The following is a 226,872-nucleotide window of genomic DNA, read 5'->3' as shown; positions in this document are numbered from 1 at the left end:
CTTTATATCCTACAATCTTTCCTAGTCCTTACAAATGACAAGCATACCCATAACATGATGCAGTCAACACCATGCTTGAAAATATGAAGAGTGGTACTTAATGTGTTGGATTTGCCACAAACATAACGCGTTATACTCAGTACAAAAAGTTAATTTCTTTGCCACATTTTTGCAGTATTACTTTTGTGCCTTATTTCATTCATGTTAGTATTGTGGAGGAACTATAATGTTGTTGATCCATCCTCAGTTATCTTCTATCAAAGCAATGAAATGAACTGTTTTCAAATCACCATTGGCTTCATGGTGAAATCCCTGAGTGGCTTCCTTCCTCTCCGGCAAATGAGTTAGGAAGGGTGCCTGCATCTTTGTAGTGCCTGGGTGTAATAATACACCCTCCAAAGTGTAATTAATAACTCTACCATGCTAAAGGGTAAATGTTTTTTTTTTACCCATTTACCAATTGGTGTCCTTCTTTGCGAACCATTGGAAACCTCCCTGGTCTTTGTGGTTGAATCTGTGCTTGAAATTCACTCCTCGACTGAGGGACCTTACAGATAATTGTACAGCATGTGTGGGGTACAGATATGAGGTATGGGTTAGCACATTTTTACTCCTGAACTTATTTAGGCTTGCCATGTAGGCCGTCATTGTAAATAAGAATTTGTTCTTAAATGACTTGCCTAGTTAAATAAAAATAACAAAACAGTTGAATACTTATTGACTCAAAAAAATTCAGATTTCCATTGTTAATTAATTTGTAAACATTTCTAAAGACAAAATTCCACTTTGACATTATTGGGTATTGTGTGTAGCTGAGTGACACAAAATCGCAATTTAATCAATTTTCAATTCTGTCTGTAAACAACAAAATGTTTAAAAAGTCAAGGGGAGTGAATACTTTCTGAAAGCACTAATCAAAATACATGATCAACTAATAGAAACAAAGACATTATAAACTAATACTTGTGTTTTCTCAGACATACTTAAAAAAAAAAGGAAGGACTATTAGACAGAAAAATAAGGAAATTGATCTACAGTATAGGGGAAGTGAAAGAAAAAGGAGAAATGGTCTAATTATTTTGGACTTTTTTCAGTGTTTTTTATAGTCAGTGTGTATGTGACCGACCGCCTTAATTCGGTCTTATATAGCAACATTTGATTATTATTTTTTTTACATTGGATAAAAGCAGACACACAGAGCTACAAAATGGTTTATCATACACTGTGTTTGAGGAACAATGGGAAAGTAATTCTGCTTTGAAAGTTGATAAACGTGTAACCACACATGAAAATGGCACGTTAATGTTTTGGTTCACCTACTGGAGAAATCTTTTGTCTATACCCATTCATCATTGTTCACACCCTCTTAAACCAGCTCCACCCATCCCTTTAAGAATTCACATGTGAGGTAATGTGCTAAACAGTGAGTAGTGTAGTAAAGATTAAGACTAAAAGTGGTAAAGGTATTGGCCCACAATAAGGAAAAATTCCAGGGAAACAGAATGTGTCCAGAAAAAAATATTTTATAAATATTAGACGATGCTTACCAGACACACTTGTCTAAATGATTGGGTCATGTGAAAGAAATGGTATAACCCCAGCCACATCTTGTAAACGATATAGCGAAATGATTACTTGCATTGTAGCAATATCAAAAATAGGTAGTGTTAATGCCAGTAGAGAAAGAACAAAATAATATACAGTTTGTACTAGAACAATACGATATCAGTGATACTGTTGATAGATGAGGTAGTTATATGCATACAATCAGTGGTAGTGTCTGAGCAGCAGGATACAAATATGAATAGTAGCTGCAATGTATGGTGTGTGTGTTAAGAGAGAGTCATGTGAATACAGGGACTACAGATAGTGCTGATGATGTAATGGAATTTTTATGTTTGTGCTTTTCTTATAACTAATCTGGTGACATGTATTGAAACAAAAACAACAACAGGTGAGGCAAAACTTCAACTTCAATTCATTTGAATGAACTATCATCCATGACCAATATCTGTTTTTTCCTTTTACAGGCAGACATGTGAAGAAAATAAATGTGCATATTTACCAAAGAGCCCAGCGGACTGGTAATTCCCCCTTTGGACAGATGACTGACTCACATCATGATTCATGCGTCTGAAAATAACAATAACATTGCCTGTTAAATAAAAAATTTACAAATTAGAATAACAATAGTTCATACCTAAATTTCAAGTCTCCTATTATTCACATTTCAATCTTATTATCCAAATTCCAATCTTAATAGTAATAATTTCAACCATTTATTATCCAAATTTCAATCATAATCACAGTTATCATGTCAGTGGGGTAAGCTTTAAGTTTGTAAACCATTTATCTTTGCCACCAGAATTAACATCTGTCATGTGTAGCATGTCCGCTTCTTCATCATAATTTTGACCACTGCATGTATCCTGTTCTAGCAGATTGACAGGCTTAGCAGGATATGTGAAACAGTGCAAAGTACAATTGACTTAATATTGGTGTCTGATAAATCTAAAATATCGCAGAGTGGAGTAATAGTCTATGGAATCAGTGATAATTTTATTACATTTTGCACAAGGAGGATTTTTAAAGATATATTTAAGTGTCACAATACCGTTCGAATCAGAGGACTCAAAAAATACTGTGTAGAAAAGTTTAGGGAGGAAGTGGGTAAAATTGACTGGTCACCTGGTCACCTGTGCTAGATAGTGTAGGGGTGGACAGTGCCTGGGAAGACTTTAAATGTAGATTCCTTGTTGTGGTGAATGTGATGGCTCCCATTAGACGGGTCAGGGTAAAGCAGAGATCTAGCCCTCGATTTAATCATGAGATTCTAGAATCTATCCAAGCAAGGAATAAGGCCTTTAAAACTTGTTTGGGATAGGGGGCAGTATTTTGACGTCCGGATGAAAAGCGTGCCCAAAGTAAACTGCCTGTTACTCAGGCCCAGAAGCTAGGATATGCATATAATTGGTAGATTTGGATAGAAAACACTAAAGTTTCTAAAACTGTTAAAATAATGTCTGTGAGTATAACATAATTGATATGCCAGGTGAAACCCCGAGGACAAACCATCCCCCCCCCAAAAAAAAATTAGGCTTACCACTATTTTCAGTGGCTATCACTTTAATTATAAGGCGAAGTCCTCCCAGATTGCAGTTCTTAGGGCTTCCACTAGATGTCAACAGTCTTTAGAAAGAGTTTCAGGCAGTCTTTTGGAAAAGTGACCCAGAAATTGTAGAAATTGTTTTTCTAGGTGGCTCCCATTTTGGCTGTAGTGTTTTAAAGCGCGTGGAAGGGAGCACGTTCTTTGGTATTTTTCTCCGGTAAAGACAAAAACTATTCTCTGTCTTAAATTTTATTGTGTATTTCCGCGTATTAAGGTACCTAAGGTTTGATTATAAATGTTGTTTGACTTGTTTGGAAAAGTTTATTAGTAACGTTTGGGATTCAGTTTGTATGCATTTTGAAGGAGGGAAACTGGGTGTATTATTGACTGAAGTGCGCCAGATAAACTCAGTTTATATGGATATAAAGAAGGACATTATCGAAAAAAAGGACCATTTGTGATGTAACTGGGACCTTTTGGAGTGCCAACAGAAGAAGATCATCAAAGGTAAGGCTTTTATTATATTGCTATTTCTGAGTTTTGTGTCACACCTGCCTGGTTGAAATATGTTTTCAATGGTTTTGTATGCGGGCGCTGTCTTCAGATAATTGCATGGTTTGCTTTCGCTGTAAAGCCTTTTTGAAATCTGACACGGCGGCTGGATTAAAAAATGTAAGAACTCTCAAGAGCAGCATGATTTTGTCCTATATAAACATCACAGAAATGAAGCACAGAGGAGGATGGATGAAGCTAAGAGGGGTTACTTTGCTGAGAAAATCATGACCCTAAAAATCTTTGGAAATCATTTAAGGAACTAGGCTGTAGTAGTACTACCAAAAACAAACTAAACAGTATTGGACTGAACATCAAAAGGGAGATGGTATATGAAAAAGCAGAGGTTTCCAATGAATTAAATTCTTTTTTTTACTTCTGTTGCCAGCAAGCTGGTTAGCAAGCTGCCCACCAGTTCTGGTTTGTATGGAAGCAACCAAGTCAAGAAGTATTATGTAGAGTTAGAGGTTCAGGCAAAACTCTTTTTCTTTTGCAAAGGTAGCAACAGCCAAAATGGTCAGTATGCTGGCAGAGCTTAAATGCTCCAAAGCCACAGGCCTGGATAATATTCCTGCAAGGTTTGTAATAGATTCTGCTGAGCAAATTGGCCCTTGTATTACGCATATCGTTAATCTCTCTCTTGAACAAGGCACCTTTCCCAGGATTATGAAACAAGCTAAAGTTATACCTCTGTATAAGAAGGGGATAAAGTCTGACCCTGGGAATTATAGGCCTGTATCTATCCTCTGTGTAACATCAAAGATCCTGGAGAGAATTGTACATGAGAAAATGTATGAATATGTTAACAAACAGGGTCTAATGTATGATTTTCAGTCAGGTTTTAGAAAAACATACTCCACTGATTCATGTCTACTTTACTTGACTGACTTCATCAGGAATGGAGATTGATGAGGGAAATCTGTGTGGAATGGTACTGCTTGACCTACAGAAGGCCTTTAATACAGTTAACCACTGTCTCCTAATCTCCAAACTGGAGGCACTGGGGTTAAGCAGTATCCCTCTAGGCTGGGTAAAGTCCTATTTATCAGGAAGGGAGCAAGTAGTAGAGGTTAATGTTTCACTGTCTCAGGCAAAACCAATGAGTTGTGGCATTCTGCAGAGGAGCTTTCTTGGGCCTCTGCTGTTTTTATTGTATATTAACGATATGAAAGATGCTTTTTCTTGACGTCTTTTTCTTTATGTGGATGACTCACAAAAGTAAAACTATGTTAGAGAGCATACTTGGCACAGAGCTTACTAACATTAGCAAATGGCTTGGAGAAAATAAGCTATCACTGCACTTAGGGAAAACTGAAGCAATTATTTTTGGATCCAGACCTAAATTGTGTAGGTTGTCTGAAATCAGAGTGGAGTTAGGGGGTGAGGTGCTGACTACTAAAACCTCTGTTAGCTACTTAGGATGTATCCTTGATTGAAGCTTGGGAGGTGTGAGCATGGCCAATAAGGTGCTAGGGAAGGTTAATGCCAGGACTACGTTTTTGTCTAGAAAGTCCAAGCTGCTTGATAAGGACTCCATGAAAGTGCTAGCTACTGCCCTCATTCAATGCCATTTTGACTATGCTAGTACTTCCTGGTTTGGGGACTTATTTAAACTTATGAAGGGGAAGCTCCAGATATCCCAGAATAAGCTGATCAGGGTAGTATTGAAGGTGAGTCCACGTACTCACATAGGAAGGAGCTGCTTTCAGGAACTAAACTGGCTGCCTGTTGAGGCTAGGGTGTCCCAGGTTAGACTAGGTTTGGTTTACAGGAGTATTTATGGTATATCTAAGTCATTACTTTCTTCGTGTTAGGGATGCACACAATCACAGCACCAGATCAGGTTCAGGAGTAATGCTGGGAAAGGTACTTTCTTGTATACTAGAGCCTCAGAATGGAATGAGTTGCCTCTGCCTATAAAACAATGTCCTCTCTGGACAGCTTTAAAAAATAAAGTAAAAATATATTTGATGTCTTCTGTGCCCATATGAATAACCCCTATGATGTAACTGGGATGATGAGATAGATGTTCTTCTTCTATGTTTTTGTTTTATTATTTCACTGCTATACTGTGTTTGATCTTGTCTAGCCATCTTGTCTCAAGAGGACCACAATGGAAATAAGTCCCAGACTTTGTGTGTTATCCTCTAGGATTTTATTAATGTGCATGTATGGCTTTTAAGTTTTATGTGTGCTTGTTTAAAAAAAAATGGTCGAATTAATAAACTAAACTTACTTTGTCTTTGTCTGCACACTTCAGCAAAAAAATTTTTTTTTCTCCACAGAATTTGCATATAACCCCATATGCTGGGCATTTTGCTCTTGCATGTGTTGATCCACATGACATGCACCCTTCTTTATGTTTATGTTATGTTTCCATTTTCTATAGACATGGTCTGTGTATTTGTTCTGATTGGCATAATTGACACATTCTGCCTGTTCAGGGACAGTGTTCATCTTTTTTAATTGGATTTACGTCTGTTCGCTTGCTCTGCATATATCTATGGGTTTAGTCAGAGTAAGTTGTGGTTCGCACAGCACACTTGCTCTTACTCTTTACAGCCCATCACAAGTCTGTCTCTGATAATTTTGTCTTTCATTGACCCGAAATCACATGAATATGACAATTGACGCAACCGTACAACATATTGACCAGACGTCTCTGCTTGAGTTTGTTCAAGTGTTAAAAATGAATCTTTCATAAATCACATTACGGGTGGGTTCAAAATGTCTTTGTAAAACATCCCCCAAATAATCTACCCTCTTCCCCCAGATATAGGTGCCGCAGAAGCATATGGCAGGTCTCTCCAGAGATGTTCGATCGGGTCCGAGCTCTGGCTTGGCCACTCAAGGACATTCAGAGACTTCTCCCTAATCCACTCCTGCGTTGTCTTGGCTGTGTGCATAGGGTCATTGTTCTGTTGGAAGGTGAAACTTCATCCCAGTCTGAGGTCCTGAGCACTCTGGAGCAGGTTTTCATCAAGGATCTCGGTGTTCTTTGCTCTGTTCATCTTTCCCTCCATCCTGACTAGTCTCCACAGCCAGTCCCTGCTGCTGAGAAACATCCCTACAGCATGATGCTGCCACCACCATGCTTCACCGTAGGGATGGTGCCAGGTTTCCTCCAGACGTGACGTTTGGCATTCAGGCCAAAAAGTTAAATCTTGGTGTCATCAGACCAGAGAATCTTGTTTCTCACGGTCTGAGTCCTTTAGAAGAGTGTTGTGCCTCGACACAATCCTGTCTCGGAGCTCTATGGGCAATTTCTTCAACCTAATGGCTTGGTTTTTGCTCTGACATGCCCAGTCAACTGTGGGACCTTATATAGACAGCTGTATGCCTTTCCAAATCATGTCCAATCAATTGAATTTACCACAGGTGGACTCCAATCAAGTTGTAGAAACATCTCAAGGATGATCAATGGAAACAGGATGCACCTGACCTCAATTTCGAGTCTCATAGCAAAGGGCCTGAATAGTTATGTAAATAAGTTATTTCTGTTTTTGATTTTTAATAAATGTGCACAAAAAAACTAAAACCTGTTTTCACTTTGTCATTATGGGATATTATGTGTAGATTGATGAGATAATATTTTTATTTTTTTAAACACTTAGAATAAGGCTGTAATGTAACAAAAAAATAAAACATAACAGTGAAGTCTGAATATTTTCCAAATGCACTGTATACAATACATGACCAAAAGTATGTGGACAACTGCTCGAACATTTCATTCCAAAATCATGGGCATTAATATGGAGTTGGTCCCCCCTTTGCTGCTATGACAGCCTCCACTCTTCTGGGAAGGCTTTCCACTAGAACATTGCTACGGGAACTTGCGGTTGGGGTTGGGCACTGATGTTGGACGATTAGGCCTGGATCGCAGTCGGCGTTCTAATTCATCCCAAAGGTGTTCGATGGGGTTGAGGTCAAGGCTCTGTTCAATGCCAGTCAAGGTCTTCCACACGGATCTCGACAAACCAATTTGTCAAACCAAAGTCAGAAAAGCAATAAAATGAATCGCTTACCTTTGATAATCTTCGGATGTTTCCAATCACGAGCCTCCCAGTTACACAACAAATGTTATTTTTGTTCGATAAATATTACTTTTAGCACAAAAGACCGCCATTTGGGTTGCGCATTATGTTGAGAAAACAAAAGCCTTGTTCCGTTCGACAAATTCCAAAAAGTATCCGTAATGGTCGTAGAAACATGTCAAATGTTTTTTATAATCAATCCTCAGCTTGTTTTTAACAAACATAATCGATAATATTTCAACCGGACGATAACCTATTCTTAAAAAGAGAAAAGGAAAATGGGGAGCACCTCTCTCGCGCGCAGGAAACATTGAGGACACCTGACTACTTATGAAACATCGCGCTCATTTTTCAAAATAAAAGCCTGAAACTATGTCTAAAGCCTGGTCACAGCCTGAGGAAGCCATTGGAAAAGGAATCTGGTTGATACCCCTTTAAATGGAGGATAGACGGTCCAGGAAACACAGATAAAAAATATATATATCACTTCCGGGTTATATTTTCTCAGGTTTTCTTCTGCAGAATTAGTATGTTATACTAACAGACAATATTTTGACAGTTTTGGAAACTTTGGAGTGTTTTCTATCCTAATCTGTAAATTCTACGCATATTCTACGCATATTCTACGATATGGGCCAGAGAAAATGTCAGTTTACGTTGGGAACGTTATTTTAAAAAAAAGAGGTTTCTGAAGAGGTTAAACAAGTAGATTCAGGGATCAAAGGTAGCTGAAGCTGGGCCTGGCTTAAGCTGGATGCCACTATGGAGGTGAAAGGAACACCACACACTTTCCCTCTTTCTCACTTTTTCAATACAGTGGATAAAAAGGGGTATGCCAGGTGTACTCTCTGCCTGAAAGAGATCAATTATGCCAACAAAGGGTATCATGCTCTGCTGGCACATTGTGGAACAGATGTCCACAGGCAGAACGTGTACAATGTAATAATGTGCAGTGTAGGCCAAAGATATTGCTTTCGTTGTGTTGAACTTGACAGTAACACGTGTGTGTGTGTGTGTGTGTGTGTGTGTGTGTGTGTGTGTGTGTGTGTGTGTGTGTGTGTGTGTGTGTGTGTGTGTGTGTGTGTGTGTGTGTGTGTGTGTGTGTGTGAGGGGGGATTATTAAATGTTTTACTCAGTAGTAGCCTTGTGCACTTGATCAATGTCTAATATAGTGGCCACTATAATAGAGCAAAAATAGAATGCCTGTTTGTTTCATTCTATTTCTACTTTTAAGATGTTTTTCCCCAAGTGCAATATTTAGATGAGTGTGGTCACAAGCGTGCTATTATAAAGGCGGCCATGGCTAACTGCAATATTAGTGTATTGTTTTTTTTCTCAAGACTTGAGTGTCATTTGAAGTAAAGTGTAGGCAACAAATAACACTGGATTGCTTTCTTAATTTTTTTTAGCTGTGAGTTAGGTTCAAATGAACCACTTTATTTTACACACAGAGACTCATTGTGTAGATCATATTCTTTGTTGTTTAATTAATTAAAACCTGCATTTCCCCCTAGCAGGGATTTTTTTGCATGTTTCAGTGCAAAAAAAAAGTGTTACCTTTTTGGGCCCTGATCAGTTTGCATCCCTGTTTAAAGGAACATTCATCTATTTTCAGACATTCAAACAATTAATGTATATTATATTTGCATATTTATTTGATGAAAATGTATTTTAAAAAATCCCTGTGGGCCTAAGGCACTGCATCAACCGACCGTGACTGGGGGTCGCATAGGCGGCACACAATTGGACCAGCATCGTCCAGGTTAGGGGAGGGTTTGGCCGCTGGGGCTTTACTTGGCTCATCGTGCTCTAGCGACTCCTTGTGGCGGGCTGGTCTACTGCAGGCTGAATTCGGTCAACAGTTGAACAGGCGGCTGTTTGGCGGGTCATGTTTCGGAGGAAGCATGACTCGACATTGGCCTCTCCCGAACCCGTTGGGGAGTTACAGCGATGGGACACAAGATCGTAATTGAACTTGGGAGAAAAAAAGGGGGTGAAATACAACAATAACAAAAAAAACTCACTGGTGGAGGAGGAATAATGGTCTAGGGCTGTCTTTTATGGTTCGGGATAGTCCCCTTAGTTCCAGTGAAGGGAAATCTTAACACTACAGCATACAATGACATTCTAGATGATGACATTCTGTGGCTTCAAACTTTGTGGCAACAGATTGGGAGGGGCCCTTTCCTGTTTCAGCATGACAATGCCCCTGTGCACAAAGCGATGTCCATACAGAAATGGGTTGTCAAGATAAAAGTGGAAGTAGGCCTATTTCTCAATCTAGCTGTATTTTTGAAGGCACTTTACTACACTTGTGGAAATATTTCCCGGAAATATTTACCTTGTTTGGCACAGATTTGCTTTTTGAGATAAAATACTTCCAGCACTGTGTAAACACTGTAAGTGACTCTCCAAGAAGGAGAGTGCTGCATCAGATGACCTGGCCTCCACAATCACCCGACCTCAACCCAATTGAAATGGTTTGGGATGAGTATGACCGCAGAGTGAAGGAAAAGTGAAGGAAGGAAGGAAAAGCAGCCAACAAGTGCTCAGCAGATGGGAATTCCTTCAAGACTTGGAATAGCATTCCAGGTGAAGCTGGTTGAGAGAATGCCAAGCGTATGGAAAGCTGTCATCAAGGCAAAGAGTGGCTATTTGAAGAACCTTAATATAAAATATATTTTGATTTGTGTAACACTTTTTGGGTTACTACATGATTCCATATGTGTTATTTCATAGTGTTGATGTCTTCACTATTATTCTATGATGTAGGCAATAGTACAAATTAATAAAAACACTTGAATGAGTAGGCGTGTCCAAACTTTTGACTGGTACTGTCTCTTCTAGTAATTGTCGTGGGGTTTTATATGATGACTTTTAAAAACAATATCAAACCTATTTAGGAAAACCATTTATTTTGTATAGGTAACATTTTCAGAACATACACGTTTCTTATAATACTCATCTGGGCCAACTATAATTCATATATTTTGTCTAATATACAGTGGGGCATAAAAGTATTTAGTCAGCCACCAATTGTGCAAGTTCTCCCACTTAAAAATATGAGAGAGGCCTGGAATTTTCATCATAGGTACACTTCAAATATGACAGACAAATTGAGAAAAAAAATCCAGAAAATCACATTGTAGGATTTTTTATGAATTTATTTGCAAATTGTGGTGGAAAATAAGCATTTGGTCACCTACAAACAAGCAAGATTTCTGGCTCTCACAGACCTGTAACTTCTTCTTTAAGAGGCTCCTCTGTCCTCCACTCGTTACCTGTATTAATGGCACCTGTTTGAACTTGTTATCAGTATAAAAGACACCTGTCCACAACCTCAAACAGTCACACTCCAAACTCCACTATTGCCAAGACCAAAGAGCTGTCAAAGGACACCAGAAACAAAATTGTAGACCTGCACCAGGCTAGGAAGACTGAATCTGCAATAGGTAAGCAGCTTGGTTTGAAGAAATCAACTGTGGGAGCAATTATTAGGAAATGGAAGACATACAAGACCACTGATAATCTCCCTCGATCTGGGGCTCCACGCAAGATCTCACCCTGTGGGGTCAAAATATACTTAACTCAGAGATATTTACTAAACATAACATCGATAAAAATCGATGGTGTTGTTCAAGAACTTACTGATGCAATATTCTAAACAAATCCTTTCAGCAAAGGCCTTTGATTAGTTTTCTTTTTGTTGCCATCAACAGCTCTGTGTTGAAATTAAGTGCATCACCAACGTGGAACTGCTGGAGACATTCAGAGCATCTTTAGACCAGCACTCGCCTCAAACTGTACCGAGCAAGAAGGGGAGCTCTTGGACAGGAGATCCAAGACGTTGTATATTAACACCTGACTGTCCTTGCTTAGAACCTAGTCTAAGGTTGCCATTTTAAGACATAGGTTTATCATATCCTGGTGAAAGCCATACACAACTCTATTTATAGGACAGGAAAATCTTCCTGGCATGATTTTCAACCCCAAAAATGACTGATCCATTTCACTTCCCTCTCAGAATTGACACTAGCTGTGGTTTGTTCTGGACTCAGTCTGCCAATTTAAATGTGCGGGTGGTGTATGGTAGCTCAAGGGAGAACCTCAAAATGCTTAATGTAAAATATGTTTTGTTTTCTGAATTTTTATAATGAGTATTTCTGTATTTGAATTTGGCGCCCAGCAGTTTCACTGGCTGTTGAAGAGGTTGGATGCTAACGTCTCACGTACCCTAGAGGTAAATCCGCGCTGCCCTCAAACCAAGGCATGCAGCCTGTTTTTATTTATAGACTATTTTCTAGACTATTTTTTTTTTCTAAGAACAGTTTGAATTAAGGAGTGTTCCGCCTCATTCATTCACATAAGTAGTCATTTTTTAATTTTGCGGACCAATAAGTGCTAGAGGCGTCACTATAGACACCCAGGCTCAAATCTAGACTGCGTTTCTATCAAAGTAAGTGCCTTATTATGTTATTATAGTTTATGTATGTCATGTTATACCATTTCTACTGTAGCCCACTGTGTATAGAGCATAATATATTTGTGTATATTCCTTCTAACCGCGGACATGCGAGGTAACGTTACTCATTTCATAACCTTTATGGTGTTATAGTCAATCGTGCTTATGTAGCTAGTTACATTCTTCTATTAGCTCTGTAAAACAATGCTAATTGCGTCAGACGTATTGACTTGTTGTAATTTGAAGCTACCCTGAAAACATATCCTTGTACCACTTGGTCGTGAGTGCATTCCACAAAGCTGTTTATCATGTCCGCCTGGTTTGATTTTTCTCTCTCCCGTCAGGTGGCCCACTTTTCCTGTGGCCGTTATTGTTGCTGTATGGACAGTGGAGAGGACATGGATACCTCGTTTGTCATGCCACTTTACTAACAGCTGTTGACATTTCTTATTTTGTATAACATGTCATTTAGAATGGCAGTAGCGTTGTTGATGAAATGCAGTCATCGCAGCAGAACTAGGAAGCAGTCTTGGGAAAAGAGGGTGGCAAAGAAGGGAGTTGCAAACATAGGATCTGTGCTCCAGTATTCTCTTAGGGAGTTCTTCTTTACTATCCCCATGAGAAGGACTGTCACCAGGAAGGTATGCATTTCACTAATTGTGGTTGTCCCCCCTACTCCTGGCTCTCTCTTCTCCTGTAGCTCCAAGGCATAGCGATTGGTCTCTGTTATGTCCCCCACCAGCTCCTCTGTCAGAAAGAACTTGAAGCACTCTGCCTCAGATGGAAATGGCAAGGGGCAATGCACTCCAGACTAGGAGTCAAAGCAAACAGCAGGGCCAGGAGGGGTGAAATGGCTGGCAGCCTTCCAGCTACCACAGAACTCATGTACTTCATCCATTGTCTGTCTGCCTCCATCACCACCAGCATCTTCAAAGGGACCTGGGACTTCGTCAGTGGACAAGGGTCCTCAGATTCAGGTTTCTCAATGGCTACAAGGTTGGGGGGCAGCTCCTCACGGTCACTGTCAGAATCTGATTCCTGACTTTCATACTCAGACTCATTGTCAGAATTGAAAGAAATCGCCAGAATTTTCGCATTTGTGAGTTGTCTCCTTTTGAAAGACATTGCTAATGCTACAGCTTAGCTCACTAGCTACATACATAAACAACAACACTGAATGGCTCAGAGTGGGAGTGAGAGGTTACGTGATTGACAGCCGGCACGCGCCACTTGTATAAATAAATCACTATCAGAAAATGTTTGGTAATTATTTATATATTTACTGTTTGATTCACATGTTTTTAATTAATTATTAAAGGTTCACTCATTTTTTGAGAACTTCCGGAAATGAATGGTGGGATGTGAACGATGGTAGACGACACACCCCCTTCAACATGCATACTATAAACTGACCAAACTCATTTTGTCTTCTCTTGTTACCTTTGGTTTCTGTGAGAGAGAAAAAGAATGTCGGATTACTTTCGATTTCTAGAGTGTTTTACTCAATTATTTCGATCAATGGTGAGCTCACCCGTGATGTGATTAATTATAAATAGTCATTTCTATTAGCTAATTCATTTAGTAGTTTATAGTTTATGTCATTTAGTAGTTTACAAATATGACCGCTTGTGTTAAGTCAATCTTTCCTCGTTAGCGCTAGGACAAATGTAACCTACATTTTTCCGGTTTGGATGATTGTGTTATGCTGTAGATACTTCTGTGATTGTCTGAACACTGAATCCAAAAATAAACTGCTGACATTCTGGACATGACTTTGTAAGGACTGTGTGCAAATTGCCAGCTCAAATGCTGATTGTTGCATCATTCGAAACTGTCTGTTCTAAATACGCATTCTAGTCACACCGGTTTGATCATATGCTACAGGGACCACTGTAGAATGATCACACCCGTGTGATGCTACTTGTGAAAAGGTTAAAGCAAAGCAGTTACATATAGTCAACTGCACATGTGGTGCAGTTAGATAACAAAAATGTCTAAACTACAGTTGTTGCGTCAGAATACGAAAATAAAGACATAGGACAAAGTGATCTTTGGGAATGAAAAGCAAGGTCATGTGGACAAAATTTAGGAAAGAAAAGCAGCTCTGAATCAATCATGCTTTGTGGTTCAGAAAAATAGATGCATATTGTAAAGGTTAAATGTGAATTAAGGTTTATTTTAGTTCAATGATGATGTAATGATTAGAAAGGTGTAGGTTATTATTTGGGGAGAAAAATATGATGGTGTATCTAGTGATGACAACTACAGTGGCAAGAAAAAGTATGTGAACCCTTATCTGGATTTCTGTATAAATTGGTCATACAATTTGATCTGCTCTTCACAACAACAGACAAACACAGTCAAACACACAAATTATTGTATTTTTCTTGTCTATATTGAATACATCATTTAAACATTCACAGTGTAGGTTGGGGAAAGTATGTGAACTCCCTAGGCTAATGACTTCTCCAAAAACGAATTAGAGTCAGACGTCAACTAACCTGGAGTACAATCATTGAGATGAGATTGGAGATGTTGGTTAGAGCTGCCATGCCCAATAAAAAAACTCACAAAATGTGAGTTTGCTATTCACAAGAAGCATTGCCTGATGTGAACCATGCCTCGAACAAAACAGATCTCAGAAGACCCAAGATTGAGAATTGTTGACTTGCATGAAGCTGGAAAGGGTTACAAAAGTATATCTAAAAGCCTTGATGTTTGTTATGGGTATAAGATGGAACAGTGATGCCATCTGTTGGTAAATGTTAATTACTGTAACTCCAGTGTTTTTACCGGTGCTTGAGATACCCGGATGTATGGCAATGTACTGAACAAGACTGGTTACTCGCATCAATGCCTCCGTCTCGTCATTTAACATTCAAACAATGTTCATCAGTCCACGGTAAGACAAATTGTCTATAAATGGAGAAAGTTCAGCCCTGATGCTAAGAGGTGCCATCCTGCAAAGATGATTGCAAAAGGACAGCACAGAATTCTCAATGAGGTTAAGAAGAATCTTAGAGTGTCAGCTAAAGACTTAAAGAAATCACTGGAACATGCTAACATCTCTGTTGATGAGTCTACGATACGTAAAACACTAAACAAAAATGGTGTTCATGGGAGGATACCACGGAAGAAGCCACTGCTGTCCCCCCCAAAAATATTGTTGCACGTCTGAAGTTCGCAAAAGAGCATCTGGATGTTCCACAGCGCTACTGGCAAAATATTCTGTGGACAGATGAAACTACAGTTCAGTTGTTTGGAAGGAACACACAACATTATGTGTGGAGAAAAAAAGGCACAGCACAGCACATCAACATCAAAACCTAATCCCAACTGTAAAGTATGGAGAAGGAAGCATCATGGTTAAAATGAATTCCCAAGTTTATCAAGACATTTTGCAGGAGAATGTTTGGCTAACTGTCTGCCAATTGAAGCTCAACAGAAGTTGGGTGATGCAACAGGACAACGACCCAAAACACAGAAGAAAATCAACAATAGAATGGCTTAAAAATAAGAAAATACGCCTTGAGTCCTGACCTAACCCGATTGACATGCCGTGGCATGACCTCAAGAGAGCGGTTTACACCAGACATCCCAAGAATATTACTGAACTGAAACAGTTTTGTAAAGAGGAATGGTCCAGAATTCCTCCTGCCCGTTGTACAGATCTGATCCGCAACTACAGAAAACGTTTTGATTTGCACTTTTCGCACCAAAGTACGTTCATCTCTAGGAGACAGAATGCGGCTCCTTCCTGAGCGGTACGACGGCTGCGTGGTCCAATGGTGTTTATATTTGCGTACTGTTGTTTGTACAGATGAACATGGTACCTTCAGGCATTTGGAAATTGCTCCCAAGGATGAACCAGACTTGTGGAGGTCTACAATTTTTTTCTGAGGTCTTGGCTGATTTCTTTTGATTTCCCATGATGTCAAGCAAAGAGACACTGAGTTTGAATGTAGGCCTTGAAATACATCCACAGGTACACCTCCAATTTACGCAAATGATGTCAATTAGCCTATCAGAAGCTTCAAAAGCCATGACATAATTTTCTGTAATTTTCCAAGCTGTTTAAAGGCACCGTCAACTTAGTGTATGTAAACTTCTGGCCCACTGTAATTGTGATACGGTGATTATAAGTGAAATAATCTGTCAGTAAATAATTGTTGGAAAAATGACTTGTGTCATGCACAAAGTAGATGTCCTAACTGACTTGCCAAAACTATAGTTTGTTAACAAGAAATGTGTGGAGTGGTTGAAAAACAAGTTTTAATGACTCCAACATACTGTAGGTGTATGTGAATTCCGACTTCAAATGTATACAGAACCAGTCAAAAGGTTGGACGCACCTACTCATTTAAGGGTTTTTCTTAATTTTGACTATTTTCTACATTGTAGAATAATATTGAAGACATCATCACAATGAAATAACACATGGAATCATGTTGTAAACAAAAAAGTGTATTTTATATATTTTTAAACAGCCACCATTTGCCTTGATGACTGCTTTGCACACTCTTGGCATTCTCTCAACCAGCTTCACCTGGAATGCTTTTCCAACAGTCTTGAAGGAGTTCCCACATATGCTGAGCACATGTTGGACGCTTTTCCTTCACTCTGCAGTCCAACTCATCCAAAACCATCTCAATTAGGTTGAGCTCGTGTGATTGCGGGACAGCAGGTAGCCTAGTGGTTAGAAAGTTGGACTAGTAACCGAAAGGTTGTAAGATTGAATCTCTGAGCCGACAATGTAAAAATCTGCCGTTCTGCCCCTGAACAAGGCAGTTAACTCACTGACTTGCCTAGTTATGTAAAATAAATAAATCAAAATGTGGAGGCCAGGTCATCTGATACAGCACTCCGTCACTTTCCTTCTTTGTCAAATAGCCCTTATTGTGTGTTGGGTCATTGTCCTGTTGAAAAACAAATGATAGTCCCACTAACCTCAAAACAGATGGGATGGCGTATCGCTGCAGAATGCTGTGGTAGCCATGCTGGTTAAGTGTGCCTTGAATCAAATCAAATCAAATCAAATGTTATTTGTCACATACACATGGTTAGCAGATGTTAATGCGAGTGTAGCGAAATTCTTGTGCTTCTAGTTCCGACAATGCAGTAATAACCAACGAGTAATCTAACCTAACAATTCCACAACTACTACCTTATACAAGTGTAAAGGGATAAAGAATATGTACATAAAGATATATGAATGAGTGATGGTACAGAACGGCATAGGCAAGATGCAGTAGATGGTATAGAGTACAGTATATACATATACATATGAGATGAGTAATGTAGGGTATGTAAACATTATATTAAGTGGCATTGTTTAAAGTGGCTAGTGATACATTTTTACATACATTTCCATCAATTCCCATTATTAAAGTGGCTGGAGTTGAGTCATTATGTTGGCAGCAGCCACTAAATGTTAGTGGTGGCTGTTTAACAGTCTGATAGCCTTGAGATAGAAGCTGTTTTTCAGTCTCTCGGTCCCTGCTTTGATGCACCTGTACTGACCTCGCCTTCTGGATGATAGCGGGGTGAACAGGCAGTGGCTCGGGTGGTTGTTGTCCTTGATGATCTTTATGGCCTTCCTGTGACATCGGGTGGTGTAGGTGTCCTGGAGGGCAGGTAGTTTGCCCCCGGTGATGCGTTGTGCAGACCTCACTACCCTCTGGAGAGCCTTACGGTTGTGGGCGGAGCAGTTGCCGTACCAGGCGGTGATACAGCCTGACAGGATGCTCTCGATTGTGCATCTGTAGAAGTTTGTGAGTGCTTTTGGTGACAAGCCGAATTTCTTCAGCCTCCTGAGGTTGAAGAGGCGCTGCTGCGCCTTCTTCACAACGCTGTCTGTGTGGGTGGACCAATTCAGTTTGTCCGTGATGTGTACACCGAGGAACTTAAAACTTTCCACCTTCTCCACAACTGTCCCGTCGATGTGGATAGGGAGGTGCTCCCTCTGCTGTTTCCTGAAGTCCACAATCATCTCCTTTGTTTTGTTGACGTTGAGTGTGAGGTTATTTTCCTGACACCACACTCCGAGGGCCCTCACCTCCTCCCTGTAGGCCGTCTCGTCGTTGTTGGTAATCAAGCCTACCACTGTAGTGTCGTCCGCAAACTTGATGATTGAGTTGGAGGCGTGCATGGCCACGCAGTCGTGGGTGAACAGGGAGTACAGGAGAGGGCTTAGAACGCACCGTTGTGGGGCCCCAGTGTTGAGGATCAGCGGGGTGGAGATGTTGTTACCTACCCTCACCACCTGGGGGCGGCCCGTCAGGAAGTCCAGTACCCAGTTGCACAGGGGGGGTCGAGACCCAGGGTCTCGAGCTTGATGACGAGTTTGGAGGGTACTATGGTGTTAAATTCTAAATAAATCACAGACAGTGTCACCAGCAAAGCACCCCCACACCATCACACCTCCTCTTCCATGCTTCACGGTGTGAACCACACATGCAGAGATCATCCGTTCACCTACTCTGCGTCTCACAAAGACACGCTAGTTGGAACCAAAATCTCAAATTTGGACACATCAGACCAAAGGACAGATTTCCAAAGTCTAATGTCCATTGCTCGTGTTTCTTGTCCAATGCTCGTGTTTTCTTGTTTTGATGTGTTCACTATTATTCTACAGTAAAAATAAAGAAAAACCCTTGAATTAGTAGGTGTGACCAAACTTTTGACTGGTCCTGTGTATATATCTTCTCACCCATCGACACACAATACCCCATAATGACAAAGTGAAAACATGTTTTTAGACTTTAGCACATTTATTGAAAATGAAGTACAGAAATATCACATGTACGTACTGCAAGTATTAATACCCTGAGTTACAGCAATTACAGCTGTGAGTCTTTCTTGGTCAGTCTCTAAAAGCTTTCTAGACCTGGATTGTGCAATATTTGCCCATTATTCTTTTCAAAATTCTTCAAGCTCTTTGAAATTGGTTGTTGATCATTGCTACACAACCATTTTCAGGTCTTGACATAGATTTTCAGGTGGATTTAAGTCAAAACTGTAACTCCAGTGCAGATTTGGCCTTGTGTTTTATGTTGTTGTCCTGTGAAAGGTGAATTCATCTCCCAACGTCTGGTGGAAATCAGACTGAACCAGGTTTTCCTCTAGGATTTTGCTTGAAAATATGGAGAGTGGTACTCAGTAATGTATTGAATTGGATTTGCCCCAAACAGGATGTATTTTTGCAATATTTTCACTTTGTCAATTAGGTTAGTATTGTGGAGTAACTACAATATTGTTGATCCATCCTCAGTTCTCCCTTATCACAGCATTTAAACTCTGTAACTGTCTTAAAGTCACCATTGGTGAAATCCCTGAGCAGTTTCTTTCCTCTCCGGCAATCGAGTTAGGAAGGACGCCTGTATCTTTTTAGTGACTGGGTGTATTGAAACACCATCCCAAGTGTAATGAATAATTTCACCATGCTCCAAGGGATATTCAATGTCTATTTTTTTTACCAATCTACCAATAGGTGCCTTTTTTTGCGAGGCATTGGAAAACCTCCCTGGTCTTTCTGGTTGAATCTGTTTGAAATTCACTTCTCGGCTGACGGATCTTACAGATAATTGTATTTGTGGGGTAAAGAGATGAGGTATTAATTCAAAAATCACTATTGCGTGTGTGTGTGTGTGTGTGAGAGAGAGAGAGAGAGTATTTGCCTCTGTTTTAGTATGTGCACAATAAAATATAAATATGAAAGTTTACTGTACTGTTTCCAGTGTCAAATCATTTTTATGTGTCTGATTTTGACTACCTTTGACTATATTATGACATCTGTCTATATGGCATAGTAAATGCTGTATTGGTCCAGACTTGCACTAGCTAGCCTATGATCATGGATGTCCACTGTATCTCAGGATGGTCCGTGCTTATCCATACCTTTCTAGATACAGTCATCATTGCAGTCTTTTCCCTAACCATACAATCAATCAATCAATCAATCAATCAATCAATCTCTCTCTCTCTCTCTCTCTCTCTCTCTCTCTCTCTCTCTCTCTCTCTCTCTCTCTCTCTCTCTCTCTCTCTCTCTCTCTCTCTCTCTCTCTCTCTCGCGCTCTCGCTCTCGCTCAGCACGAGGCGGTGTGTCTAGTTTCACATAGCAATTGAAGATGACAGGGAGAGGGAAAAGGAGGAATGGAGGGCGAACGCATCAAAGTGTCGCCCGAGGATACGAGAGAGAGAGAAAATAGAGGGACAATTTTCAATTATTATAGTACAATAAAAACTTGGCCCAAAAAAATATTTTATTCACATTGACCCTGATGATGTGTCTGTCCTCTTGTGCCTGATTCCCCTCTCTTTCAGCTCTCTCAGTTATAATATATGCATGCATAACAGGATCCAGTCAGTAAGAGCCATTATAATGCACTTCCATTTGTTTTTGTTTTAAGGACTTGATGAATAATTGTTGTGGCACTGTTGCTATGGTGACCACTCTTCTTCCCTCCTCTCCGTGCCTATACCCCTCTTCCAGCACTAAAAAGAGAGTGATGGAGAGAGAGAAAGAGAGGGGTGACAGGAATGAACTAACAAGATCCCAAAAAATGGATGCCTTGGAGCTACATGTATCTTTGTAGGGAAAAACACAAACACATGCAGATATGCACGCACACACACACACACACACACACACACACACACACACACACACACACACACACACACATTTACTGCCCATAACACTCCCTTTCGCCAGGATAATTAACTGAGAGAAACCGGTCAATTATAATAAATTATGTATATGAACAGTATGGCGTAAAATGGATCTGTTAAATTATATGTGATCTCTAAATCTGTCTTCTCTATGGCCTCTGCATGATGAATCAACGAATCAACGATCGGTGTGGCAACAGACAGCCCATCTCAGTTTCTTGTGACAGGTAGGCCTACATTTACTGCAGCATTTCCTATGCTACAGTAATATAAAGACTGAATGTGTGTCTAATACCATCTGGCTTTCGGGTTCACCTTATTTTTAATTGTAAAGAGTATCATTTTTTAAATTGCAGCTGCTGTTTTAAAAAAGCCTATCAACTCCATTCAAATTGCATCCAAAATAGACAATCCTGTTCTAGATTGATATATAGCACTATATATAGATTTCTTACGCTACCTCTTTCAGGTAATGCATTAATGCAGTATTAGCCTTATATTTAGTTAATTAGTGATCGGTTATGCATAATAAGCTTCTAAATTATAGCCTCTATCTCTTGCACAATACGCAATCACCTGTGCTCCACTGGCCTTACCTTAAAAAACACACCTTAACTCTTGGAGTCCCATGCAGGAACAGCTAGAATAGAATACCAATAGACTATTCAAACAGTGACGGAAGCTCTATTTTGCTGAATGTTAAATACAGCAGTCAATAGAACTCACAGTTGGTTTGAAAGAAGAGCACACGCGCAATGGTGTTAGGCTATAGCAGTTATTTATTCAGACCCATAACCATTCAATCTTCGTGAAGAGAAGTGAAAGCCTTCTGCATCTAATTTTAGTGCTATATTATTCAAGGATGTCAAATCAAATCAGACTTTATTCGTCACATTCGCTGAATACAACAAGTGTAGACCTTACCGTGAAATGCTTACTTACAAGCCCTTAACAGTGCAGTTCAAGAAGAGTTAAGAAACATTTTACCAAATAAACTAAAGCAAAAATAATGAAGAGTAACAATAAAATAACAATAACGAGGCTATATACAGGGGGTACCGGTACCGAGTCAGTTTGCGGGGGTACAGGTTAGTTGAGGTAATATGTACATGTATGTAGGGGTGACTTGACAATCCATAGATAATAAACATAGAGTATCGGGGGAAGGGGCCTTTCCTCTGACACCGCCTATTATATAGGTCCTGGATGGCAGGAAGCTTGGCCCCAGTGATGTACTGGGCAGTACGCACTACCCTCTGTAGCGCCTTACGGTCAGATGCCGAGCAGTTGACATACCAGGCGGTGGTGCAACCGGTCAGGATGCTCTCGATGGTGCAGCTGTAGAACTTTTTGAGGATCTGGGAACCCATGCCAAATCTTTTCAGTCCTTATGAGGTGGAAAAGGTTTTGTCATGCCCTCTTCACGACTGTCTTGGTGTGTTTGGACCATGATAGTTCGTTGGTGATGTGGAAACAAAGGAACTTAAAACTCTCGACCCGCTCCACTACAGCCCCGTCGATGTTAATGGGAGCCTGTTCGGCCCGCCTTTTCCTGTAGTCCATGATCAGCTCCTTTGTCTTGCTCACATTGAGGGAGAGGTTGTTGTCCTGGCACCACACTGCCAGTTCTCTGACCTTCTCCCTATAGGCTGTCTCATCGTTGTCAGTGATCAGGCCTACCACTGTTGTGTTGTCAGCAAACTTAATGATGGTGTTGGAGTCGTGTTTGGCCATGCAGTCGTGGGTGAACAGGGAGTACAGGAGGGGACTAAGTACACAGGCCCCAGTGTTGAGGATCAGCGCGGCAGACGTGTTGTTGCCTACCCTTACCACCTGGGGGTGGCCGGTCAGGAAATCCAGGATCCAGTTGCAGAGGGAGGTGTTTAGTCCCAGGGTCCTTAGCTAGTGATTAGCTTCATGGGCACTGGGGCGGTATGTGAATTGGAGTGGGTCTAGGGTATCCGGGAGGATGTCATTAGAATGATGAAGATAAGGGCAATGAAACTTATTTCATATGGCTGTTGAAAGCAAGGAAGAAATTAATCAACAATAGAGAGAGAAAGAGGAGGTAGCCTCATAACATTAGCGGAAATTTTATGAAAGTTATATATGCGTCAGCCTACTAATTATACAAATAGGCACTATTATATTTCACACATTTTTATCAAATTCACTAGCCTATACTTTTAACTTTACAGACTGCATGCTGCACCAGAATCGCATGTTCTGGTTTGAACGATGTGTGTAATTCCAGTCCATTTAATACGGCATTATACCATACAGTACAGTAATACAACTTGAGCTAGTTTAATTTATTTACCAAAGAGAGCATATAGCTAGCTACATCTATGGGCTTTTATGCTTTTCTGTCATGCGTAATGTGCAGTAGCCTATATCATATATGTATTGGATAATGCCACAATCATTTGGGCTTGGGCTCATTAAATGTCTTTAATGTAGGGTTCATAAAATGTATTTAATATATGGCTCATCAGGCTTAGGTAGCATCAGGTTTGAATTTTCATGCTGATCAAATCTCTAATCAAATTCAGACATATGGTATTTATTTGCTTTATAATGTTTTTGAATGGCACCTCTGGTTTCGGCAGGAAATACCGGGTTACCCGGGACAAAAGTGATTTAATATCGGGATGGAACATTTGTAAAATACCTGGAAAATATTTAACCCTAACACATGTGCACACGCACTCACACACACACACACACACTACCACACACATTTTACGCATCACACAGGTTAAAACACAATGATATACATCAACGACAACATCAAATAAAAGATTAGATCAAGGCTGAGCTCAGCTAAAATTTTGAAACACTGCAATAAATGTAAGCTAATGGAATTTCAACTTCTAACATTTCAACAATGTTTTCTTCCTGGTTCTTCTTTCCTTCACTCTTTATTTGTACTTTTCCTCCCTTCACCATCTTCCTCATCACTCCTTTTCCCATTGGTCTCTGTCCTTTGTCACGTTTTCATTATCTTAGGCCAGTCTTGAAGGAAAGTAACAAAGATGGAGAGAGAGAGAACATGAGCAAGGAAGAGGGAGGTAGAGAAAAAATAGGCGAGTATGAGAGAGAGGGAGCACAAAGTCTTGTCAACTGGAAATAAAATAAGCTGGCACCCTCCCCATCCCCAAGCCCCCTCAACCCCTCCAAAGTCACACACTGCCTCATTCTCTCTCTCTCTCTCTCTCTCTCTCTCTCTCTCTCTCTCTCTCTCTCTCTCTCTCTTCCACAGTGACAAGATATTTATCTGCCGCTTCCTCTCTCCTCTCGTTCTATCGCTCACACGTCATACCAGCGTCATTACTTACACTTTGCATCAGATTTGGTATCCATTGAAGTGGTTTCTATATAATCATAATAATAATAAAGTGCTTTTCATTATACAGAATAATATCAAAGTGCATCTGACACAAATAACACAGGTGGATGCTACAACAGACAAAGACACCAATGAGCACAGCTATCAACAGACAGCCTTCGTAAAGAGAAATGTTTATAGGCCTGTTTTAAAGGAGCCCAGAGTCTGTAGTGCCTTCAGGTTGTCCGGGCTGGGGGCTGTCGAGCTGAAAGCCAGATCCCCCGAGGTACAGAGCTTGGTCCTAGGCTTGTAGAGGAGCATATGTATACTGTGTATCCATACATCTACAGTGCATTCAGAAAGTATTCAGACCCCTAGACTTTTTCCACATTTTGTTACATTACAGCCTTATTCTAAAATGTATTAAATATTTTTTCCCCTCATCAATCTACCCACAATACCCCATAAGGAATTAGCAAAAACTCATTTTCAGAAATCTCGTTTTCAGAAACCAAAATGGAAATAAGTAAGTCTTAGACCCTTTACTCAGTACTTTGTTAAAGAACCTTTGGCATCAATTACAGCCTTGAATCTTGGGTATGACGCTACAAGCTTGGCACACCTGTATTTGGGGAGTTTCTCCAATTTTCTTTGCAGATGATCTCAAACTCTGTCAGGTTAGAAGGTGCTGCACAGCTATGTTCATGTCTCTCCAGAGATGTTCGATCAGGTTCAAGTTCGGGCTCGGTTGGGCCACTCAAGGACATTCAGAGACTTGTCCCGAAGCCACTCCTGCGTTGTCTTGGCTGTGTACTTAGGGTCATTTGTCCTCGTGGAAGGTGAACCTTCACCCCAGTCTGAGGTCCTGAGAGCTCTGGAGCAGGTTTTCATCAAGGATCTTTCTGTACTTTGCTCCATTCATCTTTCCCTCGATCCTGACTTGTCTCCCAGTCCCTGCCGCTGGAAAACATCCCCAAAATGTTTCACCGTATGAATGGTGGCAGGTTTCCTCCAGATGTGACGCTTGGCATTCAAGCCAAAGAGTTCAATCTTGGTTTCATCAGACAAGAGATTCTTGTTTTTAATAGTCTGAGAGTCCGTTAGGTGCCTTTTGGCAAACTCCAAGCGGACTGTCATGTGTCTTTTACTGAGGAGTGGCTTCCGTCTGGCCACTCTACCATGAAGGCCTGATTGGTGGAGTGCTGCAGAGATGGATGTCCTTCTGGAAGGTTTTCCATCTCCACAGAGGAACTCTGGAACTCTGTCAGAGTGACCATCGGGTTCTTGGTCACCTCCCTGACCAAGGCCATTCTCTCCCAATTGCTCAGCTTGGCAGCCAGCTCTAGAAAGAGTCTTGGTGGTTCCAAATTTCTTTCATTTTAGAATGATGAAGGCCACCGTGTTCTTGGGGACCTTCAATGCTGCAGAAATGTTTTGGTACCCTTCCCCAGATCTGTGCCTCGACACAATCCTGTCTCAGAGCTCGACGAATAATTCCTTCGACCTCATTGCTTGGTTTTTGCTCTGACATACACTGTCAACTGTGGGACCATGTATAGACAGGTGTGTGTCTTTCCAAATCATATCCAATCAATTGAATTTACCACAGGTGAACTCCAATCAAGTTTTAGAAACATCTCAAGGATGAACAATGGAAACATGATGCACCTGAGCTCAATTTCGAGTCTCATCGCAAAGCGTCTGAATATTTACGTAAGTAAGAATGTTCTTTTTTTCTTTTTTATAAACGTGCAAAAATTCCAAGAAAACTGTTTTGCTTTGTCATTATGTGGTATTGTGTGTAGATTTATGAGGATTTAAAAAAATGATAATTAAGAATAAGGCTGTAACGTAACAAAACGTGGAAAAAGTCAGAGTTTGGATACTCTCCGAATGCACTGTACATCCATTTTTGATTTGATTTATTATGACCCCCATTAGCCGACTTCAATGGCGACAGCTAGTCTTACTGGAGTCCAACACATAAGAAAAATACATTATAGACAAAAGACTTTACAATTTACATACATTTATAAACATTAACATGTAGTGTGTGTGCATCTATCAGTTACACATACATGTTTTTACATACAACAAGTAGGTCACATGGGGGAGAGTTGTTGTGCCATGAGGTGTTGCTTTATTTGTTTTTTGAAACTAGTTTTGCTAGTCACTTACGCTATAGAAGATGGAAGGTAGTTCAATGGACTCATGGTCCTGTATATGTATTTTTTATTTGATTTATTTCACCTTTATTTAAACCAGGTAGGCTAGCTGAGAACAAGTTCTCATTTACAACTGCGACCTGGCCAAGAATAAAGCAAAGCAGTGCGACACAGACAACAACACAGTTACACATGGAATAAACAAACATACAGTCAATAACACAATAGAGAAAAAAGAAAAGAAAAAGTCTATGTACAGTGTGTGCAAATGACATAAGATAAGGGAGGTAAGGCAATAAATAGGCCATGGTGGCAAATAATTTAAATGTAGCAATTTAAACACTGGAGTGATAGATGTGCAGAAGATGAATGTGCAAGTAGAGATACTGGGGCGCAAAGGAGCAACAAAAAAATAACAGTATGGAGATGAGGTAGTTGGATGGGCTATTTACAGATAGGCTATGTTCAGGTGCAGTGATCTGTGTGCTGTTCTGACAGCTTGTGCTTAAAGTTAGTGAGGGAGATATGAGTCTCCAGCTCCAGAGATTTTTGCACTTCGTTCCAATCATTGGCATTAGAGAACTGTAAGGAAAGGCGACCAAAGGATGAATTGGCTTTGGGGGTGACCAGTGAAGTATACCTGCTGGAGCACGTGCTACGGGTGGGTGCTGTTATGGTGACCAGTGAGCTGAGATAAGGCGGGGCTTTACCTAGCAAAGACTTATAGATGACCTGGAGCCAGTGGGTTTGGCGACAAATATGAAGCGAGGGCCAGCCAACGAGAGCATACAGGTCACAGTGGTGGGTAGTATATGGGGCTTTGGCGACCAAAAAAAGAATACCATAAGCTTCCTGTGAAAAGACCCCTGGTATCAGACAGATCTAACGAAACATGATATGAAGAAAATGTTGTCTATTTCAGAAGAACAGAATCTGATCTGGCTATGGGCTACACTAGTTAATTTAGCAGACAAGGTTTGCTTAGAATTCCGTTGCATTATATATATTATTTTATAGTATGAAGAATACAATTGAATATAGCTGAATAAAATAAAAAGGATATTTTCTCAAAACGATTTGAGGGAGTGCGCACATGCGGCTGGCTGTTCTGTGTTGACCGGTTAACAAAGAAACAGGTACTTCTATATGCTAAATTTAGAGTTATTTATGTAACTTTAGTGGTGATACAAATTTTGGGCCATAAGTTTTTGATTTTTAATACATTGTTGCATTAAGTTGCATGAAAAGTTGCATTAAAGGCATGAGCCAGCCAGGTAGGCTATACTCTTGTTTTAAAGAGAAGAAATTGTGCTTAATATTAGGAAAGTTGAGAAATAAATATAGTAGGCCGAGCCTATAGAAAGCTGATGGGATCCTCCTCTTTTGCATAGCCTATATAAATATTACGCAACATGAGCTCATGGGCTCTCATGAAGTGTTTGGTTAGATTTTCGAATACATTTGCATTGATGTCAGAGTGATTAGAGGGACAATAGAGTGCTGATTACCAGGCAGTTAGCAAGTTTGATAGGCTACTAATGACCATCAGCAGCATCAGAGCTTAGAGAAGCCTAATTACCGTGATCTAAACGGTCACGCGGATTTTAACTGCTGTCATGACATGCAACTGCCGGTGTGGTGGTAATACAGTCACCATAACAGCGAGAGAGAGAATGCTAAAAAATAGAAACCAAAAAAATGTCAGTAAGTTGACTATGCAAACAATTTGGAATTTCCAACACATTCGTGTTTCTTCTGTGTGATGCTACTGGTTTTACGTGTGATGTTACTTTGACATGGTTTCGGGAAACAGACATTATACACAGTGCTCTATCACTGGTTAGAGTATACAATGTTGAATGACAGAATATTGATAGAACAATTTCACAATTGTCAGTGAACGTAATACTCCAACACAAATAATTGCATAGGCATTACGTTTATTTTAGATTTAAATGTTCACATGCCCTACTAAACTGGAAGAAAAATGACAATACAAAATCTGAATGTAGATATTATTATGCAGATTATCTGCCCCTCTGCGATTGGTTGCACTGATGCAAACAATATGAGTAATGGTGTTTTAAGTGTTAAACGTATTATATGACTTTTAGTTTCATACTACCCCAAATACCCTTAGAGAAAACAGTGAAACTCATCAAACAGAAAAAGAAAGATCAATTGACAGCATGCAGTGATGGTGGTTATGACAAAGTATACGGCTGTGTGAATGACTAGTTTCGTGATAAAGTGGAGTTGTCCATATGCACATTCATTTACATAAGGTCCATTAAACTAATACTCATATCTCTCTGACTATTTACATGTGTTCTATTCATAAAGCGGAATTCCTTCTATTTATCATCCACTATCTCCCCATTATCTCTGCTTTTTACCCTTCTCTCTCATTTCCCCTTCTTCTCTCCCTGGCATTAAGTTCAAACTTGACACTGACGTTGACTTGCTTTGTCACCTCTCTCTCTCTCTCTCTCTCTCTCTCTCTCTCTCTACCTCTCTCACGCTTTCTCTCTCTCTCTCTCTCTCTTTAACCCCCCTCTCTCTCTCCACCTTTTCAAAGACAAGAGTCCCTGCAGACACATCTCTCTTCAACACTCCCCCTCTCTCTCTCTCTCTCTCCCTCCCTCTCTATCTTAACCTGTCTAAACTCTCCATCTCCCTCTATGTCACTCTCTCCTTTGCACACGTCGTATTGTCAACAGAGCCAGAGAACAAGGGAGAGGGGTGAACGAGGGAATAAAATAGTGCAAAGAGGAGTAAATTAATGTTTTTTTCCGTCTCAGAAGTACACATCTTTCACCACATCCTTTGGTGAGTTTACATTTTTGAATCATTTTGTGCCATGAAAAACCAATCAAATCAAATGTCGGTAGGTTTCGTGGCTCTAGCAAAGATTTAAGGGAAGGGTTGAAGAGAGAAACAACTTAGTGACACATCAGATGAACAGACATTGAAAGTAAAAATACAGAATAATACAGCGACAGAGGGTAGAGTTAATGAGTTTTGGTTGAAGCACTTTCGGGAATCTTTCGGCAACCAAAGCAGTGCGTGACCTCTGACTTTGGCTTGGCGTGTCAGAGTTGGAGAAAACAGGCTCCTATTGTTCCCTGCATACTGTGCCTTTGCACCTGTCACATGAATTGATGCAGTGTTAGAATTTACAGAAGCGGTTTAGACATTAAAGGCTGTGTGTTGAGTTATTTTGAGGGGACAGCAAATTTACACTGTTATACAAGCTGTACACTCACTACTTTACATTGTAACAAAGTGTAATTTCTTCAGTGTTGTCACATGAAAAGATATAGTCAAATATTTACAAAAATGTGAGGGGTGTACTCACTTTTGTGATATACTGTATGCCAGTGTGTTTGCATCAATTATTTTCACCACTGATATGAGTGGGTTTAGAAGTGGGTTTAGTGGTGACTTAAGTGTGTGTGTGTGTGTGTACTTAGAAGTTATTAAGATGGAGCTAAAAGCAAGAAGCAGAATACATGTAATTCCTCTCAGAGTGGGTTCTAATGTACCGTGTGGTTGCCTGTCGTATACCAGCATATGAAGGTACAACACACGTGTTATGACAGTGTTCCTATAACTAACTCCATTTCTGTCTGTCATCATGAGGCTAATTCGCCACAATCCTGGCCATGTCTCTTAACTCGTGTGATATCAACCCCCCTTCTTTCTCTTCTCTTCCCACCCCAGATTTTCCAGTCTCTAAGGGAAGGAGAGAGAGGTGAGGGTCAAGGGTGAAGCGAGAAACGAGAGAGGGCTGGAAGAGGGAAGAGCTCGGGTTAAGATGTTTGGTGTTCCTATTTCTGGCAGAGAGGGAGAACATATCATGTATGAGAAGTTAACCATAATGAACCTGCAAAGTGGCTTGAACTGGACTGAGCCTAACAACTGGTACCATGACCTGACCACAGTACAAACACAACACAGCACAGGCGAGTTGAAATTCAACGCATTCATCTGAGGAATGATTCATAGGACAATGTACCAATTAACATATCAACCTATTGCACAACCCTATGAAATGCTGTCTCGTTTTCATGGTCGTTGCCTTAGAATTCTTAACCGACTCTCTCTCACAGTCTGAAAACCGTCTGTTTATTGTTTGTAAATATTAAATCAGTCAAAGTAGGAAGAAAACTGAATTACAAATTTCTTCATCTTAACCTGTCTAGGATCAGCGTGCCGCTAGCGGCACTCCCCCCCCCCCCCCACTGAAAAACCAGTGCCGCGAAATTCAAAAAAAATATTTTTTTAAAATATTTAACTTTCACACATTAAAGTCCAATACAGCTAATGAAAGACACAGATCTTATGAATCCAGTCAACATTTCCGATTTTTAAAATGTTTTACAGGGAAGACACAATATGTAAAGATGTACATCTATTACCTAAAAACACATTAGCATATTCCACCATCTTTTATTTGTCCACCAACACCAGTAGCCATCACCAATTCGGCTAAACTAAGATATTTATAGCCTCTAACCAACAAAAAAACTCATTAGATGACAGTCTGATAACATATTTATGGTATGGGATAGGTTTTGTTAGAAAAAAGTGCATATTTCAGGTAGATGGCATAGTTTACAATTGCACCCACCATCACAAATGGACTAGAATAATTACAATGAGCAACGTGTTTACCTAACTACTAATCATCAAACATTTCGTAAAAATACACAGCATACACGAATCGAAAGACACAGATCCTGTGAATACAGACAATATTTCAGATTTTCTAAGTGTCTTACAGCGAAAACACAATAAATCGTTATATTAGCTTAGCACATAGCAATTAGCAGCCCAGCATTGATTCTAGCCAAAGTGAGCGATAAAAGTCAACATCGCCAAAAGATATTAATTTTTTCACTAACCTTCTCAGAATTCTTCCGATGACACTCCTGTAACATCACATTACAACATGCATATACAGTTTGATCGAAAATGTTTATATTTAGCCACCAAAATCATGGTTAGACAATGTGAAATGTAGACAAGCTGGTAAAGAAAACGTCCTTGCGCCACTTAGACAGTGATCTACTCTTATACATAAATACTCATAAACGTGACTAAAAAATATAGGGTGGACAGGGATTGATAGACAATTTAATTCTTAATACAATTGCGTTATTACATTTTTTAATTTATCCTTACTTTTCAATACAGTTTGCGCCAAGCGAAGCTACGTCAAAAAACATGGCGTCCTAAGCCACTAAAATGTTTCGACAGAAACACGATTTATCATAATAAAAATGTCCTACCTTGAGCTGTTCTTCCATCAGTATCTTGGGCAAAGGATCCTTTCTTGGGAGAAATCGTCTTTTGGTGGAAAGCTGTCCTCTTGCCATGTGGAAATGTCAACTACGTTCGGGATGAACTGAAAAGCGTGACCAACTTTTCACATCGTTGCAAAAATAAATGTCCCAAAATCGCACTAAACGGATATAAATTGCTATAAAACGCTTTAAATTAACTACTTTGTGATGTTTGTAACTCCTATAACGAGTGAAAAGATGACCGGAGAAATATAACAGGCTAAACTAACGCTTGGAACAGGAGAGGGTCGGTGTCTTCCACGCGCGTTACGCAGCAAGAAAAGACTTGCTAGCTAAAGGTTTTTTTCATTTGTAGGGCCTGTGAACGAGCAATCGAGCCCGTTGGAATCGTCATCACGTAAAGGCATCCAGGGGAAGACGTAAGAAGTGTCCGTATAGTCATAGCAACGACAGTGCCCGTTTAAATGACTTCAGAAAAGTGGCCAACGTTTCTCAAATCTGACTCCATGTCAGGGAAATTGCTGTAGAATGGGCTCTGTTCCACTTAGAGACAAAATTTCAACTCCTATAGAAACTATAGACTGTTTTCTATCCAATAATAATAATAATATGCATATTGTACGATCAAGGATTTTGTGGGAAGCCGTTTAAAAAATTAGCCACATTAGCATAAATAGTCTAAACAGCGCCCCCATCCCCAACAGGTTAAAGTAATGAGAAAAAAATTGAATTTGAATTTCACTTCACTTCCTGTATTGACTGAAATTAATTTGAATTGACCCCGACCCAGAATAACAATGTGTCAATGTAATTCGTTTGACATTTTAATGTTTGTCCATCGCCTCTCTCCGTCAGTGCCCGAGGGCTCTCTATCGGACACAGAAGGAGGCCTGGGGGACGAAGGTGGTGGTGGAGGAGGAAGAGGAGGAGTAGGAGGAGGGCTGGTCGAGAGGGACGAGGGCGAGGAGTCACAGCTGAGGCTGCAGCTGAAGAGGAAGCTACAGAGAAACAGGATCAGCTTCACTCAAGAGCAGATTGAGGCGCTGGAGAAAGGTCAGACAGGTTTCAGCCAATCACAATTCACCATGCTTGAGCTTCAGCCAATCAGTTTTTTGATTGAGCTTCGGCCAATCACAGAGTGCCTTGCTGAAGACAGAGCGTCACAGAGTCAGTCACTATGGTGGTAGTGCTTTTGGTCAGAGGCCTTAGTTCATGGATTTGGTACTTGGATCTGTGCATAAATCAGAATATTCTGACATGCCTCGTTCCAGGGTCTGTAAAATGGGCTATACACTGGATCTGAAAAATTTCAGTCACTCTAGGACAGGGTTCCCTAACTGTGGCCCGCGGGCGAAGTTTTCTGAGCAACTATAGTGGCCATATTTTATGAGCAAGAGTCTTGGAAAATATTGTGTTTGAAGATATCCATCCATATACCAAGTTTGGTGATGACCGGTACAGCGGTTCTGTTGAAGAATATGTTTTAAAGCAATCAACCTCATAAAATATAGTCCAAAATATTTTAAATTGTATTGCATGATTTGTTTGATTTTGAGTTCTGATAATTGGAAATCGTGGTAAGTAGGACACCTACTCGTCGAACATCTCGTTCCAAAATCATGCGCATTAATAGGGAGTTGGTCCCACCTTTGATACTATAACAGCCTCCACTGTCTGGTAAGGCTTTCAACAAGATGCTGGGACATTGCTGCTGGGACTTGCTTCCATTCAGCCACAAGAGCATTAGTGAGGTCAGGCACTGATGTTGGACGATTAGGCCTAACTTGCAGTCAACAGTCCAATTCATCCCAAAGTTGTTCGATGGGTTTGAGGTCAGGGCTTTGTGCAGGCCAGTCAAGTTCTTCCACATCGATCTCGACAAACCATTTCTGTATGGACCTCGTTTTGTGCATGGGGCATTGGCATGCTGAAACAGGAAAGGGCCTTCCACAAACTGTTGCCACAAAGTTGGAAGCACAGAATCGTCTACAATGTCATCGTATGCTGTAGCGTTAAGATTTCCCTTCATTGGAACTAAGTGGCCTAGCCCAAGCCATGAAAAATAGACCTAGACCATTATTCCTCCGCTACCAAACTTCACAGATGGCACTAAGCTTTGGGGCACGTAGCGTTCTCCTGGCATCAGACCCAGATTCGTCCGTCAGTGACAGTGATTCATCACTCCAGAGAACAGGTTTCCAATGCTGTAGATTCCAATGGTGGTGAGCTTTACACCACTCCAGCCGACTCTTGGAATTGTGCATGGTGAGATTAGGCTTGTGTGCGTGCGGCTGCTCGGCCATGGAAATCCATGTCATGAAGTTCACCCGACGAACAGTTATTGTGCTGACGTTGCTTCCAGAGGCAGTTTGCAAGTCGGTAGTGAGTGTTGCAACCGAGGACAAATTATTTTTTACATGCTAAGCACTTCAGGACTCGGCGGTCCCATTCTTTGATCTTGTGTGGCCTACCATTTCGTGGCTGAGCCGTTGTTGCTCCGGGACATTTCCACTTCACAATAACAGCAATTACAGTTGACTGGGGCAGCTTGGCAGGGCAGAAATTAGACAAACTGACTTGGTGGAGAGGTGGCATCCTATGATGGTTCCACGTTGAAAGTTACTGAGTACTTCAGTAAACCCATTCTACTGCCAATGTTTGTCTATGGAGATTGCATGGCTGTGTGCATGATTTTATACACCTGTCAGCAACGGGTGTGACCGAAATAGCTGAATCCACTCATTTAAAAGGGTGTCGACATACTTTTGTATATACAGTACCAGTCAAAAGTTTGGACACACCTACTCATTCAAATGTTTTTCTTTATTTTGACTATTTTCTACATTATAGAATAATAGTGAAGACAAAAAAATATTAAATAACACATATTGAATCATGTAGTAACCAAAAAAGTGTTAAACATATCAAAATATATTTTCGAATCTTCAAAGTAGCCACCTTTTGCCTTGATGAAAGCTTTGCACATTCTTGGCATTCTCTCAACCAGCTTCATGATAATGCATTTCACCTGGAATACATTTCAATCAACAGGTGTGCCTTGTTAAAAGTTAATTTGTGGAATTTCTTTCCTTCTTAATGTATTTGAGCCAATATAATGTTGTTGTGACAAGGTAGGGTTGGTATACAGAAGAAAGCCCTATAATGGTAAAGAACAGCTCAAATAAGCAAAGAGAAACGACAGTCTATCATTACTTTAAGACAGATGTCAAGAACTTTTAAAGTTTCTTCAAGTGCAGTCGCAAAAACCATCAAGCGCTATGATGAAACTGGCTCACATGACGACCGCCACAGGAAAGGAAGTCCCAGAATTACCTCTGTTGCACAGGATAAGTTCATTAAAGTTACCAGCCTCAGACATTGCAGCCCAAATAAATGCTTCACAGAGTTAAACAGACATCTCAACATCAACTGTTCAGAGGAGACTGTGTGAATCAGGCCTTCATGGACAAATTACTGCAAAGAAACCACTAAAGGACAACAATAATAAGAAAATACTTGCTTGGGCCAAGAAACATAAGCAATGGACATTAGACCAGTGGAAATCTGTCCTTTGGTCTGATGAGTACAAATTTGACATTTTTTGGGGGGTGACACTGTCAGTGATTTACTTTGAATTCAAGGCACAGTTAACCAGCATGGCTACAACAGCATTCTGCAGCGATACGCCATCCCATCTGGTTTGCAATAAGTGGAACTATCATTTGTTTTTCAACAGGACAATGACCCAACACACCTTCAGGTTGTGTAAGGGCTATTTGACCATGAAGGAGACTGCTGGAGTGCTGCATCAGATGACCTAGCCTCCACAATCACCTGCCCTCAACCCAATTGAGATGGTTTGGGGTGAGTTGGACCGCAGAGTGAAGGAAAAGCAGCCAACAAGTGCTCAGCATATGTGGGAACTCCTTCAAGACTGTTGGAAAAGCATTCCAGGTGAAGTTGGTTGAGAGAATGCCAAGAGTATGCAAAGCTGTCAAGGCAAATGGTGGCTACTTTGAAGACTATAAAATATATTTTGATTTGTTTAACACTTTTTTGGTTACTACATGATTCCATATGTGTTATTTCATAGTTTTGATGTCTTCACTATTATTCTACCATGTAGAAAATAGTAAACTAAAGAAAAATCCTTGAATGAATAGGTGTGTCCAAACTTTTGACTGATACTGTATAGTGTAGCACATCCTAGGGAAATGTTTCCAATTGTCCTAATGGCAGCAAAGTGGGCCCACAGCTTGAACCCCGGCATTGTTTCTTGCAGCTTTAATTATTGTTATTGTTATTATATGCCCTGTTACCATGAACGAGTGCTGATGTTTCCATTGTTACAGTAAGTGGATCAGTGTTTTATGTGTTTGAGTGACAATTGTGGTTCATGCGCTCTTCAGAGTTCGAAAGAACACATTACCCAGACGTCTTCGCGCGAGAGAGATTAGCCAACAAGATTGACCTTCCAGAGGCACGGATACAGGTATTTTTGTCCCTCTTACAGTCTATCCCTCTTACTGTCTACATTGTATTAACCCTTTAAACTCGTGGGAATTGGCCTATATGGATAGGGCTAAATTGAAATGTTTCTTACAGAAGAAATATGGAAAGCATATTCATAATTAAGGTTCCAATTAAAAGGTAACAGTTAGGAAATTATGGGAAAATGATTAGACTAAAGGTGAGGACACAGCAGTTCACCTGACACACGACTGAATCCAAACTTTACATTTTATGAGCATTTTACATTTACTGGTCTTTTCACCACATTTGTTGATAACAACATCTTAAAATACTCTGGATACATTCAGAAACACGATAACAATATTCTTGGAAAATGTGGGTTAGGTGCAACATAAGAGAAAAATCTACAAGGGTGGTTTGTTTGAATGAGAGGTCTGACTGGTGTCTCCAAGTGGCCACACACCTCTCCATAGTGTGGACAGTTCCTAAGTCATTTCAATGCACTTTAATGACTCAAAGAAGAGTCTTCAACTACAAGGTGCTTTTTTGAGCTCTCCTAGCTGTGCTGTTGAGGAATTAGAGCAAGTACACTTGTACATCTTTTGTTTTGGAACACAGCCCTGCATTTTCCCCCACTCTGCTGACAATTTGTTTTCTCCACTCCTTTAATACAGGAGTAATAAAGGCCTGGTGCAATTTTTTAAAACATTTTTAATATTTATCTTTTAATTGTGATTCATCAGGGGGTGGTGCAACAGCCTCTGCACCCCTACTTCCCACGGCTATGCTACCTGGACCCAAAAAGTGTTTTACTATGGGGACAGCCAAAGAACCCTTTTGGAACCCAAAATGTAGAACGGAGTCACGAGTGCATTCATATGCCTGGTCCGCTGCAAATTTTCTTCACAAGACAACAGACATAGGCTCATTCTGTTCAGGACAACCCAGAGTATAACGCCATGTCACCTTGTAACTGTACATCAAACATAGTGATCATAAACGTTGACACTATTTTACTATATACTATATTTGACTATTTTACTTTACTAAGATATGGAAATGTGAAGTGCACATTTGGACTCACTAGTGTTTGGCTTGCTTGTATGACATCAAAGCCGTATTTACTATAATCCTCAACATCTCATCTTTCAAAATACATTGAGTCCTCTTAAGTTACAGAATTTCCCTCACTCAGACAACAAAACATTTGCAAAAGTTGCCAAATTAGCGGTAGGGATGGCGACAACTTCTTGTCCATCACGGTGCTCAAGTTCATAACGGCTGTCAGTCAAATCCCATACAGCGCTGTGAAGCGGAGACCCTGAGCTCTGACGTCATGTATAGCATGTTACTGTACAGCCACTGTGTTCCAATTTAGGCGCTTATCAGTGTCCAAATCTACCATTTTCAAACTGTATAAAGGGTACGAGCGTAATGGGCTACAACATTTTGCAACAGAAAACGAAAATGAGTCCAGATAGTCCTTTGCTGTTTTCGTTTGTTTGGTACCTAATGAACACAACCCTGCTTTCTCATGCCATGTGGAAATAACTCGGCATCATTGAGATCAGCAAAATGACAGCGTTCATTGACACCTCTCTGTGATTGACAGGTGTGGTTCTCCAACCGAAGAGCCAAGTGGAGGAGAGAGGAAAAGCTTCGCAACCAGAGGAGGTCAGGGGGTGGTACTTCCTGTTCTCACGCCCCCCTAAGCACTTCCTTCAACACCTCTGTCTATCACCATCAACATGGCAGCAGTTTAGGTTGGTGATGACTTCATGTGTGTGATATCGTTGACAGCGACTCTATGTTCATTTATCCAATTATACTTCAATTCAAAATCGGAAGACAAAGGGGACAGTGGTACTTACTAATTACATTCTTGTCTTCTACTTTGCAGCAATTGTCCAGGTGAATTCTTTCTAAACCAATATGTCAAGTAATTTTTATCACGCACTGTCAACAGACTTTTTTGTGCCGGTTTCCCTAACAGAGATTAAGTCCTGCAATCGCCAATGAAAGTGCTTTTTAGTCCAGTACTAGGCTGGGGCACCCCCTAGTGGGACTAAACTAGTGGACATGGGAGATTTTACTTTGTCTGGGAAACCAGCCCTTAGTGGATAAGTCCAGGACCAAAATATGCATCATGAATTATAATTAGTGGTAGTCAAAAATAACAAAATCCCACAGAACTCATCTTTTCAGTAGGATGTACTAGATTACTAACTAGGGGGCAGTAGATCTATATAGCTATGTCTATATCATTACCCCTATCACATTCACCTAATATAATTGTATGTGCTGATTAGCAGATACCAAAGCAAAGTGAGTTCAAACCAAAGTGAGTTCAAACATTTTTGTATGTGTATCGTGGTGCTGGAAATGAACCCACAACCGGGACGTCACTATGTTCTTACCAACTGTGACAATCAGGACTGTGTACTTAATGTGTTTGGGTATGTCTGTCTCATTAGGATCTATGCTGATTCAGAGCGTGTCTACCCTGCCCAGCTACAGCTCTCTGTCCGTCCTCTCCACTGGAGTCCAGGTTGGCCATTCATCATTCACATCATTAGAACCTATTGACTAACCTGGGAGGAGTTTGTTTCCTCAAAAGCTTAATTTGTAGCTAGTGTGGCATTGTATTTGTCTCAACATCCCAGCAGAGAGTCATCATTGAACATGCTTCTTAGTGAATAGCTAAGAATAGTGGCAGATCTTACTTCATATATTTTGTTTGTGTAATAACGCCCTAAATTCAGGACTAGGATTAACCTCTGTCTGGCCCATGAAGTTCTGGGTTTTTACAGAAAAAGGGATGTTAATCTGACAACCTGAGAATTGTATGGGTCTATGAGGAAGATGTCAAAGGAATTGGTGTTTTTGGATGATTTACATTCAAGGTATCAATGTTGGATGACTGGTTTCATAAAGGTGTTATAAATACCCCTTTCAAGTAAGGTGTTACTGATGAAACAATATAGGCCTACAGTGCCATCATTATTGGCCACCATCAATGAAGGGCCAGCATACAACTGCTCTACTGTCTTTAGTCCTTGGGCCAGCGGAACAATTTGTTCACTTTGAGGTGGCCAAGGTTTGATGGCATTAAATTGTTTTCCACAAACCCCTGATCAAATGTACACTACTTGACCAAAAGTACGTGGACACCTGCTCGTCGAACATCTAATTTCAAAATCATGGGCATTAATATGGAGTTGGTCCCCCCTTTGCTGCTATACCAGCCTCCAATCTTCTGCGAAGGCTTTCCACTAGATGTTTGAACGTTGTTGCGGGGACTTCCATTCAGCTACAAGAGCATTAGTGAGGGCAGGCACTGATGTTGGGCGATTAGGCCTTGCTAGTTCCAATTCATCCCAAAGGTGTTCGATGGGATTGAGGTCAGGGCTCTGTGCAGGCCAGTCAAGTTCTTCCACAACGATCTCGACAAACCATTTCTGTATGGACCTTGCTTTATGCACAGGGGCGTTGTTATGCTGAAACAGGAAAGGGCCTTCCTGTTGCCACAAAGTTGGAAGCACAGAATTGTCTAGAATGTCATTGTATGCTGGAACTAAGGGGCCTAGCCCGAACCATGAACAACAGCCCAAGACCATTATTCCTCCTCCACCAAACTTTATAGTTAGCACTATGCATTGGGGCAGGTTGCGTTCTCCTGGCATCCACCAAACCCAGATTTGTCCATCGGACTGCCAGATGGTGAAGCGTGATTCATCACTCCAGAGAGCACGTTTCCACTGCTCCAGAGTCCAATGCAGCGAGCTTTACACCACTCCAGCCGACTCTTGGCATTGCGCAAGGTGATCTTAGGCTTGTGTGCGGCTGCTTGTCCTGGTGATTGGGTCTTGCTCTCCACCAGGAACCTCCCTCTCTGCCCGACGTCGTGGGGGTCGGTTCCAGGAACTAGTGTACAGGGAGGGGTGCGGTCCTAAGGAACGCTGTTGGGTCCCGGTGGCCATAATCCTGGACCTCAACATCGTCCGGGATTTCCATCTCTGCCGCCCAGACCAGCCCACTCCTTACCCTTGGGGTGTCCCGATCACCAGGATGGAACATGGGAGCCTCACGTGGTAGCATTCCACACCTTCTCTGCGTGCCGGAACCAATCATCCACTACAGGGGCCTCAGTCTGACTCGGAGTCCATGGAGCCAGGGTCGGCTGCTATCCCAGAATGCACTGGAAGGGAGTCACCCCGGGCGAGGAATGACGAAGTGAGTTCTGGGCGTACTCCGCCCATCGATTGAATCGGGCCCACTCCCCCTGTCGGTCCTGACAGTGACTCCTAAGGAACCTCCCTAGCTCCTGGTTGATCCTCTCCACCTGCCTGTTGGACTGAGGCCTGTACTCGGATGTGAGACTGACCGTGGGCCCCAGCTTCTCCATAAAGGCTATCCATACCCGTGACGTGAATTGGAGACCATGGTCCATAGTTCACAGTGCTGGAAGACCTGCTGGAATAGTGCCTCAGTGACCTGGAGAGTGGTAGGTGGACCAGAGAGAGGGATAAAATGGCAGGATTTAAAGAATCTGTCTTTTACCATAATAGTGGTAAAACCATCAGAAAAGGGGAGATCAGTGACGAAGTCTATGGACAGATGGGGCCAAAGCCGCTGAGGCACAGGAAGGGGAAGGAGTTTCCCCGCTGGAGCGTGCCAGGGAGATTTGGTTTGGGCATATACGGAGCAGGAGTTGACATAGTGGGCCACCACTACCTAGCTGAGAGAGATTGAATGGTGATACCTGGGTGTCCAGCGGTAAAGGTTTTGTGTGCCCAGGTCAACAGCCGATCCCTTACCCCCGTAGGTACGTAGGTGCGCCCCCGAGGACAGGTAGCAGGCGGAGGTTCCCTCTCCAGAGCTTGGCAGATGTCCACGTATACATCCCAAAGCATGGGAGCAACGATTCAAGAGGGTGGAATAATGGGCGCACTTAGGATCTGAACCTCTCCCAAATCGTGGAGACAGGACAGGGCATCGGCTTTGAAGTTCTTAGAACCTGGGCGATGTGAAGTTGAATCCAGTGAAGAAAAGGGCACACCTTGCTTGGCGCGCACTCATCCGCCTCACTGTCCATATGTACTCGAGGTTCTGATGGTCGGTGAGGATGAGGAATGGCTCCTTGGCGCTCTGTAGCCAGTGTCTCCACTCCTCTAATGCCAACTTCACCGCCAGGAGCTGACGTCAGAGTTCCTCTCTGCAGGAGACAGTTTCTTTGAGATGTATGCACATGGATACAATTTCTATGGGTTACCTTGGCGTTGGGACAGGATGGCTCCCACGCCCACTTCTGAGACCTCTGTAATCGATGCAGGGACGCAGACCTCCATCCTTCTTGGTCACGAAGAAGAAGCCTGCCGATGCAGGAGAGGTGGATGAGTGTACAAAACCATGTTGGAGAGCCTCCTGGATGCACTCCTCCATGGCCTCAGTCTCAATCACCGACAGAGGGTACACGCGGAGGCATAGAGCCTTCTAGCAGGTCGATGGCACAGTCCCAGGGGTGATGAGGAGGGGGACAGGGGGCTTGGGTCTTAGAGAAAACCTCCCGGAGATCCTGGTAAACCTCCAGGAAAATGATGATGATGGAGTAGTCACGCCTTTCCCGGGAGACTGATGTTCACGGGGCCGCCCCTCTGCGCTCATGGATCCCAGGTTGGGATGCACCAGACATCGCTGAAACTGGTGCCCCTCCTGGCCACAATAGGCGCAGAGCCTATTGTGAGGTGTGTGGATCCTATCTCCATAGGTTCAGGCGCTGCCTCAGGATGGCCAAAGGAGGGAGGTGAGTGGCGAGGTGGGCACCGTTGCTCCCGAGGAAGGTTATCCATATGGATGGCCATCGCAATGAGTACACGAGCATTGGAGTGGGCTAGAGAGAGGAGAGGAGGAGCTGGGTTCCTACGAGAGGGCAGTTTTCGACCATCTTCGACCCCAAAAAGAATATATATATAGATACATTTTTAATTGTTTGTAAAATATGTATATAAAAAAAGTGCAAAATGTTGCTAATATAGTACTAAGATTATATATTTTCCAAAATTGGTTGTGTTATCTGCATTACTATAGACATGTTTTAATTATCATTAGGCATATTCCACCTATTATTGAAAGAGTTGTAGAAATGGCAGACCAATCCAATTATAACCAATGGAGCTGGGTGGCGGCCGTATTGGAAACTGTGTACCCTATGGTTAAATCAGCATTTTCTATGGTGCAGTCATTATGAAGGCATTTTGCGAAAATGGGTTACCTGTACCACTTTGCTGGATGTAATACATTCCTATGAGATTTTATACTGGGTGCAATGTACAGGGCAGGTTTCATGGCACATTTCTTGATGTAAACACACTTTGTAGAATCATATTGCATATAACATAATATATTTGAATTCGGACATATTTTGGAGGATATTTTTACCACTCTTCGGGTAATATTTTACTAAATACATATAACTGAGATACTTGGGCCATCATGTTGGGTTGTCCTCATTGTAACACACATTTTAAGCCATTATTGGTCTTATTACACCAGTCATTAAGTTATTTACTGTACATGCAAAATCAATGCAGTTCCTCCTCATTGAAATGCATGGTGGCTTGGTCTGGTTATAGAGTATGATGAATCTATACAGCTAAAAAAAACTTCCTCAAAGAGTCTCCTTGTTCTGTGTGTAATGTGTGTAGTTATCATCTCGGGTGCCATGTGATAATAGACCACATCCCAATAGTGTCCATTCTGGCTCTATGTACCCCAAAATGTACATTTTGCATACACAAATCTAAAATCTAATTTCTATTCACTTTTCTATTGTGCCTTATCCTTCCTTTGTTGCTCATGTTATTGTCTTTTCTTTCACTGTATCTGTGATTCACTGTATGTGTGTGTGTGTGATTTACTATGTCTTTGATTCACTGTGTCTGTGATTCCCTGTCTGCGAGTAGAAAGTGTCATCCCAGTCTGCCAACTCTTGCTCTTGCATGTTACCCCTGTCCCCTTCCACCCTGCAGAAATTTGACTCTTCAGAGTACCCATCCCATATGCCTCCACCGTCCTCTGCCTACTCAAACACTGGTGAGTTTTACACTGTGTGCGTGTTTGTGTGTGTGGGTCGGTTGGTATTCTGCCCTTGGAATTGCGTTCTCATGCGAAACTAGACAGATAGCTAACTAAGTCTTCAATAAAACTCCCAAAGGAGTGACTTTTCTTGAATAAATATATTGAAAACGTTTATGTTGTGAAACTGCAAAATACAGAAAAGAATATACTTTAGTATTCAATTCACATCGACATACTGTACATTATACATTTCAAGTTGAAGTTGCATAAATACAAAGCACGTGCCAAGGTACCATGTATCTGGCATGATGCCAAACCATATAGCTAATTGTTACTCATATGGTAATTGGCTAACTAATTGAATTACTATAATAATGTCAACCACCTCTGTACAATAACAAAGCATATTACACTAGAAACCGTAACAAAACTTCAGTATTGTATGTTTTACAAATCGTTTACATGACGCACGAGCAAAGTAATACAGCTGATGGCATACATGAAAGGCAAGGCAATTTGTGTGAGTAAATGAAACCAACTAACATTGATAAGTAAGCAATTCTATCAATAGCAAGATTATCATCACTAGCAATATGCTTGAATCGAACTTACAAACAAATATTTTCCGAGGCTGAAGCGTGACAAGAAATAACTGCACTGAAAGACCTGCACCGTAGCGTTGTTTTCAGCTGCTTCTATGTGTGCAGAACGAATTCTCTTCTTCCTGTTTCCATACAGTCTTTAAGTACTAGAAAGCTCCACTAGAGGGCGATAAACACCATGGAACACAATGAAAATCCATCTTAACCACAGTAATAAAATTTGTTACCCACAGTAATAAAATCTGTTACCTTCTAACAGGTTGGCATCACAGTCGGCAATAAAATTATATTCTCTTCGCTTTACTTTTATTGGTAAAACGCTCCAAATATTATTATTGTCTGCATCCAACATATTTTATGAAATTAAACTTTTATGAAAACACACTGTCTTTTGTACTCCACCTCATATATTTTTTCTTTCACTCTCTGCCCGTCTTTCTTTCCTTCATCCTCCTCCTCTCTTGCATTCTCTCTCTCCCTTCCTGTTTTCTCTTCTTCTTCCTCCTCTCTCTTTCCTTCTTCCTGTCCCCTTGCTTTCTCTCTCCTTGCCCCCCCATCTCTCAGGACTCGTTTCTCCCGGGGTTTCGGTACCGGTGCAGCTTCCTGGGAACGAGCAGCGCATGGGCCAGAACCTCGGTCAGTACTGGGTCAGACTACAGTGAGAGAGAGGGAACGAGAATCGACTGAGGGGACCATCAATAAAACAAAGGCATACTATGAAAAGGGAGGATAAAACAAGGACACTAGATAAGAGACATACAGCTCCTTTGACTTGGTTTGAGTTGGTTTGGCTTGAGGGAGATCCCAATATGCATTAAATGTTTACAAATGTGCTGCCAAAATACTTTATTTTTTTTACAACGGGAAGCATAAAAACTCATTGATATGGCATGGCTAGTTGTTCCGTAAGCATCAGTGGTGAGAGGCTGTATATACTGTGAAGATACATTTTTTGACTCGATTATCTTAAAACATTCACCTTTTACAAACATGTTTGAAGCCTATCAGCAATCAGCCAAACATAATATTTTGTGGTGAAACAAATGTTCCGAAACAATTCAATTCTAATGTAGGCACAAGTCAGGGTTGGAGTCAATTCTATTTCATTTCCACCCAATTCAGAAAGTAAACCAAATTCAAATTCCAAATGTTCCTAATTTCAAAAGCATTGAAGAGAATCAGAATTGGAATTACAGTGTACTTCCCGATTTGACTGGAATTGAAATGGAGTTGACCCTTGGAGACAGTATTGATGTATAACAATACAGTTATAGAGAATATCACATGTATGGAAGGAAGAATGCAGCCCATTTTAGAACAACAATCACCCTCAGATTTTGTAACAAAGACTTCAATGACAGAGCCATCAGTTTACATATTCATCAGCCAATGACAATCAAGTATCATCAGCCACCATGCAATAAGAGTTGAGGTTCAGGTTAGCAACCAATCAAAAGCAAAGACCTTAGCAAATGACAATCAAGAAGAGCCAATGATTAACCACTAAGGCCGGGATTTAATCCGAACTTGCTTTGACGACAATACACCCCATTTAAAGGTAATTTCTGATTGAGCAGACATATGCAGAGTGAAAGCGGTCTCCCTGAAAGCGGGAACGTTGCCTTTAAAAGGTGCATTGTCGACAAAACGTGATCGGATTGAATCCCGGACTAACTAAAACTACAAAAGCAACAATATTATCAAGAGCAATGGATCAATGACCAACTGAGCGTGACCAAATATTACATAGCACTCAATCAATCATTCATAAACATAAATCAAACATTGTAACATATTGTTGATTTTATGACTACACTGTATACTTATTTTTGTATAGACATCACCGTTGCTTCTCTCTTTAATGAACTGTAATTTATTTGTCTATTTTTCATTTCACATTTGTCACATGACCCCTGTGTGTTTTTTTTAATCGTTGAGGGACTTTGCTGTGTTAGCACTATGTATACGAAAAGTAATCCCTTTTGTGAAGGCATTTGAGCCGTTTAATGAATTAAAACTATGTGGAATGAGAAACTTAGTTAAACTTTTATTTTGGAGTTGATATCTACAGAAGGCCGGGGTTCAATCAAATCCGCCATAGCAAATTTTGCAATGTCTTAGATTTGAAACTTCACACCAGGCTACCTGCGAGAGGAAGCTACCTGATAATAGTTGTAGGTCTTTTAGAGTACCAAGACCAGTAACCAATACCTTTTTCTTAATGCTATTTTAAATGTGGAAATGATACTGCAGCATATTTTCCATAAGGGGACCAGAAAGTCAGTAGGGTATTGGATTTTTTTAACCATAGGTAAAAGAGCTACTGCATAAATACCACAATGTGTGTTTGATTGATTTGAGACTAGCCTACTTCTGTTTGTGTGCCTCATTTATCTTGTGCTGGACCAATTTGTCCTCCATCTCTACCTCGGGAAACCTTGTAATTCAAACCCCAGACTAATATAACTGGGTTGGAACCAAAGTGTTGGTCGGTGTTTCATGTGGGACCGTAATTCATGTTGGAAGGTATAAAACAAAGATGATCTATTATATTGATAACGTAGTCGAGTGACCGCTTTACCAATGGAAATACATGTCTTTAAAAATGGAAGGCAGGCAGGAGGCAGATCAGGTGGGACCAATCTTGCCAATGAGAAGGCAGCATGCATGTGAACAACAGGCAAAAATAATATTTTTCCAAAGATGCCGAAATGTCCACCTACACTTAATATACAAAATATTTAGAACAGCTGCTATTTCAAAGACATAAACTGACCAGGTGAATCCAGGTGACAGCTATGATCCCTTATTGATGTCACTTGTTAAATCCACTTCAATCAGTGTAGATGAAGGGGAGGAGATAGGTTAAAGAAGGATTTTTAAACCTTGAGACAATTGAAACATGGATTGTGTATGTGTGCCATTCAGAGGGTGAATGGGCAAGAAAGAAACTGTAAGTACCTTTGAACGGGGTATGGTAGTAGGTGTCTCCAATGTAGAAACTAGTACAAATAAAGAAAAACCCTTAAATGAGAAGGTGTGTCCAATTTTTTGACTGGTACTGTGTGTATAAATATATATATATATATAAATATTTACACACTTTTTTCACCTAAATATACACTACCGTTCAAAAGTTTGGGGTCACTCAGAAATGTCCTTGTTTTTCAAAGAAAAAACATTTTTTTGTCCATTAAAATAACATCAAATTGATCAGAAACACAGTGTATACATTGTTAATGTTGTAAATTACTAGTGTAGCTGTGTCACGATCGTCGTAACATGGAAGAGAAGAGGACCAAGGCACAGCGTGAAATGAATACATCTTCTTTATTATCAGACGAAGACGAAAACGAACACTATACAAACTAATCAAAACAATAAACCGACGAACGTGAAGCTATACAAACTAAGTGCTAACATTCAACATAGACATAGACAATCACCCACAAACTACCGAATGACTATGGTTGCCTAAATATGGCTCCCAATCAGAGACAACGATAGGAAGCTGTCTCTAATTGAGAACCAATCTAGGCAACCATAGACATACATACACCTAGACTAAACACTGCCCCATAAACATACAAACAAAACCTAGACAATATAAAACACATACTTCCCCCATGTCACACCCTGACCTAACTAAAATAATAAAGAAAACAAAGATAACTAAGGCCAGGGCGTGACAAGCTGGAAACGGCAGATTTTTTTTATGGAATATTTACAAAGGTGTACAGAGGCCCATTATCAGCAACCATCACTCCTGTGTTCCAATGGCACGTTGTGTTAGCTAAACGAAGTTTAGCATTTTTAAAGGCTAATTGATCATTAGAAAACCCTTTTGCAATTATGTTAGCACAGCTGAAAACTGTTGTTCTGATTAAAGAAGCAATATAACTGGCCTTCTTTAGACTAGTTGAGTATCTGGAGCATCAGCATTTGTGGGATCGATTACAGGCTCAAAATGGCCAGAAGCAAATAACTTTCTTCTGAAACCCATCAGTCTATTCTTGTTCTGAAAAATTAAGGCTATTCCATGCGAGAAATTGCCAAGAAACTGAAGATCTCCCCAGCCAAACTGGCTCTAACCAGAATAGAAAGAGGAGTGGGAGGCCCCGGTGCACAGTTGAGCAAGAGGACAAGTATATTAGTTTGTCCTCAACTGGCAGCTTCATTAAATAGTACCCGCAAAACACCAGTCTCAACGTCAACAGTGAAGAGGCGACTCCGGGATGCTGGAGAAATGACAGTCTATCATTACATTATGACACAAAGGTCAGTGAATCCGGATAATTTCAAGAACTTTGAAAGTTTCCTCAAGTGAAATCGCAAAAAACATTAAGCGCCATGATGAAACTGACTCTCATGGGGACCGCCACAAGAAAGGAAGACCCAGAGTTACCTCTGCTGCAGAGGATAAGTTCATAAGAGTTACCTGCCTCAGAAATTGCAGCCCAAATAAATCTTCACAACGTTCAAGTAACAGACACATCTCAACATCAACTGTTCAGAGGAGATTGCGTGAATCGGGCCTACATGGTCGAATTGCTGCAAAGAAACCACTGTTAAAGGACACCAATAAGAAGAAGAGACTTGTTTGGGCCAAGTAACACGAGCAATGGACATTAGACTGATGGAAATCTGTCCTTTGGTCTGATGAGTCAATTTTAGATTTTTGGTTCCAACTGCCGTTGAGTAGAGTAGGTGAACAGATGATTTCTACATGTGTGGTTCCCACCGTGAAGCATAGAGGAGGGGGTGTGATGGTGTGGGGGGTGCTTTGCTGGTGTCACTGTCAGTGATTTATTTAGAATTTAAGGCATACTTAATCAGCATGGCTACCACAGCATTCTGCAGCGATATGCCATCCCATCTAGTTTGCGCTTAGTGGGACTATCATTTGTTTTTCAACAGGATGATGAATCAACACTCCTCCAGGCTGTGTAAGGGCTATTTGACCAAGAAGTAGAGTGATGACGTGCTGCATCAGATGACCTGGCCTCCACAATCTCAAATATACATTTTATTTTGATTTGTTTAACACTTTTTAGGTTACTACATGATTCCATATGTGTTATTCCAATAGTTTTGATGTCTTCACTATTATTCTACAATGTAGAAAATAGTACAAATAAAGAAAAATCCTTGAATGAGTTCAAACTTTTGACTAGTACTGTATATATAGCTCTGGAAAAAATTAAGAGACCACTGCAAAATTATCAGTTTCTCTGGTTTTACCATTTATAGGTATGTGTTTGGGTAAAATGTTTTTTTTTTATTCTATAAACTACTGACAACATTTCTCCACAATTCCAAATAAAAACATTGTAATTTAGAGCATTTATTTGCAGAAAATGACAACTGGTCAAAATAACAAAAAATATATAGTGTTGTCAGACCTCGAATAATGCAAAGAAAATAAGTTCATATTCATTTTTAAACAACACAATACTAATGTTTTATCTTAGGAAGAGTTCAGAAATCAACATTTGGTGGAATAACCCTGATTTTCAATCACAGCTTACATGCGTCTTGGCATGCTCTCCACCAGTCTTTTACATTGATGTTGGGTGACTTTATGCCACTCCTGGCGCAAAAATTCAGGCATTTCGGCTTTGTTTGATGGCTTGTGACCATCCATCTTCCTCTTGATCACATTCCAGAGGTTTTCAATGATGTTCAGATCTGGAGATTGGGCTGGCCGTGACAGGGTCTTGATCGGATGGTCCTCCATCCACACCTTGATTGACCTGGCTGTGTGGCATGGAGCATTGTCCTCCTGGAAAAACCAATCTTCAGAGTTGGGGAACATTGTCAGAGCAGAAGGAAGCACGTTTTCTCCCTCGCACCCACCAAATTTCACAGTGGGTGCGAGACCTGGAGAGAACCAACAATTCAGTGTCTCGCACCCGCTGTGAAATTTGGTGGAGGATCAGTGATGATCTGGGGGTGCTTCAGCAAGGCGCATGAATCAAGCCACAAACAAGTTTGTCTGGGAAGAAAACTTACTTCTTTCTGCTCTGTTTTTTCCAGCAGGACAATGCTCCATGCCACACAGCCAGGTAAATCAAGGGGTGGATGGAGGACCACCAGATCAAGACCCTGTCATGGCCAGGTTTGGCCAGTTTTCTGCAAATAAATGCTCTAAATGACAAAATTTTGATATGGAATTTGGGAGAAATGTTGTCAGTAGTTTATAGAATGAAACAACATTTTTTATTTTACCCAAAGTACCTTACACCACTGGAAGATAGTATTATTAGCAAAAACCTTTATTGAACCCGCGATACATAACGTTTTAGTCGATTTTCTGGCATGCAATGCATGCTACATTTGGATCAGTTTAGGGTCCCACAGACCGATGAACTCGTAGCTTAAACATTTAATGAATTGTTACACCCACCCTTAAGAGCCAGGCTAGTGCAGGCTTGGTTTGGCTCAAATCAGTAGTGTGAAAAGGGTGTTCGATTCCAGTGGACCATGAGTAGGACCATGATCATAAATTACAACAAGGCTCATGTACCTGTTTACAATGTTTTGAATGGCATTTGATCTGAATGAGTTTCTATAGTAGTGACCATACATTTGCCAAAGGCTACTAAAACTACAGTAAATGTTCTATCCCTTACTTATGGGTTATTAGATGTATAACTTGTGGATTGCAATTGAGATGATTTAACATCACCTTTTACTTGTCTCTTCCTCAATGATTTAAACCCAATGGATGACTTAAATTCTCACGTGGAACAAGGATTAGCTCTGTTTCATATTTTTTAATATTACTCTACAGCTGCTTTATGATTTTTTATGTTTTTTACCCAGTTTGCTATCCCGGTCACTATCCTAATCTGGGTAAGTTGATTACTTTCTTCTGTGACCTACTGGTAATACACCCAGCAAATCAGAACTCAAGTTTACTCACGTAGGTTCTCTGATATGAGTGAGATATCTCACATGAGGGATTGACCTGAAACTCAGAAGCTCAAAGAACCAATCACACACATCTGTTGGAGACACTCAGGTTGAGTATGCAACCACAATCATATTGTCCGTTCTGATCAAGACATGACAATTCTGAAGGGAGGGTAGAACGTGTTTCAGTGAAAGAAACACAGTCAGGAATTCAAGGTAATTTATGTGAGCAATGTAGGGCTGTGGGGTCCAAACTCTGTTTATGGCATTCTCCTCGTGAACTGCGCCCCAGCTTGTCGTCATCACCTTCCTTGTTGACACTACCCCTAGGGGAGTGCCAGGAACGAAGATCAAGGGGCTCTTCCAGGGATGGCGAGCCAAGAGACATGTGGAGGTCACCTTTATCTGACGCATGTACACCAGTTTCCTGCTCTTGTGGTGAGTAGCCCACAGTTTGGTTTGCGCTCCCTCACCAGTGGTGCCGGAGCACCCTCTGGTGCCGTTAGAGCGAGGTGCCCTTTCATTATTTTTATTTGAAGGGACAGTGTTAAAACACTAGGATATGGGGACAGAGCTAGGTGGCGACTGACAGTTTGTTTTCCTGCCTTGGCTACTTTTTGGGGGGTTGCCTGGGGGCAATGTAGGATAAGAATGGTTCCCAGATTGTGTTTTGTATTTATTATGGATCCCAAGGCAGCAGCTACTCTTCCAGGGCTCTGGCAAAATTAAGGCAGTTATACAATTTTAAAAACATTACAATACATTCATTACAGAATTCACAACACACTAAGTGTGTGCCCTCAGGCCCATTCTCCAGTACCACATATCTACAACACAAAATCCATATGTACGTGTGTATGTATAGTGCGTATGTTATCATGTGTGTGTATGCATGTGTCTGTGCCTATGTCTGTGTTGCTTCACAGTCCCCGCTGTTCCATAAGGTGCATTTTTACCTGCTTTTTGAATCTGATTCTACTGCTTGCATCAGTTACTTGATGGGGAATAGAGTTCCATGTAGCCATGGCTCTATGTAGTACTTTGCGCCTCCCTTAGTCTGTTCTGGACTTGGTGACTGTGAAGAGACCGCTGGTGGCATGTCTTGTGGGGTATGCATGGGTGTGTGCTAGTAATTTAAAACAGACAGCTCGGTACCTTCAGCTTATCAACAACTCTTACAAAAACAAGTAATAAGGAAGTCAATCCCGCTTCCATTTTGAGCCATGAGAGATTGACATGCATGTCATTAATGTTAGCTCTCCGTGTACTTTTAAGGGCCAGCCGTGCTGCCCTGTTTTGAGCCAACAGCAGTTTTTCCCAAGTCCATCTTTGTGGCACCTGACCACACAACGGAACAGTAGTCCAGGTGCGACAAAACCAGGGCCTGTAGGACCTGCCTTGTTGATAGTGTTGTTAAGAAGGCAGAGCAGCACTTTATTATGGACAGACTTCTCCTGTTGAATCAATATGTTTTGACCATGACAGTTTACAATCCAGGGTTACTCCAAGCAGTTTAGGCACCTCAACTTGCTCCATTTCCACATTGTTCATTACGAGATGTAGTTGAGGTTTAGGGTTTATTGAATGATTTGTTCCAAATACAATGCTTTTAGTTTTGGAAATATTTAGGACTAACTTATTCCTTCCTACCCATTCTGAAACTAACTGCAGCTCTTTGTTAAGTGTTGCAGTCGCTGTAGTAGCTGACGTGTATAGTGTTGAGTCATCCGCATACATAGACACACTGGCTATACTCAAAGCCAGTGGCATGTCATTAGTAAAGATTTTAAAAAGCAAGGGGCCTATAAACATCTACCCTGGGGAATTCCTGCTTCTACTGTGTTCTGTTAGACAAATAACTATTTATCCACATTACAGCAGGGGGTGTAAAGCCATAACACATACGGTTTCCCAGCAGCAGACTATGACCAATAATGTCAAAAGCTGCACTGAAGTCTAACAAGACAGCCCCCACAATCATTTTTTCATCAATTTCTCTCAGCTAGTCATCAGTCATTTGTGTAAGTGTCATGCTTGTTGAGTATCCTTCCCTATATGTGTGCTGAAAGTCTGTTTTCAATTTGTTTATTGTGAAATAGCATGGTATCTGGTCAAACACAATTTTTTCCAGAAGTTTACTAAGGGTTGGTAACAGGCTGATTGGTCGGCTATTTAAGCCAGTAAAGGGGGCTTTACTATTCTTAGGTAGCTTTAGCTTCCCTCCAGGCCTGAGGGCACACATTTTATAGTAGGCTGAAATTGAAGATGTGGCAATATCGTACGCCATTATCCTCAGTAGTTTTCCATCCAGATTGTCAGACCCCGGGGGCTTGTTATTGTTGATAGACAACAGCCATTTTTACCTCTTCCACACTGACTTTACAGAATTCAAAAGTACAATTCTTGTCTTTCATAATTTGGTCAGATATACTTAAATGTGTAGTGTCAGTGTTTGTTGCTGGCATTTCATTCCTACGTTTGTTTATCTTGCCAAGGAAAAAGTAATTAAAGTAGTTGGCAATATCAGCCATCAGAAGCTAAACAGCTAATTAGCTACTAGCTATTTAGTCATTGTCAGCCACTGCTAGAAACCTTTACCTTCTGCACAGACACCAGACACATTTAGCCTGGATAATACTTGCCAGCCTGACAGTATCGGACTGTTTTCTCCACTACAACGCCAGATTCCTGCCGTAAGCCCTGGACCATTAGTCCTGATCATCACGGCTAGCTAGCTGCCACCGAGTGGCCCAGCCCCGAAGCTAGCTCTGAGCCAGGCCCACCTCCCGGCCCGCTCAGTGATCACTTGGCTACATAGCTGATGCCTCCCGGACTCTACCCCAACACGGCTAGAATCCACTACTCCACCGGATCCTTGCCGTAAGCTCTGGACCTTTGCATCGGATCAACGCTGCTAGCTAGCTGCTACCGAGTGGCTATAGTGGCTAATGCCCCTGTCCCGAAGCTAGCCCCAGTTAGCCGCGAGCCAGGCGCATCTCCCGGTTAGCAAACAAAATTACTACAACTACAATACCTCTTTCGCCAACTGGCCTGGACCCTTTGTCGACACGGCGCCCCGTCGTACCACCACGACTGGTCTGCCGACGTAACTCTATCCGCTGTGCCCTCAACCGGGATTTGCCGGACGTCGGAGCAGACGCTTCTACTAGCCGCGGCCTGCTAAGTTTAAACGCTGTGTCTCCCGCTTGCTAGCGTAGTAAAGACTACCCAGCGGCTTCACTGTTTCGTCTATTGCTGTTCAATGGACCCTATGATCACTTGGCTACATAGCTGATGCCTGCTGGACTGTTCATTAATCACGGTACTCCATTTTGTTTATCTGTCTGCCCCAGCCTTGAACTCAGGCCCTGTGCATTGTGTGTATTTAACCGAACCTCTCTGTCCATTCATCGCCATTTTACCGGTTGTTGTTGTCTTAGCTGATTAGCTGTTGTTGTCTTACCCATTGATGTCTTAGCTAGCTCTCCCAATCAACACCTGTGATTGCTTTATGTCTCGCTTTATGTCTCTCTCAAATGTCAATATGCCTTGTATACTGTTGTTCAGGATAGTTATCAGGAGGAGTTGCAATATACTGCAGAGATAGCCTGCAAAGTTCTGTCATTCTTTCCAGGTCTATGCCCAAACAGTTCGAGCTTCTAATTTAAAAAATGAATCTCTCCAGAAATAAGTCTCTCACTGTTGCCGCCTGTTATAGATCCCCCTCAGCTCCCAATTGTGCCCTGGACACCATATGTGAATTGATTGCCCCCCCCCCCCCCCCCATCTATCTTCAGAGTTCATTCTGTTAGGTGACCTAAACTGGGATATGCTTAACACTCCGGCAGTCCTACAAGCTAGATGCCCTCAATCTCATCCGGCCCTTCTTTGGATACTGTGTTCTTTGATATAGGGGGCAGCATTTTCACTTTTGGATGAATTGCGTGCCCATAGTGAACTACCTCCTACTCTGTCCAAGATGCTAATATATGCATATTATTATTACTATTGGATAGAAAACACTCTGAAGTTTCTAAAACTGTTTGAATGATGTATGTGAGTATAACAGAACTCATATGGCAGGCAAAAAAACAGAAAAAATCCAACCAGGAAGTGAAAATTCTGAGACTGGTCGATGTTAGTCATCACCTATTCAATTTCCTGTAATATATGGATCTGTTTGCACTTCCTACGTCTTCCACTAGATGTCAATAGTATGTAGAACGCTGAATGAATCCTCTAGTGTGATGTGGGGCCGGATGAGAGGTGTTTCAGTCATTGGTCTGGCAGATTGCCAGTTCTTGGTCACGCGCATTCCAAACGATATCGTCTTGTGTTCCATTACTTATAGAGACTGAAAAGAATTCTCCGGTTGGAACCTTATTGGATATAAATGATAACAACATCCCGAAGATTGATTCTCTACTAAGTTTGACCAGTTTATTCGACTTGTAATATAACTTATTTAAGTTTTCGTCCGACGTTTGCCTGCATCTGTGCGAGCGTTTGGACACGTGTACTACACATGCTAGCAAAAGTAGCTAATTGGACATAAGTAATGGATATTATCGAACAAAACAATTATTTATTTTGGAACTAGGATTCCTGGCAGTGCGTTCTGATGAACATAATCAAAGGTAAGGGAATATTTATGATGTCATTTCGTATTTCTGTTGACTCCATGGCGGAGAAAGGTTGTTAAATCTGAGCGCCGTCTCAGATTATTGCATGGTGTGCTTTTTACGTAAAGTAAAAAAAATCTGACACAGCGGTTGATTTAAGAACAAGTGTATCTTTAATTATGTGTAAAACATGTATCTTTCATCAACGTTTATGATGAGTACTTCTGTTATTTGACATGGCTCTCTGCAATTACTCCGGATATTTGAGGCATTTCTGAACATGGCGCCAATATAGACCGAGATTTGTGGATATAAATATGCACATTATCGAACAAAACATAAATGTATTGTGTAACACGATGTCCTATGAGTGTCATCTGATGAAGATCATCAAAGGTTAGTGATTCATTTTATCTCTATTTCTGCTTTTGTGACTACTATCTTTTGCTGTGAAAATGGCTGTGTTTTTCTGTGGCTATGTACTGAGCTAACATAATTGTTTGGTGTGCTTTCCCCGTAAATCTTTTTTGAAATCAGACATGTTGGCTGGATTCACAACATGTGTAGCTTTAATTTGGTGTCTTTCATGTGTGATTTCATGAAAGATTGATTTTTATAGTAATATATTTGAATTTGGTGCGCTACATTTTTTCTGGATTTTGGCCAAGTGGGACGCTACCGTCCCACCTATCCCAGAGAAGTTAACAAACCTCCAAACGAGTTTCAATGCCATATAACAGTCCAACTGCTCCAAGAGCCTCCAACTGCTCTTAAACGCTAGTAAAACTAAATGCATGCTTTTCAACCGTTCGCTGCCCGCACCCGCCCGCCTGACTAGCATCACTACTCTGGACGGTTCTGACTTGGAATATGTGGACAACTACAAATACCTAGGTGTCTGGCTAGACTGTAAACTCTCCTTCCAGACTCATATTAAACATCTCCAATCCAAAATTAAATCTAGAATCGGTTTCCTGTTTCGCAACAAAGCCTCCTTCACTCACGCCGCCAAACATACCCTCGTAAAACTGACTATCCTACCGATCCTCGACTTCGGCGATGTCATTTACAAAATAGCCTCCAACACTCTACTCAGCAAACTAGATGCAGACTATCACAGTGCCATCCGTTTTGTCACCAAAGCGCCATATACCACTGCGACCTACATGCTCTAGTCGGCTGCCCCTCGCTACATATTCGTCGCCGGACCCACTAGCTCCAGGTCATCTATAAGTCTATGCTAGGTAAAGCTCCGCCTTATATCAGCTGACTGGCCACGATAACAACACCCACTCGTAGCACGCGCTCCAGCAGGTATATCTCACTGGTCATCCCCAAAGCCAACACCTCCTTCGGATGCCTTTCCTTCCAGTTCTCTGCTGCCAATGACTGGAACGAATTACAAAAATCTCTGAAGCTGGAGACTTATATTTCCCTCACTAACTTTAAACATCAGCTATCTGAGCAGCTAACCGATCGCTGCAGCTGCACATAGTCCATCTGTAAATAGCCCATCCAATCTACCTACCTCATCCCCATATTGTTTTTATTTACTTTTCTGCTCTTTTGCACACCAGTATTTCTACTTGCACATCATCATCTGCACATCTATCACTCCAATGTTAATTTGCTAAACTGCAATTACTTCGCTACTATGGCCTATTTATTGCAAAGGGGGACCAACTCCATATTAATGCCCATGATTTTGGAATGAGATGTTTGACAAGCAGGTGCCCACATACTTTTGGTAATGTAGTGTAGTATGTGACATTTTGAAACTTGAGTATGGTGCTCTTACATGCCGTCCCTAGGAGGGGTGCGTCACTTGAGTGGGTTGAATCACAGATGGGATCTTCCTGTCCGGTTTTGCGCCACCTCGGGTTTGTGCGGTGGAGAAGATTTTCATGGGCTATACCCCTCTAGTGGTGTGGGGGCTGTGCTTTGACAAAGTGGGTGGTGTTATATCCTGCCTGCTTGGCCCTGTCCGGGGGTATCGTCGGAAGGGGCCACAGTGTCCCCCGACCCACCCCTGTCTCAGTTTCCAGTATCTATGCTGCAATAGTCTATGTGCCGGGGGACTAGGTTCAGTCTGTTATATCTAGTGTAATTCTCCTGTCTTATCTGGTGTCCTGTGTGAATTTAAGTATGCTCGCTCTAATTCTCTCTCTCCCTCCCCTCCCAGAGGACCTGAGCCCTAGGATCATGCCTCAGGACCTCATGGCCTGATGAATCCTGGCCGTCCCCAGTCCACCTGGTCACCCTGCTGCTACAATTTCAACGGTTCCGCCATGCGGCTAGGGAACCCTGATCTGTTAAATGGACGTGCTACCTTGTCCCAGACCTGCTGTTTTCAACTCTCCCTCTCTACCGCACCTGCTGTCTTGACCTCTGAATGCTCGGATATGAAGAGCCAACTGACCTGTTGCACCCTCTACAAGCACTGTGATTATTATTGACCCTGCTGGTCATCTATAAACGTTTGAACATCTTGAAGAACATTCTGGCCTTAAATGGCCATGTACTCTTATAATCTCCACCAGGCACAAACAGAAAAGGACTGGCCACCCATCAGAGCCTGGTTCCTCTCTAGGATTCTTACTTGTTTCCTGCCTTTCTAGGGTGCTTTCCTAGCCACCATGCTTCTACATCTGCATTGCTTGCTGTTTGGGGTTTTAGGCTGGGTTTCTGTAAAGCACTTTGTGACATCTGCTGATGTAAAAAGTGCTTTATAAATACATTTGATTGATTGAATGCATCTTCTTTCTGGAAAGAAGAAGACTTTAGTATTTTTTGACTGAAACAAAATATATATATTCTTAGCTACAGTATGCAAATATAAAAATGACTTGTTTATATACAGAGAAATGTGTTTGTGTCAACATGAGTATGATATGAATTGTTTGTCTTTTTTAAATCTGATTTACGTTATGACTTTATAAATAGAGGAGTGTTCATGAAGACCCATTTGACTGTGCCGGCAACTTGAAATTAAATTCCATTATGAAATGCACATAAAATGTATCAGCAAGCAAGTATTTGTCAGTACTAAGTTTTTTTATTTGAATAAAAGTGCAAGTTTTAGCTAGCATACAACTCAAAAAGTTAACAGAACAGTGTAATATGTATTTACATCTTGGCTATCAGCCTGTACCGAATGGTAGACCTAGTAGGGGGGTCGTCCCCTGTGGCATGCTGGTGTAAGAGGAAAGTGGCTCCATATTTCCAAAAAGAATACTGTATATTATCAAAAAACCTCTTTAAACATTTTTTTTTAAATGTGACAATATGAAAATGTGACTTTATGAAAATAAAACTACTTAAATCGTTTTCAAATCTAGAATTGTCCAGTGGCATTGGTTTTCCAGTAGACAGGTGTGCCTGGTCTCTAATTGGCTTTCTGTGGAGCCATTCGTTTCTGTCCTATTCTCTGGTTGGACAGAGGCAGGTGGAGGGGCAGGGAGCTGGTGAGGGTGGTGTTCTTTTCCTCCCTAGCCCCCCAGTGCAGCCACTCTTTGCCAAAGCATAGCACCTGACCTGGCCATGGGTCATAATGATGACCTCAAATGTCATCAGAGATCAAAGGGAAAGTCTTGCTCACCCCTAGGTGGTGGATTTCTTCTCCCATTCCTGTGTGTGCAGAGAGAACAGTGTTAATACCAACCATGATAGTTTCTGTATTTTACATTGTTTGAAGCTATTAAGTTGTTCTCGTGGCTCTTCATATAGCTCCAATTAATTAATTTGAGACATTACATTTCTTCAGCCTTATCCCTGAAAACAGGACCAAAACAAAAATAAATGTGCCTTTAAAGTGGTGGTCACCAACCTTTTCTGAGTCAAGATCACTTTCGGAGTCAAAATGCAAGCCGAGGTCTACCGCTCAGATATATTTTTTTAAAACATGACTTAAAAAATGTAAACCTATGCAGCATTAACCTAATAAAAAGAGTTCTGCAGGAATGAGGTTTGCGCAGTAGGCCTAATACATTATCACAGCATATTGGCTTTGCTTGCCCTGACAATATTGTTCTTCTCAGACTATATTATATTTCAAAACTTGAGCTACATGAGAACAAAATAGATCAGTTGTTTTATTACTTGCGAGGCACTGCTGAGCATACATTTAAATAATGTACTTTTTTATTTTACCAGACTAATGGTACCTGCATGCATCTGATGGTCAGTCTCAGCAGAGGGATGGAGAGAGCAGCAGAGGGCTCGCCTCTTAAAGTCCCTGCTCTCTCCCACCGGTGAGACTGACCAGAGAGAAGGGACAATGTCTTCCACCTGATGACGAAACTCGAGAAGAACCACATTATTTCTTTCTCATGCACAAATGAATGTTGTTGTTCCTTTGAAGTTAAATATTCCTCGATATTAAAATAGACACGACAAGCCGCTAATAATAAAAATGCAGGCCTATCAATATACTTGGCTACTCATTCATTGCAGCTGTAGTGCTGGTTATTGGGAGAAGCACATTAGGAAAGGTGTTGGAAAAAAACTGTGTTGACAGTGCTGAATAAAAACTTAAACACAAACTCACTCTTTGCTGTTTTCTTTGACTGTCTCTCTCTGGTCATGGTTTTAAAAGTTATGAAATCTCACATAGGTTAGTATCAACTTTGCTGTGGGTGGGGTTGTGGAAGCTGCAGGCACAGTGATTTGAGCAATCCGATTGGTCAGTAGTAGGTGCGTTGATTTATCTCCCCATGTCCAAATCAAATGGTTCAAAATGGGAACACTTTGCCTACCTGGCGTGTAGGGCAGTTGATTCAAGTACACCTACAGCCAACAGCCCAAGACGAAAATAAAAAATAAAAATAGAAGCTCAAGGCTTTAATTGTTGGATTTCTACAGAAATGTTTGTAGATTAAATCAGTGGTCACCAATCAGTCAAAGTACTGGTTCTCAAACCTCTCCTCAGGGACCTCCAGACGTTTCACACTTTTGTTGTAGCTCCGAACTAGCTCACCTGATTCACTCAACTAGTCAAGAGCTTGATCAGTTGAATCAGATGTGCTAGCTCAGGAATAAATCAAATACATGGAATGGCTGGAGGTCCCCGAGGAGAGGTTTGAGAACCACTGCTTTAAAGGATGTCAATCTCAGAGGCAGTATTGCAATCGTCTTGCATTTTGCCTCCTTTCCTCTGGCTAGTGTAAGAATAGTACTAAGTCAGAGTAAATGTACAGTGTCAAGAAAAAGTATGTGAACCCTTATGAAATACCTGGATTTATTTATTTTTTTTATGAAAAAATATGGAAAATTCAATTGGATCTGATCTTCATCTAGGTCACAACAATAGACAAACACAATCTTCTTAATTAAACTAATAACACAAACAATTAGACGTTTTCAAGTCTTTTATTGAACACACCGTGTAAACATTCACAGTGTAGGGTGGAAAAAGTGAACCCTTGGATTTAATAACTGGTTGACCCTCCTTTGGCAGCAGTAACCTCAACCAAACGTTTTCTGTAGTTGTGGATCAGACCTGCACAACGGTCAGGAGAGATTTTGGACCATTCCTCTTTACAAAACTGTTTCAGTTCAGCAATATTCTTGGGATGTCTGGTGTGAACTGCTCTCGAGGTCATGCCACAGCATCTCAATCGTGTTGAGGTCAGGACTCTGACTGGGCCACTCCAGAAGGTGTATTTTCTTCTGTTGATGCCATCCTGTTGTTGATTTACTTCTGTTTTTTGGGTCGTGGTTCTGTTGCATCACCCAATTTCTGTTGAGCTTCAATTGACGGACCGATAGCCAAACATTCTCCTGCAAAATTGCTTGATAAAATTGGCAATTCATTTTTCCGTCGATGATAGCAAGCTGTCTAGGCCCTGAGGCAGCAAAGCAGCACCAAACCATGATGCTCCCTCCACTATACTTCACAATTGAGATGAGGTTTTGATGTTGGTGTGCTGTGCCTTTTTTTCTCCACACAGTGTGTGTTCTTAGCAAACAACTCAACTGTAGTTTCATCTGTCCACAGAATATTTTGCCAGTAGCGCTGTGGAACATCCAGGTGCACTTTTGCAAACTGCAGCAGTGGTGTTTTTGGACAGCAGTAGCTTCTTCCGTGGTGTCCTCCCATGAACACCATTCTTGTTTAGTGTGTTACGTATCGTAGACTCGTCAACAGAGATGTTAGCATGTTCCAGATATTTCTGTAAGTCTTTAGCTGACACTCTAGGATTCTTCTTAACCTCCTTGAGCATTCTGCGCTGTGCTCTTGCAGTCATCTTCGCAGGACGGCCACTCCTAGGGAGAGTAACAACATTGCTGAACTTTCTCCATTTATAGACACTTTGTCTTACCTTGGACTGATGAACATCAAGGCTTTTAGAGATACTTTTGTAACCCTTTCTAGCTTTATGCAAGTCAACAATTCTTACTCTTAGGTCTTCTGAGATCTCTTTTTTTCGAGCCATGGTTGATACCAGGCAATGCTTCTTGTCAATAGCAAACTCTATTTTTTTTTGTATTTTTTTACAGGGCAAGGCAGCTCTAACCAACATCTCCAATCTCGTCTCATTGATTGGACTCCAGGTTAGCTGACTCCTTACTCAAATTAGCATTTGGAGAAGTCATTAACCTAGGTGTTCACAGGCTTTTTTCAACCTGCACTGAATGATTAAATGATGTATTCAATATGGAAAAATACAATAACTTCTGTGTTAATAGTTTAAAACCTCTTGGCACACCGATCCCTTTAGCGGGATCATTTTCGTCAACATCCGCTGAATTGCAGAGCGCCAAATTAAATTACTAAAAATATTTAATTTTCATGAAATCACAAGTGCAATATAGCAAAACACAGCTTAGCTTGTTGTTAATCCACCTGGCGTGTCAGATTTAGAAAAAAAAGCTGTACAGCAAAAGCAAACCAAGCGTTTGCGAGGACAGCTCTCAGTAGACATAACATTACAAACAGCTAGCAGCAAAGTAGCTTGGTCACGAAAGTCAGAAAAGCAATAAAATTAATCGCTTACCTTTGATGATCTTCGGATGTTTGCACTCACGAGACTCCCAGTTACACAATAAATGTTAGTTTTGTTCGATAAAGATTCTTTTTATATCCAAAAACCTCCATTTGGTTGACGCGTTTTGTTGAGTAATCAACAATTTATAATCAAGCCTCAGGTTGTTTTTAACATAAATAATCAATAATATTTCCACTGGACGGTAAACTTTTCAAAACAAGAGAGAAAGAAAATGTCTCGCTACCAGTTGTGCGCGCATGAACAAATCTAAGGACAACTGGCTGTCCACTGACACGATGTGATCATTCTCGCTCATTTTTCAGAATAAAAGCTTGAAACTATGTCTAAAGACAATACACACCCTGTGGAAGCCATATGAAAAGGAATCTGGTTGATATCCCTTTAAATGGAGGATAGGCTTGCAATGGAAAAGAGTAGTTTCAGAAAAACAGTACTTGTTTTTTTTCCCTGGTTGGATTATCCTGAGGTTTTCGCCTGCAATATCAGTTCTGTTTTACTCACAGACAATATTTTGACAGTTTTTGAGACTTTAGAGTGTTTTCCATCCTAATCTGCCAATTATATGCATATTCTAGCATCTGGGCCTGAGAAATAGGCATTTTACTTTGGGAATGTTATTTATCCAAACATCAAAATACTGCCCCCTAGCTTCAAGAGGTTTTAATTAAGAACACTATGTTTGTCTATTGTTGTGACTTAGATGAAGATCAGATAAAATTTGATGACCAATTTATGCCAACATCCAGTTAATTCCAAAGGGTTCACATATTTTTTCTTGCCACTGTATGTGTGTGAGTAAATTAGTAAAATGTGTGTTTGTGTGTGATCATATCAACAACATACACTGAGCATACAAAACATTAAGAACACCTGTTTTTTCCATGACTGATTGACCAGGTGATTCCAGGTCAAAGCCATGGTCCCTTATTGATGTCACTTGTTAACTCCACTTCAATCAGTGTAGATGAAGGGGAGAAGGACAGGTTAAATAAGCATTTTTAAGCCTTGAGAAAATTGAGATGGATTGTGTGTGTGCCATTCAGAGGGTGAATGGGCAAGACAAAATATTGAAGTGCCTATGGTAGTAAGTGTCAAGAACTGCAACGCTACTGGGTGTTTCAAGGTCAACAGTTTTCTGTGTGTATCAACAATGGTCCACCAACCAAAGGACATCCATCCAACTCAAAAAGTGCATACATCAATGACCTTTAAAAATATGGGTTCTCCTTCATTATAGATCCAAATAAAGTACTCAAATGCCTGTGTGTGTGGGGGGGGGCAATAACCTCTGACCTTAGCCTTCTGCAGGACGTTGCCTTTGCTGGATGCCATGATTGACAGGGGTCTATTCTTTAGCGCGGTGGCGGAGTTGACAGGAGAGGAGTCCCCATAGTTTGTGGGGGGAGAGGGAGTCTGTGGGGGGCCCATGGATGCTGCTTTCACCTGTAACAAGAAAGTCAAGAACTGAATGCTTATTCTGAATGTTTATCAAAGTTAGCTAGTTAACTTAGTGATGCTGAGGGGCATACTACGATGCAGGCTAGATCTACTCAGGGTTTTCTCAAGATTCTCAAGCTTCAGCTAGCTTCACATTCCAGCTCAGGATTCATCCGTATTACGACGTTGGATATTGCTCGTCTGCCAGCCGCTAACTCCAGTAGGCTTGTAACTGCACGTGCATGTCGCATGTGACTAGTCGAACGCCAAACTCTTCATTGAGACAATGCTGAAACATCAATACATGGGTGTTTCTTTGCCACATTTTCGTTTGTGCCGAAATTAAATTGAAAGAAGTGTTATCTTGCAAATTCAGCAGGCTGTGGCAAGAAATTGGCTTTCAGAAGTGCCATCATTATTTGACTACTTATTGTTAACCTCTCCTTTTTAAAATGTTCGCCTAAAATGATATACCGAAATCTAATTGCCTGTAGCTCAGGCCCTGAAGCAAGGATATTCATATTCTTGGTACCATTTGAAAGGAAACACTTTGAAGTTTGTGGAAATGTGAAAGGAATGTAGAATATAACACAATCGATTTGGTAAAAGATAATACAAAGCAAAAAAACAACCGTTCTTTTGTATTTTTTTTGGACCATCATCTTTGAAATGCAAGAGAAAGGCCATAATGTATTATTCCAGCCCAGGTGGAATATAGATTTTGGCCACTAGGTGGCAGCAGTGTATGTGCAAAGTTTCAGACTGATCCAATCCAATATATGCATTTCTGTTCAAAATTTTGTGACTAATTTGTTTATTAATAACTTTTCATGTTCAAAATTGTGCACTCTCCTCAAACAATAGCATGGTATTCATATGCAGGATCCAGGGTAAAGTTTGCTCTAGGTACAGTTCTAGGATCAGCATCCCCTCCTCCAATCCTAATCTTAAAGCCAGGCACCACAGGCAAAAATTGTGATTTTGCTTCCATCTGTCAATTTTCTAATTTTGGGATATTTTGCAACTGTAACTTGCAATAATGTAATTATATGCAAAATATGCATACATGTGAATAGTGTTTATTTTTATTTTTTATAGTTTCCTGAAATTACAACATTTTGATAAGCTGTTCTGTAAAAGTCTGACCATTGAATGTCTTATCACAATAAAACAAAAATATTCTGCCTTGAAGCAATGTGTTGAAAAACGGATTATTGTAATATGCAAATAAGGGCAAATTTAAGGTATTGGCTCATTTGCATATTTTAATATTAAATAAATAAAACATATAATACAAAAATATATTGTTTTTATGTACACTTTCAACTGGTAAAGTTTCAGTCTGATTAGAGTAAATCAAAAAAATTACTATTAACCTGTGGTGCCTGTCCTTAAGTGGGGGAAATGCGTAATTTACCAAAGATCAGCATCCAGGGGCAAATTTCTTATAGGCAGTGTTAACCTACACACCATGGGTGTGTCCAGGAGGCTGCTGTCCAATGTGGTGCCCAGAACGAAAGGCCCAGCCTCTGCTTTCCTCAGACTCTCCTTCACATCCATCAATCGTAGCTCCACCTCCACCCGGCAATGCTCCGCCTCCCGGCACGCCTCCTCCTTCTGCTTCAGACATGCATCCAGGGAGGCCTGCTGCGCCGGGTCTGAGTAACATAGACATGTGTCAATCAGAACGTCAAACCTGACATAATTCCAATCATAATGACATGTGGATGCCAATCATGATCTCAGTGATTGAGAATGTTTTTAAGTGACATGCTTGTTTACTTTACAGCTACATATGGCATATGCAGAGGGAAAGTCATGAAACAAGCATCATGTTAAACCACATTAACTGTTCGATCTTGGCTAGAATAATTAAGAATTTGCCAAATGTGCACCTTTTTTAGTAGGGGATAAAACACACAAAAACAAAGATTACACATGAAGTTGTCTTTTATACTTGAATGTCTTAAAAAACAGCATAGACGCTAAATAAAGGCTTGATTCAATCAGATCCTCTTTAGCCGACATTCTGCATAGCGGTTGTTTTGAGTGTCGGAGGTGGAATTGCATTAGAGCTGTCAAATCCACAAGCGGCTCCTGGTGTTATACCTATTACGGACATTGCCATTGGATGCAACAAATCCACACCGACTTTATCATCCGGCAAACCCCACGCAGCAGCGTTAGACGTTGCAGCCGTGTTACAAGTTCAAACACTCGAATGGGTGAAGTTTTATTGGGCGCTTTCGTGCGAATCCATTTTGTCAAGTCGGTAACCATAGTTGGTCACTGCCTTTCAAAGTGTGTTACATTTGGGCCTACATGTTGACTGCATTAACTTTACAATGTGATCAAAGGTCATGCAGTTTTTGGATGAAGTCGCCTTCAAGTCGCTGTACTTGCTTCTCACCAAATGCAACATGCAGCCATCGCCTGGCTAGTGAGGAAATACTATATGTCAACTAATCAATAGGGTGTTTTTGGTTGACCCATGCGAACATGACCAAAGACATTTTGCTACAATTCTAAAGCTACAGGGGATACAAATTAGAGATAATTGAGAACTCTTTCTAAGCAATTTATTGTACACACATTACATTTCAGTTTGTGAGAGTGTGATATATACCGAAAGGTTGCAAGATCGAATCCCCGAGCTGACAAGGTAAAAATCTGTCGTTCTGCCCCTGAACAAGGCAGTTAACTCACTGTTCCTAGGCCGTCATTGAAAATAAGAATTTGTTCTTAACTGACTTGCCTAGTTAAATAAAAGGTAAAAAAAATAAAAAAATATGGGGGTGTAGAAACATTTATTTAGACAATTAGAAAGAAAAACTTTTATAAACAATAGCTGCTATGTTGACACTGCCAAGTTGATCTGGGTCATTCTGTTGAAAAAACACTAAAGTGTCTGTCTTTCGGCTGTCACAGACCCACCGCCCCCAACTTCACTCGTCGACGTTCGTCTACAGTCGGCTTCGTTAGCATTACTACTCGAACACACCCATTGTCTACACCTCGATTAGACTGATAGAAAGTTTAGATTACTCACTAATAGCCTATGATTTATCAATTGATGGCATGCCCAATGCCATTCTTGTGATTGCACTTTGGCCATAATAATTTGAGGATAATATCCTAATTTATGATTTCTTAATTGATGTTCTAGAGAAAGTGATTAATAACCTATACCTATTTTAGCCTCCACACGTGAAATCAGTTGGCCATCTGCCGTGGTCAATGTATAAATAGTGGGCAGTCGCAAGTGTGTTTGTCAATGTCACCAACAATGGAAAACACTGGTATTAGTTAACATAAAGTGTAGCCTATTTCCTAGGAATGAATTGCATGCATAAAGTACAACATTATGCTAATTTCATATCCATTGCACATGTAGAAAAAGCGAACAGAAAACAGAAAAGAAAGGAAAAGGAATCGGGGTGGAAAAAGAGTCCACCGAGTCACCTCTAGAAATGAGTGTCTTATTATTTCTATTTCCATTTTTTATTTATTACATTTGAGTCATTCGATCATCGACACAGTCTACCGCCGTTTTTAACTTATAATGCAGTAGCAGCCGCTCACACATCACGCTCGTCAGATGTGGTAGGACTTAAGCTATTACGGACTACAAAGGGAAACCCATTGCTGCCCAAGCTGCCCATTGATGCAAGCCTACCAGACGAGCTAAATGCCTTTTATGCTCGCTTCGAGGCACGCAACAGTGAAGCATGCATGAGAGCACAAGCTGTTCCAGATGATTGTGTGATAATGCTCTCGGTAGCCGATGTGAGCAAGACCTTTAAAAATGTTAACATTCACAAAGCCGCGGGGCTAGACGGATTACCAGGTTGTGTACTCCAAGCATGCGTGGACCACCTGGCAAGTGTCTTCACTGACATTTTCAACCTCTCCCTGACCGAGTCTGTAATAGCTGTAATGTTTCAAGCAGACCACCATAGTCCATGTTCACAAGGATGCAAAGGTAACCTGCCTAAATGATTACCGCCCCGTCGCACTCACGTCGGTAGCCATGAAGTGCTTTGAAAGACTGGTCATGGCACACATCAACAGCATCATCCCGGATACCTTAGACCCACTCCAATTCACATACTGCAATCTCAATTGCACTCCACACTGCCCTTTCCCACCTGGACAAAAGGAACACATATGTGAGAATGCTGTTCATTGACTACAGCTCAGCGTTCCACACCATAGCTTAGTGATGAGCTTTGTGGGCACTAAGGACCCTGGGACTAAACACCTCCCTCTGCAACTGGATTCTGGACTTCCTGACGCGCCGCATCTATGTGGTAAGGGTAGGCAACAACACGTCAGCCCCGCTGATCCTCAACACCGGGGCCCCTCAGGGGTGTGTGCTTAGTCCCCTCCTGTACACCCACGACACCCACGACTGCGTGGCCAAACACGACTCCAACACCATCATTAAGTTTGCGACACAACAGTTATAGGCCTGATGCCCGACAATGATGAGACAGCCTGTCGGGAGGTGGTCAGAGACCTAGCAGTGTGGTGGCAGGACAAAAACCTCTCCCTCAATGTGATTAAAACAAAGGAGCAGATCGAGGACTGCAGGAAAAGGTGGGCCGAATAGGCCCACATTAACGTCAACGGGGCTGTAGTGGGTCGAGTGTTTCAAGTTCCAACGAGTGTTTCAACATCACCAACGAACTATCATGGTCCAAACACACCAAGACAGTCGTGAAGAGGGCACAACATCACCTTTTCCCACTCAGGAGAATGAAAAGATTTGGCATGAGTCCCCAGATCCTCAAAAAGTTCTACAGCTGCACCATCGAGAGCATCCTGACCGGTTGCATCACCGCCTGGTATGGCAACAACTCAGAATCTGACCGTAAGGCGCTACAGAGGGTAGTGCGAACGGTCCAGTACATCACTGGGGCTAAGCTTCCGGCCATCCATGACCTATATCCTAGGCGGGGTCTAAGGAAAGAACAAAGAATATTCAAAGACTCTAGTCACCCTAGTCATAGACTGTTCTCTCTGCTACCGCACGGCAAGCAGTACTGGAGCGCCAAGTCTAGGACCAAAAGGCTCCTTAACAGCTTCTCCCCCCAAGCCATAAAACTGCTGAACAATTAATCAAATAGCCACCCGTACTATTTACATTGACACCCCCTCCATTTGTTTTTTACACTGCTGCTACTTGCTGTTTATTATCAATGCATAGTCACTTCAACCTTACCTACATGTACAAATTACCTTGACTAACCTGTACCCCCGCACATTGACTCGGTACCATTATCCCCTGTATATAGCCTCGTTATTGTTATTTTATTGTGTTACTTTTATTTGGTAAATATTTTAACTTAACTTTTCTTGAACTGCACTGTTATGCTAATATTTACATACGGTAACACCCTGATATTTAGTCCTGCAGTTATGACTGTAATGTCAACAGACATCATAGTAAGTACTTTCCCCCCCACTTTAGTTGCAGAGACTCAGAGAGGGCTATAGTCAATGGAGAGTGCTGCAAAGCTAATTAGAAGAGCCTAATATGATGCTGTCAGATGGTGACAGTACTGCATACAAGGCAGTTGTCAAATTAGATCCCTTCCCAGGCATTGAGTTAGGGAAACTAGAATGCATCAATCATGCTCACAAGAGGATGAGAACAGTGCTTCGTAAACTTAAGGAGGAGGAATATGAGGGAGCGGCACCGATTCACTTTAGATGAGTGGTTTGTGACACTCGATAGCAGCCGCTCACACCGCAGTTACACCGCCGACACTGTCAAAACATCAGCGTTGCAGATGTCCAAGGTCCCCGCCCTCAGGCCTTCCTCTCCAATGCATTTTGAGGAGCCCACTGGGCACACACTGGTTAATTTAACGTTGTTTCAACATAATTTGTCAACGTATTTTGACATGGAATCAACATTCGATTTTTTATTAAGTCTTCCGCTGATACTGTTTTCATTTCATTTCAGCCAGCGTTGTAAACATTGAAATTAGGGTAAAACTTCAACTTAAATACATTGACTTAACTTGACTAACAGGTTGTTAAATCAATCTAATTTCAACATAATTATACGTTGAAATTGTATTGAAAATTCCACATAGAAACATAAAAAATATTTTTCATCCTATATTCAATAGAATATTCAGCTGAGTATAGAAAACATTAAGAACTTTTCATGACAGACAGACCAGGTGAATCCAGTTGACAACTATGATCCCTTATTGATATCAATTGTTAAATCCACTTCAATCAGTGTAGATGAAGGGGAGGAGACATGTTAAAGAAGGATTTTTAAACTTCGAGACAATTGAAAACATGGATTGTGTGTGTGCCATTCAGAGGGTAAATAGTCAAAGTCAAAAAAAATTGTGCCTTTGAACGGGTATGGTAGTAGGAGCCAGGCGGACGGGTTTGTGTCAAGACCTGCAATGCTGCTGGATTTTTAACGCTCAACAGTTTCCTGTGTGTATCAACAATGTCCACCACCCAAACCATAGGTGTTATAGCTTTACACCCCCTGCTATTTTGTGGATAAAGAGTTACCTGTCTAACAGAACAGGCTTTGAGATAAGCCAGGCCATAGTTTTGTCTCACCTGGACCACTGTTCAGTCATGTGGTCAGATGCCACAAAGAGGGACTTGGGAAAATTACACTTGGCTCAGAACAGGGTAGCACGGCTGGCCCTTGGATGTACACAGAGAGCTAACATTAATAATATGCATATCAATCTCTCCTCAAAGTGGAGGAAAGCTTGACTTCATCACTACTTGTATTTGTGAGAGGTATTGGCATGTTGAATGCACCAAGCTGTCTGTTTGAACTACTGGCACAGCTCGGACACCCATACATACACCACAAGACATGCCACCAGAGGTCTCTTCACAGTCCCCAAGTCCAGAACAGACTATGGGAGGTGCACAATACTACATAGAGCCATGACTACATAGAACTCTATTCCACATCAAGTAACTGATGCAAGCAGTAGAATCAGATTTTAAAAAACAGATAAAAATACACCTTATGGAACAGCGAGGACTATGAAGACACTTGCATACATACACACACACACACACACACGATAACATACGCACTATACACACACGGATTTTGTGTTGTAGATATGGAGTAGTAGCCCGAGGGCATACACTTAATGTGTTGTGAAATCTGTTGTGAATGTATTGTAATGTTTTAAATTTTTTTAATAAACTGCCTTAATTTTACAGGAACTTAGGAAGATTAGCTGCTCCCTTGGCAGCTAATGGGGATCCATAATAAATACAAATACAAAGGGCATCCAGCCAACTTGACACAACTGAGGGAAGCATTGGAGGCAACATGGGCCATCATCCCTGTGGAACGCTTGACTCCTTGTAGAGCCCATGCCCTGATGAACTGAGGCTGTTCTGAGGGCAAAAGAGGGGGATGCAACTCAATATTAGGATGGTGTTCCTAATGTTTGGTATACTCATGTTGAATTATGTATTTGATTAGCCATATGTTATTTGACCTTATTTCAATGCTGATAATAAAATGGTATCAAACATCGTTGTTTCAACGTCATGCCATCAACCTAAATATTTTTTTAAAAATTTATTTGACTAGGCAAGTTAGTTAAGAACAAATTCTTATTTACAATGACGGCCTACCCCACATGACGCTGGGCCAATTGTGTGCCCCCTTATTGGGACTCCCAATCACGGCTGGATATGATACAGCCTGGATTCGAACTATAGTGACGCTTCTTGTACTCGAGATGCAGTGCTTTAGACCGCTGCACCACTCGGGAGCCCCCCAAAATAAAGACATTTGATTAGCTTTCATACTCATTTGCATAGACTACCTAAATGACATTGAATAGTTAAAAGTAACTCCTCTAACTTTTCTGTATGTGAAAGTAAGTTCGGAGTGAGGATACCATAATTGTAGCTAGGTATACTATCATTCATCCATGGTTGATTGGATCTTTGGAAGTTTAGAAGTACGTTTAGAAGTACTAGCATTAGCCCTATTAAAAGGATGCCAAATGTATGATATTAATAATACACTTTTACCTTTCGATATTGTTTTGCATATGAAGGATGGCTGGTTGAATTCAAAAGTAATCGATAAATTGCTAATATGTTGGATTCACGTCTCCATCTCAACCAAAAATCAAAGTTGAAGAATATAACTCAATCAAATCAAACCTTATTTGAAGTGCATTTAAAGTTTGATTTGATTTAGTGGTATTCTTTAGCTTTGATTTTCGGTTAAGATGTAGACGTGAATCCAACATATCAATTATGAATTTGTAGACAAAATGGACATGGAATTGTGAACTCAACAAAATATCAACATTTGAAGGTGATGTATCTTCTGCTTGAATAGTATATATACACAGTCTAGTGATGCACTGATATGAATTCATGTATTTCATGTCATGGCGATTCATCGATACGTATGCTATGACGTTGGTAAAGTTGCCTAGCGCACCTACAGTGCTGGTCATAAAAGAAAGCTAGCTAGCTCATGGATGCAAACAATGTTCTTCCCCAAAAACATAGCAAAACAAAATAATCTGTTTCAGTAGCTATAGTTAGCTAGCTAACTATATAGCTAGGTGTCATCATCTAAAATAACCCTAATTTATAAAGACAGTTCTTATTTGATTAATGGTGGTCGGACCCATCTATGTAAAGCTAGCCACAATAAGGATTAGCCACAATAGTGGACTTTGCGATTAGCCTTCAAAATTAAAGTATGGCATAATTCTACTATTTGCATCACTTTCAATGACATACTTTTATTTTGAAGGCAAACAGCAAATTCCACTATTGTGCCTAATCCTTATTGTGGCTAGCTTCACAACACAACCCGGTCCGGTCGAGCCTCACTAGCCAGATGAAGCTAGCTGGCTGCTTATAAAGTTAGCTTTGGGCAACAGGGTTAAGTAGCTGGCTAGCTATTTATTTTCATGAACTTAAGTTCAATTTCAATAGGCGAACAACAAGTGGCAACCTAGCTAATACTTACTTACAAGGATTCCTAAATCATTGCTAAGAATAATGAAAATGACTGCAGTTTCTACTGGACATTTTTTTCAGGCTGGTTGTATTGCTGCTAGCTAGTTACCAAGCTAAAGCTAGCTACCCCAGAAGTTGTGGTCAAACAAATTATGCTTTATTACCAAAGCGGTATTGTAAACACATCGTTCGTGGCCTGTGTTTGCTTGTTTGCAGACGTTTTTGTAAATTTTTGACAGTGCTACTATATATTTTTTGACACGCAAAGACCCAAACGGCGTTCCATAGTATGTATGTCGTGAAGCTAACAGCAGTGACGCTATTACTGCGCAACTCCGGTAGGGCAACATTTGAAAAATAGCGCACTTGGGAGTGTGTACTGGTGCTTGACCAGTTGGCGAAAGCCAACATAACCGACGACAGAGAACGGTTGATTGTCAAGGGGAATGAAATCCATTATCTTGGCTTTAATGGATTTCGCCTTTGAGTTGTCTCACTGAAATTACTTACTCTTTCAAATGACTACTTGACTTGTTGACTGCTCGATCCACACAGCAGACATTGTGGGCTAGGTTAGGAATGCTGTGTTGCATGTGTAGTGCAAAATTGTACGTGGCATCATTATGTCATGTTATATAGGTATGCACGGTAGCTTTGATATCAGTTTTTAACATTGCCTTTAAACTAGACATCGGGCCGATACCGATGTTGGCATTTTTAGCTAATATCGTCCGATTCCGATATGTTCACCAATATATCGTGCATCCCTAATACAGTCCATTCGGAAAGTATTCAGATCCCTTGACTATTTCCACATTTTGTTACGCAACTGCCTTGTTCTAAAATGGATTAATTTGAATGTTTTCCTCATCAATCTACACACAATACCCCATAATGAAAAAGCAAAAACTGTAAAAAAATGTTTTGCAAATGTATTAAAAAATAAAAAACAGAAATACCTTATTTAGATAAGTATTCAGACCCTTTGATATGAGACTCGAAATTGAGCGCAGGTGCACCCTGTTTCCATTGATCATCCTTGAGATGTTTCTACACCTTGATTGGAGTCCACTTGTGGTCAATTAAAAAGATTGGATGTGATTTCGAAGGCACACGCCTGTCTATATAAGGTCCCACAGTTGACAGTGCATGTCAGAGCAAAAACCAAGCCATGACGTTGAATGAATTATCCGTAGAGCTCCTACACAGGATTGATCTGGGGAAGGGTACCAAAAATGTCTGCAACACTAAAGGTCCCCAAGAACACAGTGGCCTCCATTATTCTTCAATGGAAGAAGTTTGGAACCACCAAGACTCTTCCTAGAGCTGGCAGCCCAGCCGAACTGAGCAATCAATGGAGAAGGAAGGGCCTTGGTCAGGGAGTTAACCAAGAACACAATGGTTACTCTGACAGAGCTCCTATGTGGAGATGGGAGAACCTTCCAGAAGGACAACCATCTCTGCAGCACTCTACCAATCAGGCCTTTATGGTAGTGGCCAGACAGAAGCAACTCCTCAGTGGAAGCAACTCCTCAGTGAAAGGCACATAACAGCCCACTTGGAGTTGGCCAAAAAGGAACTTAAAGACTCTCAGACCATTAGAAACACGATTCTCTGGTCTGAAGAAACCAAGATTGTGCTCCTGTGCCAAGCTTGTAGCGTAGCCTAGTGGTTAGAGCGTTGGACTTGTTACCGAAAGGTTACCCGAGCCACTGCCTGTTCACCCCTCTAAAAATCTGTCGTTCTGCCCCTGAACAAGGCAGTTAACCCACTGTTCCTAGGCTGTTATTGAAAATAAGAATTTGTTCTTAACGGACTTGCCTAGTTAAATAAAAAAGGTAAATAAAAAAGACTTGTGGCTGTAATCACAGTCAAAGGTGCTTCAACTGAGTAAAGTCAATTCGTCAAATTTCAGCCCTGCTATAGCTGCCCCGGTCAACTGTAAGTGCTGTTATTGTGAAGTGGAAATGTCTAGGAGCAACATCTCAGCCACGAAATGGTAGGCCACACAAGCTCAGAGAACGGGACTGCTGAGTGCTGAAGCGGGTAGTGTGTAAAAATCATCTGTCCTCAGGTTCACCACTTCCAGTTCCAAACTGCCTCTGGAAGCAATGTCAGCACAAGAAATGTTCGTCGGGAGCATCATGAAATAGATTTCCATGGCAGAGCAGCCACACACAAGCCTAAGTAGCCTTGCGCAATGCTAAAATTCCTCTGTGTACACGTCACGGACAAACTGAAATGGTCCACCCACACAGACAGTGTGATGAAGGCGCAACACCGCCTCTTCACCCTCATGAGGCTGAAGAAATTTGGCTTGTCACCTAAAACCCTCAAACTTTTACAGATGCACAATCGAGAGTATCCTGTCAGGCAACTGCACTGCCCACAATCGCAAGGCTCTCCAGAGGGTGGTGCAGTCTGCACAACGCATCACCGGGGGCAAACTACCTGCCCTCCAAGACACCTACAGCACCCTATGACAAAGGAAGGCTAAAAAGATCAAAGGACAGCAACCACCCGAGCCACGGCCTGTTCACCCCTCTACCATCCAGGAGGTGAGGTCAGTACAGGTGCATCAAAGCTGGGACCGAGAGACTGAAAAACAGCTTCTATCTCAAGGCCATCAGACTGCTAAACAGCAATCACTAACTCAGAGAGGCTGCTGCCTATATAGAGATTCAAATCACTGGCCACTTTACTAAATGTATCACTAGCCACTTTAAACAATGCCACTTTAATAACGTTAACATATCTTACATTACTCATCTCATAAGTATGTACTGTACCTTATACCATCTTTTCCACCTTGCTTATGCCGCTCGGCCATCGATCATCCATATATTTATATGTATATATTCTTATTCCATCCCTTTAGACTTGTGTGTATTAAGTAGTTGTTGAGGAATAGTTAGATTACTTGTTAAATATTACTGCAATGTCGGAGCTAGAAGCACAAGCATTTTGGTGGAGGAGGAATAATGGTCTCGGGCTGTTTTTCAAGGTTCATGCTTGGCCCCTTAGTTCTAGTGAAGGGAAAAATTAACGCGACAGCATACAATGACATTCTAAACAATTCTGTGCTTCCAACTTTGTGGCAATAGTCTGGGGAAGGCCCTTTCCTGTTTCAGCATGACAAATCCCCCATGCACAAAGCGAGGTCCATGCCCATGATTTTGGAATGAGATGTTCGACGAACCGGTGTCCACATACTTTTGGGTGGGCCTGTGGATAGGCCCACCCAAAAGTGGGTGGGTTACAGTTCATTTACTGAGTTACAGTTCATGTAAGGAAATCAGTCAATTGAAATAAATTCAGCAGGCTCTAATCTATGGATTTCACATGACTGGGGAGTAGCGAAGCCATGTGTGGGCTTTGGAGGGCATAGGCCCACCCACTGGAGAGCCAGGCCCAGCCAATCAGAATGAGTTTTTCCCCACAAAAGTAATTTATTACAGACAGAAATACTCCTCAGTTTCATCAGCTGTCCAGGTGGCATGTCTCAGATGATCCCGCAGGTGAAGAAACCGGATGTGGATGTTCTGTGCTGGCGTAGTTATACGTGGTCTGCTGTTGTGAGGCCAGTTGGACATACTGCCACATTCTCAAAAATTATGTTGGAGGCAGCTTATGGTAGAGAAATTAACAGTAAATTCTCTGGCAACAGCTCTGGTGGACATTCCTGCAGTCAGCATGCCTATTGCACGTTCCCTCAAAAATGTAGACATCTGTGGGGCGTAAACAAATTTGTGCACATTTGAGAGAAATATGCTTTTTGTGTGTATGGAACATTTCTGGGATATTTCATTTCAGCTCATGAAACATGGTATCAACACTTTACATGTTGCATAAATATTTATGTTCTGTGTATTATGAATTTAGCTATTTATAGGGCTAGTGGTAACTACTTCTAAACTTCTAATGATCCAATCAACATGAACGATTGACAGTATGCCTAGCTTCAAGTTGAAATGGTGTCCTTTGGGGAAATCAGATGCCAATGTAGCCTACATAAACCCAACCTCACTCCACATTTTCTTTCACATACAGCTTGTGTAAGAAAAGTTAGTTACTTTCAACTATTCCATGTTATTGGGTAGTCTGCCCAAATGAGTATGGAAGCTGCTCAATGTCTAAATACGATGGCTCAGCTGAATCGAACTCAGATTGTTTCCAATGCTAAGCAGGATACATAGAAGTAGGCATCTGGATGGTAGACTTGTTCTCACGGAAGTGCATTACTCCTCATATCCCAGTGGGAGTCACTGTTGGACTGTGGCGTCACATTTTATTTCAATATACCCTTCTATATTTAAGTTGATGGCATGATGTTGATTCAAACATACCATTGAATTTAACGCAAATTCCACATATACATAGTTTTGATGATTATGTTGAAATTAGATTGATGTAACAAGCTGTTAATCAGGTTAAGTCAATGTATTTAAGTTGAAGTGTTACCCTAATTTCAATGTTTACAATGCTGGTTGATATTAGATGAAAACAGTACTAGTCGATGACTTTTTGCAAATCCAATGTATTTTCCACGTTGATTCCACGTCACAATATGTTAACAAATTAGCTTGAAACAACGTTGATTAAAACCAATCTGTGCACAGTGGGAGGTGAGGAGAAAGGATGCAAGCAATGGAGGAAAGGTGAATTGAGAAAGAGCCCTTGTGTAAAGGCTAACCATGTGTTGTGCTCCAACACAAGGGGTTGATGGTATACCTTGGCAGGTGCTGAGTTCCTCCTTGGTCTCCCTCCTCTCCTTCTTCAGGTTGACTAGGCTGCTCTTTATCTCTTCCTTCTCTCTCTCCAGCCGGTCACGCTCTTCCGTGTAGAGCAGCATGTCCGCCTCCGTTCTGTTCTTCCCCAGCTTCACCTCGATGGCCCCAGGGATGGCTAGGAACCAAGAGGAAGAAAAGGAAACATTTTACATGTACACTGCGTGCACAATTAATAGGCTAATTGTATTCCTCACGATTAATTTTATTGTTGAACAAACAATGCTCTCAGTCAATCCAAATGCTGTTGAACCTCAAACCTGAATGTTTAACAGGAAAGGAAATGTTTTGTCTTTCTCAGGGGAATATATAAGTGTGCACAATTACTAGGCAACTATTACTGTGCACAATTATTAGGCAACTAAATTACTAAAATAATTTCTCCCAACTCACTTGTTTATTCAGTGACCAATATAGCACCCTTCTTTTCAATAACTGCCATGAGCCTTCGGCCTATGGAGTCTGTCAGTTTCTTGATCTGTTCACAATCAACTTTCACTAAAGCAGCAACAACAGCCCCCCAAAAGCTATTCAAAGAGGTGTATTGTCTTCCGTCACTGTAAATCTCACGTTTTTATTTTATTTTTTATTTCACCTTTATTTAACCAGGTAGGCTAGTTGAGAACAAGTTCTCATTTACAACTGTGACCTGGCCAAGATAAAGGATAGCAGTGTGAACAGACAACACAGAGTTACACATGGAGTAAACAATAAACAAGTCAATAACACAGTAGGAAAAAAAATAAAAAAGAGTCTATATACATTGTGTGCAAAAGGCATGAGCAGGTAGGCAATAAATAGGCCATAGGAGCAAATAATTACAATTTGGCAGGTTAACACTGGAGTGATAAATCATCAGATGATCATGTGCAAGTAGAGATACTGGTGTGCAAAAGAGCAGAAAAGTAAATAAATAAAAACAGTAAGGGCATGAGGTAGGTAAATTGGGTGGGCTGTTTACAGATGGACTATGTACAGCTGCAGCGATCGGTTAGCTGCTTAGATAGCAGATGTTTAAAGTTGGTGAGGGAAATAAAAGTCTCCAACTTCAGCGATTTTTACAATTCGTTCCAGTCACAGGCAGCAGAGAACTGGAAGGAAAGGCGGCCAAATGAGGCGTTGGCTTTTGGGATGATCAGTGAGATATACCTGCTGGAGCGCGTGCTACGGGTGGGTGTTGTTATCGTGACCAGTGAACTGAGATAAGGCGGAGCTTTGCCTAGCATGGACTTATTGATGACCTGGAGCCAGTGGGTCTGGCGACGAATATGTAGCGAGGGCCAGCCGACTAGAGCATACAGGTCGCAGTGGTGGGTGGTATAAGGTGTTTTAGTAACAAAACGGATGGCACTATGATAAACTGCATCTAGTTTGCTGAGTAGATTATTGGAACAAATGAGAGCGCCTGGGGAATAGGTGTAGTACTGGGGGCTACAGGGCCTGGGTTAACCTCTACATCACCAGAGGAACAGAGGAGGAGTAGGATAAGGGTACGGCTAAAGGCTATAAGAATTGGTTGTCTAGTGTGTTGGGAACAGAGAATAAAAGGAGCAGATTTCTGGGCGAGGTAGAATAGATTCAGGGCATAATGTACATACAAGGGTATGGTAGGATGTGAGTATAGTGGAGGTAAACCTCGCCATTGAGTGATGAGAGAGTTTGTTATATCTGGAGGCACCAGTTATGCCAGGTGAGGTCTCCACATGTCTGGGGGGGTGGAACAAAAGAGCTATCTAAGGCATGTTGAGTGGGACTGGGGGCTCTACAGTGAAATAAAACAATAAGAACTAACCGAAACAGCAGTAGACAAGGCACATTAGAGAGAGGCATAAAGCAATCACAGGTGTTGATCGGGAGAGCTAAGACAACAACGGGTAAATGGCGATGAATGGGCAGAGAGGGTCAGTTAGGTATGCACAGGACCTGAGTTCGAGGTTGGGGCCGACAGATAAACAAAATGAGGTACCGTGTTAGTGAACAGTCCAGCAGGCATCAGCTGGATAGGCGGGGCTCCGTGTCGACAATAAAGGGTCCAGGCTAATTGGCAAAATAGGTATTGTAGCCCAAGAATTACCTGGTATACTTCGTCGGCTAGCCGTGAGATGGGCCTAGCTCGAGGCTAGCTCAAGGCTAACTGGTTCTTGCTTCGGGACAGAGGTGTTAGCCAACAATAGCCACTCGGTTGCAGCTAGCTAGCTGCGATGATACGGTGTAATGGTCCAGAGCTTGCGGCAGGAATCCAGTGATGTGGTAGAGAAGAGTAGTCCGATATGCTCTGGGTTGATATCGCTCTGTGCAGACTGGCAGGTATTGACCGAGCTAAAGCTGGCTGGTGTCTGAGCTAAAGGTGAAGACCGCTAGCAGTGGCTAACAATGACTAATAGCTAGTAGCTAGTTAGCTGGCTAGCCTCTGATGGAGGTTCCAGTTATAAAGTATAGCAGATCTGTACCAAATTGGGTGAAGCGGGTTGCAGGAAAGTATATTTAGTTCGTAGATGGAAAAGAATGAAGAAACAGACTATTTACAGACTATTTACACGGGACAAGACAAACACACATTCAACTGCTCCGCCATCCTGGAGAACAGGATAAACAAATAGATATATTTATAGTGTGCCGGTTTCCATTCACTCTGTGTAAAAAGTTTCTACTTGATTAGAGTGACTGTTCAATTAACACTGCTCTCCAATATCCTCTGTGTCTTTGGTTAATTTCTCACCTGTGGATAAGACTTTGGTCCTATGGTCTCCACTGCTGGCACTCCGGCCTCTGAGAAGTTCGGGACTGTGAGGGGGAAGGCTGAATGCAAGAATGGTAGCTGCAGGACTCTGAGGGATTTTGGGGGGCTGAGTGTTAAGGGTGGTTGTACTGGGGGCCTGGGGGTGCTGTATGCCTGGACTGGCCCTTTTCTGGATGTCTTGGCTGAGGAGAGAGGTCTTTTGAGCCTGGGTATAGGGCTGTAGAGGGCTGGGAGACAGGTGGCGCTCCTGCTCAGGTCTGTTGGTGTTAGCAGTGGGTTCCACTCCATTGTGGGATGGTGGAAGCTCTGATTCGGATAAGACGCTAGAATCAACCTAGGAACGTAGATATGCATTACATTTAATGAAGTATTTTATCTACACGTACAAACATTTCTCATTTTATTCTACCAACATCCATACCAATATTATTTATAACACAAGATACTAAACAATGGTATTGTTCAAACCTTTGTATTAAAATCAGGGTTACGCTTAATTCAATTCATATAATGAATTGATGCTCACGGAATTTACTTAAGATATCATTTAGACATTCTTACATGATTACAATGGATACAGTATTAGCCGTGGGCTTAGATGCTGAATGATTTGGTTCCATACCTGGCTAGGGAGGTCCTGCTGCTCCTCAGTGGGGGCGGGTGAAGAGCGGGGGGGTTCTTTGTTTGGGGACCCTATGCCACAGGACGTGTGCAGGAACGATCGTACAGGAATGAGGTCCAAGTAAACCCTGTCTGCTGCGTCCTGCCCTGCACTGTCCACATCGCCATCTTGACCACACGGTCCAGTGCTGTCTTGACGACATTGACCACTGCTCTCCTGATCATCCAGAAGACCACTCTCCTCTGCATCCTGTCATGGCAGAAACAGAGGTACACACCGCACTGAGATACTGAGATAATTAAGCACCATAGTTGCATTTTTTCCATTCTCGCGCCGAGTAGGTTCAACCAGTGACGTCAGCGATTGATTGATCCTAAAATGAATGGAGTCATGTTTTGTAGCAATTATTGTGGCCTTTGTGTTTCACCGATTGCACAATCATTTTGCAGCGAGTAGATATGGTTATCCTTGTTCAATAGAGACATTGGACGATGTTCCTGTCTGCCACAACATTGCAGCATATCTAGGTTGACACATTTTACATGGCTTTGTAAAGACTACAGCCTGACGGGAGCCCTTCTTCCTTCTAGAATTGTGTTCCTAATCTCAAAGGCGGGCTAAACCGAGGCGGTACTAGTTTCTACAGGTTCACAGGAGCAATGTTACTGTGCATTGTCTATCCAAGATGATTAAATAATTAAAATGGCTGATTGAGTGCTTGAGACGTTTTTGTTTTTTTTCTGTAAAAAGCTCTATTTTTACATGAAGCAGTGTTGTTCAGTACAGTATAAGTTTTTGATTCGGCCATAACAGGGCTTGCTAGGACCACTACAAGTCAAGCTAGGCAAGTTGAGCTAGCTAGTATGTATATAATGGAGTTTGATCAAATCTTTTATATATATTTTTTTTTTTACAAGTCTATGACAAGTGACCAAATGATTCAAGCTGCATCAGAAAACAATCATGAGGACTTCAAATACTGCATCAATTCATTGTGAAATTCATGAAATGTATTTGGAAGTAACTAGCTACAATATTACTGCTAAAACAAATGATGCAGGGAGTTGGTGCATTTCAACTTTCATTTGTTGGCATGTAACCATGTTTCAATAAAACTGTAAATTAGTCTGTCAATATAGAAAATAAGTAGACATGGCTTGTATCCAATAAAACGATTATTTGCTCTGGAGAATGAGGTGAGTTTTCATAGCAGTATGCAGGAAGTGTTTCACAATTCCTGACATTTAATCCTAATAAAAATTCCCTGTCTTAGGTCAGTTAGGATCACCACTTTATTTTAAGAATGTGAAATGTCAGAATAATAGTAGAGAGAATGATTTATTTCAGCTTTTATTTCTTTCATCACATTCCCAGTGGGTCAGAAGTTTACATGCACTCAGTTAGTATTTGGTAGCATTGCCTTTAAATTGTTTAACTTGGGTCAAACGTTTCTTCCACAAGCTTACCACAATAAGTTGGGTGAATTTTGGCCCATTCCTCCTGACAGAGCTGGTGTAACTGAGTCAGGTTTGTAGGCCTTCTTGCTCGCACACGCTTTTTCAGTTCTGCCCACAAATTTTCTATAGGATTGAGGTCAGGGCTTTGTGATGGCCACTCCAATACCTTGACTTTGTTGTTCTTAAGCCATTTTGCCACAACTTTGGAAGTATGCTTGGGGTCATTGGTCATTTGGAAGACCCATTTGCGACCAAGCTTTAACTTCCTGACTGATGTCTTGAGATGTTGCTTCAACATATCCACATTTTCTTTCCTCATGATGCCATCTATTTTGTGAAGTGCACCAGTTCATCCTGCAGCAAAGCACCCCCACAACATGATGCTGCCACCATGGTGCTCTTCAAGTCTCCCACTTTTTCCATTTCTCCCAAAAGTACGATCTTTGTCCCCATATGCTGTTGCAAACTGTAGTCTGGCTTTTTTATGGCGGTTTTGGAGCAGTGGCTTCTTCCTTGCCCAGCGGAATTTCAGGTTATGTCGATATAGGACTCGTTTTACTATGGATATAGATACTTAGTACCTGTTTCCTCCACTATCTTCACAAGGTCATTTCCCCTTTGCTGTTGTTCTGGGATTGATTTGCACTTTTCGGCACCAAAGTACATTGATCTCTAGGAGACAGAACGCGGCTCCTTCCTGAGCGGTATGACGGCTGCGTTGTTCCATGGTGTTTATACTTGCACACTATTGTTTGTACAGATGAATGTGTTACCTTCAGGCATTTGGAAATTGCTCCCAAGGATGAACCAGCCTTGTGGAGGTCTACAATTTATTTCTGATTTCTGATTTATTTTGAATTTCCCATGATGTCAAGTAAAGAGGCACTGAGTTTGAAGGTAGGCCTTGAAATACATCCACAGGTACACCTCCAATTGATTCAAATTATGTCAATTAGCCTATCAGAAGTTTCTAAAGCCATGACATAACTTTCTGGAATTTTCCAAGCTGTTTAAAGGCACAGTCAACCTAGTGTATGTAAACTTCTGACCCACTGGAATTGTAATACAGTGAATTATAAGTGAAATAATCTGTCTGTAAACAATTGTTGGGAAAATGACTTGTGTCATGCACAAAGTAGATGTCCTAACCGACTTGCCAAAACTATAGTTTGTTAACAAGAAATTTGTGAAGTGGTTGAAAAACGAGTTTTAATGACTCCAAGCTAAGTGTATGTAAACTTCTGACTTCCACTGTACGTACGTACGTACACACACCCCACCCCCACAAACAACCACAAGCTCAGATGTTCAACTGTTGTTCCATCCCTTGCCCAACTCAAGAAAGGACTTGATGTGCGAATGCATACAGTTGTAGCTGTTTGAGAAGGCATGCAACATTTAGCAAGAATGGGGAGATTTGATTAACCAATGTCAAGTCCTAGCTGATGGTGCTCAGATACACCCCCTTCCCCAGAAACACGCTGGTTGATAATGGAACACTAGTCAATTAATGTTTAGATATCTTGCATTACTCATCTCATATGCATATACTGTATTCTAAACTATTCTACGGTATCTTAGTCACTTAATGTTTACATATCTGGCATTACTCTTCTCATGTATTTACAGCCGGAGCCAAAAGTTTTGAGAATGACACAAATATAAATTTTCACAAAGTCTGCTACCTCAGTTTGTATGATGGCAATTTGCATATACTCCAGAATGTTATGAAGAGTGATCAGATGAATTGCAATTAATTGCAAAGTCCCTCTTTGCCATGCAAATGAACTGAATCCCCCAAAAACATTTCCACTGCATTTCAGCCCTGCCACAAAAGGACCAGCTGACATCATGTCAGTGATTCTCTCGTTAACCCAGGTGTGAGTGTTGACGAGGACAAGGCTGGAGATCACTCTGTCATGCCGATTGAGTTTGAATAACAGACTGGAAGCTTCAAAAGGAGGGTGGTGTTTGGAATCATTGTTCTTCCTCTGTCAACCATGGTTACCTGCAAGGAAACATGTGCCGTCATCATTGCATTGCACAAAAAGGGCTTCACAGGCAAGGATATTGGTGCCAGTAAGATTGCACCTGGTGGTTCAAAAAAATCAACCATTTATCAGATCAAGAACTTCAAGGAGAGCGGTTCAATTGTTGTGAAGAAGGCTTCAGGGCGCCCAAGAAATCCCAGGAAGCGCCAGGACCGTCTCCTAAAGTTGATTCAGCTGCAAGATCGGGGCACCACCAGTACAGAGCTTGCTCAGGAATGACAGCAGGCAGGTGTGAGTGCATCTGCACGCACAGTGAGGCAAAGACTTTTGGAGGATGGCCTGGTGTCAAGAAGGGCAGCAAAGAAGCCACTTCTCTCCAGGAAAACCATCAGGAACAGACTGATATTCTGCAAAAGGTACAGGGATTGGACTGCTGAGGACTGGGGTAAAGTCATTTTCTCTGATGAATCCCCTTTCCGATTGTTTGGGGCATCTGGAAAAAAGCTTATCCGGAGAAGACAAGGTGAGCGCTACCATCAGTCCTGTGTCATGCCAACAGTAAAGCATCCTGAGACCATTCATGTGTGGGGTTGCTTCTCAGCCAAGGGAGTGGGCTCTTTCACAATTTTGCCTAAGAACACAGCCATGAATAAAGAATGGTACCAACACATTCTCTGGGAGCAACTTCTCCCAACCATCCAGGAGGAGTTTGGTGACGAACAATGCCTTTTCCAGCATGATGGAGCACCTTGCCATAAGGCAAACGTGATAACTAAATGGCTCAGGGAACAAAACATAGATATGTTGGGTCCATGGCCAGAAAACTCCCCAGACCTTAACCCCATTGAGAACTTGTGGTCAATTCTCAAGAGGCAGGTGGACAAACAAAAACCCACAAATTCTGACAAACTCCAAGCATTGATTATGCAAGAATGGTCTGCCATCAGTCAGTGGTCCAGAAGTTAATTGACAGCATGCCAGGGTGGATTGCAGAGGTCTTGAAAAAGAAGGGTCAACACTGCAATATTGACTATTTGAATCAACTTCATGTAATTATCAATAAAAGCCTTTGACACCCATGAAATGCTTGTAATTATACTTCAGTATTCCATAGTAACATCTGACAAAAGTATCTAGACACTGAAGCAGCAAACTTTATGGAAATTCATTTTTGTGTCATTCTCAAAACTTTTGGCCACGACTGTACTGTTCTCTATACTATTCTACAGTATCTGATTCACTTAATAATGCTTACATATTTTGCTTTACTCATCTCATATGTATATACTGTTTTTCTATACTATTCTACTGTATCTTAGTGAGTTCAGCTCTGACATCATTTGTCCATATGTATATAGTCTTAATTCATTCCTACTTAGATTTGTGTGTATATGTTGTGTAATTTGTTAGATATTACTTGTTAGCTGTTACTGCACTGTTGGAGGTAAAAGCACAAACATTTCACTACACCTGCAATAACATCTGCTAATCACGTATATGTAACCAATCAAATTTGATGCCACACTCACCACATACACTGCTGCTATTGTCTATTATCTATTCTGTTGCCTAGTTACTTTACCCCTACCTATATGTACATAGCTACCTCAATTATCTCGTACACCTGCACATCGACTCGGTACTGGTACTCCCTGTATATAGCCATGTTACTTTTACTCGTTGTGCTATTCATTATTCACTGTGTATTTATTTTTCGTCTCACCATTTTTATTTGTTATTTTATATCATTATCTTAACTCTGCATTGTCTGAAAAAGGACTCGTAAGTAAGCATTTCACAATTAGTCTACACCTCATTTACAGGGGACAAATACAATTTAATTTGAGTTGTAAGCATACTACGCATTCTATATTATACTATATCAGCCTAATTGAATATGGATGTTCTGTTGGCTGAATGATACAGGCAGTGTCCTGAATGTTCTTCAGTTGGTGAACCTCATCTTGTGTTGGTCAATGGCAGCTAGTTTAGTAGGCATTGGCGCTGTGGCGATGTAGACAGGGATGTTGGGGAGCTGTGACATTGGCTGCTTGTAGACCACTGTCTTGTCCTTTCTTCGCTCCACAGCCAGGTGGACAAGTCTCTCCCTGAAGTTGTGGGTTCTGAGTTAGTACATTTTCTTCAGCACCCACTGCTTCGACCTCTTACAATAGATTAGTTTGTACTGCAAGTCTCCTGGAAAGACATGAAGACAGATCATGAGGATGTGTAACCATAAAATAAACAATGTTCATGTGTAAACAAAAATGGGTACATTAGACTGGTAGAGTGCCTTGCAAAATTATTAATGTTTTCCCTATTTTGTTGCATTACAACCTGTAATTTAAATTGATTGATTTCTGTTTGGATTTCATGTAACGGACATACACAAAATAGTCCAAATTGGTGAAGTGAAACTAAAAAAATGGTGTGTGCATATGTATTCACCCCCTTTGCTATGAAGCCCCTAAATAAGATCTGGTGCAACCAATTACCTTCAGAAGTCAAATAATTTTTTTATTTGCTAAAAATTGAGCTTTTTGGCTATCAAGAAAAACACTATGTTTGGCGCAAACACAACACCTCTCATCACCCCGAGAACATCATCCCCACAGTGAAGCATGGTGGTGGCAGCATCATGCTGTGGGGATGTTTTTCCATTGGCAGACACTGGGAAACTGGTCAGAATTGAAGGAACGATGGATGGCGCTAAATACAGGGAAATTATTGAGGGAAACCTGTTTCAGTCTTCCAGAGATTTGAGACTAAGACGGAGGTTCACCTTCCAGCAGGACAATGACCCTAATCATACTGCTAAAGCAACACTCAAGTGGTTTAAGGGGAAACATTCACAATGTTGGAATGGCTTAGTCAACGCCCAGACCTCAACCCAATTGAGAATCTGTGGTATGACTTAAAGATTGCTGTACACCAGCGGAAACCAATCAAACTTGAAGGAGCTGGAGCAGTTTTGCCTTGAAGAATGGGCAAAAATCCCAGTGGCTAGATGTGCCAAGATTCTAGAGACATAACCCAAGAGACTTGCAGCTGTAATTGCTGCAAAAGGTGGCTCTACAAAGTATTGACTTTGGGGTGGGCTTATTGTTTTTTTTGTGTCTTATTTCTTGTTTGCTTCACAATAAAAAATATTTTGCATCTTCAAAGTGGTAGGCATGTTGTGTAAATCAAATGACACAAACCTCCCAAAAATCTATTTAAATCCCAGATTGTAAGGCAACAAAATAGGAAAAATGCCAATGGGGTGAATACTTTTGCAAGCCACTGTATGTTTTGTTACACTCAGAGGCAATAATGGGGCATTGAGATGGGCTGTTAACGAATGTGTGAAAAGTTTGAGGGGGGCTTGACTTGTAGACAGTCTAGTCATGTATTGTTGTGTACGAGCACCTTCAGTTGTGCTATTTAGTAGACAAGCACTGCCAACAATAGAGTGAATAGGCTAGAAGAGTATACTAACATCCCCTCTCCCCTATGCCAAAGAACTGACTTCAAGTGTGTGAAAAGTTTGAGGAGGACCTGGCTTGTTTATTGGTGATTTTGTATTCTCAAGAGGGGGATTTCGCTTTCATAAATACCTTTGGCTTGTTTGCATCCCACATTCTCATTATGCTTTCCACTCTGTGTCCACTTTTTCATTTCACAGGAGCCCAAAATGCTCCCGCTTTGGGGAGTACTTTAGGAGAGCACTGTGGAATGCCTCCAGATGGCCTGTGTGTTTATAAAGACAAAACAGAGTAGACTAAGTATTGTTGGCTTTTCTGATTGAAAATATAAAAACGTTATGGTTATTGATGACCACTAAACTGTATGTTTGAATCTGGTCATTTGTTAGAGATCAGTTTTCAAATGTTTGTCCAACACAATCGCAGAGGTCATCAAACACAACTGAGGTCAGGGTGTTGACAGTGGACTTCTTCCCCCCGTGTCCAGCTGTGAACCTCACAGATGTCCTTGAGAACGGAGGCCCACATACGCTTCAGCTCCTTCAAAGACAGACGACATATATCTGCTTTTAGATATCATCAGTACAGGGCATGCACCAGTACAAGTTAGGTGTCTCCTGGACCAATGCATATCGATCAGATTTGGGGTGAGAATGACAGCACATTACAGTGAACAAACCTTCACGTCACCCCGCTCCTCCGCTCTCTCCACTGGCTTCCAGTTGAAGCTCGCATCCGCTACAAGACCATGGTGCTTGCCTACGGAGCTGTGAGGGGAACGGCACCTCAGTACCTTCAGGCTCTGATCAGGCCCTACACCCAAACAAGGGCACTGCGTTCATCCACCTCTGGCCTGCTCGCCTCCCTACCACTGAGGAAGTACAGTTCCCGCTCAGCCCAGTCAAAACTGTTCGCTGCTCTGGCACCCCAATGGTGGAACAAACTCCCTCACGACGCCAGGACAGCGGAGTCAATCACCACCTTCCGGAGACACCTGAAACCCCACCTCTTCAAGGAATACCTAGGATAAAGCAATCCTTCTGCCCCCCCCCCCCCCCCCTTAAAAGATCTAGATGCACTATTGTAAAGTGGCTGTTCCACTGGATGTCATAAGGTGAATGCACCAATTTGTAAGTCGCTCTGGATAAGAGCGTCTGCTAAATGACTTAAATGTAAATGTAAATGTAAACAAGAAACATAACTTACGGTGCGGTTCTCTCAATTTAATTTACCTCAGGGTCTCCAATACACCTTGCTGAACACCAAAACATGTGGTTTGTGAGGGAACGTAGAGGGACACAAGGTCTCATTTCCTCGCTTCTTGGCCTTCAGCAGATGTTTATTTTGGATACCTGTTTGAAAGAAATGTGACTAGCCATTCAAATGTTTTTATACAACAAACTAATTAGCCCTTTCTGATTTTCTCAATTTTTGCAAAAAAAAATAAAAAATACTGAACGTTATTAGATCTTCAACCAAAACCTAATATTAGATAAAAGGAACCTGAGTTTACAAATAACAAAAATGTATTATACTTATTTATTTAATTAACAAAGTTATGGAACACCCAATTCCCCTGTGTGAAAAAGTAAGTGCACACTTACACTCAATAACTGGTTGTGCCACCTTTAGCTGCAATGACTGCAACTAAATACTTCCTGTAGTTGTTGATCAGTCTCTCACATCGCTGAGGAGGAATTTTGGCCCACTCTTGCATGCAGAACTGCTTTAACTCAGCAACATTTATGGGTTTTCAAGCGTGAACTGCTCGTTTCAAGTCCTGCCACAACATCTCAATTGGGATTGGGTCTGGACTTCGACTAGGCGATTCCAAAACTCAAAATTTGTTGCTTGCTTTTTAACCATTTTCATGGAGACTTGATTGTGTTTTTGATCGTCGTCTTGCTGCATGACCCAGCTGCGATTCAGCTTCAGCTCAGACTGATGGCCTGACATTCTCTTGCAAAATTCTCTCATACAGAGCAGAATTCGTTGTTCCTTCTATTAAGGCAAGTCGTCCAGGTCCTGAGGCAGCAAAGCATCCCCAAACCACCACGCTTGACTGTTGGTATGAGGTTCTTACTGTGGAAAGCAGTGTTTGGTTTTCAGCAGACATAATGGGACCCATCTTGTTCAAGGTTGGGTTCTGCAGTGCTAATCTTTCACTGTATGCGACACATCAAGCTCTTGTTAGACGTCAGAGAAGAGATCCCTCATCTTGCGTATAGATTGTGACCACATCCACTGTGAGACCCATGTTGTCCACCAGCTTTGTCAGAGCTCGCTTGAATCCAATTACTACCTCCGTCGCAACAGAACTGGGTGCCTCCGTGACCTATAACGGGCAAAAGTAACACCGATTTACAGCCAGTCACTAGGTGTGATAACACAACATGCCATTGACCATCATACTGTAAACTGTATTCATTGTACTGTACCTGTATTAGTTCACTCTGCACAATCTCGCTGACGTCATCGGTAGTCAGGCAATAGGTGGTGTATTTGGCGCTATAGCAAGAGAGTAGAGAATAGTAATTTACTGATCCCAACTTGGGGAATTGTTGTATCACTTATCACCCTAAAAACGACAAAGACAAGACCCGTATCAAGGAAAACACGTGATAAAAAACACACACTAACACACATAAGGCAGTGCATGTTAAATAGCAATGCAAATATAGTGCTGTAGCCCAGACTGTCGTGGCGTGCATCACCAGACAGCTGTGCTCCAACACCATCCAGGAACAGTCTTGCCAAAATAGTGTTCCTTCCTTCCACATACTCTGCATTTATGACTGGAAACAGGTAGGTATTCTGAATCGGATAGAAGGTGGTGCTGCCAAACAGCTTCATGGTCTGAGCCCAGTCCTGCAGTTCGGTGTAAGTGCCTCCTGAAAACATCACAGATGCAGCTGTGAGAAGATGAACCTCTGCCATTTCCCCAATATCAGGACAGGAGGTCCATGTCCCTGTGTGTCTGCCATTACAGTCCCACTTCACCTTCATCATAGCCCCAACATAAGAAATGGCTGTAGAGATGATTGGCTATCCACATGTCTGGCAGAACTTCATGAGCTTCATGGCCTTGGACTCAAAGACTATACACTTTGGCTCTTGCCAGTCCCGTGCAGTCTTTTCTTCTTCTTCTGAGTCAGAGGATGTTCCCGACTGAAAGCTTTCATCCAATGGGTCTACAGGGTCTGTACTACTAAAGCTGGTGTCAAGGTCTTTATCAGCAGCAGCAAGATTAGTATGTAGGACACACACTAGTCAGTGATTAGCCAACATTTGACTACTTTGTACCCATCAATACACACTCAAACAATGTACTATATCCTCCCACCGCCCTCGTGTCAATAGATCATGCATACTAACCTTAATACACAATACCCACCCCCAAAAGACACCAGTCAGTCACCCCACACCATCTCCTCCTTACTAATACCTCTATTTTTCTTCAATTTAGACTTCAAGCTTTGCATAAACAATCAACTAAGCCGCCATAATACAGAGAAAACTATAGTAGAAGTTGTAGCCTACATATAAAACACACCAACTATGATAAGACAGACCATGTTAATGCCTAGCTCTAGTAATTTATTTGGTCATAATGGAAAGATTTAGCAAAGGTGACTTACACTACTAGTTCCTGGTGCTGATCTTGATGTTGATGTGCTGCAGATGTCAATGGTATTGGACTCTGTAAATAGAACACATAGGCCAGTCACATTAGCCCCTGCGGAAGTTAACTAGCTAACGGTTAGATACGGTCCGGTAGGCTGTAGTTAACGTATCCTAACATAGCTAACGTTAGATTGCAAAGTTACAAATCACATTGACAGATAGCAGCTGGCTAATTGCATTGATTTGCGTTGGAATGGCTAGCCAGCTTATTATAACATCTTGCTAGCTAGATTTTTTAGTAGTTTTTTTTAGATAAACAAATAACGTTATAGTTTCCTAGCTAGTTAGCTACATTACCTCTGGTCGACTTCTTTTCTGCGCTGATGTTGGGTGATCGGATGCCTTCCTCTTTGAAGTGAAGATAAAAACCGACGGAATTGCTTCTTCACTTTTCAACATTCGACGACCTGGCAACCCCATCAGTTGAAACTTCATGTCCATTTCGAAATCCTCTGGCTGAAAGTGCTGGCTACAAACACGGAGATTTGGATATTTCTCCACAGGAGTATTCACATCATAGGCAGGGTTCTTTATTGCTGCCAGCCACTGTCAGCCCCTAGGAATATCTCCTGTAAAGTCTAGTCATGTTGTGGTGCTCAGTACCGGAATGTGCAAACTACAAGCAAGCGCAGGCTGCTGGAGTCAAATTTTATCGGTTACCTGCTTATTGTCGACATACACAAAAAAAAAATGTTATTCGCGATCTGATGTTCTATGAACGAGTGGCTGGTACAGTGAGTAACGTTTGCTACCTGTTGACGCCCATTCTCAACTGGATCCACCTAGACAGAGGCGACACTATGTCCTGAAATTGCTATGACCTGGATATTGTGGTTCGCTTACAACCAGAAGAAAATATATATATATAAATGCAACATGTAAAGTGTTGGTCCCATGTTTCATGAGCTGAAATAAAAGATACCAGATATGTTCAATACGCACAAAAAGCTTAATTCTCTCAAATGTTGTGCACAAATTTGTTTACTTTCCTGTTAGTGAGCATTTTTTCCTTTGCCAAGATAATCCACCTGACAGGTGTGGCATATCAAGAAGTGGATCAAACAGCATGCTCATTACACAGGTGCACCTTGTGTTGTGGAAAATAAAAGGCCATTCTAAAATGTGCAGTTTTGAAACACAACACAATACCACAGCTGTCTCAAGTTGAGGGAGCATGCAATTGGCATGCTGACTGCAGGAATGTCCACCAGAGCTGTTGCCAGATAATTTTATGTTAATTTCTCTAGCATAAGCCGCCTCCAACGTCATTTTAGAGAATTTGGCAGTGAGTCCAACCAGCCTCACAAATGCAGACCACATGTAACCACGCCAGCCCAGGACCTCCACTTCCGGCTTCTTCACCTGCTGGATCGTCTGAGACCAGCCACCCGCACAGCTGATGAAACTGAGGAGTATTTCTGTCTATAATAAAGCCCTTTTGTGGGAAAAAACTCATTCTGATTGGCTGGGCCTGGCTCTCCAGTGTGTGGGCCTATGCCCTCCAAAGCCCACACATGGCTTCGCTACTCCCCAGTCATGTGAAATCCATAGATTAGAGCCTGCTGAATTTATTTCAATTGAATGATTTCCTTACATGAACTGTAACTCAGTAAAATCATTGAAATTGTTGCATGTTGCGTTTATATTTTTGTTCAGTATAGATGGCCTGTTTCTACTGGTGAGATGCAGAAATGCTTGTATTTGTAAATTTGCCATTTTTTTCGAGACATATGTTAAAAACATATTAATGAACACAGAGAAAGAGCAGAAGTGACATTTTCCTTTAAATTTAACACTGGCCCAGTGTCTATACTGCTCTACACTTTTCAGTGTGAAATTAAAACACTTAGTGTAAGCTTTATTTCCCAGAGTGCCTTGCCTTTCGAGTGAATTGTAGAGTTACCACCCATGACTTGCATTCAATCCTAAGTGAATATTTTATCATTCAAATTAAATTATTTAACACAATTCAACAAATATATAATAAGGCCTGATTTTGTGAAGAGGGCACGGCAAAGCCTAATCCCCCTCAAAAAGATTTGGCATGGGTCTTGAGATCCTCAAAAGATTCTACAGCTGCAACATCGAGAGAATCCTGACTAGTTGCATCACTGCCTGGTACGGCAATTGCTCGGCCTCTAACCGCAAGGCACTACAGAGGGTAGTGCGAACGGGGCTAAGCTGCCTGCCATCCAGGACCTCTACACCAGGCGGTGTCAGAGGAAGGCCCTAACAATTGTCAAAGACCCCAGCCACCCCAGTCATAGACTGTTCTCTCTACTACCGCATGGCAAGCGGTACCGGAGTGCCAAGTCTAGGACAAAAAGGCTTCTCAACTGTATTTAACCCAAGCCATAAGACTCCTGAACAGGTAATCAAATGGCTACCCGGATCATATATGCATCATATATTTATCATATATGCATAGTCACTTTAACTATACATTCATGTACATACTACCTCAATTGGGCCGACCAACCAGTGCTCCCGCAAATTGGCTAACCAGGCTATCTGCATTGTGTGCCGCCACCCGCCAACCTCTCTTTTACGCTACTCTCTGTTCATCATATATGCACAGTCACTTTAACCATATCTACATACTACCTCAATCAGCCTGACTAACTTGTGTCTGTATGTAGCCTCGCTACTGTATATAGCCTGTCTTTTTACTGTTGTTTTATTTCTTTACTTACCTATTGTTCACCTAATACCTTTTTCGCACAATTGGTAAGTTAGCATTTCACTGTTAGGTCTACACCTGTTGTATTCAGCGCACGTGACAAATAAACTTTGAATTGATTCTGAGGGCAAAGTTTTACCCTAATACAGTGGCCTGAAACTCATGGTTTTCAGGCCTGAAACTCACATATAATGACTTACAAAGTGATGTGTAATTCCTATTGGAATCCAACCAGAGTGGGGATATCCAACATTTTGAATTTAATTTCACCCGCAACTTGCATTCAGAATGACTTCCAGGTTGGGAAGACTAAGATATTAGTGATGTGCAGATTGTGAACAATTCGTTATGTTTGAACAACTCCTTTTACTGACTCGAGTCATGATACATATTTCTTAGTGACCCGTTCATTTTAATGGTTCGTTTGACCTGCTTGCCGCAATGAATTCTACAGCAGGATTAATACGCGCTACTCTAGGGACATGCTCCGCCACCGTCTATCATGTGCAGCACAAAGAAGAAAAATACCCGTTTAGAACTGATAAATGATCGTATGGTCCAAGAATGAAAGCAATCAATTTATTATTGAATGTTATCGATGGACACTGCTTTGTAGAACCAAAACATACTCAGTCTGTCTCTGCTCAACACTCAAACTTGAGAACGAATCGTTTGGGTGGCTGATGCAGTTCGCAAACAATAGCCTATTAATTCATCAATCATGCAGAAACATAAATATTGAAATAAACTATTCTAAAAATCAACCAGCAAAAGAGCATGCTGGGAAATATGATAATGATGGCCGTGGTTTTGGTATGGCAACTGCTCGGCCTCCGACCGCAAGACACTACAGAGGGTAGTGCGAACGGCCCAGTACATCACTGGGGCCAAGCTTCCTGCCATCCAGGACCTCTATACCAGGCGGTGTCAGAGGAAGACCCTAAAAATTGTCAAAGACTCCAGCCACCCTAGTCATAGACTGTTTTCTCTGCTACCGCACGGCAAGCGGTACCGGAGCGCCAAGTCTAGGTCCAAGAGGCTTCTAAACAGCTTCTACCCCCAAGCCATACACACCCCATACACACTCAGGTATACACACCCCATACACACTCAGGTTATACACACCCCATACACACTCAGGTTATACACACCCCATACACACTCAGGTATACACACCCCATACACACTCAGGTTATACACACCCCATACACACTCAGGTTATACACACCCCATACACACTCAGGTTATACACACCCCATACACACTCAGGTTATACACACCCCATACACACTCAGGTTATACACACCCCATACACACTCAGGTTATACACACCCCATACACACTCAGGTTATACACACCCCATACACACTCAGGTTATACACACCCCATAAACACTCAGGTTATACACACCCCATACACACTCAGGTTATACACACCCCATACACACTCATGTTATACACACCCCATACACACTCAGGTTATGCACACCCCATACACACTCAGGTTATACACACCCCATACACACTCAGGTTATACACACCCCATACACACTCATGTTATACACACCCCATACACACTCATGTTATACACACCCCATACACACTCAGTTTATACACACCCCATACACACTCAGTTATACACACCCCATACACACTCAGTTATACACACCCCATACACACTCAGGTATACACACTCCATACACACTCAGGTATACACACCCCATACACACTCAGGTATACACACCCCATACACACTCAGGTTATACACACCCCATACACACTCAGGTTATACACACCCCATACACACTCAGGTTATACACACCCCATACACACTCAGGTTATACAACTGATGCACAACACATTGGACACAGATATTTCTGTCATACAACGGTGAGTTTGTCTGCACACAAATGTTTACGCAACCATTGTGCTGTGTGTCAACGAACGCTGTGTGACCTTTTCTGTGCAGACATTGTGCTGTTGTGTCAAATGGGTAAATGGGAACACCGCCATCAGTGGTGTACGTGGCTGAATTAATACTCTTGAATTTGTTGTTGTATTGATGCGGTGAGCTCACCTCTAGTTCCCCCTCTATAGAAGCCACATCGTCATAAATGTCATCTGAACCGTGGGGGGCCGAGGACAGGCTGTCTTTGTAGGTGCTAGGCTCTGAGTACCTCCCCTGCATCAGACTGAAGAATACACACACATATTACTGTATAAGCTCTCTCTCACACACAGTCCTGTACAGCTAACCACAGACACACACACACACACACACACACACACACACACACACACACACACACACACACACACACACACACACACACACACACACACACACACACACACAAACACTGTGATGAATTAACTAACTACAAGGAGGTCTTGGCTGCATTGACTATGCTGGAGATCCTCTCAGAGTTGACATAGTCATAGGTGAGTTCTTCAGGGTCTGTCTTAGTCCCAGTCTGAGATAGCAGAAGACCCAGCCAGTGACCCATATCAGCTGACGACTTGGCCTGGGAGTAGAAAGCCGGCATAGAGGAGAGAACAAGGGAAGAGGGGAGGAGAGATGGGAGCGGTAAGGACAGAAGAGGAGAGGGAGAGGACGGGAAAGAGGAGAGGAGCGGAGAGCATTTTGAAAACACAGCCTTGATAACATAAAAATCAAGTTGCCTATTATGTAGATGAACCAACAGGTGGCAGTCATGTCAAGGCTTTAGTCTGAAGATCACCCTAAAAAAAATAGATATTTTCACAGGAAATTAGTTGATTATCAATTTTCTGTAGCACATTTTTTCATTTTAGTTTTTAAAGTCCATTAAATAAAACTAAAAAAAGGAATTTCATTGACCATAACAGCACAATTTTTTTATTTAACCTTTATTTAACTAGGCAAGTCAGTTAAGTACAAATTCTTATTTACAATGACGGGCCTACCCCGGCCAAACCTTAACCCGGACAACGCTGGGCCAATTGTGCACCGCCCTATGGGACTCCCAATCACGGCCGGTTGTGATACAGCCTGGAATCAAACCAGGGTCTGTAGTGACGCCTCTAGCACTGAGATGCAGTGCCTTAGACCGCCGCGCCACTTGGGAGCCCCAAAGCAGGGTGGCGCTGAAGCTTAAATAAAAAAAGAGGAGTTCCTCTTGCTCACAAATCCCAGTACACACAGTTTTGTTTTGCTATCCTTGTGGGGACCAAATAATTGATTCCCATCCAAAATTTTATTTTTCTTAACCCCTAACCCTAACCTAACCTTAACTGTAACCCCTTACCCTAAAACTATACCTAAACCTAACCTCCAAGCCTAAAATACTATCCTTGTGAGGAATTCTGGTACCCAAAAGGATAGTTAAACACACACACACACACACACACACACACACACACACACACACACACACACACACACACACACACACACACACACACACACACACACACACACACACACACACACACACACACACACACACACACACACACACACACACACGTCATGTTCTTCTATCCTTGTGGGGACCTAGAATGTATTTCCATTCAAAATCCTATTTTCCCTAACCCCTATCCCTTAACCTAACCCTTAAGCTTAAAATAGCCAGTGTCCTCATGGGGACACGGGTGATGTCCCCACGAGGGAGAATTTTCCTTGTTTTACTATCCTTGTGGCGATTTTGGGGGATTTTAAGTCCCAACAAGGATAGAAGAACCAACCCACACACACCTCCCCTTTACTCCTCTGGGCCAGAATTTGTAGTGTGTGTCAGACAGTACAATTGAAGTGTTTAGTGTTCTTGGGAGGAGCACTGTACCATCAGCACAGTCTCAGTGTTAGGAATGCTAGTATGTGTTTTTTGCACTAGGCGCCGTGTGTCTGGCGGGTGGGGTTGGTGTGTGCGTGGCGTGCGTGCGTTTCCAGAATGGGGACTGTTCTCAGTAAGTATTTTGGAGAGGGACAGGGGCCAGGTTCTCATATGAGGTCAGCTCCTGCACTAGGGACTTAGTAAAGGGATTTTACAAGAGCTTTCTTGATTACTGATTTCCGTAGAATTAATGCTTATATGGAATGGTACAACATGCAATAATCCAGTGTCAAGGCTAAAGATGTGTGTTTGTGTTGTAATTTGCTATTTAACATGCAATGACGTATGCGAGTTAGTATGTGTTTTTGATTATGCGTTTTCATTGATACGGGCCTTTTTTATGGGGATAACTGATACAACAATTTCCCAAGATCGGATCAATAAAGTACTAGTCTCTACTTTCTTTCTATAGCGCCTACCTTCCCCCATGCCTGCCTGCCTACCTCCCCCTCCTACCTCTAGTGTGGCTAGCTGTGCCCCATCCATCTGGATCCGGAAGGAGTAGAGGTGCTCAGGGCTGGGGTCTGGCAAGACCATGCATCCCTCCAGAGGCACAGGCTGCTGGGACACTTTAGTCTTGCCCTTGTCCTGGTAGAACCACAGCTGCCCATTTTTTATCAGACACCAGTGGCTCCTCCAATGACTGTTTACCAGCACGTTGAGGTAACCTGAGATAGAGACCATATTGTTACATGTTTACTTTGTCAATGTAAGTTTAACTTGTTGCCATATCAATTAAGTCTACTGAATTGAAATAAATAGAATTATTGTGTGGTGAGAGACATATAGAGAGGGGGAGATTGTGAGAAAGAAAGGGTGAAAGAATTTGTTATCCCTGTAATTACTGTACAGTCATGGCCAAAAGTTTTGAAAATGACACAAATATTAATTTTCACAAAGTCTGCTGCCTCAGTTTGTATTATGGCAATTTGCATATACTCCAGAATGTTATGAAGAGTGATCAGATGAATTGCAATTAATTGCAAAGTCCCTCTTTGCCATGCAAATTCACTGAATCCCCCAAAAACATTTCCACTGCATTTCAACCCTGCCACAAAAGGACCAGCTGACATCATGTCAGTGATTCTCTCATTAACACAGGTGTGAGTGTTGACGAGGACAAGGCTGGAGATCACTATGTCATGTCGATTGAGTTCGAATAACAGACTGGAAGCTTCAAAAGGAGGGTGGTGTTTGGAACCATTGTTCTTCCTCTGTCAACCATGGTTACCTGCAAGGAAACATGTGCCGTCATCATTGCTTTGCACAAAAAGGGCTTCACAGGCAAGGATATTGCTGCCAGTAAGATTGCACCTGGTTGTGCAAAAAAATCTACCATTTATCGTATCATCAAGAACTTCAAGGAGAGCGGTTCAAATGTTGTGAAGAAGGCTTCAGGGCGCCCAGGAAAGTCCAGCAAGCGCCAGGACCGTCTCCTAAAGTTGATTCAGCTGCGGGATCGGGGCACCATGTCACGATCGTTATAATGAGTGGACCAAGGTGCAGCGTGGTATGGTTCCATTCTCTTTATTAGGTAGTGAAACTCAAAGAAAACAATAAAACGCAAAACTAAACGTGAAGCTCATGTAGGGCTCGCAGGCAACTATACATAGACACAATCCCACAAAGCACAAAGGGGAAATGGCTGCCTAAATATGATCCCCAATCAGAGACAACGATAAACAGCTGCCTCTGATTGGGAACCATCTAAGGCCAACATAGAAATATCATCACCTAGATGACCCACCCTAGTCACACCCCGACCTAACCAACATAGAGAATAAAAAGCTCTCTATGGTCAGGGCGTGACACACCACCAGTACAGAGCTTGCTCAGGAATGGCAGCAGGCAGGTGTGAGTGCATCTGCACGCACAGTGAGGCGGAGACTTTTGGAGGATAGCCTGGTGTCAAGAAGGGCAGCAAAGAAGCCACTTCTCTCCAGGAAAAACATCAGGGACAGACTGATATTCTGCAAAAGGTACAGGGATTGGATTGCTGAGGACTGGGGTAAAGTCATTTTCTCTGATGAATCCCCTTTCCGATTGTTTGGGGCATCCTGGAAAAAAGCTTGTCCGGAGAAGGTGAGCGCTACCATCAGTCCTGTGTCATGCTAACAGTAAAGCATCCTGAGACCATTCATGTGTGGGGTTGCTTCTCAGCCAAGGAAGTGGGCTCACTCACAATTTTCCCTAAGAACACAGCCATGAATAAAGAATGGTACCAACACATCCTCCGAGAGCAACATCTCTCAACCATCCAGGAACATCGATATTTTGGGTCCATGGCCAGGAAACTCCCCAGACCTTAATCCCATTGAGAACTTGTGGTCAATCCTCAAGAGGCGGGTGGACAAACAAAAACCCACAAATTCTGACAAACTCCCAAGCATTGATTATGCAAGAATGGGCTGCCATCAGTCAGGATGTGGCCCAGAAGTTAATTGACAGCATGCCAGGGTGGATTGCAGAGGTCTTGAAAAAGAAGGGTCAACACTGCAAATATTGACTCTTTGCATCAACTTCATGTAATTGTCAATAAAAGCCTTTGACACATATGAAATGCTTGTAATTATACTTCAGTATTCCATAGTAACATCTGACAAAAATATCTAAAGACACTGAAGCAGCAAACTTTGTGGAAATTCATATTTGTGTCATTCTCAAAACTTTTGGCCACGACTGTACAACTAATTGTGATCATTCATTGTATATTATACTTTCCTTTCCGTTATAATACATTTAATAAGTTCTTAAGGGCCTATTGCAACCAGCATTGGTCACCATATCACCGCAGGATGATCTCTCATTAAACCATCAATACGCGCTAAGATCACAAAGCAAAGCTGATCTCAATTGCAACCACTATTGGCCAATGTATTACCACTCTGTAAAGCTGATGTGTGTTAACTTTAAGTCCTGGTTGCTGGCAACATTTTTCAATATGGGCCTCCCGGGTGGCGCAGTTAGCACTGCGATGCAGTGCCCTAGACCACTGCGAGTGGTCTAGGGCACCAGAGTCTCTGGGTTCGCGCCCAGGCTCTGTCGCAGCCGGCCGCGACCGGGAGGTCCGTGGGGCGACGCACAATTGGCATAGCGTCGTCCGGGGTAGGGAGGGTTTGGCCGGTAGGGATATCCTTGTCTCATCACGCTCCAGCGACTCCTGTGGCGGGCCGGGCGCAGTGCGCGCCAACCAAGGGGGCCAGGTACACGGTGTTTCCTTCGACACATTGGTGCGGCTGGCTTCCGGGTTGGAGGCGCGCTGTGTTAAGAAGCAGTACGGCTGGTTGGGTTGTGCTTCGGAGGACGCATGGCTTTCGACCTTCGTCTCTCCCGAGCCCGTACGGGAGTTGTAGCGATGAGACAAGGTAGTAATTACTAGCGATTGGATACCACGAAAATTGGGGAGAAAATGGGATAAAAAAATAAATAAAAAAAATAAAATAAAAAAAACATTTTTCAATATATTTTCAAGCTCTGGTGGATATTATCATTGGTAAAAATAAAACCTACTCTTCGAAACGATTAAGAGTGAGTTATCTACAGTTGAAGTCGGAAGTTTACATACACTTAGGTTGGAGTCATTAAAACTCGTTTTTCAACCACTCCACAAATTTCTTGTTAACAAACTATAGTTTTGGCAATTCATTTAGGACATCTACTTTGTGCATGACACAAGTCATTTTTCCAACAATTGTTTACAGACAGATTATTTCACTTATAATTCACTGTATCACAATTCCAGTGGGTCAGACATTTACATACAGTAAGTTGACTTTGTCTTTAAACAGCTTGGAAAATTCCAGAAAATGATGTCATTGCTTTAGAAGCTTCTGATAGGCTAATTGACATAATTTGAGTCAACCGAAGGTGTACCTGTGGATGTATTTCAAGGCCTACCTTCAAACTCAGTGCCTCTTTGCTTGACATCATGGCAAAACCAAAATAAATCAGCCCAGACCTCAGAAAAATAATTGTAGACCTCCACAAGTCTGATTCCTCCCAGGCAGTATGGATGTTGTTTCATGTCCGTATGCTACTCTTGTTTCTTGTATTGTTCCATGTTTAGTTTATTATTAAACTCACCACCTGGACTTGCGTCCCAACTCCCAGCGTCTAGTTTACAACCACGGCAAATCTACAATGGCAATTTACCTTGCACATTTTTATGAATGGAAAACACATATTGGTGTACTTCATTTTTCATTTCCAATTCATGTAATACATTAATAACAACTTGTCTTAATACAGTATGGTACTTTCTTATCAAGGGTTGAAAAATAAATATCTCTGAACTGTCCACATCTAAAATTTGTAACCATAAACAGCCAATCATGATTCAGTTAATATCTCTGTTTTCATTAAATCATAGTCTGATAAAAGTATTTCAAATTACACAAATTATATTATAAATTGAAATTCAAGATTAAATGTTTGTATGAAAATACAATAAGTATTTATTATGAATTTCCAGCCTTGCGATTTTCAATGTTACCGATAGGTCAATACTTTTTGTGGGGCAGGAGTAGAGAACCTAGACACAGCTGTCTGGTATCAGACTCGCTTGACACGGTAACAACATGAGATCAACTGATCTGCTGGTTTAGTCTGGGTTTTCAGTCAAACAATGTTGTTTTAACATGCAGGTGCACATAATCTCCTGTTAGTAGTGTTTTAAGAAATCCAGCGCTTATACACAGTTGCGCGTTAAGTTCTGCCTCTTCGTTGCAAACGGGCCTCCGTTTGCTTTGACAATGTAAGATTTAGAGGAGGCTGGCGGGTAGAGGTATAGGAGGATGGGGTCATCGTAATCACTGGAATATAATAGATGGAACTGAATCAAACACATAAAATACATGTTTTCTATGTGGTTTCCATGTGTTTGATACTGTTCCATTACTTTCATTGCAGCCATTACATTGAGCCCATCCTCCGATATCTTCAGCCACCTCTGGAAAAATGTAATTTCATGCCAATAAAGTTCAACAAATTGAAAGGAAATAAGAAGGGGAAAGGAAAGTGAAAGCCAGATAGAGAAGGCAGAGACAAAGAGCAGGTGAATAAGGAGACAAGAAAAAGAAAGTGAAAAGAGATAGGTCTGGATTCAAACAAAGCGCAACGTGCCGATATCGCACTGCATTGTGGTTTGTTTGAATCCTTTCCAGTGACTTTGACTGTACTGCATGTTAACAGGGTAATGGCTGATTTGCCTAGCTCTAGGAGCCATCTCCACTCACCTGAGGTGTCGACACATTTCTCCGGACTGTCTAAGGAAGAGGTCTTCTTCTTGCCAATGTTCATTAAGTTACTGAACTTCAGGCCTGCACTGTATTTCTTCTTCACTGTAAAGGATGAAGGCAGAAAAAGGTTCTAAACCAAGAGACCCAACAAGCGATTACTTCTGTAAACAATCAAGAACAAGGTTAAGCAGAGCATTACATTATGTGGTTGGATTGATGTCAATGGGAGTGACGCAAGTTCATCCACAAGACTGCTATATTCTCTCAAATCACTTACTAAGAAGTTGACTGATATCAATAACAACCAATTAGAAATTGACCTTTCTAAAATTCCTGAACTTTAAACCCCTAGTAGTGACAGTTACTGTGTTGTCCTCAGTCTAATCATGGAAACATAACGTAAAACTTAAATTAATAGCCCAGGCATTTATTTGCTTAAATCACTGAACACAACAGGCGCTGAGAGACAGGCTTCTATTTGAGCCAGGCGTCTTATTTCATTCGCATAGGTAATTGTTTCATTCCAACGTTCACTTCCAGAATGTTAATACATTTCTTAATTTCCAGCCCCAACGTGTTATTATTGCCTCTATTAAAACAATTTAAAAAATACTTTTCCTTGACAGAATAATTATTCTCCTCTAAGACAGTGCATTTTTGGCATTTTCATACTTTGGCCACTAGAGGGCGATCAGACAATTTCTGACGGTTCTGTACTCCCGAAGTTGTTGACTGTTTTTGTGCTTGCTAATTAGCTAGCATTTATCAGCTAGCAGTTTCGTATTGGTGATAAAAATGGATGATTGCCATAATTTGTTTGAATTACTGAATTATTGAATGTAGCAAATCAAACATTAAACCTCATTTAAAAAAGATGGTAATTCATGGTAACCTCATAGGCAAATAACTTAGACCCTAAGATTATTTGAAACAGGTGGTTATTTGCTGAAATGTGTGTGGTTGACCGGCTATTAAAAGTGACAGCCGGCTATTTGAGACTGTGTTTAATTGAAGTTTTCCAGTAACTCAAAAGTAAAACTTATGATAACACCTTGAGTGAAACATAACTGAAGAGTTACTCTTACAAAAAATGTCACCTACCGTTCAGAGTGTACTAGACAAAATATGCATGCTACACTGTAAATTGTGTTAAGATCTTTACAAGAGTATATTTATATATTCATAATCGTCAATCTCCCAAAATCGATTGGCTCAAGAAAGCACTTAGCTACTTTAATCAGGTTTACATCGAACCTTTTTATGCGATGTAAAGTACATGTCGGATAAACATTTTTGCAACAGGCCTGATGGAAACAGCAAATTTGGCAGTAAACTTTCCGAATGTCGACAAAACAAAATACGCTAGACAAGGTGGGCTCTTTTTGTGTATGGACAATTAATTATGCGAGAAATAACCAATAACCATCATGCAAATATTGATATAATAACCATCATATCAAAGTAAACTTGGAGTCACACCATGATATGTTGTGTGGTCTTTTCACTGCGACTCGGGAAAGCATGCAGTTTACTAGGTTAAATGAATTATGATGAACTTCACAGGGTGGTGAAAGTGCAGGGTGATAAATATTGAGGGTCTTATTCTGGTGACATGATGATCGATGCTTGGCTACCGTTTGATAAATAAAAATCTGTCTCTTTCATTCATAATAATCTCATCATGTATTAGGCTATACCTGCACTGTATCTGCGAGCTGATGTCTAGAGCACGGTTTCCCAAACTCTATCCTGGGGCACCCCCCGGGTGCATATTTAGATTTTTGCCCTAGCATTACACAGCTGATTCAAATATCCAACTCATCATCAAGCTTTCATTATTTGAATCAGCTGTGTAGTGCTAGGGCAAAAAACTAAATGTGGGGAAATTTGTTTTTATGTGGATTGTAGAATATTCACATTACAATCTCTGACCAATTGGATGGAAACCTAGCTACTTTACTTTACAATTGCCACTTAGTAATGTTATCCTTACTGTCTTCAATTTAAGAGTAAGGGTACATTAAAGAAAAGTATGTGTTGTTTGGATGGTCCAACTGCTGGGTTGGAGGCATTGGGTCAATTAGTTGGGTTATTATCTTTAAAAGAGCAAGGTTGGGTTGTTGAGGCTGGGTTACTGATACTGAGTTCTTGAGATATGACCCAGCAGCTCAGTTCAGAAGACTGGAGGCCTGGCTTAGTAGGGGCGTGGCTTTCAGATAGTTGTTTTTGGCCACCGATGATTATAAATGTCATTCTGGTTCATCTGTTCTGTTGTATTGTTATCACATGTTAAGGTTGAACACTGATACTTTTGTAGCTTTAATGGGTTCTTCAAGAGCCTATGCATAGCCCAATGTTGGGATAGTTACCACTTTGTTACAATAATGTAAATTTCAATGTTATTAATTTAAAAAAAAAGAAATATTCTATGAAAATGTATATTTGCATTGCACGAACTTAACATGATGAACAAGAATGACATGTATTGTCACGGGTGGCCAAAAATAACTATATGAAACAATTCCCCTAATAGGCCACACCTCCTAAAAATAACCTATGGATTGCATTAAAAAAGACCCAGCTGCTGGGTCAACCCAGCAGGAAAGTGAATAAAAACCCAACTATGGTTAAATTAACCCATGTTTGAGTAATCCCCATAAAACCTAACATGATTATAAGAGAACTCCTCCAGTTAGGATCACTCTGGGGGGAAGCGTTCCCTAGGTACAGATCTAGGATGGATCAGCTTCTTCTCCCCCAATCCTAACATCAAGCCTCTAGTGGCAACTTCCCCATAATTGGTGAGGATCAGAGCTGAGACGTTACTCACCATCTTTAGTTTCAAGGGTCTCAGCGTGGCTGTCTGTGCTGCTGCCACTTTCAGAAGTAACTGAGTACCTCTCACTGAGCTCCCCCTGCGTATAGAGACCACCACACACACACACATTTACTATACACACACACACAACTTAATCACACACACACTTACAGTACACACACAGACTCTACTCAAACATAAACAATTGGGGCCTCCCGGGTGGCGCAGTGGTCTAGAGCACTGCATCGCAGTGCTAACTGCGCCACCAGAGTCTCTGGGTTCGCCCCCAGGCTCTGTCGCAGCCGGCCGCGACCGGGAGGTCCGTGGGGCGACGCACAATTGGGCTAGCGTCGTCCGGGTAAGGGAGGGTTTGGCCGGTAGGGATTTCCTTGTCTCATCGCGCTCCAGCGACTCCTGTGGCGGGCTGCGCGCAGTGCGTGCTAGCCAAGGGGGCCAGGTACACGGTGTTTCCTCCGACACATTGGTGCGGCTGGCTTCCGGGTTGGAGGCGCGCTGTGTTAAAGAAGCAGTGCGGCTTGGTTGGGTTGTGCTTCGGAGGACGCATGACTTTCGACCTTCGTCTCTCCCGAGCCCGTACGGGAGTTGTAGCGATGAGACAAGATAGTAATTACTAGCGATTGGATACCACGAAAATTGGGGGGAAAAGGGGATAAAAAAATAAAAAATAATAATAATAATTTTAAAAAAAAACATAAACAATTGTACACAACTCTTGTGAAGCATGATTGACATCCATTCCTGCCGGACCCCCAAGGTGTGGGCATTTTTGTTCGAGCCCAGCACTAACGTCATCTGATTCAATCAGGCCCTTTCTACAAGCGCCCAGCAACAAGGGAACAGAAAGCATGTCCCATGTTCCCTATTGAAAAAGCATTATGAAATAGTTACTTGTACTTACACTAGTCAGATAAAACCTTGTTTGACAGCAGCTTTGGAACTTTAACATATAACCAAGTTATAACCAATCTAATCTCGGAAACCCAGAACTAAAATTTTGAGTAATTGAATCAGTTGCTTGATTAAGTTCTGGGGGCAGACGTGTTAGAAAATATATTAGAACATGGAGCGGAAGCAGGGTGGTAGCCCCCTCTATTTCGATTTTGTTTTCCACTGGCCTACACACAATACCCCATAACGTGAAAGTGGAATTGTTTTCACCAATTTTTTATTTTTACAAATTAATTAAAACATGAAAAGCTGAAATGTCTCGAGTCAATAAGTATTCAACCCCTTGTCATAGCAAGACTAAATACATTCAGTAGTAAAAATGTGCTTAATAATTCACGTAATACGTTGCATTTACTCACTCTTTGTGCAATAATGACTACCTCATCTCTGTACTCCACACATACAATTATCTTGTAAGTTCCCTCAGTCAAGCAGTTAATTTCAAACACAGAATCAACCACAAAGACTATGGATATTTTTCAAAGAAGGGCACCTATTGGTAGATGGGTAAAAACCACAAACCCCCAAGGATCCTAATTTCAACACTGAACAAAAATATAAATGCAACATGTAAAGTGTTGGTCCCATGTTTCAAGAGCTGAAATAAAAGATCCCAGACATTTTCAATATGCACAAAAAGCTTACTTCTCTCAAATTTTGTTTAGAGCAGCAAATTTTGAGCAGCAAATTTTGTCATACCCGTGGTATACGGTCTGATATACCATGGCTGTCAGCCAATCAGCATTCAGGGCTTGAACCACCCAGTTTATAATATCTCTTTGCGCATGGTGAAGTTATTAATTACACTTTGGATGGTGTATCAATACACCCAGTCACTACAAAGATACAGGCATCCTTCCTAATTCAGTTGCCGGAGAGGAAGGAAACCTCTCAGGGATTTCACATGAGGCGAATGGTGACTTTTAACCCATTTTTAATTCAGGCTGTAACAACAAAATGTGGAATACGTCAAGGGGTATAAACACTTTCTGAAGGAACTGTATGTCCCTTCCTTTATTAAATGTTAAAGATGCGAACACCAAATGATCGGTGACGAAAAATCTGCGCATTGTATCAAAGTTCCTTGTTATTCATCGCATCCCACAGTCTGTTGACATACGCTACGACACCAGTTATGTTATGTGTGTCTGTCCATGAGAGACTATAACCAATCTCACCCAATAGCCATAACTACCAGTAAATAAATTAATTGTGTTCTATTGATGGTGTTCTACCTTAGTGCAGATGAGTCGTGAGGAGTCGGACACAAAGTGCTGCATCTCAGAGCCCTCTGCTGGTTTAGGGCTGATTTCCTGGATCACCTGATGGGGGTGACAAGGAAACAAGACCAATAGGTAGGTGCCCCCTTCCCTTTTTAAGCATCTGGAAAAGCTATATATCAATCCAATCCATTATCATCATTGACATTATTGTAACTATCAGTGTTGGGGATTTATTCTATTTTAATTCAGGAAATCAACAGATATTCTACTTTTCCTCGTTGAAAAGCAAATTGTGAAAATGTAAATGGGAAATTCTGTTTACTACCTGGATTGACTGAATTAAAATGGAATTGATTCCAACACTGCGGTGACAACAATGCAGTCTGACTCCAACGCAGTCTGACTCCAACCCCCACCATTAGTCTCTCCATCTCCAGTCCCTATACCTTGAGCCACTGCTCTGTCTGCTCCTTGCTCTGCAGGCCCAGAACGATGGCCTCTCCTCCCATGGGGATGATCTTCAGCTTGTGCTCCTTCCTCTTGGGCTGCTTCTCCTTGTAGACCACGCTGCAGCCCAGCAGGCTCACGTCCAGCAGCGGCATCTGCTCCTTGGAGCTCTTGTAGCACTATTGGAACACCAAGAGGGTACAGTGGTTGGTGATGGAAATATGGCTTAGTTGTTTAAAAATGGGTTAAATTGTCTCTCAACACATTCCAGGGAGGTGCATATTTTTGTCCTAGCCCAGCACTAACATAGAGTGCCTTTAGAAAGTATTCACACCCTTTGACTTTTTCCACATTTCTTTGTGTTACAGCCTGACTTTAAAATGGATTCATTTGATATGTTTTGTCACTGGCCTACACACAATACCCCATAATGTTAAACTGAGGATGGATCAACATTGTAGTTACTCCACAATACTAACTTAATTGACAGAGTGAAAAGAACGAAGCCTGTACAGAATACAAATATTCCAAAACATGCATCCTGTTTGCAACAAGGCATTAAAGTAATACCGCAAACAATCTGGCAAAGCAATACATGTTTCGTGCTGAATACAAAGCGTTACATTTGTGGCAAATCCAATACAACACATTACTGAGTACCACTCTCCATATTTTCAATCATAGTGGTGACTGCATCATGTTATGGGTATGCTTGCAATCATTAAGGACTGGGTAGTTTTTCAGGATACAAAAGAAACTGAAGCACGGGCAAAACCCTACAGGAAAACCAGGTTCAGTCTGCTTTCCACCAGACACTGGGATACTCATTTACCTAAAACAACAAGGCCAAATCTACACTGGAGTTGCTTACCATGAACGAGAGTGGCTGACCAAGAACGAGAGTGGCTGAGTTATAGTTTTGACTTAAATCTACTTGAAAATCTATGGCAAGATCTGAAATGGTTGACTAACAATGATCAACAACCAATTTGACAGAGCTTGAAGAATTTTGAAAATAATAATGGGCTAATGTTGCACAACCCAGGTGTGGAAAGCTCTTAGAGACGTACCCAGAAAAACTCACAGCTGTAATTGCTGTAACATAACACAAGGTGGAATAAGTCAAGTGGTATGAATACTTTCTGAAGGCACTATACATGATTCAAATGCTTGCTATTAGTTGATAAGTAGAATCAGGTGTGTTAGTGTGGGGCTATAACACAAAATGTGCTCACTCAGGGTGTCCCCCTGGAATGGACTGAGAAACATTGGGTTGGAGCCTGGATAGTGCATTAAGGTTGTGGGTTTGATTGTGCCATGCCTACTCCTGCTCACCGCTCCAGCACTCGACGTGGCCGGTTTACTAACCACCGGTTCTGGTAACCATCATTACGCACACCTGCTCCCCATCGTTACCCACACCTGGACCTCATCATCACCTTGATTACTCTCCCTTTATTTAGCCCTCAGTAGCCTCAGTCTTCAGGCAGTATTGGTTTTGGTGACGTTTAGTCCATCTCCTGTTCTGCTTATCTGCCGTATTCTTATCATTAAACTCACCTTCTACACCTGCTTCCTGACTCCCAGCATATTTGTTACAGAATACTGCCTCTCCATATGGAAGAAGCAGAAGAGAAAGACCGTCGGCGAACAGGGCCACCTACTCTGCCAACACCACAATCAGCTGGCACAACTGGGTGCGGCTATGGATGAGGTCCTCCGGGTCCTCCACCGGCTCGACACCACCCGAGAGGATTCACCTCCAACTAGTGGAGGGCCTCCTACCACGAGTCATCCCAGCGAGCCAGCCCCCCAGCCTACCCAGCACTCCGCCCAGGTCAATGATGTCCCTCCCGGACAAATATGACAGGACTCCATCCAAATGCCGTGGCTTCCTACTCCAGTGGTCCCTCTATTTCTTCCATCAGATGGGAGCCCCCACCACTGAGAGGTCCAAGGTTGCCACAGTCATTTCCCTGCTGACCGGGCGGGTGATGGAGTGGCTTTCGGCCATCTGGGAGAGGAAGAGCTGGGTTCCTACGAGAGGTTCATGGCTCTATTCAGGGCGGTCTTCGACCATCCACCGGAGGGCAGAGGGGGAGGTGAGTGACTACACCCTCACCTGCCGGACCGTAGCAGCCTCTAGCGGATGGAATGCGCCGGCACTCCGCACCCTATTCTGAAGAGGAGTGCGTGAGTAGGTCCAGACAGAGTTGGCGTGCCTGGACAACCTTCTTCGGGAGCGCCAGCGCCCCCTCCTCCTGAACCCATGTAGATAGGGGCCACACACCTCCCAGCAGCAGAGCAGCGTAACCTGAAACAGCTGGGGCTCTGATCCTATTGCGACCAGGAGGGGCACAAGCTTCAGCGGCGTCCCAACTCGAGGTCCACAGGGGCAGAGCAGAGGCCCCGTGATCATATGTCTCCTGGAGTAGGTGTGAGTATTCCATCATCATTGCTGTCCCTGGTTTCCATTTCACTGGCTGGCTGTCCCTCGTGTTGTCTCTACAGCCCTAGTGGACTCTGGTGCCGCAGGGAATTTCATTGACCAGACCCTTGCCTCCTCTCTGAACATTACCTTGTACCCACTCTGCTCTCCTCTTCAGGTCCAAGCCCTGGATAATCGACCAGTGGGATCTGGTACACTCACACATATCACAGCGCCACCTACCAACACCCATGCACCAAGAAAAGCCTTCCTTCCTCATCATCACCCCACCCGTACACAGTCATGACGTTGGAGCCTCCCGTGGCACCAACGTCATGACCCCACCATCTCCTGGTAGAGGATGAAAATCACTGCCTGGGAACCCGGAAGACCTGCTTTTCCATACACTGTAGTTCCACTTCGATTGAAAGTCCTGTGGTTGCCCTTCAGCCCGACATCCTAGAGGTTTACCAGGATCTCTGAGAGGTTTTCTCCAAGACCCACGCATCCGTCTCCCTCATCATCGCCCCTGGGACTGTGCCAATGACCTGCTTGCAGGCTCTGCGCCTCCGCACAGCCGCATCTACCCTCTGTCAGTGGCTGAAACCGATGCCATGGAGTACATCCAAGAGGCTCTCCAACAGGGTTTCATCCGCCCATCCACATCCCTTGCGTTGGCAGGCTTCTTCTTCGTGACCAAAAAGGATGGAGGTCTACGTCCGTGCATTGTTTACAGAGGCCTCAATTCCATCACTACCAAGTACCGCTACCTTCTCCCGTTGGTGCCGGCCACTATTGAACAGCTTTGCGGCGCCCTTTTTTTTCTTTTTCAAAACTGGACCTGTGGAGTGCCTACAAATTGATCCGGGATGAATGGAAAACGGCCTTCAGCACGATGTCTGGGCACTACGAGTACTAGGTGATACCTTACGGATTAGCCAATGCTCCGTCTGTGTTTCAGTCTTTCGTAAAAACAAGGTGTTCCGGGACATGCTCGTGCGCCAGGTGGTATGTGGTATGCCTGTATGTGAAAGCGGAAAAGTGCCAGTTCCATCAGGTCGCTGTCTCCTTGGGATACCGGATCAGGCCACAGGGAGTGATGATGGATGGTTGAGCCAGTCCCAACCACCGTAAAGGGGCAACAACGGTTTTTGGGGTTTGCCAACTTCTACCACCGCTTCATTAAGAACTTCAGCTCCACTACCTCTCCACAAGGGTGATCCCCGTAAGTTGGTGTAGAGACCTGCAGCCGATGAGGCCTTCCGCCTACTGAAGGGGCATTTCACCTCCGCCCCGTTGCTGAAACACCCAGATCCTATGCTGCCCTTAGTGGTGGAGGTGGACACCTCAGAAGTAGGTGTGGGGGTGGTCGTGTCCCAGCGCCAAGGTAACCCACAGAAATTGTATCCATGTGCATACTACGCAAAGAAACTGTCTCCTGCAGAGAGGAACTATGACGTCACTTACGGGAGCTCCTGGTGGTGAAGTTGGCATTAGAGGAGTGAAGACACTGGCTGGAGGGTGCCAAGGACACATTTCTCATCCTCACCAACCACTGGAACTTGGAGTACATACGAACCTGAATCCATTTTGCTCCTCCCGCCCAAAAGGCAGAAACTCAAACAGGATGTATGTAGAAATTTGGCTTGTTACCTAAAACCCTTACAAACCTTTACAGATGCACAATTGAGAGAATCCTGTCGGGCTGTATCACAGCCTGCTACGGCAACTGCACCGTCCACAACCGCAGGGCTCTCCAGAGGGTGGTGCGGTCTGCACAACGCATCACCGGGGACAAACTACCAGTCTTCCAGGACACCTACAGCACCCGTTGTCACAGGAAAGCCAAAAAGATCTTCAAGGACAACAACCACCTGAGCCACTGCCTGTTCATCCCGCTACCATCCAAAAGGCGAGGTCAGCACAGGTGCATCAAAGCTGGGACCGAGAGACTGAAAAATAGCTTCTCAAGGCCATCAGACTGTTAAACAGCCGTCACTAACACAGAGAGGCTGCTGCCTACATACAGACTTGAAATCATTAGCCACTTTAATAAATAGATCACTAGTCACTTTAATAATGACACTTTAATAATGTTTACATATCTTGCATTACTCATCCCATATGTATATACTGTATTTTATACAATCTATTGCATCTTGCCTATGCCACTCGGTCATCGCTCATCCCTATATTTATGTGTATATATATTCTTATTCCATCCCTTTACTTAGATTTCTGTGTATTATGTAGTTGTTGTGGAATTGTTAGATTACTTGTTATATATTACTGCACTCTCGGAACTAGAAACACAAGCATTTCGCTACACTCGCAATAACATTTGTTAACCATGTGTATGTGACCAATATAATTTGATTTGAATTGACAGTGAGGCAGCTTAACCAGCACCAAGCAAGGTGGGCCCTTTTCTTCACTAGATTCAACTTCACCGTCTCATATCGCCCAGCTTCAAAGAACATTAAAGCTGATGCCCTGTCCCATCTCCATGATTTGGGAGAGGTTCCTGTCCTGAGTGCAACCATCATTCCGCCCTTCCGAATCGTTGCTCCTGTGATTTGGGAGGTAGACGTGGACATCCGCCAGGCTCTGGAGTGGGAACCCGCGCCTACTACCTGCCCTCCGGAGCGCACTTATGTCCCCACGGGGGTAAGCGATCGGCTGTTGACCTGAGCGCACACATCCTTCACCGCTGGACACCTAGGTACCATCCGCACCATTCAATCCATCTCTGCAAAATACTGGTGGCCCACCTTGGTGCAAGACATTGCCTAATATGTCAACTCCTTGGATACTCCTGTATCCAAACCAAATCTCCCGGCACGCTCCGGCAGGGAAATGTCTTCCCCTTCCCGTGCCTCAGCGGCCTTGGTCCCATCTGTCCATAGATTTCGCTACTGATCTCCCCCGACTGATGGTTTTACCATTATTATGGTTGTTGTGGATCTCTAAACCCTGCTGTTTTATCCCTCTCTCTTGTCTCCCTACCGCCCTCCAGGTTGCTGAGGCACTGTTCCAGCAGGTCTTCCGACACAATGGTCTTCCAGAGGTCATCATCTCCGACCGTGGCCCCCCAATTCACGTCACGGGTATGGAGAGCCTTCATGGAGAAGCTGGGGGCCACGACCAGCCTCACATCTGTGTACCAGCCTCAGTCCAACGGGCAGTTGGATAGGATCAAGCAGGAACTGGGGAGGTTCCTTAGGAGTCACTGCCAGGACCGGCAGGGGGAGTGGGCCTGGTTCCTTCCCTGGGCGGAGTACTCCTAAAACTCACTTTGTCACTCCTCCATCATGTTGACTCCCTTCCAGTGTGACCTGGGATATCAGCCGGCCCTGGGCCCGTGGACCCCGAGCCAGGCAGAAGCCCCTTCTGGTGTGTTGTCCGCTGCCAGAAGGAGCAGGCGGACAGCCATCATAGTGAGGCTCCCGTGTTCCATCCTGGAGATCACATCTAGCTGAGCCCCCGGTTTGTGGGGCACTTCAAGGTCCTCCGGAGGGTCAACGAGGTAGAATATCGATTGCAACACCCCATTAACTACCGGATCTCACCCTCTTTTCATGTTTCCCTTCTCAGCCGGTGGTTCCTGGTCCCCTGGCTGGTGCCCCCCCAACACCCCTCCGCCTCCCCTGGACATCAATGGGACCCCCGACTATGCCGTCCGGTCTAGAGGTCGACCGATTAATCGGGGCCGATTTCAAGTTTTCATAACAATCGGATATCGGTATTTTTTGGCACCGATTTGCAGATTTTTTTTTTTTTTATGTAATTTTTTTACACCTTTATTTAATCTTTATTTAACTAGGCAAGTCAGTTAAGAACACATTCTTATTTTCAATGACGGCCTAGGAACGAGGCAGAACGACAGATTTTTAGCCTTGTCAGCTCGGGGGATCCAATCTTGCAACCTTACAGTTAACTAGTCCAATGCGCTAACACTGATTACATTGCACTCCACGAGGAGCCTGCCTGTGCCGCGAATGCAGTAAGCTAAGGTAAATTGCTAGCTAGCATTAAACTTATCTTATAAAAACAATCAATCAATGACTGTCATTGCTCCAATATGTACTTAACCATAAACATCAATGCCTTTCTTAAAATCAATACACAAGTATATATTTTTAAACCTGCATATTTAGCTAAAAGAAATCCAGGTTAGCAGGCAATATTAACCAGGTGAAATTGTGTCATTTCTCTTGCGTTCATTGCACGCAGTCAGGGTATATGCAACAGTTTGGGCCGCCTGGCTCTTTGTGAACTAATTTGCCAGAATTTTACGTAATTATGACAACATTGAAGGTTGTGCAATGTAACAGGAATATTTAGACTCTTGGATGCCATCCGTTAGATAAAATACGGAACGGAATAAACGTTTTGTTTTCGAGGTGATAGTTTCCGGATTAGTCAAAGGTATATGGTTTAGAGAGAAATAGTCAACGCGTTATAATTCCTGTAATAACTTGTGGCTGAATTTGAAAGGGGTTCCTTTGTTATTTTACCGTTCATGTCTTCCATTGAGAATGTCTTGATCTACTTCAAATAAGGTCTGTGTTTCGTGCAGGCTAAAACCGCCTCGACGTTTTTATACCCGTGTAAATCTCAATAGGATAAGGTAACGTTTGTCAACATATTTTTATAAATCCACTCTACAAAAAATGATCTTTGCTTATATTTAGCCAATATTGATCAGAGTTACCTTGTCCTATGGATATCTACACAGTTATAAAATTGGCAAGGTGGTGTAAGCCTACACGAAACAGACCTTATTTTAAGTGAATCTAAAAATATCCTATGGAATAAATGAAGGAACCGCTTTTCAGATTTTGCTAGAAGATGTCATGGGAATTATGACTCGCACTTTGGTCCCGTGTGGCTCAGTTGGTAGAGCATGGCGCTTGCAACGCCAGGGTTGTGGGTTCAATTCCCACGGGGGGACCAGGGGTCAATTCCCACGGGGGGACCAGGATGAATATGTATGAACTTTCCAATTTGTAATTCGCTCTGGATAAGAGCGTCTGCTAAATGACTTAAATGTAAATGTCAATTCTTACCATGCCCATTATTAAAATAGGATTTCCTGCATATAGAAATGACAGTTTTTGTTTTCAACATTCATCACAGGTAACTTAAACTCAATTTTTATTCAAACAGTTGAGAGTATTTGTCTCCTAAGCAGACTCTTCAGTATCATTGTCACTTCAGAGCTGTGTGTATGTGTGTGTATTTATGTATTATATTAAGTTAAAATAAAAGTGTTCATTGTTCATTCAGTATTGTTGCAGTTGTCATTATTACAAAAATGTGTGTGTGTGTGTATGATATATATAAAACTTTTTTTATTTTTATAAATCGGCCGATTAATCGGTATCGGCTTTAGGTGTCCTCCAATAATCGGTATTGGTATCGGCGTTGAAAAATCATAAATTGGTCGACCTCTAGTCCGGTCCCTCCTGGACTCGCGATGTCGTGGGGGTTGGCTCCAGTACCTGGTGGACTGGGAGGGGTACAGCCCTGAGCAGGGCTGTTGGGTCCCGGCGGCCAACATCCTGGACCCCAAAACCATATTCTTACCTGCCAAATGGTCCACATAATATACTGGGTATACGTACAATTGAATTGTCAATTGTTAGAATTTAGTCACTTAGGAAAAAAACGGACTAAATGACCATATTAACATTTACATTTGAGTAATTTAGCAGATGCTCTTATCCAACACCTATACTTTCAAGGAAGCTAGGCCAATTTGGACAACAGCCCATGCCTATGGTCCATTAGGATACCGAATTGTCATTATCGTTAATGATCCTCATGATCCTTAACGACAGATAAATGGATGTTAAATAACCAGTATGTTCTGTCATTTCCTACACAGGGAATCACATTTTCTCAGAAATGAAGTTTCTGAACCCTGCACCTAAAATGACACTACATAAACAAATAGCTACCTCATGTCACTGTAGATAGTCTGTCAGGCACCATATTCTTACTAAAGAGAGGAGAGCACTTTCCATTTCAAAATTGGTTGAGTATTTGTGTATATGTAAAAGTGGAGCTATTTTCACTATAGCGCCTACAAGTAGTATGTGAACGTAGTCCCCCACACACGATAAGGCACCTCACTTGACAAGAGCGTAATGTGGGTGGTTTATGAGCATGGCTGTGTAGTTAGTGGCTATAGCTCCATTTCACCCTCGTTCTCTCCTCTCACCGTATTTCCGTGTGTGTGTGTGTGGGGGGGGGGGGGGGGGTAGGGACAATCTAAACCGTCTAAGTCCTACAACTCACCAGGAAGCGATGTTCTCGAATGACACACAGCTGCTTGGCCCACTGGCCCAGCCACTTCTTCCTCCAGAGGAAGGCGCAGATGCGCACGTCCTTCATCAGCTCGATGGACGCCTCGGTGGACGGCCACTGGTGCTGCGCCGACAATGACGACTTCCCCTTGGTCACTTCCTCCTCATCGTAGGACTCATAGGAGCTGCTCACTGCCTCGCCGTCATCTGGGAGACACAGGGAAGGGGGTCAGAGGTGAGGTTAGGACAAGGAGGAAGTGGAAGACGATGAGGATGAATTAATGACATTCCAATTGGAAATGCGTGTGTGATGACTTTTCGTTGTCCTGTTAAGTAGGCAATTAGTTTGCACACGGAGGTGAGGACTGCACACTCATCATAGAAAGGTATGAAAACATGCACAGTTGACCCCTCGCCCCCCAAGCATGCACACACACACTCGCACACTGATAGGAGATAGGCAGGTACCCCATGTGATCACAGCATAGACCACATTGTCTGAGCTCTTTACTTGTGTCGATGCTCCCGAGAGGAGACCAAAACAACCCAAATCTACAGGGAGAGGGCTAAAGGAGAGAACGAGGAGGGGAGAAGAGGACAAGAGTGAGGAAAATAAGACAGGGTTGCACTATCCCAATGCTATACAGTATAAAGGAAACTTTGAAAAGACAAGAGCAACTCATATATAAGTACTTATATATATATATAGATATATATAAGTAAATGTATTTCTTTTCTTGTATTATATATTTTATAGACCTGAAAAGCTTGGTTGCATACACTATCAGAATTAATAGGCTAGCAAACAGAAGCTAAGCTCGGTGAGACTTTTTTTTTCATGGCCACATTAATACGTATACTCAATAAATAACCTTTTAACCTACCTCTATGAAAAGATAAGTGCGAATAACCGCTCACAAACCAGCATGTTTAGTGTCGAACAGTGTTTCACGAAGCGTAGCATTTACCAGTCGTATAAACTGTCATGTTGGAAACATGGCTTGCTAATTCTGACGTGTGGGTGTATATGGAACTACCAGTGCATTTCCTGCGACGTGAGATGTGGCTACTGTTAAAGTAGTGTCGTTTAAAGTTGTGGTCAAACCAAACACACAGCCTTCTAAAGAACAAAGGAGACTTGACCTGAATGACAGGGTTCACTTTCAAAGCTGGGTTACACTTTTGTAACTTTTTAAAATGTAACCTTCATTTAACCAGTGCATCTCGTAGAGATAAATAATCTGTTAGTCAAGAGAGACTAAAAAGTAATCTCCACAATATAGTTACGGTAACACTGTAAAAAAAAAAAAAACATTCAAAGCATAAAGTAATCTTCCGCTGACTGCCGGTGTGGGTGCAGGCTTAATAATCCCTTTGGGGGAAACGGGAAAAAAATATACAATACAAAAACAAAATAAAAAAATCAGTCACAGTCCAAATCACATCCCTACACAGGTGCAAGGGCCTATGAGGATGGAACACTCGTCGACAGGATTCCTTGTAATGCCTCTGCTGTAAAATAAAAAATTCAGCCCCACTCACAAAATGCCTATTTTCTCTGATTTCCTCTTTGTTTGCTTTGTGCAGTTTAGAACCAATACAATAAACGATACAAAGTCCACCTTTTTAACATGCAACATGTCAGGATCCTGTTGGTGAGTAAGATTTACTGGTTTCTCTAATCCAACTACCGTGCTTTCTTCAGTGTTACACCCTTCTTTAACTCTTCTCAACGCCTCTGGATAGGAGACACGCTGGACAGCCCTTACTCTTGCCACCTCTGTCTCCTTCTCCCTAACAGTGGTCTTAATGAATTTGGGCACATGCTCGCCACCACAATTGCAGCATTTCACCTCAACTGACATACAATACTTCTCCCATCTCCATTTATTTGATTTATTTCACCTTTATTTAACCAGGTAGGCCAGTTGAGAACAAGTTCTCATTTACAACTGCGACCTGGCCAAGATGAAGCAAAGCAGTGGGACAAAAACAACAACACAGAGTTACACATAAACAAACGTACAGTCAATAACACATTAGAAAATAATCTATTTACAGTGTGTGCAAATGTCGAAGAGCAGGGAGGTAAGGCAATAAATAGGCCATAGAGGCAAAAATAATTACAATTTAGCATTAACACTGGAGTGATAGATGTGCAGAGGATGATGTGCAAGTAGAGATACTGGGGTGCAAAAGAGCAAGAAGATAAATAGCAATATGGGGATGAGGTAGTTTGGTGTGCTATTTACAGATTGGCTGTGTACAGGTACAGTGATCGGTAAGCTGCTCTGACAGCTGATGCTTAAAGTTAGAGAGGGAGATATAAATCTCCAACTTCAGTGATTTTTGCAATTCGTTCCAGTCATTGGCAGCAGAGAACTGGAAGGAAAGGCAAAGACTTACAGATGACCTGGAGCCAGTGGGTCTGGCGACGAATATGTAGCGAGGGCCAGCCAACGACAGCATACAGGTCGCAGTGGTGGGTAGTATATGGGGATTTGGTGACAAAACGGATGGCACGGTGATAGACTACATCCAGTTTGCTGAGTAGAGTGATGGAGGCTATTTTGTAAATGACATTGCCGAAGTCAAGGATCGGTAGGATAGTCAGTTTTACAAGGATATGTTTGGCAGCATGAGTGAAGGAGGCTTTGTTGCGAAATAGGAAGCTGATTCTAGATTTAATTTTGGATTGGAGATGCTTATTGTGAGTCTGGAAGGAGAGGTTGCAGTCTAACCACACACCTAGGTATTTGTAGGTGTCCACATATTCTAAGTCAGAACTGTCCAGAGTACATACACTTGACACATGTCCACATAGTTTACATTACAGGGTATCTCACATAACCCAAATATACATGCGAAGGAAGAGACTCTTCTTCAAAGAACAAAAGAATGGATGGTGTGGGCTTCCCTTCTCCATCAACCATACAGGTCTGTCGGCGTGCACTAACCACTTCATCTACTTCTTCAGTTATATCCTTTGCACTCACTTCTGGCACCACTCCAGAGATAACCCCCTTGCTACGCAGATCCACAAACGACACATTCCAAAGCAAAGCGAGACAAAAAAACTAAATTATTAGTTATCCTCACTGATACAACCTTATCAAACGCATCTCTGATGTTCACTGAGACGTCACAATTATCTCCCATATAACGCCATCAATTCAAAACTTCAAAGAGTCAGAGTCAAAGAGAGTCAAAGAGTCAGAGCAAGGCTTTACTAGATTCCACAATCACTTTACTTCTCTTATTTCCCTTCTTGTTCACCACCGTAATCCATCCCTTCTCATCTCCACTGGCCGTGCCATCAGTTTCAAACAAAACATCCAGCCACGCCAGCTCCTCTAATCTACTCAAACCATCTAAACTGGAACAACTATTTCAGTAACCGGTGCAACTAACAGATTAGATTAGTTTTTAAAAAGTGTGTTATTTATCTTGGTGTAGCATAATCAATCAATGCACATGCAAAAACACAGATATTGCAGCAAACCATTTTTTGAAATCTAACTGCAATAGAGCATGTTGGGAAATATGGCAAAGATGGGCGTGGTTTTGCAGATCAGCAAAATTCAGATTACTTTTGAGTCAACCTCACTTGGGATGTGAACTGACAACCTTTCGGTTGCCAGCAACCTGTATTTGCTGCTACAACACTGGATCTGTGGGTATGATAAAGATTATAAAACAATTCAAACCAATAGACATTCTGTCATTTGTGTGTATGGGGAAACGCTTTTGGGTGCCACGTAGAACCCTTTGATTTGTCCCTGTAGGGGAACCCTTTTGAGTTCCATTTAGAACCCTCTTATGAAGAACCCCCTGGTTCCAAATAGAACCAGTGACAGGTTCTACAGTTATACTTCTAGGATACTTCAGATGTGCTTACTGAGATGCAGCAAAAACACAGTATTTTTACATTCGAATTATTGTTGTTTCCCTTACTTTTACTGCAATTTGAAATGTAGGTGTGGGCAATGGGGTGGCGGGTTCTCATTAGCATATTTTGGAGCACGGTCAAAAATATGTTGTATTTGTACCAAACGTTAGTAGAAGTGTTGTACCAGTTTAAGTGGCTTTATCGTTATGTTTATGCAGGTTGAGCAGCTCAGTTGTCCACACCCAGTTCTACAGTCTTTGCAAGAGCTTGTGACAATCAAGAGCTGTTACTGTGCATTTTCCATTAACTTAATAGCAGTTGGTGATCGGGAAGTTCATGTTAAATTTTCAATAACTTAGTCAGCTTGCTGCAAGTAGTTATTCTAAAATACACACTACACTTACTGTGGCTGATCTCTGTCACGCTCACTGACCTGGTGGTGTGACAGGAAGGTCAGTTTGCTGCCAAGTAAGAGGTTGAGGCCTGGGGCCTCATTGACAACCGTTATAAAATATAAAAATATTGAGATTTATATTGAGATTTCAAAAATTTGCCAACACCATGTATTCGCATGTTTCCTATTAGAAATCAGACCTGTCGTACAACTGCCCGCGCGAACAAGCATTATAACTCACCCTGAAAAATGCCCATCATTCACCCTTATTTGTTGTATATTTTGGAAGTACTGGAATTAGGCCAAGACAGTATCTAAAGAAAATAGCAATGCCTGGCGCACTTGAACAAATGTCTTTGGAGATGTTGGCAGAATGCTTTCTTTTTTTGCTATATCTGTTTCTGAAAGACATTTGCAAATTGTTGTGGACCTGGAAACAGATTGTTTGATTGCAAAAATATTTAGCATTCACTTTTTCCTGAACCTAAATATTCTGCACCACCTACAAATTCTGAAACATTGCCTACTCTGGAAAACATTTAAACTATAGTAGGCCTACAAAACAGTGGTAGCCTACACACTTCAATGCAAAAGATCAACAGTCTGTTCACCTGTTAAATTTTACTGTAATGTTATAAACCTCACTCCCTGTCGAAAGAATGAAATTGCTTGAAATGATCACAGCCTATCTAGCCTAAAAGGCCCAATTAAATGAGAGATGTGCATGTTAATTTGGTGTATGGCTACTTCAGGAATATGAACTCATCATGGCCAGAAAAGGTGAGCAATTTATTCTGCAATGGTTATGATATTCAGAGCCTTCAGAAAGTATTCACACCCCTTAACTTTTTTCACATTTTGTTGTGTTACAGCCTGAATTTAAAATGGATTAAATATGTATTTATTTTTCCCATCTACACATAATACCCCATAATGACAAAGTGAATCAGATTTTTTTTTTTTTTTGCAAATGTATGGAAAATGAAAAACACTGCTCAAAAAAATTAAGGGAACACTTAAACAACACAATGTAACTCCAAGTCAATCACACTTCTGTGAAATCAAACTGTCCACTTAGGAAGCAACACTGATTGACAATAAATGTCACATGCTGTTGTGCAAATGGAATAGACAAAAGGTGGAAATTATAGGCAATTAGCAAGACACCCCCAATAAAGGAGTGGTTCTGCAGGTGGTGACCACAGACCACTTCTCAATTCCTATGCTTCCTGGCGGATGTTTTGGTCACTTTTGAATTCTGGCGGTGCTTTCACTCTAGTGGTAGCATGAGACGGAGTCTACAACCCACACAAGTGGCTCAGGTAGTGCAGCTCATCCAGGATGGCACATCAATGCGAGCTGTGGCAAGAAGGTTTGCTGTGTCTGTCAGCGTAGTGTCCAGAGCATGGAGGCGCTACCAGGAGACAGGCCAGTACATCAGGAGACGTGGAGGAGGCCGTAGGAGGGCAACAACCCAGCAGCAGGACCGCTACCTCCTCCTTTGTGCAAGGAGGAGCACTGCCAGAGCCCTGCAAAATGACCTCGGGCAGGCCACAAATGTGCTTACAGCCCAACACCGTGTAGGATTTTTGGCATTTGCCAGAGAACACCAAGATTGGCAAATTCGCCACTGGCGCCCTGTCCTCTTCACAGATGAAAGGAGGTTCACACTGAGCACATGTGACAGATGTGACAGACGTGACAGAGTCTGGAGACGCCGTGGAGAACGTTCTGCTGCCTGCAACATCCTCCAGCATGACCGGTTTGGCGGTGGGTCAGTCATGGTGTGGGGTGGCATTTCTTTGTGGGGCCGCACAGCCCTCTATGTGCTCGCCAGAGGTAACCTGACTGCCATTAGGTACCGAGATGAGATCCTCAGACCCCTTGTGAGACCATATGCTGACACATGCACTCTACTGGTGTAGTGTCGCTCATCTGGTATGCTTGTGTCGCTGTGCAGCTCACAGCTGGTTTTCCCTTTGTAATTCGTGAAAGTTTGCAAAGCCTGACACATTCCTCTAGCGTCAGAGCCGGCGCAGTAGGATTTGATCTTAGTCCTGTATTAACGCTTTGCCTGTTTGATGGCTCGTCGGAGGTCGTAGCGGGATTTCTCATAAGGGTCCAGATTAGTGTTCCACTCCTTGAATAGCGGCAGATCTAGCCTTTAGCTCAGTGCGGATGTTGCCTGTAATCCATGGGTTCTGGTTGGGGTATGTGTAACAGTATAGCTTCCGTCCCTCTCCTCGCCCCTACCTGGGCTCGAACCAGGGACCCTCTGCACACATCAACAACAGCCACCTTCGAAGCATCGTTACCCATCGTTCCACAAAAGCCACGGCCCTTGCAGAGCAAGGGGAACAACTACTTCAAGGTCTCAGAGCGAGTGAGTTCACCGATTGAAACGCTATTATCGCGCACCCCGCTAACCATTTCACATCGGTTACATTCACCTTCCTTTTGACCTCCTCCTTTTCCGCAGCAACCAGTGATCTGGATCAACAGCATCAATGTAAAGTATAGCTTCCGTACCTCTCCTTGCCTCGATCCAGGGACCCTCTGCACACATCGACAACAGTCACCCTCGAATCATTGTTACCCATCGCTCCACAAAAGCTGTGGTCCTTGCAGAGCAAGGGGAACAACTACTTCAAAGTCTCAGAGCGAGTGACATCACCGATTGAAACGCTATTAGCGCGCACCCCGCTAACTAGCTAGCCATTTCACATCGGTTACATATGTACGTACAGTATGTACCGGTCACTGTGGGGACGACGATGTCAATGCACTTACTAATGAAGCCGTGACTTATGTGGTAAACTCCTCAATGTTATCGGATGAATCCCGGGAATATATTCCAATCTGTGCTAGCGAAACAGTCTAGACAACTTCCATATTGAGCACGTCACTGGAACTTCCTGTTTGAGTTTTTGCTTGTAAGCAGGAAGATAGAGTTATGGTCTGATTTGCCAAAGGGAGGGTGAGGGAAGGCCCTGTGTGTGGAGTAAAGGTGATCTAGAGTTGTGTCGCCTCTAGTTTGGTAAAAACAAATTTCAGTTTCCCAGTAAAATCAGGGACAGGGCAGGAACTCACAGTTCATGGCTGAATCATAGGGCTGGGCCTCCTCGTAATATCCCTCCTGAAGCTCCAAGCAGGCCGGGGCCGAGGGCTTGGGGAAGGGCTCTCTCCCATCAAAAACCTGCGAGAGAAGGAAAGGAGGAGGCAGAGAGACAGAAGGATAGGAGGAGAGAGAGAGAGAGAGAGAGGTTTCTTCTATTGTCTCTTGTACTTGATCTCAGGGTTTCCCAAACTCGGTCCTTGGGTGCGCGTTTTGTTTTTTTGCGCCAGCACTAGACGGCAGATTCAAATCATCAAAGATTGATGATGAGTTGGTTATTTGAGTCAGCTGTGTGTGTGTGTGTGTGTGTGGGGGGGGGGGGGGGGGGGGGGGGGGTCGGAAACCCTGTTCTTCCGGAAACCCTGCTCTATCTTACACAATTGAATTACACACACACACACACACACACACACACACACACACACACACACACACACACACACACACACACACACACACACACACACACACACACACACACACACACACACACACACACCTCCATGAAACATCTTTCAAATCTGGGGGTTCCCCTGATTGGTGATTGGTCAAAGCACCTGTCTCTCGACTGGGCTCTCCTTTCTGAGTAAAAGGGGGGAATTCCAATCCTCCTCTGACCTTAGACTCTGCCTGGACTAGGATGGGAATTCCACATGTGTTTGCCTTGGGGTGGTAACACAGCACACCGCACAGGCTGGGCTACCTAGCTTGCCCAAATCACTCAAGCATTTCACCTCTCCCCCCTCGGGTCCAGTCATCTACAATTCACACTGTTACAACATCCCCTCAGGCCAGCGGTCTGCTGAGTTTCTCCACAACGTCTACTGCTTGAAGCATTTACTGCCTGGCCAGACTTCTCACTACACGAGGACGGATATAAATTAAGAGTTAAGCACTTTTACTACTTCTCAAGAAGACATTCCCATCTTCCGTCAAAACCACATTGTTTGAAAGGTCCTAAACAGTCATTCTGATTCCCATTTAAAATAGCCTTTTGAGTCACTATGAAATGCCCCAAATTTGAGAAACATGTATTTCTCTCTCACGGCTAACGACGAGGAAGATTGAAAAGACAGGTTGAGTGGGTATATTCATGCGCTCTCCTTAACTGACAGCTCTTTGAAACGCCTATTTCTGGAAACGTGAATGTAGTGAGCAGTGTTGCAGTCAAATAATCTCAAACTAATATGGTGATACACAAAGCAACTCAAACATTGAAATTGCATAAATGATGTCATTTATTTTATAGATATTCCATTTGGCATGTCAATTGTGATGTGATTCGCAGCAGCACTGACAGATGTCTTGACAGGACAGTTTTTAACGACCCTTCCCGCCCCTTTCGTTCTATGCTGGCTGAAGACCAAGATAGCCAGTAACTAGCTAACACCAGACACAGATGAAAGAGGAAACATATAAGTGTCTTTGCCATAGATGAATAGTGTAAACTTTGAATTATATTTGCTGAGAGCCTACAGTCAAATGTTGACACCAGTAGAGTAGCTTTCTAGCTATATAAACCACGCCCCTCTGCAAACACACTTTCTGCAATGTTGGTTAGAAGGCAGGACTAATTTAAATTAGGTAAGGGAATATCATGTTACCATTGGTGTACTAAAATGTGTGTTAGGGTGTCCCATTAATAATCCCATTAATAATCCTGCCTCCTGAATCCAAGTGTTTGACATGTGGGAGAGGACCAGTAAACTTTATGATCCAACTTTATGAATGTGAAAACAGTGATTTTTCATACATTGGTCATCATACTTTGATCTGATTTAGAGCTGACCCCATTTAGTCAACTGGTCGAATGTTACTCGATAGGCTGTTGGACGACCGAGATTTCTTTAGTCGAGAAAAAAAAGATATATATATATATATATATATACACAGTATATATCATGGTGTACAAAATACCTGTCTGAGTGGACTGATTCATTGTGGAGGCCTCGGGGATGGCATAGTCCATCAGTTTAACACATGTGCTTCTGAAATTGTATATGGTTATATTACATAAGAACAATGGTGCAACACTAATAAAAAATAATATTATTTTATAACAAATGCGCTTTCTCTCTCATTGGAAAGCTAGCAGTCGCTGTTCACAGTTCTGAAACACATCAGTGCGCTGTTGAATTGGCGCCTTTTCCTAGACCATGTTTATATGTGCATAATAGCAAAGATCAAATCAAATCAAATTTATTCATATAGCCCTTCGTACATCAGCTAATATCTCAAAGTGCTGTACAGAAACCCAGCCTGAAACCCCAAACAGCAAGCAATGCAGGTGTAGAAGCACGGTGGCTAGGAAAAACTCCCTAGAAAGGCCAAAACCTAGGAAGAAACCTAGAGAGGAACCAGGCTATGAAGGGTGGCCAGTCCTCTTCTGGCTGTGCCGGGTGGAGATTATATAACAGAACATGGCCAAGATGTTCAAATGTTCATAAATGACCAGCATGGTCAAAGAATAATAATCACAGTAGTTATCGAGGGTGTAGCAAGTCAGCACCTCAGGAGTAAATGTCAGTTGGCTTTTCATAGCTGATCATTAAGAGTATCTCTACCGCTCCTGCGGTAACCAAGTTAACCAGCATATTGGTGTTGAGAACAATGCCGCGGAGGCAGCAGCAAAATGAGGAGAGGAGAAAACAGCCGTTGCCTCATTGTCTAAGAGGAGAGAGGAAACCGGAACTTAAGTAGGTCTATAATCAACAGCCTAACTCTTAAATGTGCCTGGCTTAATAAACCATCAATATATCTACAGAAATAGGATAGATCCTGCTTCTGTTGCCTGTTTGAGTGTATGTTTAATAGCCTACTGATTCTGTGAGCACCAAGCCTCACGTAAACAATTGAAAAAATGTTGCTGTTTTTAATCTTTGCTTTGCTGTAATAAAGCCTTTACACTTGTTTTTGTTAGAACAGCCTCCCTGGTATTATTTATAATTTATGTAGTGTTTACACTGTTCCAAATTGTCTGAAAAATGATATTTGTAATAATAACAACGTTCTTTTTTTCTTGATGTCCTACTTATTGTTATTATTACTATTATTATTATTATAATAAGTAATGTTCTTATCATTAGTACATTTACATTTACATTTAAGTCATTTAGCAGACGCTCTTATCCAGAACGACTTACAAATTGGTGCATTCACCTTATGATATCTAGTGGAACAACCACTTTACAATAGTGCATCTAACTCTTTTAAGGGGGGGGGGGGGGGGTTAGAAGGATTACTTTATCCTATCCTAGGTATTCCTTAAAGAGGTGGGGTTTCAGGTGTCTCCGGTAGTAGGCTTAGTATAGCAGCCTTCTATAACCACCATCGAGCTGTAGGCCTAGAAGCACATCCTGTTTAGTCTTAATACCGTAATTTACTCAGGCCTGTAATTCAATACTTCTATAGGCTACTGTATCAATCAATCATTCATTTGTTCATGTCATCACACAGCATACGAGTAATTCGTCATTTGAAATTAAATGAAGCATTTTAGTTTTAAAATAAAATAAAGCGAGCCTTGAATAATTAGCTTAAACGGAAAAAAAAATGAATGTGACTGGTTTTAGTTTTTGCTGTAATAAAGGCTTGACAAAAAAAAGTTACAACAGACTCTCTGGTATGCTTATACTTATTTAGTGTTGTTTACATTGTTCCAAACGGTCAGAAACATTATATTGCAATCTATACAGCACCTGTTTGGCACACATAATTTGCACGCAGCCCTTGCTCCTTACCTTTGTTTAGTCACATTTATTCCACACATCTGTCTTTCCTTTTACCTCCTGAGCAACCTATAAATATTCCTGTTTTTAGTTTATTTGTCACGTCCTCTACATCCATTTTGCTGTCACATGCGTTACGGTGTTCAGAGTTTGTGATAACCAATTTATTAATGTGATGGCAATATGCTATAGGCACGACCTGCCCGCTCATTATGCAGGATTAAATGGACACTTTTTACATCATGCAGGTTTCTCTGATCAAATAGTCTAACCTAAATGGCGCACAATCAAATAAAAAAATGAGCTGTCATGTTAACAAACAATATAACCTAAAAACAGGACGAGTGGCGCAGTGGGCAAGGGCTCTGCATCTCAGTGTAAGAGGCGTTACTACAGTCCCTAGTTCAAATCCAGGCTGTATCACATCCAGCCTTGATTGGGAGTCCCATAGGGAGGCGCACAATTGGCCCAGCGTCATCCGGGTTTGGCCGGGGTAGGCCATCATTGTAAATAAGAACTTAACTGACCTGCCCACTTAAATCGTTTTTTTATTTTTTTTATTGACAACTGTTGTCCAGGAATTTCACCCCATTGTCATGATTAGTGGTTTCAAGTTTGTATCTTAAGTTTTTTTGAAAAGCTGATCATAGCGAAAAAGAAAATACTTCTGCGTTTCCCGCTGTGTAAACACATTGCAAATACGCCCGCGATAACTCCTGCTGATAACCAATGCTGGCATTGTTGGTTAAGGGGGTCATAAGTAAGTTGTATTCGGCGCATGTGACAAATAAAATAGGATTTGATAAAGTCGGGTAGCTGATATTCAGAGCTTAAATAGCCAAATCGATTTAGACACAGGAATCAGGACTAATAAAGGCAATGCAATGGCCTGATTTACAAACAGTAGGCTTACCGCATAGATGGACATTCATAAAATGATATTTCAGGCAACACTGTAGTCTACACCTCAGTAACAACGGACCGACACCAACGCCTTTGGATGTCTTTTCTTGGTGCCGTTCCGGACTTGATTTCCACATCCACAGACATTGGTTTTTGGTCCGATCCGGACCAAATCTGAACCAATCATAGACTTCTGTGTTTGGTTCAGATTTGGAGGGGTTCAGATCGGCTTGGATTTCAACGTCCACGGACATACATTTTTGGTCCGGTCCGGATTAAATCTGAACCAATCATAGACATTTGTTTGGTCTGGAACAGCCTTGATTTGGTCCAAACATAGACATCTATAAATGACTCATTTTCAACTTTCATACAGAACCAAAAATAAGCCTGATTTCAACATCTGGTTATAGGTCAGGCCCTATTGTGCCCTAGCTGGACAGGATTAGTTTTACTCGAGGAGATATGGTAATGTGATTATGTGCCAGTTGGACCAGTAACCGAAAGGTTGCTAGATCGAATCCCCGAGCTGACAAGGTAAAATATGCCGTTCTGCCCCTGAACAAGGCACTTAACGCACTGTTCGTAGGCGATCATTGCAAATAAGAATTTGTTCTTAACTGACTTGCCTAGTTAAATAAATGTTAAATAAAAATAAATAAATGTGCATGAGCACAAAACACCACGTCTGTAAATTTACATCTCTATGTTTTGAGAGAAATGTCTGAGTATGACAGCTGTTGCTCGCGGTTTGTGCAACAAAACAATAACTGATTCGATAAATTGAACGTTCATGCGCATAAGCTACAGTTGAAGTCGGAAGTTTACATACACTTAGGTTGGAGTCAGTAAAACTCGTTATTCAACCACTCCACACATTTCTTGTTAACAAACTATAGTTTTGGCAAGTCGTTTAGGACATCTACTTTGTGCATGACACAAATCATTTTTCCAATAATTGTTTACAGGCAGATTAATTCACTGTATCATAATTCCAGTGGGTCAGAAGTTTACATACACTAAGTTGACTTTGCCTTTAAACAGCTTGGAAAATTCATGGCTTTAGAAGCTTCTGATAGGCTAATTGACATCATTTGAGTCAATTGGAGGTGTACCTGTGGATGTATTTCAAGACCTACCTTTAAACTCAGTGCTTTTTTGCTTGACATCATGGGAAAATTAAAAGAAATCAGCCAAGAACTCTGAAAAAAAATTGTAGACCTCCACAAGTCTGGTTCATCTGGTTCAATTTCCAAATGAATGAAGGTACCACGTTCATCTGTACAAACAATAGTACGCAAGTATAAACACCATGGGACCGCGCAGCCGTCATACTGCTCAGGAAGGAGCCGCGTTCTGTCTCCTAGAGATTAATGTACTTTGGTGTGAAAAGTGCAAATCAATCCCAGAACAACAGCAAAGGACCTTGTGAAGATGCTGGAGAAAACAGGTACAAAAATATCTATATCTACAGTAAAAAGAGTTCTATACAAAGATAACCATAAGCAGCATACCACCCTGTATACCACTGCTGGCTTGCTTCTGAAGCTAAGCAGGGTTGGTCCTGGTCAGTCCCTGGATGGGAGACCAGATGCTGCTGGAAGTGGTGTTGGAGGGCCAGTAAGAGGCACTCTTTCCTCTGGTTTAAAAAAATATCCCAATGCCCCAGGGCAGTGATTGGGGACACTGCCCTGTGTAGGGTGCAGTCTTTCGGATGGGACGTTAAATGGGTGTCCTGACTCTCTGAGGTCATTAAAGATCCCATGGCACTTATTGTAAGAGTAGGGGTGTTAACCCAGGTGTCCTGGCTAAATTCCCAATCTGGCCCTCACACCATCGTGGTCACCTAATAATCCCCAGTTTGTAATTGGCTCATTCATCCCCCTCCTCTCCCCTGTAACTATTCCTGAGGTCGTAGCTGTACATGAGAACGTGTTCTCAGTCAACATACCTGGTAAAATAATGGATAAATAAAATGTAAAATGTTTAAATGAAACCTGAAATGCTGCTCAGCAAGGAAGAAGCCACTGCTCCAAAACCGGCATAAAAAAAGCCAGACTACGGTTTGCAACTGCACATGGGGACAAAGATTGTACTTTTTGGAGAAATGTTATCGGGTCTGATGAAACAAAAATAGAAATGTTGGCCATAATGACCATCGTTATGTTTGGAGGAAAAAGGGGGAGGCTTGCAAGCCCAAAGAACACCATCCCAACCATGAAGCACGGGGGTGGCAGCATGATGTTGTGGGGGTACTTTGCTGCAGGAGGGACCGGTGCACTTCACAAAATAGATAGCTTCATGAGGGAAGAAAATTATGTGGATATATTGAAGCAACATCTCAAGACATCAGTCAGGAAGTTAAAGCTTGGTCGCAAATGGGTCTTCCAAAGGAAAATGGGTCTTCCAAAGGAATGGGCCAAAATTGTGAAGAGCACAGGGCGCCATTGGCGAATTTGCCAATCTTGGTGTTCTCTGGCAAATGCCAAACGTCCTGCACGGTGTTGGGCTGTAAGCTCAACCCCCACCTGTGGACGTCGGGCCCTCATACCACCCTCACGGAGTCTGTTTTTGACCGTTTGAGCAGACACATGCACATTTGTGGCCTGCTGGAGGTCATTTTGCAGGGCTCTGGCAGTGCTCCTCCTTGCACAATGGCGGAGGTAGCGGTCCTGCTGCTGGGTTGTTGCCCTCCTACGGCCTCCTCCACGTCTCCTGATGTACTGGCCTGTCTCCTGGTAGCGCCTCCATGCTCTGGACACTACGCTGACAGACACAGCAAACCTTCTTGCCACAGCTCGCATTGATGTGCCATCCTGGATGAGCTGCACTACCTGAGCTACTTGTGTGGGTTGTAGACTCCGTGTCATGCTACCACTAGAGTGAAAGCACCGCCAGCATTCAAAAGTGACCAAAACATCAGCCAGGAAGCATAGGAACTGAGAAGTGGTCTGTGGTTACCACCTGCAGAACCACTCCTTTATTGGGGGTGTCTTGCTAATTGCCTATAATTTCCACCTTTTGTCTATTCCATTTGCACAACAGCATGTGACATTATTGTCAATCAGTGTTGCTTCCTAAGGTGACAGTTTGATTTCACAGAAGTGTGATTGACTTGGAGTTACATTGTGTTGTTTAAGTGTTCCCTTTATTTTTTGGAGCAGTGTATATTAGTGTAGACATCAAAACTATGACATACACATATGGAATCATGTAGTAACTAAAAAAGTGCTAAACAAATCAAAATATATTTTATATTTGAGATTCTTCAATGTAGCTACCCTTTGCCTTGATGACAGCTTTGCACACTCTTGGCATTCTCTCAACCAGCTTCATGGGGAATACTTTTCCAAAGGTCTTGAAAGAGTTTCCATATATGCTGAGCAGATGTTGGCTGCTTTTCCCTTCACTCTGCGGTCCAAGTCATCCCAAACCATCTCAACTGGGTTGAGGTTGGGTGATTGTGGAGGCCAGGTCATCTGATGCAGTACTCCATCACTCACCTTCTTGGTCAAATAGTCCTTACACAGGCTGGAGGTGTGTTTTGCATTATTGACCTTTTGAAAAATGAATGATAGTCCCACTAAGAGCCAAACCAGGTGGGATGACGTATCACTGCAGAATGCTGAGGTAGCCATGCTGGTTAAGTGTGCCTTGAATTCTAAATACATCACTGACAGTATCACCAGCAAAGCACCCCTACACCAGCACACCTCCTCCTCCATGCTTCACGGTGGGAACCACACATGCAGAGATCTACTCTGCGTCTCACAAAGACAGGGCGGTTGGAACCAAAAATCTCTAAATTGGACACACCAGACAAAATTACAGATTTCCATTTGTCTAAAGTCTATTGCTTGTGTTTCTTGGCCCAAGCAAGTATCTTCTTATTATTGGTGTCTTTTAGTAGTGGTTTCTTTGCAGCAATTCAACCATAAAGGCTTGATTCATGCAGTGAATTGAGATGTCTGTTACTTGAACTCTGAAGCATTTCTTTGGGCTGCAATCTGAGGTGCAGTAAATTTATGAACGTATCTTCTGCAGCAGAGATAACTCTGGGTCTTCCTTTCCTGTGGCGGTCCTCATGAGAGCCAGTTTCATCATCCATCATATGCTTGATGGTTTTTGCAAGTGCACTTGAAGAAACGTTCAAAGTTCATGAAATTTTCCGGATTGACTGACCTTCATTTCTTAAAGTAATGGACTGTCATTCCTCTTTGCTTATTTGAGCTGATCTTGCCATAATATGGACTTTTTTATGCACTTTTTTACCAAATAGTCGAAAAGAGAGCACACAGAAAGAAGGCTGTTGTATAAAATACCTGTCTCCGGATTCCATCTTGAAACAAAGGCAAACATGGCATCCGTGACACAGAGGGAGAATGTCCATCCCTGCATACGGGTAAGATAATCTAGCTAGCTACATTTTCAGATATCTAATTTTGTCAGAAAGTTGTTTTCATTTCAAGTTAAATTGTAATGTTAGCTGGCTGGCTCGCTAGCTAGGTAACATTACTTGTATGATCTGTGTAGTAATATGATTCCTGTCTTAGAGCCATTTGCATTGCTAGTTATAGCCTAATGTTAGCTAGCTAACATTGAACCTGGTTGGTTAGCTATCTGTAGATTCATGCAGGGTTGTAATGTTATGAGTTGGGATTATGGTTTACTATTTAGCTCGCTACATGTCTAAACAAAAGACTCCACTATGCAAGTAACCTTTTCAATAGAATGTTCATGATGTCACTGTGACAACTGACGATAGACGTAGCTGGTAAATTCGCTCTGGCTATCTACCCCGATTTCAGCGCACTCGTCTGAGTGTGCCAGAGCGCAGAATAACTGACAAATTTACGGACGCTCAACACCCGTTGAATATGGCCGGTGTCAGTAAACGTTGGCAAAAAAGCATCATTAAATTGTTCCCAGCAGCACAGTTGCAGTCACCAACGCTCTGGATAACATAACAGCCTAACCAACTCTGCTAGGACTTCACCCTCCTAAGTCCAAACAGTCTCACTTCCCACGGCGACCAGAATCCCCCCTCCCACCCTACCCCACACACATAGGATGCGTCCCAAATAGCAAACTATTCCCTGTATAGTACACTCACTACTTTTACAAGAACCCTATAGGCCCTGGTCAAAAGTAGTGAGCTGCATAGGGAATAGGTTGCCATTTGGGATGCACAATACACACACACAATAACCCCTGCCTCATCACCACGGAAACGGCAGGCCAGGGTAGCGGTTCAGGAGTCAGGGAAAAAAATAACAGTCGCGGGGGAAAGAATAGGGGGGAGTGTTTTGAGAAAGAGTGGGAAAAAACCCAAATGAACACCCAGAACATGGAAAGTCCCTCGTTCCTATGCCAAGAATTCAGCACAGCGAAAACACTCACTCGGGGCTGGGAAAGAGGGAGAAGATAGTGATAAAAAATCAGCAGGGCTGCTGTGTTGTTAAACCTGGGTCCAGGGCTCTGATAATGTCCCTGTCTATCTCCCTGCTCTTTCCTTCACTTAGATTTCCTGTATGGTTTTATATGACACAACTATGGACACTTTGGTCCCAACTTTTATACTTGTTAGTATAGGGAACCAAATTGAATTGCTCAATCATTTTCCAACACGATGAAAATGAATTAGAGTTGTGAGCATAATAAAAGTCATTATAATAGATTTTTGTATTCTATTTGTTTTTGTCATAATTTAAAGTGAAAGCAGTTTTTACTGGTGGTGGTAGCCTAGAATTACTGTATATTAGCAGTAGTAGTAAAACTGTATTTTCTGTTTGTACCTCCATTATTCATAATGTAAATCGGGTCGTTCTTGAATTGTGGCGGCATTTGCGTCCCTTGCCTTTGCAACCATGCAAAACGCTTTAAAAATACAAATAGTCACACACCATACAGTTTTTTGTTTATATTGAACTGTTTATCAATGATAAAACATAATGCAAATCCTTTATACTGCAAAACTTTGTTTATGCATTATTAAAAGTATTTAAGGAAAGCAAATTGGCTTGTCCCAGTAGTGATGTTTAGAGTTGTAGTGACATGTTTTGGAGATTTAGAGATACAGTGCGTTCGGAAAGTATTCAGACCCCTTGACTTTTTCCACATATTGTTATGTTACAGCCTTATTCTAAAATGGATTACATAAAACAATTTACAATAACCCATAATGAAAAAGCGAAAACAGAAATACCTTATTACAAGTATTCACTCTTTGCTATGAGACCCAAAATTGAGCTCAGGTGCATCCTGTTTCCATTGATCACATTTGAGATGCTTCTACAACTTGATTGGAGTCCACCTGTGGTAAATTCAATTGATTGGACATGATTTGGAAAGGCACAAACCTGTCTTTTGGTAGGTTCTCCCATCTCCACAGAGGAACTCTGGCGCTCTGTCAGAGTTACCATCGGGTTCTTGGTCACCTCCCTGACCAAGGCCCTTCTCCCCCAATTGCTCAGTTTGGCCAGGCGGCCAGCTCTAGGAAGAGTCTTGGTGGTTCCAAACTCTTTCCATTTAAGAATGTACTGTGTTCTTGGGGACCTTCAATGATACGGACATTTTTTTGATTCCTTTGCCCAGATCTGCTCCTAGACACAATCCTGTCTCGGCGCTCTATGGACAATTCCTTCGACCTCACAACTTAGTTGTTGCTCTGACATGCACTGTCAACTGTGGGACCTTTATATAGGACAACCATCTCTGCAGCACTCCACCAATCTGGCCATTATGGTAGAGTGGCCAGACGGAAGCCACTCCTCAATAAAAGGCACATGACAGCACCGCTTGGAGTTATCCAAAGGGCACCTAAAGGACTCTCAGACCATGAGAAACAAGATTGTCTGGTCTGATGAAACCAAGATTGAACTCTTTGGCCTGAATGCCAAGCATCCCGTCTGGAGAAAACCTGGCACAATCCCTACGGTGAAGCATGGTGGTGGCAGCAGCATGCTGTGGGGATGTTTTTCAGAGGCAGAGACTGGGAGACTAGTCAGGATCGAGGGAAAGATAAACGGACAGAGAACGGACAAGTACAGAGAGATCCTTGATGAATACTTGATCCAGAGCGCTCAGGACCTCAGCCTGGGGCAAAAGTTCACTTTACAACAGGACAATGGCCCTAAGCACACAGCCAAGACAACGCAGGAGTGGATTTGGGAAAAGTCTCTGAATGTCCTTGAGTGGCCCAGCCAGAGCCCGGACTTGAACCCGATTGAACATCTCTGGAGAGACCTGAAATGGCTGCGCAGCAACACTCCCCATCCAACCTAACAGAGCTTGCGAGTATCTGCAGAGAAGAATGGGAGAAACTCCAAAATGCAGAATACAGATGTGCCAGAGCATGTAGCGTCATTACCAGAAAAGACTCAAGGCTGTAATTAATCACTGCCAAATGTCCTTCAACAAAGTACTGAGTAAAGGGTCTGAATACTTATGTGAATATGATATTAGTTTATTTTTTATTTGTCAACATTTCTAAAAACCTGTTTTTACTTTGTCATTAAGGGATATTGCATGCAGATTGATGAGGGGGGAAAACAATTTAATCAATTTTAGAATAAGGCTGTAATAACTTAATAAAATGTAATAAAATGAATACTTTCCAAATGCACTGTATCTATTATTTTGAATGCTAGAAAGTAAACAAAATTATGTAATATATTGTATAGATCAATAAAAACAAAGGCGACTAATAAAATGCATATTGTTATCACTAGTATAATGCATGTCCCTTAGTTTTAGGTCATTGGTGTTACCGCCTCGAAAGTCACTAAATTCAAAGATGTACAAGGACCTTGAGCATTCCCTTCAGAGTCAAACATATCTACATTTAAAAAAGTTATTAGCTAATCCCCCCCCCGTTTTAATATGTTAAACATTTGAGGATTCCATTGATCATTTTGTGTCTAAATCCAAAGTGTCACTTGGTGTTACTCGATTTAAATGAAGGGAAATAGCATTGCGAGCTAAATAATAAATCATATCACTTAAGTAAATTATTTTCAAAGGGTTAATTGCTTTAGATTTGGGCATCTGTGGCCTCCATTCAAGAAAATCCTCAATAACCCCAATTGTCACATTGGTGTTACCATCATTCAGTGTTTTTTCCGTAAGTACATGGAGTAGCCAAACAAATAGAAAAAGTAGCCAGCCCCAGGTTGTTCATGGCGGATATGGTCAAAGAATATTTTGGGCCAGAACGAGCTCTATTTTAGTATCCTCTGGTATGGTCTAATGCCTGGATTCCATCCGAAATGCACAGCTAAATTATTAATGCCTGGATCCCTTTTATACTTGCTTAGTCAGTGTGGGGAACCAAATTGAATTGCTCAATCATTTTCAAACATTGTTAGCATAATAACAGTCATTATAATATAATCCCAAAAAATGTATTTGTTATTGTCATCATAATTTAAAGTGAAAGAGGTTTGTACTGGTGGTGGAAGTACACAGCAAAATGATTAAAGCCAAGATTCCATCTGAAATACAAATCAAATCAAATTGTATTTGTCAAATTCGCCAAAAAACAACAGGCAACAACAACCTTAAATGCTTACTTACAAGCCCTTAACCAACAATGTGGTTTTAAGAAAAATACCTATAAAAAAGTAAGAAGCAAAAGTAACAAATAATTAAAGAGAAGCAGAAAAATAACAATAGCGAGGCTATATACAGGGGGTACGGTACAGAGTCAATGTGTGGGGGCACCGGTTAGTCGAGGTAATTTAGGTAATATGTACATGTAGGTAGAGTTATTAATGTGACTATGCATAGATAATAACAGAGAGTAGCAGCAGTGTAAAATAGGGGGGGGGGGGGGGGGGGGGGGGGTGTAGCCATTTGATTCGATGTAAAGGAGTTTTATGGCTTGGGGGTAGAAGCTGTTTAGAAGCCTCTTGGACCTAGACTTGGTGCTCCGGTACCACTTGCCGTGCGGTAGCAGAGAGAACAGTCTATGACTACATAAGTGTTAAGTAAAAAATAGATAAGTAACAAATAATTAAAGAGCAGCAGTAAAATAACAATATCGAGGCAATACACAGGGGGTACCGGTACAGAGTCAATGTGCGAGGGGACCGGTTAGTCAAGATATTTGAGGTAATATGTACATGTAGGTAGAGTTAAAGTGACTATGCGTAGATAATAAACAGAGAGTAGCAGCAGTGTAAAAGAGGGAGGGAGGCAATGCAAATAGTCTGAGTAGCCATTTGATTAGCTGTTCAGGAGTCTTATGGCTTGGGGGTAGAAGCTGTTAAAAAGCCTTTTGGACCTAGACTTGGTGCTCCGGTACCACTTGCCGTGCGGTAGCAGAGAGAACAGTCTATGACTAGGGTGACTGGAGTCTTTGACAATTTTTAGGGCCTTCCTCTGACACCGCCTGGTATAGAGGTCCTGGATGGCAGAAAGCGTGACCCCGGTGATGTACTGGGCCGTACGCACTACCCTCTGTAGTGCCTTGTGGTCGGAGGCCGAGCAGTTGCCATACCAGGCAGTGATGCAACCCGTCAGGATGCTCTCGATGGTGCAGCTGTATAACTTTTTTGAAGATCTGAGGACCCATGCAAAATCTTTTCAGTCTTCCGAGGGGGAATAGGTTTTGTCGTACCCTCTTCACAACTGTCTTGATGTGCATGGACCATGTTAGTTTGTTGGTGATGTGGACATCAATGAACTTGAAGCTCTCAACCTGCTCCACTTCAACCCTGTTGATGAGAACAGGGGTGTGCTCGGTCCTCCTTTTCCTGTAGTCCACAATCATCTTCTTTATCTTGATCATGTTGAGGGAGAGGTTGTTGTCCTTGCACCACACGGTCAGGTCTCTGACCTCTTTCCTATAGGCTGTCTCGTCGTTGTCGGTTATCAGGCCTACCACTGTTGTGTCATCGGCAAACTTAATGACGGTGTTGTAGTCGTGCCTGGCCGTGCAGTCATGAGTGAACAGGTAGTACAGAGCACGCACCCCTGAGGGGCCCCGTGTTGAGGATCAGCGTGGCGGATGTGTTGTTACCTACCCTTATCACCTGGGTGCGGCCCGTCAGGAAGTCCAGCATCCAGTTGCAGAGGAAGGTGTTTAGTCCCAGGGGTCCTTAGCTTAGTGATGAGCTTTGAAGACACTATTGTGTTGAAGGCTGAGCTGTAGTCTATGAATAGCATTCTGACATAGGTGTTCCTTTTGTCCAGGTGTGAAAGAGCAGTGTGGAGTGCAATAGAGATTGCATCATCTGTGGATCTGTTGGGGCGGTATGCAAATTGGAGTGGGTCTAGAGTTTCTAGGATAATGGTGTTGAAGTGAGCCATGGCCAGTTTTTCAAAGCACTTCATGGCTACAGACGTTATTGAATACTTTAACTTTACCTCCCAGATTGGTAAAATTAGTTTGGTATTGAGAAGAAAAACATGACGTTACAATTAGAATGACCTAAAATGTATGAATTCAGTGTGATGTTAGTTGTTTTGGATATCGTCTAGGCCTATATGATCAGGACTATTTTCCATGTAAGATAACCTTTTTTAACATTAAACCGGTCTTCTCTTGGAGGGACAAAATGGCGCCGTAGAGTGAGCACCGTGTTTCAGTGCGCTCCTGTGGCATTTGTTATTTTATCTCTTTATATTCATTTCTGACCTTGAAAAAGTAGTACAATTTGTGACATAAGTTACTCTACAGGTTTTGATTATTATTATTACGTTTCCGTCAACATGCCTGGCAGAACTACTAAGAACTTGACCAAAACCACCACCCCTGTACAGTCGTGGCCAAAAGTTATGAGAATGACACAAATATACATTTTCACAAAGTCTGCTGCCTCAGTTTGAATGACGGCAATTTGCATATACTTCAGAATATTATGAAGAGTGATCAGATGAATTACAATTAATTGTAAAGTTCCTCTTTGCCAAACAAATTAACTAAATCCCCAAAAAACATTTACACTGCATTTCAGCCCTGCCACAAAAGGACCAGCTGACATCATGTCAGTGATTCTCTCATTAACACAGGTGTGAGTGTTGACGAGGACAAGGCTGGAGATCACTCTGTCATGCTGATTGAGTTCGAATACCAGACCGGAAGCTTCAAAAGGAGGGTGGTGCTTGGAATAATTGTTCTTCCTCTGTCTACCATGGTTACCTGCAAGGAAACACGTGCCGTCACCATTGCTTTGCACAAAAAGGGCTTCACAGGCAAGGATATTGCTGCCAGTATGATTGCACCTAAATCAACCATTTATCGGATCATCAAGAACTTCAAGGAGAGCGGTTCAATTGTTGGGAAGAAGGCTTCAGGGCGACCAAGAAAGTCCAGCAAGCGCCAGGACCATCTCCTAAAGTTTATTCAGTTGCGGGATCGGGGCACCACCAGTAGAGAGCTTGCTCAGAAATGGCAGCAGGCAGGTGTGAGTGCATCTGCACACTTTTGCAGAATAGCCTGCTGTCAAGAAAGGCAGCAAAGAAGCCACTTTTCTCCAGGAAAAACATCAGGGACAGACTGATATTCTGCAAAAGGTACAGGGATTGGACTGCTGAGGACTGGGGTAAAGTCATTTTCTCTGATGAATCCCCTTTCCGATTGTTTGGGGCATCTGGAAAAAAGCTTGTCCGGAGAAGACAAGGTGAGCGCTACCATCAGTCCTGTGTCATGCCAACAGTAAAGCATTCTTAGACAATTCATGTGTGGGGTTGCTTCTCAGCCAAGGGAGTGGGCTAACTCACAATTTGCCTAAGAACACAGCCATGAATAAAGAACACATCCTCCGAGAGCAACTTCTCCCAACCATCCAGGAACAGTTTGTTGATGAACAATGCCTTTTCCAGCATGATGGAGCACCTTTCCATAAGGCAAAAGTGATAACTAAGTGGCTCGGGGAACAAAACATCAATATTTTGGGTCCATGGCCAGGAAACTCCAGACGTCAATCCTCAAGAGGCGGGTGGACAAACAAACAAAAAAAGAATTCTGACAAACTCCAAGCATTGATTATGCAAGAATGCACTACCATTCTTCTGGATGTGGCCCAGAAGTTAATTGACAGCACGCCAAGGTGGATTGCAGAGGTCTTGAAAAAGAAGGGTCAACACTGCAAATATTGAATCTTTGCATCAAATTCATGTAATTGTCAATAAAAGCCTTTGACACTTATGAAATGCTTGTAATTATACTTCAGTATTCCATAGTAACATCTGACAAAAAATATCTAAAGACACTGAAGCAGCAAACTTTGTGGAAATTAATATTTGTGTCATTCTCAAACCGGGGTTAACAGAATTATGAATCCAGGCACAATGGCTCAAGTGATCCAAAAGATGACTGACAACATTATTAAGGTGATTGATGTCAAAGATAGCAACTGTCTTGGAAGCAATAGTAGGCCATTCAGCCGAACTACAGGTTGTCAAGTATGTTGATAAGGCGGAAGGAAGAATTTTTCCTATAGAAACCTTGGCTACATCAATGGACACTAAAATAAAGGCACCTGAGGAAAAAAGTACTCTTAAAAACATCTAAATTGATATTGGATAAGGAGCATCTTAAAATGCAACAAGGGGTGTTTAGACAAGTTATTTTTTCATAATTTACAGAAGTAGAGGTGTGGAAATTCTTGTGAAAAATAACCTACCTTTTGACACAGAGCCTAAGCCCTGTTTAAACGGGGGGGGGGGGGGGGGTGTTCTAAGCTATATGGAATTGTTTTAAGAAAGTCATAACCAAGGATCATTTAGCTATTTGATTTTGAATTTTAGGAGCAGTTAAAAGTTTGGACACACCTACTCATTCGAGGGTTTTTCTTTATTGTTATTAATTTCTGTTATTATTTTCTACATTGTAGAATAACAGTGAAGAAATCAAAACTATGAAATGACACATATAATCATTTAGTAACCAAAAAAATGTTAAACAAATCAAAATATATATTTTAAATTTGAGATTCAAATAGGCACCCTTTGCCTTGATGACAGCCTTGCACAATCTTGGCATTCTCTCAACCAGCCTCATGAGGTAGTCACCTGGAATGTATTTCAATTAACAGGTGTGCCTTGTTAAAAGTTAATTTGTGGAATTTCGTTTGGTTGGTTCTTGGTTGGTTCTTGGTTAGTTCTTGGTTAGTTAGGTTGGTTTTGTGCAAGCTACCTGTGCTGTGAAAAATGTCTGTCCTTTTTGTATTTGGTGGTGAGCTAACATAAATATACGTGGTGTTTTCACTGTAAAACATTTTAAAAATGGGACATGTTGGCTGGATTCACAAGATGTGTATCTTTCATTTGCTGAATTGGACTTGTTAATGTGTGAAAGTTAAATATTTCTAAAAAATATATTTTGAATTTCACGCCCTGCACTTGGCCTGGCTGTTGTCATAAGTGTACCGACGTCGGGCATGCAGCCCAAAGAAGCTAAAGACTATTGGAAAAACATTCCAGGTGAAGCTGGTTGAGAGAATGTCATGAGTGTGCAAAGCTGTCATCAAGGAAAGGGTGGCTACTTTGAAGAATCTCAAATATATTTAGATTTGTTTAACACTTTTTTGGAAGCTGTTTTTCAGTCTCTCGGTTCCAGCTTTGATGCACCTGACTGACCTCGCCTTTCGGATGACAGCGGGGTGAACAGGCAGTGGCTAGGGTGGTTGTTGTCCTTGATCTTTTTGGCCTTCTTGTGACATCGGGTGCTGTAGGTGTCCTGTAGGTCAGGTAGTTTGCCCCCGGTGATGCTTCGGGCAGACTGCACCACCCTCTGGAGAGCCCTGCGGTTGCAGGCGGTGCAGTTACCGTACCAGGCGGTGATACAGCCCAACAGGATGATCTCAATTGTGCATCTGTAAAAGTGCGTGAGGGTTTTAGGTGCCAAGCCAAATTTCTTCAGCCTCCTAAGTTTGAAGAAGCACTGTTGCACCTTCTTCACCACACTTTCTGTGTGGGTAGACCATTTCAGATCGTCAGTGATGTGTACGCCGAGGAACTTGAAGCTTTCCACCTGCTCCACTGCGGTCCCGTCGATGTGGATAGGGGTGTGCTTTCTTTGCTGTTTCCGGAAGTACACGATTAGCTCCTTTGTTTTGTCAAGGTAAACCCTAGGTAAAACTGGCCAATTTGCAGTGTACCATACACTGCTGGTTCACGCAGCCCTGTATGGTACGCTGCTGGTTTACGCATTCTCTCTTCTGAATAAAATCACAACATTTGAAAGACAGTTAATAGCTTTGTCATGATTTCTATGTCAGTACTGTATATGTTAAATGGAATTAAGGGAAAACCAGATACATGCACAAATATTCCCACACACCTATCTTTTTAGACTTATCAGATTCCACAAACTCCTCATGTTAAAGTTTAAACACTGAGGTAAACACAAATTCTCAGACACTCTTTAAAATAAATTGAAATAATTACAATAAAAAAGCTTATTTTCTCTTTTTTATTTCACCTTTATTTAACCAGGTAGGCCAGTTGAGAACAAGTTCTCATTTACAACTGCGACCTGGCCAAGATAAAGCAAAGCAGTGCAACACAAACAACACAAATATACAGTCTATAATAAAATTGAAAAAGTCTATATACAGTGTGTGCAAATGAGGTAGGATAAGGGAGGTAAGGCAATAAATAGGCCATAGTGGCAAAATAATTACAATATAGCAATTAAACAATTAAACACTCTTATTCAGAAGGGTTCCAAAGAATCTTCAAATAACCCTTTCTTCCAAAAAGGTTTCTTCAGATGAAAACGGTTCTTGGTAGAACCCTATCCCTCTGCAAATAATCATTTCTAAGAGTGTACACTAGAGGTCGACCGATTAATTTTCATAACAATCGGAAATCGGTATTTTTGGGCGCCGATTTGCCGATTCTTTATTTTTTTTAACACCTTTATTTAATCATTATTTAACTAGGCAAGTCAGTTAATAGCATATTCTTATTTTCAATGACGGCCTAGGAACGTTCTGCCTCGTTCAGGGACAGAACGACAGGTTTTTAACCTTGTCAGCTCGGGGGATCCAATCTTGCAACCTTACAGTTAACTAGTCCAATGCTCTAACACCTGATTACATTGCACTCCACGAGGAGACTGCCTGTTAGCCAATGCAGTAAGCTAAGGTAAGTTGCTAGCTAGCATTAAACGAATCTTATAAAAAAACAACCAATCAATGACTGTCATTGCTCCAATGTGTACTTAACCATAAACATCAATGCCTTTCATAAAATCAATACACAAGTATATATTTTTAAACCTGCATATTTAGCTAAAAGAAATCCAGGTTAGCAGGCAATATTAACCAGGTGAAATTGTGTCATTTCTCTTGCGTTCATTGCACGCAGAGTCAAGGTATATGCAACAGTTTGGGCAGCCTGGCTCTTTGCGAACTAATTTGCCAGAATTTTACGTAATTATGACAACATTGAAGGTTGTGCAATGTAACAGGAATATTTAGACTCATGGATGCCACCCATTAGATAAAATACGGAACGGAATAAACGTTTTGTTTTCAAGGTGATAGTTTCCGGATTAGTCAAAGGTATATGGTTTAGAGAGAAATAGTCAACACGTTATAATTCCTGTAATAACTTGTGGCTGAATTTGAAAGGGGTTCCTTTGTTATTTTACCGTTCATGTCTTCCATTGAGAATGTCTTGATCTACTTCAAATAAGGTCTGTGTTTCATGCAGGCTTAAACCGCCTCGACGTTTTGATACCCGTGTAAATCTCACTAGGATAAGGTAACGTTTGTCAACATATTTTCATAAATCCACTCTACAAAAAAATGTATCTTCGCTTATATTTAGCCAATATTGATCAGAGTTACCTTGTCCTATGGATATCTACACAGTTATAAAATTGGCACGGTGATGTAAGCCTACACGAAACACAGACCTTATTTTAAGTGAATCTAAAAATATCCTATGGAATAAATGAAGGAACCGCTTTCAGATTTTGCTAGAAGGTGTCATGGGAATTATGACTCGCACTTTGGTTGTCAATTCTTACCATGCCCATTATTAAAAACAGGATTTCCTGCATATAGAAATTAAAGTTTTTGATTTCAACATTCATCACAGGTAACTTAAACTCGATTTTTATTCAAACAGTTGAGAGTATTTGTCTCCTAAGCAGACTCTTCAGTTGTAACGGCTGGTGCTCTCCTCATCCTCAGATGAGGTGAGGAGAGAAGGATCTTCAGACCAAAACGCAGCTTCAGGGAAATAAGCCATCTTTATTATAAATACGACGATGGCACGAAACAACACAAAACACTTTCCAAACTACAAAACAAGAAAACGACGTTGACGAAACCTGAACTTAAACTTACATAACTAAACATAAACTTACGTACAGGAAACAGACGACATCGAAACGAAACGAAACAAACAAACGCTACAGTCCCATGTGGTACGAACATACATACAGACACAGGAGACAATCACCCACAACGAACACTGTGACAACGCCTACCTAAATATGACTCTTAATTAGAGGAACGCCAAACACCTGCCTCTAATTAAGAGCCATACCAGGTAACCCAAAACCAACACAGAAACAGAAAACATAGAATGCCCACCCAACCTCACGTCCTGACCAACTAACACACAAAACAACTAACATAAATAGGTCAGGAACGTGACATCAGTATCATTGTCACTTCAGAGCTGCGTGTGTGTGTATTTATGTATTATATTAAGTTAAAATAAAAGTGTTCATTGTTCATTCAGTATTGTTGCAATTGTCCTTATTACAAAAAATTGTGTGTGTGTGTATGATATATATATATATATATTTAAAAATATATATATTTTTAAATAAATCGGCCGATTAATCGGTATCGGCCTTTTTTGTCCTCCAATAATCGGTATCGGCATTGAAACATCCTAAATCGGTCGACCTCTAGTGTACACACCCACGAGACAGCCAGTATCACATTTTTACTAACAGTTCAGCAGCAGCCCAACTGTTTTATGTCCCCCATCATCAAAAATAACTAGCTAGCCAGCCAGCCAGCAAGCCAGCAAATTGCAAAAAGAAGGTAAGTTGACAGCGAAGGCAGGGAATTTCACGACAGTTGGGAGATCGAGTACTTGTTTGTGGACCATCGTTTGCCAAAAGACTGTGGCCGTAATGAAAGAATTTAACATAAGGTGCAATTATGGGACAAAACACTGACTTGAATAGACATCAGAGGCTACAGAAAGTGGCAGAGTTAAATAAGGGCCTTGTACAACAGCAGACTATGTTTTTAAAGCCAAAATCACAGAGTGATGCAGCTGTAAAGGCCAGATTCTACCTAGAATGAAATAGCTAAATCAGGCCGACCATACACCAAAGGTGATTTTATGACGCAGTGCATGGTTAAAGTTAGCAAAGTAGTGTGCCCAGAAAAAACGCAAGCATCTGCAAATGTCAGCCTTAGGAGAAATACAGTGGCAGATTGCGTGGATGAGCTAGCCACCGATCTACAAGAGCAGCTCGCTGAAAAAGCTAAATACTTTGTAGCTTACTCACTTGCTGTTGACGAGAGCATGGTTGCTACAGACACTGCTCAGAATGTCAATTCTCATGCCTGGGAGGGATTCGTTAGTGAAGAGCTCTTGGGTGTTAAATCAATGCATGGCACGACCATAGGAAATAATTTTTCAATAAGTTGAGAAATGTGTAAATGACCAAGTTACAATGGGATAAACTTACGGGACTGACAACAGATGTGGAACCTTATATGTGCGGTGGGAGGAGCGGATTGATTGGGAGGATGCAAGAGAAGATGCAGGAGGAGAATTGCCCCGACGAGCTGACAACATATTACTGTGTTATACATCAGGAGGCACTTTGTGGTGAAGTACTAAGGACGGAACTGTAAAAAAAACAGTAAACTTCATCAGGGCTGAGGGCTTGAACCACCATCAGTTTCAGTCATTTCTTGACGAGGTTCATTCAGAACATCAAGATGTACCCTACCACACAGAGGTCCATTGGCCAAGTTGGGGCAAAGTGCTGAAGAGATTTTTTTTGTGAGGAAATCTGTTGTTTCATGGAGAACAAGGGGAAAAACATCACTGAGCTCCTATCTAGCCCCCAAAACAGCTCTCAAATCACAGCAACAGCAGATGTTGCTAATAAGAAAACAGTGCTGGGTGTGTCTCTCGCTGTGTGTGTGTGTGTGTGTGTATGTGTGTGTACGTGTAGAGTTCAAAGACTCGGAAGGAACGCTATAATTCCATCCTCCTGTCTGTCTGTGACCCTTCCAATCTCACACAGCGCTAATTCAGTAGACCCCTAGCGTCCCCAGTCAACATTAAACACATCACTCCTCTCAAGTCTCACACTCATTTCCACACAAATTTTCCAATTTTGGATAAAATACCTGTTTCTGTGGGTGATTACAACACATATTAAAGCCTTGATTAATAAAGGTTCCTCAAGGCCTGCGATTTATAGTTACGGGAAAAATCATGGCTGTGCTACTACAACCAAATGAAGGTGAGAAAACCAGGCTAGAAATGGATGAGGCCAAAGATGCTTAACAGTTATGCTAGCAAGTGAGTTATGTTAGTATTTGATGTTAATCAAAGTCCTACAGAAGGTAAAACACATGGTGTGGATATTATTACTTTTAAAAGTTGTATTATATTCGATGTAAAAAAAAGAAATACTATAACTGAAATGTACCATCAAAAGATAGCGGCGCAAAAACGGAGCCTTGCGGCACACCCCATTAAAGTCTGTATGGTTCAATATGCAAAGAACGATTTCTCATACAGCATGGATGTTAGGTGTAATTTAGAAATATGTAGTAAGATAAATTAACATCACTCACTGTTCTAGGTGGTGGCAAGTCTGGAAGACTCTTCTGTGGGGCAGGGACATGTTTTCCTGCTCTCCCATTGGCCAGGGCATCTGGTGTGTTGCCTGGTCATTTTGACAGAAAAGAAGGACATTAGATGAAAAGCAACAATGGCCATCAAAAGGAAGATAATCATTTCACAAATGCAAAGAATAATAGTGCCTAAGACAATCACAATATTAATATAAAGGGTAAAAACAACACGTATCAGCCTTTTGTAAGGCCTTAATCTTTTTCACTAGGTCTTAAAGGACTACTTTATACATGGGATTGTCTTCCCCTTAGTAACAATTTATATTGAACTATATAACCTTCCTTCTTAAACACCAATGTGTAGCATACACCTGGGTGATGCATGTCGGTTACATTAGCCTTCTAGCCAAAATAACAATGTTAACATTTTGCCTAATAGTTATTTGCCTATTTCTCTGTTCATTATGACAGTGGGTCCTTGTCTTTAAGCTACTGTATGCACATGCCATAACAGCAGTCTTCCCCTCTCGGCAGACATTCCACCTCTCAGCATGTAGACATCTGGGTTGCCATAGGAACCCAAGCAGAGTGCTTTATACTAGACAACTCTAGTCGTAAATTCACAGGAGCCACTGAAAGTTACAGAAATTACATTCAAACAACTCTGCCGAGCTCACAAATTCAATACATCTGGCGGTTATCACTAAATCGCCACGATGTTGACATAAACGCATTCAAACCGACATATTGAGTTTCAAAACAGTTGGTTGAAAGAAAGGCTTTCTGTCTAGCCATGTGGGTACGAGATGAGATGTAAGTTAGACAAGACACCCAACATGACAGGTATTCCCTTTTGTGTCCTTAAAAAAAAGGACCTCAATGTGTCTATACATATGCAGTCTTTAGTCTATGTTATAATAAACACCCTTCCCAACCCCTCCATTCAAATAAAGAAAATGGTCTAGAATGCATGACAAGGGGACTGCATCTTTTTGATCTGAGAACACCCTTGTACTTGGGATGGCTGTAAAAGAAAGCCTGTGGCTTTACTGGCCTTCAGTGGGGTAGATGTGTGTTAAGTCTAGTGTTCGGTCTGCTCATTATTTATCACAGTCCAAACAAAATGGCTGGCCTCAGGTGGTGGGTTTGAGAAAGGGGACAGAGAGAGAACTACTAAGAAATGCACAGGAAACGAGTGTGTGTGTGTGTGTGTGTGGGGGGGGGGGGGGGGGGGGGGGGGTGGAAAGGGTGTTTCACACTCCTAGAAATAATTCTGGGTTTTCACAGCGAAACTTGGTTTATTGATTGACATGAAGCAATTTTATTCTATGTGACTCTTATTTGTGAGGGACTGTGACTTGAGTTAAAGCCAGACCTGGGTTCAAATACATAGGTAAAATACAAAAAGTGCAAAATTCAAGCTAAATTAAGTGCACCTCAAATATTGGATTATGAAAGTATGTAAAGCCTCAATAATACTAATTTACAATGTATGAACCAAACAAGTACAGAGTGCTACACCATCAAGCAGGTTCCACCTTGTAGGAAACGACCTTTGAACTCTCACCTCTGTCAGCTTTGTCCTGACCCTGCCCAGTCACAATGACTTTGTTCATGTAGATGTACTCCTCATCACCACCACCACCACCACCACCACCTGAAACATAGCAGTTGAGAGAAAACAGTAACATCAATCAACATGAGAAATATACTTCATTATGAATGCTGCTGATACAACCTACTTCAGAATTAAGTTTTGAATGAACAGAAGAATCATGATATGATACTGTACATTGTGGCAGCCCAGGGAAGTCAGAGGTGAAACTCTAAATAAAATAAGATTCACAACAAAGTTTTAATCAATTAATGAGATTAATAAATTACTATTGAGATTAATACACTGATAGTCTATCAACATTTCTACTATATAACAACATTCCAAAATTCACCCTGAACAAAGACACATTCTAGTGAGATCAAAAGCTATGGATAAACCGAGATAAAAAAAAGGTTATTATTCCCATGGTGCATTTATCAGACATGAGTCAGAACGTTCTCCTCTTTTTGAAGGTTGTAAAGATCATAGGTCTGACTTACACTTTCAGATCCTACTATATCTGTTTGGATCAAGGGTTACACATCATGTAAAGACTACACTATGGCCCTGTACACACTCAAGTTGTACAATTGAAGTACGACAGATTTGGCAAAAATGGTGTGATTACAACGGATAGTTTTTCTGCACAAACAAATAAGTACAAAAGTGTTGTGGAGGCACAGTACAACAGTTGTGGAAGTATTTCTGTATCAGAGAAATATTATCAATATTATCACAAATAGGGCTGTTGCGGTGACTGTATTACCACCACACCGGCGGTCACGAGTCATGAAGGCAGTCAAATTCAACATGACCGTTTAGTACAACGGTAATTAGACTTAGCTGAGCTTTGATGCTGCTGCTGGTCATTAGTAGCCTACCAAACTTGCTAACGTCTTGACATCAATGCAAATGTATTCAAAAATCGAATCAAACACCATACGAGAGCCCAATGAGCTCATGATGCGCAACATTTCTATAGGCTATGCAATTGTGGGAGAAAACAGAGTGATGGCCTCTATTAAAAAGAGGAGGATCCAATCAGCTTTCTATTGGCTAGGCCTACTATATTTATTTCTCAACTTTCCTAATATTAAGCACATTGCTTATATTTACAACAGGAGAACAGCCTACATGGCTGGCATGAAAATAAACTCTGGGGAAAAGCGTTCTCCATTCGCTATTTAAATGCATAGATGACATGTATTTTTTCCCGCTGCCCCTGTTTCAATACAGGTGCATGATAATGGTCAATTCTAAATCAAAACAAATTTCACACATATGTTATTTAGTAAATGGAAAGACAAGATTAAATCAATAATAGTCTGATGGGTGAGAGTATTATCGTATCACTTGTGAATGACATAGTAACACTTGTGAATGATGCCCAGCATAAGAAACAATGCCTTTTAGTTGGAATCATAGTCACACACCTCATGTAGCCTAGCCCATAGGCCTATATGTTTTAATAAGGTTTGTATCACAACTAAAGTGGCCAAATAACTTCTTAAAATTAAGCACATTCATCTACTTTACAAGGGATGTAGAGCCTAACTGCAGCGCGTGAGTTTCTAGTTTGGGGAAGATCACTATAAAATGCACCTTTATGAGGCCTCCCGGGTGGCGCAGTGGTCTAGTGCACTGTTGCAGTGCTAACTGCGCCACCAGAGTCTCTGGGTTCGCCCCCAGGCTCTGTCGCAACCGGCCGCGACTGGGAGGTCCGTGGGGCGACGCACAATTGGGCTAGCGTCGTCCGGGTTAGGGAGGGTTTGGCCGGTAGGGATTTCCTTGTCTCATCGCGCTCCAGCGACTCCTGTGGCGGGCTGGGCGCAGTGCGCGCTAACCAAGGGGGCCAGGTGCACGGTGTTTCCTCCGACACATTGGTGCGGCTGGCTTCCGGGTTGGAGGCGCGCTGTGTTAAAGAAGCAGTGCGGCTTGGTTGGGTTGTGCTTTGGAGGACGCATGACTTTCGACCTTCGTCTCTCCCGAGCCCGTACGGGAGTTGTAGCGATGAGACAAGATAGTAATTACTAGCGATTGGATACCACGAAAATTGGGGAGAAAAGGGGTTTAAAAAAAATATAAAAAATAAATTGCACCTTTATAACAAAAGCATAACATGCATAATTGCATTTGCGATCACTGTTGATAATAGTGTTTTCCTCTAATGGAATATTTGTGCTTATAGCCTACTACCATTTGTGCATTGCACCGCTTATAATGTGAAGAAATAGCCTAATAGTTTATCAACATTTTAAGCTAAACTTTCTGATCTGTTTTTTTGATGCCAGTGGTTGTATTCATTTGGGATCTATCGCATCCCACAACTGTCCCAGACTATGTTTGGAATATTTATTTCTCCCACAGAATAGAATAGGTCGACTTTTGTACTATGGGGGATAGTAGATTAACATAGGCTAGTGCTTTTGCTGTTCGTTAGGCCTAAACATCTTGTTTGCTGACAAAAAATAAATGTGGACAGTTCTTCCAATATCTTCAATATGCATCTTGGAATTGAATAAGGACACGCGCAGTTGCGTCGCCGATGTGTCCGTCTTAACTTGTAGCCTGTGAGAGACGCTTCGGATGGTGCAGAACACTCAGGGAGAAGGGCACAACACGCCTGGATTTTTTTGGGGTGTATTACAGCCACAAAGGGGATGCCGCCATGAAATTCGAGGCATTATCAAATGCTTGTCAAATTGTGAATGAGAGACTTTTGGAGTGTGTAAAACATGCGGGGAAAAAACTAAGCAGAGCTCATGCCTTTCAAGCAACTTTTTTCAAATCATCATTAGTCTCATCACGCAGCCTTAAAATGTATTAATTAGCCCAATGTTTGTAGAACAACTAAAGTTACATTAATAACTCTAAATTAAGCAGATAAGAGAACCTATTTCTTTGTTAACCACTCAACACAGAATAGCCGCATCTGCGCACTCCCTCAAATCGTTTGGAGAAAATATTTATATTATTTGTTCAATTGTATTCTTCATACTATAAAATAATATAAAATAATGCCATGGAATTATAAGCAAATCTTGTCAGCTAAATGAACTAGTGTAGCCCACAGCTAGTGTAGCCCACAGCCATTTGACATTGCCACATCAGGACAACTCTGTCACGTCCTGACCATAGTTCTTATGTGTTTTGCTTGTTTAGTGTTGGTCAGGACGTGAGCTGGGTGGGAATTCTATGTTGTGTGTCTAGTTTGTCTGTTTCTGTGTCCAGCCTAATATGGTTCTCAATCAGAGACAGCTGTCAATCATTGTCCCTGATTGAGAATCATATATAGGTGGCTTGTTTTGTGTTGGGGATTGTGGGTGGTTGTTTCCTGTCTCTGTGTTTGTGGTCTGCACCAGATAGGTCTGTATCGGTTTGCCACTTTTGTTATTTTGTATTTGTTTAGTGTTCACAGTAGTTTTGTTAATTAAACATGTTGAGCACTGGCTACGCTGCGTGTTGGTCCGATCCCTGTTTCACCCCTTCTTCTAGTGAAGAGAGGGAAGGCCGCCGTTACAAACTCAAGAGAATACTATTATTTTCTTCTGAAATAGACTACATTTTCTTAAAATCATGCTTCTTTAGACCCGTCTAAAATAAATAATGTATTTATTGTGAAGGTGTAGGCGATATTACATAGTCTACAAGCTATTTTAAAAAATCGAATAAATCGCCTGGAGATGCTAAATGTTTTTATGTTAATTAACATTCAAATTACCGTGAGACCAACAGTTATTTGCTTGACAATCACAAGCTGACAACATTTTGTGACCGCCACAGCCCTGATCACAATAAATGTGTCAAATGCATTGTACATCAGTTGTCAAATGCATTATACATCAGTTGTCAAATGATTTGTACAACACAAGTGTCTGCGGGGGCTCTGAGGAGAAAGAGTCACATACAAAGTATACGATAAGAGTTTTTTGAGACGGGGATAGTCAGTTTTGGCTACTGCAGTGTACACTCTGAGAAGAAAAGGAGCCTCGAAGAACCTTTTGGGATTCAAAATGGTGATGTCAATGTGGGTGAACCTTTTCGAATCAAAAAGGTTCCTCGAGGAACACATTTGTAAAGGTTCAAACAGGAACTTATTTTGTGAGGGGAGAGGTTCAAATTTGAACCTTAATTGTAATATATTATTACTGTCATTGACATGATTATTATTGATATTATTATAGTAAAAGCATTACATTAGTATTTTAATATAATAACTATCAATAATATTTTGTAACAAAATGGTGACTATTGTAATGGAATACTACTTTGCTCTTTAAAAATTCACATTATGTCAGCCTTTAACCTTAAAGTAGTATGTAGCTTGGTCTTGGTGGGATAGCTCTCTTCTATCCATTGCTTCCGTCTTTGATTGGTCGGCTTTGTGGAGGAGAGGAGCGTGGTTGGCAAAGCATTTGTTTATAGTAGTGAGTAGTGAATAAAGGTTTTTCTGTTGAATTTCTAGGGAAGTCAGTAGGCAGATAAATAGAGGTAGAAATAGGTCAATCATAGATATATCAATGATTGTAACCTTTAATGACTATACAACTGAACACATAAACAGGAATGACAATTACTCTCACGGATGGCATAAAATAACTTCTTGAAAGCCATGCCCCCAATTAGCCACGCCTTCAGTCTTCTGATATATACATTATATACACTTTACTATAAATACACTTAACTGTTAATAATAAGCCAGGAAATTACATTTAGAAATTCAATTTAGTTACAGTTGGACAAGCTACATCAGTTCTTGACTCTATTGCTGAGTCTGACAGGCAAATCCAACGGCGAAATGAATCCAAAATGCTCTGCACGCGCCAGCAAAAAGGTTCCTCCAGGAACCCTTTGCTACATTGAACCATTAAAGGATACTTCCAAATGTGCAAATATAAAGTCATTGACTAGCAATGGTTCCTTGAGAAAGTCCAGGGTTCCTTGAGGATCTCCAGGGATCCTCGAGTCAACCTTAATTCTAAGAGTGTAGCCTGTTTTGTGAATGTTCTAGAAAATCAAATCGTACTTGTTACATGCGCCGAATACAACAGGTGTAGACCTTACAGTGAAATGCTTACTTACAAGTCCTTAACCAACAATGCAGTTAAGAAACATAAGTGTTAAGTAAAAACTAGATAAGTAACAAATAATTTAAGAGCAGCAGTAAAATAACAATAGCAAGGCTATATACAAGGGGTACCGGTACAGAGTCAATGTGCGAGGGTACCGGTTAGTCGAGGTAAATGAGGTAATATGTACATGTAGGTAGAGTTAAAGTAAACAGAGAGTAGCAGCAGCGTAAAAGAGGGAGGCAATGCAAATAGTCTGAGTAGCCATTTGATTAGCTGTTCAGGAGTCTTCTGGCTTGGGGGTAGAAGCTGTTAAGAAGCCTTTTGGACCTAGGCTTGGTGCCACTTGCCGTGCGGTAGCAAAGAGAACAGTCTATGACTAGGGTGGCTGGAGTCTTTGACCATTTTTAGGAACTTCCTCTGACACCGCCTGGTATAGAGGTCCTGGATGGCAGGAAGATTGGCTCCAGTAATGTACTGGGCCGTACGCGCTACCCTCTGTAGTGCCTTGCGGTCAGAGGCCGAGCAGTTGCCACATCAGGCATTGATGGAACACGTCAGGATGCTCTCGATGGTGCAGCTGTATAATTATTATTATTTTTTTTTCTGAGGACCCATGCCTAATTGTTTTAGTCTCCTGAGGGGGAATAGGCTTTGTCGTGCCCTCTTCACAACTGTCTTGGTGTGTTTGGACAATGTCAGTTTGTTGGTGATGTGGACACCAAGGAACTTGAAGCTCTCAACCTGCTCCACTGCAGCCCCATCGATGAGAATGGGGGCGTGCTCGGTTCTCCTGTAGTCTACAATCATCTCCTTTGTCTTGATCAAGTTGAGGGAGAGGTTGTTGTCCTGGCACCTCACGGCCAGGTCTCTGACCTCCTCCCTATAGGCTGTCTCATCGTTGTCGGTGATCAGGCTGTTGTGTCATCGGCAAACTTAATGATGGTGTTGGAGTCTTGCCTGGTCATGCAGTCCTTAGTGACCAGGAAATAGAGGCGGGTACTGAGCCCGCACCCCTGAGGGGCCCCCCGTGTTGAGGATCAGCGTGGCGGATGTGTTGTTACCTACCCTTACCACCTGGGGCAGCCCATCAGTTAGTCTAGGATTCACTTGCAGAGGGAGATGTTTTGTCCCAGGGTCCTTAGCTTATTGATAAGCTTTGATGGCACTATAGTGTCGAACGCTGAGCTGTAGTTAATGAATAGCATTATCACATATGTGTTCCTTTTGTCCAGTTGGAAAGGGCAGTGTGGAATGCAATAGAGATTGAATCTGTTGGGGCGGTATGCAAAATGAATTGAGGCTAGGGTTTCTGGTATAAGGTGTTTGATGTGAGCCATGACCAGCATGTCAAAGCACTTCATGGCTACAGACGTAAGTGCTATGGGTCGGTAGTCATTTAAGCAGGTTACCTTCGTGTTCTTGGGCACAGGGACTATGGTGGTCTGCTTGAAACATGTTTGTATTACAGACTCAGTCAGGGACAGTTTGAAAATGTCAGTGAAGACACTTGCCAGTTGTTCAGCGCATGCTCAGTGTACACATCCTGGTAATCCCTCTGGCCATGCGGCCTTGTGAATGTTGACCTGTTTAAAGGTCTTACTCACATAAGCTATGGCGAGTTGGTGATCACACAGTTGTGCAGAACAGCTGATGCTCTCATGCATGTTTCAGTATCACTTGCCTCGAAGCAAGCACAGAAGTAATTTAGCTCGTCTGGTAGGCTCATGTCACTGGGCAGCTTGCGGCTGTGCTTCCCTTTGTAGTCTGTAATAGTTTCCAAGCCCTGCCATATCCAATGAGCATCAGAGCCGGTGTAGTACGATTCAATCTTAGTCCTGTGTTGACTCTGCCTGTTTGATGGTTTGTCAGAGGGCATAGCGGGATTTCTTATACGCTTCCGGGTTAGAGTCCTGCTCCTTGAAATCGACAGCTCTACCCTTCAGCTCAGTGCGGAAATTGCATGTAATCCATGGCTTCTGGTTGGGGTGTGGACGTACAGTCACTGTGGGGACGACGCCATCGATGCACTTATTGATGAAGTCAGTGACTGATGCGGTGTACTCCTCAATGCTATCGGAAGAAACCCGGAACATATTCCAGTCTGTGCTAGCAAAACAGTCCTGTAGCTTAGCATTTGCTTCATCTGAACACTTTTTTATTGACCGAGTCACTGGTGCTCCCTGCTTTAGTTTTTGCTTGTAAGCAAGAATCAGGATAGAATTATGGTCAGATTTGCCAAACGGAGCCGAGGGAGAGCTTTGTACTCGTCTATGTGTGTGGAGTAAAAGTGGACTAGAGTTTTTTTTTCTCTGGTTGCACATTTAACATGCTGGTAGAAATGAGGAAAAACGTATTTAAGGTTCCTTGCATTAAAGTCCTCGGCCACTAGGAGCGCCGCCTCTGGATGGCCGTATACAGCTCATTGAGGGCGGTCCTAGTGCCAGCATCGGTTTGTGGTGGTAAATAGACAGCTACGAAGAATATAGATAAACTCTCTTGGTAAATAGTGTGGTCTACAGCTTATTATGAGATACTCTACCACAGGTGAGAGAAAAAACTTGAGACTTCTTTAGATTTCGTGCACAAGGTGTTGTTTCCAAATATACACAGACCACCACCCCTTGTCTTCCCGGAAGCAGCTGTATGTTATTCAGGTCGTCGTTCAGCCACGACTCTGTGAAACACAAGATATTACAGTTTTTAATGTCCCGTTGGTAGGATATACGCGCTCGTAGTTCATCCATTTCATTATCCAATGATTGTAAGTTGGCTAATAGGACCGATGGTAAAGGCAGGTAACCCCTCGCCGTCGGTTCCTTACAAGGCACCCAGACCTACGTCCCGATATCTCCATCTCTTTCTCCAGCGAATGACGGGGATGAGGGCCTTGTCGGGCGTCTGAAGTAAATCTTTCACGTTCGACTTGTGAAAGAAAAAATCTTCCAGTACGGTGTCGCTGCCCTGATACCTGGAAGCTCTTTTCGGTCATAAGAGACAGGTGCAGAAACATTTAGAAAAAATAAATAACACAAAAAAAACACACAATATCACAATTGGTTAGGGGACCGTAAACGGCAGCGCCATTATTATTAACTATTAGAACTGTTATGCTTGATGATTTTGACATCAGGATATTGGTTATTAATTAAAATATTTCATATGTAATTCGTACTCAACCCGGTTAGTGAGTTGGGAAACAATTCTCATTTGCAATGATGATCTGGCCAAAATAACAAAAAACACATAAAAGAAAATACAAATGCACAAGTTTGGGTCATTATCCAGAGGAAATCATATAAAAGGGGGATAATGAGTTAGCCATTAATAATTATAGTTCTATGGCTAACAAGTTCAAAAACCACTTTGTTTATTTTCCCAGAATGATCCCATTCTCAAATATATATTTGACAATGATCTGACTGAGGCTGTACCAAGAGAGAGAATCACAGAGAAAAACCTAGGACTATGATTTTGGCGTAACCCCAGTAATACTTTAGTGACGGTCATTCCTTTTATATAAATATCAGGAGAGAAATATAACAGCAGCAGAATTAAACTATGTTTTCCCGGTACAGTGAAAACAGATTTGGAAGATGGAAATGAATGCTATTTATAAGCAGCTACTCAAAGGAAGTGAAAGTCCCAGGAGGATAAATGCAGCCTTGGAAAAATGATAGTTTGGAGCCAGGGGAGGAAGTAAGGAGAAGCCCAAGACCAGAACATGGAAACACACCACTGTGAGAGAGATACAAACTACTGAGGAGAAAAAAACTATGGGTTACAGTATGAAACCCCGGTTCTCTGAAAGACATGAGGGAAACATCTCACTATGGGACACGACCCTTTGTGTCCCATTTACTGAAACTTTATTCAAATCATGCCTAACAGACGCTTTGTGGGTGTGTGGTCCCGCGTGTATATATAGCACCCACAATGCCGTTGTTTCCTCATTTAACAAACTACCTCTTATACGAGTCGTGCAAGAAAGGCAATCTGGTAAAATGTCTCCCTAATCTCCTTCACAGAACCTGGAATACATACCATAACTCATAGTTCTCTAACAGTTGACTCGATTTGACATCTCACTATGGGACACTTGCAAAACACCCCGATTGCCATTAGCCCTTTTCCTGAGAAACCTGTGTTGGTGTACTTGCTAGTGAACCTGATCCATCCTACTCAGCTGACTGTGTGCACCAGGGATGGCGCAGTGACGCCCAGACAATAGAACCTCACAAAGGTGTGAGGGAAAGCCCAACTAGCCTTCACACACATTTCTGAGACTGAGATATCAGTGGCTCGACTAGGCTATTATGAGTCATGGAAAAGACAAGGAATGAACGCGGCATTAGGACGTATCATAACCTTGGAGTAGTCGGGGGCAAACTGAGTGCATGAAGGTTGAACCGAGAGCACATGAAGGTCGCTAACACGCTTGGCATTGGCCAAGGCAAGCAACTGTCCATCTTATAAGATTTAGGATTCCCTAAATATAACAACAAACGAAAGGGGTGAGCCCCGATCGTCGTCTCACCTAATCCTACATGGCAGGCTGAGATTGCTGCCAAGTAGACCTTAACAGTGGCAGGGCTATCAGGATGAGGGCTAGATCGTTTGCTTTCACTGTCCAGAGTGGGGGGAATCAGGCCCAAGGGAGGGAAGGCGTAGAGAAGATCGTCTGACCTCTAGTGAGTTAGTGTGAGGGATGTTGTGATCTCTCATTGCAAGGAACAGACAATCCTTGTGGTCTACTGTCCTTCAGACGCTTGTTGAGGTGCCGTAAATCCTAAGGCTATGCTCAAACCCTACATCCCGTCCCAAGAACTCCGTTGCGCCACATCAGGTCTCTTGGCCCTCCCACCCTTACGATGGCCCACCCACCCCTACCCCCGCTCAGCTCAGTCAAAGCTCCTCTCTGTCCTGGCACCCCAATGGTGTAACAAGCTTCCCCCTAAAGTCAGGACAGCGGAGTCCCTGCCCATCTTCCCAAAATATCTGAAACCTACCTCTTTGAAGATCTTAAATAGCTCTCACGGCGCTTGTCTTTTCCAATTAGCACTGACGTTTGCTGAAAAATACTTTGTTGAGGTAAAAAAAAAAAAATGTACTTGATACGATTGTGAGGACCAAGAAATAGCCGCAGAAGAATCCCTGGTGAGGTTCTTCACTTGGGACCACACGTGTGGATCCCTTGGCCGACAGAGACTGTATCTTGTCTCTGAGGGCTCAGGATGCTTCCACCTGTGCAGTGGACTGCACTATTCCCATGTAGTCTGTACCCCTGGCCTACGGTGTGTAGGAACTAGGGGGAGACTGTACACGTGTGTCACTGGTCCATATGAGGAGCAAGAGAACTCACCTGTTCCCTGGGAGGACTGCGCATGTGGGCAACCTGTCCCGTGGAAAATACAAATAACTTTTCAGACCTTCTGGTTGGACAAGGTAGCCCTCAAGAGGTTGCTTATTTTGAATGGAAACATTCTGAACTATCAACCTCGGCCTGGAGGTGATGGGAACTCTTTAATAGAGAGCTGAACTGGGGGACAGTGGTGTTGACCCGCCCCACAGGGACTTATGGGTCTTGAGATGGGGGGCTATGGAGTGACCTGACACAGGACTCCCGAGGAGACTCTGGTTGCCAAGGTCAGAGGGGCTCAGCCGGCTCCCCGAGCCTTGGGTCAAGGTGTTCAACCAGGGAAGGCTCCACGACAGGAGAGTTGAACCATCTCAATGACTCCATGCCATAAATATCCAAGTGGGGGTAGGCAGTCACCGGAGAAGGTGACTTATGTGGCTCCACCCTGGAAGACACACAGTCTGGGAAGGCTGGTATACATTGGGAATTACCCTGAGGGGTGATTCCAACCATCCTAGTCTTCTTTGTAGGTGGGGGGAGGCGTAGGATACCCGACCTCGAGTTTGGTGGCAGTGCATCGGAGTGCCTCGAAGAAGGGGAGATCGGTCATTGGCATCAAAACGGAGATGTACCATGGATAAATTGTGACTGACTGATCTACAAACAATATTGAGTAGCTATTTAGGATGTAATGTGATTTGTAGGTCTCGACTCGCCTTTAAAGTTGGCTGCAATGTCGAACATGCCAATTGGATCCTGCCCTACTTCCTCGGGTTGGCTGGGCAGCACAAGCTGACCGGAGCAACTCTTCCTCAGGGATGTAATCCACCTCCTGGTCAGAGTGGGGCGTTGCCTGATGCAGCAAGAGACATTACGCCATCCTCACTTCTGGATTTGTCTGAAAGGTTCGTCCCTTGGGAAGATGAACCACCTAATTTTGCCATGAGCTCAAGTAGAGGGGCAGATGGAAAGCTTGGACAGCTTCTCCCTCCTCTGGAACTTTGTTGTAAACAAAATCTAACTCGAGCAAGAACGAGGCCTGGGCAATACTTTCCATGTACCTTAATCTACATTTGATGACACCGGTTCCCATCTTAGAGCAATGCGCACAGCTAGCAGAGTCAACGAGAGCCACCAAATTGTGGTCTACGCCAAGGCAAGTAGCACAGATCTATGGGAGTCAGACTGTGACATGTAGTTCCTGCAATTGCCGGCCTGCTAGGCTTGCGCTGCTTTCTCTCCATCTTGGTTGGTACACTCGAGGACATCGTTTCAACCGAATGGACGAAAACAGATGGAAATACCAGGGAGGAGGCTAGCTAGCTACACACACGCTGCTATTTGACAGGGAAGATGGACGAGACACGGGAGTAATCCTAGACTATCGGGGTAACAATCGCTGGAAGACACGTAAGCAGAAACTGAAAGCTTTATTTCCCAGAGGAGTGGTCTAAATACTTTCAGGGTAGTGAAAGTAGAGCTAACAGGGATGCTAGCTAATTAGCTGGCTGAGTGACGATAGATAGCTAGCTAAGCGCGTGTTAATACCAAGTGCTGACTCAGTGTGTAAACCAAGTCACTTAACATAAAAAACACACAGCTTGTTTATCTTTTACAGTGGAATGTAAAGGACTGTGCTTAACAGCTGGGGTAACACACTTGAAGAAACAGTACCGCTCAAGTATAGCTTGCTAAAAACTGCTGTTAGCCAACTAGATAGCTCAGATACTCGGCAGTTCAGCTAGCTAACGCCAAATTGGCTCATTCATCCCCCTCCTCTCCCCTGTAACTATTCCCCAGGTCGTTGCTGCAAATGAGAACGTGTTCTCAGTCAACTTACCTGGTAAAATAACGGTTAAATAAATAAAATAAAAAAATAAAAAAACGGTGAGGACTGATAGAGACCATGAGTAGAAGTAGCGTGTATTAATACCAAGTGCTGACTCGGTGTGTAAACCAAGCAACTCGAGGTAAACAGCTTAGCTAGGTGTATCTTTTAAAGCGAAATGTAAAGAATTGTGCTTCATGTTGGTGTAACACAGTTGAAGAAACAGCATAGCTCGAGTTTAGCCAAGCAAACCGAGTGGGGTTTAGCCCAGAGGTTGCTAGCCAGAACCGCATGCGGCGCTGTTAAGCAACGGGCTAGTTGAAACACTCAGTTCAGCTAGCTAACTACGGTGGGGACCGACAGACAGCTAGGGACCATGAGTAGAAGTAGTGAAAACTAGTGGAAACCTGCTATTAGTGGGATGCTAAAATAGGGCTCGGCGATATTTCCAAAATATAATATCACGGTATACATTTTTTTTGACAATATGATGGTATTTGACAGTATTTCATGTTTTTGAATAATACACGTAAAAAAATTGCTTCATGAGTAGTGCGTGACCCCTAACACATACAGTCTAAGTGATTTCAATGGGTCTTCTCCATTCTGATTGTTTTATACTAATTTCGACACTACCATGCAGGGCTGAACGATATGGGCAAACAATCTAGACCTTATACATATTTATTTTTTGTTTATTATTTTACCCCTTTTTCTCACCAATTTTGTGGTATCCAATTGGTAGTTACAGTCTTACAGTTACAGACCGTGTCAGTGAGCAATAGGACAAGGACATCCCGGCCAGCCAAACCCTTCCCTAACCCGGACGGGGCTTGGCCAATTGTGCGCCACCCCATGGGTCTCCCAGTCACGGCCGGCTGCGACAGAGCCTGGACTCAAACCATGATCTCTAGTGGCACAGCTAGCACTGCGATGCAGTGCCTTAGACCACTGTGCCACTCGGAAGAACCCTAGGCCTTATTTTTAACCAAATGTTGCAATTGCACTTGCAATTTAGAGCAAAACAATTGGGTGAACTGTTGGAATCCTGGAAATAGAATAATTAATCTAATTCTATAGTTAGAAAACATTTGTGGGCACTTTGAATACAGTGTTGTTTAACATGACAACAAATTAAAATGCCAGAGAGGAGATCTTGTGACAGGGTAGGAACCAAAGTGTTGAAAAGTGTTTCCTAGGGGACAGTATAATCTTCAATTGAATGTTCTCTTAGCTAATTCATGTAGCTAACATATTCATGCTTCGCATATTCCTCTTTGATTTAAAAGATTCTGTTGCACAAACATGCTGATTTAGGTCTACACCAATACTGGTATTATCAGGCTGTATAGCTAATTATGTTTGCGCTGACTCAGTACATTTATTATCTAGCTAGCTAGCCAGCCAGCTAACTAGCGATTAGCATTAGAGGCTCCACTTGCTAAGAATAGACATACTAGCTGTTTGCAGATGTAAGAAACACAAACGAATAGTGTAATTATAGAACCCTACTGGATTTATATTAAGAAGCCATGTGAAAACAGCATCATTGTTATCAACATTGTTGCATGTGCTGCATTGACCATGATAAATCCCGAAAATGTAGCGTCTGTATCGCTACATTTTGTAGCGTCCGAACGTTTTGACCTGCAAACTGGAAAGGGGAGACTCTCACAATGGTGTTTTCTGTTTTGCTTTACAATCCCCACAAGTATCAAGAGACTTGTTTGAAGTCGGTACTGTCAATGTGGCAACTTCTGTTTGATAGCTTCCGAACCGTTTGGGCTAAAAACTAATAGGAACTTCTGTGGAAAGGGGATATTATCACGAACACGATGGTGTTCTATGCTCTATGACCCTCCACAAGTGTCACGGGACTCGTATGAAGTTAACCGTTACCGGATAATTAAAAAAATATGTAAGTATGAAGGTAGTTTTGTGCCTACCCCAAAAAAGGGGTTACGGTAAATGTGCCAAAGAAATATATATACAGTACCAGTCAAAAGTTGACACATCTACTCATTCCAGACTTGTTCTTTATTTTTACTATTTTCTACATTGTAGTATAATAGTGAAGACATAAAAACTATGAAATAACACATATGGAATCATGTAGTAACCAAAAAAAGTGTTAAACAAATCAAAATATGTTTTATATTTGAGATTCTTCAAAGTAGCCACCCTTTGCTATGATGACAGCTTTGCACACTCTTGGCATTCTCTCAACCAGCTTCATGAGGTAGTCACCTGGAATGCATTTCAATTAACAGATGTGTCTTGTTAAGTACATTTTTGTAATGTCTTTCCTACTTAATGCGTTTGAGCCAATCATTTGTGTTGTGAAAAGGTAGGGGTGGTATATAGAAGATAGCTCTATTTGGAAAAATAACATTTCAAGAACTTTGAAAGTTTCTTCAAGTGCAAATCACAAAACCCATCAAGCACTATGATGAAGCTGGCTCTCATGAGGACCGCCACAGGAAAGGAAGACCCAAAGTTTCCTCTGGTAACTCTAATGAACTTATCTTCTGCAGCAGACTCAGAAATTGCAGCCCAAATAATTGTTTCAGAGTTCAAGTAACAGACATTTCAACATCAATTGAATCAGGCCTTCATGGTCGAATTGCTGCAAAGAAAACACTACTAAAGGACACCAATAAGAAGAAGAGACTAACTTGAGCCAAGAAACATGAGCAATGGAGCGAATCCGGTGGAAATCTGTCCTTGGGTTTGATGAGTCCAAATTTTAGATATTTGGATCTAACCGTTGTGTCTGTGAGACGCAGAGTAGGTAAACAGATGATCTCCTCATGTGTGGTTCCCACCGTGAAGCATGGCGGAGGAGTTGTGATGGTGGGGTGCTATGCTGGTGACACTGTCAGTGATTTATTTAGAATTCAAGGCACACTTAACCAGCATGGCTACCACAACATTCTACAGCGATACGCCATCCCATCTGGTTTGCGCTTTTTGGGACTCACTTGTTTTTCAACAGAACAATGTCCAAAACACAGCTTCAGGCTCTGTAAGGGCTATTTGACCAAGGAGAGTGATGGATTGCTGCATCAGACTTTTGACTGGTACTGTATTTCAGAGTTTTTTTTTTTTTTATCGCCTAGATTTAGGACAGAAACTTCAAAACCTTGTTTTTTATTATTTATCTTTTGACTGTACTTTTTGTCATTCATTAATGTTTATTTCAATGCCTTTCTATGAGCTTTAGTAGTACCAAAGACTAAAATCGATATTTTATCAAATAGTTTTATTTTGATGCCTAAATGGGTCCTAAAATTGAAATAGCTAAATTATCTGTAGTATGACCATCTTAAAACAATTCCATATGTCAGCTTAGCACCCCCCCCCCCCCCTCCCCTTATTTTAAGGCAAAGTAAAAACCGAAACTAGTCTGTGCATCAATACCGGTATATCGTAAAATGTGGTATACCGCCCGGCCCTATACTAAAGCAGTGGAGCTAGAGAGCTAATAGCACTAACTGCGTGCAGACTAATCTATGGGAATTGTAGTTAGCTGATGACAAAGAGCGCTGCTAACAAGCTAACTGAGTTAACTTCACTCAGTAAAGTCAAGCAAAAGTTAGCAGAATTCCTGTAAATAGGAAAGAAGCCAATCAACATGTGCGGGGCTCACACCCATAAAACTCTGATTAGCCTGTTAGGCGTGATTGAATAAGGTTTCAGAGAATAGGACACGAGGGAGTGTGTCCCATAGTGAAATGTTGAACCGAGTCGACTGAAAGAGAACCACACTTAACTTAAAGCTACAGTCTTTATTTGGGAAGATGTTTTATAGTCATTTCAATTCTTGATAATTACCCATTGATTCTTGAGCGGTTGCTTTCTGGACTCAGATTAAAGGGATACTTCGGGATTTTGGCAATGAGGACCTTTATCTACTTCCCCAGAGTCAGATGAACACGTGGATACAATATGTATGTCTCTGTGTCCAGTATGAAGGAAGTTCGAGGTAGTTTTATGCTAGCATGCTAGCAGATACCCATAGACTTCCAGTCACTGCGCTAACGCTAGTTAGCATTGACTAGTGAAACTACCTCTAACTTCCTTCTTTGTAATAGTACTTCTCGTCACTTTGTAGCAGAGGTGATTTGGAATCACGCTCTCGTGAAGGGTGGTCCCCAAATGTCATCCATGGACGTAGATGATGTCCTCTTGTTCTAATGGTTAAGACTTTGGATTGGCAAGCGGGAGACTAGTTTCGCCCCCATCCGTAACTAAAGTTTTATCTTTCGGGAACATAGGGATACAAAGAACAATTCTTCCGGTGTGCTGGTTTATGTGTCACTGAGTATTTAGACCAGTGGTTCCCAAACATTTGAATAGTCCCGTACCCCTTCAAACATTCAAACTCCAGCCACGTAACCACACTAGCACCAGGGTCAGCGCACTCTAAAATGTTGTTATTTGCCATCAATGTAAGCATGCCACACACACACTATACGATACATTTATTTAACATAAGAGTGAGTGTGAGTTGTCACAACCCGGCACGTGGGAAGTGACAAAGAGCTCTTATAGGACCAGGGCACAAATAATAATATAATAATTATCACTACTCTTGCTCTTTATTTAACCATCTTACATATAAAACCTTATTTGCTCATCGGAAATTGTGAATAACTCACCACAGGTTAATGAGAAGGGTATGATTGAAAGGATGCTCATAACTCTGCAATGTTGCGTTGTATTGGAGAGAGTAGCAGTCTTAAAATAATTTTCCACACACAGTCGATGCCTGTACATAGTTTATGCTAGTGAGGGCCGGGAATCCACTCTCACATAGGTACATGGTTTCAAAGGGCATCAGTGTCTTAACAGAGTGATTTGCCAAGTCAGGATACCCTGAGCGCAGCCCAATCCAGAAATGTGGCAGTGGCTTCTGATTAAATTCCATTTTCACAGAACCACTTACTGCAATTTCAATGAGGCTCTCTTGTTCAGATATAGGTAAGTGGACTGGAGGCAGGGCATGAATGGGATAACGAATCCAGTTGTTTGTGTCATCCGTTTCAGGAAAGTACGTGGGTAATTGCACACCTAATTCACTCAGGTGCTTCTCTATATCACATTTGACATTGTCTGTAAGCTTGAGTTAATTTGCACACAAAAAATCAAACAATGATGGAAAGACCTGTGTGTTGTTCTTGTTAATGCAGACAGAGAAGAGCTCCAACTTGTTAATCATATCATAGCCTCAATTTTGTCCCGCACATTGAATATAGTTTTGAAGAGTCCCTGTAATCCTAGATTCAGATCATTAAAGCGAGAAAAAACATCACCCAGATAGGCCAGTCATGTGAGAAACTCGGCATCATGCAAGCGGTCAGAAAAGTGAAAATTACGGTCAGAAAAGAAAACTTTAAGCTCGTCACTAAATTTTTAAAAAGTGGCAATACTTTGCCCCTTGATAACCAGCGCACTTCTGTATGTTGTAAATGCGTTACATGGTCGCTGCCCATATCATTGCATAGTGCAGAAAAAACAAGAGTTCACGAGCCTTGCTTTAACAAAGTTAGCCATGTTCACTGTAATGTCCAAAACGTCTTTCAAGCTGTCAGGCATTACCTTGGCAGCAAGAGCCTCTCGGTGGATGCTACAGTGTGCACAAGTGGTGTCGGGGGCAACGGCTTGCATGCACGTTACCACTCCACTATGTCTCCCTGTCATGGCTTTTGTGTCATAAGTACAGATACCAAAACATCTTGACTACCAAAGTCCATTTGATGTCACAAAGCTATCAAGGACTTTAAAAATATCCTCTCCTGTTGTCCTGGTTTCCAGTGGTGTACAGAAGAGGATGTCTTGCTTAATTGACACCCCATAAACGTAACAGGCATACAGTGCCTTGCAAAAGTATTCATCCCCCTTGGCGTTTTTCCTATTTTGTTGCATTACAACATGCCATTTAAATATATTTTTATTTGGAATTCATGTAATCGACATACAAATATTGCAAATTGGTGAAGTGAAATGCACAAAAAAAAAGCTTGTTTCAAAAAATTCTAAAAGATTTAAAACGGAAAAGTATCTATTCACCCCAGTTGCTATATAGCCCCTAAATAAGATCTGGTGCAACCAATTACCTTCAGAAGTCACATAATTAGTTAAATAAAGTCGGTTCCTCTCCTTGTTCGGGCGGCGTTCGGCATCGACGTAAACGGTTTTCTAGCCATCGCCGATCCACCTTTCATTTTCCATTTGTTTTGTATTGTTTTCCCGCACAACTGGTTTACATTCCCTCATTACTTGACGTGCATATAACCCTCTGTTCCCCGCATGTCTGTGTGTGGAATTGTTTGTTGTAAAGCGTTTGTGCACTTCAGACTGGTTTGCCACGGGTTATTTCAACCCATAATTTGATGTTCTGGGTGCAGTTGGGTTTGCTCATTAAACTGCTCTGGGTTGTTACCCAGTTCTGCTCTCCTGCACCTGACTTCCCTGCAGCCAGTTACGCACCTCTTACAAATCTAAGTGTCACATGATCTCCGATCTCAAGTTTACATACACCTTAGCCCAGGGGTGTCAAACTCATTCCACGGAGGGCCTAGTGTCTGCAGGTTTTTGTTTTTTCCTTTCAATAAAGCCCTAGACAACCAGGTGTGGGGAGTTCCTAACTAATTAGTGATGTTAATTCATCAATCAAGTACAAGGGAGGAGCGAAAACCCGCAGACACTCGGCCCCCCGTGGAATGAGTTTGACACCTGTGCCTTAGCCAAATACATTTAAACTCAGTTTCACAATTCCTGACATTTAATCCTAGTAAAAATGCCCTGTCTTAGGTTAGTTAGGATCACTACTTTATTTTAGGAATGTGAAATGTCAGAATAATAGTAGAGAATGATTTTTGTCAGCTTTTATTTCTTTCATCACATTCCCAGTGTGTCAGAAGTTTACATACACTAAATTAGTATTTGGTAGCATTGCCTTTAAATTGTTTAACTTGGGTCAAACGTTTCGGGTAGCATTCCACAAGCTTCCCACAATAAGTTGGGTGAATTTTGGCCCATTCCTCCTAACAGAGCTGGTGTAATTGACTCAGGTTTGTAGGCCTCCTTGCTCACACACCCTTTTTCAGTTCTGCGCACAAATTTTCTATAGGATTGAGGTCAGGGCTTTGTGATGGCCACTCCAAGACCTTGATTTTGTTGTCCTTAAGCAATTTTGCCACAACTTTGGAAGTATGCTTGGGGTCATAGTCCATTTGGAAGACCCATTTGCGACCAAGCTTTAACTTCCTGACTGATGTCTTGACATGTTGCTTCAATAGAACCACATAATTTTCCTCCTCATGATGCCATCTATTTTGGGAAGTGCACCAGTCCCCCATGCAACAAAGCACCCCCACAACATGATGCTGCCATCCCCGTGCTTCACAGTCGGGATGGTGTTCTTCGGCTTGCATGCCTCCCCATTTTCCCTCCAACCATGACAATGGTCATTATGGCCAAACAGTTCTATTTTTGTTTCATCAGACCAGAGGACTTCTCAAAAAAGTACGATCTTTAACCCATGTGCAGTTGCAAACCGTAGTCTGGCTTTCTTATGGCAGTTTTAGAGCAGTGGCTTCTTCCTCGCTGAGCGACCATTCAAGTTATGTCGACATAGGACTCGTTTTACTGTAGATATAGATACTTTTATACCTGTTTCCTCCAGCATCTTCACAAGGTCCTTTGCTGTTGTTCTGGGATTGACTTGCACTTTCCACACCAAAGTACATTAATCTCTAGTAGACATAACGCGGCTCCTTCCTGAGTGGTATGACGGCTGCGTGGTCCCATGGTGTTTATACTTGCATACTATTGTGTGTACAGATGAACGTGGTACCTTCAGGCGTTTGGAAATTGCTCCCAAGGATGAACCAGACTTGTGGAGGTCTACCATTTCTTTTCTGAGGTCTAGGCTGATTTATTTTGATTTTCCCATGATGTCAAGCAAAGAGGCACTGAGTTGGTAGGCCTTGAAGGCCTTGAAATGCATCCACGGGTACACCTCCAATTGACTCAAATTATGTCAATTGGCCTATCAGAAGCTTCTAAAGCCATGACAATTTTATAGAATTTTCCAAGCTGTTTAAAGGGACAGTCAACTTAGTGTATGTAATCTTCTGACCCACTGGAATTGTGATACAGTGAATTATAAGTGAAATAATCTGTCCGTAAACAATTGTTGGGAAAATGACTTGCGTCGTGCACAAAGTAGATGTCCTAACCGACGTGCCAAAACTATAGTTTGTTAACAATAAATTTGTGGAGTGGTTGAAAAATGAGTTTTAATTACTCCTACCTAAGTGTATGTACACTTCCAACTTCAACTGTATATACCTGTTCTGAAAGGCCTCAGAGTCTGCAACACCACTAAGCAAGAATGGGCACCACCAAGCAAGCGGCACCATGAAGACCAAGGGGCTCTCCAAACAGGTCAAGGACAAAGTTGTGGAGAAGTACAGATCAGGTTTGGGTTATAAAAAAATATCAGAAACTTTGAACATCCCACAGAGCACCATTAAATCCATTATTAAAACATGTAAAGAATATGGCACCACAACAAACCTGACCAGATAGGGCTGCCCACCAAAACTCATGGACCAGGCAAGGAGGGCATTAATCAGAGAGGCAACAAAGAGACCAAAGATAACCCTAAAGGCGCTGCAAAGCTCCACCGCGGAGATTGGAGTTTCTGTCCATGGAACCACCTTAAGCCGTACACTCCACAGAGCTGGGCTTTACGGAAGAGTGGCCAGAAAAAAAGCCATTGCTTAAAGAAAAAAATAAGTGTTGGTGTTCGCCTAAAGGCATGTGGGAGACTCCACTAACATATGGAAGAAGGTACTCTTGAGGAAAACCTGTTTCAGTCTTCCAGAGATTTGAGACTGGGACAGAGGTTCACCTTACAGCAGGACAATGACCCTAAGCATACTGCTAAAGCAACACTCGAGTGGTTTACACTCGAGTGGTTTAAGGGGAAACATTTAAATGTCTTGGAATGGCCTAGTCAAAGCCCAGACCTCAATCCAGTTCAGAATCTGTGGTATGACTTAAAGATTGCTGTACACTAGCAGAACCCATCCAACTTGAAGGAGTTGAAGCAGTTATGCCTTGAGGAAAGGGCAAAAATCCCAGTGACTAGATGTGCCAAGCTTATAGAGACATACCCCAAGAGACATGCAGCTGTAATTGCTGCAAAAGGTGGGTCTACAAAGTATTGACTTTGGGGGGGGGGTGAATAGTTATGCACGCTCAAGTTCCGTTTTTTTGTCTTATTTCTTGTTTGTTTCACAATAAAAAATATTTTGCATCTTCAAAGTGATAGGCATGTTGTTTAAATCAAATGATACAACCCCCCCCCAAAATCTATTTTAATTCTAGGTTGTAAGGCAACAAAATAGGAAAAATGCCAAGGGGGGTGAAGACTTTCGCAAGCCACTGTACACCATGAACTGTGCCAGGCCCGACACGTCTGTTGACCCATCCAGCTGTAATGCAAAGAATTCACTGGCTTGTATACGAAGCAGTAATTGTTTAAAAACATCTCCTGCCATGTCATTGATGCATTGTGAAACAGTGTTGTTTGATGAAGTCATTGTCTATATAGTTTTTTTGGCCTTTCCCACAGCATTGCTCCAGCCATATCCGCGGCAGCGGGAAGAATTAAGTCCTCCACAATAGTATGGGGCTTAATCAAATCAAAACAAAATAATTTCTAAAGCCCTTCTTACATCAGCTGATATCTCAAAGTGCTGTACAGCAACCCAGCCTAAAACCCCAAACAGCAAGCAATGCAGGTGTAGAAGCACGGTGGCTAGACAAAAATTCCCTAAAAAGGCCAGAACCTAGGAAGAAACCTAGAGAGGAACCAGGATATGAGGGGCGGCCAGTCCTCTTCTGGCTGTGCCGGGTGGAGATTATAACAGAACATGACCAAGATGTTCAAATGTTCATAGATGACCAGCAGAGTTAAATAATAATAATCAAAGTTGTTGTAGAGGGTGCAAAAGGGCAGCACTTCAGGAGTAAATGTCAGTTGGCTTTTCATAGCCAATCATTCAGAGTATCTCTACCACTCCTGCTATCTCTAGAGAGTTGAAAACAGCAGGTCTGGGACAGGTAGCACGTCCGGTGAACAGGTCAGGGTTCCATAGCCGCAGGCAGAACAGTTGAAACTGGAGCAGCAGCACGGCTTAACTGTCCTAGCCACTCAGTAGCTCACTATATAAGACACTCCTAGCCCCTTCTTATTAATCTGTTGCTTTTATACATGTCTTACTACTCGAAAGTCATCTTAATTCTCGCTCAAAAACACCTGTGGCTTATTTTTCAAATTGGCATGTTTTGTTTCTCAATGTCTGCACAAGAGTGAAGGTTTCATCAAGTTGTGAGATAGTACTTTTGCACATATAACACACTGTGGCTGAGGAAAGGCACTACTCCCAATATAAGTGAACCCCAAATCAATGTAGTTTGCATCATATTTGCACCTCTTCTATGGTCCATCATCCCTGACGGTTGTCCGGTGCTTTCCCGGGTAAGGGAGCAGTAGCTCTTCGGCTGTATCAGATTCACAACTGTCAGTGTCCATGCTAGCTGGGCTAACAACAAATGTAGAATTACTGATGCTAGCATTGGATGTGCTCATGGAAGCAGAACAACTTGTGTCGTCGACAGGTGCAGGTGTAGTACTGCTGGTAGTAGCAGTACCACCAGTAGAGCTGGTATGTGTCTCTATGGACGCGGGCCTTACTAAATGGACAGTTGTTTTTATACAAATATATTTTTATTTGGATCACATTTTTATTTGGCGTACCCCCGACGGCACCTGGTTTGGGAATGCCTGATTTAGACAAATCAGGATTTCACAGGGGTGAACATCTTTCGAATTTTGGAAGGGGAGGGGTTAATTTGGCCGATAGACTACCGAGAGGATTTCAGGGGAGGCGGCTGTGGTCTTCGCAACTTGCACTAGGCCAAAAATCTCAACAATCCCCCAGAACCAAATCCAGTAAATCACGTGACAATCTGGTTCTGGGTTTCGAGATTAGCAGGAGACCCACTACCAAACATTACCCCATTGGCCCCATGTGGGTATTCAGTGGGCATGGGCTAGCCTACACCAGCCCAACACAGGTGAGCCTACACCAGCCCAACACAGGCTAGCCCACACCAAGCCCACATCAGCCCAACATGGGCCAGCCTTCACCAGCCTAACACAGGCTCGCCAACACCAAGCCCACACCAACCCAACACGGGCTAGCCATTCACAAATTGTGGGCAAGCTAGTTAAAGTGCCTCCTAAAGACACGATTGACATCTGGAAAAGGTAAAAAATATATTTTTTAAATGTATGATTGTGATTTTTCTTGCTCTTACTTCATAATATTGCCTAATATTCATAATCTTCTAACTCATGATATATGGCTGGCTGGCTAGTGGCTTGTGTGAATATTTTAGTATATGGTGGTTAGCTAGAGTCTAGAGTACAGTGTTCAGTGCTTAATTTGTAAATCGGGAGGTGCCGAAACATTAAAGTGGGCGCGAGAAGGGAGTGACCTGGGGAGCTTTGAGGTAATAAAGCATTGCATGCATGTTATTGCATTTGAATAATGGCATAGAGCAGTAGAGTAGAAGAGCTTACAGAAGTTGCATACATTGGGAAATCTTTCAGTAGCCTAGGGTCCGGGAAATATGTGTCTTTTTTTTGTCTACATCATTTTACCTTCACTTTTTTTTATACCGCACAAATGATAAAAAATACAGAGCTACTTTAACACTGACAAACTGAGAATCTGAGATCCATAAAAAAGACCTCATCTTGAATCCATCAATAGCCTAGGCCTAGGTGTGCGGAGACATATTGTACAATATAAGGAGGACATTAAAGTCCTAAAAAAGCTTTCCAGTTTCACTGACACACCCAATGCGGCTCCGGCAGAAAAAAATAGGAGTATGATCTGTCTGCTGCAGACTACCAAAGAATAGTTTGAGCTTCCAGCAGGCCTATTTTTTGAAGGACTTATACAGGATACTAACCTCAAAATCAAAACCTTCATTCCAATTCAGATGGTCAGATGAAGCAGATGCTAAACTACAGGACTGTTTTGCTATCACAGACTGGAACAAGTTCCGGGATTCTTCCGATGGCATTGAGGAGTACACCACATCAGTCACTGGCTTAATCAATAAGTGCATCGAGGACGTCGTCCCCACAGTGACTGTACGTACACACCCCAAACAGAAGCCATGGATTACAGGCAACATTCGCACTGAGCAAAAGGGTAGAGCTGCCGCTTTAAAGGTGCGGGACTCTAACCCGGAAGCTTATAAGAAATCCTGCTATGCCCTGAGACGAACCATCAAACAGGCAAAGCGTCAATACAGGGCTAAGATTGAATCATACTACACCGGCTCTGACGCTCGTCTTATGTGGCAGGGCTTGCAAACTATTACAAACTACAAAGGGAAGCACAGCCGCGAGCTGCCCAGTGACACGATCATACCAGACGAGCTAAATCACTTCTATGCTCGCTTCGAGGCAAGCAACACTGAGGCATGCATGAGACCATCAGCTGTTCCGGACGACTGTGTGATTACGCTCTACATTGCCGACGTGAGTAAGACATTTAAACAGGTCAACATTCACAAGTCTGAGGGCCAGACGAATTACCAGGACGTGTGCTCCGGGCATGTGCTAACCAACTGGAAGATGACATTTTCTACATGTCCCTGATTGAGTCTGTAATACCAACATGTTTCAAGCAGACCACCATAGTCCCTGTGCCCAAGAACATGAAGGCAACCTGCTTAAATGACTACAGACCCGTAGCACTCATGGCAGTATCCATGAAGTGCCTTGAAAGGCTGGTAATGGCTCACATCAACATCATTATCCAAGAAACCCTAGACCCACTCCAATTTGCATACCGCCCAAACAGATCCACAAATGATGCAATCTCGATTGCACTCCACACTTCCCTTTCCCACCTGGAAAAAAGGAACACCTATGTGAGAATGCTATTCATTGACTACAGCTCAGCCTTCAACACCGTAGTACCCTCAAAGATCATCACTAAGCTAAGGATCCTGGGACTAAACACCTCCCTCTGCAACTGGATCTTGGACTTTGTTGGGCTGCCCCAAGTGGTGAGGGTAGGTAGCAACACATCTGCCACGCTGATCCTCAATACTGGAGCCCCTCAGGGGTGCGTGCTCAGTCCCCTCCTGTACTCCCGGTACACCCACGACTGCATGGCCAGGCACGACTCCAACACCATCATTAAGTTTCCAGACGACACAAGTGCCAGATCACCGATAACGACGAGACAGCCTATAGGGAGGAGGTCAGAGACCTGGCCCGGGTGGTGCCAGAATAACAACCTCTCCCTCAACGTAACCAAGACTAACGAGATGATTGTGGACTACAGGAAAAGGAGGACCGAGCATGCCCCCATTCTCATCAACGGGGCTGTAGTGGAGCAGGTTGAGAGCTTCAAGTTCCTTGGTGTCCACATCACCAAAAAAATAGAATGCTCCAAACACACCAAGACAGTCGTGAAGAGGGCACGACAAAGCCTATTCCCCCGCAGCTGTAACATCAAGAGCAATTGTGAAGTGAGAGGTGTGAAAAGACTTTAGCCTAACAATGGCAAGAGAGTTTCACAGCCCCTCCCAATCCAAATGCAGAGGCTTTTGAAGCCCCCTCCATCTGTGCAGAGAAGATATCCTCCTCAGAATCCCCAAAATACAACAGCCATAGGACAACTTTGTTTGGACGTCGTAAAGGACCATTGGCCGACACTGAAAAGATATAGCTAAGATATAAAAGACGGACAAAAACTTGCTATCTACATTAGTTAGCTAGCTGGGATTTTCTACAAGGAATCTGCCTCCTGAAAAAAGCTCCTCTCAAGTGGGTGTGACACCTACTCCCGTTGCCTGCTGCACGGATTCCACCTGTCATTCTGTTCACCGACTGCCCTGGCCTGTCTCCCCCTGTCTGGTCTAGGTACCCCCGCCACACTCCCCTTTCTGTACCGAGCTTTCGGTCGCCTCCAGCACACATGCACTGTTGAGGCGAGTGACTCTGAACTTACAATGGCTAGCCCCAAGTTGTTATATGGCTTGTTTACACAACCATGGGACAGTCTATGTTTGTTCATACACTCAAGACTCTGACTGTCTATTGGTTACACAGACTCTTGGCCTCCCATCCTACTCTAACCACCTCTCGCCAAGTTTGTATTCATGTTACCTGATGAAATTGCTGTGCAATATGATCTTGTTGCCATCTAATGCACATGCACATTTTATAAATCAACACTGCAGAGCTCTCGCTGTCCTCTGCCATGCCCTAATTTGTATTACTGCTGATTATATCTGGAAATGTACATGAACACCCTGGCCCATCTACTGTTGCTAGTCCCAATTCTGATTTATGCTCTGATATCTACTTCACTGATTTCTGCTCTTGTAAAAGCCTGGATTTCTTAACGTTAACACTAGAAGCTTATTACCTAAAATGCATCAATTGAAAGTGTGGGTTCACAGCTCCAATCCAGATGTGTTGGTCATTACTGAGACGTGGTTAAGAAAGAATGATTTGAACACTGATGTTAACCTTTCTGGTTATAACCTTTTTTGGCAAGACAGATCTTCCAAAGTAGGTGAAGTTGCAATCTTTACAAAGGAACACCTTCAGTGCTTGGTTGTCTCCACCAAGTCTGTCCCCAAACAATTTGAATTGCTGGTTTTACACATTCAACTTTCAAATAACTCTTTGTTGACTGTTGCTGAGTGTTATCAGCCACCCTAAATGTCCTAGCTCTCCTGCTCCCTTACACTAAGTCTGAATTTGTCCTGCTAGGTGACCTAAACTGGGACATGCTTAAACCACCTGGCCTATTCCTAAAGCAATGGGACTCCCTAAATCTTTCTCAGATTATTACCAATCTCACAAGGTATGACTCCAAACACCCAGAAAAGGCTACTCTCCTTGATGTTATCCTTACAAATAATCCTGATAGGTATCAGTCTGGTGTTTTCTGTAATGACCTAAGTGATCACTGTTTTACAACCTATGTTCATAAAGGCTGCTCAATGAAACAATCTGTCCTGACTTGTCCTAGACGTTTTCTAAAAAACTTTAATGAGCAAGCCTTCCTTTATGATCTGGCCTCTGTAAATTGGTTTAGAATCAGATTAATCCCCTCTGTCGAAGATGCTTGGACCTTCTTTTTTGATATTTTCAGTGGTATCGTTAACAAATACATGCCCATAAAGAATTGAGAATTAAAAACAGGTTTAGTCCCTGGTTCAACCGTGATCTGGCAGAGTTACAACCCCTCAAGAATTCCATTTGGCAAATCACTCGACACACGAATACTCAGGCTGATTGGCGCTCATTCAGGCAAATTAAAAATAAGTGCACTCTGGAAGGCCAAAGTTGGTTACTTTAAGGAGCAGTACTCTCCTTATGGGTCTAACCCCAAGAAGTTCTGGAAAACAGTTAATGAACTGGAGAATAAACCCTCCTCACAACTGCTCATGTCCCTTAACGTTGATGATGTGGTTGTTACTGACAAGGAGCACTTGGCTGATCTCTTTAATCACAAGTCAGGATTCCTATTTGACTCTGTCATGCCTCCTTGCCCGTCCAACATTTGCTCATCTCCCACCCCTTCTAATGGGACTATCCCCGATGCTCCTCCTTTTCCCGCTACAAAGTTTCTCCCTGCAGACGGTCACTGAGTCCGAGGTGCTAAAGGAGCTCCTTAAACTTGACCCCAAACAAAGCATCTGGTTCAGATGGTTTAGACCCTTTCTTCTTTAAGGTTGCTGCCCCCATCATCGCCAAGCCTATCTCTGACCTTTTAAAGCAGTCTCTCCTCTCTGGGGAGGTTCCCATTACTTGGAAGGCAGCCACGGTGCATCCTTTACCTAAAGGATCTGATCCTACTGATCCTACTGATCCTGCTGATCCTACTGTTATAGGCCAATTTCTATTTTGCCCTGTTTATCAAAAGTGTTGGAAAAACTTGTCAACTGACTGACTTTCTTGATGTCTATAGTATTCTCTCTGGTATGCAATCTGGTTTCCGCATAGGTTATAGATGTGTCACTGCAACTTTAAATGTCCTAAATGATGTCATTCTAAGCAATGTTGTGCTGCTATTTTTATTGACTTGGCCAAAGCTTTTGATAGGGTAGACCATTTCATTCTTGTGGGCCGGCTGAGTATTAGTGTCTCTGAAGGGTCTTCGGACTGATTTGCTTACTACCTCTCTCAAAGAGTGCAGTGTATAAAGTCAGAACATCTGCTGTCTCAGCCACTGCCTGTCACCAAGGGAGTACCCTAAGGCTCGATCCTAGGCCCCACGCTCTTCTCAATTTTCATCAACAACATAGCTCAAGCAGTAGGAAGCTCCCTCATCCATTGCATACTCCATGCACGTTGTGCATTCAGATCCACAGAACCAGATGCTCAGCTTGTGAACAGGCAAGGCAGGCAACTGCTTGTGGCACCAGGCCGTTAGAGGGCTCCTTGAGGGCTGACACTTTACTCCACAGCAATGTCTCAAAATGTGGCAACCGCAGTGACTGCAACCACCTCCCCATTAAACAGCCAATGGACGATTTGCAATGACATCTCAGTAGGAAACCTTCCTAAAGGGGCCCCATGAAGAGAGGGGAAACTAAAAACATTGTCAGTTTTGGACAGTGTTAGAAATATACATTGTCACGCCACGTGACAATGGCGTGCGGTGGTGTGACAGAGAGAAGCACATTTGAAGAGGCGAGGGTAAGAAGACCGTAAACAAACAAAGTACAGTCATCGAGCATTGCTTTCCCACTGTTGGCTACTCGAGTGGAAACACTTCTAACGTGTCATTTACGTCGCCATCACCCGGCCGTATCCCTTGCAGGTGGAGCTGGAGCAAGGAGAGTCCATTCGTTAGCGAAAACACAACAATCTCTCGCTGTTGCCTTCTAACAACAATTTGAGACAAATTCAGAAATTCATAAAGAAATAACGAAAGGAGTGGGAGTATTCATAGCCAAAGATTTGCAGCCCTATCCTATTCGGTGGTTACTGACTCGGGATTTCGTCACCTGATTTATTTATTTTTTATCGTGTTACAATGTCCCCTCCCGCACACATTTCAGCAGCAATGTAATTCCCAAACTCTATGAAACATCACGGAGAGAAATTGAAAACGAATTGACAGACACCCTATCTAACTCTCTCCACTGATAGTTGGACCTCCAGAGCAACTCAAAGCTACCTTACTGTGACGGTTAACTATGTACTGGATTGGGAGATGAAGAGCTACGTGTTGCAAACTCGTTCCCTGTATGAGAGTCATACAAGCACACACTCAGCCCTAGAATGAATGAATGATGTGACTGAGTGGAAGCTAGAGAGACCAAATATCACAATCTTAGCCACTACAGATTACGCACAAAACATTGTGAATGCCATCCATGAAGCTGATGGGTTTGGGCCCCACATTGGATGTTTTGCACACATCCTGAACCTAGCAGCCAAGAGGGCAGTCTCTCTCAAGGCAGTGTCCCGCCTCCTGGGGAAGGTCAGAAAAACTGGTGACTTTTTCCCACAAAGCAGAACAGCTCACCAAGATTTGACAGTCAAGCAAGAGATGCTAGATATACCAAAGCACAAATGAATCCATGATGTCACAACCCGTTGGAATACCATACATGACATGCTGGAACGTCATGTGGATCAGCAACCGGCCATCTACTCTGCAGTATTGGACAAGGCTGTGAAGAATTCGGTTAAAGACATAGCCATGCTGACTGGCAGTGAACTGAAGCTGGCAGAAGAACTCATTCAGCTACCGAACCCCCTGAAAATAATGACAACTCTCATGAGCAGTGAAATAAGTCCCACCTCATCAATGATGCTCCCTCTAAAGACAATGATTCTCAAATCCATGGCACCAGGTCCTGAGGACAGTGCAACCATCATGGAGGCCAAGGCAGCCATCATTCAGGACTTGGAGAGAAGATACACAGACAGGGATCTTCTAGACGACCGTCACAGAGCTACAGCCCTTGATCCAAGGTTTAAATCCCTGCCAGCCTGCTGCGACAGTCTACAAGGATCTCAACAAAGAAATTGTGGAGCATGAACATCAGGAATTACCTATTTTTTTAAAATTATTTTTCATGATATTGTTTTTATCATGTGCTTTAAAATGTGATGAAAACATGATGTGCCTCAGTGTCCCGGGAACCTCTGTTGCAAGTGAGAGTTTTCTCCACTGCGGGGGACAATGTCAGTGCAAGCCGTTCTCGTCTTGCTTCAGCGAATGTTGACATGTTTCTCTTTTTAAAGAAGAACCTCAACATAAAGGAATAGATATCTCATATAGGGTACCAACTTGATGTTGCAATTCAAGTTATTTTTTACATTTAATATTGCCTATACAAGTGTGTACCACGTTTATTTAAACTAGAGAAGGCAAAGCACCTACAGGTTGTCAAAGCTAAGAAGCACTTTTAATTTGAAAGTTTTTTTCCCCTTGATTTCATACACTTTTCTGAATGGAACGTTTTATTTGTCTATAGGCAAAACAAAGCGTTCATTGTTTAAAGGGAGATGTGTTTTTAGTTTTTTCTTAAATATAAAGATACCGAAACCGTACCGTTACCGTGACACACAAACTGCGATACATACCGAACCATGGACCCACTGTACCGTTGCATCCCTAGTTGCTACCATGCTGTGTTTTCATGTGTTGCTGCCATGCTGTTGTCTTAGTTCTTTATTTATGTAGTGTTATGGTGTCTCTCTTGTCGTGATGTGTGTTTTGTCCTATATATTTTTTATATTATAATTTTTTTATCCCAGCCCCCGTCCCCACAGGAGGCCTTTTGCCTTCTGGTAGGCCGTCATTGTAAATAAGAATTTGGTCTTAACTGACTTGCCTAGTTAAATAAAGGTAAAAAATATATATAATTTAGCCACAGAGGATCAATAGCTTCTTTTAAAACATTGCCTAGCTGTGGATTGTGTGTAGCCCAATAACAAAGGATAGCCTACAGTGGGGAATGCACTGTTAATCTGTCAGTGAACAGCATGCAGACAAAACAATATTTCTAATACAATCGCGTGCAAATGGCTCCTGCTGAAAAAAGAAGACCGTAATCTGTGTGCTATCGACATCCAATAGGCCAATTGCAAAGTAGGCTAAAACAATAGAGATAGGCTTTTGGCACTACTTTGTAAAACAATGTTTGCTCACAATTTATTTATTTTACCTTTATTTAACTAGGCAAGTCACTTAAGAACAAATTCTTAATTTCAATGACGGCCTAGGAACAGTGGGTTAACTGTCTTGTTCAGGGGCAGAACGACAGATTTTTTACCTTGTCAGCTCGGGGTTCGCTCTTGCAACCTTTCAGTTACTAGTCCAACGCTGTAACCACTAGGCTACCTTCCGCCCCTGCCACCACTACTCATGGTGTAGAATTATTCAAAATTCTTTCTGAACTGACAGCAGTAAATCTATAACTTTGGCAAATGTATTTAAACTCACCAGGCTTTCCGCAGCTTTGATTCTATAAGGAAATAATTGAAATGATGCTGCAAACCAGACCGAATATTGATGATGTAAATCAAGTGTTATGCTCCTGTGGCAGTAGGCTACTGTTGATATTTAAACTGGGTAGCTCGCTACACACATGACCAGTGACCACATCTCAGGACATGCATGTTCGGAAACCCGGCCCACACAATCTCTGTACAGGGGCGGACTGGGAAAAAGGCAACCCGGGCGCATGTGAACTCTGCACAGGGCTAACCAATGGACAGGGTAACGGGTGGCGAACTTGACGACATCACAACATCTTGGGGGCAGTGGGTTTAGAACAATGACAAAAACAGTACACGACAACAAATATTATACCACCATCCAAAAGGGCACTTGGTGAGTGGGAGGGCAAAGGGGCATGTGCTCGGCACAGGTATAACCCTATCTGTGCACGTGCCTGGTGGGCAATACATACATACAATACATAAATTATTTAACCTTTAATTAACTAGGCAAGTCAGTTAAGAACAAATTCTTATTTAAAATGACAGCCTAACCCAGCCAAACCCTAACCCAGACGACGCTGGGCCTATTGTGCGATGCCCTATGGGACTCCCAATCACAGCTGGTTGTGATACAGCCTGGAATCGACCCAGGGTTTGTAGAGACGCCTCTAGCACTGAGATGCAGTGCCTTAGATCGCTGCGCCACTCAGGAGCCCGATATGGTCAGTACCATGAGCTTATGTTGGGGCCCAATAAGGGCAGTTGATCTAAAGAGTATAATTATTTTAGGAAAAGTTATGGCTTTTCTTGGGGCCACCTACCTTGGGGCCAATGTGGAGCCGATGAGCAAGGCGCATCGGCCCAATGTGGGATACCTACATGGGGACAATATATTTGCCCGCTTTGGGCCTACCTCACGCCAATGTGCGCATGTTTGCTGGGCCATGTCAGATGTCCACTGGTTACACATACCGTTGGAGCATCTGTAGGACTGCAGCAGGTCAGACAGCAGGCCTTTCTGCACAGTGGCATTCCCACTCAGGTTTTCCCGATCCAGGATCAGGAGGAAGCGTTGCAGCTCCTCCAGGAGTTGATCCAGCACTAGAATAGGACACACAGAGAAAAAACATTGTCAGTTTTGGACAGTGTTAGAAACTTAACTTATCTGTGAGTAAAGCCTAAAGAAGAAAAGGTGGGTGCTGCTACACATTGGCAGTGGGTAAGATGAGTTCCCCTCCCCATACAATGTAAAGTGCTCTGACCAATTGTTACTATTACTGTCTTATTTCAAGTTGTGGTTCATTACTTTCTGCTTCATGCGAACATAAGCAAGCATTTAAAGTTAAACAGTTTCTCACACACAAAATGCATATCAGACAATTAAACATTTTCGATTTACTTGCATGTGACAGAAAGCGAAATTGTAGAAGGTCCCATCAGATAACATGACACACATTAGCTCTTTGCTAACCTCACAAGGTGGCAGTGATTACATCCTGGCACAACTTCTGCAGCCAATTAAAATCGTGGATTTAGTTGGACGTGTTCCAACACTTGTTCATGGAAGCGCCTTTAACATACCAACAGCACGTTCTGATCATCAGCAAAGCACCCCCAAAACATGATGCCTCCACCCCGTGCTTCACGGTTGGGATGGTCTTCTTCGGCTTGCAAGCCTCCCCCCTTTTTCCTCCAAACGTGACAATGATCATTATGGCCAAACAATTATATTTTTGTATTATCAGACCAGAGGAAATTTCTCCAAAAAGTACAATCTTCGTCCCCATGTGCAGTTGCAAACCGTAGTCTGGCTTCTTTATGGTGTTTTTGTAACAGTGGCTTCTCCCTTGCTGAGCGGCCTTTCAGGTTATGTCGATATAGGACTCGTTTTACTGTGGATAGAGATACTTTTGTACCTGTTTCCTCCAGCATCTTCACAAGGTCCTTTGCTGTTGTTCTGGGATTGATTTACACTTTTCGCACCAAAGTACATTCATCTCTAGGAGACAGAACATACCGCTCCTTCCTGAGCGGTATGACGGCTGCGTGGTCCCATGGTGTTTGTACTTGCGTACTATTGTTTGTACAAGTGAACGTGGTAACTTCAGGCGTTTGGAAATTGCTCCCAAGGATGAACCAGACTTGTGGAGGTCTAAAATTTATTTTCTGAGGTCTTGGCTGATTTCTTTTGATTTCCCCCTGATGTCAAGCAAAGAGGCACTGAGTTTGAAGGCAGGCCTTGATATACATCCACAGGTACACCTCCAATGGACTCAAATTATGTCAATTAGCCAATCAGAAGCTTCTAAAGCCATGACATCATTTTCTGGAACTTTCCAAGCTGTTTAAAGGCACAGTCAATTTAGTGTATGTAAACTTCTGACCCACTGAAATTGTGAAATAATCTGTCTGTAAACAATTGTTGGAAAAATGAGTTGTGTCATGCACAATGTAGATGTCCTAACCAACTTGCCAAAACTATAGTTTGTTAACAAGAAATTTGTGGAGTGGTTGAAAAACGAGTTTTAATGACTCCAACTTAAGTGTATGTAAACTTCCGACTTCAACTGCAGACACACTGGCTTTACTCAAAGCTAGTGGCATGTCGTTAGTAAAGCTTGAAAGAAGGGGCCTAAACAGCTGCCCTGGGGAATTCCTTATTATACCTGGATTATGTTGAAGAGGCTTCCATTAAAGAACACCCTCTGTGTTCTGTTAGACAGGTAACTCTTTATCCAAAGTATAGCAGGGGGGTGTAAAGCCATAACACATACAGTGGGGCAAAAAAGTATTTAGTCAGCCACCAATTGTGCAAGTTCTCCCACTTAAAAAGATGAGAGAGGCCTGTAATTTTCATCATAGGTACACTTCAACTATGACAGACAAAATGAGAAAAAAATCCAGAAAATCACATTGTAGGATTTTTAATGAATTTATTTGCAAATTATGGTGGAAAATAAGTATTTGGTCAATAACAAAGGTTTCTCAATACTTTGTTATATACCCTTTGTTGGCAATGACAGAGGTCAAACGACAGCAATGACAGAAGTCTTCACAAGGTTTTCACACACTGTTGCTGGTATTTTGGCCCATTCCTCCATGCAGATCTCCTCTAGAGCAGTGATGTTTTGGGGCTGTTGCTGGGCAACACAGACTTTCAACTCCCTCCAAAGATTTTCTATGGGGTTGAGATCTGAAGACTGGCTAGGCCACTCCAGGACCTTAAAATGCTTCTTACGAAGCCACTCCTTCGTTGCCCGGGTGGTGTGTTTGGGATCATTGTCATGCTGAAAGACCCAACCACGTTTCATCTTCAATGCCCTTGCTGATGGAAGGAGGTTTTCACTCAATCTCACAATACATGGCCCCATTCATTCTTTCCTTTACACGGATCAGTCGTCCTGGTCCCTTTGCAGAAAAACAGCCCCAAAGCATGATGTTTCCACCCCCATGCTTCACAATAGGTATGGTGTTCTTTGGATGCAACTCAGCATTCTTTGTCCTCCAAACACGACGATTTGAGTTTTTACCAAAAAGTTATATTTTGGTTTCATCTGACCATATGACATTCTCCCAATCTTCTTCTGGATCATCCAAATGCTCTCTTGCAAACTTCAGACGGGCCTGGACATGTACTGGCTTAAGCAGAGGGACACGTCTGGCACTGCAGGATTTGAGTCCCTGGCGGCGTAGTGTGTTACTGATGGTAGGCTTTGTTACTTTGGTCCCAGCTCTCTGCAGGTCATTCACTAGGTCCCCCCGTGTGGTTCTGGGATTTTTGCTCACCGTTCTTGTGATCATTTTGACCCCACGGGGTGAGATCTTGCGTGGAGCCCCAGATCGAGGGAGATTATCAGTGGTCTTGTATGTCTTCCATTTCCTAATAATTGCTCCCACAGTTGATTTCTTCAAACCAAGCTGCTTACCTATTGCAGATTCAGTCTTCCCAGCCTGGTGCAGGTCTACAATTTTGTTTCTGGTGTCCTTTGACAGCTCTTTGGTCTTGGCCATAGTGGAGTTTGGAGTGTGACTGTTTGAGGTTGTGGACAGGTGTCTTTTATACTGATAACAAGTTCAAACAGGTGCCATTAATACAGGTAACGAGTGGAGGACAGAGGAGCCTCTTAAAGAAGAAGTTACAGGTCTGTGAGAGACAGAAATCTTGCTTGTTTGTAGGTGACCAAATACTTATTTTCCACCATAATTTGCAAATAAATTCATTAAAAATCCTACAATGTGATTTTCTGGAATTTTTTTTCTCATTTTGTCTGTCATAGTTGAAGTGTACCTATGATGAAAATTACAGGCCTCTCTCATCTTTTTAAGTGGGAGAACTTGCACAATTGGTGGCTGACTAAATACTTTTTTGCCCCAATGTATGTTTTTCCAGCAGCCGACTGATCAATAATGTCAAAAGCATCACTGCAGTCTACCAAAACAACCCCCACAAACTTTTTATCATCAATTTCTCTCAGCCAATCATCAGTCATTTATGTAAGTGCATGCTCTTTGAATGTCCTTCCATATCAGTGAAAGTTGGCGCAGACCGTCACCGCAGTGAGGCGGGTCTGGCTCTCGACCCAGAACTTGCCCCTCCGCCTGCCCTGTCGGAAGCTGGGTCCGCGGTTTGTGGGGCCATTTAAAGTCCTGAGGAGAGTGAACGAGGTATGTTATAGGTTACAGCTTCCCCCCGATTACCGCATTAACCCGTTCCATGTGTCTCTCCTCAGGCCGGTGGTGGCTGGCCCGCTCCAGGAAGCTGAGGTGCGGTAGGTTCCTCCGCCCCCTCTGGACATCGAGGGGGCCCCGGCGTACTCCGTTCGATCCATACTGCATTCGAGACGTCAGGCCTTCAGTACCTCGTGGACTGGGAGGGGTACAGTCCGGAGGAGAGATGCTGGGTTCCGGTGGAGGACGTGTTAGATCCTTCCCTGCTGCGAGAGTTCCACCGTCTCCATCCGGATCGCCCTGCGCCTCGTTCGCCGGGTCGTCCCCGAGGCCAGCTGGAGCCGCGTGTCGGGGGGGGGTGTACTGTCACGACTTCTGCCGAAGTCGATGCCTCTCCTTGTTCGGGCGGTGCTCGGCGGTCGACGTCGCCAGTCTTCTAGCCATCGCCGATCCATTTTTCATTTTCCATTTGTCTTGTCTTGTTTTCCCACACACCTGGTTCTCATTTCCCTCATTACGTGTTGTGTATTTAACCCTCTGTTTCCCTCATGTCTTTGTGTGGTATTGTTTATTCTGTTTCATGTATTGCGCACGTTAGTTTGTTGCGTTAGTCTGGGTTATGTTAACCCGTATTGTTATTTCGTGTTCACTTTACCATGTGTTTTTGGTTCGCCAAAATAAAAGGCTCCGTTGGCTACACCATATCTGCTCTCCTGCACCTGACTCCTTTACAACCAGTTACGCATACCTGACATTGTCACGCGGAACTAGGTTGGCGAAAGAACCAGACGCAGAGAGAGAGAGAGCCGCTTTGGAAAAAAATATTCCTTATATTTTTTCTTAATTCAAAACTGAATAAGCCCGAACATCAAGGGCGCAGAGAGAACACTTGCAAAAACCCAAACATACACACACGTAACAAAAAACAATCCCGCACAAAACAAGGGCGGGTCAAACTCCTAATTATAGGGATACTCATTACGAAACAAAAAACAGGTGCAACTAATAAGACAAAACAAACAGACAAACGAAAAAGGGATCGGTGGCGGCTAGTAGGACGGTGACGACGACCGCCGAGCACCGCCCGAACAGGCAGGGGAGTCAACTTCGGCGGAAGTCATGACAGTACCCCCCTCCTGACGCGCGGCTCCCGCAGCGCGCCGCCACCGGCCTCGGGGACGACCCGGAGGGCGAGGTGCCGGGCGATCCGGGTGGAGGCGGTGGAAGTCTCTCAGTAAAGTAGGATCTAAAATGTCCCCCACCGGAACCCAGCATCTCTCCTCCGGACCGTACCCCTCCCAGTCCACGAGGTACTGTAGGCCCCTCACCCGGCGTCTCGAGTCCAGAATGGCACGTACTGTGTACGCCGGGGACCCCTCGATCTCCAGAGGGGGTGGAGGGACCTCAGGCACCTCACCTTCTTGCAGGGGACCAGCCACCACCGGCCTGAGGAGAGACACATGAAACGAGGGGTTAATACGGTAATACCTAGGGAGTTGTAACCTATAACACACCTCGTTTATTCTCCTCAGGACTTTAAACGGCCCCACACACTGCGGCCCCAGCTTCCGACAGGGCAGGCGGAGAGGCAGGTTTCGGGTCGAGAGCCAGACCCTGTCCCCCGGTGTGAACACGGGGGCCTCACTGCGGTACTGGTCAGCGCTCCTCTTCTGCCGTTGTCCTGCTAACTTTAGCGATTCCTGGACGGCTTTCCAGGTGTCCTTGGAGCGCTGTACCCATTCCTCTACCGCAGGAGCCTCGGTCTGACTCTGGTGCCATGGGGCCAGGACCGGCTGGTAACCTAACACACACTCAAACGGGGACATGTTCGTTGAGGAGTGGCGGAGGGAGTTCTGAGCGAGCTCAGCCCAAGGAACATACCTCGCCCACTCACCAGGCCGGTCCCGGCAATATGACCGCAGAAACCTGCCCACATCCTGGTTTACGCGCTCCACCTGCCCATTACTCTCGGGGTGAAAACCCGAGGTCAAGCTGACCGAGACCCCCAGTCTTTCCATAAACGCCCTCCAGACTCTGGACGTGAATTGGGGGCCCCGATCAGAAACGATATCCTCAGGCACCCCATAGTGCCGGAAGACATGGGTAAACAAGGCCTCCGCAGTCTGCAGGGCCGTAGGGAGACCGGGCAACGGGATGAGACGGCAGGACTTAGAAAACCGATCCACAACGACCAAAATCGTAGTACTTCCCTGGGACGGGGGAAGATCGGTAAGAAAGTCCACCGATAAGTGTGTCCACGGCCGTTGTGGAACGGGGAGGGGCTGTAACTTCCCTCTAGGCAAGTGCCGAGGAGCCTTGCTCTGAGCACACACCGAGCAGGAGGAGACATAAAATCTCACGTCCTTAGCCAACGTGGGCCACCAGTATCTCCCTCTAAGACTCCGCACTGTCCTCTCGATGCCAGGATGACCCGAGGAGGGGAGAGTATGAGCCCAACGGATTAGTTTATCCCGGACCCCTCCCGGCACGTACTGAACCCCTGCTGGACAGTTAGGAGGGGTCTGCTCTAACCGTGAGGCTCTCTCTATCTCCGCATCCACCTCCCATACCACCGGTGCCACGAGACATGAAGGTGGAATGATGGGAGTTGGCTCAACGGACCGCTCCTCGGTATCATAGAGACGGGACAGCGCATCGGCCTTGGTGTTTTGGGAGCCTGGTCGGTACGAGATGGTGAACTGAAACCGGGTGAAAAACATGGCCCATCTAGCCTGACGCGGATTTAGTCTCCTCGCTTCCCGTATGTACTCGAGATTACGATGGTCAGTCCAGATGAGAAAAGGGTGTTTCGCCCCCTCAAGCCAATGTCTCCACACCTTCAAAGCCTTGACTACAGCTAACAACTCCCGGTCCCCCACATCATAGTTTCGCTCCGCCGGACCGAGCTTCCTCGAAAAGAAGGCACAAGGGCGGAGCTTGGGTGGTTCGCCCGAGCGCTGGGACAGCACGGCCCCGACCCCCGCCTCGGACGCGTCCACCTCCACTATGAACGCTAAAGAGGGGTCCGGATGCGCCAACACGGGCGCATTGGTAAACAGCTCCTTCAGACAACTGAAAGCTCTGTCCGCCTCTGCTGACCAACGCAAGCGCACCGGTCCTCCCTTCAGCAGTGAGGTAATGGGAGCAGCCACCTGACCAAAACCCCGGATAAACCTCCGGTAGTAATTGGCAAACCCTAAAAACCGCTGCACCTCTTTCACCGTGGTCGGAGTCGGCCAATTACGCACGGCTGTAACGCGGTTCTCCTCCATCACCACCCCGTAGGTGGAAATACGATAACCCAGGAAGGAAACGGCCTGTTTGAAGAACTCACATTTCTCCGCCTTGCAATACAGGTCATGCTCCAACAGTCGCCCAAGTACCTTACGCACCAGAGACACATGCGCCGCGCGGGTGGCAGAGTAGATCAAGATGTCATCAATGTACACTACCACTCCCTGCCCGAGCAGGTCTCGGAGAATCTCATCTACGAAGGATTGAAAGACAGCTGGAGCATTTTTTAACCCATATGGCATGACGCGGTACTCATAATGGCCAGATGTAGTACTAAATGCAGTTTTCCACTCATCTCCTCCCCGGATGCGCACCAGATTATACGCACTCCTCAGGTCCAATTTTGTGAAGAAGCGTGCCCCGTGAAATGATTCCACCGCCGTAGCGATGAGAGGTAGGGGGTAACTAAACCCCACTGTGATGGAATTTAGACCTCGATAATCAATGCACGGGCGTAAACCGCCATCCTTCTTTTTCACAAAAAAGAAGCTCGAGGAGACAGGTGATGCAGAGGGCCGAATGTATCCCTGTCCCAGTGATTCAGTAACATATGTCTCCATAGCCGCTGTCTCCTCCTGAGACAAAGGATACACGTGACTCCTAGGAAGTGCAGCGTTCTCCAGGAGGTTTATCGCGCAGTCCCCTCGTCGATGGGGTGGTAATTGGGTCGCCTTCCTTTTACTGAAGGCGATAGCCAAATCGGCATATTCAGAGGGAATGCGCACGGTGGAAACCTGGTCTGGACTCTCCACCGTAGTCGCACCAACGGCAACTCCTAGACACCTGCCTGAACACTCCTCTGACCACCCCTTCAGAGCCCCCTGTTGCCAGGAAATCACCGGGTTGTGCTGAGCTAGCCAGGGAATTCCCAACACCACTGGAAACGCAGGTGAGTCGATAAGGAACAGACTAATCTGCTCCTTATGACTACCCTGCGTTACCATGTCCAGTGGTACCGTGGCCTCCCTGACCATTCCTGACCCTAATGGTCGGCTATCTAAGGAGTGCACGGGGAAAGGTAACTCTAACGACACAAGGGGAATCCCTAGCCTTAATGCGAGCCCCCGATCAATGAAATTCCCAGCTGCGCCTGAATCGACTAGCGCCTTATGCTGTAGAGAGGGAGAAAACCCGGGGAAATAGGTTAACACAAACATATGACTAACAGGAAGCTCTGGGTAAGTCTGGTGCTGACTCACCTGGGGTGATCGAGTAGTGTTCCGCCTGCCCTCCCGACTCCCAGAAGAGTTCCTCCAGCACCGGTCGGCCGTGTGCCCTCGCCGACCACAACTGGTACAGGAGGACACTCCTCCTCCGGTCCCCCTTGACGCTGCCCCCCCTAACTCCATAGGGATAGGAGTAGGAGGGCTGGGAGGTGGAAACGACAGGACCTGTTCCGAACGTCCGCGGGCAGCCAGCAGGTTGTCGAGACGGATGGCCATGTCAATAAGTTCGTCCAGCGTGAGTGTGGTGTCCCGACACGCTAGCTCCCTGCGGACGTCCTCCCTAAGGCTACATCGGAAATGGTCTATTAAGGCCCTGTCGTTCCACCCTGCTCCTGCAGCCAAGGTCCTGAACTCCAGGGCAAAGTCCTGTACGCTCCTCGTCTCCTGACGCAGGTGGAACAGCCGTTCACCCGCCGCACGACCCTCTGGTGGGTGGTCAAACACAGCTCGGAATCGGCGGGTGAACTCAGGGTAATGATCCCTCGCCGAGTCTGGGCCATTCCACACTGCGTTGGCCCATTCAAGAGCTCGTCCAGTCAAACAGGAGACGAGGGCGCACACGCTCTCCTCTCCGGAGGGAGTAGGACGAACGGTCGCCAGGTAAAGCTCCAGCTGAAGAAGAAACCCCTGACACCCGGCCGCCGTTCCATCATACTCCCGTGGGAGCGCCAGCCGAAGAGCCCCGGAGCCGGATGCTGAAACAGGAACAGGAGGTGTTGGAGGAGGGGGTGCTGGAGATGAGGTGGGAAGGCCACTCCTCTCCCATCGATCCATCCTCTCCATCATTTGGTCCATAGCCGACCCAATACGGTGGAGAACACTGGTGTGATGGAGGACCCTTTCCTCCATCGATGGGAGAGGAGACGCGGCTGCTCCTGCTGGTTCCATTTTGTGTTGGTGCGGGATTCTGTCACGCGGAACTAGGTTGGCGAAAGAACCAGACGCAGAGAGAGAGAGAGCCGCTTTGGAAAAAAATATTCCTTATATTTTTTCTTAATTCAAAACTGAATAAGCCCGAACATCAAGGGCGCAGAGAGAACACTTGCAAAAACCCAAACATACACACACGTAACAAAAAACAATCCCGCACAAAACAAGGGCGGGTCAAACTCCTAATTATAGGGATACTCATTACGAAACAAAAAACAGGTGCAACTAATAAGACAAAACAAACAGACAAACGAAAAAGGGATCGGTGGCGGCTAGTAGGACGGTGACGACGACCGCCGAGCACCGCCCGAACAGGCAGGGGAGTGAACTTCGGCGGAAGTCATGACAGACATTGCCAATCTTATTTCACATACCTTTTGCATCATCCCTCTCAACCATACACATTTTCAATTCCTCATCAATCCAAGGGGATTTAACCGTTTATACAGTAATTTTCCTTTATCTGTACATGCTTATTAATAACTGGAATAAGTACTTTCATGAATGTGTCAAGTGCAGCATCTGGTTGCTCCGCATTACACACCACAGACCAGCAAATATTCTTTACATCATCAACATAAGAATCACTACAGAACTTCTTGTATGACCTCTTATACACTATATTACACCCAGCCTTGGGAACATTGGTTTTCCTAGATATGGCTACTATATTGTGATCACTACATCTGATGGATTTGGATATTTTTTAAAGCAATTTTCTGCAGCATTAGTAAAGCTGTGATGAAAACATGTTGATTTCATTCCTGTGCTGTTTGTAACTACACTGGTAGGATGACTGATAACCTGAACCAGATTGCAGGCACTTGTTACAATAAACAATACAAAACAAACCGTGAAGCTTAGGGCTATGTGCCACAAACAAAGTCAACTTCCCACCAGGACAGGTGGGAAAAAGGGCTACCTGCAATTATGTTAGCACAGCTGAAAACTGTTGTCCTGATTAAAGAAGCCATAACACTGGCCTTCTTTAGACTAGTTGAGTATCTGGAGCATCAGCATTTGTGGGTTTGATTACAGACTCAAAATGACCAGAAACAAACATCTTTCTTCTGAAACTCGTCAGTCTATTCTTGTTCTGAGAAATGAAGGCTATTCCATGCGAGAAATTGCCAGGGACTTTAATGCAGAAAAACTTAAATCAGTTTTACCTCATTACTACCAGCATTTCTACCAGCATGTGCAACCAGAGAAAAAAAACTCTAGACCACCTTTACTCCACACACAGAGACGCGTACAAAGCTCTCCCTCGCCTTCCATTTGGAAATTCTGACCATAATTAAGTCCTCCTGATTCCTGTTTACAAAAAAAAACTAAAGCACGAAGTACCAGTGTCTCGCTAAATACGGAAGTGGTCAGATGATGCAGATGCTACGCTACAGAACTGTTTTGCTAGCACAGACTCAAATATGTTCCGGGATTCATCCAATGGTATTGAGGAGTATACCACCTCAGTCACCGGCTTCTCCAATAAGAGCATCGACGACGTCGTCCCCACAGTGAACGTACGTACGTACGTACATATCCCAACCAGAGGCCATGGATTACAGGCAACATCCGCACCGAGCTAAAGGCTAGAACTGCTGCTTTTTAAGGAGCGGGACACTAACCCGGACTCTTATAAGAAATCCCGCCTTGCCCTCAGACGAACCATCAAACAGGCAAAGCGTCAATACAAGACTAAGACTGAATCCTACTACACCGGCTCTGATGGTCGTTGGATGTGGCATGGCTTGCAAACTATTATGGACTAAAAAGGGAAACCCAGCCGCGAGATGCCCAGTGACGCAAGTCTACCAGATGAGCTAAATGCATTTTATGCTCGCTTCGAGGCAAGCAACACTGAAGCATGCATGAGAGCACCAACTGTTCCGGACGACTGACCACGCTCTGTGGTAGCCAATGTGAGCAAGACATTTAAACAAGTCAAAATTCACAAGACCGCGGGGCCAGAATGATTACCAGGACGTGTACTCAGAGCATGTGCGGACCAACTGGCAAGTGTCTTCACTGACATTTTCAACCTCTCCCTGACCCAGTCTGTAATATCTACATGTTTCAAGCAGACCACCATAGTGCCTGTGCCCAAGAAAGCAAAGGTAACGTGCCTAAATGACTACCGCCCCATAGCACTCACGTCGATTGTCATGAAGTGCTTTGAAAGGCTGGTCATGGCTCACATCAACACCATTATCCCAGAAACCCCAGACCCACTCCAATTTGCATTCTGCCCAAACAGATCCACAGATGATGCAATCTCTATTGCTCTCCACACTTCCTTTTCCCACCTGGACAAAAGGAACACCTATGTGAGAATGCTATTGATAGTCAATCAAGGTCAGCATTCAACAACATAATGCTCACAAAGCTCATCACTAAGCTAAGGACCCTGGGACTAAACACCTCCCCCTGCAACTGGATCCTGGACTTCCTGACGGGCCGCACCCAAGTGGTAAGGGTAGGCAACAACATATCTGCCACACTGATCCTCAACACGGGGACCTCTCAGGGGTGTGTGCTTAGTCCCCTCCTGTACTCCCTGTTCACCCACGACTGCATGGCCAGGCACGTCACCATTATTAAGTTTCCTGACAACACAACATTGGTAGGCCTGATCACCAACAACGATGAGACAGGAGGTCAGAGAAATGAGTGTGGTGCCAGGACAACAACCTCTCCCGCAACGTGAGCAAGACAAAGGAGATCATCGTGGACTACAGGAAAAGGAAAAGGCCCCCATTCACATCGACGGGGCTGTACTGGAGCGGGTTGAGAGTTTCAAGTTTCTTGGTGTCCATATCACCAACAAACTATCCTGGTCTAAACACACCAAGAAAGTTGTAGTAGTGCAGACAGCCCAGTACATCACGGGGGTAGTGCAGATAGCCCAGTACATCACGGGGGCAACGCTTCCTGTCATCCAGGCCCCAAAAAATTGTTAAAGACTCCAGTCACCCAAGTCATAGACTGTTCTCTCTGATACCACACGGCAAGTGGTACCGGATCGCCAAGTCTAGTTACAAAAGGCTCCTTAACAGCCTCTACCCCCAAGCCATAAAACTGCTGAACAATTAATCAAATGGCCACCCAGAGAATCTGCATTGACAACCACCCCCCTTTGTTTTTACACTGCTTCTACTCGCTGTTTATTATCATTGCACAGTCACTTTATCCCTACCTACATGTACAAATTACCTCGACTAACCTGTACCTCCGCACATTGTCTCGGTAACATTACCCCCTGTGGGCTCACGAGTGGCCCAGTGGTCCAAGGTACTGCGTCTCAGTGAAAGAGGCATCACTATAGTCCCTGGTTCGAATCCAGGCTGTATCACATCTGGCTGTGATTGGGAGTCCCATAGGGCGGTGTACAATCGTCCCAGCGTCGTCCAGGTTTGGCCAGGGTAGGCCGTCATTGTAAATAAGAATTTGTTCTTAACTGACTTGCCTAGTTAAATAAAGGTTAACTAAAAAATATATATATGTATTTACAGCCTCATTATTGTTATTTTATTGTCATTTTTAAAATTTTCATTTATTTAGCAATGAAGTTTTAAGAAGAAACTTCTTAAAACGTCATTGCTGGTTAAGGGCTTATAAGTAAGCATTTCACGGTAAGGTCTACTACACCTGTTGTATTCAGCGCATGTGACAAATAAAATTTGAATATAGACCGCAACACTGCCCTTATTAGCATTTCTGCCATTTCTGTAGACGTTATAACCATGTATTGCTACTACTGTATCATCAAATGTATTTTCAAAGTGATTTTTGAGGTATTAATGTCATCTGTTACTAGGAAGTTGACTTCACAAACCTTGTTTCTTAGGCTACATATGTTAATGTGACACATTTTTTGGCACTTTTCTGGGATGCGTGGTTGTTTTTATTGCTTTACTGTTAAGCTTATCAGAAGTAGACGTGTTCATGTTATTTATATTTGAGCTGCAGGGTGAGCTGCACACAAGGGACTTCCTGTCACGCCCTGACCTTAGAGAGCCTTTATATTTCTCTATTTGGTTAGGTCGGGGTGTGATTAGGGTGGGAATTCTATTTTTTCTATTACTTTGTTGGCCGGGTATGGTTCCCAATCCGAGGCAGCGTTATCATTGTCTCTGATTGGGGATCATACTTAGGCAGCCTTTTTCCACCTTTAGTTTGTGGGATCCTGTTTGTGTGTAGTTGCTTACTGCACTGCATGTAGCTTCACGTTCGGTTGTAGTTTACTGTTTTTTCGTGTTCATCAAAATAAATGATGGACGCTTACCACGCTGCACCTTGGTCTGATTCTTCCATCAACGAGCGTGACACTACCTACTAGGGCACACCGCCTTAGTGCTAACAGTATAACTCTGGTTCACAGAGTTATACTGTAGGATCAACAGAGGCATTCAGGGCAATTAGTGGACATACATTAAGTTACTTACTTACTTTGTGTCTGCCAATGCCCCTAGGATAATGTACATTCACAACTCAGCGACACAATGGTAGGGATTAACTGAGCTGTTGATAAGTCATTGTCTAAACGCAGGAGCCACGATGATTTGTATGGACTCCGTCATTTCTGTTTCCAGAAGGTATCGAAATTATCTATAAAAGTGATTCCAACAGAGGTACAGTAATATTTTAGCCAGGTGTGTAATGCCTGTTACCTACTGAATCTTTCACATCCGCAGCCCAACGATGGTTCCGGACATTAAATAATTGGCCACTTTTTGGAATCTTTCAGTGCTAAATCTATTTTCAGAAGTTCCCAGCTAGCCCTCCTGATGTCGTTTGACCCCGCATGGACTACGACAGCTTCAGCTCCCGGTATCTGTCGTGGAACGGTCGGAAGCAGAATTGTAATGTCCTTTACTCGTGCTCTAGGATAGCACAGGGTTTTTTCCCCGGGAACCAAGATGTTTTATACAATAGAAATGCCGATAACGACAGCTGGTGCAATGGCTAAGGAGGTCCAGCCGTTCTTTTGCCTCGAGTGGTTTCGCAAACCCCTCGAGGACTGAAGGACGGTGGGGCCTGATGGACCCGAGCCAGCTGTAGTATCCATCGTGGATGATGAATGAGCTGGAGTCTCAGGCAGCCTCACGGTCTGATGAGGGTGGGAGCTCTAAGGATCTGAACACGATGTAAAAGCCACCGGAGAGGGAGACAGAACAGAGGACGAAGGCCCAGGTACCTCCGAATCCGATCTCTAATCGGAATCTCCCAGGGAAGACGGTTCCGGAACCTCTGGATCCAGGGAGGCAAAGCTGTATCTGGTCGCCAAGGAGGGGAAGACTCCAATAACGAATAGAGGACGAGCGCTATCCCGCCGGTCTGTTTGAAGGCTACTTCAAATATATAGCAGAGCATGTGCTTGTTATGAGTAACTGAGAAATAAATATAATTATGTATAACTGATTTCACTCAAAGCATCAACAAATTTTTCAGGAGCTGCCCAAGAGGTGATATTCTGACCAAACTCTGTATGCCATGGGCTCTCCAACCTTGTTCTTGCAGCCACCCAGTGCTTCATTTGGGAAACAAAGTGAAATCTGTTCGGGAACATCGATAGTAACTTGTTTTCGCAACGAAACATTTCACAAAACTGTTGCCAGCCCATCTACGTGCTCAAGAATGGAATAAAGGAGAGAAGGGAGGAGATGGAAACGCATGGTGATGAGATACACTACATGACCAATGGTATGTGGACACCTGCTCGTTGAACATCTCATTCCAAAATCATGGGCCCTAATATGGAGTTGGTCCCCCCTTTTGCTGCTATAACAGCCTCCACTCTTCTGGGAAGGCTTTCCAATAGATGTTGAAACATTGCTGCGGGGACTTGCATCCATTCAGCCATGACAGCATTAGTAAAGTCGGGCACTGATGTAGGGCGATCAGAACTGGCTCGAAGTCAGCGTTCCAATTCATCCCAAAGGTGTTCGATGGGGTTGAGGTCAGGGCTTTGTGCAGGCCAGTCAAGTTCTTCCACTCCGATCTCGACAAACCATTTCTGTATGGATCTCACTTTGTGCACAGGGGGCATTGTCATTCTGAAACAGGAAAGGGACTTCCCAAAACTGTTGCCACAAAGTTGGAAGCACAGAATCGTCTAGAAAGTCATTGTATGCTGTAGTGTTAAGATTTCCTTTTCGGGAACTAAGGGGCCTAGCCTGAACCATGAAAAACAGCCCCAGACCATTATTCCTCCTACATTACATTTTACAGTTGGCACTATGCATTCGGGCAGGTTCTCCCGGCATCCGCCAAACCCAGATTCGTCCGTAAGAATGCCAGATGGTGAAGCGTGATTCATCACTCCAGAGTACGCATTTCCACTGTTCCAGAGTCCAATGGCGGCGAGCTTTACACCACTTCAGCCGACGTTGGCATTGCGCATGGTGATCTTAGGCTTGTGTACGGCTGCTCGGCCATGGAAACCGAATTCATGAAGCTTCCGACTAACAATTCTTGTGCTGCCATGGCTTCCAGAGACAGTTTGGAACTTGGTAGTGAGTGTTGCAACCGAGGACAGACGATTTTTACACACTACATGCTTCATCACTCGGCGGTCCCGTTCTGTGAGCTTCTGTGGCCTGAGTCCATTAGGGACAATAGAGCCCTGAGTCCGAGGCCATTAGGACCTGATGGTAGTTAGCAAGTTGGTTACTACCACAGCTTGTCCAGAGTGCATAACAGGAGATTACCGTGACTCAACAGAATTTTACTGCGGTCATGACTCATGACTGCAGTTGTGGCGGTAATACAGTCACAACAACAGCCCTAGAAGGACTCTCCCCGAGGAAGTTGCTGTCACCATTTCAACGTCATTTCCTGTCCTGGAGAGGAAATGCACGTTTAAGTTCCACCTCTGAAGAATGACGAAGGCTACTTATACACATTCATGAATTGGGTGTGGGAATTTCCACGCGGAGTTGATAAATATCAACAAATATGGCACTGTCAGCTGTCAGCATAGCTAGCTAGCATGCTAAACGTATCTAGCTAGCTAGCTACAGTATCTTGCTAACCTTATCTGTTGTTGCTGGGTTTTTTTTTTACTATACCGTATTCAAAAGATTAGCCAGCTGGCTCTATGGCTGCTTCTGGAGCTAGATTTGTCATAAGCATTGATTTAGGGAAAACTTCACCATAGATGGAAACCAATGGCCTGGCTTTGACTTTGTCATCTATTGTTATCTTCAAAGTTTTGTCATCTTCCATAAATTGTGTCCGCAAATATGCCATAGAAATAGTTAGAAAGAATAAGATTAAGCTCCGGTAATATGGATAGCTATTGAATGATAGCTAATATCCATTTTGTTTTTGTAATGGACACGGTGCAACCTTTGGTAGGTAGGCTGCTGGCAGGCTTCAGCTGCCGTACAAGTCAGCCCGTGCTGATGGTTCTCACAGGGGAAGTGAAATGATAGGCTACAATGACTTTTCTCATGATAATACATGCTGCAAATGACAAGTTCCTGAATAAAAACTTTTTGACACTTTTGGTTTCTAGCTAACCTTACACCAATCAAAGCAGTGAAGCGAAACTTTAGTGGTCAAAACCATTCATCTTGGGGCGACGGAGGGAGCGGGTTTGCAAAATGCTATCATACCACGCAATTAAAATGTTCAGATATTTTTTTTTTATACAGACTAGCTAAAAAATAAGTGAAAATGTACAAAATATCCAATGGATTACGAAAAATGTCTGGCACATAGTATTTTAATTTGCTCCATGGCTCAAGCGGCCAAGTGGACACAAGGCTGTTTGGCTCATCACAGTCACAAAGAGGAATAACTTTGCAGCTGTTTCTGATTAATAAACAATGCCATGCTGGTGGGTGGTAACTTTCAAATAAAACCCTGCCCTGAAACAAAATGTAGGGTGAAAATAATTTGTACATCATATCATAGGGAACGACACCGCATTCACACAGATTTGCACAATGGGCAGTTCGAATTTGTCACTACAAATCATACTTTGACTAAAACGACAAATTTATGTAAATTGTTGTGCAACATCATGGGTAAGCTCAGACCATCGGCTAGAAAAATATAATTTCTACTGATGTGGGCGTTTAACACATCTCCCACTATCATACAAATATTTTTACACAGCTGAAGAAAGCACACACATTTTCTTCAGGAAATGTACCTTTTCCTAGTTTAGTCATATTTATCTTACCTTAGAAGTGTTTACTTTGCAGGTTGACTTTCATCTCGAGTTGCAATGTCCCATAAATTGAATGCCTAAATCAACTTCAAGTATCTACAAAACAAGTTTTCCAGCTACATAATCCAAAAGGAAGACTACAGCTAATATTTATTCCAAAAATTGCTGTTCGCGATTCACAAATTATTATTTTGATTCACGTGATTCGATTCACCGCAATTGAACTGAATCCCAACTACTACAATGGAAAAGTGAATCGTTCATTTTGTCAAAAATAATTGTTTAAAAGAATAGATTCATGTGAATAAAACAATTATTTAAAAAAGAGGGGGGTAGAAATGTGAAGCGGGTCATCCATTAAACAGTAAATCAACTTTGTTAAGCCTAAATTAGTAACATACAGGGTTCTAGAACATAAAAATCAACTAGTCACATCAAATTTGAACTGTGCTATGCATACGTGAGACACAAATATCATGGTGCAATTCCATTTTGTTGTTTTAGATCTTCCGGAAGTGGGCTCTCTGGTACTTTGAAGATATGACCCATTTTATAAATTGACTTTATAGGCTATTATCCAATCAAAGCCCTCCTTTAGGATTGCGCATTCAGCAAATCACCAGCAGAGGGAGTCCCCTTTGAATCCATTTTCCCATTCACTGTGTTGGTGGTGCTCATAAAAATGAATTATAACTTCAAAAATAGCAGAGGCCCAATTTGATGTACTTGTAGAGTTTACTGTTTAAAACAATATGTCTAAAAGTTAACAAAATCAAAGAGGTTACTTTTGAGATATTAACATAATAAATCAGGTGTATTCTCCTTTCTAAACACTATTCATATTTTAGAGCACTGGCTTTGTAGCATCTACAGAATCTTCGTTGTAGTTATCAATAATTATTTTGGATGCATATTTCAAAAGATATGCCAAACATCCTTCCCTCAAAGTACCATTTTATGGATTTCATTTCAGGAAGATCCAAAACATCATAAATATATTTGGGGCACCCTGTCATGGAACTGCCCAAATGTTAAAAAGGAAGTGGACAGCAGAGCCCCAGAACGTAGAGCCATTGCATCTCAATGACCGATTCACAGTTCTATGCCACTGATGTAGTTCTTCCAACAAACGGATCTACACAGTGGTGAAAAATATGTCACCCCCATACTGTTGATTCAATTAAGCTGACTGTACCCGATGGCACCTCTTTCAAGCATCCTGCTATGCCTCTATCTCTCCCTCGCTCCCTTCTTCCCGGCCTTATCTTACAAAAACAAAACTCCTCATGGCATAGGGCCTTAAGGCAGCCTCTGACCACAATCATGAGTGTGAAGGGACACGATGACATGAGTAATGTATCCGTCTTTCATGCAAGTCAAATAGATACGGTTATGTATGTGTAGTTTGTCTGTTTGTGAGTTGAAGTAGGATACAGTCTCACAGCTTATACTACAGCATGCATGCAGGCACACATATGCAAATGTGAGTCAGCAAAAATGACAAACACACAAAACATTTGTAGGTCTACACATCTGACCTACCTACATGAAAAAATACTACAGTTTACTATAGAATACTACAGTACTTGCTACAGAACTCTGTTGTAAACTGTAGTATACTGTAGACAACTATACTACATACTGCAGTATTATCCGGAAAATAAACACTGTACAAAACACTACTGTGATGTCCGCAATAACACAAAAGTGTTTTAAAAATAGTAATACTACTACATGACTTAATTTGCATACACTCTGCCCATTCCCCTACCCCACTGGTTCTCAATCCTGGTCATAGGAACCCAAAGGGCTGCACATTTTTGTTTTTGCTCTAGCACTACACACCTGATTCAAATCATCAAAGCCTCATGATGAGTTGATCATTTGAATCAGCTGTGTAGTGCTAGAGCAAGAATAAAAATGTGCACCCCTTTGGGTCCCCAGGACCAACATTGAGAACCACTGTCCTACCCCATATCCCCATTTTTGCTACCCATAATTGAGAAACCTGCATGCCAAGTATAGACCATATATTATTTCCCCTACAGGTTATAGAAACGAGCTGAAGCTCTGAACTATCCACTCAGAACCTACCTACCTACCTACCTACCTACCTACCTACCTACCTACAGTTTATGGAAAACGTGCTCTTTTTGTCCAGTAGGCTTCCACAAGGAGAAAGCCCCCACTTCTATGTCAAAGATAATCAAACAAAAACACTAACTATAACAATAAATATAACAATAAATACTACTATACTATGTTTTTTTTTAACCATAGTAAACTGTAAATACTACAGTATACTACAGTCATATCTGCAAAAACACTACAGTGAATATTACAGTAAAGTGAGCAAAATGTTACAGTGAATACTATAGTATTTTTACCATTGTCTTTTTTTTTTTACATGGTATGACCATTATCTTGCTGTATATGCTGTGCAATGTGTAACTGTGGTTTAGACCTCTCTAAACCACAGTTACACACTGCACAGCATACACAGCAAGAAAAATAATAGTTTTACAAGCTTATGAAGCATGGTGAGATGGAGAAACCAGGGGCATCAGTTGGATATTGCAGAGTATGGCCTAGTTCAAAACCAAAAATGTAATAGTAGGGTATTCCAATCCCGATTATAATGCAACGTTTGTTTAGCATTTAGGACCATGTGGAGCATCGCTTGGAGAGAAGCTGCCAGCCTGCGCATCTTTCTCTCAGAGAGAACAGACAGTGCGCTGATTGCTTTGAATTTGATGCAGGCATTTGAACTCAGCCTTTTAAGCCTTGCAACCAGCTGTTTTATGCACCGGTTACTTTGACATTGTAGTCGGCATAGGCGGCGCGTACAATATGCTAGGGAAAAATAAGCTTCTCCTAAAGTAAATTGAATTAAATTTGCTATATAATTACTTGTGCCTAGATATAAATAAATAAGCACACAATTTGGGCAATGCGCGCTGCAAATAGCCTACCAAATAGCTGATTGATGAGTTCCCACGGTCAGTGAAAAGCAGTTAAATAGGCCTACGCCTATCTCAATATGTCAAAAATAGAATCGTGGGAAAAACATAGTTTAGAAGAGAAGACAAAGAAAATACTCTGATCTGTCTCTAGTAATCAAAAATCTTATTGGCACCAGCGGAGAGCATCAGCCTTATCCCCAGTGAGTGCAAGCATAATCTTTATTAGAGGTCGACTGATTAATCGGAATGGCCGATTAATTAAGACCGATTTCAAGTTTTCATAACAATCTGTATTTTTGGACACCGATTATGGCCGATTACATTGCACTCCACGAGGAGACTGCGTGGCAGGCTGACTACCTGTGCAGCAAGGAGCCAAGGTAAATTGCTAGCTAGTATTAAACTCATTATATAAAAAATAATCTATCTTAACATAATCACCAGTTAACTACACATGGTTGATGATATTACTAGTTTATCTAGCTTGTCATGCGTTGCATATAATCGATGCGGTGCCTGTTAATTTATCATGGAATCACAGCCTACTTTGCCAAACGGGTGATGATTCAACAAGCACATTCGCGAAAAAAGCACGGTCATTGCACCAATGTGTACCTAACCGTAAACATCAATGCCTTTCTTAAAATCAATACACAAGTATATATTTTTAAATCTGCATATTTAGTTAATATTGCCTGCTAACATGAATTTCTTTTAACTAGGTAAATTGTGTCATATTGCGATCTGTGCAAGCAGAATCAGGGTATATGCAGCAGTTTGGGCCGCCTGGCTCATTGCGAACTGTGTGAAGACCATTTCTTCCTAACAAAGACCGTAATTAAGTTGCCAGAATTGTACATAATTATGACATAACATTGAAGGTTGTGCAATGTAACACCAATATTTAGACTTAGGGATGCCACCCGTTACGATAAAAAAACGGAACGGTTCCGTATTTCATTGAAAGAATAAACATTTTGTTTCCAGATATGACCATATTACTGGCCTAAGACTCGTATTTCTGTGTGTTATTATTTTATAATTAAGTCTATGATTTGATATTTCATAGAGCAGTCTGACTGAGCGGTGGTAGGCAGCAGCAGGCTCATAAGCATTCATTCAAACAGAACTTTCCTGCATTTGCCAGCAGCTCTTCGCTGTCCTTCAAGCATTGCGCTGTTTATGACTTCAAGCCTATCAACTCCTGAGATTAGGTTGGCAATACTATAGTGCCTATAAGAACATCCAATAGTGAAAGGCATATGAAATACAAATGGTATAGAGTGAAATAGTTCTATAATTCCTATAATAACTACAACCTAAAACTTCTTACCTGGGAATATTGAAGACACATGTCAAAAGGAACCACCAGCTTTCATATGTTCTCATGTTCTGAGCAGGGAACCTAAACGTTAGCTTTTTTACATGGCAAATATTGCACTTTTACTTTCTTCTCCAACACTTTGTTTTTGCATTATTTAAACCCAATTGTTTTTTGACTAAATTGATCTTATTGATGGATTATATTAAGTTCAAATAAAAGCGTTCATTCAGTATTGTTGTAATTGTCATTATTACAAATATATATATAAAAATAGGCCAATTAATCAGTATCGGCTTTTTGGTCCTCCAATAATCGGTATCGGTATCTGCGGTGAAAAATCATAATCGGTCGACCTCTAGTCTTTATCATTGGATCAGTACCACTGAAAAGTTTTTTTGGAACAATAATTTCTTCCAGGCTAGATGGATGTTACAGTTGAAGTCGGGAAGTTTACATACACTTAGGTTGGAGTCATTAAAACTCGTTTTTCAACCACTCTACAAATTTCTTCTACTGTTTTCTATCTTCTACTGACATCTACTGTGTGCATGACACAAATAATTTTTTCAACAATTGTTTATCGTCAGATTATTTCAATTATAATTCACTGTATCACAATTCCAGTGGGTCAGAAGATTACATACACTAAATTGACTGTGCCTTTTAACAGCTTGGAAAATTCCAGAAAATAATGTCATGGCTTTAGAAGCTTCTGATAGGCTAATTTACATAATTTGAGTCAATTGGAGGTGTACATGTGGATGTACTTCAAGGCATACCTTCAAACTCAGTGCCTCTTTGCTTGACATCATGGGGAAATCAAAAGAAATCAGCCAAGACCTCCACAAGTCTGGCTCTAGCATCCTTGGGAGAAACTTCCAACCGCCTAAAGGTACCACGTTCATCTGTTCAAACTGTTCAAATAGTACGCAAGTACAAACACCATGGGACCACGCAGCCTTCATACCGCTCAGGAAGGAGACGCGTTCTGTCTCCTAGAGATGAACATACTTTGGTGCAAAAAGTGCAAATCAATCCCAGAACAACAGCAAATAACCTTTGAAGATGCTGGAGGAAACAGGTACAAAAGTATCTATATCCACAGTAAAACGAGTCCTATATCGACATGACCTGAAATGCTGCTCAGCAAGGTAGAAGCCACTGCTTCAAAACCACCATAAAAAAGCCAGACTACGATTTGCAACTGCACATGGGGACAAATATCGTACTTTTTGGAGAAATGTAATCTGCTCTGATGAAATAAAAATAGAACTGTTGGCCATAATGACCATCATTATGGTTGGAGAAAAACAGGGGATGCTTGCAAGCTGAAGAACACCATCCCAACCGTGAAGTACGGGGGTGGCAGCATCATGTTGTGGGGGTGCTTTGCTGCAGGAGGGACTGGTGCACTTCACAAAATAGATGGCATCATGAGGTAGGAAAAATATGTGGATATATTGAAGCAACATCTCAAGACATCAGTCAGGAAGTTAAAGCTTGGTCGCAAATGGGTCTGCCAAATGGACAATGACCCCAAGCATACTTCCAAAGTTGTGGCAAAATGGCTTAAGGACAACAAAGTCAAGGTCTTGGAGTGGCCATCACAAAGCCCTTACCTCAATCCCATAGAACATTTGTGGGCAAAACTGAAAAAGCGTGTAAGAGCAAGGAGGCCTACAAACCTGACTCAGTTACACCAGCTCTGTCAGGAAGAATGGGCCAAAATTGACCCAACTTATTGCGGGAAGCTTGTGGAAGGCTACCCGAAACGTTTGCCCCAAGTTAAACAATTTAAAGGCAATGCTACCAAATACTAATTGAGTGTATGTAAACTTCTGACCCACTGGGAATGTGATGAAAGAAATAAAAGCTTAAATAAATCATTCTCTCTACTATTATTCTGACATTTCACATTCCTACAATAAAGTGGTGATCCTAACTGACATAAGATAGGGAATTTTTCCTAGGATTAAATGTCAGGAATTGTGAAAAACTGAGTTCAAATGTATTTGGCTAAGGTGTATGTAAACTTCCGACTTCAGCTGTATATTGTACAATTTGTGTCCCCTTTTCGTAGTCCTAGATTAGAAGGTTGCATTCAAGACAAGGTCAATTTTCCTGATCTATTCATCAGTGTCTGCAGAGTAGGCTACTAATTTGTATTGATGGGAAACCAAGGCTTTCTGAAGGCATTGCTCTGAGATTAATTATCTGTTCACAATGCACATCAATGACTGCTGTCCAGCAATGAATAGCAACATGTGGTTATTATATAGACAAGTTTTTTTCTCTACTGTTTCTATCAAGACTCCGTGGCGCAGTGGTAAGTTGTCAGCTTTAGTAGCCTTTAATCAGTTGGAATACCAGGTTTGCATCTTACATCATGCTTCACTTTTTTGCCTATGAATTAGAAACTGAAAAATTAGACGCTCCTACTAAATCTATGACATTAGTTAGGATACTTAAGACAGAAGCTTATACTATACTTAATAAAACAAATTATTTGAACAACATTGCAGAAAGTGTGGTTTTACATAAAACCATTTCTAAATATTATGCCTTAAACGGGATTCATGACCTCTGCCTGCAAAGCCTCATATCAGATGAAAGTCTGTACAAAATCCTAACTGTATTTGTAAGTAAGGTGTCCAGTAGAGGTCGGTGTTGTAAAGTAGTAATTTAAGAAGGCACCGGTACCACGGCGAAATATCAATTTTCGCAACACACATACTTTGAAAAAGACACATTTTTCCTGTGCAAAAAAAGGAGAAGAAATGTCTCTCATTAGGCCTACTCTATATCACTATACACTTAGGCATGCATAGTTCAGAACTGTCTGTTTTGCAAACAGTGATTGAGTTGTATTTTTTGCCTAAAATATGACTATGCAATCTACTCATCACATTAAGAATAGCAGCCTATTCTACTGTACATTAGTCTGCAAATGCGATGATAGATCCTTTATTCATAAAGGTATTATTTTATAGGGAAAAAATTGCTTCCCCAAACCTGAAACTCATGCGCCGCCTATGAATGTCGTCATTTGAAGTTGGCCTTTTTGTGACTTAACAGTGTATATTATGCATCTACCGTACAGTGCCTTTGGAAGGTATTCAGACCGCTTGACTTTTTCCACATTTTGTTAATAAGTTACAACCTTTTTCTGAAATTGATTAAAACATTTTTTCCCCTCATCAATCTAAACACGATAGCCAATCATAGCAAAGCAAAAACAGGTTTGTGGACATGTTTGCTAATTTATTAAAAATAAAAAACTGAAACATCACATTTATATAAGTACCATTTACACAGTACTTTGTTGAAGCACCTTTGGGAGCAATTACAGCCTTGAATCTTCTTGGGTATGATGCTACAAGATTGACATTCCTGTATTTGGGGAGTTTGTCCCATTCTTCTCTGCAGATCCTCTCAAGCTTTGTCAGGTTGGATGGGGAGCGTTGCTGCACAGCTATTTTCTCTCCAGAGATGTTCGATCGGGTTCAAGTCCGGACTCTGGCTGGACCACTCAAGGACATTCAGAGACTTGTCCCGAAGCCACTCCTGCATTGTCTTGGCTGTGTGCTTAGGGTCATTGTCCTGTTGGAAGGGGAACCTTCGCCCCAGTCTGAGGTCCTGAGCGCTCCGGAGCAGGTTTTCATCAAGGATCTCTCTGTACTTTGCTCCGTTCATCTTTACCTCAATCCTGACTAGTCCCCCAGCCCCTGCCGCTGAAAAACCTCCCCACAGCATGATGCTGCCACCAGCATGCTTCACCGTAGGGATTGTGCCAGGTTTCCACCAGACATGACGCTTGGCATTCAGGACAAAGAGTTCAATCTTGATTTCATCAGACCAGAGAATATTGTTTCTCATGGTCTGAGAGTCTTTAGATGTCTTTTGGCAAACTCCAAATGCGCTGTCATGTGCCTTTTACTGAGGAGTAGCTTCTGGCTGGCCACTCTACCATAAAGCCCCTGATTGGTGGAGTGCTGCATCTCCAAAGAGGAACTCCTTGACCAAGGCCCTTCTCGCCCGATTGCTCAGTTTGGCCGTTTGACTCTAGGAAGGGTCTTGGTGGTTTCAAACTTCTTCCATTTAAGAATTATGGAGGCCACTGTGTTCTTGGGGACCTTCAATGCTGGAGAAATTTGCTGGAGAAATGCTGGAGATGTGTGCCACGACACAATCCTGAATATTTATGTAAATAAGGTATTTGTTTTTTTATTTTTAATACATTTGCTAAAATGTCTAAAACCTGTTGTTGCTTTGTCATTATGGGCTATTGTGTGTAGATTTCTTAGGATTTTTTTTATTTAATCAATTTTAGAATAAGGCTGTAACGTAAACAAAATGTGAAAGAAGTCAATGGGTCTGAATACTTTCACTTTGCACTGTATGCATCATTCCACAAGTAAATTAGTACATTTATAATGAGGTTGAGTAGTGGTTGATATTGTATATGCCATTCCACAGACCTTAAAACCTAATTCTGCGGTGATAATTAATGGCTGAGGTCATTTTTGTTTGTCTTTGCTGTTCTCCAAATAGCATTTTAGTTTTTCAATTGTGTAGAAATGCAGTAAATGAGTTTCAACTTTCAAAAAACACCCCCACTGCACCCCAATTTGCCATACCCTAAGTTTAGCTGAACTGACACCACTGGGAGAAACCATAGTGAAAGGAAAAAATAAAAGCTAACAATTGGCTCAGCGTCGTCCGGTTTGGCCGGGGTAGGCCGGGGAAGCCCGTCATTGTAAATAAGAATTTGTTCTTAACTGACTGGCCTAGTTAAATAAAGGTTTCATTTTGAATATTTTTTTTTTATTAAAAAAGAATGCAGGTGTGGATTCTTCCTATCAGTAAAAGGGGAGATTCTTCATGAAACTATAACAAAGTCCATGATTTTATGTATTTTTTCACACAATTTAATCCAAAGAGGGGTCTTTTGGAGGAAGGATTGTTGACATTTAGTTGACATTTGTATCTTAAAGCATAATTGAGAAATAATTAATTGAAGTTGGAATATTTCTGTCATTTTGTCCTCCATAATGATTCTTCTGTACGTGCTACAAAGCAAAAGTTGGTGTCATATGAAGCTTTACCACCTGTTATGCAATGAGTACTATTTTGATTTCAATAACACTTTTCTGAAATAAATGTATAAATAATGAAAAATATAAACCTGAATATAGAAAATATAAACATTTAGATTTGGTAGATTTTCCAAATATTGTTGAAAATAATCTGCTCTACAGACATATCAAAGTTTCAGAGTGGGATCTCCGTTACTTTTAGAGTTATGATCCAATTTGTAAGCATTACCAACAGAGTGAATGTTAAAATGAATTACAAATGGTCGACCTCTGCTTGTGATTTGCAGGATGTGCAATGATACAAGTAAAAGGAGGGCTGTGATTGGTTAGATTGCCTACAATGCCGATTTTGTCTGTAGGGGAGAGAGGGGTATGTTGAGCCATTTTTCACATTCAGCATCAGTACGTCGTGGAACATATAGTATTCTTTCTAGGTTTGGGCGGTATCCAGATTTTCATATTGTCATACCGTCCTTCCCTCATCCTGGGATTTACGGTATTACCGGCATAGCACACAAAGGGGTGCTAAAATGCACCAGAATGCTAACAAAATTAGCACGAAATAATAGCGAAATCACATAGACCGTGTCAGCTAAATGCTAACGAACGAAAACAAAAATAAACGAATTGCAAAGACAGGCAAACCCAGCTCCTTAAGTTATACAAGCATAGCTAGTAGCTACTGAATGTCATGTTCAGTGAGTGTGGATATTTACAAGCCAAAGTGAATGAGAGAAACTGTGCAAATGATCAAAAGTTTTGATGCATGCTTTTCTGAAGGAAGAGCAGCATGTGTACACGGAGCAGCGGGGAGAAGAACGGATGAGGAAATAAACACCAGTAGGAAGCACAGGGAAAAAACGGCAACTGTACAGATAACTCATCCAGAGCTCTTTGACTTCTGACAAAAAGACATTATAAGATATCTGACGGCAAACATTTGCTTGTGAATTACATACAACTTCATCGCCTCATGTGCTGCACAACAGATAGATATAGAACATTTACAATCAAAGACACTTGTATGGGGCTCAACTGTTCTGGTGAACTACGGTAAGCTTCATAATGTACAATAATGTGACAGTTGAAATGAAGAACGCAATCTGCTTTATCTCCTAACGTATTGTGCAAGTTGACTGCAGGTATTCACTTAAAAAGTAGCTACAAATTTAAAGGACACCTGTTCAACCCCTACTGTACACTTTTCTCACTTTCCAATATTTCATAGCTTGAATATTGAATATGGCTATTTTCAGGATGAATCAAACAACTGTATGTTTTATGTTGTGCGTGAAGGCTCTCCAAACTATTTTGAAAAAGTTTTACTCATAAATACTTTCCTAACCCTAAAGAATATACACGATTATAGTATTTTTTTTAATATCTATTGGTGTTGAAAAGGAGAAACATTTACAGTGTCAAAATTGACTACAAAGTGTAAATAGGATCATTTTGGTCATAAAGTCTGTCTTGTCCAAAAAGGAGATTTGCGAGATGATAAGAAAAAATGGAATGTCACTGAATGAAAGGTCCCTTAACAGTTTCTCCCTTGGGGGTGGGGTCATAGAGTGACCCTGCTGGAGTCATGTCCAACCTGGTCATCAGGAGAGGTCAGCCAATAAAGTGAACATATATAGACTCCCACATCACTGTAGTCGGCTGCTATAGACCGCCCTCGGCTTCGGGAGACGCACCAAACTCTCCTTCTGATGTCCTGCACAAGTTAAATGACTCTGAATTCGTTATTTTAGGAGGTTTCAACTGGGACATGCTTACATCTGTATCGGACTCTTTAAAAAAAAAAATGTGTGACTCTCTGAATCTCACTCCATTAATTAATGCGCCGACAAAACCGAATCCCAGAGCACCTAACAAATCAACTCTATTGGACATTATTCTAATGAATACCCATCACAAATACACATCTACTGGGATATTCTGTAATGATGTCAGTGATCACTGTGCAATTGCTTGTCTTAGAAATACAAAAATGACCAAAACCCCATTATATTTTTTAAATAGATTTTTAGACAGTTTGATGAGCAGGCATTCTTACATGATCTGTACCATAATATTGACAGAGTACGTCTGATTCCCGATGTTGACACTGCCTGGGACTATTTTTATATGAAATTTGTGTCCATTTGTGATAAGCATGCCCCTGTGAATAAATGTAGAATCGGTGGAAGGGACAATCCCTGGTTTTCAGATAACTTGGCAGAACGAATTAGAAAGAGAAATATATCTTGTGCTCAAGCTAGACATACAAATGCTCCTGTTGACTGGGCCTCCGTCAGAGCGCTAAGAAACAAATGCACAGGTTTGATCAGGAAGTCCAAATCACATTACTATTTAAATGCAGTCACAGAGAACCTAAACAACCCTACCAAGTTCTGGAAGCTAATCAAATCAGTATCAGGTTCTAATGTATTCTCTGGCCTTCCTGACCATTTAATGATGGATTCTAATGAAGTGAAAGATAAAGCCGATATTGTAGGGGTTTTTAATAAGCACTTCATATCTGCTGGGTCAGTTTTTAATAATGGTGGGGCCCATGCCTCTAATGTAAGCTCTGTTACTGTCAACTATGATATAGGCCCTCATGTGAACCATTTTAACTTTGAGCCTGTTTCTTAAACTGAGGTCTATAAAGCACTAAAGGCAATAGACACTAAAAAGTCTGCAGGTCCAGACAACCTGAACCCCCTACCTCTTAAAGATAGCAGCTGGTATTATTACTGAACCTGTGGCTCACGTTTTCAACTTGAGTCTCTTGACCAATTCCATACCCAGCATTTGGAAATCCCACTGCTAAAGGGAGGAGATCCCTCAGATGCTAATAACCTATCGCCAAACTCCCTATCCTGGCCAAAGTCTATTAATCCCTAGTGAAGTCAAAACGTATTCATTGAAAAGAACATACTGAGTGGGGTTCAGTCTGGCTTTAGATCGGTGAACAGCACCACAACTGCAGCTATGGCATTGAAAAATGACATCATTAATGCACTTGATAAAAAGCAACATTGTGCTGAACTGTTTGTGGATTTATCAAAGGCCTTTGATTCAGTTGACCATGGATTGTTGCTAGCTAGAGTCAGAAACATTGGTCTCAGTGAAGTGGCAGTAAATTGGTTTAGGAATTATCTTTCTGACAAAACACAATGTGTATATACTGACAATCGCAAGTCTAGCTTTCTTGAGATTAATATAGGTGTGGCCCAGGGTTCCATTTTAGCTCCAGTGTTGTTCTAAATTTTTATTAATGATTTGGGAAATGGGATGCAACCAGAAAATGTACATCTATATGCAGATGATACAGTCATATATTCATGTGCTCCTTCTCTGGTTCAGGCTGTTGAAGAGCTCCAGACTGCTTTTCAGTCACTGCAAGCCTCCCTTTATGGTCTCAAACTGGTCTTGAATGTACAAAATACAAAATTCATAACCTTTACCACAGCTAGAACTCTGCCAGAGAAGGTTAGCATTGTCACATCTGGTGGCTTATCCATTGAAAAAGTGTAATTCTACAAATACCTAGGTATTTGGTTGGATGACAAGTTGTCCTTTAAAGTTCATGTGGATACTCGTGTGACAAAGCTTAAATTGAAATTGGGTTTTTATTTTCATAATAAACCTTGCTTCCCGCTTATAGTTAGAAAGAAGCTTGTGCAGGCCACTTTTCTCTCTGTAATTGATTATGGTGACGTGTTGTATACGCATGCAGCCTCCTCTGTCTTACAGAGACTGGACTTTGTTTATCATGCATCCTTGCGCTTTATTACAAGTGCCAAGTCACTCACACACCATTGCACCTTGTACCAAATGGTAGGTTGGAACTCACTTTATATGCACAGAAAGATACATTTGTATGTGTTCATCTACAAAGCCCTTTTGGGTAAACTCCCTCTTTACCTTTGTAGTCTGGTCTCCTTCACAACCAGCAGTTGCCATACCCAGTCTGCTAGGTGATTGCTACTTAAAGTCCCAAGGACATTCACAGGATTAGGCAAGACTGCCTTCTCTTCTCGTGCACCAGAGGCATGGAATAGTCTACCATCCATGCTTCATCTAGATATGTTAATGCCACTGAATAATTTAAAATATTGATGGGAGACTCTGTTACGGAGGAGTGTAAATTATATTTTTAGGCTGGATCATGTTGTTTTGTATTGTTGTATGTTTTAATTATGTAATGTATTGATTGTTGCTGCTGCCTTGGTCAGGTTTCCCTTGAAAAATAGACTCTGGGTCTCAATGGGCATTTCCTTGTTAAATAAAGGTAAACAAATGAAAGAAACAAACAAAAGAAAGAAAGAAAGAAAATTGACTACTCCAAAATGGAGATTGCCTCAATGGCGCCAAAACTTCAAACCAACTATAACAATTCATATACAAATATTTAAACCATTTAATGAGACAACTAAAAGATGTGCAACATGAAGATATTTTCCTATTTATATTGTGTAATTTATTGACTGTCCCTAACTAACCCCAGAGATTGGATAGCCTATGTCAAACCAACGTTTCCACCAGTCGCACACTAGCCTAGGCGACACAAGACCTGGTTAGACTGTTTGAAGTTATTGAGAAGGGCGAGCGACTGCAACTGTGTACTGTTTTGGCAGAGTGAATGTACAAATGCTTGCTACATGCGAACACACACACACACACACACACACACACACACACACACACACACACACACACACACACAAGGAATCACCCAAAAGCATGTTTCAATGTGTGAAACACACAGGGCAACACAGCACACACACAACCCCCAAAGAAACTCAACGCCCCACCGCTGCTGAGCAGGAAGAGAGCCTTCTTTTCATCATTTTTATAGTCCTGTTCGGCTTCCTGAATTACCCACGCACCACTCTCCCAGTTAGAAAATACAACTCCTGACACACTTCCAATGTAGCAGGAGCCAGTTCCAATGGCCTGCATCTTATAGCCAGCCTCCTCTACATCCCAACACCAGGCAAACCCACTGAGCCTTTAACCCCAAAAAGCAGGTTACAGGTTCAAAGCCCATCCAGTGTTCAAATGTTGGGTCTAAATGCATGGGTAATTGAATTGTGGGTAATCGCAGATGTAAATAGGCACGTTCGACATTGCAGCCGACTTTACAGGCGGGTCGAGACTGACTAATCTCCAAATCACCTTTCATCATAAATAACGACTCAATATTATTTGTAGATCAGTCAGTCAGTCAGTAACAAATTACCCATGATACATCAGAATTTTGATGCTCTTGAACATAGCCAATAACTTTGAGGTTTAAGATGACGTAGCTGGTAACATAGATGCCCTAAAAGAGGGTTTTCTCGCACATTTTTGTTCTACCCGAGCACTAAAATGCCAGATTCAATTAATCAACTAACTGCCAAGCCCTTGATTAGTTGAATGAGTTGTTTGTTGAGTGGGCCTTTTTCACTAATTGGTCTTTTGACCAATCAGATCAGGTCTGAAAAAGATCTGACGTGAAAAGATTGGATGTGATTGGTGGAAATAAAATATCCGAATTGGGCTGCCTGTCTAAACGCAGCCTTTGACATGTAGGTTGCGTGCATATACACTGCTCAAAAAAATAAAGGGAACACTTAAACAACACAATGTAACTCCAAGTCAATCACACTTCTGTGAAATCAAACTCCACTTAGGAAGCAACACTGATTGACAATAAATTTCACATGCTGTTGTGCAAATGGAATAGACAAAAGGTGAAAATTATAGGCAATTAGCAAGACACCCCCAATAAAGGAGTGGTTCTGCAGGTGGTGACCACAGACCACTTCTCAGTTCCTATGCTTCCTGGCTGATGTTTTGGTCACTTTTGAATGCTGGCGGTGCTTTCACTCTAGTGGTAGCATGAGACAGAGTCTAGTCTATGGAGGCGCTACCAGGAGACAGGCCAGTACATCAGGAGACGAGGAGGAGGCCGTAGGAGGGCAACAACCCAGCAGCAGGACCGCTACCTCTGCCTTTGTGCAAGGAGGACCACTGCCAGAGCCCTGCAAAATGACCTCCAGCAGGCCACAAATGTGCATGTGTCAGCATATGGTCTCACAAGGGGTCTGAGGATCTCATCTCGGTACCTAATGGCAGTCAGGCTACCTCTGGCGAGCAGAACCACTCCTTTATTGGGGGTGTCTTGCTAATTGCCTATAATTTCCACCTTTATTCTATTCCATTTGCACAACAGCATGTGAAATTTATTGTCAATCAGTGTTGCTTCCTAAGTGGACAGTTTGATTTCACAGAAGTGTGATTGACTTGGAGTTACATTGTGTTGTTTAAGTGTTCCCTTTATTTTTTTGAGCAGTGTATATAAATCCTGCTTACATTGGCTTACATCACATAGCATAGATGTTCAGTTTTCTCAAGAGGAAGACAAATAACGAAGTGAAAGAGAACTGCGTCAAAACTCTCACAACTACATTGTTCTGAAGCCAATGCCTCCCACACAGTGAGGTATGTGAATAATACACAAGGGGATTTCACAGCATCTAGGACCTCGAGATGAGTACCGCTTTTGTTTCACCTGTAGCCTAGGTCTGAGGCACTAAATTAACCATTTGATGAAAAGAGTTTCAAATTTACATTTCCCACTGGGCTAAATTTAACGATAATGATGACAGCCATATATGAAGCACCATTCTACTTTGGTTGGAATCCTGAAGTAAAAAGAATCCAATGTAGACAGCTTATAAGCCACGTGTGTTTTATTGATCTGTGTCTATAATGCAATACATGCAGTCATAATAGGCAAGGTGGTAATGTATTCCATAAACACCCACGTCTCAGGGTCTATCAGTGAGTAATAATAAAGCATTAACCGCTGCACACATTCTCAGAGAGAAAAGTAACCACAGGAATCTGTGGAATCTTGGGAGAACAATTGCTGCTACTGGAATGCATCTCCAGTGACTGCTGTGGATGAACGTGTGTTTATTTACGAGAGAGAAACCATTAATGGAGGGTTGGGAATGGAGGGATGAAACATATACATTGTTCCTCCCAGAGGAAGCAGAGAGAACAGAAGTAGGCCAGGACAGAGTATATATTTACTGTCAAAACAGTTTACTATAGAATACTCCAGTACTTACTATAGAAGTATGTAGTACACTGTAGAATACTATACTACACACTGTAGTATACCTCGATCAAATGTAGTACTTGCTATATAATTCTGTAGTATACTGTAGAATACTATAGTAGAATACTAGTAAATATTACAATATTATCTGCAAATGTCTCCAAAAACGCTAGTATGCAAAAACACATTTTTTTTTACTATAGTAAATACTACAGTATTTAAGTTGCATATACTGTACCCTGCCTATTCCCCTCCCCCATATCCAATGTGTGCCACCCATAAGTGAGAAACCTACATAACATGTATAGACCATTTTGTTTTCCCAACAGGTTATAGAAAATAGCCTGTTGGGAAAATTTGCTCTTTTAGCATTTCTCCAGTAGATTTTGTCATGGAGAAAGTCTCCACTCCTATGTCAAAGATAATAAAACAAAAACACTACAGTAAGTACTACAGTGATGTCTGCAAAAACATTACAGTATGCTACTACAGTATACTACTACAATCTGCAAAAACACTACAGTATACTACAATCCGAAAAAAAACACTACATGAATTACTATAGTATATACTACTACAGTTTGTTTACTACAGTATTTATACTATAGTTAACTGTAAATACTGCAGTATACTAAAAATAAACAATAGCGTTCACTGTAGTGTTTTTGCGTATTTTACTGCAAAAACACTACAGTGAACGCTATTGTTTATTTTTAGTGAATTATAGTGAATACTATTATATTTTTTAATGTGGGTTAACACTGTCGGACCAAGGGAATCTCATTTTAATCTGATTGCGTTCCTGCCCTTACAAAAAAAAGATTGCAGTTTAAAACTACAGTAAAAGTGCAGTAACTGCACTCCACTGTGGTATTTTGGACGCAGTAATTGCAGAATACAACTGCAGTTAAACTGCACTCTAACTGTCGTTACACTGCAAAACGACTGCACAATCCAAGATATTGAGTAAGAACCAGAAGGTTACAGGACCAGGCGCTTAGAAAAACAACATAGACTCACACGTTGTTTTCTCAGTTCACTTTGGAAGTTTAGATACATTATGCCCATACCTTTGTGCTTTTCCATTCTCAACGCACGACCAAGACTCTCGGTTGTCACTGTTTCGTCTCTGAGAAGACAATCCCAGGCTGTAGTAGCCGGTCAGTGAATGCCAACACCAGCTAGTGAAGGGACGCTTTATATAGATAGATACCTGAGCTCCGATGCCGTTTTCAAAGAACTACTGATCCGATATAATGTACGGATGCTTGTTTCGAAGTAAGATTACCACGTGATCAATGATGTCCGATGCTTCTTTTGATCACATGCTTTTTTTGAAACGTGTGCTGCAAAATGCGAGTTCCCAGGGTTCGGTTCTTTCGATTCCGAGTTGCTTTCAAACATCGACCTCTACTGGTATTAGCTGATATTGGTAGCCTTTCGTGCCATTGTTCAGTAGGCTGTTTCTTGTATAGGGCTACTGATGGGCTGTCTACAGGATCTGATGTCCTTGGGCTAGGCTATAGGCACCACTGAATAAGGGACAGGTGAGCTACTAAATGAGAATAGCATTACCAAACATTCTCAAACAACATTGTTGTGAACTATTTTGCAAACTATTTCTCCCTTCTGCCTATTTTTGTTTCCTCGCTGAAGGAAACTTTGCCCCATGCAGTTTCTATATAGTCAAAATATGTTAATGCTGACAAGCTTTCGATGCCGATTTGCTGTGCTCCATCACTTTTTTCAATTTGAGAATAAACGGAGCTAGTAAAACAATTTCTGGACAATGTATTCAGATACATTCGAAATAAATGGTATTTAATTACCACGAAAGTACCATAAAAAACGATTGGCGCTCCAATCGCTTAAAATGACATCTTATCAAGATCTGTTTGCTAAGCTTAAATCATACTCATTATTATTACAAATGATTATTATTTCCAATTACAAATAGAATATTATCACTTCTCACAATGGTGCTTGTTTAGTAACGTTATATCAAAGCTGAATCAATGTCTCGCAAGATCACATAATGATTCATTCGCATTTTACATAACATAACCGAATATAATACCATAGCGCAGTAGGCATATAACATTACTATTACACGTAACATTACTATTCCACCAAAAATGTCTAATTTCTAATGAGATTTTAGGATGGTTCGCTGAAGCTGAATATCCAAATGTTTTTCTCATGCACCAAAACTCCAGGCAGGATATGCTTTGATTGAAACGAAATACAATAAAGTATATATTTTTTTAGTTTTTAGTTTTTTTAACACCATGTACTCTAATTCACTCATAAAACAGTAATTCAAGAAGATCTAAATGCATATTCCCATTAAACTAATTAAGGTCAATCAAATGATTGGCATGGAGATGCAGTTTGGACGTTTCATCAGTAAAACCTGAAGAATGATCATTCGTGATTGACAGTGAGGATGGCTATTTTGAAATTAGGTAACATATGCCTAACTTGGTGATTGAGGGTTTTAAAAATGTAACATTTTCTTTAGACAATATGTGTGGGTATAGGCAGACGTTGCAATTGGAGAATGCATTTTATGCATATTCAGCTGGCTACATCTGTTGGTACAAACTTTGATTGAGGAAATTATGAGGTGTTTGAAAAAAACTTTTTCCAAGGTAGAGCACCTGAATGATAGCTCAGCAGAAACTCTGAGACATATAGACAAGGGGTTGAGTCCCAACCAAGTCATGGGCCTACTAATAAGACTTTTTTTTCTTTGTTACCACACTAGCTGCACATTCATGTTTAAATAATTCGTTTAATTTAGTATTTTACATGAAAGCTTTTGTCCTATGTATAAGTAATGCTGTAGATTCATATTGTTTTGTAAAATAGTAAACTTGGGAGGCAAAAAAGGGATGCAGAATGTAAAATCCAGTATGAGTATTAAAATTCAAAGCCTTCAACTAACCGCGAATCCAAAAAAATAGGAACACAAGGCTTTATTGTTGTTGTTTTTTAAATACATTTTTGGTGATCAGAAAGGAATGGCTTTGAGATTCGTGACCACTGGTCTAGCTAGTTCTGCTGACCGACCAGCATGGTGTAGGTGTTCTTCCATGGTTGGTGCTGACACAAGGATGTCGTCCATTAAGCACACAACATTGTCTATACTGTTCAAGATCTGATCCATTGTATGTTGGAATATCACTGAAGCTGTCGAGATCCCATAGGCCAAGTGATTGAATCTGAATAGCCCCTTGTGTGTATTGATGGTCAGATACTGTTCTGACTCTGGATCCAGCATTCAGTTGCTGATAGGCAAACGACAGGTCCAGCTTACTGAAAACCTTCCCACCGACTAGAGTGGCAAACAGATCTTAAGCATTCAGCAGTGTATATTCCTCTGGTAGTATGCAGCGATTGACTGTGACCCCTCCACTTCCGTGACTATCTCATTCTTCTGTAGGCGCTCCAGTTCTTTCTCTACTGGTAGAGCATGTGGTTTGTGAAAGATAGGCTCGGTTCCTTCTTGCACTCTGACTTTTGATGTGAAGTTTCGTATCTCGCAATAGCCATCTTTGAAAAGTAATTTGTGTTTCTCCAGCATGTTTGTGAGTGAAGCCTGACTGACTGGTTTGTAATTTCTCAGACTGATGTTTCCGCAGTTGAGCTTGATTTTCTTCTCTTCTTTGACAATGAGACAAAGTGGTAGCGTCCACTCCTTCCCCTTATACCGGACTGCAGTGGAACCTGCTGAGGGGAGGACGGCTCATAATAATGGCTGGAACGGAGCAAATTAAATGGCATCAAACACATGGAATCCATCTGTTTAATGTATTTGATAGCATTCTACTCCAGCCATTACCATTAGCCCATTTTCCCCAGTTAAGGTGCCACCAACCTCCTGTGCCGGATTTGGTACCTGGATCTGTCCTAACACAGGAATAGTGTCAACAGTGTATGATGAAAGGTGGGTGGATGTTGCTGAAGAGGGCATTATTTTTCTTCATAGATTCGCTCTGGAACAAGTGATACAGAAGCTCTAAAGTCCAAATGCATGTTTACTGGTTTTCCAGATAACTCCATGTTGAGGTAGATTCCATCTTTCCATTGTTGTGCCGTGTACATTGTGAACAGTTCCAGTACTGTTTCAACTGTACCTTCCTCTTCTTGTGTTGTGTGTGACACATTGTGAGCTCTTGCTGTGCATTTGAGTTCCACATACTGTCACATCTTCTCCTGCTCCTCCCCCCCAGCGTACAACGTCGCCAAAATACTAACCACCGATCCTGGGATTCATCATTACGCACACCTGGAACTCATTATTACGGGCATCTGTTAATCATTATGATTCACACATGGACTTCATTACCTTCATCATTTCCGCCCCTTTATATGTCACTCCCTTGTGTTTTCTCACCAGTTGGTATTGTTCTTGTTAACCGCTACAATAAGGCTATACGCGGTATTCTTCGTCCTCTGACGAGGAGTAAGAAATGTCGGACCAATGCGCAGCGTGGTATGTGTCCATAATATATTTTAATAATACAAACGAACACAGAAACAAAACAATAAACAATACGTGAAATACAAACCGAAACAGTTCCGTGTGGGACAAACACTGACACGGAAAATAACCACCCACGAAACCCAGGTGAAAAAAGGCTACCTAAGTATGATTCTCAATCAGAGACAACTAACGACACCTGCCTCTGATTGAGAATCATACCAGGCCAAACGAAAAAACCAACATAGAAAAACGAACATAGATAACCCACCCAACTCACACCCTGACCATACTAAAACAAAGAAATAACAAAAGAACTAAGGTCAGAACGTGACACTTATGGAATTGTCTCGTTACTGGTTTTGTTTTATTAAACGTTTCACCTGCACCTGCTTCCCGACTCACAGCTCCGTTATTACACATACTCTCTGTAAACGTCCAACTTTCCACAGTTGTGACACGAATCAACATGTACCGTGGTGATTTATATCCTTCACATCTGTAGTAACTTGAATTTGTCATTTGTGATGTGGGCTGCTGTTTTTTTGTGTAGCCTTGAGTGAGAAAAGTGTGACTTGTGAGTGTTTTCCTCCACGTGTGTCACTGACTTTGTAAACTCCTTTCTAAAGTTCTGTCAGTATCTCCCCAGGAGAGATGGGTGTGGAGTCAGGCGCAGGAGCAAGAATTTCAAGAAGGGCGTTTTATTTACTGGTCCACCAACAAAACAGGTACAGGACCAGAAAAGCAGCCACTAGAAAACAGGAACACAGTCTAGTCGAAAACAGAGGAACACACTCCTCTGACTAAACTAACGTGCGGGAAAAACAGTCCCGTGAAATAAACCTGCTTAACAGGGAAAAACGCAACCGAAGCCAACGACAGTAACACAAACAATCCCGCACAAAACCTAGCGGGTAGGGCGAGATTAAATACCCCATTAATTAGCCTAAACTAGACCCAGGTGAACACAAGACAGACAAAACCAAACGAAAAGAAAAGGGATCGATGGTAGCTAGTAGGCCGGCGACGCCGAGCGCCGACCGAACAGGGAGAGGAGCCACCTTCGGTGGAAGTCGTGACAGTACCCCCCCCCTGACACGCGGCTCCCGCAGCGCGCCGATGCAGGCCTCGAGAACAACCCGGAGGGGGAGGCGCAGGGCGATCTGGATGGAGGCTGTGGAACTCGCTCAGCAGAGATGAGTCCAAGATGTCCCCCACCAGCACCCAGCACCTCTCCTCCGGACCGTACCCCTCCCAATCCACGAGGTACTGCAGGCCCCCCACCCGACGCCTAGAGTCCAGGATGGAACGTACTGTGTACGCCGGGGCCCCCTCAATGTCCAGGGGGGCGGGGGGGGGGGGGGGGGGGGGGACCTCCCGCACCTCCATGTCCTGCAGTGGACCAGCTACCACCGGCCTGAGGAGAGACACATGAAACGAGGGGTTAATTCAATAGTAAGGGGGGGAGCTGTAACCTATAACACACCTCATTTATTCTCCTCAGGACTTTAAATGGCCCCAAAAATCGCGGGCCCAGCTTCCGGCAGGGCAGGCGAAGGGTGCAGGTTTCAGGGTCGAGAGCCAGACCCGGTCCCCCGGTGCGAACACAGGGGCCTCACTGTGGTGGCGGTCAGCGCTCTCCTTCTGCCGCCCACTGGCCCATTTCAGGGATTCCTGGACAGCTCTCCAGGTCTCATTTGAGCACTGCACCCATTCCTCCACCGCAGGAGCCTCGGTCTGGCTCTGATGCCACGGTACCAGGACCGGCTGATAGCCCAACACGCACTGGAACGGCGACAGGTTCGTGGAGGAGTGGCGGAGTGAATTTTGGGGCATCTCGGCCCATGGGACAAACTTCGCCCACTCTCCTGGCCGGTCCTGGCAATACGACCGCAGAAACCTACCCACATCCTGGTTAACTCTCTCCACCTGCCCATTACTCTCGGGGTGAAAACCCGAGGTCAGGCTGATCGAGATCCCAAGACGCTCCATGAACGCCCTCCAAACCGGGGAACTGGGGACCCCGATCAGAAAAGATGTCCTCAGGCACCCCGTAGTGCCGGAAGACATGTGTAAACAGGGCCTCTGCAGTCTGTAGGGCCGTAGGGAGACCGGGCAAAGGGAGGAGACGGCAGGACTTAGAAAACCGATCCACAACGACCAGGATCATGGTGTTCACCTGTGACAGAGTAAGATCGGTGAGGAAGTCCACCGACAGGTGTGACCAAGGCCACTGTGGAACGGGGAGGGGCTGTAACTTCCCTCTAGGCAGGTGTCTAGGAGTCTTACACTGGGAGCACACCGAACAGGAGGAGACATAAACCCTCACGTCTCTGATTGGCCACCAGTACTTCACCCTAAGACCCCGCACCGTCCTATCAAATCCCGGATGACCAGAGGAGGGTAGCGTGTGGGCCCACCTGATCAATCTGTCGCGAACACCACGCGTGAGGTACCTCCGACCAGCTGGACACTGTGGTGGAGTAGGTTCTAACCGTGACGCCCGCTCGATGTCCGCGTCCACCTCCCATACCACCGGTGCCACCAGACAAGAGGCCGGAAGTATGGGGATGGGATCGATGGACCGCTCCTCGGTATCATAGAGATGGGACAGTGCGTCGGCCCTAGCGTTACGGGAACCTGGCCTATATGAGATGGTGAAACGAAATCTGGTGAAAAACATCGCCCACCTTGCCTGGCGAGAATTCAATCTCCTCGCCGCCCGGATGTACTCCAGATTACGGTGGTCAGTCCAGATGAGAAAAGAGTGTTGCGCCCCCCCAAGCCAATGTCTCCACACCTCAGAGCTTTTACCACAGCCAGTAACTCCCGGTCCCCCACATCATAGTTTTCGCTCCGCCGGACTGAGCTTCCTCGAAAAGAAAGCGGAGGGGCGAAGCTTCAGTGGCGTGCCCGAGCGCTGTGATAGCACGGCTCCAACACCAGCCTCGGACGCGTCCACCTCCACTATGAATGCCAAAGACGGGTCCGGATGAGCCAATACGGGAGCATCGGTAAACAAAGCCTTCAGACGACCAAAAGCTCCACCGCAAACGTACCGGCCCCCCCTTCAGCAGTGAGGTAATGGGAGCAGCCACCTGCCCAAAACCCCGGGTAAACCTCCGGTAGTAATTGGAAAACCCTAAAAACCGCTGCACCTCCTTTACCATGGTCGGAGTCGGCCAATCACGCACGGCCACAATGCGGTCACACTCCATCACCACCCCAGATGTGGAAATGCGATACCCCAGGAAAGAGACGGCTTGTTTGGAGAACACACATTTCTCAGCCTTGACGTACAGGTCATGCTCCAACAGTCGCCCAAGTACCCTGCGCACCAGAGACACATGCGCGGCGAGTGTGGCGGAATAGATCAGAATGTCATCGATATAAACCACCACACCCTGCCCGTGCAGGTCCCTGAGAATCTTGTCTACAAAGGATTGGAAGACGGCTGGAGCATTTTCCAACCCATACGGCATGACGCGGTACTCAAAATGGCCAGATGTGGTACTAAACGCGGTCTTCCACTCATCTCCTTCCCGGATACACACCAAGTTATACGCGCTCCTGAGATCCAGTTTTGTGAAGAAGCGTGCTCCGTGAAATGACTCCACCGCCATGGCGATGAGAGGTAGCGGGTAACTGAACCCCACTGTGATGGAATTTAGACCTCTATAGTCAATGCACGGACGCAGACCTCCCTCCTTCTTCTTCACAAAAAAAGAAACTCGAGGAGGCGGGTGACGTGTAGGGCCGAATGTACCCCTGTCCCAGAGATTCGGTGACATATGTCTCCATAGCCACCGTCTCCTCCATAGCCACACGTGACTCCTGGGAAGTGCGGCGTTTACCTGGAGGTTTATCGCACAATCCCCTCGTCGATGAGGTGGTAATTGGGTCGCCCTCTTTTTACAGAAAGCAATAGCCAAATCGGCATATTCGGGTGGAATGCGCACCGAGTTGCACCGATGGAAACTCCCACACACCTACCTGAGCACTCCTCTGACCACACCTTTAGAGCCCCCTGTTTCCACAAAATTTTGGGATTGTGATAAGCCAACCAAGAAGTCCGCGGTCCATAAAATTCACCGCTGCGCATGAATCTACTAGCGCCTTATGCTGGGAATGGGGGGAAAACTCAGGAAAGGAAATAAACACATACATATGACCAACAGGGAGCTCTGGGTGAGCCTGGTGCTGACTCACCTGGGGTGTCCGAGCAGTGCTCTGCCTGCCCTCTTGACTCCCAGACGAGCTCCTCCAGCACCGGTCGGCTGTGTGCCCTCTCCAACCACAACTGGTACAGGAGGAGGCTCCTCCTCCGGTCGCCCTAGCTGCAGCACCCCCCTAACTCCATAAGTGTCGGAGCGGGAGTGCTGGGGTGTGGAACGAACAGGATCCGATCTGGACGTTCACGAGCAGCCAGCAAGTTGTCCAGCCTGATGGACATGTCTATCAGTTGGTCCAGAGTGAGGGTGGTGTCTCGACAAGCTAGCTCCCTGAGGACGTCCTCCAGTAGGCTGCACCTATAGTGGTTCATCAGGGCCCTGTCATGGTGGTTCAGGCTGGAGAGTGGCTGAAGACGGGGTGGGGAGGCCGCTCCTCTCCCATTTCTCCATTCTTGCCATCACTTGATCCATAGCCGTCCCCAGACAGTGTCCTCCATGGACGGGGAGGGCACGTCCGCTCCTGCTGACTCCATGATTTTTCTGGTGCGGGATTCTGTCAGTATCTCCCTAGGAGAGGTGTTTTTGGAGTCAGGCGCAGGAGAGCAAGAATTTCAAGAAGAGCGTTTTATTTACTGGTCCACCAACAACACAGGTACAGGACCACAAAAGCAGCCACTAGAAAACAGGAACTCAATCTAGTCGAAAACGGAGGAACACACTCCTCTGACTAAACTAACGTGCGGGAAAAACAGTCCCGTGAAATAAACCTGCTTAACAGGGAAAAACGCAACCCAAGCCAACGACAGTAACACAAACAATCCCGCACAAAACCTAGCGGGTAGGGCGAGATAACCTCTCTGGGATATGTGGGACGGTAGCGTCCCACCTGGCCAACATCCAGTGAAAATGCAGAGCGCCAAATTCAAATAAATTACAATAAAAATTCTACTTTCATGAAATCACACATTCAATACACCAAATTAAAGCTACACTTGTTGTGACATCCAGCCAACGTGTCAGATTTCAAAAATGCTTTACGGCGAAAGCAAACAATGCTATTATCTGAGGATAGCACCTCAGCTAACAATCACAGACCATCATATTTCAACCCTCCCGGCGCGACACAAAACACAGAAATAAAGATATAATTCATGCCTTACCTTTGACAAGCTTCTTCTGTTGGCACTCCAATATGTCCCATAAACATCACAAATGGTCCTTTGTTCGATTAATTCCATCGATATATATCCAAAATGCCCATTTATTTGGCGCGTTTGATCCAGAAAATCACTGGTTCCAACTTGCACAACGTGACAAGAAAATATCTCAAATTTTACCTGTAAGCTTCCAAACATTTCAAACTACTTTTGTAATACAACTTTAAGTATTTTTTAATGTAAATAATCGATAAAATTGAAGACGGGATGATCTGTGTTCAATTCCGGAGGAAAACAATGTGGAGCATGCTTTTGGTCACGCGCCTCTAACAAACAGTACACTTCACTGGAGCCTCATTCTGAACATGGCTACTTCTTCATTTCTCAAAGGAAAAACCTCAACCAATTTCTAAATATTGTTGACATCCAGTGGAAGCGATAGGAACTGCAGGAAGGTCCCTTAGAAATCTGGACACGCTTTTCATCCAAACGTGAAAATGCT

The 226,872-nt window shown here is 42.5% G+C and overlaps 2 protein-coding genes and 1 long non-coding RNA gene across 7 annotated transcripts; 1 reads left to right on the top strand and 2 right to left on the bottom strand.

The window, feature by feature from the left end:
* The first annotated feature begins 28,930 nt into the window (after nucleotides 1-28,930).
* Nucleotides 28,931-46,798, top strand: LOC129854231 (paired box protein Pax-6-like). Of its 2 annotated transcripts, XM_055921048.1 has the most exons (8): nucleotides 28,931-29,149; nucleotides 30,044-30,285; nucleotides 32,485-32,682; nucleotides 36,039-36,121; nucleotides 37,715-37,865; nucleotides 38,577-38,650; nucleotides 43,065-43,194; nucleotides 44,346-46,798. In XM_055921048.1, exons 2-8 carry the CDS (start codon nucleotides 30,138-30,140, stop codon nucleotides 44,441-44,443), a joined length of 882 nt encoding a protein of 293 aa, XP_055777023.1. In that variant the 5' UTR covers nucleotides 28,931-29,149; nucleotides 30,044-30,137; the 3' UTR covers nucleotides 44,444-46,798. The 2 variants fall into 2 exon arrangements, with proteins under 2 accessions (XP_055777023.1, XP_055777014.1); XM_055921039.1 differs by lacking the exons at nucleotides 28,931-29,149; nucleotides 30,044-30,285 and having other exon boundaries at nucleotides 31,816-32,682; nucleotides 43,131-43,194.
* An 11,555-nt stretch (nucleotides 46,799-58,353) lies between these two features.
* Nucleotides 58,354-217,892, bottom strand: afap1l2 (actin filament associated protein 1-like 2). 2 transcript variants are annotated; one of them, XM_055921013.1, is made up of 19 exons: nucleotides 217,626-217,892; nucleotides 182,746-182,874; nucleotides 149,900-149,989; nucleotides 148,333-148,424; nucleotides 124,874-124,979; nucleotides 117,493-117,707; nucleotides 108,761-108,940; nucleotides 108,327-108,413; nucleotides 106,135-106,219; nucleotides 103,302-103,406; nucleotides 98,524-98,735; nucleotides 96,575-96,717; nucleotides 96,270-96,384; nucleotides 80,918-81,166; nucleotides 80,275-80,629; nucleotides 77,500-77,673; nucleotides 65,233-65,420; nucleotides 63,619-63,768; nucleotides 58,354-58,945 (listed from the first exon to the last, which is right to left on the bottom strand). In XM_055921013.1, the coding sequence occupies exons 1-19, from the start codon at nucleotides 217,639-217,641 to the stop codon at nucleotides 58,919-58,921; spliced, it is 2,718 nt and encodes a 905-aa protein (XP_055776988.1). In that variant the 5' UTR covers nucleotides 217,642-217,892; the 3' UTR covers nucleotides 58,354-58,918. The 2 variants fall into 2 exon arrangements, with proteins under 2 accessions (XP_055776988.1, XP_055776981.1); XM_055921006.1 differs by having other exon boundaries at nucleotides 96,572-96,717; nucleotides 217,626-217,891.
* On the bottom strand, nucleotides 81,174-96,263 carry LOC129854222 (uncharacterized). 3 transcript variants are annotated; one of them, XR_008759283.1, is made up of 7 exons: nucleotides 91,811-96,263; nucleotides 91,468-91,529; nucleotides 90,268-90,337; nucleotides 89,434-90,164; nucleotides 88,191-89,181; nucleotides 87,962-88,094; nucleotides 81,174-86,561 (listed from the first exon to the last, which is right to left on the bottom strand). It is a non-coding gene; the product is annotated as an uncharacterized LOC129854222 (long non-coding RNA). The 3 variants fall into 3 exon arrangements; XR_008759282.1 differs by having other exon boundaries at nucleotides 87,962-88,369; nucleotides 88,509-89,181; XR_008759281.1 differs by having other exon boundaries at nucleotides 87,962-89,181.
* Nucleotides 217,893-226,872: the final 8,980 nt, after the last annotated feature.

The sequence above is a fragment of the Salvelinus fontinalis genome, chromosome 1, assembly GCF_029448725.1.
Source record: "Salvelinus fontinalis isolate EN_2023a chromosome 1, ASM2944872v1, whole genome shotgun sequence".
In the NCBI taxonomy this organism is placed as follows: domain Eukaryota; kingdom Metazoa; phylum Chordata; class Actinopteri; order Salmoniformes; family Salmonidae; genus Salvelinus; species Salvelinus fontinalis.
Note: the sequence above shows the minus strand (reverse complement) of the source record. Positions and strands in the feature narration are given on the sequence as shown.

Coding starts and splice junctions, on each gene's coding strand:
- afap1l2 (XM_055921006.1), bottom strand. Junction 124,980..148,332: donor ACTTGCCACCACCTAGAACA/GTGAGTGATGTT, acceptor CTTCTCTCGCAG/GTTTTTGATGGGAGAGAGCC. Junction 108,414..108,760: donor AGACAGAGCAGTGGCTCAAG/GTATAGGGACTG, acceptor CACCCCCATCAG/GTGATCCAGGAAATCAGCCC.
- LOC129854231 (XM_055921048.1), top strand. CDS start 30,138: ATGTTTGGTGTTCCTATTTCTGGCAGAGAGGGAGAACATATCATGTAT. Junction 38,651..43,064: donor TCCTCTCCACTGGAGTCCAG/GTTGGCCATTCA, acceptor GTCTGCGAGTAG/AAAGTGTCATCCCAGTCTGC. Junction 43,195..44,345: donor CTCTGCCTACTCAAACACTG/GTGAGTTTTACA, acceptor CCCATCTCTCAG/GACTCGTTTCTCCCGGGGTT.